The 288,358-nt window shown below is 40.8% G+C and overlaps 2 protein-coding genes across 7 annotated transcripts; one reads left to right on the top strand and one right to left on the bottom strand.

Annotated features, from left to right (window-relative positions):
* Positions 1-53,255: 53,255 nt before the first annotated feature.
* On the top strand, positions 53,256-142,191 carry SLCO5A1 (solute carrier organic anion transporter family member 5A1). 3 transcript variants are annotated; one of them, XM_075085206.1, is made up of 10 exons: positions 53,256-53,498; positions 54,265-55,686; positions 90,586-90,718; positions 98,834-99,060; positions 107,015-107,179; positions 112,060-112,258; positions 125,323-125,482; positions 129,127-129,368; positions 132,395-132,459; positions 133,703-142,191. In XM_075085206.1, exons 2-10 carry the CDS (start codon positions 54,702-54,704, stop codon positions 134,146-134,148), a joined length of 2,622 nt encoding a protein of 873 aa, XP_074941307.1. In that variant the 5' UTR covers positions 53,256-53,498; positions 54,265-54,701; the 3' UTR covers positions 134,149-142,191. The 3 variants fall into 3 exon arrangements, with proteins under 3 accessions (XP_074941307.1, XP_074941306.1, XP_074941308.1); XM_075085205.1 differs by lacking the exon at positions 53,256-53,498 and adding an exon at positions 53,632-53,734; XM_075085207.1 differs by lacking the exon at positions 53,256-53,498 and adding an exon at positions 53,785-53,847.
* A 3,787-nt stretch (positions 142,192-145,978) lies between these two features.
* On the bottom strand, positions 145,979-271,041 carry SULF1 (sulfatase 1). 4 transcript variants are annotated; one of them, XM_075085199.1, is made up of 23 exons: positions 270,834-271,041; positions 269,392-269,484; positions 248,935-249,002; positions 246,583-246,679; positions 211,151-211,210; positions 210,594-210,828; positions 204,713-204,952; positions 192,713-192,864; positions 190,509-190,678; positions 179,044-179,194; positions 177,862-178,037; positions 177,149-177,277; positions 176,834-176,890; positions 175,702-175,831; positions 162,578-162,794; positions 160,464-160,710; positions 158,616-158,712; positions 158,436-158,530; positions 157,955-158,020; positions 157,292-157,464; positions 154,788-154,930; positions 154,561-154,684; positions 145,979-148,378 (listed from the first exon to the last, which is right to left on the bottom strand). In XM_075085199.1, the coding sequence occupies exons 6-23, from the start codon at positions 210,763-210,765 to the stop codon at positions 147,558-147,560; spliced, it is 3,360 nt and encodes a 1,119-aa protein (XP_074941300.1). In that variant the 5' UTR covers positions 210,766-210,828; positions 211,151-211,210; positions 246,583-246,679; positions 248,935-249,002; positions 269,392-269,484; positions 270,834-271,041; the 3' UTR covers positions 145,979-147,557. The 4 variants fall into 4 exon arrangements, with proteins under 4 accessions (XP_074941300.1, XP_074941305.1, XP_074941301.1 ...); XM_075085204.1 differs by lacking the exons at positions 269,392-269,484; positions 270,834-271,041 and adding an exon at positions 153,627-153,660 and having other exon boundaries at positions 248,935-249,013; XM_075085201.1 differs by lacking the exons at positions 145,979-148,378; positions 269,392-269,484; positions 270,834-271,041 and adding an exon at positions 153,467-153,660 and having other exon boundaries at positions 248,935-249,013.
* Positions 271,042-288,358: the final 17,317 nt, after the last annotated feature.

Below are 288,358 nucleotides of genomic sequence, written 5' to 3'. Positions count from 1 at the left end.
ATTCCTTATCCACCACATGACCAAATGTGATAAAAGCCCACTTCTGCCCATGCTTTGTTTTCCAAACACTCTGCCACCGTATTTGCCTGGAAGCAGCCTCTCTAATGGAAGGTTCCCTAAGAAAGAAATGTCGCTCCCCATCAGTGATACTGTACACAAAGACAGGCAAGGCGGGCACTGAAAAGCTCAGGAGACACTCCTGCACTATAGAGCTGAACAATTGATCCTCGCCACACCACTATTAAGAGTCCTTGATACCCCCTACCTCCGAGACAATGTATTGTACAGAGAATTGTGGTTTGTTGTCAGTGGCCTGTGGAACGCATAATGGAGGTACTTGCTACTATAGATTGTTTAGAAAGGCAGACATAAATGAGAAGAAAAAGCTGCTCATGTGATAAGAAAATGAAAAACCAGTGAAAATAAGAATAACAATGGCATTTAATTAGAAGCCCTTGTGTCCTCCCACTGGCTATCCTACCTGTGCAACTCCCCTCTTGCAGACATTCTTAGCACAATACAGTGCTTTTAGGGTCTGTTATTCAGATGCGTTTGGTCTGGAAGTTGTGTGTTTCTATTTGGAGAATAAATGGTGGATAGTTAGCAGCAAGCACCACTCTTATGTACTGACTGTTATCCTAAATTCCAACGATGCAAACCAGAAGTAGCTTGCATTGCTGAGTGCTGTAAGCTGTACCTTTCACTATCTTTGCTATTGCCAAAACTGTCTATTACAGGTGGAAGTATGGTGTAGGTCTTTTTTCTTCCCCTACTAGTAGGAATGAAGCTAGACCAACCTGAACTGAACGAAGACAAGAGCAATGCTTTTCATAACAGCAGGTACTTTAATGTGCAATCTCTGCTGAATCAGACTTTTGGAGGCATTTGAATGCCATTTTCACTGTCAATGGTGCTGTGAGAAAATAAGAAAAAGAACCAAAACCAACTACTGTCGCCTGACGTGTTTTGCAGTTGCTCCAGATGTGCTGAATTCACTGCTAGCACATTCAGAGGGTGCTGGGAAAGAAAAAAAAAAAACAATCCCCTTTTGCCAAGACTTGGGCAGAGTTTAGGCCTCCCGCACCAGTACCAGTGTAGTGGCAGTTAGGGGCAGAGGAGCTGAGGGCCACAGGAAAAGTGCCACCACATCCCAGCTCCGTTTTAGCCACCCGTAGCTAAACTTGCATTGACTTAGCTGGGCACTGTTTTGGCTGTGCTGACAGTTGCTGAAATAACTCTTCAGCATTGAAATATCTCCACTGGCATCATTAAAATAAAATAAAATGCACCGGCTAGCTCTCCTTGCCTCCAAAGAGGCTGAAGGAGGGTGTGCAGGAGAGGGCTGGGGTCTACCATGTCTTCCCAGTGCCATTAGCATTTTGTGCAGGAGGCTACGACCCCTACATGCTGGGTACCATTCTCCACCAGCAACAGCTAAATATTTGGAACAAGGCACCTCAGTGCAGAGGTGCCGCCAATATGCCTCTGTCGCTGTAAGTTTTACTGCAGATGTAGTTAAGATGCAACAGGTGGTGACAAAATGCATCCCTGTACAAATATATTCTTGATGGGTAGTTTTAATTTTGCAGCTATCAAGAAGTATAGGTAAAAGAACAAACCCTACGTGGCTCTGTGTCTTCAGATAAAATTGCTATCCTTAGTTTGCCCTTGCACAGTTCAGCATCAGTGCATTATTGATTGGAATTAGGAAGTTAATAAGGTTTGGGCTAATTAATCAGATGGGTAGGGACTGGAACTGCACTGCAAGGCTTAATCAAGTCATCAAAGCTCTCAAGCCGTGAAGAAGGTAATTAAAGGAAAAGGATGCCTGTTATATAGTATCAGGAATCTAGGAGAGGACAAGAGCAAGATAGAGAAGCTCCATTTTCTTTTGTACACTTTTCTGATATAAATCAGACCAAATGACCCAAGTACAGTGCTCAGCTTCCTATCAGCAAATTAAGTTGGATGAATTTATAAATCACGTCAGAGAGGAATTTAGTCCAGCTAGTCTAATTGCCAAGAAATCTATCTTTGCTTGTAGAGGCTGGGGTTGGTTTTTTTTTTTGCAATACCAAGGCCTACAGCACAATCTCTTACTGCCTGGGATAGTTACACCAAGGTTGCTTGATATGGAATGAAGGAACATGGCTTACAAACCTAATTAAAAAAAGAAACCAAAACATGTTTGTTAAGGCAAGAGTGATTAATGTGAAAGCATTATTTTGTGGCCTATTGAGTGCTTACTATAGAAGGCCAAATCTCAAACTTTCTTTACTCAATTGCTTTGCTGAATGTAGTTTGGGTGCCACAAAAAACCTTAGTGGTTTCATTAAGAAGCAGGTTTTATAGCCTTCCTGATTGTATTTTGCAGCTCATTGCTGTCAGATTAATAATAATGTAGGACAGTTTCTTTGGCAAAGAGCATACAAGAAATAACCACTAATGGCCTAAAAATAGCATTAATATGTCTTCCACATTTATAGTCACTCATGGACCTATTGTTTGATGCCAACTATCTACAGTGAGCTGAAATAGCGGTTTATTAACATCCAGTGTTATTTTACTGGAAATTTCAGGAAACAAAAGAAAAGGTTTCCTTCCAGTAATTCATGTTTAGTTTCATTCTGTTTTCAAAAATAAATTCCTCACATTTGAATCTTTTTATTATAAAAAGAAATAAAATAATCTTTTGGAGGAAAATTCAGAGAAGTATTTAAAGAAACTGGCACTGAAGAAATTAGTGTACTAAAAGAGTAGGTGAAGCATTTGAATTTTCATGAGCTGACATTCTCATCCTATGTCCTTACCTGAGGGGATTTTGATTTCACAAGCACCTTGCAAAAAAAACCCCAGACAATGTAGTAAAACATTTATGACAAAGAAAAGTAAGGACGTTTAGTCAGCTAGAAAATAAGTATAGATTAAGTGTGTTTCAATAATGCAGTAATGATCTTTAAATATATGTTTTGGAATAGTAGTTTGAGAAACCAAATTTTGTTTACATATACATATATATCAATTATGACTATATCTAGGGACTGACATAAGAGATTCAGATGTTAACCTGTCTATTTTTTCCCAGCTTTGGAGACAGACTGTACCCAGTTCTGTAGGAGGGGATAAAGTCCATATGTTTGAATGATACTGATTTATAAATTTAGCCTGCCATGAATATTCTGTGTATTAAGAAAAGTGTTCAGGTGATCTTGCCTATGTTTTCAGACGGAACTGAAAGGGGAAAATGCTAGAGCTGTGGTGCCTGTGTCAAGTTTTGAATTTAAGCTCTGTGTTTTGATGAGCAGTTGGCAGTCATGAGCTCCGGCTCGTTCATTAAAAAGAAAGCAAACACTCTGCTCCTGCCCAATCCTGTATTTCCCATACCCACATTTGATTGTGTCTTGTCCCATAGTTCATTGATGAATGATGATGTCAAGATATCAGCAAAAATCCTGTCTAACAGTGCACAGCGTTTCACATCTGGACTTGTAACCTAGGCTAAACAGTATTTCTTCAGAGGGGCTTTATCAGGATGCTATTGAAACATACCTTTCTTATACTTGTTGCTCGAAAGACAAAAGTGAGACTGTTAATGCACAATCACTGAAATTAAAAATAAAATGTTGCTGAAATCAAAAACAAAAATCCAATTATCTTTACTGTCTGTCTGTAAAGAAGATACTATCTTTAAGGGCTCCCTTTCTGTCCTACACATGTACATGCATATATATTTAAAATCCCATTTGACTAGCAAAACCACAGTATGAACCAGAGAGTAACAGTGGTTTCAAAAAGCTAGATACTGAAAAATAAGACTAAAAATGAAGACATCTTTGCATAATTTTGCTTATGTGTGCTAACTTTTAGGTACCTCTGCTGGCTAACACTTTGGAGAGAGTCTGTAGAAAATATATCAGCTCTGCTTGTCAATATTTTGGAAAAAGTCCATAATAAAAACATCAAGTATGCTGGCTAACATTTTGGAGGAAATATAGGAAATATATCAGTATGTCTTTTTCATGTGAAATGCTACATCTTTCATGAAGCATCCTTGATACCCTCCAACGGCAGGAAAAATAAAAGAAAGGAAAACGTCTATACTTTTATAAGATTTCAAAGTTCAGGCAAAAGCAATATCCATAAATAATTCAGGTCTCCTTTACACATAACCAGAAAGAGGACATAAGACCATCTTTGTCTTTCTTGGGAGGTAATACAAGAATATAAGTACTGGTTCAGATCTAAGAAATTAGATCTCTGAGTGGCCATTTCTCCATGTTTAGTGACAATACAAAAAGAAGACAAGTACGGAAAACTACTCCTCTTGATACACTCTTCAAATTTCCTGCCACCTGCATTTTAGGGATTTAATGAGCTGAGTTTGTATTCAACTCTTTTTGCTGACATTTTGGAGGGACATTTTTACTGTGAGTTTATCAAGTTGTTTTTGGAGCAACCTTTACTGCTGTCACCCCCTAAAACCCCTATGACAATGAGTGTAATTATACTCTGTGGGTAGGGTTTTTCTTTTTACTGCTTTTTAAAATTGCTCCTTAACAATTACATTTTAAAAGAAACAGAAGAGGTCTATCAGCTCCTCTATAGTGGAGCAACAGAAACAATGACTGCTGTAACAGTGGTTGCTTGAGAGACCTTCAGGCAAGTAGTTGTTGTTATTACTATTAGCTCTAGTGTTAGTATTATACTCTGGGGCTAGTATGGATCTTGCAGTTTCATGAAGTAATGTTTTTTAGTAGGAAAAATGTTCATCTCTTAAATTCTTGATAGCTGGAGAATATACTTCTGTTAAAGCACCTGATCACATGTATTTGTTACTCCTAGCACTACTTTTCCTTAAGAGAGCAATGTCATAGTCTCTTACTTATTGTCTTAATTCTAAATGTTTTAGGCAAAGACACCTTCATGCTAGAGACCAACTCTTTTCCTGGTTATCTGATAGGTTAAAAACTGTCTATGTTATTTAAGCAGTGATATTTTCTATCAGTAAAAGAAGGTACTCGTGCTGCTAGATTCCCACATAAATGATATTCTGTTGTACCTTATGGGCCATTCTTCCCAACTCCAATGCTTCATTCAAAAAAATTGGCTTGATACCTGCTAGACCCAGAGTGAGAATTTGGAGGACTCTACTGACTTACAGTAAACCAGGATTGTGGCAGGACCATGGAATTGGCTTTTTTTGGAGTCAACATAATGAAAAACTGTGCTTGGCTGAAGTACTCTAAAGCATTAAAAGTAAGTTACACTTCTACTGTTGTAGGCTCCACAGGGCCTCTAGTCAGTCCTGACTAAATATGTGATTTACATCTTCCTTTCTGAAAGTTTCTCCTGACATTGTGTTGTCATTGTCTTATATTCACGATTTAAAGTTCTGTTTCTTACCAGTCACTATTTGTCCTATGTTGATCTCATATAATAAATTTGGACATTGTCATTATCCTGTCTCTAAGACTTGTGTTCTTTAACAAAGGTAAAATAACAGTAAGACATTTAGAACTGAAGAACTTAAAACAGTATAAATGCCATGATTTGTCACAGCAGTCGTTCTTGTAAAAGATGGGATTAAGAGACAGATAAGCTAATATGCTCAGGAGGAGACAGACGTGTCAGAAGGATGTTTTGCCATTCAGTACAGTTTGATCAAATGAGCAGTAAGAATAGAAGAGAAAAAGGGAAACAAACAAAGAAATTAACAAAATAGATCTAATTTTACTCACCATTTTTGCTTTGGAAATGTTATTTTTTCAGGTTGCTTCAGCTGCCTTGAGAAGACCTACCAGTCTAGCTAGAACAGAATTTAGTGTAATTCCTATTAGTTAGCAAATTTTAAATTGCCACAGAAAGCGGTTCCCCTCTGGGTTGAGAATAGGGTGCCCAACAGTACACAGAGCAAAGTTAGCTATGCCTGGGAGATCCCTTCTTGAAGATTTGGATTGTGTGACAGAAAGACAGACAAATGCTCTACTATTTTGCCCCATGGATATGACTGTAAGGCTGTTGCTGAGGCAGTGCAAGTGGGAGAAAAAGGGAGAGAAACGTTTGTAGATGTGTCTTGTAATTGCTTGTAGCCTTTGCTGGGTGCACTGAAAGAGCATACAGTGGAGAAGGTAAACAAACCCCACTGCCTCACTTTACGAAAGGTAAACCAAGTCATCTGACTTTTACTTATGCTTTTCCTCTGTATAACCTTTTTCCTCTTTTGTAATCAACTGTAATACCAAGTGAGTTTATCCATTAAGACTGTAGTAGGACATTTATTATGTGGTGGTTACTTCTAAAGTGAAATCCCTTTTCCTTTGGAATTGATGCTTATTAACCTTGGCCTAATTGTGGTCTTGAGCTGTCAATCATTTATTATTTATCTTCAGACCCTTTAACCTGCTTCTCTATCCATTTTAACAAAATAAGGCTATCCTGGAGGATTTGCCTGGTTTAAAATACATGCAGCTTTCCAAGCTGCAGGTGGCTTCAAGGGTTAAGATCTAGCAACGTCACCTATTTTAAGGAGAGGCTGGCTTGCTGCACTAAGTGGAACCTTTGCTGAGCCTCTTGAGAATAAGCAAGCACAAAGTTTGTTACACCACTGCCTTCAAACTCCTTTGTCTCGCCTTCTGCAGTGTTCCTCTTGCTGATATAAGCCATGGTGCTGGTTTATGAGAGCCTCTGACTGATTTTTAAAGCATTTTTTTTCATTGGTTTAATTTTTTAAAAATCAGGTCAGTTTTGCAGAATGGTGCAGAGAATGTGCCCACAAGAAGCTGCATTAGATCAGCTAAGGGAGCGGTGTACCATTGAGTAGGAACTGGAGTGAAGGGAGAAGAGGGGGATATCTTATACTGGAACATCATCCACCTCTCAGTGATGTGACCTTTCAGCCATGAACACTTGTGCCAATCACTGCTAGGTCATAACTTACTGTTGCTATTGGGGATTTACCTTATGATCTGTATGAACCCAATAAACTGAGTTTCAAAGCTGGCACAGATTCCATTCCTATTCCCAACGGTAAACTACAGCTGTTTGGGGAAACGGCAAAATGACATCTGGAAATGAGCGCCAAAAAAGTTTACATATAAGACAGTCTAGGAATTTTATTATCACATTGTTCAGTTCTTTGTAGCATGAGAAGATGTACAAGTAATAGACATATTTATTGAAAACCTGTGTTTAGCTCTGTTGCCAGTTTTGCAGGAGGTGAGACTTTAATTTTGTTGGAACACAGTGCAAAGTGCTATAATGTCCAATATTTCTTGTACTTAACTTATTCTGAAGGATTTGTGTATAATTTTAAAAAAGATATTTTTATATGCTACATTTCTCTGCTTATTTTTAGTATCATGGTGTATTTAGAAACTGAGCATTTCAGTTCTTCCTATCTAAAGTGCTAAACTGCTTCAACATCATTTTTACCAGTATTCTGTTAAAGAACTAGGAAATGTTGACTGATAAGTGAGTTTGTAATAGAAAAATACCATTTACACATTTTTTTTCCCCTTAACCAGGCCTGCTTCTCTAGTTTCCTTTGAACATGAGCTATATCAAAAACCAAATCCATTTTATGGACAGTGTAAGGCGTAGGAAATAATGCATTTCTTTTTAGCTTCAGAAAGGTGAGGCAGATCCTCCTTGAACCTTGAACCTGCCTGCAGAGCTGGCAGGCTCACCACAGAGTCAAGTCAAAGGGTGAGTCAACATGTAAGCAACAGAGATGGTTGGGCCTGATGTGGGGAGTGGGGCAAATTCCTGAAAATTCACCCACATCTGACAGACATGCACAGTGGAAGCAACTGCTTTTACCTACTTCTTTTAAATTTGTGGCATTTTTAGAGTTTTAGAGACCTGTTCATTACAGGTTAGAAAATATCTCTGACACCAAACCAGTGGGATCTTCACGGGGATTTACCACTTTGCTCTCCAGCTGAGGGCTTTCTGTAACAAAGGGTGGATAAAATCCCCTAAAACCTCTCAACTGGAAAACTGCTAAGAAATGTTTCTTCTGCATCCTTCTGTTCCTCAATAGGTGGAACCAAGTATTTTTAAAAGAATAAAAGAAATCATAACCCAATCCCCTTACCCACAAAAAAGAGGCATACAAGGGCAGGAGAAAAGTGAAGATGTGACTTGATCTCTTAATGCATGTGAACTAATGGCTACCTGCTACCAAACACAGCCTTTTGTTCCTTCATTGATGGTGTGCTCTGCATCCTTTGCGCTGCTACCAATACTTCTTGGATCCCCCACAAAGAGGCAATTTAGGGAGCAGAAATAGGTTTTTTTCCCCCTTTTTCACAGACTTAATATTCTGTCTGTCTCACCCATGAACATGGAGCCAGACAGATGTCACTGATGGTGCAGGTAAGAAGGGATTTGTGGAACAGTCTGCTTAGGAGCTATAGAAGTAGCAACCAGACGTTTGATAAATTTATCTGCATTATGAAATAACACAGTTTTTGTCACCCATCAAGAAATCATTTATTTATCTGAAGTGGAGAGCCCTTGGAAGAGATTGAGGGAAATTATCTTCCTCCTGCAGTAGCCCAGGGCTAGTGCTAAACGGGGGGGGGGGGGGGGAGAGGAAGAATAGGTCTTCACCATCCCAGCCAAGTGTCCTAATCACTGATGTATTCCTTAGTCTGGGGTGGAGATGTCTCTGCAAATTCCTGTGCCGGAGAGTCCTTACCTGGTGAGAATTTCCTGGAGGGGGGTACATTCTCAGGTAATGTCTGAATCTCCACAAATCAGCATGAGGTTTACAAAACAAAACAAAACAAAACAAAACATCCAAAACTTTTGTTAGAAAATTCCTCAATAGTTCCCACTTGAGACCAGTGCTTTTTGTAACAGTATTTGGCAGCTGCTGAAAGGCTGCAGTAATGTCACCGACTATACAGCATCATCACCAGAACCACGCAAAAGGAGGGTGATATGCTGGTAGGTACTGTGCAGAAATAACCCAGTCTCAAAACACTTTGACACCCCTATCCTGCACACATAAATAGCACAGTAGCAAAACCGTGACTGGAAGGAGAGAACCTTGCACCGATCAATTAATCCTTGACCCATTTGCTTCTCTAGGTGGTTCTTTGGGGACTGACAAATAATGGATCCAATATTTGGATGCAATCAACACTGACATTATGAGAGTTAATAAAACTCATTATCCTCTGGCTGTGTGCTCCCCATGGTGAGGGAAAGGATGTTAATTTAACGGTTTTTTAATTAACTAGCATTCTAAGTATCCATACGCCTTTGCTTCCAGCTAACGTTTAAAAAATGAAAACAAAACTTAGAGCAAAGCTGCTTGTGTAGCAAAAAGCCTTAAAATTTTGTTACTAGCCGAGCAACCAAAATTATTACGTTTCTTCATTTTTGAGAGCTTGCCTTTGGGAGGTTATTTTAATTTCACTTTTTCTGGTCTCTTACATAGTAAAGTAATGGAACTTTATTTATCCTAACGCAGAAACCATACAAAATGTCATTTACCTGTTCTATTATTGGTGAAATGTATGCATAAGCAGAGATTTGAGACATCTGGCTTATGACCGGTAAGGAGCAAAGTGGAACAGGCAAATGGCTCAGGAGTTACCCACGTGCGCAGGGAGGTTTGTGCAAAAGAAACCTCCGGTCCTACTGGATTTGAAAGCAGAGGAAAGGCTTTTCAGCATCTGTAGCTGAAGTGGAAGGATGTGGGATCTGCGTGGGTGGGATGTTCACTAGCCCTGAAGGGCAGATCCTTTCACTGAAGATGGGCACAATTTTACTGACTTCTGGACTGTGTTAGACACCTTGTGCAAACATTCATCTAAACTTTAATCACTGAAAGCTAAGTGCCTGGGATTAGTTAATCCTGTATGTCCTTCTTGTAGATAGTCACTGTAGACATCCTCTTGTCCCACCCAGTTTACATACCTTCTTGGGGTGGGAGGAATATCTCTGTGAAGGTGCCTATTCTGTCTCCACTGGCTATGGAGGGAGTCCAAGTGAGTGGGTCAGACCAGAAGCTTATCTGTTGGGTGGCTGAACAGAGGCAATTCACACCCTTGTTTAGACGGGATTATTATGACTACTGATAAAATCTAGGGCTCTGATTAAGAAAGCTAAACCAGCACCTTGCTTTGTTATCTCTCATAACTTGCAGTTTGTGGGCAAAGCTTCATTTTATGTAGATTTTATGCAGGGAAGGCTCTGGCATTCAAACTGGCAGAGGATTATTATTTCCTTTGGTCATTAGCTCGAACTTGTGGGAAAACATGAGTTATAGTGGATAAATTCTGCTGCCAAAGCAGTGTATCCAGCTATGGAGTTCAGCATTGCCCCCTGCCCCTGGAACCCAAAAAGCACTGTCTGGGGTGATTGTCATGTCAGACTGGTGGTTTCCTCCCTGCATCTCTTCATAACCACTCCAACGCCTGTAGTTACAGGTATATTGCTACAATGGTAATAATATACTAATACGGATCATTGTGTTTGAGAACAGATTAAGTCAGACCAACACAAGATGTCTTTATACCAACACAAAAGCATTGTATAAACATAAACATATATAAATATAAAAATACATAAAATAATTGAGTAGAATTAGAGATTTGAAAGTGAACAGGACAGAATGGTTTAAGAAATTACTGCCTCCTAAAGAAGGTTTTAACTTTTAAACAACCCAAATTCTGCACTGCAACATTTTTGGGGTACACAATTACTCTAGCCCTGGATTTCTGCTGTGAGTATGATAATTTTGACCCGGGTTGCTGTAATTTAAACTGTTCCAGGTAGATGGTTTGTGTTTCTGGACATACCCTGTCTCTACCTGGGTAAGCATGAATTTATCATTTCAACCATCTCTTCTCCCCAGGACAGACTACTCAACACCTGGTAATTGCAGCGGGTGTCATGCCTTAGCAAATTTGGACTGAAAGACACTATAACAGAAATATATCCTGCCAAAGCCCCTGAAGCCTGTGTAACTGCCCTGGTGGCTCATTACATTAGCTAGTTCCTCTTAAAGCTATGAGCTAAATCCTTGGGAAATGAAAAGTCAGCCTTATTTCAGTGACTTCAGTATGTCCGCATAGATTTAAATCAGAGTACTGCATCCACTGTAGTTTAAATATCTCTCGTGTGTGTTATTTGTAAGCACAAATCCACAGCTGTTTGAAAATGAGCCTTCACAAACTTTGGTTTTGTATTAAAAATGCGTTCTGCAGTCCATTATTCTATTGGATCATCTGTCACTGTCTCCCTGCCTTCCCTCCCCTGGCATTCCTGATCCATTCATTAATAAATACCTCATGGACATTACGGAAGAGAGATTTATCCCTTGGCAAGTACAAAATCTTTATTTACACCATCTACTGACAAGGCCACGTGTCACATGAAGCGTTTTAATATTTCCATGACAGAGGAAATCTCAGAAACAATGAGCCGCAGGACCAATAAAAAATACTTTACTCTTATGTGCATTAAACCAGTTGATACAATGCATTAGACTGAAACTGGCAATGAAGCTGAAATCCAATTGAGGTCAGTTCTTTTTATATGTTGTTTCTGTTTAAGGGCTTTAAGACACTGCCAATCACCTCTAATTGCTCTAAACAGTCTGCATTAAGTGTGATTACCCTGTTGAATTCCCACTGTTGTTAGGGTCTTTATTTTAGCAAAAAGTCTAAGCACTTATCAGATCTTCCTAACAAAACACTTTAGCTGCAGCCCAATACCTTAACCCTGCTGTGCTATTGTCTAGTTTCAACTACATCCTGCGTCTAACTATGCCATCTTTGATGGATCTATGTAAATATGGACTGAAAAGCCCCAGCGAAACCTTTTGTTAAGTAAATATGGAAATTCAAATAAGGACACAACAAATGATTTCATCATAAAGCTTGTGTATGGCCCAGCTTTACACAATATACATATTTACATGCCTTAAAAAAAAATCTTTGTTGTCAATGCTGTATAAATATCAGTAAGACAAATTTTTGGTCACACAGGCTTATGCAAGTCTAGTATGGCTCCTAGAGGAGTTAGAAGATATGGTCGAACAATAATATAGAAATACAATTATAAATAATAAGAATGCATTTTATATATAAAGGGGGACATGTGTATACACAGATCTTGTTTATTTGACATTTTTCTGATGAATCAAAAGATGCAAAATCCTGCTATAGAATTTTGCATCTGTAGGTACTAATATACTGCACTTCTCAAGGCCTTCATTGATTTCTCCTAGTGCACAGTTCTCTGGTAAATGTTTGTGTTACCATTCACAGGTTGGGGAAAATAAGCCAGGCAAGCCTGAGCTTGCTAGGTTGGTTAAGATAAACACAGATAAGACTATAGAAGTTAAGTTCATCTACAGCAGTGGTGGTGGCAGATTTCCTACCCTGGCTCCCACAGTAACAGCAAAGCTGATCTATTTTAAGTCCCATTCGAAAGAACGCAACAATTCTGGTAGGAGAAAGTATGCATATGGTACAAGTACTCTGTTGGCAAAGCCAGTTGGGTAAGTTCCCTCCTTGTGTGATTTTGGATTTCTTCCTCATGGTGATTTTGTTTGCAGCATTGCCCTCCAGAGTTGCATGAGCACAGCACAGTGGGCTCTAACCCGCAGCAAGAGAAGCAAATTGTGTGAAGGCAAGAGGGGTGAAAAAATGAGAACTAGAAACTTCTCGAGACCTTTTTGCCACCAGAGAAAATGGCAGTATAACTGCGTACAAATTGTACAACTGCTCTCCCCACCCATTCCTTCTCTGCTGTCATCTTGTCTTCTGAGGCAGAAGTTCCAATATGGAGGCACCTGAAGAGTCTCTAGGACGTCACCACAGTTTGTCGAATCTCTTAGCTATAGATAACTGCATTAGCTTAGACTGCTGATCTAACAACAAGTGAATGGTGAACTCAGTGTTGTGTTAGCTTAGACCACTGGTGTAGTGAATGAATGGTGGACTCAGTGTTGTTCTGGGTATTTGGTGGCTCCTGCTGGACTCTGTGGATATCAACATCTGCGCTGGCGCATTTAAAAGTAAAGGTCTATGCATGTTGCAACCACACTTCTGATTGGAGCATAGACTTATCCTTAGAAAGGAAGGGGTATTTGAGCCCATATTTTTATTTCACATTCTTAATGGGATGGGTTTGCTTCTTTCATCACTTACCAGATTGTGTCTCATCTATTTTACCTGCTGCTCACCTCTAATTTAATCTACCTACTTACAGTAGGATCTAGCTGCTTCCACCCAGACCAGAGCTCACTGGTTGTTCACCAGGAAGCCACAAGCTCCCTCCATGTTCTCAGTAGGTTGATTCTGTGTTGTCTCAAAGCTTTTCTCCCCCATTTAATGCTCCATTGCAAGCCCTTATCTCATTACCAACAAATCACCTATCTATTTAATTTCTGAAAAAGTGCATGTGGACATATTACTACCATGCTTGATGAAAAACAGGGAGGAGTTTCATTTCATAATATAAATATTCCCCCCAAAGGTCTTCAGTCCTCTATGCCCATTGCAATTCCATATCTTCCATCAAGATATGCACATAAGAAATGATGAGAAAAAGCCTGTTTTGTTTTGATATTTAAAAGGTACATTGCAAGTATTCTTATGAATGTCACAAGAAGTAGATATATTGTGTTATTTTGGTCTCAAACTCAGCAGTGAGTGGCTATAATCTATTTTAAAAGCACTATCAGTTAAGATACTCTGTGGCTTCTTATAGTGAGTAGATTAGCACCTTACAAATCAGTTCAGGAACCAGAGTTGGCCTAAAGGTTCTGGGAAAACACAATATTTGAGTGTCTCTTGTCCCAGAGACCTTTCAATGCAAATAGATGAGATAAGTGCACAAGCAGGAAAAGGAAATCACGAGACAGCACAATGAGCTGTGGGATGGCAGCAAACATTGTTAGTTACAGTGCCTTGGGGGGTGCAAAGCAGAGGGAAAGAAAATGAAGGCGCGAAATAAAGAAGATTAGAACAGACACCCAATGAGCAGAAAGAGGTGCAAATATGCACGCAGCTGTAAAGATGTCTCTAGATGTTCAGTGAGTCCTGCTTTAGCTACTTTTGCAATTCCTTCACTGCCCAAATCCTAGCTTTACCTCAAATCATGCAAGATAAGTAAAGGAAGATGCATCACATTTTGCACTGCTTGTACAATGGGTGTAGAAGTCCATGAATGCTCTTTTTTTTACTTTCCTCCAACCACCGCAATAGTTCTTCCTATGACTGTTTATGTTTCCCCACATGGGAATTATCTATCTGCTTGGCATTTGGCCACAGCCCGTGTTCAGAGAGCCATGCCTTCTCACACAGGCAGCACCTCGTGTAGTCTCTGTGATACCTTTGTTATTATTATTATTATTATTATTATTATTATTATTATTACCATCATCATCATCATCATACTTAAAGTCCTTGTTATTTATTGACCAGTGGTTGTTTAGATGTTCAGGGGATTCTTTGAAAGAAAACTGGGCCATTTGACAGTTCTAAAAAGCTAAGACATAGTCAGTCTTTCAGTTCTCTCAGTGATCAGAGTTGAAATCACATTTCTAAAAGGACTATCATAGGCACTAATTTAGTGTTGGATGCTGAGTTCCTTCATCACCTGGGCATTAAATCCTACATGAAATCTGGTGGCTGCTGAGAATTCATTCACAAAGAATTTGTCCCATGTTATGCTCAGGCAGTTGTTGGCTAAATAACCTGAACTGTCCTTCTATAACTTGTTACTTAAGTTCTCTTACAGCTGGAGTGAGAATCAAGGGGGGAACAGTGCTTTTTGTGAGCTCATGATCTGAAGATGGACTGCACAGCTTCCAATTTGAGCATCCAGTCATATAGCTAATATTTTAAAAATATGAGACTTTCCTCTTTCCTGTCCCTTGGGAGGCAAGTAATATTTTCCCAGTAAGAAGTACTACATAAGACCCTAACTTGTATGTAGTCCTCCAGGTATTTTGTGCCAGTTCAAAGTCTTTTCATTACACTGAAGATTTACAACTGTGTGGGACAAATGGTACTTCAAGATTCTCCTTTTGTGTTGGTGTTACTCAAAGAAAAATGTGCAGGAGATACCCTTTTTAAATTCCTTTCTGGATCTGCAGTAGCTTGAAGGATGATCAGAGATGACTTTAAAAGCTGATTAGTTCTTCTGAATTCCCTTATTCTCTCTACAAGATCATAAGTCTGTGAAATTTTCTTTTGGCAGTTCAGGCACCTCTCAGCATAGCTCGCTGACTTACTGTTCTCATTTCACAGAGAATCTGAAGCCTACGTTAGTACCTGCAGCTCGTGAATGAGAAAATAACATTACATGTGTTATGATGCTTCTTCCCTGTTTTGCCCTGTTGTTTCTTTGTGATAAGGCAGGAATTGAATAGAAGTTGCATGCTCTAAGTGATCTGTTTAATAAACACAGTGTGAATTTAGAAGTAGTTGCTGGAGCAACGGTACAATAAGGAGTCGTCACATGAGTACACATTTATGATCTCTTTTACTTGAATTGCAACAGTAGAAACTAATTCTAGAAATGAAGTGTAGTTATTTGCTATTCACCAAGAGAGCATTCAGTCTTTCAAAACACACCCCAAAGTTTTCATGGCTTAAAATGATATCATGGACTATAATCTGCCATACTCTTAGGCTGTAGTTGTTGAATGTGGCCACTGAAGATTTAAAGTACCTGTTAACTACTTATTGTAGGTATTTATATAAGAATGACCAACTCCCTTTCTTCCGCCCAGAGCAACCTCATTAAAAAATATCCTCCACACAAGTAGCTACTAAAAAATTAAGAAGTTATAGACCCTCCATAAATTATGCCAACTCAGGTGCAAAGATTGCCCACAGAAGCGATACAAGAAAGTAAACAGTCTTGTTAACTTCAGAAAGGCTAATTATTAGCCACAGGTCTAATGGTAGACCTGCAGGCCTTTTTTGAACACCTAGGCCTAGTTTTGCTTCTATTTCCCCAACAGCCAAGAAGTCTTACAGACTCCAAACACCTAGTCAGTCAGGAGGATTTTATCTTCCCATGTATGTCTGTCTGGAATGGGTGTGTGCAGCTCATCACTTTTCCAAGAACTTACAGGACTGGGTCCTAGTTTGCAATGGCGGAAGAACCCCAAGGAGGGTGCATGTTCCCTTTTCCTTGGCATGTGGTGCAACATAATGGCCCAGTAGACTCAAAATAGCTTAGGTTGACCAGTTTAGAATACTACCAACAATTATAAGATGTTTGGCTTATCTGTTTGACTTGCTGTGACTTTACATAAGATAAAGCAATAAAGATGCTTGTGCCACCAGACCACTAATGGCAGTGATCCCTTGAGAAGCACTTTCAACTGGATGATTAACACAGACCTTTAGCAGAGATTAAACAGGCTTACAAAACTGATTTTGAGTTGAATTGTATATTATAACTAATTTTTCTTTAAAAACACATATTTTACTACTTAGCGTACAAAAACTTTCCCCAAGCTTCATGGGAGCTAGTGCTTAGGCCTGTGGGGGATTTTATTCTGTCTAATTAAAACCAATCATTCATGCTCCCCTTGCCCTTTCAGGCTTTTCAACCATGGTATTAGAGGCCATACCATTTTAACAAAAAACCTATTTCTTCTGCTTAAATATCAGTAGAAAGATTTATATTTATCAAGAACAGTGGATATCAAAGGCTGTCTCACTTGTTGGTTGTTAAAACTGTAAAAACAAAATTCAGCCTCCTGGCTGAAAATACACTGTGTTCATGTTGTAGTCATGCTGAAAATGCTAAATGACCCTTCAGACTTTGCAGAGAAACATTATCTATTCAATTAATGGGCCATAAAATGATTTAGATAAAAGACAAGCCTGAAATGTCTTTAGAAATCCAAGAGAGGAAAGCTATACTATCTAATTTCTCAAACTTCAAGGATATAAAAGGTTTAGGAAATGTAAAACATCATTTGCACAGGATTCTGCATGACACTTTAGGAAACCAGAAACTACAAACTGAAGGGGGAAGAGAAGTATAATATCCTATATGCGGTAAAACACACATTAATGCATGAACACACACTGTCATTTTCCAGGGGCGATGCATTTAATACACTTTCCAACTAGGATGACTGAAGAACAAGAAGGTCAAGTGATCTGACCGCAGACATTGGTCAATGGCTCTGTGTGATTGGAATTAGCACTTTCCAAGCTCCCACAAACCACTACACCAGGACCTCTCATAAATATATTTTTTCCAGTTTGTGAAATAATTTATTAGCTGCCATGGCTACTATATATATATATATATAGACCAGCAATTTTGCATCTTTATTGATACATATGCATAAAACATAAAAAAACCAAACCAAAACAAAACAAAAACCCAAGGACTTGACTTCCATTGATTTTGGCCAATTTGCTTTGAAGATTTCATCCTATAATTGCTAAAGTTCCAATATTATCTCAGCTCTGAAGAAAACTACTTGAATTTTAATGATTTTTTTTCTTGCATACGTTATTTTTCCTCAATAGTTTATTGTATAAGAGCCTGTCTATTATCAGTTAACCACTTTCTTTTTAGCTGCACCCCTGTATGGAGATTCTGACCATAGCTTCCCTGTCTCAGGTTCAAAGAAATTGTCATTTAATCTTTGGCAGATTCTTCAAGTGGACACTGCACAGCCTTAAGGAGCAATCATGATGTACAGAACAGGGAGTCACAGGACCCACACATTTCATGGTGACAAATTACAGCCAAGGCCCTACTCAGTCCAGTGGGCTGTGGTCAGGATACTGGGTCTTTATGATGTTTGCTTTGACTGACTCAAAATCATTGAGCCATTTGAGGAAAACTAATGATTTTCCAGATCTAAATGTATAGGAAAATGTAGGTGTCTCCAACCAGAAGAACAGCAATTAGCAGTGGCAAGGAGTCATTTGCACGTTATACAAAATGTTAACTTTGTCTTTCAAAGCCCTGAAAATACTCATTGTACCACTGAGTCACACAGGGCTGTGTTAATGTAGCTGACTAGCTCATACATATAAAGGCACAAACCAAACTCAAAACAGTAAGAAAGATGGATACATACTGAGATATTTTAGGTAAACATAACTTTCATGATTCCAGTAAATTTAATAGAGGTTTATTGCACTAGGAGATAAACCCCAGTAAAGTAGATTTCAGGTGCTGGATGTCAGGATAAGGAAAGCAAAATGCAAGAAACCAATAAAAATGTGTAAATTGTATTAGTCAAAGGCAAAAAGGACAGTGTCTCTAAGGACAGTGAAGTTTTATAAATAATGCTGAGCTTGCTTTCCAAAGGAGGTGTGACCTGGGTCTTCCAATCTTCCACATCCACTACCGTCCCTCTCCACGTTGTTGCTGCACTGAGACCCTGCCTGCTGGGCAAGAGCAGTACCTTTGCCTGGCCAGGAGCTGCTGGGTGCTGCCTTTCCTCTATGGGAGCACTGGTTGGGGCCTTTTGCCTCTAGCCACACCGCAGTTCTTGTACAAACTGCAACAACATAAAATCTTTGAGGCCTTTACCTCTCTCAGTTACGAGTACGATTAACCAAGAAGTGCAGATGTTGCTGGATGTGTGAGGACTGACAGGAGGACAGACACTGCAGTTGTATTATGCTTCCTGCTCCTAAGGAAAAGGAAGTAAAAAATAAATGCTAGAACAACTAACTAGCTCTGCCTAGTGATCATGTTTTTTTCTCACCAACAGACTAAACATCTTTATATGGGCTGTGTAATAACAGCACAGATCCAGGGAACAGTGGCCTGGCACAGGGCAGATGATGAAGGGTGTGAGAGTTGTGTGGGGTTGTCTAACAGAATGACCAGCAGACTTTTCAGCCTTCAGTAATGACCAACATGACCAGCACTTGACACTGCTGTGCTGCTGATGACAGCACTGTTTCCAGGTGAGGTCGCCTCTCGGACACTCTACTCCAGATGTGCTGTCATGAGAATGCAGTCAAGTGCTTGTTGAGAGCTTTCATACCCTCCTTACATGTGGGTGGTAAGGCCAGGCTTTGTGGAGATTTCTGGTGGTACAAACCCTGCCAGGGATACGCCATGATTTCTATTAGTGTGGTTTATAAATAGCCCACTCTGCCTGAGTCCTTTTTTATGCAGGTGTAAATGCATAAATACAGCAACATCACTGTTGCCTATGAAGGCCTTCCTGTGAGTACTGGCAGGACAATGGGACAACTGATGATGGTGTGAACCGACTTCACTGACTGTTTAAACTCTGTAGCATTATTCTGTGATAAGTACTATAGTCAGGGAAAAGTTGGCTGACACTGCTTTTCCAAGTTCTGGGCAGCAGCCTTATTGTCTGTGCTGTGACCTCATGAGAGCTTATAGGTTAGCAGAGGTGGTCCTAGTTAGACCCTGTATGTTTGCTGAGATGCTGTGGCAGCTGGTGACACAATAGGCAACTGTCCTCCATGTAGGCCACTCTTACTCGAGTAGTCCTTTGGTCAGTCTGTTGGGATGCAAGTGAGTAGGTTCTTGGTTTCATAGTAGTTAAAAAACGGAGAAGTAATCCACACGGGCATTTAGGTCAAATTACATGTGTTTGGCGTAACCAAAGTCCCTCTTAATTTTTCAGGGCTGACGGTATTCTTTTATCTTTGGCTTGAACCAATGTGCAGTTGGTACATGCTGTGCTCTCCAGAAGTGATTTCTGTGGTGTGTCAGCTGAGCCTTCCTTTTCCTTGGCTATATTAGCAAGTACAGCTGATGTGCTTGTTTAGTGTTTGTAAAGCTCTTTTCAGCTCTTTGAAGCACACAAGCTGCTAATTACCGAAGCCACGGCTGTTATGGTGTACAGTGTTTCTTCAGGAGTAGGCTACTTGGTCTCTTGCTATTCAGGACAACTAAAGGTCATATGAAACATTTTTAGAAGAATCTAGCCATGGTATTTTGCTTATAGTTAGTCAGCAAGCAACATTTCTGTAGGAAATGTGAAATTGTGCAAGATTTGACTTTTTGATATGAAAAAAAAGAGAGACTGAAACCAATAAATTGATTGGAGGATGCTGTCTGTCTGCACTGTCCTGGAGTGATCTTGATAAAGATCATCTGTGGTGGGTGAATGTTAGACTGAAACCCTGGCACAGTCTGCCAGAAAACTTACTCCAGATTTGACAAAACTTCTCAGAATGTGAGGTGCTTCCAAAGAAACACTTGGGTGCAGGGCATCTGTGCCTGTCTGTGCCATTTGACTGCCCTCCCCAATTCCACTGTGGGAACCTCCCCTTGGCCCTCATCACACGGGAAGAGCGCTGAGAACAGGAATAGAAATTACCTTTCTCGTTTTCCAACTTCAGTGAATGGAGATAGTTTCTGAGCTGCCAAAAGTTCTCATAAAATAGTGCATTAATTATACCCAGAGGGTTTGAGAAAAACCTTTAAGAGGACTGCCCCAGGGTGACTTTGTGGTTCAGAGCCCATTCCTCAGGGTGGGTGAAGGAGATATTTTCCCCAAAACTTTGAGGCAGGGAGGCAGAAGAAGGGGTGGAAAGAAGCATGGGGCAATAAACTCCCTCTGTGTTTAAAGTTCACAGGAGAAGTGCAGAACCAGAATAGCACCACTAAAAGTGCTTAAACTGGATGCAGAGGGGACCATCGAGTCAAATGCACCCGGAGTGTGCACAAGTCTGTGCCAGGAAGATCAGCAGGACACACTGGTTGGAAATGGAGGGCAGAAAGAGGAAGAGGCAGAAAGCAGAGGCAGGAAGGATGGAGGGGATGCTGCTCTGGCTGCGTGCACATGGCCGCCTCCCACACACACTTGCAGGTCTGCAATGCCAGTGCAGCAGTGTGAGAGCTGAACTCCTCTACACAGCTGTTTTCCCTTCTCTCAATTTTCAAAAACCTAAAATAAATTTGTTTGCTTGTTTCTCCCTTTGTTCAAGTATATTTGCACATATGCTTTAAATTAACCTCTGCTGTTGGAGGATAAATCACTACACTTCAGACCTTCAGGTGGAAGCTTCAGCTGACTTGCAGTTGGGAGGCTAAGGTATCTTGTGAGCAGGGCTTTAACAGGACATGCTTCTGAACTATATAAAGGAGTGAAATATAATATAATTATAAAAGGGAGCAGAAATGCCATGTTATATTGGTATAAAACGCTATTCCCTTTATTTCATCGTATGAATCTCTGGCCTGTAAGGGGTCAGCGTGACCTTTTGGTGTTTTAGGTGACGTAATATTGCCCTCTTCTGGCCAAATATGGAAATTACTTTTTTGGTTGCGGTTAAAGAGTACAGTCAAGCTGTTGCTCACGCGAGAAAACGGGATGGCTTGGCTGACAGCAACTACAAAACGCAAGTCACGTTAAGCTAGGCTTAAGAGGCCTCTGTGATAACCGCAGAGTGCAGAAAGCAGCAATGTCAGGTCTGTAACCCCGCCTGTCACAACACTGCGCGGATGCACCCGTGTGGGTCACCCCATCTTGCCATGGCTGAAAGTATCAAGCACTGGTGCCTCCAGTCACTGATGGCCAGGCACTGATTTTCCTCAGTGTCACAAATCTAGGATGTAGATAACTACGAATGGACTGCACAATGCTTTTCCTATGCACAAATGCAAACACATACTGCAAATAACCACAAATTAACATTGCTAGACCTAAGCACCGGGAAGTCTAATGTAAGCTCAACAAAATCAGGAGAGTGACAGTTATAAACTGTCTTTATCCACCCCTGCCTTCTGCTTTTTAAATGAGTTTTCTCAGCTACTCTTCTACAAAAACTCCCTCAACTTTCAAAGTGAGAAGATCTTGTACTTACGTACAAAGAAAAAAAGGTCAGAATGCTGCGTTTGCTTCTTTTCAATAGATGTGTCTTTATGAATAAACTAAAATCTCAAAACTTGCACTACAACTGGGAAAATTAACATCATCATCAACATTATTTAAAACCAAATCTATTAATTTATGCTTGAGGTCAGTTTGTCCCTCATCATTCCCTCCTCTGTCCTCTAGCACTGAACTGCAGAATGCTAAATGTACCCTCCCTTTTCAAGATTATGTTTGCATTTAATATGCACTCATATGGAGGCTTGTCCTGAAATGCAGCAGAGCCCATCATAGCTGATGCTACTACCCAAATTCCCATTTTTTCTTCTTTGTCTCTTTTTTTGTTTCAACTTTATGGGAAAACATTCTATGGAAAATACTTGCCATTGCATACTGTAGAACATGGCTAGTCTCGTTGAATGAAGATGAATTTCTGGTTTGTGTCTCACTTTTGGAATATATAGCACAATTTAAATGTTTGGTAACAAAAAGGCCAGTTTTTATCACTGCATCAACAGAGGAAAGCCTGGAGGCAGAACTCAGGTGCAACAGGGATATTTGCTTTGGACTGGAGCCATTCTGCAAGTAGCTGAAGAAGGATGTCTTCTCCTAGGGACGAAAGCTAGGATTTCTTCCACTACTGCAGTTGGATAGTCAGTGCCACCAAGATGCTGCCAAGAGATGCTGAGGGTCCTGCCTCTCTCAGAGGGCTGGTGCCCTGCTGTCACCAAGGCCTTCCAGGAGCTCCTTGGCTGGGGGGTTGCCGTGGCCAAGATTTTCAAGAAAAAGTTCTGCAGAATTATATCTTAAAATGTCCTTTAAGCAGGGCATATTCTGAAGACGGCTGTGAGCCTGGCAGCAATGTTTTACCTGGTTATGTGAGAATTTGTTGTTAAGGGTCTACTGTCTCTAAGGAGTGAACTTAACGTACGACACTCTTGCAGTGTTCACCATTAAAAATAATTCAGCCTTAGCTGGCCTGTTTGGTATAATGTAAAATGTTTTAGTTGCAGTATCTGTTTCGCTAAAGTCTCAAAAATTGAGAGTTGCAAAGTGACTATTTCTGACTGTGGGATTCATTAACCACAGATGGTCTCCTCTCTCTGCAGGTGAAATAGGGTCACTGCACATCTCTATTTATTCTTTTTGTTGGTGAAGATTAGGAATCTAATCCTCTCTCCTCCCAGAACCAGCTGAAGATTTTTTTCACTCCAGCTGAGCCATGTGGTGTGGCTCCAAGGACAATTTTGGTGCATGACTTTAACAGAACCTTGCGTTGACTCACTGGTATGGATAGCAGATATAGGTGAGATAGCAGATCTACAAAAAACTGTTCATATTCTTCAAACACCAGAGCACCATGTAGCTATTATGATTTTGAGTTGTTACTCCAAAATCTCTCCTAAACAATTTTTTTTTTTAAAGTCATACGTATGAACCTGGAAGCAATTTCTCCAGTAACTGTTTCTAATTGCTGTTGTTTATGACATCCTCCTTGCAAATACCATCTTCTGAGGGCATTACTTGCAGGTGAGTTGTATATAACATATCTATTCCAGGTAACGAGTGGCAATCTGCTGTCCAAATGGTTTGCTGAGAGCTCTGTTACCACTGTATCACAGGCTGTGAAGACAACATTTAGCAGCTGTCACCCACATATTTCACACTTCTGAGACCAGACCTCTGGACCAGATGCCCAACGGTCTAGATCTAATAAATGGCAAAATATAATAATAGTCAGAAATGTGTCTGGTACATATTCCTGAATGGTGTTTTCACATCTTTCAAGAATAGTCAGCGATCATAAACAAGAGCAGCTGCTGATTTTGTCAACATGTCTTCATTTTCTTAGCTGATGTGGGATAGACGATTCAAGTATTTAGCTGCAGGTACCACTGCAGCTGGGGATAGGAAGGGTATATTTAATGCAGTGCAATCAACTTTCCAATCTATTTAAAGAAGGTTATCATTATTTCTTACCAGTCAGCAGGAAGTGGGGATGAAAGGACACCAGCACTTTCTGAAATAGAGCAGAAAATTGGGGTTTTTCTCTTCCTCCTATCCTGCCCCGCTCCACAGCACACAATCAAACATGCAGAATTGCTCATGTTTCTGGAACCTGGTGAGGTATAGATTTAGAGCAAATGAAATAATAGCAGAATAATGTAAAATGTTGATAGGAAAGAGATGTCAAAATAATTAAGACTTGGTTATTGATCAGAATAATGAAAGTCATCCACCATGTAAGCACAGAAAGGGGAAAGATTTATAAGGAAAACACATTTTCCCAATCTTGCTATAAACTTTATTTATCAATAACAATGGTATTGAATAATTTGCCCATTCATATGTAATGCATGCATAATGAAAACTTTGAGATGGGCTCTGGACATATGTATGAGCAGGGAGAGGATGGCAATTGTGAGGCAGGCAGATACATTTAGTTTTTAGGTCAGATAGAGTATATATGCAACCAATACACTGTAAAGAGACATGAATCCTTGGGGCACGTTCAGGATCTTTTTTCTGACTTGCTGTTTTTGGTCATGAATGTAAGTCTGCTCTGCTGTAAATCTGGACATCAAGTCCTAGGTGAAGCACGCTTCTGTGTCCCTGTTGTGCTGAGTTGGCATTTGACTAAGACCAGTCGTAGAATAACTGTAGAGATGGTTCTGTGGGACATGATCTTTTTGCTTGGAGTAGGTTGGGTGGCTTGTGCAGGAACACAGCATTCAGTCTGAAAAAGGAATTCAGACAAAAGAATAGGATAGAAGCTACTACTGGAAGAAGACTTTTCAGACCTTTCGTCTTTCTTTCCTTCTGAAAAACGCATATTTGAACTCAGGAAATCATGTCAGATTATTTCCAGTCTTGAGACAATAAAAAAAAATCAGTAAACTTTTTTCATTTGTATGTTTGCAGAGCAACATTTCAGATTTTTTCTGTTGAGATAGAATTTCATTTAGACCTCACAAAATTAACTTTTACCCTGTTTTATAATAGATAACAAAGGCTTAAACAATGATGTATACATATGTGGGTGTGTAACCATATTTCCCTCATGTTCTCCCTCACAGATTTGAATTCTATCCTGATTTCGGCCAGTTTTAGCAGCCAAGTAATGATCTCAGAGGTCATGAAGACAGGTATTGCCTTGGAAGCCTGAATGTGAGAAAGCTACGCTATGTACTCACATGGGGAATCCATAAGTGGAAAGAACTTTTGGGTGGCCAAAGATGAGCAGACACTTCAGTCAGCACTCACATTTTCAACATTAAATTTACTCACACATAAGATCTAAATTGAAAGAAAATCAGGTTTGTTAAGAAAATAGATACTGGCACTTTTTTAACACCAAAAGAACTCTGTAGGGTTTGGCTTAGACAAGGGAATCAGCAAATCAGCTAGCTGCTCAGCTCTCCTTCTGCAAGGTACAATATTTCAGTGGGGCGCTTTCAGAGCAATTGCCCTGATACAAAGGGTGGACACCGGCCAAGAAGACAGAAACCACAAGAGAGAAAGCTCTGTAGGCATCATGGAATGTCACCACTGGTGACTCAGTTTTTGGGCTTACCCCAGGGCTGACAGGAGTGACCAGAGTAAGATGGAAGGTACTGAAGTGTCCAGCTGGGCATTGTTGCTGTCCATTTGTGCTTGTGACACCCTCCATTTTGCAAGGTTATAAAGGGAAGGGTCTCAACACCCCTGGCTCATTTCTCCCATTAAAAGCCATTTGGAGCATCTAGATCCTACAGTCAGAAGCAGAAAAGCATCTCCACAGGATGTGTCATCCTGTCTTAAACTGAGTGCCTAAAGTAAGCTGAACTGCCTTCCTCAAGTGCCTATTTCTTTCCACTGACCAACAAAGAAGTTCACAAAACCAGCTGAGGCTGCAGCCCTAACTTATAGAAGGATTGAACTAGGTGAGTTGGATCCTCTCTAGGTTGTATCACAAGGCCAAGGAGTGACTGCAGTGGGCAGACCCTTTCTGCAGGGACTGCAAAACTTGCTGAAAGTACTGGCAAAAGTTTGATCAACTCCTGTGCCAGAACAGGGTCCCTGATTGTAATCCAGCAGACAGTTAACTGCACTTTAGGTTTCTTCCTCATTAATATTTCCAGAAGTAGGAAGCATTGCTATAATGCTATTTTTTAATGTTGATTTAAATTATTCATAGCATTTACAAAGATTGTTTTGTCATTGCAGTTATTGACCAATTATGTCTACCACACTACCACTGCCCTTTAAAAGAACACAGAGGATTTTCTCTTTAATGAAAACAAGCTTTAAAAATAACATTTGGGAACATTTCATTTTTCTCAATGCAGTCACCTGAAAATACCCAGATTTTCCAAATGCATTCATTTCTGATTTCCTCCTTATCCTCTCCTCTCCTTGCTGGGTCAGGCTGAGACTTTAGGCCAGTGCCTGGATTGTGCAGGGCAGCTGAGGCTGTCTTCCCCTTGCATGACATGGCAAGAGGCATCACAGCGATGAGGTGTCAAATGCCAGTTGAGAGAGAGACGTTTTGCTGGAAACCCTTTCCTCATGGCTCTTACACATCCAATGCACGATGAAATACAAGCTACAGAGAGTACAGTGCCCCTGTGTTTCCTAGTTTATTCTTTTTGCTTGTTTTTTGTCTCCACAAAGGTCCACACAGAATCACTTTAAGAGTGACTGGCAAGTAGATGTAGATGTATGCGCTTGCTCTCTGCTCCCCAGGTAATGATCTAGTCTGGAGGCTATAATTAAGAGCACACACTACCTCCTTAGGGACCTCAAGAGAGGCTTACTGTTGCTTTTTCCATCTGACAAATGAACAAATTTCCTTTCTGCCTGTCAGCTGTGAGGCAGACCAGGACCTGCTTCAAAGTGACCAGCCTGCCATCCGGCAGATGTACATGGTGAACCACGCGAAAGATATGGAGTTCCTTGTATCACTGCAAACACAGGGCAAGACCCTGTGGGTGCCCTGAGACAGTGCAACTCCACCAGCTGCAGTAGAGATTTAGGGCAAGGTCTGTGGTGTCCTTGCAGAGATTGCAGAGGGATTTTCTTTGCCTGTGCGGGTTCTTTACATCACAGCTTGTACAGGGTCCCTTCAGCCCTCACTAGCATGACTCAGTACTTCTGTGAGGCAGATGGTGTCCAGATGGATGAGCTATCTGCCTCATCTCAGCCAGCCAGAACAGCCAGGGAACTTGTGTGAGGGCAGTAACCGGTGCGGAGGGAGGTCATTAAGAGATTGCTTTCTAGAGGATGAGATTTGACATCCAGGACTTGCACATAAGAACTGTAGTGTCTGACCTTCCAAATACAGTTTAATTAAGAGGGACATGCAGTATCTTTGTATCCATGGGTTTAGTTACTGAGACATAATGCCATATAACCATGGCTGTACCACTTCTCATCCTGGGCTGGTGGGTGTGAAACTGGCCCTTGGGCCTTGGCAGCACTCCCATCTGGAGCTAATAGGGTTTGCCTGCCCTTGCTGAGGTGGCACAAGCCCTTTTCCCATCTGTTGGGTCATGGAGGGAGGCTTTTGGCACCCTCTGTGCTGGGGCTGCAGGGGAAGGCCAGCAGCCTGTCCTGGGTGGCCCCTAGCCATGCTGGGCAGCACGCACAGAGGTGCCCCTTGTCTGAAGGCAGCACGGAGTCTGGTGGCAGTGTAGGACTGGCTTGTTCAGCACAGGAAGCATGTTTCGCTTCCACCTACACACCGTCATACAGAGAGAGCTAAGGCTGCCGCTGTTTCTTTTCAGGTTATTTTGTCTTCTGACATGGTGGAGAGGTGGACAGTACAGCCAGCTGCAATGGCACCACATGGCTTGTCTGAACACTTTCTTTTGTAGTTAAAAGCACTCAGTCCTCACAGGATGAAGTTCGATAAATGTAATGAACTAAAACTGGTTCCAAAGTAGTGCACTTTGGAGCAGAATCTGACCCTTTTTTCTTTCTCTGCCTTTTGCCTTTTAGGCAGATTGTACACGTGGTTATAAGGATGACTGCAACGCTGTGGTGATATATCAATTCAAACAGAATACATAGCATTGCTACTATTTGGTTTATAGTAAAGATACTATGATGGATTGCTTTCTTTTGTAGCACTATGTGAAGAAAATGATGTCCACTTCTGTTGCTATGGTGCTTCTCAGTCTGATTCACTCCTTCTAGCCACAATTTCCAAAGCATCAGTGCTTGCTGTAACTGTCCCCAAGCAGAAGTGGAAATCCAAGGACAGACAAATGTTACCAGATAAAGAAGACTTTTTAACATGTCACCGTCACTTTTGGTTTAATAGACATTGCAGACCATTTTATAACAGTCTAAACTGCCTTTCTTTGGAACATGGGGTTTTCCTACAGACCATGTCAAGGTGGAGTTCGTAGTTGTTCTTCTGATATTTATCCCAAAGATTTCTGTTTTCAGTGAGTCAGCTTGGGAAAGAAATCAGAGGCACTCTGCTGCCTTTGTGTACTTTCAGCTCTTGTGTAGATAAGGTCTTTGACTACATCTATCTACATGTGAAGTCTTTCATTGCCTTACAAAACACTGATATAAGAGGTACAAAGACTAAAAGAGTAAAAAATCACAAGCTGTTGTAATTAAAGGTGGCATAATTTTTTTTAAAAATACAGTCTTCAGTTCCTACATCTTTGCTATTCATCTTGGATCAGCTAGGTTAGGACTAGAATTAATCAAGCAGGCATTGCTATTCTCATCAAGAGTCTGAGAAACAACGACCTGATTGGCATTTCATATTATAGCAGGCTTTAACAATCATTAAAAAATAATTAACAGTGATTTGGCTTGTTTGCCTATTGTTTTGAAGAAATGCTGTGAAACTGTGCTATTGTTGATGCTAATTTTAAAGTAGATTGTTATCCAGCTGCTCTTTAATAGTAATACCTCCAAGGCTGTGTTGGGAACAGCTTGATTCAGTTTGGATAAACTGACTGCTGAAATCACAACTGTACCCTGAGCTGTTATAACCTGTACCCTGTTATAATCTGTCCTCACTGTGCCTAGCTCCCTGCAGCCAGTCCCTTTCCAGAAGCTTTCTCTCCTGCTTCACACCGAGAAGTCCCTAACCCAGAAGAATACAAGCCTGGGAGGAGACCATTGTTCTCAGGTGTCTGTCCTGGCCCTGCCCTGATCTGTCCTCAGGAGGCCATGGACATCCACAGGGCAGCTCACCCCTGAATAATCTGTTATGGCTATTTACTGCAGCACAGCGTGAGGCAGCCCCATACCTAAGTGACTGCAACGATAGTATCCAGCAAAGCCCCTTGCTGCACTCAAGTATTGGCTTATTGGAGGCAGACTCCCACAGTTCTGAAATATCTCTTTTGTTAATATCCTCCCTCAGTTCCCCAGGAGCAGCCAGGGTTATGGATACCCAAACTGATAGATGTCTGATAGACATGTTTTTTAATAACTGAATCATAAAATATTCAGTAACCCCCGGGACTGCAGTGCCTGGTCTCTAGCCATGACCTAGCATAATTCTCTTCTCTGAGCAGCTGCCTCTCAGGGCCTGAGGGCTTAATTTAGAGTCCATTGAGGTGAGCAGGAGCTTTCCGTTGGCACTGGTGATGCTGGATCTGGCCCAAAGGCCCAGATCCTTCACCGTCCTATCCCTACAGGTGATACCTAAGGCATCTGTGCTAGGAGCATTAACTGTGTTACTGCTGTACCATGCTGGCCTCCTCAAACCTGAACAAATACCTCCTGAATCTCTTTCCTCCTCACTCATTACTTGGAAGGGAATTCAGATGTTATTTTTCCTCTGAGGACTAGGATAGATAAGCATGGGTAGAAAGTCCTGCTATGGATGTAGGTGACATTTGATGCCAGCTCTGGTTTGAGTATCCCTAGGCAGCATCACATTATGCAGGGCAGACCTATGAATTCTGCGGTTGTAGCAGATCTGTTAACAAGCCACTTTTCAGCCTGCTTTATCCATTACAGTCAGACAGCCCCATGTTATGTGGTTGATGGAACACGAGAGAGCTACATACCCTGGAATAAACTTCAGGACTAACTCTACACAGATATCTGAGGAACAGCTTTCACTGTATAAAAGTGGTAGATTCCTATATTAGCAATGAGTTAAAATGCAGAAGAGTTGCTTTCTCATAGTGAAGGCTCGTGTTATCTGACCACAGAGAAAAGGGGGTAAAGTTGGGGAAACTGCAGAAAAAGTCCCCATGTCCCCCACAAAAGCATCTGTGAGCCCCTGGGCCCAGGGTTTGTTAGAGATAGGTACTCTGGCTGAGTGTCTGCAGGTGTGAAACTGGAGTCTGCATGGGGAAAAGCTAAATGAGCAGCTGGCAGAGTGGGGATGGGAAGCAGTAAGCAAGGGAGGCAGACACAGGCCTTGCAGGGCATGAGGTCTCATGGCCACACCACATAAATCCCATTTCTTAGAGTTTAATCACATACAGAAAAGAGGGCACAGTTAATCAGTCAAACCTGATCAGGCAAGCCTGTCTCAGAGCTGCAGGTGTTTCAACTCTATCTCTGTAGCTTCTGGCCCACAAGTTTGGATCTACTATCAGGATATGCAGTTACAAAGAAAATTCCCAGTTTGAACCTTGCCAGTTTTATCTGCTTATGTTGTTTTCAGCTGTGAATTCTCTTCTGTTTGTTTGCTCTGTGTCTTTAGAGCAGGTTCAGGGGTAATGTAGTCACTGGGTAATGTAGTCACTGGCTTATTTGTGTCCTTCTTTAATATCACAGGTCAAGTGAATGCCTTCTGGAAGGCATCATCCCTGAGGATACCACTCACTGAATCAGCCTTGTGACCTCTTGTAACGTACCTGCAGCCAAACACAAAGAGGATTCACAGCTACTAAACATTTTCTGGCCACTGAAGGAACAGCTTATCTCAAATGCTGTTTTGGAAATGAGAGCAGCTTATAGCATCAGCCCTGTTGCTTTCCTAGCAGCATCTCTGCAGCACTGGCAAAATGCACTGCCCATTAAACAATGTATGACTAATACCCTTAATGGCTACATTAGAGGAGGCCTCTTTTTAACTCTTTTTTTCTTGGTTCTTGGAGGCGAGGCTGTGGGATTAAACGGTGCAGGAAGAGCCAAGGGAAGGGGGTTAACTTTCAAAATGGTATGTGGCAGAACTGCAAAGCAGAGTGTGTTAGGTTACAGAGTGGAGAAAACTGGCTGGTGGACTCATGCAGGTCTTCCTCTGCATTTCTGAATGTTATCACTGTATTAATATAGTTTCTGTGTTTACTCAATATTTGGGCTACTGATTGTCGAACGGCCAGATTTATAGCTTAATTGATTGACACAGCTCCTATAAACTCAGCCAAGTTTGTACCATCTGTCAGTCAAATGCTAAGGAATATTTTTGAAGTCTAATTTTAATAATTACCCACAATCAATACAAATGCTATTTTTAATCACCAGATTTAATGGGGATAATGTCATTGCCATGAGCACAGAGTAAATTCTGCTGTGTCTCTCAATCGCATTGTCTTCCCTGGTTCCCCCACGCTGGGTGTAGGTACCCAAGGGGCAGTACATTCAGACTTAGCCCAATTTCTGCTATTCCTGCCCAGTCCCTGGACTCTGGTTTTGCAGGGGAGGAGCAACCTTAGGCTACCCGGCGCTGTGAATGTAGCTGTGATAGGTGCTCAGCAACAAAGCCGTACTACACTTTCTTGACTTCCTGCCTGTAATGTTAATCAAGCTGTCTCCTTTGGGAGGTTAAATTGGTAGGCACGTTTTGCTGGATATTTTCCAAAGCAGCAATACCATTCTTTAAATCAAATGAACCAATCTTTGAAGGAAACCATCCAAGTTCATCCTTTAGGTAACTTAGTTACCTAAAGTAGGCTTAGTTTCATACTCTCAGTTGCTATCTAAATTATTTCCTACGTGAGGCTGTTTTATTGTCAATGACACAACTTTTTTGATTAATTTAATTTTGTTCTGAATGAAATGGAAAATCTCATACAGATATGTTTATACATGTCCTTTATGTAAATTTATAAAGGCTTGCAGGTGGGGCTTGTAACAGAAGGTGTTGGTCAGCCTTAGCTGGAAGGGTTTGTTCCTAACGCTGTCAATATGAGTGTGTAACATACTGATAGGACAGGATTCAGCCCCAGCAGTGACTGTGGAGATGCTCAGCTGTGGTAGTCTGCCCAGAACTTTGCATATACCATACTACGTAATAGTAATAGGAAGGGCTACAACTGCACCTCTCCAGCCTAATTCCTCATACAAATGATTTTAACTTTAGTGGAACCAAAAATCCACCCATGTGATATAAGTACCTAATAAGCAGAACTTATTTTTGAAGCAATGATTTACATATAGTATTCCATATCTGGCTACCATTTTCCTTTTTGTTCAAGAGGTCTTACAATGAACATAGTTTCTACTACCCTGATTATAATTTCTCTGAGACTCAAAGCAGAAGCAACTGTGACAGGAAAGCCCAGTGGGTGAAGCTCAAACTCAGGCAAACCTTATATATTTTCTGATGTTCTATAACAAAATAAAGACCTCTGATAAATGGACTAGTTTAAGAAGCACAGTGAAGTATCAGGAATCTTTTCCCAGCACTTATATTAGAGTCTAAGCATTACTCAGACTGCCTGATCTAGGAGGAAAACTGCTCCATTTCCATTCCTACTAACACATACAACAAACTCCCCAAGCAGAAGAGCAGGGAAGGAAGAAGACACAAATGATGCTGGACTGCAGTCCTATCCCAAAGGACCAGGAGGACTTCAAGATTTATTTTTGTCCTTTTTTTGGTAATCATTGTGTTCCTAAGATAGCAGGAAAACAAAATAAAGGACCAAAATCAAGGAACTTGTTGACCAGAGATCTGTCTGCTACCATGACTGTGGCTTGCCAAGGGCCAGAGATGAAGCCAATATATTAGCTAGAAATTAGTAATCCATTTGATTGCTTGACTTCTTTATAACTCAGCATCCAGTTTTGCAGCCCAGCCCTTAGCCCATTGCTTTAATAGAGTAAGTTTGATTTAGCCTGTTCGTAGAAGAACATCTAGCAATAAAGTTGTTCTTAAAGTAATGTAATAAACATGATTGGAGCAGCAAATCTACAGCCAAGCTGGCCTATCCTAAACTTCCTACCACCTAGCCTGGGGCAGAGAGAGGGACACAGTGAAAACACTCTTTCTCAGGCTGCTAGGGTGGCTTGGGGACTGGTGAGGTCAGGTACCCGCTGCCAAAAGGGAAGCTTTCCTTGGCAGGCATCAGGCACCAGCTCTTCAGCGAGGAGCAAGCAGTTGGAAGGCAGATAGCACTGAAAGCATCCATTATTGGGACCACCTGCTTCAGAGCAATCATCAAAATGTCCCGGATGAAGATAGCAGGGAGGGAAGCATCCAGAATATATTTTTTATCCTAATAACCATACACAGATGAAACAGAGTGATGGTTTTCAATTTTTTTCCCTCCTGCATCTGTTTTTCCATCAGCTGTATGCTCTGCATGAGGCACACAGCTGCCAGAGCACTTTGCAGGTACAGTCTTTGTCGGTGCTGGTTGAATGAGGCTGCATTTCAGGTGGAAAACTTTTGGTTTTGTTTTGCTCTGATCTGGCGGTAGATTTTCTAGGAAGAAAACATGAATTGTAAGAATTAATCAGCCTTGATTGGGGATGTGCAGTGAGTGGTGGTGGTGGACAGAGCAAAAAACTGTCTATTGTTTCTCCCCTTTTTTTCATCTATTCAGATTTGGTTGAGGGTATGGAGGCCATCTGACTCGCTCTCACCATCAGCAGCACTACTAAGAAAACAAGTCAAAAGTGGAATCGCCATTCTTTTGTAATGCCGAAGTGTGCCAGAGGCATCCCCTGTCATTTTGAACAGCCTGGGGACATGCAGAATGGGTGAGTAATGCCCATAGCACAGGTTTTATTTAATTCAATTACATCATCTGTAGTTTCAGCACTTTCCCTAGAGGACTTCTTCACTTTATATTTAAAGGGTATTCTTGCATAAATGAACATTTATTACTTCACAGGTCTAGTCATAGCTAAGAAGGCAAAGCATTAACAAGAAGGGCAAATGGAGACAGTAATTTCCTTTAAATGTTGAATCCCTTTTGCTGCTGTCTTTGACAGTGACCTACTAAAGTCATTGCACGGAGTTAGGGTGTAGCAATATGTTAGGCAGGACTCCTGAGATCTCTTTCAGCCTGTTTTCCATTATTTTACACACAGATCAGTTTCTTCTAGGCTGTTTTCAAATGCACAAGATGTTCTGTTCTGGGCTGTGTGCAGTAAGGGAGACGCAGCTGTCAGAGGCCAGGGGTTGTCTTTTAATTTAATCTTTCTTGCTCTAATTCACTGAAGTATGTCGTTTATGTTTACATGGATGGGGGAATAACCTTATTTGTGTTCTGACAGTCACCGTACTGTTTTTCTGGAGGGGCTGATTGCCTCTTAGTAGAGGGGCAGCTGGGTCAGCACGTAACTGCATTTAAATATATGGTTATGTTACATTTAAAATAATAAACATACATGCAAAGCAGACACAACAAAGGCAGTCGGCTAGCCTTAACTCTGCCCTGTCATAATACTATACAGTAACCACAAAGTCCTGATGATTGCATGGTGGGATTTTTTATAATCAGTTCCTTGATTCTCAGTTTCCCAGTTTATGTTGCGTGAGCTTAGGATAATTACAGTAGTCCCTTAATGTATTTTAGCCTTGAATTATTGACAAGTGCTTTCAACCTTAAATCCACTTAAATGTAGAATAGATTTCTGAAGTAATCATTATACTGTCTTGTGTGTCTCTTCTATTACCCTTCAGAGACTATATAATATTTGTATATTTACATTTCTATACAAAGGAAGTGTCTGAAAAACCTCTCGGCTCTGGACACATGACAAATTATCTGAATGGGATTGTTACCTGGCCTCCTACTCCATTTCTCTTTTTTTGCTTATTCATTACATCATAGCTAAACTTATTTTGTTTTTTGATTCCTTTTTTAATTGAAGTTTCTCTTAAGAAGGAATTTTGCACATATTCTATATGACACACCAGACATGTAATAGTAACAGGCACAAAAATTAAACTTGACGCTTTATTTGAAGAGAGATTTGATAGCAATATAATCATCACATTTTTCTGGCTGACAAGGGCAGGATGATTCCTTCCACAGCCTCAGGCTGGATGATTTAGTTGATTTTGATAAGAGTTGTGGTCATATGCAATTTTTCCTAACCCTATATTAACTTTAATATGGTTTTGATCTGGTTTAGAGGTACTGGAAATTATTCTAAGTACCTATGTTAGTGGTCTATCTGAGTCATCTCTTGAAGAATTCATTCTCCTGCTTTGGACTATTGGGAATTTAAGAAGATTTTACTGCTAGATATTTGTAGGTAAAAAATGAAAATAACCCCAGTATTTTTGGTGTGGTGACCTGTACTGCCCTGTCACTGTAAGAAATCACCAAATAAGCACAGTGCGCTTGCTCCAGGCACAGCCACTGTCTGACTCCCAGGGTCTCAGGAAAGGACATTTCCCTCTTCTCCTTAAGCCTAGAAGATGCACCTTGGTTGACCAAGCAGGCCTTCAAGGTCTACAGCCAGGTGTGCTCCTGGGGCTGACATCACAGTGACTAAATTACAGCTTAGAGCTATAAATGTTCTGAAGTTGCCTTCGTTCAGAGGAGGGAAGCTGAGCCAGATGTGGGAGTGAGCTGAGCCCCCGGCAGCCCAGCTGAGCTCCCTGGATGCTCTGCCTGCCTGGCCGTGTTTCCCCACTTATTGAGGTCTCCATGTGCAAAGAGGTCTCATCCACGCATCTGGCATCCACACACCTCATCCGTCCATATCTGGCATATGCAGCCCAGGGAATACCCTACACGTGTCTTGCTGTTTCCAATATTACCTGTGAATGTAATTCCCAAAGCACTGTTTTGAAACCTAGTCACCTGTATTTGATGTTTCAGCAGAAGCCCTTTATATAGATGTGCAGAAAATGGTCTTGATGGGAATAAATGGTGTTCTGTATTTTCCAGCTTAGAAAAAGCTGGATTTAGACCTGGGATCATCAAATGGGTAAAACTCTTCATGCTCAAAAGCGTATGAGTATACTTATAAAGTGGTTAATCTCTGTGTCAGCTGAGTTGTTTGCTGGGAATCGTTTGACAAATGCCTGAGGGCTATCGTGTCTCATGTTCCCTCCCTCATAAATAGTTTTCCTCACTGTAAATGTGAGATTACATAAACCTCTGCCATTGATGACTGATTGCACCTACTTTGGGAATGCTTTTAAAGGTACATTGAGCTTTCCAAAGTTACCTATAATGAGTGATATTTGGAAAGGAAAAGAATATTTTATTGTATCAACTACTGCAAATGATCGCTCTGAGATGTTACCTCCTAATTCACTCTTCTCCCTCCCTGCTTCCCTCCCTCCCAAAACACCCCCAAATCATTTAAATTGCTGTGCTGCCAACTGAACCATTTTGACTACTACTTCATCTGCTTCTTTCTTCTCCCTTCCCTGGAAGTGTCAGTATCTGGATTTAGGCCTATGTTCCTTAAATGGATGAAAATGCACACCCAGCAACAGGCAAAAATGCATTTATAAATGGGTTAATCTCTTTGCCAGCTGAGTTTATTTTCAGGGAATCTCAGCCCTTTCCCTCTCCTGGATTTCAATATACACAGGCCCATGTACAGCTAGTGATATAAATCAGGTCAGCTCTGAGATTAGAGGTGTGGGAGCAAGGCAGAGAGAACATAATCAGTGCCTGCATGCTGCTATGATGCTAATGACACAGTTACAAGGAGTAACTTTAATCCCAAATGTCCTATGTGTTCTGAAAAAACATGTCTAGCTAACCTGCCAGGATTTAAGATAAATCCGGTGAAATGAAGTGAACTGTGGCCTTTGCCTTTTTTTTTTTCAACTGGCAGATGTGAATTTAAAAAAAACCCAAAACCTCATTCAAACACAGAGATTTAAAAATAGAAGCTAAAACAGTTTCAACTTTCTGGCTAGATGGCAGATCATCTGGCTGTAAAAATAATAAGAAACCCCTATGACCAGAATACATTTTAGAAAACAGAGAAAGTTTCATTACAGCAGTGAAGAATGAAAGCTAGGGAAAATCCGTAATATTTCTGCAGTATGATCAGCATCACACAGGTTCTGGCTTTAATTTCCTGCAACAATTGTTATTCAGCATATGCAAAACTGTGAGCGGGCTAGCTGTGCAGTTCCATGCTGTAATTATTACAAACATGAATAATTAATATTTGGGAAGAGTATTTTTGATGAAAAGGTCTTTTTTTAATTCTTTCCCAAGGTGCTTTGTTATGTAAGTGCACGAATCCCAGATTGGTACTTCTAATTAAATCAGAGGTTTCTTCTGAGATGAGCACGTTAGATAACAGGGACAGAAAGCAGAGTGGCCAAGCACACAAATCTTTGAACTTATTTTTAACCTCTTCATCATACTTGGTCCGTCTTTCCTCAAATATATCAGCTCCTAATAGTAAGTGTCTCCTACTGCTTTTGGGAGTTGTTAATGTTTTTGCAGGATCAGTTTGGATCAGACTGTCAGCCAGTTTACATGGGGAGCCCAAATTTTTAACACTGATAGAGGATTTGGCTTGAAAATGGCAGACCTACAGCTACAGGACCAGGATTTAATCAGATACAGTAGCAGCACAGCACAAGTAACAAGCTCCCATTAGGTATTTGAACCTTACTACCAATGTCTGGGTCCGGCTAGCTCCATCTTTCACCAGGTGCTTTTGTACTTTTGCACTTAAATTGATAGTGTATTTCTGGGTTTTATTAACAGTGTTTTACTGATTTAGCAATGTAGTTCAAAATTATACTGATGGTTGTTCTCATGCTTATGGAGTTCATGGCTTTGTATAATACTAAGATCTGAGAAACAAACTGATGTTTCACTGAAACAGGTACATTTAAAAAATGATTTCTTAATGGGGAAAAAAAACCTGAAACAATAAGGATACCTCTGGGAAGATTGCATGACAAGAAAACATTTAAAGAATTCACTCCTTCCATTTAGTGGCAGATTTAAGGATAGGATCCAGAGCGCACAAAGCTGCCTGGGTCCTGCCTGCCTCACGGTCTGGTCCTCCACAAAATGGGTACAAAACAGCTGGGGAGCACTGGGGGGACCGCTCTGCTGCTGCAAGGTGAGAGCTGGGCTTTTGGGTTGAGACCGTGTTGCTGGTGGGGCTCCCAGATGGGAGGAAAGCAGTAGGGAGCAGGGCCAGGATGCACCTCTGTGGTCAGGAGGGATCAGGAGCTGCAGGGAAAAGGTGAGTTGTGGGTCAGGCCCCTGTACCTCAGTGGCAGTGAGCTGGAAAACAAAAGCCATACTGGGAAAGGAGACTGGAAAGGAGAAGGTGTTAAGAAGAGCAAAGGAGGGGAGGACATATATTTAGAGTTGAACCCATAACCAGGAGGTCAACAGAGGAGAGAGGAACTGTTGAAAGGTGTAGGTTAGAGGAGCGGGATGAAAAAAAGTAGTCTTTAGATTGATATGTGCTTTTAGGACAGGGATACATAGGTGTAACAGTTAAGACATTCCAAAAAGGACTGCCAGGATCCTCTACCCATTATATAGGAGGAAAGACCAACTCCAAAGAGCTGGAACAGAGCTGCCTTCTTCAATCTGTAAAATAGTTAGAGGTGCAACACTTAATGCAAATGCAGATGCACTGGGAAGTGCTGACTTACAGCTCTTCTTTCTTCACACTTGATGAGGATGAATCACTCCGGGGCCAGTCTGCACTGGGAGAAAGAAGGCGACAGGGTGGTGGAGTCTCTTGTGGAGATACACAGCCCATTTACGTTACAGAACTGTGAGTCTCCTTCCAAGTCGGAGCAGGAGGGTTTAGGCAAAAACAGCCTGGGGAGCATACTGACAAGGTGAGCAGATCAGCATCATCTTGTCATTTCAGTAGAAATAGCAGCAAAACTTCTGGACAAATGATTTATTAATTGAAAATGCATTTGGTGCACATTGTTCAGCTGAATGTAGAAAAACAATGGTGGCTGGAGATATGAGACCAAATTAAGCTAAGCTTAGTTTTATATTAAAAAGCAACTGAAATAATTACACCTTTGATTTGGGAAGGTTGACATTTTTGTTAAGCTGTTTTACTAAGGAATGGATTTTTTTTAATATGAAATAAAATATCTCTGCTTGAAGTTTGCCAGTCCCCCTCTGCCCCCAAATTCTTAGCTAATTACACAAATCCTGAAAATCAGGCCTAAGACCTCAGACAGGTCTACAGAACCTATTCAATAAAAGGATCCTTCCAGCTCCAGTAAGGAGACATACTTAGGTTAGAAAACAAGACCAGTTTATTTATTTTTAAGACGTTAAAATACTAATATTTTATTCTTTGCCCTGTATTTTATACCAGAAATTGTTTCTTCCATGAGAACATGACCATTTATTTTCATAATCTTTCAGTTCTGCCCTGGGAGTGAAGAGATCTGAGTTTTATCTAAGTTCACAATAGTGAAATTTTGGGTGAACTGATAATAAATGAACATTTTTATTACAAAGTCCCCATTGGCTATAGAAGCATCCAATAGTCAAATTCTCCTTTATGCCCATGAATTTGTTTGTAAAAGCCTATTTAATAGCTTCCAAAACCACAAACAACTCTTGGGAAGATACTTTTCCTATTTCTTTTCCCAATCAGTTATGGTCTGCAAGCTTCTTAAAATGAAATTCACCTTCAAATACTCCTTACTCAAAGACATGTGCCTGAATTGCATGTGCACTGCAGAACTAAGGCCATGTACCTGAGGACAAAATCCCTGTGTTGCTTAGGCAAAGGCAATTTCACCAGCTGACGTATGTCAGCAAACTGGCAGCTACAGGGAGCGTTTGAGCATGATGATGATGATGACGTGATTTCATATTTACCTTATTATTGTGCTCAGAAATCCACTTAGCTGAATTTATATTTTTTTTCATATTTCCACTGAGGTTGTGCATGGTAGGCAGGAGTTGCAAAGCCTTGTGCACAAGCATGAGATTTAATGTAGGACATCAGGTGTATATAGACAGAGCTTGAGTCCTAAACCAGCAGACTTGTTAAGCACATCTCAAATTTCCAGAATATGCTACAATGCTTCACTGAATAAAGACAAAACTTGTTGGATGCCTAATGGTAAATACTTTGCTGGAGTGGGACTTTACCCTTCAACCTGTTCCAGGTGGTGTCCAATTCTGGAAATTGCTGTTCCCTGAAGCATCAGTGTTACCTGCTGCACAACACATTTTATTTCTCTCTCTGCAATTCCCAATAACTTTGTGTCCTTATCTGCACACCCATGGTGAGATTCAGCACCATATCACAGACACTTACGTTTAGGTACCTAGATGTAGGTAATGGCATAGGAACTAGTTGTCTAAACTTTGTTACACTTGAAAACCTAACTGATGCAGCTGACCCACTGCTCACTCTGTGAGTTCTTCAAGTCACCCTTGAACAGCAGTCTACATGAGGAGCTCCAAACTCAACTGAGTTTGACTAATGGAGGAATCTAATGCCCTTTGGGTGTCCTGCCTGGTCTCCTTCTGAAGTTTGGAAAGGCATGGGTCTCCTCTGTAACTTGTGCCACATCAGCCACCTTTGTGCAGTGCTGCCAGGTTTGGTGACACTTGATATCTATACTTGTTGAATGAGTCAAGTATTTTATCTTCAGGAACTAGAGCAGGAACTTCTACACTTAAATTATACATAGACACCTACATTTAGACACTAAAATGTTCTACAGGGTAGAAGGTATCAACTTTTTTTTGAGGTATTCTCATGTTGTCCAGACAAAATCTATTCCAAAATGTTTATCTTCTTTAATGCTAAAAGCAACAACAGAGTCTTGCCTGACTTTTATCACAGCTGATGAAAAATCTGTGCTTCCTTACCACTCACTGAAATGGCAGCAGAGCACTGACCGTATGGTCTTCTTTTAGTGAAGAGTAAGGGCTCTGTATAGCTAAGGTGTATCTGAAATTCTTCTCTGTCTACAGAACTTTGAAGCTCTCCCTACAAACTCTTGACTGAAACTCTTGACTGCACTGATTTTATCTTGCAGGCGAGGTAGGATAAGAGACTGTAGAAAATCTTTCTCCTGGAGCCAGCAATTCTAATCAAAAGAAGCCAATGTATGGCCTTTTGCAAAACTAGCAAATGATACAAGGTTTCAGTACTGATGTGCCATACATATCCTGAGCTTTAAGGAAGAGCTGAAAGAGCTTTTTACAGCTGAAGAGTCGGGGTGTGGGGGTGTGGGGTGTTGGGGGGGAGCAAGGGAGGGAGAAGAAAGAAAAAAAGAGATTTCTAAGCACCTTGCCCCAAATGTAAGTTTGTCTAAGGTAGGTCAGTTACATCAAGATGCCTCTTTGATGATCCTACACAAGCTCTGCTTGTGTAATCTAGTTTTGCTCTGAAAGCTAGATTCAGGCCAGCTTGTTTGGCTGAACAAGATGAGGGGAGTACAAAGCTGTGCCATCATGCCAAAGTGAGGCAGGTATGCATAATTCATCCTTGGGTGGTCTGCACCCTCTCCGTTGTGATGCACACACCGTGCACTGTAGGAGCTGGACATCCTCCTGCACACCTACTAGGTGACTTCTAGCAGAGCTGGCAGTGCAATGGGACAGACTTTTCTGGAAGACTGGGTGAGGAAGGGGATGGGGATGGGTGGGAGGAATGGAGAATGTAAGCAAGCCTGACACTAATCTTTGTACTTTTTAATAATTTTCTTTAGGAAAATTTCTTTAGGAAAAAGAAGAGTAGGAAAATATACAAGGTATAAAAATTTTGGTTTTTTTTCCCTAATAACTAAAAACCTGAGGACTTTAAAACCACATATATGAGAAATGTATCAACCAAGCACTAACACTGAAGGGTCTATAGACATAAAAATTCTAGATAATATAAAACAGGTAACCAAAGTCTTAAGTCCTCACCCATTTTAGTTTTGTACAAAAACCTACTGACACTAAGCAAACCATTCAGAGCTACTTCATTGTACAGACGTTCTAAGCATTTTCGCATTGGAGTAACTAACTATTCACTGTACGTGTATAAATTAAAGAGCAAAAGATATCTAGAGGGCAAGCACTGGCTTCCCTATCTGTTGAACATGGAGCCTAGTCCGTGAACCCAGCATAGATGGCCACATATTAGACAACTACAGTTAGATGAGTCGGATCCCATTCACTGCTTTTACAATCTCTTGGCCTGATAAGGGAGAAATGAGCAGACTTTCAACAACATGAAGCTATAATTTACCAGAGATAAAATGGCAATTTTCCTCTATGTACTTATATTTTCTGTATTCTACAGCTGCAGAAAGAGTGACTAGCAAATGAGAAAAATACCACAGACTGATGTAATGTGAATGATGACAGGTTCAGCCGATGACTGTCTACTAATAGATATGTTTCAAAAGAAAGAAAGAAAGGAAGGAAGGAAGGAAGGAAGGAAGGAAGATAATTTTAAATAATGACCTGGCTCAACACTTGATTGTATTCTATATTCTGCTTAAAATTGGGCTGTAAAGGTGTCCTTTTAATGAGACAAAGGACTTCTTTGCTATGCAGCGCCTGCCTTGATCTTATCTACGTCAGTGGAGCTACATCTCTGTAACTTAATTTTGGTGACAAAACACAGTGTTTATGCCAGTAATATTGCAAAGATGAGTATACTGAAACTGGAAAATTAAAGCAAACAGCGCTGAAGGCCTTAATATGGAAATCTTCTGCCTTTCAGTATCTGCAGTTTTAATTTTACATTTTGAGGTTTTAAAATTCATTAAACTATTCCTTGCCTTATTCATCTGAGTCATTCTTCAATCTCCTTCCAGCATTCTGTTTCTGATTAATAGCTATTAAGTAGTAACAGCAATCATGGGAAAATTACTATTTTGTCCTGGAAAATTTAGCAATTCTAATAACTGCTAGTATTTCACAGTTGAATGTGAACATATAGAATACAAACTGAAGTAATGCTAACCCTTTAAAAATCTCTCTTTAAAAAATATTGTGTTTCTTTTGCATTTTCATTATGACTGCAAGCTACCATGTTTTCTCAATAGTTTATTATAATAAAGCTGATATTTCCTTATGGGTAGTAAACAATAAAGCTGCTCTTTCTACTGCAGAAACAATCTATGCTGTAGAAATAATTACAGCTATAATTGTGCAATATGCCAAAAAGAAGGGTAAATCGGATAATCGAAACATCTGGTTTTGTTCACAAATGTAATCTAGAGGTCCATAAACACATCCAGGGTAGATACAGACTGCTTTCTATTCAAATGCAAGTTAACTACCTACAGAAGAGGGGGGGTCTATTTTTTTATTAGAATGGTTGGGTTTCAAGGTTCTTAACAATGAAGCTCAGTACATATTTCAGGTGAAACCATGGAAACAGCAGGAGCCATTTTACTCCAAATAGAAATACCACAAATGACCTTGACATTTAAAAGCTGATGCTGTACATTGTCATTTAGATTGTGAATGATGGGCATATTATCATGTCCTCTGGTCCAAAATTGTTCTTGGTCTTCCAAGAAGGAGTATTTGATAGCTGGGCACTTCTCTCATCCTCCCTCTTTGTGGGTGCAAGGTAGGAAAGTCAGAAATATGCAAGAAGACATGACAAACTGTAAATGATGGCAGTGGAGACTGAGAGAGTGGGACTCAGGTATTTATTTGCACCAAAAGACTGTAGAAGACACAACATACAAAACTTCTTCCCTCAGGTAGCTGCATGTGAATGGCTTTTTGCTGTTGACATACAGAGAGACAGAATTTTTCTACTTTACATGTCTGAGCAATGCTAACATTTCAAAATACTGCTTAATTTAAGTATGTAATCCTTTTGAGGATTGCTGTACAACGTGATTTCTTGGTCTACAATGTCTGCATAAAAGCCTAACTTCTACCATCTTTAAACAAATGAAAATTGCAAAGGTATTTTGGCTTTTTGCAGTTGAGCCATCCTTCCTGGATCTGTATTTCGATTCCCATTTGAATGGTATTCTTGTTGCTGAAACATAATTGCTGATCCAAGGCCTGTGGGGGGCCAGGGGCCAGCACAGGGCCCCTTTTAACAGGGCCCTATTGGAAAACACTTCTTCCGAGAGGGACTATCCACTCACCGCTTGTGCCTCTTGTACGGCCTGCTGCCAAGGACAGGCACCCCATGTGGTGTTTAGCAAATATGCTCTGGTGTTGGCACCCTGCACTCTGACCCTTGCCAGTGAGGAAGAGTGAGGCAATGCCATTGTGTCCAAGTGGGGTTGGCTGTTTGGGTTAAGTTCTTTGCTGGTACTGACTTCTTCAGAGGCACTAACTAGAGGTGGTGTGTGGGAGGACAGGACTGGCACTCCCAGCACTGGGCCATATTTTTTCACCAGGTATTCAGGATCTCACAGACGTAGAATCGAAGATACTCCTGAAGAGGTTTCAGATTGCATGTAGGTTCTTTGTTTCTCAGAAGACAAAAAGTGAGTTGAAGGAGAAAATAACCTGGAGAATGAGTGTCTGGCAGTGGAGATTTTACCATTGACTTGTGGGGCCAGGATTTTACCTTTCAGCTTCAGACAGCATTTCATCTCTTGGGTGTAGCACTTAAGAAAAACCCCTTGATGAATTCACCACTGCCCCCATCTACTAATTCAGAGAATACAAACCAACACATGTCAGTGGCAATTTCTGCTTAAATGATGAGCAGTAAGAGAGCTAGCCTTGGGCACCATATAAGGAAAGAGTTGAAATGCCTACTACAGCTTGGTTTGCCTTCTCCAGTTTATACAGCTCCACTGAATTCACACTCTTTCTTTCCCTTTATTTATTATTAGTGTGAGTGCAGTCTGTGTGTGCATGTGCCTGTGTGCATGCATGCATGCACGTAAGTATTAACAATTTTCACTGGCCTTCTCTTTCACTTTTTTGAGTAATAATTGTACTTCTAAATAAGATTTTTAATACTTAAAGAAGGCTGCTAACACTGCCCTTGAAGCTTTACTTTGTCTTGTCCTCATGCTGGGAGCAACTCTTCCTTTAGGTGACGGATAGGAAGCCCATTTTCTGACATTTCAGATCCAGCAACGTCATGACATAAAAGGCAAAATAATAGCTCCAGGGGCAACAATGACAGACTCAAAACATCTGAGTGAAAATCTGCTTTACAAGCATCATTCCTGGCAGGATTTCGTTTTAAAACTTTTTAGGATTAATTTCACATAACCATTTTATGTGTAAAATAATTTAATTCTATTCACCACTGGTAATGTTTCATATTGAAAGTGAATGCATTGCAGCATTTCTTGTACAAACACAAGCTCTGTCCCTGTGGACCAGAAGGGTTTCTGAGGAATAGTAAATACAATACGAATCTCAGTGTTTGCTCCTGCTGGTAATGGGAGCAGCAGTCCCAGCGATGTCCTATAATGACTTCGAGCCTACCATGAAAGCCTTGAGGTCAAACTCAGCAGTGCGTCCCTGAGCACTGCACAACACCCAAGTCTTACTGGTTCCTACAGATATCTAAATTAATAACTTAACAATTAATGCAAAGCATTTTTTTCAAAATAAAATAAAAAATTACCATCGGGGAGAAAGGAGGGCTATTGTGCCTGGCTGTGGCTGAGTGGATTCGTGCTCTGGGGCACACTTGGGTCAATAGCCTTCAGGCACTGCTTGGTCCCTAACTATTTTGCAAGTTGTATTATTGGTCACCAATATAATAGACAAAATAATATTTATTTAGTATCCAGGCCAGGACCATGTCGCCAACTGAGGTGAGTGGAGGAAGGGGCACATAGAGCCTCCTCCCTCCACAGCAGACTGGAAACTGCATTTGCAGAAGAAGGAACTGCAGTCCCTCAGCCCCTCTTGCAATTCTCCTTCTGACAGTGCCTCACTCTATTCTAGCCAGTATTTCTAATTAAAACCTCCCATCTTCTGCTATGATTTAACCTGTTAACTGAAGTTAAAATGAGAATAGGCCTTCCCCAAAACATCATGACAATAAGTATCCTACAAGTGTCTCTGACCCTAAGCTGAAGAGCTGCACAGGCCAGTGATTTAGCTAAGCTGATACAGAATATTATCATTTAAAGCACTGCAACAGTCACCTTCCTCTTCTTGACAGCACTGACGTAGCTGGGTCACATCTGGAGGTAGCAGTAAGAGACCGAGGGCAGGAAATTCACTTGAGAAAAAATGGGGCTAGCTTGCTTTTCCCCCTTTGAGAAGTTGTCCTCTCAGCCCAATGTATCTTCACCTGTCTCTGGTGACACCCAGAAAACACTAGAAACACCAACCCCGCTGTATGCAGGACCCATCAGGTAAATGGTCACCACACCTCTGCTCTGCTGCCTCTGACTTCAACTCCAGTGTAGCAAGTTTCCCCACTCCCTGCCCAACTGATGAACACTGGATTAAAGCCAGTGTACATCTTCGGTGGCAGCTGGATGGCTGATCTCACTCCTATGCGTAGAACAAACCCAGCGGTATTTTCCTGAACCCAGGGGAATCTCTGTGTCCTGTAACTCATATGAGAGTTTGGGCCACAGTGATTAGAGCTCAGGGCAATTGTAGGGTGGTCTTTAACATGGAAGAGAGGCTGTAGTAGTTTACGTTTACCATTAGATTTCATATATAAGCCTCCATGACTGCATGCCTGAAAGCTTTCTTGGGTCAGCAGCTGCAGAGGCTACTGCTTGCTGATATAAGCCTTCAGAGTGCCCACATTAAATACATGTTTCAAGGATAAAAGGTGAATAATGTTTCAGCATATGGTTCCTCTTAGAGCATTTCCTTTGGTTCTTTTTTCAGCCTTATAATAATAAATACATAACTTCAGGATAATTTTGCATGCATTCCTCTAAGAGATCTGCAAGTTTTATTTGTATAGGGACCCTAAGGCTGTAAAATATGCCTTGTTGGGCAAAATACTCTTCCTAAAAAACAACAAAACCCTGCTCTCATATCTGGCCTGAATCTGTTTTTGAGAATTGGTGCACATTTACCAGCAGATTTCCTGGGTACTTTTTTGTATCTCTGCTTTTTACACTGTATTGCTTCAGACCAGATAATTGTAAATATCTCACTACATTCCTTTCTGTTTTTCTTATTCTAGGTAGAGAATTTGGTTTAAGTGCTGGAGATGTACAGTAGCCCCAGGGCTTTGAAATGGCTTTACCACTCCAGAGGCAGGGAGTAGAAGCCTTACGGACTTATCTCAGAGTATGATTCTCCCATTTCAGCCATTTTCTCCTTTTTCAGATCTACTGAAACCGGAGGAAGCTAGCTTTTGTACTGGCAATTGAAGAATGTTTTTAATATGCTCAGATTTACTGAACTGATTCTATTAAATCACATTTTAGGTGGCAATGTGTTTCATGAGAATCTATTCTCATCACTCCTTCTTGTGTTACTCTTATTTTGTGCTACCTTTCTATGTATTCATCAACGTTCAATTACTTTATTGCTACTCACTAATTAAAATTGCTCATGATTTTATTTAATATTATTGGTTCTGAATGACATGCACCTTCCCTGGACAAATGCTCTTTCCCTTGGTGTGAAGGCACAAGGGCTGATTCCAGGTGGCACATTGCTGACTCCCATCTGAGGTAGCTGGCTGGGGTGACACCTTGGAGCACCAGGTCAGACACTGGCATGGTCCAGAAAGATACACTTGATGTGTTTACCTCTAGACACATGGTAGATTTACTTAGAAGCTGGCAATTAAATTGATTTTTTTATTGCTCTCTGTTTAATGGTACATTATAGGTTTTGTGGTTTTTTTGGTGTTTTGTACTAAACCCCCTACACTTTGCAGTTAGTGATGTTTGTGGGCAGGCCACAGTGTGGGCCACAGTAGACTAAAAGCCTATGTGTCATGGTAACTGGGATTGGGGGATGACGACCCAGGAGTTCCCAGACATTTTTATGTTCCTGTGTACTGACTTTTGGAGAGGATATTTTTACTTGGTGGCATTCTTCCATGTTTCTTCTATTGTGGCACTGATATTTTGTGATTTTGCTAGTGCATTTCCCCTGAGAGAAACTAATGATCTGGTGGGGGAAAAAACAATGAGCAAATATTCTATTTTAATATGGAATTTTGAATTTGGATATGGGCAAGGAATTCAAACAGATTCAAACTGTTATTTCGAAGTATTGTGACTTTGTCACTTAACATTTTAAACTAGCACATTTAAAGGCATATAAGTGTAGACAGGAGACCAATGTTTAAGGCTGGTTAAGGTCATAATGCATATGTTAATCAAATATAAATGCATTAGCAGATATATGAATACAGAATTCTTGCCAAAAGGCTGCTGAAAGGTGACATTGAAATAAAGAGGCAGATGCTGCGAAACAAGATCTCTGTGAATGAGATTGAGAGGGAAAGCTGGTTTAGTCTTTGTTCATGGCTTTGATCCTGGGTTCACATGATGTTTCCACAGTTTCAGATGGATGTTTATATAATTTTAGAAGCAGGATGTTGTAGAGGAACTGGGACTTTTGGGGAAAAATGTGAACATAAAAAATGAAACGGCATAGAAAGGCACAGTACAACTCCCTTCTTCCTCTCCCACATAGACTGTGTGAGTATCTGACGTCTCCTTAATGCCTGATACTGCTGTGGCAGTAGGAAAAGAAAGGCTTAAAACCAGGGGTATAGATCTTAGGAAATAATTATAGGCACTAAACGTGTCTTTGCATTCAAGGCATATACCTTATCTCATTGCTGCTAGGCTACCACAGCCCTGTATACATTCCTAAGAAAGTACCCTGGTGTTTAATAATCTGGTATATCTTACTTGGAAAAAAGATACCTTTGATGATCAGCTGGTGGATCATCTGCCTTTAGATATTCTTCGCTCAGGGCTAGAGTGCAGCACTTGCAGCACTGCGCTGCAGGATGAGCTGTGGCTCAAGGCTGCCCAGAGCCTCGGCACCCTGCAGTGCTTCAGTGAGGGGCTCCAGCCCAGCTCCACAGTGAAGGAAAGGGCCTGCTTTGCTCCTCAGCACAGGGACGGAAGAAGCCCTCACAGCTGTCCTCAGACCTGAGAGACTGCCCGTAGGGAGGTCCTGTGCTGACTCAGAAAGCTTCCTTCATCCTCCCCCTTCCCTCATCCTCCCCCTTCCCTCTGCCCCACTAGACAAATTCCTAACACAGTCTGACATGTTGCAGGATTGGGAATTAGAGCCCCTGCCTCCTAGTGTGTCACTTAGCATTTATCGATGTGATCTCCAGAAGTTAATGGTACATAGAAAAAGAAAACATGCTTTAGTTTCTTCTTGTTTCTTCTACGCTTTCGCTTCTAGTTTTTTAAAATTTTATTTTATTCTTTATACTGCTTATGTATAAAAACAAATGAGACTTTTTAACCTTAAATTTATTTTTCAAAATAAGAGTTTTCCTGTGTACTTGCATAGGAGATGATAGACATAAGTAATTGAGACAAAACTCCCATTTTTAAGATGCTCAACTAGCTTTTTCGGACAAACACACTTAAACATTGTGCTTTTGCTTGAGAAGGAAAGTCTAATTTTGAACATAACTGTTAAATTATCTCAAGTGGATTCACTATAACTTGTCTCCTGAGACTTGGCATCTTCTAAAATAAAACAGTAAGCCCTGTAGAACCATCACCATGACTAATATAGGTGGCATGGGCTTTATCCTGCTACTAGGCACTCAAAGGGGAGCCCATGTTTATAGGCATGGTGCCAGACTCAGCCCTGCAATGGGCAACGCGTGCCAGGGCCTTCCCCGCGCTACCCTTTGCAGGTAGCCTTATCACCTGCTGCTTCTGACTGGGCCCCCCGCACTGACGCAAGCCCAGCTCACCACCTCTCCATGCCCGATGATCACTGGATGGCCAGCTGAACCCATCGCCCCACCATCCTGGCCCTGTTGCAGGTTGTAGGGCTGCTCCCTGGACAGGAGGACATGGCACAGGGCAGACTATCATGTAGAATAATGACCTCAGTGAGGAAAGGTAGCCCTTTCTTCTCTGATATATACAGTTTTAATGCTGATAGCTGTCACCCTTAAGCTTAACCGTAACTTCTGAGACTCTTTCTCTTTTCTTCCTTTATGCTATTGCTTTGCACGTTCCTCCCATTCATGGTTTCTTTATTTCATTCATGAAACTGTAGCTAGCTCTTCTCTGGAGGCCGACAAATGTTAACGTGGATTTATCTCAACAGTATCTGAGTGTGGTTAAGCTTGTTTCTTGTACTAAATGAGCTCTTTAGTTTAGGCTCTGCTGTTACAAGCGCTCTCTCTGGCATCCCAAATAAAAATAATGAGCTGTTCTCTTCTAGCAGTGAGCTGCCCTCGGGAGTTCATTAGGACACTAGCTAGGTGAGGGTCCCTGAGGGGTGAAGTTACTTTTCCTTTCGCTTTATTCTTCCCAGTGCTCATGCTCCAGGAGGACCTAAAGCCCATTAGCCTCCTAATGCACATCCTGTTTTGCTTATTGCTTTTTTAATATTGGGCTGGGAATGAAGAGCAGATGTTGCCCAAAAATGGCAGCAGCGTCAGGGAAATGGGGAAGGAAGACAAGTGTGTTGATTTATTGCATTTGTGGCATAGCATCGAGTGGAAAACCTGGCTGGAAATGTGAAATACTGAAGGAAGAGCAGAGCCATCAACTCACACCACCCTTCAGCTGAGTTCTTCCCTCTCTTCATGGCCTAGAATAGACCAGACTGAGGCACCTCATTGGGTGTCAGCAGCTTCCTGGACTAGCAGGCACATGTAAAGCCCCAAATCCATCACAACTGAAACATGACCTTAAAAAGATGGTGCCTTTGTAGCTCTTTTACCTTCTCTTCTGAAACTGATACAGCTCATGAGACCAAGCCAGCCTGAGTTACTGTACTTCTCTCCTCTCTGCTGATGGTTACCATCTCTCTGCCAAGAGGTCGTGTTCCTCAGAGAATAGCAGCCAAGAGCACTGTGCAAGTGCTCACCACCGCAGCAAGGGCAGCCCGTGCGGAAAGCAGGTTGTCAGCTGGGAATTTAGGAACTGTTAAGATGAAGGACCTGTCCCCCACTAGGCCTGACTTAATGTCTTTCACTAACACAGATAAATCCAAAGTAGGATGTCAGCTCATGTCTTTAATCTGGCAAAATGGGAACAATGTTCTTTTGTAGTTGTAGCCATAAAGAGATCATTCTGCAACACCAATGGATTGCTTTGTGCTTGAGGGATCTTATATATTTTAAATTCACTGAGGTGAAAATTTAAAAGCAGAAAGTTTGCATAATAAGTCTTACATATTTGTATTTTATTGTGAACTTGGGTACCATCATTGCACCTTCTGTAATCAACCTGTCAAGTGAAGGGAGTAATACTGATTTCCCATTCATCACTTGGCACTGGATGCTCATACCCACTGCAGACTACAAATACTCCCTTTGCTCAGCTAACCTGTTATTTAAGTATTCAGAGCCAAAAGTAAGCAGGGAAGTCAGGCATTTTAGAAGCTGTAGTCTGCTGGAGTAACTTCCCAAAACAAACATCTTCACATAGTCCTAAGGACAATTTTATCTCTTGATAGGTTTGTCGCTGCAGGAAGAATTGAAAATGCACCTCTTTGCAGGCTGTACTGTTTGCAACTGCTGTGACGGCTGCGAAGGCTACACCCTTACATTTTCCCGTGGGACTGGAAAATCCTTTTGTAATATCTACTGTTATTCTGTGATCTCATGAAAATTATTGTTGGTTTTATACAATAATGGCTAGGAATCCTGGTCATAGAACAAGATCCCGAAGCTGATGTAGAAATATATGATCCAGAAAGCTTACGAACTGCGGTTATTGATTCATATACAAGTTCAAGTGCAATGGAGTTACTGAAGTTTACTGGGTTACTGCCTATTAGCTGAATTATATGTATGTTCTCATGGATGGCTCAATGGGGTGACTGAGTTGAATCAAGAGCTCATCCTTGTTGAAATGCGCTATCCTTTCTTCCTCTTCCCCTGTGGACCTCCCCTCTTCTTTCCCTTTTTCATGCAAGCTCGTGCTCCCATTCTTGGTGAAGCTGTCCAGCTCACAAAAACAAAAGCAAAAATCTTTCTTTCCCTTGGGATGGTTCCATGCTGCCTCAGTGAGCTGAATCAGCTTACCGAGGGCTGAGCTGAGTGCCAGAGCCATTGCGAAGGAAGCTGGGGCCATGAGGTGCTGACAGTGGAAGAGAAACAAAAAGAAGAGAGGAACCACAGTAAAAAGAAGCTGTGGGATGATGAGATAGAAGAAACCGCATTAGTGAGCTTATGTGGAAAGAATAATTGAGATGGAGAATCACTGAGATGAGTTTTTCAAGGATGCTTGGGCACCTGTCTGAATCAAAGAGAATACTAAAACTACAGGCCCAGACAACCACTGAACTTGGGGTACCTTATCAACAGAAGGAATACGGTGAAAACTTAGGGGAAAAACAAGTATTGTTTTGATTGTGTTGAGTGTGAGCTGTCTGAGTGCTGAGCAAGCACAAACAGGTATCAAGCACAAGCTTGACAAAAATTGAAATGATATCCTATGAAACCATCTTATTGATCAAGAGTATAAATAACTAAACAAATGTGGTGAGTCAGTCTTCACCATTTTTTTTAAAGAGAGGAAACAAACCAAAGGTAATTCCTCTCTCCTGCCAGAAAAGCACTAGCTATTCAGAAACGTGCAAGATGTTACACTTCTTTGGTATATTCCTCAGCATTATTTTATGGTAAAATTTAGGGCAAAAAGAGGCATCAGTTCACCCTCTATCAAACCACAACAGATGTAATAATTTGCAGCACTATCGAGACTTATCTTAGTGCCAGGGCTTTAAAAACAGAGACTTGAGAGGAAAACAAACCAGTGCGATTCAAGACACTACACAAACTGAGAAAAGGGGATTCAGAGGAAACTCTGAGAGGATTAAAATCCAGACTACTTTTCCCAGGTTTTGTGTGTGTTTCACACTTCTGGAAGTGGCTCACGTTGGAGACAAAATCCTGGACAAAATGGGTCATCAGGTGGCCTGGCTATTTTCGTTAAAAAAAAAAAAAAATCCCTTTGTTCTTTATTTTCACTTCTCGGCAGACGCTGTAACGGAGGTATCGCTCTCCGAATACTTCATTACCTCGTACAAAGCACGGAGCACTGGGGCCGACACCCGCGCCTGCATCGCGCGGGGCGCTCCGCTCACCTTCTCGGCGACGGGCTCGAAGTTGCCCACCCGCGGCGAGCAAAGGCACCGGCCAGGCCCTCGCGAAGCCTGCCCCGCCCCGGGCTCGCCCTCCCGCGGGGGGTCCCTAAACTTTTGCGAGGGGGTGTAACTTAGTTACCGCTTGCCCTGCCGGTGTGGGTCGCGGGAGCCCCGGCAGCCGCTCCCTGCTCGGCACGGAGGGGAGGGCGGACGGGACGCGGGTGCCCGGCGGCGGCACCCCCCGCCCCAGCCCGCCCCGGCCCGCGGGCGCGCCTGCGCTCCGCCCGGGGAGGCGGGGGAGGCCGAGGGGGACCCGGGGTTGGGTGACAGCCGGGGCGGGGGCGCAGGGCCCGGCTGGCTCCCCGGCCGCCCCCCCTCACCCCCGCGCCGCAGGCACGGTGAGTAGCCCCGTCTTTCTCCTCCGCGGCGGCCGGGAGCCCGGTGCGCCCCGCCGGCTCCCCCTCGCCCTGCCCGCCGCCCACCCTCCGGGGTTGGCGGGAGAGTCCCCGCCGGGGCGCGGCTGCCCCAGCTGCCGCTACCCGCCCTCCCCCCTGCCCGCCCCTCCGCACCGAGCAGGCGGCGGCGGGGAGACAAAAGCGGACAAAGGAGGCACAACGCGTGTATCGCTGCCGGGGTAGGCAGGGCTGGGCATCGCTCATCGCTCGGCGGTCCCGCGTGTCTGCGGGCGCGGGGGGCACCCAGGCGACCTGGGGCCCCGAGGCCGGCCCCGGGGTGCCCCTTCCCGAGGTGCTGCCTCCCGGGGTGCCCGCCGCCGCTGCCCCGGCGCCGCCTTTGTTCCCCTCTGCTCCGCCCGCTGCTGCTCCCCGGGCTGCCGAGTTGTAGCGGAGTATTTATTTCAGCGTGTTTATTTTTAGGCTGGAAAATAAAATAAGGCTTGGCACGGCGACCTTTGGCTGTCGCGTCCAGCGCCAAATCAAAGGGTCGCGCTCCGGCCGAGGCCCACGGACGTGTACGTCCGCCCCTGCTCTTATGTAAAGCCACGTGCTGTCCCCACGGACGCGCTCCCAGGGCGCTCGCCGGAGCTCAGGGCAGATCCCGGGATCGGGCGGGCAGAGGCCGGGGCGGCGGGGCCGGGGGGAGGGGGAGGCGGGGGGCGGTGGGGCCGGCACCGCTGACCTCCCCTGCTTGCTCTCCGCCCCGCAGATCGGCAGCGACCCCCCGGAGCTCTGTCACCGGCGTCGGCGGCGCGGAGAGCGGAGGATGCGGGCGGCGGAAGGGCGGCAGCGGCGGCGGCGGCGGGCAGCGCTCCCCCGCGGCGGCCGGGCTGGCCGCGGGGCCCCGGCGGGCGGCTGCTGAGCGCGGCGCGGCGGGCATGCGGCGGCGGGGAGCAGGAGCCAGCGGCAGCGGGGTCGCCCCGGCGGACGGGCGGCACCTGCGGCGAGACTGAGGGAGGATGGAGCCACAAAGGACTTTGGCTGACGGGCGCGGCGGGGCGGCCGGCGGCCGCGGCTAGGGCCACCCCCCTCCCCTCCCTCCTCCCCTCCCCGCCATGCTGCGCTCCCGCCGGGCCCCTCACCGCGCTCGACGCGCGGCGGCGATGGAGCCGGCCGGGCGCCTCTGAGGCGGCGGCCGGACCCGGCATGGCCTCGGCGGGGACCCCGGCGCGGACCCCGGCGCAGCGGCGCCCCGGGGCGGAGCGGCCGGCGGCGGCGGGGGGCCGGGCGGAGGCGCCGCGGTGCCGCAGCCTGCCCGCCATCGGCGGGGCGGCGCCGCGGGGCGACGGGGCCGCGCTCGGCTCCCCCCTGGCGGCCGGGGGGGGCGGCGGCGGCGGGGACGCGCCGAGCCCCGCCGCGGGTCCGGCGCCCCAGGAGGGACGGGGCGGGGGCGCCGCCTCCGCCGCCGCCACCGGGGCTGCCCGCTCCCCCGCCGCCGCCGGCTGCAGCGGCACCTCCCCCCGCGGGACGGAGCGCGGCCGGCCGGTGGCGCCCGGCCGAGGGGTGTCCCCGGGCCCCCCGCTGCCCCTGCGGCCGCCGCCGCTGCTGCTGGGGGTCCCCCCGGGCAGGGCGTGCCTGCGGGCCGTGCTGGCGGACTCGCGCTTCTTCTTGGTGTGCATGTGCTTCCTGACCTTCATCCAGTCCCTCATGGTCTCCGGCTACCTAAGCAGCGTCATCACCACCATCGAGCGGAGATACAGCCTCAAGAGCTCGGAATCGGGGCTGCTGGTCAGCTGCTTCGACATCGGGAGCCTGGTGGTGGTGGTCTTCATCAGCTACTTTGGGGGGCGCGGACGGAGGCCGCTCTGGCTGGCTGTAGGGGGGTTTTTCATCGCCCTGGGGGCTGCGCTCTTCTCCTTACCTCATTTCATCTCTCCGCCGTACCAGATCCAGGAATTGAACTCCTCCATCAGTAATGAGGGCTTGTGCGTGACTGGCAATGGCACCGCCAAAGAGCAGTGGGACTCGCCGGCCTGTGTCAAGGACTCCGGTGGAAACGACCACTCTCTCTATGTAGCTTTATTCATTTGTGCCCAAATCCTTATTGGCATGGGCTCGACACCCATCTATACCTTGGGACCAACCTACTTAGATGACAATGTCAAGAAAGAAAACGCCTCGCTTTACCTAGGTAAGGCATCTGAGTAACAGGGTGCTTTGAAGGCTGAACCCCAGATCTCTCTGAGGGACCAGTCACAGGTACTTCTGCCCTGTTCCTTCTGAATGACGTCCGTGCTAAGCTTTCCTTCTGAAGTGAACTTCTGAAGTAAAATTGCCGTGCTTTCCTATTTTAAAACGTCTTTTTCCTCTTTCTCGTGGAGTGAACAGCAGTAACAGGTGGAGCTACCATAGTGTGCGTAGAAGCGGCTGTACTCGCACCCTCCCGCACGGGGAACGGGACAGCAGAGAACGTCGGCTTCTCTAACGCTTTTTGGCACTTGGCGTAAGCCAGTGACTTTTTCAGAGAGCAGTGTTAAAGTTTGCTGTGCCCCTTCAAGTTTCTTTTTGCTAATACAGAAACTCTGTATTTCTAAATTTTGGTCAGTATGCCTTCAGCTTAGAGTCTCTGTCTATGATGTTAATGTTTTATAAGCACTTTGAGCGATTTTGGCATGCTTAGTTTTACTTATCCAACATCCATTTATCTCTTAACTAGCAGAGAATTTTGGCTGGCGTTGGTAAATGATCTGGCGACTCAGAATGAGTTAACAAAACATTGATAAAACAGCAAGTAAAACCTTCAGGGTTAAGACTTTCGTGACGGGAGCTCAAGGGGTGCAACAAAATGAGAGTCCGTCCTGTTAGTACCTGGCACCTGGCTTTCGGCAGGTACAGATGGGTCTTCCTGTTAGTTGTTCTTATGATGGGAGAAGGGGGTTTGTCATATAACTGGGCACTAAACTTGTTTGGAGTTTGAACATGATGATGAACACGGTACGTTTTTGATAGTTTGTGTAATGCGTAAGGTGATTGACTGTTCTCTGAATTTGTATTGGTATCTTACATGACCCTCTTAAGAAATGAACCTCATGTGCTCCTTGAAATTCTTTTCAAATAAGGAGAGGAACTTAAGGAGCTGAGAGAGCTGCCAAGGGGTTTTGGATGCTCAGTGTTACCATTTGCAGTTCAATTTACTTCAGCTTTATGATAACCGTGGAGATAACCATTCTGTGTAAAATAGACATGTATGAAAGGAATACACTTGGGGTGCATGTGTAATTACTTTATTAAGCAAAAGTAGTGATCTGGATCAGTATTTCTATTCCTTTCGGTCTGTTCTTCAGCAATTTAACTGTTGCCTGAACCATTTTAAAGCAATGCACAGTCTATGTGAAGTGTCTTGAGAAAGCCGGAGACACCGTGGGTTTTGGGAAGGAGGAAGAGGTATTATCTGTGGTTTTTTCTACTGTTTTCACAGCATTGCTAATCTGCCTGATGAAATTTTTGACAAAGTGTTTTCCCTCTCTTTCTCTCCTCTGAGAAAGGTTAAGTGGTATGGAAATTTAGATTAACCTGGAAACAACTTTATTGGCAGTATGCAAAAAGCAAAGCATCTTGTTGCTGAGGTTAGTAACTGTAGTTCAGAGCAGCAGAGAGCGAGCTGAAACTTTTGCAATTAAATGATTTCATATAGTCCTCAAAAGCATGGAAAGAAGGGAAGTGGAAGGGCTGCAGGTGAGGAGTGAAGGGTAAAAGGTGAATGGGGCAAGAGGAGGAAGTCTTCACCGATGGGGGAGGCAAGGTCAGTGGTCAGAAATCCTCACTGTGCAGGAGAAATGATACCTGCCATTGAAGCACTTCCAGTGCAGGAAATTGTGATAAAGTGACTCGGGTAACTTTTAATTGCAGCAAAGATCAGCCTTAAAGTTAACAAAGATAAAAGACACCAGCAGCTGTTGGAAGACTATATGTGACCCTGTCGCCAGGCCCTGAAGGTGGCTTTGATCTATCCTGAGAATACCCTCGTAAAGTGGAAGTTCATACGCAGTGATACAAAAAAGTAAAGATGAGGTACCCAGCTGAACTGTACATGAAAAATTCATGCCTGTGATCTGATTGTGTCCACAGGGAGAAGAATTAAAATGAACACAAAGCATGCTTAAACACTGAGTAAAACGTACCATCACCTCCTTTCAGTCTTTAAGCTACTCACGGCTAGAAGCAATGCTGCTTGCCACTGGAAATCTTGGTATTATCTTTTTTAAATAACGTGAAATTCTGTGGAAAGTTTTAAATTGTTCGAGTTTGAGTGTTTACCTCTCTTTAGATGTATGCTGATGACTTTTTGAGGGGTAAAAACTGAGTTCAGTGGAAAAAGGGGGCATCGTTTGGCATGCTGATGTGAGCAAACATGTTTTTTTGAGTTTCTCAAAGGTCTGGAATGTTTCATGTCCTTGAGGAGAGGGATTTGTGGGTGGCAGGCATCCCAGCTGGGTACGGGGCCGGGCTAGAGATGGCCAGGGCATGGCTGCGCAGGCCAGCCACCACACATCTTGCATTACGCAATGCCTGTTTCTCAAGGCTGTATGATTTTATTCCTGGGGCAAGCTATGCAAATGATGTAAAAATGTAAAATGGATGTATGCACTTAGGCGTGAGCTAACGAAAAGTCTTGGAGTAGGCCATGGGAGCTGAGAGGTTTTGAAAAGAGAAGAAAGCCTGGTGAAACAGATCCGAGTCACACAGATATTTGTGCTTGAGTGAGGACAGTTAATTAAAAAAAACCCCATATCCTCTAACATAAACTGGAAGGTCACTAATGTGTTTGCTCGTAGCCATGCTGGTATTGCATTCTGTGGTTTTTTTTCCAAAGAAATGTAACATATATAAATACGTGTTCAGATGAGAAACATTTGTTTACAAGCATGCACATGATCAAAGTTCCACTGAGCAGCAGAACTGAAGAGGTCTTCCACCCTGAGAGTGTACCCGCTAATCGTAGGTCAGTAAAGCCCCCCTAATCCTGATTCTGCAAAAACTCACCTTATGTGGCTGTGGAAGCTATTTTATTTCTTTTCCAAGTTAATCCAGCTCAGGGCTCGAGTGGCAATAGCATATCCTCTTAAGTGTAGGCATGCAAGCTCAACGTGGACAGCTGTTTTAACATTCCTGGCTGGAAGTCCTGCTCTCAAAAAACATATTTGATGCTTATACATAGTCTCTTGGCTGCCTACACTTAAGTCCATCTGTCAGGGTAGCATGGTGCCAGATTACAAGGTGGTATGTCACTTTTAGTAGGACAAAGGTGCCAAGCAGGGATGTGTATTTGGGCTGCCTGCATAGCAATGTGCGAGCTCACTCTTCTGTGGGATGTTTCATCCTTGTGAAGGCAGTGCCACCTCCGGGTCCTCTTGCCCCTTAAACCTAGCGGTGCTTTGATGCCTTGATGCTAACTTTGAGAAAATGTATGACATCAGTGTTGGAAACAAGTCATGATTGTAACGGGTGCACAGGAAATATAAGAATCCACTCCCTTAATCACAGATAATCCAAAATGGAAGTTACACACTTTCTGTAAAAACTGGGCAATCACTAAGTTGTCTTTGTCTGCTCCTACAGTCTCTCCCTTCTGTGCTCAGCTGTACTGTATCATGTCTGTTGTCAGCTGCCCGATGTGCGCAGGTTCTCCTTTTAATTTATTAATTAATTGAATTAATTGCAACTTAATTTGGAGTTGAATTGGACTTCATGAGTCTTGTTTTGTACTCTTGATGGTGTTTCTGCTACTCGCCAAATTCTAGTGCTTCAACACGGTGTGTTTTTTTTAGAAACTGTGGGGTTTTTTTTTAGAGATCTAACAGTTTGTCTCGTATGTGAGTTTTCCTTGTGTTGGTAACGTGAATTTTTAAAGCAGTTCCTTAAAATTAACTGTGACACTTGGAAAAGGAGGTTTTATTAGTGGCATTACAGTGCCTGAATAATTTTTAAATATTTTGCTTCTTTTGGAAGTGGCTATTATAATAGAAAAGGAATTTACTTTGAAAAATCATACATAGAAAGTCAATGTTAGGTCTTACAGAAAAATTACATTAAGGAAAATATTTGAGCATTCAAGGAATGGGTCTCACCAGTATCCCCCAAAAATGACTAGTGGATGAATTAGTCATTGTGGTAAGGGTGTTTTATTTCAGTTTCCAGAATGCTGTAGGCTTCTTAGGATGTAATATGAGAAAAGGGTCTAAGTCAGTTTAATTTCACGCAGACTCTCCATAGTTTTGGGAGCAAACGGTAATTACAAAATGCAAAGATAAAGCTTTTGTGGGGTAAGAGCTGAAAAATTGGATAAACCTGTGTAAATGGGGTTGGTGCAGATAACAGCTTGAGAGCCAGCGAAGTAAAATCCTTTTCTAAGCTGGAAAAGAATAAATATTTAGACTAGTTTCAAAAATATTTTGGACTCTGGCTTTGTTTTCATGAGGACCATTTGTGGGTTGCTGTTGCTAGCATTAGGTAGACTGTTTCACTGAGACTACATTCTACTTGGAAATCACCTTCTTACCAGTGTTTTCCAGCTAGATGCTCTATGTACCCCTCACGTCTTTTACAGACTTCCCCAAAGCATATCAACATGTGAATATGTTGATTGTATTTGTTGTATTTCTAGTTAAACCTACCCTTATATTGACGTCCCACCTGGAAGGAGAGGGCAGGAGGGGTAGCTTCACGAACTCCATCAGAAACCCGCTGCCTCTGCCCTCTGGGTTCCGGGGCAGAGTCCAGCTGGCCAACAAGCTGGGCCTCCATAACATGCCGTTGCCTGGAAGTTGGCATGGGAAGCACTGGATTTTTGTGCCACTTTGATTGATTCGTTTTGCTCTGGCCACTTCTGAGGTTATGGATGCCACTGGAGGACAGGAGCTGGAGCCTGCCAAGGGCATCAGGTCCTCTGTGTGGATGCTGCAAGATCACTGAGGTTTCCCAAGGCAGGATCAACTTTCTAGCTGAACAGGAGGGACCGTGTGGAAGCAGTGAAACAGCTGACCAGCATTTCATTTTATTCTCACCATTCAGCCTATGACCACTTGTGGTTTACGTTCAATACGCTTCCTGCTACCTGATATCTGAAAAGGCTCATTTCCTACAGGGTATTCTCAGCATTGATCCCTATAGTTGGTAAACCCTGCAGACATAGTACATTTATTTTTACAGCGTGCCCGTGAGGAGGAAGGATTTTTTGAATAAAAAACTGAAGCAAAAGGGCAGGTTCACCAGCATTTTTTTTGCTTGTTTGTATTTCCCTTGTAAAAGAGCAGCGTGCTGAGCTTATTCCTCACATACAGGATTTTAATTTATCAGAGTGAAAGCCACGTATTGGTTTATCCATAGGCTAACACTAAGACTTAGCCCATCAGCAGTCTTTTTTGTACAAACATGTGCTTTCTTTGTGTGCACACTCAGATGAGCAGAGCTAGCTGCAGGCTGAGCGCACTGTGCTCTCGGCTGGCTGTAAAGAGCATCTTGGGATGCAGGTGAAGTGGCTGCGGGTCTGTTTGTGCATATGGATTATACTGTTTTCCCACACAGATGATCTAGTGCTCAGAAATGCTTCTCTGGCATTTCTGTAACATCTTTTCTGTTGAAATGCTGATCAGGCAGCAGGCATGGTTCCTAATAATTATTTAAAGTAGCACTGTGCAGTTTTATTGCCCTTTCCTATAGCTGACGAAATAGAAAGATAAATTCTGCTTTCTCCTCCACTGTAGTCTCCTGCTCCGTAGGTGGACTGATATTTTTTTTTTCCACGGTATAATCCTAGATATCCTTTTCTTAGGCATTTAGAGAAGGTGAGGTTCTGCATCCTGTGTAAGTTATGTGTGCGTACAATGAGTTCAATGAAAGGTGGGGGCAGCCTTTCCTCTGAAGTTTTCTGCCTGCGGGATTTAATGTCATTAGTGATACACCTTCACTTGCCCTGCCAGTGTCATGTCCCTTAGGGATGCTTTCTGCATCTCTCCTGTTGTGTCCTTGTCAGGAGCTATGTCATTGTGCACAAGCAGTTGCATTGACAAAGCATGGCTTGAAGTAACTGGCAAAATGTGCTTTGCCCCTTTTAGGAACAAAAAGAGACTTACGCACATACTTCCCTAATAGTCTCTTTCCTTTTATATTAAAGGAGAAAAATGGGGTTGGGTCCAGGGGACTGAAACTCACTGAAGTCCCGGGCCCAGTTGTTTTCCTTGCTTTGCGTTTGTCAAAATGCTCAGCATTTCGTTTCTGAGGCCAACAGTGCCCTTTTCACCTGCTTGAGCTTGGGACTGGTGCTTGGAGAGCAGCTCCTTTCTGCCCTGCCGAGCTCTGCTGGAGGGCTGGTGTGAGCAGACCAAGTGTCTGAACCTGCTGCGATCCCTGGAGGAGCTTGGGAACTTAGAAATGAAAGTGGCCTTTAAGTAACAGCTTGTTTGTACCTTCTCCCAGGAACTGAAGGCTTGGGATCTAGTGTCTGATTACCCCTGGGGCTGTAAACTTTAGCTGTCTGCTGGATACCCTGACTGTTTTGTAAAGGGTCACTGTAACTACTCCTGTTGCAAGTGGATTAGAGATGCTTTGTGTTTCATACATTTTCCCTTAACTTCCATTCAGTGGCCACCTCACCTGGGAGAACTTAATTGCTGTGCAAGTGCTTACGCAGTCAAAAGAGAGAGACTGGGTTTCTCTCTACCATCATTCCAAGACACATAGGTTTCTATCTTGGCTGTGTAGGGAACACAGGCAATTATATAAATGAGGCTTGACCTGCTGTTTCATCATCCTGATGGCCAGCATCTAAAAATTCTGATTTTTAAAGTAGGTAAATGGATTTCATCCATGGATTTTAAAACAGCAGAAGAGTAACTCAATCATATTAGTCTGTTTAGTCTCACACTCTGTTTTTAATCCTATTTTAAGTCTTTTTCACCCTGATAGCACTTATAAAACCCGTGTCACTTGGGACGCATGAACTCAGTTTTCCTTTTTAATTGTTTTTACGTGCCTTTCCCATTTCTTTTGAAAACAGTTGAGAAGTTACCATGCAAAAGTGGCACACACTTCAGCTGGTCCCCTCTGGCAGTTGTTGCCTCTGTTGACCTCTGTAGGGTCAAAGTGTTAGCTCTGTCTCACACTGCTGATGGATCGGACAGTGTCACATGGACTGTGACAGCAGGGCAAGCTAATCACCTGCCTTCGTGCGAACCATTGCCAGAGCTGTCAGAATTTCAGCTCCAAGTCCAAGGGTGCCTCTGCAACCCCCCACAGCAGCCGTGGGGGACAATGGGAGTTGTTAGGTCTGTAATCTGAAGGCGCTGAAGCAGCACAGTTGGAAGAGGGAAATGTTTTTTCCCTGGGGAACCTCTAGAAGTGAGGGCACTGCACAAGGAGCCAACAACTCTGTTGGCCTTCTGAGTCCTGGTGTCCATGCTTTTATTCAAACACCATGATGCTTTTACCACAGCTTAGTTGGACTATCTGGGCATGTGGGCTGGAGCAAAGTTACAACAGCAGACAACTCTGTATTGTCATTGCAAGCTAATTTCACCTGAGTCAGCCTGATCCATACCCCAACTCCTTCCATGTGCCCAGAAAGAAATAGGATATTTCCTGTGATGGGAAAGAATATGCAAATGCCTAGCAGCACAAAGAAGTATGGGCTGTCCCCTGCTTTGCCACTGAGCAGTTGGGAGTTTGGGCATCTGTTGTGCTGTCACAAGGCCAGAAATTCAGACACGCTGCATGGCGTTAATGGGAGAGCTAACGTACCTAGGTCTTTCCTCTTCCCTTTCCTCCATCCTTCTCTTCTGCCACGGTGAATTTGTTCTTACCTGAGAAATTGGGAAGTGCGAACACAGAAACTCGCGTGCTAATTTTTGCTGCCATTACACCTGATTGCCTAATCTGAAGGCACTAATTCTTATGTAGGTAAACAGCTTGCTTGGCAGCAAAGACACATTGTGCCAGTGAAAACCATCATACTCTGGTATGAATTACATTTTAACTAGTCTCATGGTGAGTTGGGAAGAGATACAGTCCAAAAAAACCATGTATATTTTCACTTTCATTTGAACAAGCGGATGCAAAAATTATTCAGAGAAAATAAACATGAATTGTATCATGTGAAGTACTTGCAAAACAGTACTGCATATTCACTAATCATATGCTCCTGTGCTGTTCCTCTTTGATTTTGTTCTCCATTTTCAGTACAGGTTCATTTTCAGCAGCTTGCTCTCTTTTCATTAGCTTGCTGGGATATATTTTGGTTGCTCCCATTTTTTTTCCTTGCATAGATTGATATTAATACTTTCTTTGCCTTGCAGCATGCACAGTAGGACTTTCAGTCTGATGGTTACCCTCTGCTCCTTCTATCTTTGGTGCTTACAGGTTCAGAATGAGAGCCTCAAGAGTGTCTCAGCTGAAAACAGCTACCAGCTCTTCAGTTGTTTGTATTTAGTAAGCTTTTGTAAATTAACAACTACTTTCTGTGTTTATCTGCCTGTTTCAATCAGCTTCTTCTAATTCATACTGGATGGATTCTCATATGGTTGTATCCTGTCCTTTCTGGATTAATTAAGCTATCATCTAGAGTCAAGAGTATTTCAGATAATCTGTATATTAGCTGAGCGTATCTTCTGATAGATGGTTTGCTAGCCAGGGTATGGTATTTGCTGTTTCATGCTCAAGCTGTAGTTTACCCCAGTGTTTGTCACAGATTTGTTCACAGTGTTTTACTTCAGGTGTCATGGAGGCACTCAAAGGTCCCAGTGGGCTCCTGAAGTCAAGTGCTCCCAATGACACCTTGGTTCCCTCTTCTCCTTTTTTTCTGTCCCTGGTTAGATTGAAATCTAAATACCCGACCTCCCCAGAAGACATTTTAAGAAATGCGTGTTTGTAGGTAAGTCAAAGTAGATCGTGAAATAGTTGTGAGCACGCTGTGGTGGCTGCTAACCTCTAATTACTCAACAGAATGGGTTCAGCAAGCCTCACTGGTGTCTAAAATATCTAAAGGAAATACTCTGTAAGATACTATCTGATGTTGCTCTGTGTTAAGCTTTCCTTCTACTTAAGGAGAAATTGCTGTATTCAGCTGAGCTGTTGGCTCAGTAGATCTTGCTAGGTGTAAGACGACTGACAACACTACCTTTTCCATCAAAGGTCCCAAATGAATCAGCTCATAGGCCCAGAGGTCAAAACCACGTGAAATTCATGAGCAGGATTCCCTGAGGATGCTGGTTAGGTGGGACTTCTCAGCTCCAGGAAGGGTGAAGGAGAAGGGGAGGTTGAGTGCCAGTGGCATGGGACCGGCAGTACCTCTTTGGTGGGGTCTAAGGTGGTGGGTGGCAGAGCCAGAAGGGCCTCTGGGCCAAGGGGCACCTGCTGGGGCAGTTCAAGGTGGAGTCCATGGCAAGGGCTGAAGGTGCTGCTGTAATTGTCTGTGGAGCCCTCAAAAGCCCCTGGCAAGGCTGGGGAGTTTTGGGCATGTAGACAACAGAGAGGCTTTGCTTCTGCCCATGCTTTTTTTTCCCTGCAGCCCAGTATTTCCAGCTTTAGCCTGACATGCCTCTCCATGCTGTCCATTGATCCCTGCCATGTCAGTAGCTGGAGTTTAAAAAGTAATAACAAAATAGTTTGCCTCTTTGTGATTTTTAATCTGAATTTAAGTTTCCGTTGTTACTTCATCCCAGTGAGTGAAAAAGAGGTTTAATAGAGAGTGTAACCTTCTGGAGTGCAAATAGCTTCAGTAATAACCCTCCTATTTCAAAAAGTAAAGAATTCACAGAAGACCACTACATAATATTAGAGTCTGTAATTTCTGTAAACATGATGGGCAATTTATATCAACTTGATTTAATACAGCTGTCTAGTGACAGAAATAGTGAGGGCATTCCTAGGGAAAATTTGTAGTCATGGGGGAATATAGATAACACATGAGCTTTTTAGTCTGCAGTACTGTCTGTGCTGATGCACACAAATGCAGGCGTTTATCTGGTAAGTTATGTAATTGGCCTAAAATAGGCATTTCAGGAAACTCTGTTTCTTCTGCTAATAACATGACTGAGGGGGGAAGTGGAATTTTGGAGTTGGCTGAAACAAGTAGGTGTTAGTTTGTTACCACACCTGCATTGTGTTATTGGAGCAATATTAGTCCTGTTACACAAGGATAGTAAAAAGGCTCTAACTCAGCACTAGATCACTGTAATGTAATGCAGTACTGTAAATAATTTTTCAAAAGCGTAGCTGAGGACTGATTTGGTGCCTGAAGGAAGAGCTGTACTCTAAATTACAGTTCCCAAGTAGCAATTGCACTTTTTTGTTATGTGGAACCTCTGTATATTCATTGACCTCAGTGTCTGAATATTTTAATGGGACAGTGATTATAATGGGAAAGATAGAGCTGGCCGGTGTGAATTCCTTTGGCTGCGGAAGCAAAGTAGGCAATGATATCCATATGTTTACTCCTAGGGCTTCTCCAGAAGCTCTGGGAGAAGGAAGATGAGCACTTCTAAAAGAGTGCCCTCTGCGTTTAGGAGTTCCTCTGTGACTGAGCCTATGCAGAAGTATAAAACCAGACCTTTCCTCATTAGCTTTTTCTCCTTGCCTTACTTGATATTTGTTGGCAATTGATTTTTGCTTAGACGTGGACGTTTATTGTGCTTACTGAGTTTATGGCTAATTGCACCAGCTTTGGACACTCAGAAGCAAATAGGACACAGACAGCAAGTAGGAAGGCATTTCACCTTGAAAGGCAAAATAAAGAGTGGGTAAGGCTGCTGCACTCATGCAGTTGTGCTAATTAAAAGATCAGCCTTCTATGGGAAATGAGGTAAAACTGATTGACTAGTATTTGCCGGCCAGCTAATGGGAAACGAGTTGATAAAAGCTTTTAAACCTGGTGAGCCTTGGGTATGTATGTGTATTCTCAGCCTACAATAAGGATAAGAGATTCAATTTACCAGAGAGAAATGGAGGAATATATGAACTAATATAATTTTAAGAGCTCCTGCACTGATGTCCTTAGAGCAGCTATTACTCCTTCAGGTAAGCAGTAATATTTTAAGTATTTGGACAAGGTAAAAGTGAGCTGTTTAGGATCAGATAGATCTGTAATTAACTTCTCTTCATCCTTATTCCTCTCTCCATCCTCCCCTGCATCCCCACACTCCAAATTTAAATCCTACAGAAAGAACAGCTTAGCAGGGATCTGATGCAGTGCAATGCTTTCAAGAAAACCCCATGTTTTAATTCTCAGAATCGTACTGTGTATTTATACCTATCCTGAGTATTGCGAATACTGAAGAAGGGATCTATCAGATGTCACAGTTTCAGGGTATGTCAGAAATGACATCTTATTGTTTGCCCAAGTTGGCACACTGAAATCTTTTACTAACTGTTGGGTCAATGTTGACCACTTTCCTGTAGGAGAAGATGTAACTCGTTCAGACAGCGAGAGGATTGCTGAATGGTCATGGTAGAAGACTTTGATAGCCACGAGGTTTATATGAGCACATAGGCATTCTACACTATGAGCCAGCTGCTTTTATCTGAATTGTGCCTGACAGGAAAAAACAGTGTAGTATATCAGGACTGTAGTGCATTTCCCTCGTCTAGCTGAATAAGAAGCTCGGATCAGTTACTTTGTGGTCTGAGCATTAGGGTTTTGCCGAAGTACAACTACTAGGGAAAGCAACTCTTCCAGTGCTGGATTAATCCCAGTTTGCTTGGCCTGTCCAGAGATATTAGAAGAATTAGTAGCATAGCATTAGAAAGGATGGTAGTGTAACCCATGTGACTGTGTCCGAGAGTCCATCCCTGAATGCTCTTAGAGCTGCTGTCTGCTGCTTTTCTACCAAATTAGGATACAGAGTATGAGGAGCAGCATGGTTATTTTTGTATGCAGAGGACTGGAAAGTAATATTACAATTCTACCTTTAATTTAGGCTATATTGCACTCCTGCTAAATTGAAAACAGAAGACTTCTCAACTTTTGGTTTTTTTTTTTTTTCTGATTTTCTTGAGTAACAAAATGGTGTGGCGCTCAGGGAGCTGACAGCTGGTCGTTTTCTGATGTGGGAGATTTGACTTCAAGAATATATGTGTGGGTGTGATGATATGAGGCAGCTTCTTTGTACAACCCCTTGGTGATGTGCTGTATACTGCTGTTATACATAGTGCCAAAATAGACAGTAATCCTCTTACGTGGGATTGTGAAGCAAGTAATAATAGAGCACAAGTCAGTGTCATCAATTCAGAGCTGGGTTTTTTGTAACGTTTTTTAAACATATTTGTCATTTGTATCTCCTGAATTCTTTAGTACTTCTTAATCTTTATATTAAATAAGCCCTTGTCTCCAGCTGGAAATGTTAATGTTTCACAGTTGTAGTGTCAGCTGCAGTCAAGACGTTTCTATTCATCTTTCTAATTGATGCACTTGCTTTAAAAGGCCACAGAGATTTTGAGTTTTATAATCCAACTCATTTCCTAATATGAAAAATTCAGATGAAGAAAAATTGTAAGATCACTTAGTCTGCATAAAATTTTTCAATTGTCTTAGAGGCACCCTGAAAAGATCTGATCTGAAGCAATCGGAGTTACTATCTGCAGGCTGTTCATCCTATTTAGAAAACATGAAGCTGGCTGCTATGCAGCAGGGCAGGCACGATAAGCGTGTGCTGGAGGAGAGAAGCAATTAGCTCTACAGCAACTACAGTCAGAGCAGAAAGGAAGGTCTGGAGGCGTTTAATTAATACTAATGCTTTTGTGCTTATGAGGACCAGAGTCATGATAGGTTACTGCTGCCTTGGTCTTGTGGTTCTCAAGTCTGGCATCTAATGAACATTAGAGTTAGAAAAGCTTTCCAGAAAAGTTAATAAATCACAACTAACTATGGCACATTCACATTCTCCCTGAAGATAATGAGGTACACCTGATACTGAATGGGAGCGGGATCTGATCTGTAAAGCTTTTTCATTTTTAAACAGATAAGAAGTCCTCATGGGATTTTTGTACCAAATTTATTTAAGTAATCTGAAATAATGAAAATGCATGCCATTTATCAAGTCACCAAACCAATTAGGGAAAAATGAAACAGGGTTTTTTTTCCATTGTGAAATTAATTCGGGACAGATGTAATTTTCATTAACCTGAGTTTGATGGCAGAAGTACTTTTGATGGAAAATTGTTTAGCCATCAGTGTATACTTATTTGCATAGCTTGACATTTTGAGATGCATTTTTGCTCTTTAATTCTCAATTGTTATTATTCATTTCAACTTCCATTCATTCTTGGGTGGAAAATACAAGTAATCACAGAATCACAGAATCACAGAATGGAAGGGGTTGGAAGGGACCTCTGGAGATCATCTTGTCCAACCCCCCTGCTTGAGCAGGGACATTTAGAGCAGGGGGCACAGGAACGCGTCCAGGTGGGTTTTGAATGTCTCCAGGGAAGGAGACTCCACAACCTCCCTGGGCAGCCTGTGCCACTGCTCTGTCACCCTCACAGCAAAGAAGTTTTTTCTCATATCGAGGTGGAACTTCCTGTGTTCCCACTTGTGCCCATTGCCCCTTGTCCTGTCGTTGGGCACTTATGAAAAGAGCCGAGTCCCATTGTCCTGACACTCACCCTCTAGATATTTATAGGTATTGATGAAATCCCCCCATATTCGTCTTTTCTCCAGGCTGAACAAACCAAAGTCTCTCAGCCTTTCCTCATAAAGGAGATGCTCCAGTCCCCTGATCATCTCGGTAGGTCTCTGCTGGACTTACTGGAGCAGTTCCACATCCTTCTTATACTGGGGGCCCAAAACTGGACACAGTACTCCAAATATGGCACTATACTCCCACTAGGGCAGGGTAGAGAGGGAGGATGACCTCCCTCGACCTGCTGGCCACACTCCTTTTCATGCAGCCCAGGATACTGTTGGCCTTCTTGGCCACAAGGGCACATTGCTGGCTCAGGGTCAGCCTGCTGTCCACCAGCACTCCCAGGTCCTTCTCAACAGAGCCACTTTGTCCTATTCGATTTGAAGACCACTCTCTGTGTAACTCCTCTTGCTCCTGTTTTCATGTAGTATATCGTTCAATACATATTCAGACTCCAGTAGGCTGGAGAGGATGAATTTTTCCATTTGCTCCCACTGAAAATACCAGCTTTGTGGCTTCAGGCTTACCTGTTTTGACAGTTTGTAAAGGTTTCCCTGATGGGATTCAGCAGTGTGCATTAATAAAAAGATGATCTCTGTGATGATTTACTTTTTGTGCAGGAACACTAATATAATCCAATTTAAGTTGTACTTTAATCACAGGCAATTTGGATAACTGCAGTGGGCCATCCACAAACTTTTGAGTTTTGTTTAGAGGTTGCCTGTGTTTAGGTCACCTCTATGTCACCTCTTCTACTGATGGTTATCTGTGCAAACAGCTTTGGTGTTCCGTTGTGGGAGCAGAGGTCCATATCACATTGCATTTGATATATTGTTGTATTGCGCTGATTGCCTGTTACTACATATTTTCAGATTTTGCAGGTATTGTGTGATTAAAGTGTTCTTATTACACATTACGGTATGGTCTGAGAGTTACATATCAAGGTAATCAGGCTATACTTTCTCCAAGGAATAAATCAAAAACACTGCATCAGGGTCACAATGTTTAAGATTATTTATGTAACAAGAAAAAAGCTAAACAGAAACGTTTGGATTTTCCGATTTTGATTGATCTTTAAGTGTATAGCACTTAATTTCCTTAGTCATCTGGGACTCCCCAGCTGAACATTGTTAGTACCGTGGTAATAACTTACAGGTCTGGAAGATGAACATAAGGAGTTGAATTCTGAATTACGGACTTCTGAATACCCCTAATAGCATTGATATGCTGTTAATATAATGCCAAAAAAAGGGTTAGTGTTAACTTGAATTGCATCTGGAGGCCGTTTTCCCTGAAGGCTGTCCCTTAGTTTTAGTCAGCCAGCAGATGTGTTTTCGTGTCCGTGTGGCATGCCGCCTGGAGGGAGGTCTTCCACCGCACCGCTCCTTTCCCTTTGCTGTGGGTGTGTGCTGCTGCCGCTTCCCTGGCGCTGGATTCAAGGATTTTGTGACTACAGCGTGGATCAGACCTCCTGCTGCTCTGACACAAAATTCCCTCACCACCACTGGCAGGGCCAGGTTCATGCCAGATCCGCTCCCTCCTGTAGCTTGTCCATGGGCTGCCGGCCCTCCTGGGAAGGAGCGGGGCAGCCAGGGCACCTGGGGAGCGGGTGGCTCTCAGGACCACCCGGGCCAGCAGCCTGCAGACAGACACACGGGTGAAACCACACGTGGCGGCTGAACCGCAGGCTGCCTGCGGTCGTTTCTCAGGCGGCATGGAGAGAGGCAGCTGCAACAAACACCTGGATTTTTAACAACTGCCTGAAACTTTCACTCCTTTAGTCATAGACTTTCTTGAAATGAGGGGTGTTTAGCTGAACAGCTCATGTATTTTTAGTATTTTGGAAGAGAGAATTTTTTCTTTAATATCATATTTGGAATGATGACTTCCTTATTGCACATCTTTCAGTGGAATATTTTCTCTGCAGGTTCTTTCCCTCTATTATTGTGATTGTTTTGAAGCTCCCACACTGTAGGTAACAGTACATTATCCAATGATATGCTTCTTACACACTTGTAAATAGAATTTTCAGGGTAATATTGTAATTAATAGTAATATATTATTCATTAATGTGGTGCTCGTGTAGAATAGCAGCCAAGTAGAAAACCTATTTGGTTTTATGCAATATAGGATTCTGAAAATAAATGATAAAATGAAAGATAATAATTAAAAAAAAGATTATAGGGATTTATCGCCCCTCATCATAGACATGCTCCCTTTTCTTTCCTCTACAGAAGGAGGTTTTTCTCCCAGCATCTTGCACAGACAAGCAGACATCTCCCCAGGACACTGCCAAACCCACCTTGTTCTGCCTTGCCTCAAATATTTAATATTAATTTCTGAGAACCAGGAGAAATTAAATTCATGCTGAAGTGTCCATACGTAATCTGCTTTCAGATACTGCAGTGATGAATCTGTTCTAAAAAAGAAAAGTGTAGAAAGAAAACCTTTCAGAATAAGTGCTGTCCTTTCACTGAGCAGCACGTAGGGAGATGGGTGTTACAGCCTAATAAGGTATTTCTTTTGATTCTGAATGTGTCATTCTTACAATGGAAGGTCAAAGAATTTTCTTTTAAAAATTAATAAAATAGGAAGATAGAGACAATGCTGTAATGTATGACTTTTTTAGGCATGGCAGTAAGTGGAAGTAGGTGGTCCTGCAGATGTGTTACCATGTACAGTTGCGTGAAGGCACAAGGCAGGACACCACCGCATACCTGCCAAAGGGAACCTCTGTCAAATCCCGTCTGCTTGGCAGTGGGGAGCGTCTCCTTTTCAAGCCTGGCTTTTCTCTTTCCGTTAATAAACAAAGTTGATGCATCGCTGCAGAGATTAATATCTCCAGCGTCACAGGGCTAGCTGTGAACATTTATCCATGTGCTTTTGGTTGGGGTTTTTTTTTCACAGGAGGGGGATTAGCTTCCATTCCTTAAGGTTTAGACTTGATTGTTTGGCCTTCCTTTACATTTTTCCTAACACAGATATCTGAAGTTGTATTAATTATGTGATGCCAGCCTCAGCCTGAGGCATGGGAGAACCATGGGATGGGTGAGCGGCAGGAGAACCTCTGGGAAGGCTATGCAATGGCTCCAGAGTAGCAGAGGAATTTGGAGAGGAAATGAAACAAACCAGTCAGTAGTAATAATTACAACATTTTATAATTGTTGGAAATGTTTGTCTCCTAGAACAAAATCTCTACAGAAATGAAAGCCTTCTATTTTTCATTTGTTTTGGGTGGAATGAAATACCAACAGTAAAGATGGCACATAAAACATATGACACAGGTGGGCTTACTAAATAACTAGTTAGTAAATAATTGTTCCCTACATCAGTGCTCCTGTTTTCCACCTGAAAGTCTTCAGGACATTCCTGAAACTGGGCAATAAGAGGAAGCCATTTTCTGATCTTGTTTCTTCCTGTGACAATCTGAAGACATTTCATTGGCTTCCATGGATTTTTTTTTTTTTTTCTGTATCACATCAATGTAAAGGAGAACATAGTGTGATCTAAACTTTTTACTTTTTGTTTTCTTTTTAGGCCTATGCAAATTGTTTATTTTTAAGTTAATCTCCTGAGCCAGTTCTTCTGTGATTGAAACATTACTTATTTTCTGTGATTGTATGACAACTAAAACCTAAAGAAATAATAACTGTTAAATAAAATATTTCTTTCTGGACACTTGTAAAGGTACAGATGAAAGGAAGGGGTGGATTCATAAAAATGGCTAGGGAAGTCAGTCTCCATCAGCCATATGCTAAATATCCCAAAGATAAGAGCCTGGGGTGGTACCTCCGAATTGTTCCTCCTCTGGAAAAGGAGGCACCTAGTGTTAGAGTTTTCTACTATTTCTTCTATTACTGAGAAGTAACATTTTAGTTTGGTTATTGAGCTAAGAACAAGCTATATTGCTGAGAACAAGTGTCTGATTCTGCTGCCATATCTCTGCTGGAGTTGTCACTGCAGTGTTTTGATCTTTGAGTTGCTAAGTTTTTCCCAACAGTTTTAGTGTTTGAAAAGCATAATGCTGTGCGACTATCATTTGTCTGTTCTGAAAGAAACATTTGCCTGAGTGGTTTATTATACAAGTTAGCAGATGGCGATTTAACTGCGCTTGATCCAGTGAGAGCCTTGGTTCTGTAAGTATGTCTCTGGCTCAGAAAATCTCTGCAAAGCACTTACAAAGCAGTGAGCAAAGTAGTGGTAGCTGTGCTGTTTGAGGGCACAAATGGAGCAGCTGTGACATGTTTGACAAGGGTTTATGCAGTTTTGGGGGTTAGAATTGGCCTTGAGACAAGGATGTGTAACTCCAGCATAACATACAGAGACCTCAGTGATACAATGGGCGAGCTGCTTGTTTGAGGAGAGGAGGAGGTAACCGCAAGAGATACCTCAAAGTTGAGTTTGCTGTGTGATGTTTGATTCCTGTATTCTGCGTATGAGTGTTACCATGATATACTTAATAAGAACTTCACCTTTATAAGAGTTTACAGTAGATGAAGGTCTGCATTTCTCATAAATTGTGCAAAGACCCTTTTTAAACTTGTTCTGTTTTGTCTGAGCATTTGTGGTCTGAGTGTAGTGCCACCACTGACAGCAGAAGTAGACTTGTAAACTTTGGATGGTTTTTAAAATTTATTATAGATGTGCAATTTAGATTAGGGATAGGAATGCATAAAATATAATTATCTGTGTAATGATCTAAAAATATGGATCTCAGATTGTTATATTAACTTATAAATAATTTACATGGCATGTGTAGTTCAAGGGAATGTCATAGCCAGAGATATTTTTGTTCACAGAATCACAGAATGGTGGGGGTTGGAAGGGACCTCTGGAGATCATCTTGTCCAACCCCCCTGCTTGAGCAGGGACATTTAGAGCAGGGGGCACAGGAACACGTCCAGGTGGGTTTTGAATGTCTCCAGGGAAGGAGACTCCACAACCTCCCTGGGCAGCCTGTGCCACTGCTCTGTCACCCTCACAGCAAAGAAGTTTTTTCTCATATTGAGGTGGAACTTCCTGTGTTCCCACTTGTGCCCATTGCCCCTTGTCCTGTCGTTGGGCACTTATGAAAAGAGCCGAGTCCCATTGTCCTGACACTCACCCTCTAGATATTTATAGGTATTGATGAAATCCCCCCATATTCGTCTTTTCTCCAGGCTGAACAAACCAAAGTCTCTCAGCCTTTAATAGTATTTTTGACTGTATTTTAGACTGTATTTTTATTTACCGGGTTTATTAGAAGCAGGCATGATTTAAACAGTGATTGAAAATTTAAGTTTTATTGCTAGTGTTCTCACATTTGATTTTTTTTAACTTTCACGTTATAACTTCAGTTGTTTCACAGGAGACAAAACTAAGGCTTACACCACATCTTCAGTATCTGTGTTTAATAACTGTTTGTGTATGCTATATTGAAACTCAGTCTATACTGTCATAAATTAATCTCATGACAATATAGTTTGTTAAAATTATCAGTGCAATGGATTACAATTGCAATTAAATATAACATGCAATATAGAAATGTATGCGTTATATTTGCTCTTTGAAGGAGTACTAGATGTTTGCCTTTTTTGGTGATTAACATTTTCACTCTTTTTCTCTGCCTATAAGCTGTGTGCTTCCACTTGTTTTGTTGTCAAATTTATCAGCATGAATCTGAAAATGTAGTTAAGGGTCCAGCAGTGTGTGAAGGCATCCTTTTTCTGTCACATGATGTTAAAAACTCCTACAGAGTGGAAAGATACCTGATTGATTTTCATTGGACTTGGAAAAGCTCTGCCATCAGCAGAGACCACTGGTAACACTTGCAATCATGGTTATTCCAAGCAACTCCAGTATCATTCTTTGCGGACCTCCCTGTCAACCTCTCTCTCTCTCTCTCTCCCTCTCTCTCTGAATAATTTCATAACTGAAGTCAAGATTTCCCAAGGAGCCTGAGGAAGCCAAGGGATCTGACTTTTAATAAATTTCTTTGCAAACATAGGCCTAAAGTTTCAACAAGTAACTTGCTTGTGGTAAGCTGATTGAAAGTTGTGATAGTTTGCAGATTGTGTACATAAGTGTAATCTTCCAGTTGAATCTTCCTAAATGTAAATAACCAAAAACATGTTCGCTATGAGAAGGGATGCAAATGGACTAAGATCCTAGAAAAAAAAAGGTCACTGAATTGCTTAAGTAAGCAAAATCTAAGTAATGAAATATATTTTATTTTCATTGGTGCTTAATACCTGATTTCTTAAGCCTGGCTAAGCAGTTTCTATGTGTTCGGGCATCAGTACCAGCTCCCATGGTTGTGGGGTGTTCTTGCTCTTTGGTGCTCTCAGAGTCAGCCTGGCAGAGAGAGGTGCCCCAGGGTGGCTCGGGACAGCCTGGAGGTTCCCTGGCTGCTGCAGCCAGTACCAAGGGCTACCTCTGCTACATTCTGGGGCTACCTCTGCTAAATGCTCAACTGATACACCAGTGAAATATGTAAAGAGCACAGGGTCAGCTCTGGTCCTTCCCTTACCTGGGCAATGACTTTGGAGATGTCTCAAGGCAGCATGGCCAGGAAGGAGAGGTCAAAAGGTTTCTTGTCTCTTGGCATCCTTCTTTGCAATCAGTGATGACTGTTTCTGCAAGACCTACTGTGTTAGAGACAATAAGAGAATTTGTGGGATAATTTTATGCTTTTTTGGGCCAGAAAGGACTGTTATGTTCGTTTTCTTTGACATCTGTGTTGAATCAGATTTCATTACAGCATTACCCCTATGCAATGCTCTATTTATATAATACCATTTAGCTTAAAATTAACTACTCATGGAGAGTCCGCCACATCCCTAGGAAAATAATATAATTAATTATCCTGTTAAAAAAGTTGATGTTATGCAAGTGTGTCTAAAGTTGGCTGAAAGTCATTTGTACGTAGCCTCTAGCTACCACGTTTTTCATGTCTGTCTGCTAAATATGAAAGCATCTTTTACTTTTGGAGAATAACAATATGCTTAATAATCTGCTAATTAAGTAGTTGAGAAACAAACTGCCATGTCTAATTCTACTCACAGGAGAGAGAAACAACAGAATGAAGTCCTCATTTAAAAGAAATGCAGACTAAGTAAAAGGGTATTGCCCAATTTTCCCCAAAACATGTCAGCAGAATAATTAAATTCCCTAATTAGTGAAAGTAACTACAGCTGATTTTAAATGTTTCAGTTTTTGTAAATCAACCATGTATGGTGTTTTGAAATATCTTGGAAGGATCCTTGTAATATAAATAATTTTCTATTGGAAATGCTAACACTGTAAGCTAGTAATACTGCTATATATTATTAACATATCTTACTGTGACTAGGAATGAGCTGCAAATGGAGCCCTAAATCACAGTGACAACTTATATGTTAAAAAGGAAGACAAATGTAATTATAATACTACCATTAAGGAGAACCTTTTGTAAGAGTAATTACTTTTTCAGTGCTACACTTTGTGTTTAAACTATGCCATTCAGTAGCACTGATAAAGATGTTCTGATGGTTTTGCTCTGGCAAATGACTTAATTAGGTCTTGATTTTTGGGATATACGGACTTAATATTTTTTCATGTAGAAAAAATAATTTGTTCTTGATAAGGTTGAAATATTTAACTTACATTGCATTATTTTGACCTTTATGTAGGAATACAGGTTAGCATTTTAAAAAATCAAGTTATTTTAACTTGATGCGTAGACAAAACCAAACCAAACCATGTAAATCCCATTTCTTAATAACATAATATAAAAATATTTTCATAATTTTTATTTGATTATTGACTTTGCATGTCAATATCTACTTTTCCCTGTGAGATGTACATTCATTTTTTTCAGCACTAACTAAAACTGTCTTAGCAATTATATGGGTTTATAGAATTGGTTTGTTACTAACGAATTGTGTCTGTGGTGGTTTTCTGTCCAAAGCAAAAATATGAATGAATTGCCTTCTTTTTTGTTTCTTACAGAGATCTCAATTTCTTTTTCTCAGAATTTCTGGTATATCTCTGACAATTCACATCCCTTCATCTACTGGGTTTATCAGGGCCTTTTTAGGGATCAACAGCAGCAGCTCTGTGCTTCTGTGTCCTCTTTCATGGGACTGTGTCAAGAGTGCCAGGGTCATTTGGGAACAATTTGTTTCTCAGTGGGGCACCCATTAGCTCCTTAACTATGAGGAAGGACAGAGGTGCTGGGGCATTTCTTGCTGGCATTCCTCCATAGGCTGGGATGTCTACACAAGGGTGAAGATAACCCTTCCCCTAACTCAGGGTTATTTCTTCTTCAATTCAAGGCATTAAATCCCAGGAGTCTTCTAGTTCAGTGAATCTAAGTCAGGGCCTAGAAGCTCACAGTGGTCATGGTGTTCAGTGTAGCCACAGGGATATACAGAAGTTTCTTCTGCCGATACTAAGGCCACATGGTCCATGGTCAGGCTTGTCATGGCCTGGGTTCCCTGCAAGATCTGTTATTTAGATAACATCGATCTAAGATCTAAGACCTGGCTATCTAGACCTGGCTGTCAAAGATCTGGCTATGCACTATTTCCTTCCAGGTGGTTTTGCTTCTCCTGCCCTAATTCTATTAGAAGTTGTGATTGAAGCCATTAAGAACATTTTGTTGTTGCATTGAAACCAAAAGCTTTTTTGTTGTGGGGAGTGGTGGAAAAGACCGGGGAAGCCTGCTGTTGTCATCATCCATCTGTTGTTGATAAGGAGGCTGTGCTTGAATGGTGAAAAAATTTATTTTGGTGCTGCAGCAAAAAATCTCTGCTGTCTCCAAGCAGAACATGGAGTTGAATGAACTCTCACGTCTATCTTATGATCCCTATGTGGAGACACAGAGAAGGAGAGACCCCTACCCAGAACCCAGAGCTCAAGTTTTTTCCAGAAACAAACATTTCAGCGTAATTCCAATTTTGTGAAAATGCCCAAACAATGTTTGTTCCTATGAGAATAAAGAGTAAATTTTGAAACTTTGTGGAGGTTTTAATAAAATGGTCGTGGTGTCCTATAGCCAAAATAAATAGCCTCCGCTATTTATAACTGTTACACATGGATGGAAATGTTTTTCAGACTCTTTGACCTGTAATAATATTTTCAATATGCTTTCAAATATGGCTATATGGCTCTGCATTTCACTTTGCCAATTGTTATTTAATTTTTTTTAATTGAGGCTATTTCAGCTTTCAGCCTTTTTGAATGTAGAAAAATGACTTCTTCAGCAACACAATAAATGTTAATAAAACTAACAGGGTCATCTGCAAATTACTGGAATAATGTGCTTTTGCTTACAGGCAGATTTTCAGCCAGATATGAGTAATGAACTGTAATTCCTGTTGTTTTGGTTGAAAAATGAAAATGTAAGTGCAATTTACAAAGAAAACAGAAGAAATGCTATTTGGCTTGCCCTTCTTTGCAATCTGTTAGTGAGAGGTAGTCAGGGGAAAAACAATCACCAACATTTTCAATAATTAACCTGTGCCTCCTAGGCAGAAACCAATTTTTGAAAGGAAATTAATTCTGAGAGAACATGATTGAAATAATTTCCCCCTCTACTTCTTCTGTTGTCTTGCTGGTGGGACAAAGGAATAGTGAATATATATAGAAATTCTTTGTCAGCACCTAACCTTCCCTTTCAGTAGATATTTGGTCTGTCTCCATTTCTTCCTCATAGTTTCTTTCCTAGGCACAAAGGGTCTGCTTTTGGGTAATGATGAATTATGCAAAATGTGGGTTGAACCTGCCTCTGAAAATCAGATATTTATGTGTGCTATTACCCACTTTGTGCACAATAACCAATAAAGCCCAGATCAATAGACATTAGGTATTTAAAGTACATAGACTTTGCTAATAAGGAACTGGTACTTATTCCTGGTTCTTCCCATGGTATGTGATAGCATACTTTAAAATCTGGTTCTGTGCCTGAAAAATTTCACCAAGCTCTTCCCCTGCTTTTCCTCCAAGAAAAACATTCTCCCAGCAAAAAGCAATGAGAAGACCTGAACAAATATTCCTGCCTGCTTATGCTGTTACACTGCCTGAACATGATATAAAACTAGGGCAGATACAAATAGTCTGAAATGCTCTTCTGGGCTGGGTTCACCTGATCTTGTAGCTATGGACCTGGGTTCTCTCACTGCAATTTTAAATTCACAGGATTTAAAAATACTTCAGTCTCTTTCATTTGATTACTAGGGATCTACCTGGTGAGGTCTTCTTGCAGGCCAAATCTCAGCTTTCATTGATTGGTATTTTTCAGTTATGATAGCCTAAAGAAAAGGGGGATAAGGTGCAAATGAACAACCCAGCCTCACTCCAGTTTAGTTAGAAGTAATAGTAAAGAAATGAAAATTAGTTTTAAGAAGTTGAGATCAACAGTGTCTGTAAGCATGTGCCTGGGGATAGTCTCCAATGAAAATTAAATGCATGTGTGTGTCTTCAACTGCCAAACCATTAAAAAAACCAAAGCCAAGCAATTAAAAGGTAGAGAAGAGATATTCCCATTTGAAATGACTTAACGGAAAGAATGACTGTGAGTCAAGAGGCTGCTCCAGTATCTCTTAATGACAGCCAACAGCTTCCGTGCCCATTTATTAGGAATATCACTGAGTAATAGGACAGAAGTTCGAAATCCTGCCTGCCTTGTGAGAGTAGCCCCACTAACTTATAGGATCCTACTAGTGTGAGGGATGAATTCACTACTGTGGATTTAGCTTTCAGTGTTTGGATGCACGGGAAATAAGACAATGAAATTACCTAACTAGTTATTTCTTGGATTTGGGATGTTAAAGGGTTTCAAAATAATTTTGAGTAGTAGTTTGCTTAGGATTTAGGTTAGTGTATATACAGAAGATAATTTTCTGTATGGAAATGAACATTACATTTATGACATTTCATTGAAGGTGAGTTTGGAATGCTGACTCTTTTGAAAAGTCAGGGTTTGGGAACTCACAGCTAGTGACCTTCTTGGGATATGTTAAGTTGTCTTATGTTTATAATGCAACATACTGACAGAGACTTGAGAAACTTGAAGGTAAGATGTGGAGCTTTCTTTTAGAACTGATTTCCAGAAAGTAACAGCTAAAAGCAAAGTTCTGCCTTTCAGGGCATCTTTGGGCATTCTTACTGTGTTCAGCACAAGTCATGTATGCATCTGTCTGAGAGCTAGATTTCAATAACAGCGGATTTCCATATCAAAATTCCCTACATGTGGAAAAACACCTCGGAGGTTTAAGACAGACAGTTTTCATTGCTCTCATATTAATGCATTTAAGTAGTTGTTAACACTTCTGTTTTTAAAATACATTTATTGGGGGGACCAATGCTGCTTCGTCCACGGAAAGAATGTCAGAGCATCTTTGTTTTCAGTTTAGGTTCTGATCATGCAAGCATAGACAAGCTTATCTTTGGTCACGCAAACTGTTTGCATCAGTGGGGACTTTCCATGTGCTGAAAGTTAAGAGATAGCTGCGTGTGCTTTTGGAATACCGTCACCAGAAGGTTCTTGCCTTCTAATTGGTTTAAGAACTGATAAAGCTGATAAAGCCTGATTTGCTTAATTATCTAATATCAGAATTTCCTCATGTATGGTGTCTAAATTCAGTTAACCACACTGATATGAAGACTGCACTTGGAAATTGCAGTAGTTTTCACTAGACTCTTACAGCAGATGTATCTTTTTCATATTTACTTACTAACCACAAGTCATGCATGGTAATATCAGTAAATTTTTATTTATAGGTGAATATGAAGAGAGAAAAGACAGATTTTGAAGAAAAAAAAGAAATAATATTCGTGTTTCCAAATGAAACAGTTGTCTCTAAAGAATGGGACAGTCTCCGGTTGCCCCTTGGGTTTCTACTTCCGCAGTTCTCAGGTTTGAGGAGTAAAGGAATAGAGAGTCCATTTTAAGCACTGGAATAGTTTTTCTTGGAGAAATCTTTTCTTAAGCAGAGTATCTGTAAGGCTGAAATAACATGGCACAAGTGCAAGCCTTTCTTCTTTGATGTTTTCAGTGTTTTCAGATTTTGGATTGGATGCGCACACCTGTTGATAGTGTAACCTAAAGACAAGTGCTAAGGCCTGTGAAATTCTGATTTAAGATAAATTGCTTTATAGTCACTGTGGCTCCACAGCATAGCAAGTGACTGGGAGCAGCATTGCAGTGACAGTGTATATGAGAGGTGCGCTTTGGGACAGACAGCCTATTTTAGCTTGTTTTGTTTGGGCTTATTTTCCTGTTTTTTTTGGTTTTTTTTTTTTTTTTTTTTGTGCTGTTAGAACTAGATCCTGTGAAAATTATTATAATGTTTTAGAAAATGACCAAAAATGGAGAACAGAAAGCATAAGGAAGCTTAGCTGCTTGAGCCAGGGAATGATATCTCCTTTGATACAAATTATATCTTAGTAATAAATCTGTAAGAGAAAAGTAAAAATGTAATGCTTTTCATCTGGCATTGGCAAGTCACTGGACGTATTTGTATTTAATTTAACTTTCAACATTTTTTTAATGGATGGTAAGGAGGACCTTTTGTTTTAGTTTGCATGGTAGGCATGTAAAATTGTGCTTCTCTATAAATTTGTCTCTAAGGTCTGGGGAATCTGCTTGTGAAAATAGTGATGAATATATTCTATACAAAGATCAAGGCAGGCTACTGGAGTAGTTTTGTTGCTTTATTTATTGTTTTGAGTGGAGCAGTGGATCTGAGAGACCTTTAAAGTCATGCTAACAGTAATACATTTTAAAGGAAATGATTTAAATATCTGATCTGTACCTTGTTATCTGACTGCAGTACTGCTTAAAACATTGTTTTTTCCTGAGCAAATAACCACATTAAAGAAAAAATACTAAAGCATGTATAGATAGGCTTGGCTATGTGTTCATAAAGAAAAGAAGGAAGTGAACTGATTTCCTGACTTAAAAGCTTTTGAGAAGTATGCCTGGCTTCTGCTCACAACTCCTCTCAGTTATGTGTCCTCAGGCTCAAATGAGTGGTTAAACCTTATGGTTTTTTGGGTAGCTTCTGGGTGTGTGAATTTAGACAAGATGAGGTAAATACACCTTTATGAATGGAAGCAATGTTTCTTTGAAATCTGCTTCATGCTTGTTCCTTGCTACCCCGTGATGGGTATGGATGAGAGGAACAGGGGAAAGCTGAGACATGTTCCACATTGAAACCTCTGCCTCTCAGCTTTGTTCTGTGGGGAAATTGAAACCTGCCTTGTACCCTGGAGAAATATCCTGCTGCTTATTCCTCAGCGACAGCATAGCTCATCTTCCCAGGGAAATGTGCTGCAGTAGGACTAGAGAGGATGCTATGGTACCATAGCATGGTGATGCTTCTCTTGCTTGCAAAATCCCAGATGGTAACCCCTGTGGACTATCTTTTTTTTTTTTTTTCTCTGTAGCCCCCTAAATTTCCTGACATATAGACACACAGTCAGGATTATATAAAGTTCATCTTGCTATTTCTGATAAAGCTCACTCCTCAGGCTGTGGACAGGTAACCTGTAAACACGAGGCTTTTCTTGCAAATTCACAGGAGCATTTTCTTTCTTGAGTGTTGTTCAGCAGGGAGGCCAGTGAGTTATTGCTTTGGTGAAGTAAATTATACTCCTGGACTTTCTACTCTACTCCATGACTATGGGGGATTAATTTTATCTTTTGTATCTCTGTTTCCCAATCAATACCCTCATGCTAATGACGGTTAAGTTTTTGGAGTAAAAATTTGAAATCTACAGATATAAAATAATTATACCTTTATGCCATTAAAAAGCATCCTGCAAAATCTGCCCAAATCGCCATACTATTGTGACAGGAAAAACATGTATATTTTATATATATATATATACACCTATATTTACATATAGATATATATATATATGTATTTATATATATATAAAACCTCCAGAATACACACTGTAGCTTTTGCAGGATTTTGCAAATCCTAAACTTCCATTGAAAATAGAATAAAGGTCAAATTCTGCTTGCCTTACACATGTATGAAATGAACAGTTGTACTATGGTGACGTGCTGCCAAGATTTGAACAATGGGGTCTTTCAGAAGTGTTTCTCCTCATCCAGTGATAAACTCTGTGTGGTGACATGTGTGTGCACACAGAGATGAGATGCACTGAGCAATATATGCATTTGTTTTTACTTTTTAAACCAAAGTGGCTGTTTTAGATATCAGAAGCCAGACAGCCTGTTGTAGTGCACTGGAGTTGTGTACTTTCTGTTCATGTAGGCACCATATGATGCTTGCGGCTTTAATTGGCACTAGCGTTACTAATATAAAAAGGCACAGTCAGAGGGTTAACAATGTATGCATTTGAGGATGCCATGTTAGATATTCCCAAATGCAAAATGTATTAAAGTTGTCATTTGGTGTGATTAGAGGAAAAGGACATTCAAAATATTTTTATGACCTCTTTCTCAGTGTATTTTCATAGTGTGGGGAGATTAAAAAGAAAATCTTTGGCAACAAAGTTATTTCATGCATGTTATGTGAAAACAGGCATTTTCGGACCTGTAGAGGATTCAGTCCGTCTCGTAATCATAGAGACTTTGCTGTACTACTACGTAAAGCTTTCTTCAGCTGAAGAAGAATCTCCTATGAATAGAAGCAATACACAATATTATAATTTTGTCAAATATTGTCAAAATGGCAGCATTCATTGCAACATGTCCTAGGATAAACTTTTTAGTGAAGAATGACACTGCTTGATCTTATTGCGCTTTTGTAGGTAAATTCTATGTGTAACTCAGTTACTGTTTGTTTGACTCCCTCTTTCCCATCCAGCGTCTTAGCTGTGATGGACGTTTGTGGCTAAGCCTGGCTAGCCATAGCCAGCTGCAGTTTCAAAACTACACAGCCTTGTTAGTATGGTGGTGTGCCTGAGATAATATGCCATGCTGAGGGCATACTCAGTGAGGCAGATAAGCTCCTCAGGTACAAAACTTCAAAGGAATTAAAATAACCGTGGCTGGATATCATGGGGGCAAATGGGCACTGTGTCTGAACCAGTATATTTTTACTCATCTACAGTCTATGTCAGATGTAGAACTACAGTTGAAAGCCCAGGTTTGGGAGAGCTGGGAAAGGCTATCCCTCATCACTGAAGAGAAGCTGAACCCAAAGGAAGAAGGATGCTTGCTAATGCAAACCCCTCACCACAATGCCAAGTTCTTCAGAGGAAAGGGAAACTCAGAAGAATTTACAAGGTCTTTGGCCTTTGAAATTGTCTTGTTAAATACCGTGTAATTTTAGTAGACTAACATGTGCTTTGCTTTGAAGACTTAAGATCCTACATCACAGCAGCAGCAAGCTATGAAGGGGTTGTTTAGTCTGGAGAAGAGGAGGCTGAGGGGAGGCCTTAGCACTCTCTAAGTACCTGAAAGGAGGGGGTAGTGAGGTGGGTGTTGGTCTCTTCTCCCAAGTTACCAGTGATAGGATGAGAGGAAATGGCTTCAAGCTGCATCAGGGGAGATTTAGATTGGATATTAGGAAAAATTTCTTCACTGAAAGGGTGGTCAGGCATTGGAACAGGCTGCCCGGAGAGGTGGTGGAGTCGCCATCCCTGAAGGTGTTCAAAAAACGTGTAGATGTGGCACTTCAGGGCATGGTTTAGGAGACATGGTAGTGTTGGGTTGATGGTTGGACTTGGTGACCCTAGAGGTCTTTTCCGACCTTAATGACCTTAATGACCTTAATAATTGTATGGTTATATGATTGTATGATTGTATGATTCTATGATTCTATGATTCTATGACAGGCTTCTGGGGAAAAACTTTTGCAAGGTCCAGTCTGAGCTGGTCATGTTGAATGTCACGAGTAGTTCTCAGGTGGCTCTAATTCAGCTAGGAGTGGGTGACCTGCAGATGCTCTTTCCTAGAGAGATCCATGTTTCCAGAGAAATGTACTTAGTGACTTGCCAGCGTTGAACATGCATGGTTAATGCGGTAACTCTGGGAGGTACAATTTTTCATTTAAATGAAAACCAATCAGAAGAGAATCAGATGAATGTTGTAGCCTATATGTCTATATTAACAATAGTTTCCTCATTTTATCTTTTGAAGGTGATTCATTGTTTGGATTAGAGTTATAACTTGTAGAATGTACATCATCTCTGTTGGATCATGGGAAAGGAGGTATTACTGTGATTTATAGCATAGTTCTTTATGACTTAAGAAATTTGAAGGCAACTTGCAAGTCTAAGCACCAGTCAAGGTTATGGCTAGGATGTTAAAAGGCAAATCCTGGATTTCATTAAGGGCAATTTAAAAAATCATCTGGATACCATGTGGCCTGCCTCTACATCACAGTAAGCCAGTATGTCCCCTGATAAAAATGTTTGTTACTTCTTTTGTTGAAACTTCTCGGCTGTTGAATCAGTGCAGCTCCCTAGACCAAGGTCCCAGATCATGGCCCAAAGAGGGAAGACCAAAAAGAGCTAGCTGAAATGCCAGGCAGGGGGCTGAAAGGAAGGTGCTCCTACATCATCTACATGTTTCAGAACCTTTTTCTTCCAGAAGGTGGAGACCTTCTAATGACCTGGATGGAAAAACACTATGGAACAGTTCTCGGTAAAATTTTTCATTTGTGAATTGCATTCAGTTTTGATGACACCCTGATTGAATCTGTTTCCAGTTTAGTTTCCCTTCCATATCATCCAGTAATCTTAGTGGCCTGTTTGGGAATCAGGAACCTCTTTATTCCTGGACACTGGGGTGCATAGCTGTGAGGGCTGTAACCGGAATTTCAAGGGACCCTAGAGCAGCCTGCCAGGGTGACTCTTGGAGATGGCTCTCCCTTCACTTCCACAGCAAAGTTGGGAGGTTTGGGGCAGATTTTTTCAAGTACCTAATTTTGAAATATCAAAATCCTTTACTTGCCATGCTCTACCTTTAGTCCTATTTAGAAGTCCAAATCAGTTTATTCCGGCTGGTGTCTGGTTTCTGATAGTGACCATTACTAGGTGCTGAGGAGCATGCTGCAAAGTGTCTGAAAATGGCAATTGTGGAACTCATCTGCTCACACGTTTCCTCCTTCCTTGAACCAGAACTGCCCTAGGGGCTCTTTTTTTTCTGAAAGATCCAGAAAATTACATGCTATCTGTAAGTTATATTAAAAAAAATCTAGAAGCCTAAACAGCATACACTTATTTTAAAATACTTTTGAAATGGCTCAAAGCATTCCCTCCTCTAATGGAGCACAGTGTGCACTGTTATTTTTATCTTTACTGTGCAGTATTTTTGCCTACAAAGAAAACCTATGAAGTTACCAGGTGTACAAAATGCACTGTCTGGGTAGTGCTCCTAAGCCTCTAAGCAGTTGCTGCATTTTGCCTGTTTCAGTGGTGGAACTGAAGCTGAATAAATACAGCATAAGTGTTTTTTCTGAATACTGAAATGAATGGATTAGGTCACTCTTTTACTCCCTTTGTGTTTCCTCTATAAAGTTTTTAGAGATCTGAGTTTGCTGTAGCTGTTTGAATCAATTTGCAAAGCAACCATCTGTAGAACAAAATTTATTATAGTGGATGGAGGTTGATTTTTTTTTTCACTCCTCATGATGTGGATTTTAGAAATAACAGTTACTGTGGTGTTTATCTAAACACTTACTGCTAAGGAGCAGTGTTAAATATCTCGTGGAGCATTTTAGGCATACAGAGAATTGTTTGCAATCAATCCAGAAGGGAACATGGCTGGAATAAATTTAAATAGTGAACATGGTTCTGGAAACCATTATGCAAAAAGAACTTCAGCAAAATCTAATTACTTGAAATTGCAGGTTCATAAAAACTGAAAATGTGTTTAAGAAAGAGTAACTTAGAAGTGATAAATCTGTTTAATCAATTTGTATTCTGGCAGCATTTTTTACTATAAGCAGTTTACCTTTTGTAGTAGTTTCTGTGATTTTTTTTCCCCCCTGCAATCTAGGTCTTAGATAGCAGCCCCTTTTTATTAATGAGAATGTTCTTTTTCTTCTTCCTCTTATTTCAAAACATAAGATAAAAATGTACAAGTTATTTTGGTTTAATCAGGCAGATGTAGTGATTTCTTTTTGCTCATTTTGTCCATGAGATAGAATTTACTGTAACTGGTAATGCAGAAACGCAAGCTCTAACAGCTCAGTTACGCTTCCTCAGCTGCTGCAGTCTAGGGATGCAGCATGCCTGATTGAGGATGCGACCAAAAAGGATGGAGTCTGCATACTGCCATGGAGAGTGACTGGTCCACAGAAACTATGTGGAGGTACAGATTTTGTGGTGAAGATGATGTTTTCTGAGAATTAGGTAATCGGTTGTTTTTTCATGTGCTAAGTAGTGGATCTGCAGCAGCTGAGCAAGTGGTGATGTGCTGGCTTTCAGTGGTACCAAACATGTGAGTGGACAGCAGAGACCATCCCTTACCACCCCTCTTGCCTTTCATGCTTACAGCCAGACAGCATGGGAAGCAGGGCAGAAGCATCTCAAAAGGGGTAAGTACTGCAGGATGCATTAAGGAAGGAAAGAGATCAAGTAGGGGAACAGAACGGAATGGAATGGACTATTTCAGTTGGAAGGGACCTACAGTGATCATCTCATCCAACTGCCTGACCACTTCACGGCTGACCAAAAGTTAAAGCATCTTATTAAGGGCATTGTCCAAATGCCTCTTATATACTGACAGGCTGGGGGCATCAACCACCTCTTTAGGAAGCCAGTTCTAGGGTTTGACCACCCTCTCGGTAAAGAAATGCTTCCTAATGTCTAGTCTAAACCTCCCTGGTGCAGCTTTGAACCATTCCCACGCATCCTATCGCTGGATGCCGGGGAGAAAAGCTCAGCACCTCCCTCTCTGCTTCCCCTCAGGAAGCTGTAGAGAGCACTGAGGTCACCCCGCAGCCTCCTTTTCTCCAGACTAGACAAGGCCAAAGTCCTTAGCTGCTCCTCATAGGCCATTTCTTGCAGCCCTTTCACCAGCTTTGTTGCCCTCCTCTGGACGCATTCAAGGACCTTCTCATCCTCCTGAAATTGTGAGGCCCACAACTGCACACAGTACTCAAGGTGAGGCTGCACCAACACTGAACACAGTGGGATAATCGCCTCTTTTGACCAGCTGGTTGTATGTGTTTGATGCACCCCAGGATGCAGTTTGCTTTCTTGGCTGCCAGGACACACTGCTGACTCATATTGAGCCTGCTGCCAACCAGCACCCCCCATCCTGTTCTTCAGGGCTGCTCTCCAGCCACTCCTCTCCCAGTTTATACTTGTGGTCAGCATTACTCCATCCTAGGTGCAGAATCCGGCATTTGGACTTTTAAAATGTAATCCTGTTAATCATTGTCCAATGCTCCAATCTATCTAGATCCCTCTGGAAGTCTGCTTGTCCCTCAAGACAGTTAGCAGCACCTCCCAGTTTGGCATCATCAGCAAACTTGCTAATGGTGCATTGAAGTCCCACATCCAGATCATTGATAAATGTATTGAACAGAACTGGCCCTAGAATTGAACCCTGAGGAGCCCCACTTGTGACCAGTCACCAGCCAGATGTGGCCCAGTTCACTACAACCATTTGAGCTCTGCCCTTCAGCCAGTTCTTCACCCAGTGCATTGTGAACCCCCTCATCCCACAGTTGGACAACTTGTCCAGAAGGATGTTGTGAGGGACCATATGAAAAGTTGTACTAAAATCCAGAAAAACTACATCCACTGCCTTCCCTTCATCACTAGGTGAGTGACCTTATCATAGATGGATATCAAATTAGTTAAAACAGGACTTTCCTTTTGTGAATCCATGTTGACTGTGCCTGATGCATTATTCTTTATGTGCCTTTCAGTAGTACCCAGTATAATCTTCACCATAATTTTTCCAGGAACTGAGGTTAGACTAACATTTGTAGTTCCTTGGGTCTTCCCTCATGCCTTTTTTGTAGATTGGAATGACATTAGCTAGCTTCCAGCCAGCAGGGACCTCCCCAGATTCCCAAGAGCTTTGGTAGATGATCGAGAGGGGCCCTGCCATAACATCCACTAGCTCCTTCAGTACTCTGGGATGAAGCCCATCAGGCCCCATGGACTTGTGAACATTCAGCTGATACAACTGATCCCTTACAAGAGAACAGTCTTTGGAAGATGGCTGTGGTCTTGATGTTGTGGTCAAGATCATACGGATCTTGTAAAAGGTGTCTGAATTCAAGGTTGTGATAACTGACCTTGGCTAAGTTCAAAAGTTGATTTGGGGTTTGCAGAAGTAGGATAGCAAAGGAGTGGAATTGGCAAGGCTTAAGGGCAAGGCAAATGACAGCCTTTAAATCATCCAGTTTTCAAAACCTGGAAATGAGAGCAGGATTCCTAATTCTCAGCACTCAGTTCTTGTCAGCAGACAGACCAGATGTTTTTGTCTGCTCCTGCTGGTGTCTCAGAACTATACCTCTGCTGGGAGATCCAGAAGGGTTTCCTGGGTCCCATGGCCAGTTGCATCTTGGCCTCATGCTAAGATGTTGCCTTTCCTTGCCCGTCTCTCCCTTGCTCCCGACAGCACTGGCACACAAGCCAAAGGGGAGCGGTGATGTTTTCTCACACATGCCCTTTTGTAGATGGCTGAAGGACCAGCACTGGAGATTGGACTCCGAAGAGTATCATGTAGAAGACGCAGCAGATAGGAACCTTCTGTTGTTACTTCCTACTCTGTTATTCCAAGTTATAAGGATTTTACTATCATCCAGCATGATGACGGTATAAAATCTGTGTCTGTATGGTTGCACATGAGAAAGATATTTTAATTTTACTTGCCTTTTAAATTAGGAAATATCTTTTAAAATAGAATTAAGATTTTAAATTTAAAAGATCACATGTTCTGAATAAGGTAGGAGTCTTGCAGGAAATATCATATATGTGGTCTGCTGGTATCAGTATGTAAAATGGACAAGTCCGTGGCTACAAAATTCTGTCAGTTTCTGAAATAGGAATATTTGATTTCTTAACTTTTTTTAAACTCAGTATTAGTCTGGTGGTAATGTTGTACTTCATTCTTCAGTGTCTTACACAGTTTTTAGCCTTTCCTTTTCTGTTTGATTACCATTAATTATATTTTTCCATTTTGTATTAAATTTTGTTTTGATCCAAAGAAAATATTACCAAATGTGAAAAATACTGTAAAAGTCAAGTATGCTTTCCATCCAAAATACCAAAGTAGTATGTACTTCCATCCATAATTTGACTGAAAACATACAGGAAGTGGTAATTTTCTTATCAATATGTTACTTATGCAGAAGCTGCTGCCTTCAAAGGTTGCAGAAAAGGACTCTGAAGGTTTTAGGATAGAAAACTCCCTGCTTTAAGAAGCATCTTTTACTTTTTGATCTTACATGAAATTAACTAATGAAGCATCCATTTTATTGATGTACGACTCTGACCTTTTATTTCCTCAGCCATCATGTACGTGATGGGAGCACTCGGTCCTGCAGCTGGATACTTGCTAGGAGGACTTCTTATTGGCTTCTATGTTGATCCTAGGACAACTGTTTATATTGACCAGAGTGATCCCCGATTCATTGGAAACTGGTAAGAATCAATCATTTTTCAAAACTACACTCTAAATTGCCAGCAAGGAGTTGAGACAGATTGGGAAATCATATCCTTGGAGGGCTTGTTTAAGGTTGTAGAAGGAGGCCAAGGAAGAGGAGGTTTCTGTCAATTACTACACACTAGTCTCTGACAGAGAGGGAACACTTGCCACAGAAGCACATGCCACACTGCATGGAAAACCTCCTGCTTTTGGCTGCTCCAGGACTGTGTCTGACCACTGTGGGTGCTGACTGACAGAGCTCAGCACAGGAATGGCAGGACACAATATCCATCTTGCAGGTGGCCATCAAGCATCACTGCTGCCCAGGGCTGAGCCCTTCCTGCTGGAAGGTGGATTAATCCCTTCTCTGGTTTTCCAGAGCAGGCAGCACAAAATGCTGAGCTCTGCTGCCCAGATGACAAATGGTAGACTTTGCTTACCCTGCACTAGGAGAAGGAGGTAGGATGGGGTCACAACATGGCCTTTCCAGTCTTGTTTAGGCAGCAGATGATGTAAACTGTCACATTATTCTCTAGTAAATAGTAGGCTTCCAGCAGCTGATGTCTTTGGGCAGCCTTTGTTACGTGGCCTCCTTGGAAATGTGTCTTTGAGGAAGCATGTCTTGAGGACACTCTAACTGCCTTTTCTCAGATAATTCATAAATCTGCCTTGAAATTTTTGTGCAAGGCCGGAAAAGACTTAAGTTCATTATTGCAGGAGGAGACCTCTACTTTCTAGGTGTAGAGTTGTCATGGTTTAGCCCCAGCTGACAATGAAGTCCCACACAGCCACTCGCTCACTCCCCCCCAGTGGGATGGGGGAGAGAATCAGAAGGGTGAAAGTGAGAAAACTCATGGATTGAGATAAAGACAGTTTAATAGGTAAAGCAAAACAGTAATAGTAATAATAATAACAATGATATTATAATGAAAAGGGAAAGCAAAAGCTGTGCGCTCAAGCGAAACAAACCAAGGAATTCATTCACTACTTCCCATGGCCAGGCAGATGTTCAGCCATCTCCAGGAAAGCAGGGCTCCATCATGCGTAACAGTTACTTGGGAAGACAAATGCCATCACTCTGAATGTCCCCCTCCCCTTTCTTCTTCTTCCCCCAGCTTTATATGCTGAGCATGACGTCATATGGTATGGAATATCCCTTTGGTCAGTTTGGATCAGCTGCCTTGGCTGTGCTTCCTCCCCTCCCGGCTTCTTGTGCCCCTAGCAGAGCATGGGAAGCTAAAAGAGTCTTTGACTAGTAAAGGCACTGCTTGGGGACTCTTAGCCACTACTTAACAACAACTGAAACATCAGTGTGCCATCAGCACTATTCTCATACCAAATCCAAAACACACTATACCAGCTACAGTGAAGAAAATTAACTCTAATGCAGCCAAAGTGAGCACAGGGGTGCAGTGTCAGTTCTCATGCACTGGATTCATATTTGTCATTGCGCCATCGCAGTCAAATTGTACCTGTTTCTATTTATCATGTAGTAATCTCTCCTGACAGTTTGATGTGAAAAATTCTTTATTTGGAGTGTTCTTAAGCCTTTAAAGATTTATCGCTGCTTCATTTGCCTTACTTAGTCCAAGAGCATTGCTGCATAGGACTGTCTAGCTGAATTTTCAGTGAGAGAAAGGCAAACCTGAGTGCTCAGTTAACCTATGGCCTTGGGGTTAACGACTCTGTGCTCTCATGTATATACTGACTTGTCTCACAGAAAAAATTTGTCGTGTGAATGTGCTACAGTGTTAAAAATGTGCTTTGACTGAATAAAAGATTAGTAATCAAAGCAAAATATTATACATTCTTCCTAAAACTCTTACGTTTCATGTGTTTTTAAGGACACGTCAGAACTGGTATTCAGCATCTGCTCAGTACTTTTCAACAGAAATCGTGAACTGGCCCATAAATATATTTAATAATTCAAATCAGTGGAGCTATACGAATGTGGAGTAAGCTTTACTTTTATCTATAATGCAACCTTGTAGTCTGGGCATATCTGTGTGAGTTTTGACTTAAACAGCTCAGGTGAAGGTAAAATAACCAAAGCAGCACAGACACATCAATTTGCCGCTTCTTGGGCTCTTTGCACCAAGCTCTGTGCTGCAGCAGATGGGCAGCCACTACTGCTTGTTTAAAGCTAGCTTGGATATACATGCAATGTTGTCATAGCCAAATGCATCAGAAAGATCAGGCGAAAAAATGCCTGTCCTTGTTTGTGAATTACAAGTTTAACTATCCTCCCTCAAAAGAGTGAGCAGGAGGGATGGATGCCCAGTGCCAGGGATGAATCCCCAGCGTCCTACAGGAATGCTGTAACCACTGAGCTCTGTGGCAAGAGTTGTGAGAAGTCACCTTTTGCAACCATTTCTGTGGGCAGGCTTTGAGAGCATCTACTGTACCAGGCCTCGCAAGCAAAATAAGGAAAAGAGCCTAGTTTGACCATTTGGAAGATTTTATGTCAAATTGCTAAATGCGTTTCATGTATCTCCAATGTTTAATGTCACCTGAACAAAGTATCTTGGTGATTTCAGTTTTGCACAGGGTTGCCAGCAGAAGTGATGCATATATGACTGCAGCAAGGGCAGGAAATCAGCTGTCATAGGATCTCAGCAGGCAAGTCATATTCTAGCCAGCATAGAAAAAGTAAAAGTCATTCAGTTCCCTTTTTCCATCATGTTGATTAAATTTGTAGACAGTGGCTTCCCCTGAAGTGTGTTCCAGATCCTTGTATAACTTTTCCAATTTTGGCTCACTCAATTTTTTCTCTTTAATTTCTAAAAAGTATTTCCTGCTATCAGATCTTTGGTAATTTGTTTCATAATCTGTGGTGTCCTCTCATAAAAGTTTGGTGGCATTCATAGCATCTGCGCCTCATTCTTTTTTCTCTTTCTGGAGCTTTGTCTACCCATTAAAATGAAGACTCTCACAGCGTGAGGATTTCTGCTTTGTTCCTTGCTGCTCACTGAGTGCCCAGTTGCAAGTGTAGATTTTCATTCCACTGAAATCTATTTTCTGGGACTGTGACATTTTCTCCTTGGATTTATGTAATCTAACAATTTGAAATATAAAAGTAGTCTAGCACTTACTTCAGCTGACACTCTTTTTAAAAGTAGTGTGCAGCGGAGGTAAGTTAATGGGCAGTTGTATTTGAGGATTCTCAGCCTTGTCTCCTTTGAAGCGAATTAGTGTCTTTGATTCTCATCTTTCCTTTATTATAGCTGTAAGATTTCTAATGTAATTTATCGCAGGGACCCAGTGGAAAAATTCCATTATGGAAGGAGGTAGTGATTACAGACAAAATAGTAAGTACAGCAACTATGATATATGGCAACAAAAATTACTGTAAAACCTATTTTTTACTTAAGCTGTTCCTGTTTAAGAGCTATATTGCATATATGCAGGGCAGGTAACTTGGTTTATCTCTTGTGAAACCTGATAAACAAAGTAAGTGGTTATTTCTCAGCATTATTTCTGGTTTGATTCTTCCCTGAGTTTCACAGAACATGGGTTTGCGCTCCTTGGTTTTGCACACCTGGGCTTTCTGTAGGTGCTCTGACAGGCCAGTTGTCTACGCCAGCCCATCAAATGTTTAAAACTGCTTTTTATTCAAATGTGGTAGCTGCAGGCATATCTGTTAGAAAGCATCCATCATGTCGCTGTCTTTGCAAACTCTTAAACTGCTATACAGGGATCTCATTAGTTATGGAGTAGCCCTTGGCGATCTGTCAGGTGCTTTGAATCAAATTTTCTTTTGCTGACACTTTTCTAAGTGTTTGCCTAGTTCTGAATCTGTTTAATACTTGGATCTTCCCATATAGTCTTTCATCGGCATTCCACACAAGTTTAAAGGAATTCCTCCAGCACTGTGTGGTCCTTCCTTAGCTTTAATTGTTTTTATCTGAGGTCCTAGGGCTTGTGCAGATGCCTTTGAGGTATTCTCCTGCATATTTTTTTGACTTTAGAAGGCCGAAAATTGGCTTTTTAATTATTACAGAACCTGTTCTGACCTCTAATTTCTCATTATAGGTATAGGTGTCATTATTTTTGATATAATCTTTTGTCTGTTTTCCAATTCTTTGATATTTCTCCAGGAGGATGCAAAGTGTAGACAGTGCAGATAATTGCATCCAGTGCTGCATTTGTGACATCTCCAGCACTCGGTATGCTCCCATAATGGTCCCTTTGGATTTGAATTTCATTTCGTGCTACATCACAGGCTTCTGTCTCGTTTGCTGTTTCCTGCTGAGTGGTCGGTTTCTGATTTCTGTGTATTATTGCTACAGATAATTTCTTTGATCAGTGTCTTTGCAGCTTCTGCCTTTGAGATCCTGAAAGGGATGTTACTATATTTTTATACAGTCTACCAATTTATTCCCTGTCTGATAGTGCTGACTAATCCTCCTAAAAGTCTGCTTTCTAATCCATGTATGTTATCAGCTAAAATGAATGAGTAGAGGATTTTCTGTTTACATAACATCAAAACTAGTCAAAAACTTTCAGTCACTTAGATTTGCCTCGCAAAAGCTTCCCGTACAATCTTTCTGACGAAAATGACATTACGCATGGCGGTTTGGTGTTTGGCTTTGCATAACCATTTAATACACAAACCATTACACATGCGTATGAATTTGCCTTCATTTGAAAATACAGTTTGCAATATCTTTGCATTACGAATATGAGGCCCAATGTTTTTATTTCTTGTGCAAGTAATCTTGTCTACTTTTAAATGTTTAAAGTTTGAACAAATATATAATTAATGGCTTCCTCCTGTAGCTTCCTTTTTAAAGGGTAAAAGATGTACAAAAAGTGTAAAAATTGTTCTTCTATTTGGTTTGTGTGGCAAGGTTTTAGTAGTGGAAGGGCTATAGGGGTGGCTTCTGTGAGAAACTTCTAGAAGCTTCCCCTGTGTCCGATAGAGCCTTGGCCAGTGGCAGGTCTGTCTTGGAGCCCATCAGCAACGGTGGTAGGGCCTCTAGGGTAACATATTCAGGAAGGGGAAAAAAAATCTGCCCAGAAGAAACTGCAGCTGGAGAGAGAAGTGAGAATATGTGAGAGAAACAGCTCTGCAGACACTAAGGTCAGTGAAGAAGGGAGGGCAGAAGGTGCTCCAGGCACAGGAGCAGAGATTCCCCTGCAGCCTGTAGTAAAGACCATGGTGAGGCAGGTTGTCCCCCTGCAGCCCATGGAGGTTCACGGTAGAGCAGATATCCACCTGCAGCCCGTGGAGGACCCCACACCAGAGCAGGTGGATGCCCAAAGGAGGCTGTGATGGGAAGTCCACACTGGAGCAGGCTCCTACCAGGACCTGTGGGCCCATGGAGAGACAAGCCCACGCTGCAGCAGGTTTGCTGGCAGGACTTGTGACCCTGCGGGGGACCCGTACTGGAGCAGTCTGTCCTGAAAGACTGCAGACTGTCATGAAAGCAGACTTTCCTGAAAGGACCCACGCTGGAGCAGTTCGTGAAGAACTGCAGCCTGTGGGAGGGACTCATGTTGGAGAAGCTCATGGAAAACTGTCTCCCATGGGAGGGACCCCATGCTGGAGCAAAGGAAGAGTGTGAGGAGTCCTCCCTCTGAGGAGAAAGGAATGGCAGAGACAGAGAGGGATGAACTGACTGTAATCGCCATTCCCTGTCCCCCTGTGCTGCTTTGGGGGAGGAGGTGGAGAATCTGGAAGTAAAGTTAAGCCCGGGAAGAAGGGAAGGGTAGGGGGAAGGTGTTTTTAAGATTTGGTTTTTATTTTCTCATTACCCTACTCTGATTTGATTGGTAATAAATTAAATTAATTTTCCCCAAGTTGAGTCTGTTTTGCCCATGACAGTAACTGCTGAGTGATCTCCCTGTCCTTATCTCGACCCGTCAACCTTTTGTTATATTTTCCCTCCCTTGTCCTGCTGAGGAGGGGAGAGATAGAGCAGCTTTGGTGGGCACCTGGTATCCAGCCAGGGTCAACCCACCAGTTCTGTAAACTGTGATTCGAAAGCAAAGAGCTTGAGTCTTTCGTTGTCATGGTTTGATATTGCAGTAGTGTGGTTGACTCCACTGAAAATTCCAAACACTAGTATGGATTAGTGTGGTTGGTTGACCTTGCCTGGCTGCTGGGTGCCCACCAAGCTGCTCTCTCACTCCCCCTCCTCACCAGGACAGGGGGAGAAAACATGATAAAAAGCATGTGCGTCATGATGAGGACAGGGAGAACACTCACCAGTTACCATCATGCACAAAACAGACTTGTCTAAGGGAAATTAATTTGATTTACTGCAATTAATAACAGAATAGGATAGTAGGAACTAAAAACAAAACTACGCTTTCCACCCATCCCTCCCTTCTTCCAAGGCTCAACTTCACTCCCAACTCTTCTACCTCCTCTGGCCTGAGTGGTGCAGGGGGATGGGGAATGGGGGTTGCGGTCAGTTCATAGCAATTGGTCTCTGCTGCTCCGGACTCCTCACGCTCTTTCCCTGCTTCAGTGTGAGGTCCGTCCCATGGCAGACATTCTTTCATTAACTGCTGTAGCATGGGTCCTTTCCACAGAGTAGAGTCCTTCAGGAGCATACTGCTCCAGCATGGGTCCCCCATGGGTCACAGGTCCTGTCGGAAAACCTGCTTCCTGTGGGCTTTCCAAGAGCTGCAGACATATCTACTCCACTGTGGTCCTCCGTGGGCTGCAGGGGAACAACCTGCATTACCATGGTCTTATCTTGGGCCTGCAGGGGACTTCCTGCACCAGCATGTGGAGCACCTCCTCCTCCTCCTTCTTCTCTCACTTTGGTGTCTGCAGGGCTGCTTCTCTCACATTTTCTCATTCCCCTCACGCAGCTGCTACACAGCATTTTTTATCTTTTCTTAAATGAGTTACCACAGAGGTGCCACCAGCATCGCTGATGGGCTCAGCTTTGGGCAGTGGTGGATCTGTTTTGGAGTTGGCTGGAGCTGGCTGTGTCCAGCACGGGGGCAGCTCGTGGCGCCTTCTCACAGAAGCACCCCTGCAGCCCCCACCCCCCTACTAAAACCTTGCCACATAAACCCAGTACAATTAGATTAGTATATAGTGCGAATTGCACTTTCAGTACACGGGAAGAACTCTGGGTGAATTCTGAGGTTGTCCTTCTTTATGGAAGCATCTATGTGAGTTTATCTGTGTTCCCCTGCGGTCTTCCATTACAAGATGAACTTCAGAGGAGAAATTATGTTATCTGACACTCTACTATCAGCTGCAGAAGGTTAATTCTAGAGTACTTTCTAGTAAGGCCCTTTTGCCCATCTGTGTTGCTGTGGTACAGTTCATTAAGCTTCTTGTCCTCTGGGAGGATAAGTTATGCCTGCAGTCTAAAAGGCACTTTTCTGGCACGCTGTACATTGCCCCTTCTGTGGGTACATCCCAAGTCATTCCATGTGAGCCAGGGGATCATCGCAGGGTTGTTTATAACCCCTTCTTATAAGACAGAGGGAGAGAGGAGGGAGTTTTTATGAAGGGATATTTCAGGTTGTGGTCACAGTACAGAGGTGCAAAGTTTTAGGCATAAACCCTGACACGAACTGCAACACATTGGTTCTTTACAGTCAGGCTTTGGGAGCTCTTCATTGGGAAGGGAGAGAATTGGACAGTCAGGGCAGTGAGAGGTAGGCAGTGGAAAGCTGAACAGATTTAGCCCTGATGTATCCATCTGGACATTTTATCTTCTCATGCCTTGGTTAACTTTTTTTCATGTTCTCCAGAGGAATATTGTATTGCTTTGCTGGGAATTATTAAAAAAAAAAAAAAAAGGGCAAAGTAAAAATGAGTATCTACTTCTCAGCACTTGGTACTGAATAATTACCAAAAGAGAAAATTTATGTAAACTCAAAGCTGACACTATTTCATAATATTTGGTGGGTTCTAGATAAATACCTTTATCAGCAGACAAGCCAACAGAAACATCCTCTAATTAAGGGTTTTAGTGCAGTGAAGGCTCTCCCCCACTCCAATCCTTTACTCTTAATGACAATGTTCCATATTTTGCAAATATGTGTTTCCAGCCAGTACAGCCTGTAATAATCACTTTGGTTTTTTTATTTCATGTAATGTGTTGGCTTTCATTTCTGTTCCTGTCTCTTTGCATTAGGTGGAGTGGATTTCTCCTTTGTGCCATTGCAATGCTCCTTGTGATATTTCCCATGTTTACCTTTCCAAAAAAGCTCCCTCCTCGACATAAAAAAAAGAAAAAGAAAAAGAAGGTGAACTCTGATGATGTTTCAAGTGATGATGAAGTTGTGAAAGAGAAAACAAATAGCAAAATACAAGCAGAGAGTGCAGTTCCTGCCTCTATGGGATTTGGAAAGAATGTTAAAGGTGAAGTTTGCTTTTAATTTTTAAATGCTTTAAATTTTAGGTACAGGGTCACCTAAGATTACATGAGTGTAACCGAAGGCAGAGTTTTGACATCCTGTATTTAATCTTATGTTAAGGTAATATTATATTGAGATTTTAATAGATGGTTGTCATCTAAAATTACAAAATGCAGTGATGAGTTTAAGACATCCGTTTCCTTAAACTACAGTTTATTTCCTGTAGTTATAGGACCTCTATTACCAGCCATATCTGTGCACCTTACCGTTTGTAACTGTCATACTTGCTTTCAGCTGTCCTTCATAGAATAAAGTTCTCTTCTAAAATATAAGTGAAACAAGTAAAAAGAATTCTAGTATGTGAGTTCAATTACATTCATGCACTTGGGTAAGTTAATTGAGAAAGATTATTTGCTTCATATGCCTTTCCTGGCTATTTTGTACTGCAAGCTATTTATTTTCAGAAGGCTAGGATAAATGAAACCTGTGCTATGATTTTGAAACAAGAAGAGATCAAGAGATTGACAAGTAATAGAGATTTTTATTTTATTCAAGAAGTAAACCGTTAATGTGAAATCTAACAGTAAGTAGTAATCATCGATAAAATGCTGTGGGAAGAAGGGCAGTGTTGTTAAAAATTAATTAGTGTGAAATTTATACATTTGACAGTATAGGCTTAACAGTGTCATAATACTGAATAGTATAGAACAAGAATGAATGTGCCTTAATGCTGTTGTGTTATCAGTGCTGTCGTGTCCTCCTTGGATTCCATGGTACAAATGCCGGTTGTGCCATTTTGTGGTAGCCTGATGAATGCAATCGGACTAGGAGAAACCATGAAATGTCATTTGTACCATTAGATGTAATTAGAACTCAAAACTTCAAGTGTTTGTTTGTTGACATGAACATTAGTGTTACTTTTTCATTGGATATCAGTCCAGGATATAATGATTGGGAGATTTTTTAATGACACATTTATGATCACTCTTTATATTGAGTAGGCAAGGCTTAGGAAAACCAGTATGCTGGTTTTAGACTAAAACCAGTGTGGTTATAATTAACACTTGCCTACATGCATATTGATTTGCTCTACATTGCATTTACATCTGTACCTAAAGTTACTGTTAATTTCTATGGAAGTAAAGAAAAAACAGGAGACCAGATGACCAGTGGTGATTTTATTAGCTTACAAAACAGCATCAAGGCACAGAGCATACAAGGCAAACCTGCAATATCAGATCTTTCAGAACCATGTTCTCCCTTTGTTTGCAAAGTAGCTAAAAATGTGGTGGAGAAGCAAGAAAAGCATGTTGTCTACTTCCTTGTTTGAAGTCTCACTATTCCCAGTATTGTGAGTCCCCGTACATAATGTTTTCACCTAAATTGATAAAGCTAGTTGTGGGGTTTTTTGGCCTTCAAACCTACTGGCCTGATTAGCAAAAGTAGTTCAGGGCTAGTCCTGTCAAGGTTTTCTCTCTAACTTAGGGAAGTGGAAAAGGGGAGCTCAGTCTTCACCAGGCTCTTTCTTAATCATTGTAGTCAATGTCACAGCAGAGGGACTGCTTCATCCTGTAGGTGTGCCTGGAAAAGATATAGGTATTCAGACAAACTCTGTGTCTGGGTGAGTTTGCTGATGCTGGTTCTCTGTTTCTGTCCATAATTTCACCTTCCAGGTCATGTTGTGTCACTACAGCCACAGCAGATACACAGAAAACAGGTATACTCGTAGGAGAATGCTCCCTAGTAGTTTTTGTCACAAAAATGAAAACTACTGTGTCTCATTTTAGTGTGTATTTTTAATATATATATCTGCCTAAATGTGTACCATACCTTCTACAAAATCCTACATTAATGTATTAGTGGAGCTACCAAATTAGAGCTTCTCATATACAAAACTTTTCCTTTTCTCTGGAAGAGAAACTTCACCACATGGAACAGTGAAAAGCAGCATTGTATTCCACATGTCAGAAAGATACCAAGCGAGCTGAGATAACACAGAGAAAAGTATTTTGCTATAAGCTGATAATAGCTTCCCCATTAGGTGTCATTTACCCTAGGAAAGAGGGCCTGCAGCAGGAATGCACTATCATTTAATTATTTTTCAAGTTTAAGTGGGCTTTATGGAATGAGATCATGCCTCAAGCTTCTCAGTTGAGGTAATTTTGTTTATAATAGGAAGGAAAAAAGGATCGCCTGTGTCTAAGTCATTTAGCATTGCTTCTTCTGAGATGCAATGTGCATTTTATACTTCCCATTGAATTTCAGAGCTTCATCTTTTTATAGCATAATGGGCAGAACCTCCACTTAGGCAGTAGCCTGGAGACTGTTGATTTAGTAGGTCATGTCTTCTGTTCCGTACTAATAAATATCAGTGGTGTCATAGTCTGCCATGACAGAGGTCAGTGCCATTAAATTTGTAATATCCGTGCACCTTCGGTAAGGAAAGTCTCAGGGAAGAAGCTGCTTGTTTTGGTCTTCTGCTATGACGTTGTCTTACCTGGGAAGCCTGGCAAAATGATTCTTGTCCTCCTGTAACTTGTCCTAATTTCATATAAGTTGGTTCTCTAGATGAATGAAACGGAATTGAAAAGGTATGATGGGAGAGGGCTGGAGTCTCTTTTCCTGCAGTGGCTGCCAGTGTCTCCAGCTACAAGTAGCCTCAAACTTCAGTGATCTGAGCTTTATTTTGGCCCATAGTAGAGCTGGGATCAGATGAAAATACAGATACATCTTTGATTTTTCTCATGTTGCGAGATGCAGGGGCTTGGAATGCAGTCTTTTCCTATTTATGTTGCAAGTAAACAACATAAGAGGGAGATTGCTTCTGAGGCAGGTATCAAAAGTATTAAAAAAACATTAAATAGGTCACAGGAGGAAGAAAATTGGGTGTAGTTTATTGGGAGAAATAGAGACAGTGCAGATAACATGAGCTAGAGGAGATTTATAATGAAGAAGCCACAGTTCAATCGCATACATACAGATAAATCATGAACCTGAGCAGGCAAAACCACTGTTTTCATTTATTACATGCATACCCTTATGGTTTTGTACCATGGGAGTTGCATAGGCGGTCCCTTTTACTTACCACTATAATGAAACTTACTGTGCAGTTGAATAAAGGATCAGTGTAAAGAAAGCAGATGTATATATTACCTAAAATGTACTGATCTAGTCTGAAGGCTGTTAATTAATTACATGTCTTGTGTAGTCTATGGGATTTTTTTTGATGATTTGAGTGTTGTCCCTGTGTACAGCCCTTTCTTAAATGTGGAATATTCCTGTCTGCCTTTTCACTTCTACCAGCTGTCATATGCTCTTCCCAGTCAGTCCCTGCCAGGGACTGAGACAGGATAATAACACTTGTCAGGGCATCAGCAAAGGTAAAAGACATTCCTGAGGGGCTCGTGGCTGTAGGGTAAGCCCACTGCAGTGCTTCCCCAAGGATCCGGATGGGAGTTTCTGCAGTACCTGAAGATCAGTTGGCAGGGATCAGAAGAGGAGGAGGAGACAGTGGTCTGTGTGTATGGGGTGCTTGGTGAACTCTGTAAATGTCAGAGAGTTCAGCAGATTGTGGGCTGGAAATCCTGCTGTGCCAGTGACCTTGAGCAAGTCACTCCCCCCTCGCCCTTTCTTAGGCCATCTTGAAGAACTCAAAATAGAAAAGGTTGGCATGGCCCCATGCAGGGATGAGCAGTGTTAGCTGGAGCCTCAAAAAGCTGCTCTAAATCAAGTTAACAAAAGTGGTAATCAGATCAAACTCACTCTGAACCTCCCTACTCTTGATGGGATATGAGGGGCTGTTCAACTGTCTGGCCGCCATCCAGGTACCTATGGCATGTCCTGAAAATGCTTGAGGAATCGAGTTGAATGAGGTTGTTCAAATGGTATGTGAGTAGATAATGAAATTAAATACATGGCAAAATATTGCTCTAGAATTTAGTGATTAGCTCCATGCAGAATATATTTGAAGTAGTTGTGTGTGACTGAAAATGCTCATTTCCATTCTGATAAACAAACCAGCAATTCTGTCCCAAATCTTGGCTCTGCCTTGTACTGCATGAGAGCAGAAGCTGCCCCTGAGACCTTGGTGTGGAGGCAGCCTCCTTCAAAGCTGCAGGCTTGGATAGTGCTGTCCAGGCTTGGAGCACCAGGAGAAAGGAGGTACTTTGGCTAATATCTGCATCACCCTCACAAGGGATTTCGCTGATGGACTACGAGAGGACAGTGCTGTAGGCTGGGATGGTTTATTCCGCTGGTTGTATTCACTGCACTGCCTTGGGCTAGATGCACAGGAACAGTGATAAAAGAAGCTATATTAAATTAGGAAAAAGGAGGTGAAGTCAGAATTATTTGAGTTTTTACTGAAATTCTTTTTACAGTGCTCTAAGAGTGTTGCTTAGAGCAGTATTTACAAATACTTGTATTGCTTGCAGATTTTTCTTATGCTTTTCCGTTACCATGAATCAAGCAGTGGTCCAGCACACTAGTGAAAGAAAATGGATGCTGACTAGGGAAACAATATTGTCAAAGACCATGAAGGGAAGAAAATTGCCAGTATATTAGCAAACCAGTCCAGCAAGGCAGGTTCCAATTTACTCTTAGTTACATATTAGTTTATTAAAAAAAAAAAAAAGAAAAAAAGGAAAGAAGATGAGGATGTTTAAGATTTGAATTACTGCACAGAAGAGTAAACGTATTTGCAGCCATACTAAAAGATCATTTGAGTTTCAGGAATGCAATCAGGAGAGATTTATTTGTTCAAATGACAGAATGAGGGAAACTGCAGGTTCTCATAGGTTTGTTTCTGATGCACACTTGCAAAAACAAAAGATGTTTTTTGAAGATCTCCTAAAAATCAGAACCTGACAGGTTTAATGATCACATTGAAATCAAAGCCTCGGCCTATGGCTAGTCACACAAAAATAATGTGACACTGAGATGTTTTAAATGCGTGATTGATTATGTAGTACAAAGGATCCTTAAAGTTTTTAGCATTCTTGCTTTTTACTAGAATTGGTATGTTTGAAAGATATGAGATACTAATAGTGCCTTTTTATTATAGGGTTTTTAAATTCAGAAGCGTAATACAGCTTCTGTCACACAGGATTTGACTATAATCATAGGAGGAAATCGGGGAAAACCTAATTCTGAATATGTATTTTTATTTGCAAATTTCTTACTATATAGCAACTTTTCCTTGTATGCCATACAGTTCCTCTTCATAAGTTGCAAAGAGCTTCAACCCTCTGCTACTCCAGGTGGTGTGTATTAGTGCAGCATGCAGAAATAATCTCTGTTTAATTTCATGCCAAAAATTACAGTAATCAGCAGAGCTGTTCCCTGAAGAATCCTTCACATGGGTGTAAGAGAACTTGTGCTTATTCTAAGACACTGAGTTTTTTCTATTTCTCAGTAGAAATCCAATTTGAACATACTAATTAGTTTTGAAATTAATAATGACCTTTAGACTGAGTGCTCAGATGGGATGCAAGTAGGAGTCAACAGAAAGTACAGCTCTATATCCGAACGCCAGAGCAAAATGTTTGTTAGCTCTGCAGTTCTTTACCTAATTAGTTCTTCAGTATCTTTAGATCAAAAACTCTAAACCAGACATTTTCCTGAAGCTCAGTTTTACCAGGAAGACCTAAACTTTACTAGTGTTATGATATTGGGACCAGGCCCTTTAAAATAATGGATTTAGCAGAGATCTTGGGCTCAGCCCTTGGCCAAGGACTTCCAGTTCATTTCTACAAAGAACACTTAGTTCATCATCCTAATAAAATGATATTTCTTTCTGTGATGTCCGGTGTCTAAGAGTTACTATCTTATTATTTTCTTCCACATTTTTAGCACAGGTGAGCAGCTGCCACCACGTAGCTCATTTTCCAGAAGGACTGATCCTGGCACCCCCTCTTTCTGTTTCCTGACTCCTTTCTCACAGCTTGCCCCTGTTGCAGGGGGAGAAGCACTCAGTCCTGCACCTTGTCCCCAGGGAAATCCTGCTTCAGCTGTCCCGCTGCAGCCCTGTGGCAGCCGTTTTCTTAAACTGCGTCATCTAGCCCCATGAGAGGCTTTGCAAAAGCTGGGTTAGAGCATCTTGGCTCTTGCCTTCTGGTTTCTTTTTGCATCTAAGCCCCATCAGCTAACCCAATGCAACCCAAGCCAAGCCAACCCAAAAATAGACACAAAGCCAAAGCTGATGAGGTTTGAGGGCTGACATCTGATGGTATTTTAGATCCTTCATATTTTTTTGCTCTCTTTCATTTCCTTTTGAACAATGACATTAATTTTGGTCAGCTGTATTTTGAACATGCAGCATATTTGCCAATAAATACTGATACTATTTTATCTTTGTATTTGCTACTGTAATGTAGTTTCTGAAGGTGTGCAGTTGCACTGCAGTTTTCATATATTCATGTTGGTAGTATATGGTCTCATACTCCTGTTATCTTGGTTTTTTTCTGTTCTTCTATTGCAAACAGTGCTGCATTTTTTTTTAAAATCTGTAGGTGGTAAAACCTGTGAATATTAAACTATATGAGTGCTTCTTAATATAATTTATTCATTACTTATTTCCACCGAATTTTGTGTTTAACATGTAATGTATTTCTTCATAGACGCAGCAAGAGAGCATTTGGCTATGTTAAAATTATAACTTCTGTACTCATAATGAATTCAGCATGATTTTTGACAAATGGCATAAACTAAGACCGGATGCAGTCAGGCAACTTAGGTGCTAATTTGCAGCCTGACAAGTTTCGACATGACAAGAGTCTAAATCCTGTTTGCTTTTATACAGATAGCCTACTGGAGTCAATGGAGAAAGTGAGACAAACTTTTGACTTGACAACTTTTAACATCAGTAAAATTCTCACTCAGGAGTTCTTACTCAACATGTTGTATTTCTAATGGGTGCTTTTGTAATTGTATTCACTGGGCTTTGATTCAAGCAGCGTTTAATTTCTGTATGAAGTGGAAAACAAATTAAACCCAAATCATAGTTTGTTAGATATAATACTTGAACAGAAAATCTCATCTTGGTAGAAGCCCCAAGGGAAAAAAAAATGTTTAAAATCATGCCATCTAATCTGAAAAACTAAAGTCTTGAATAGAGTTATCATCTTGTGATGATAATTTGATATCACTACAGGACTGAATTAAAAGTATTTAAGTGTTTAACTACAGTGCTGAATTTCATGAGGTTTTGATATTTGATTTGAGGATAATTGCAACATCTATGAATACTTTTTCAATTTAAGTTAATGATTTGCCTTCATTTTTAATTGATTGTTTTATCCCTTCTGAGAATATTAAATGAGTTGTATGTAAGGTAGGTTGAGATTCATTGATATCATTGAGCTGTTTTTCAGTACGCTTTGTCTGCCTCTATGTTAAATACTTCTAAATCATGTAGAAAAATGTTTAGTTAAAAAATCTTTTGGTTCCCTTTTCAAATTATACTAGTATTATCCCAGCTTTCCAACCATGGTCATCGAAGCAGAGAGTTACAGGGGGAGTACGTAATCTGTTTTCCTACTGTGAAGCACAAATCTCTGTCCTGTTGGTTCAGCAACATGATATGCATTATCTTGTAAAGAATTTCAAAATAAAACATCAGAATAATTCCAAAATCACTACATTTTATTGCTGTTTTTCTTTCCTTTAAGGTGTTACTCTGTAGACCTTGTTTCTTCAGATGGTTTTGTTAAATCAGACCTCAGTTATGTTTGTGAAAAGTTGGACTGCAGCTTAGGGGCGATGCAGTGAGGTAGGGTAAGAGCAGACAGCAAAGACTGCAATCCCAAATATCCACTCTGCCTTCTACTTAGCAAATGTAGCCAAATGTAGCAAGCCATTACTGCCAGTCCATCTCAAAGAGAATCAATTTGTTTTGTTTCAGTTTGGTTTTGTTTCTCACTCATTTGTAACATTCCTTTGTCATTTTTGTCATTTTATAGAGCTTCCAAGAGCAGCTGTCAGGATCTTAAGCAACATGACATTCCTTTTTGTGAGTTTGTCATACACAGCTGAGAGTGCCATTGTCACAGCTTTTATTACCTTCATTCCCAAGTTCATCGAGTCACAGTTTGGCATCCCAGCTTCCAATGCCAGCATCTACACTGGTAAGGCATTGCCACATAGTGTAACATTGAAAGGGTTGGCGTTCTTTGGCTAATGAAATGAATCAATACAGGAATGAACCGAAAATATGCTTGTTAGAACAGGTGATTGGATCCAGCTTTGTGCATTTGGTTAGGTATTCAGGCCTTTTTTGATGTTTGCTATATGTGTTTAGTGAGAATGAGAGAAGTGTTACAGGGCTGGGGTTTTTATATAAGCCTAGGCAGACATTTTCTAATACGTTAATGGTCATCAAGGGGGAAAAAGCAACAAAAACAAGCTAGAAAATCCATAGGCATTACGGTGGTTTGTGTGCCTTGAAAGATATTTTAAAGCTGTTCTTATTTTCTGTGAATTTTACTTCCTCTTTGATCTTTAAAATATCCTAATATCTCTTTTTTCCCCAGCGATGAGTTGTTTATCTGTCCCATCCTTCAGTTATCTCTCCCTTCCAGGCTGGTGGTCTTCTGCCTATTTACTTATTAACACTGCGCGTACAGTGATCTAGTCTGACCAGGAGAGCTCTGCAAATCCTCTCCCACCTGCCGTTGCAGGTCTGAGGCCCCTCTTTTGCAGGTGTGACACTTTGCTGCTGTCATGGTCCAAGTGCAGCCAAGACCAACTTCTTAACAGAGCTACCAACCACAAAATTTTAAGATTCACAGTGCTCAGAGGGATGGAGAGATGGGAACTTCCCTAGGGAAAGAGTCCAAAATGTTGTGCAGAATTGGGGCCCACGACCGCCATGCAGATCATCTCCCTGCTCTCTTGGCTGCATCAAAGACATTTGTCTCAATACCTCTTTCTTCTTTTGCACTTATAAGCATCTTTTCTGCCTTCTCTATAGTGCTTCCCATATAGAATAGCTGCTGATTGCTAGACAGGTTAGTTCTTTGCTCCACTGTACTTTCAGATATTGTGCTTGAGAAGGAGTGATGGAGTGGATAGTGAGTTGTGGGAACAGGGGTGAAGTATGGTTTGAAGCTGCCCAGGGGCATCAGTCAAGAAGACAAAAAGTGGTAGAAGAAGGAGAGACAAAGACGCAGAGACCTCACATGGGAATTATTTGTCACCTGCAGTGGCTGGAAAAAATGAGAAGAGTCTTTCTAGAGTGCTGAGGGGAAACATTAGAGAAGCACCATATAGTGACTTCTGTTTGAGAGCTTGCTGGGATGAGATTTTCTTCAGGGTGTGAAATCCCTGTGTTCTGTATATAAGGAGGAAACATTGATTGATGGGACCATGATTCTATCTGAAGATTAGGGTGGCTATACATGCACAGGAGTTTCACTGTAATAAGTCTTGATGGGATTGCTACTCCATAACTTGCGTCATTCTCAGGAAAAAACAGAAACAAAATATTGTCAGACAAAATATTCAACAGCCAGTACATTAAAGAGGAAAAATTGATGTGATCCTATCCAGGATGTGAAACTATTAACAGCTGTTGTTTTCCCTGTTATAAGTAACTTGGTAAATAATATTATAATGAACCAGAAGAAGATGACGAAATAACTCAGGCTGGATGTGCAACATGGACAAGTGAACACTGCTTCCGCAACCCCAGCCCCTAAACTTAGCGTTAAAGTCAACGGTTTTTACTAATTTTCTAAATTCTTTTTGTAGGAAAAATGGGAAAAGGAAACTTGGAGATTCTGTATTGGATTGCTCTGGCTAATCTAGTAAAAGAGATGTCCAGTTTACAAACTTCTGGTTAGCAAAAGAAGGACTTACATGTTATTTATATCACTACATCTATACTTCATATGTACATCGCCAGCTGAGTACATGTGCTTGACGAATCTCTCCATGTGACTGCTGTAAAGTATTTATCCATAATTTTCTGTGTCAATTCATAAGCAGTGATTCTTTAAGTAAGTCTCAGGTTTTTTCTATTTTTGAACAAACCTGGTATTAATCATCAGCAAAAATGCCATGTGCCAAACTTCATGTCTTGAACTTTTGCAGCTTGTGCTGCAGTCTTGTCTTGTTTGGAAGTGTTTTGTGTTCAGAGCAGGTGGCATTCAGCCTTTAGGCTTTCTCAAGTCCAAAAAAAATGGACTTTGACTCCAGTTTACACATAGATTTTAGACAAATCCAGGTTAAACTTTTAGGTGCTTTGCTAGTGTATTTACTTGTGAGAAAGAGAGTTACAATTGAAATAGTTTGTAATTGGAAGAACTGCACATAAACTGTATATAAATGTATTATAAAGCACTGCTCTGGTGACTTCTAAAATGGTTACAAATTCATTGAATCTACCTTTAGTTTTAGGAAAGGTGTAGTATGTATCTCAGACAGAACTGGTATGAAAATCTCCACGGTATTCCCTTAGTGTACCCTGCTTAGCAGGTATTGCAGTTTTCTGTCCCTAGGCTATTAGTAGCTGTTAAGATCACCTTTTGCTGCTGTGAAAAGCCTCAAGTGCTGTAGCGTCCTGACAACAGCAAAAAGGACAAAGCTTGAAAATTGCTGACTGAAAGCTGATATTGCCTTGGAGCAGTGTACCCAGGAGTGTATTTGGCACATGCACAATTCCTGTGAGGCAAACTGTCATTATAAAATGGAGAGTGCAGTGCAACAGCTTAATATCAGATCTTAAGCTTTATTCCTCTAAATGCCTTTGAAAAAGAAGAATGCACGTCCTGATCAGATGTACATGCTTTGATTTGCCCTGGAAGCTCATCTGGAAGTGCACTGGAGTAGCTGTTTTTCTTTGACAGCACATAACTTCTGAGTTCACATCCCCTGTGGAAAGATAGGGGCATAAAGATGAAGAGTTTGTACTTTAGGCAAACAAACCTGTCAGGCTTCTTAACATGCAGGAGGGAATGAGTGCTTCTCTCTGCTGCCTTCACCACAAACAGTGAAATCTGCTCCTGCCCTTCCATTTCCTCCCAGAAAGAGTTTTCCCATCTCCATCTTCGGTTTGCATGGAGGAATTGGTCTTTATACTACTTCTGTGTAGGCTTTCCTTTACCTTTCCTCCTGAATGAGAGTGAGCCTCGGCAGGCAATTTGCTCATGTTTGTCTCCTCATTTTTTATGTTCTGATATTTATGGTGTGTCAAAGGATGGATGAAAACAGCAGCACAGCATAACTCAGTGATGGAAGAACCACTAACCTAATGCCTCATAAAATATTCACGTGCTCAGTTTTGACAAGGTACTAGATATAGACCCACAGAGTCTCAGTTCTAGTGAAAGGATTTTCCAATATACATGTCCTCAGGAGAATAAGAAAGAAAAGGTAAATTCAGGTCCAAAAGAGGCTAAGAACTCAAAGTTAAGCTGTAAGATGGAAGGAAGAAGAATACTGAGGTTAATTCATTGTCAGTAAGCCCTTACCTTGGGCTAGATCCTTAGTTCATATAGCCACGGATTTGGTCCATGGAATTTGGTTCACCTGACAGGGGTGTCTTAGAAGGCATTGCAAGTGACCCCAGCCTGCCTTCAGTGTGGGTGTAGGCTTCTCTGACACAGATTTTGTAGAGCAGGGCATGCCTGGTAGACTCAGATGGCTAAGTTACCATTTTCACCCAGAGAGAACATTTTCAGTGCAAGTGAAAGGATTTGCATTATTTCTTTCCCTCATTCATATTCAGTCATTGAAAGTGAGAGATATAACAGCTTGAGAGAGATGACAGCTTTGAACTTTGTAAAAATAATTTAATTCTCCCAGAAGGACTTCTACATTTAAATTATGCTCTTATGAGAAAGACTGGTTTTGAGTCTGTGAAGGTTATTATTAAGAATCTTCCTCATGAAATGACATTTTATTTTATAATGCCATTTGTGATGGTGGTATAATTAAGGCAGCAACTATTTTTACCTCTTATTTTTACTTTCACAGTCTCAACATTTTGATAAATATAATGTCCCCTTCACCTTTAGGCAAATTAGTAGATAATGAGAATGCTTTGCATTAATATTAAAGATATTTGCAAGTGATAGTATTACCAGCTTCTTTAAAAAGAAGACCAACATCTTTAAGAATTTGGATTATAAAGTTTAGCTCTTTCTCCCTAGATGCAGCTGCTAAAAGTTGTTCAAATTCCATATTTATGTGGACTGCATCTTTATTAGCAAAGACCTTATTTAAAGACAGTCTCACGTGTCAGTGGGAAGCAAAAGCCAAGGGAAGCTCAGGAGTGCAAGACATTCACTGACAATACTACCTCAGGCCCTGGGAAGTGAGGACAGCTCGGTGACATGCTGCTAAACCAGCACCTCATAACTGCAGCAGCAGAGCGACAGAAATTTCATAGGCACGTCTTTTGTGTCTCAAACTTAGCCTCATACTAATTCTAGTATCTTAATTTCTTTCATCATGTTTGATCAGTTTGCACTCCATGTGGCTGTGCTGAGTTGAATGGGGCTGCTGATGTAGGAAAGTGCCATTCAACTTGAGTAAAGTATCCAGAAGGCAGAATTTGCAGCCAGGCTCACACATGCACTCCCAGGTGGGCAGGCTTCTGGGGGCCTGCCTGCGATTAACGCGTGTGCTTCCCTGGAATTAATCATGAGAGTAGGAAGAGGAAGCTTCATGGCCAAATCTGGGTTTCTTCAAATTTTCAGTAATTAAACTGGAGCAATGTGTATCCCTTCTCCCCATGCTAAAATAAATACAAAGCAATGTTTCTGCTTGTGAGTACAATAGTTCTCTTATAGTGCTTTGGCTGCTGGTAATATCATAAGGAGGCTTTTATTAATTCTCGGACAACACTCCAGAGGTTTGAAAAGTCTGACTCAGTTTGCTAGCAGACAATGGAGATCTTAGTACAGCGATTGCAGTCATCTAGTCAGGGAATGAAACCAATATTTATGCTTTATTCTATTTCTGTAGGGCCTGTTTTAATGTTGCTCAAATTTCTTCCTGGCAGGTGTGATTATTGTCCCGAGTGCTGGTGTTGGTATTGTCCTAGGCGGCTACATTATAAAAAAACTGAAACTTGGCGCGAGAGAGTCTGCGAAGTTGGCTATGATCTGCAGTGGTGTATCTCTGCTGTGCTTTTCAACTCTCTTCATTGTTGGATGTGAAAGCATTAATCTAGGGGGAATAAATATACCTTACACGACTGGGTAAGTATCTTTGAATCATCTGTGGCAAACCCAACTTTTTCCAATAAGCCTGATAAAGAAATGTAAAAAACGTTGATGGCTGATGTACTGAAGACGACACATGTTCAGTTGAGAATGTGGTGAGTATTGTGATATAAACACATGCTGTTACTATGTGGCCCTTCGGTTTTACATCTAACTAATTATGAAGCTTATGTAATAATTCACCTTTTTGAGGGGTGGGAAAACACATTAGAATGGACTTCAGTGATTTTTACAAGAAAACAAGAATGGCATCCTCTGTAGATTGCTCAGAGTTTAGTTGGTGTTTCAACATTTTTTCTTTTCTGCTCATGAAAATTGTGAAAATACTAAAGGGGTTATAAAGATTATTTCTGGATAGGTTTGTTTATTATCATAATAATAGTGTCCTAAGTACGGTCCCTATTTGAGAGGAATCACTTGCACATGTGCTATCAACATTAGTGATGTGCGCTGCTTCTGAACCCCTGACAAGTTGTATGAATGCCCTCCAGCACCTGTTGGATCATTATAAAGACAGTGACTAGATCATAACTCTTAAAGATATGTTGAGAATGAAGAAGGCTCTCATGAAAAAGAAGGTGTGGATGTAGGAAGGTATTAGGAGTGAGAGATTTAAGCTGTGACGTTAAAAAATGCGTGGAAGGGTATTTTAAAAAAATGAGGGATATTTGGAAGGAAGACAGTGTGGTAAAAGTTGTGAGAAGGTGTTTCAATGGGAAGCAGTTCCTCAGAAGCCCGAGCTTTTGTTTTCTGTCTTATTTTGTGCATTAGCTTTTCTCCAAAATTTACCTTCTTCATGTAGCTTAAACGCAAGAACAGAGTAAGCATTTGAAAAGCACAGACTTATCTGAAGCAATGTTTTTCCCTTTGCTTTTACATCTGAGACAATGCCTGCCTTTTATTTATGGCCAGGTGCTGGGTATCAGATCGATTTGAATATCTTGCTTTTAAGGCTCAGCTCTGGATTCTTAATATTTTGATGTTTTCAGGAGAGTGTAGAAGTGAAGAGCTAGAAAAGAGATGAACAAATGGGGACAAAAAGAACTACAGTGGGGCAGTGAGCAAGTGTCATGGTTTAACCTGGTGCTGAAACCAGGACAGCAAGCCAAATGAAAAACAAAGAGGAAAAATGAGAAACAAGCGAGGAAGAAAATAGGCAGTATTTACACAGAGAACATTTTGCATTGTGTGTTGCTGGGTTTGCTTACAGCTACATTGCTGTCAAACTCTAACCCTAGAGCAAGGAAAACCAGCAACTGAAAGTCATGAGCTGATGGAAAGCTGGTTTAATCCTTTTTCTTTACACCTAGAGTTAAAGCTTGGTGCTGAGGGGCTGACTGCAGAGGAGAGTAGCATGATGATATATCCTTGTCTGAGCATAGTGGGCTGAAAAATGAGCGAAAAGAGGTGGGAAGGAGGTGGAATGCTTTGATTGCCCACCTGCTATTGATGTTTTTGACAGCTGGTGGGCATAGATGAAGAAATGAAAATTATTAGGAATTAAAACAAATTTCTGACAGCAATTAATTGAACTGTGTGGCAAGTCAGAATGTCCCTGCCTGGCTAATGAGAAGGTTGTAGTCTTCTGTTGGTGAAAAGCTGCTATTTAATTTAAACCTATTTCTAAATTGAAGAGAAGGCAAACAATTGCTATGTAACACATAACCTTCACACTGGAATTGTCGGAGTATCTAATTTTTTTTTTTTGCAGTAAGTAATAGCACTTGCAGTAAATACATAGCATGAATTGAAATAGGCATCTATTCACAGCTGTTCTGAAAGTCTGCAGTAGCATTGCTTCTTTACCACCTTCATCTAATTGTTCTTATTGAGAAAAGAGGTGAGAGATGGTAATAGCAAAATTCTTGAAAGCGTTGAGGTATATCAACTCTTTGAAATCAGTATAAAAATCAGTATGCTTACACTGTAACATCATCAGAAATTGAGAATTATCAGCATGTTATAAAGCATGGTTCAGGAGTTTGCAGCCCCAGCCCTATATGATTTTTTTAATCCAGAGATCAAATCCAAATTTATTATCAAAATGATAATAAAGAAGCAGGATCCTCTTGAATATCTGGCATGATAAATCTTCTCTTAATCCTCATGTTCAATCACTTGATAGCTTCAAATAATTTACTTGGTAGGCAACTCTTTAACTCAGACATCAAAAAATGTTATTGTTTGTGTAGCAAAAAAGTATGCTTTCATTTTGAGGTTTAATAAAACACGTACTTCATTCTCTAGTCCCAATGAAGTGCAGTGTTATGGATATTAAAGCCAGTACAATAGGCTAGATCGGATAGGAGAAGCAGTACAGCTACTTGGTTCAGAGTAAATATCTTGTATGATGCTCTGCCGTAACATGGCTATGCTGGGTCTGGTGTCTGAGCTACCTGCACTGGCAGCAGCCCAGAGATCTCAGCTGCACTGGGCAGGGTAGACATACCCTGCAGGAGAATCTTCTCTGATGTTCTCTGAAGCATGTTCAGTTCTACTGTTCTTTTCTTTTACATTTAAGAAGTAGGGTTTTTTGATTTGATGAAAGCCATAAACCAGTACAGAAGAGAAGGATAAGCTTGGTTTTAGATAACATAGAAGTCTGTGCATACCCATATTCAGCAAAGTAGGCCATGATATTTCATTATTCAGTATGTTTCATAACTCAGTATTTTTCTAACTGTACCAGCTGTGAGGAAGTGGATGCGACCTCGAGGCATGCACAGATTAGAATACATTTGCAAGGTTTTTCTGATGTTTTATGTTGGGCACAAGCAGTTTGTTGGTGTGTCATCAGCAGTTCTGTTATCAGGAAGGTGAAGGGCACCTGTATTATACATCTCATAATTTTACAACCTGTTGTGCTGTGCCCCAGCCTTGTCTCCAAAGGCATGTTTGATATTTGAACACAGTACAAGAAGCCTTATGTCAAACCTCAACACGGCACCCCTTCTCTTGCCCTGTAACCAGCATCCGAATGGGAAGTCCTCAATCAGTGAATTGCCTCCTTGTCCAGGCAGCTTTTGAAGATCTCCAAGGAGAGAGACTCCACAGCCTCTCTGCGCAGCCTGTGCCACTGCTCGGTCACCCTCACAGTGAAAAAGTGTCTCCTGATGTTCAGAGGGAAGCTGCTGTGTTTCAGTGTGTGCCCATTGCCTCCGGTTCTGTCACTGGGCACCGCTGGAAAGGCCTGTCTCTGTCCTCTTTGCACCCTCCCGTCAGGTATTTATGTACATTGAGAAGATCCCCCTGAGCCTTCTCTTCTTCAGGCTGAACAGTCCCAGCTCTCTCAGCCTTTCCCTATAGGAGAGATGCTCCAGTCTCTTCATCACCTTAGTGGCCCCTTGCTGGACTCTCTCTGGTATGCCCACGTCTCTCTTGTACTGGCAAGCCAGACCTGAACCCGGCACTCCAGGTGTGGCCTCACCAGTGCTGAATAAGGGGGGAATAACAGAGAAGAGTTGGTTTGGTTGTTCGTAGACCCAACTCTTCCATGTTTTGTGGTATAAGGCAAATAAAGCAGTCTCCATGGGAGCTTACTCATAGTGACAGATTCCTGTATTAGATCAGTTCCATTTCTCGTATTTCTGGCATGTAATGAATCAAAACAGGCCTTTCCGATTGCTTTCTGTTGTTTTGGTGCAATTAAGGTTTAGTTAAAACAGGCAATTGAGTTATTGAGGCACTCCACATAAAAAAAAAATCCTATTCTTCCTCTTCTACCAGCAGTTTGGGTTTCTGTTATTCTTGTCTATCTTTCAGTCCAGTTAGCCGGTTGGATCTCTTAACTTGAAAGCAGTGACTAATTGGATCAGAACAATAACAACAAAGAAGGAATCCAGCTAACACAGTGAGAGGGTCCCTTGTTTGACAGCTACACAAAAATTGCATCATTGCTGCAATTCTAGCTGCTTGCCAACAAGGACACTGCAGATCTTGACCATCCAGAATGTCCTTCAGTACCAAACCAAAAATACTGCTATCAAACTAAGATAATCCTTTTTATTGTATAGCCCAATATTATAGAAACTGTGTGGGGATGGGTTATCTCTTTCCTTTGCATTTCCTTCAACCTGTAGGTTACTACTGAGACCTAAATAAATATGAATAAAACCATGTGCATACCAATTCTTTGTTTAGATGTTACCAAAATATAGGCAGGCACTTTTTTTTTTTTAAACTGTGTTTCATTTAGATTGTAACCTCATGGGAAGAGGGTCCACCTCTTTTTTCCAATATGTGTGCATTGGCTGCCAGCACAATGAAGTTTCAGTCCAAGCCTGGGTATCTGAAATAACAGGTCACAGCTCTGAAAACTCCAGGCAATAAATCTTGCCTTATACTTTCCCTTTTCCTACTTTACTGCTATACCACAAGCCTTCCATAGAGTAGTAGTTGGAAAGGAAAATGGGATTTAGAAAAAAAGAATGTTGGGAACTAGAGTCCCTTTTATCGTTAGTCACATCTAATAAAGGTCTCCTCTTTACCAGAGTTGTATTATGGAGACACAGAACAGTCTTCCTGAGAAGTGAACAAATGCAATTTGTCAGATGGGATTCTGGGTTTTGTCCTGGCATACGTTCAGCAAACTTGCAGTTGGATCTTACTAATGAAAGAAGTGGCATCATTGCTTCTAATTGAAAGAATAGTTCAGGAAATGCTGTTGTTTGGGGGTGGTTTGTGTTAGTGTGCTCGTGCATGACAGGTGTCCTTAGCAGCTCAGGTGCAGCAGCACCTCACGTTGACAGCATCTGCACCTGCTGAAACAAGCGGGGCAGCTGTTAGACCTCCTGTGTGTCTACAGCAGTGGATGCATTGAAACTAAGATGCCTTGCCACAGGCCAGCTCACGAGCAGGACTTATAGTTAAGAGCCTGCTCTTTCTGACTGATGCAGGTAAATCTACAATGTAGTGCAGTAATTCAGAGATCAATGCTCTGTTTTCCTTTGTGGAGAGTAGGCAGCTTCCCAGTGTCAGATTAGGATTAGTAGAGTACTTTAGTTCAGTTTACTGCTGAAAAAATACGTGCCTTCAAGAAAAATGATCCCCTACTGGGAGAGGTGTTCACAGAAATCTGTTATGTGCTACATGGTAAATCACATGTGATGAAAATAGGGTTACATGGATATGTGTCAGTAAATATTTCATGTCCCCAGCATTTGAATTCCTTCATCCTACATTAGTTTCCCATCACTGAAAGAGGAAGAAACAATGAGTGAACAGTGAAGGTAATAAAGATGAAAGCATGAACCTCTTACAACTGTCTTATAATGAGCTTTTGGAAACAGAGTTAATAGAAGATTTTATGTATCACATGTTCTTGAAAGGATGGAAAAAAGGTCTCTTTGCATGCAATGCATTTGCTGTAAACAACAAAAAAATAAACCTTACAGTGGTTTGCCGAGGTGCAAAAGGTGATGAAAGTTGGAGAGACACAGCTTGCAGTAGCTTGTTATTAATATGAGCATATTTGCTTTGCGTGTCTGTAAACTTAATGCTTCTTCTGGGAAAAACAAAAAAATGCCCGAGATTAAATTTTCACAGTGGTCTCAGCTAGGTTTCCAGTTTCATGCTTCTCATTTCTTGCATGCCCGATTTCATTCACCTTTATTTTTAAGCTGATTTGCTAACCTCTGTGTCACGGTGATGTTCAGCAAAGCAGCTGAAGCGAGTTAGCTATGTAAGCAAAGCGAGCTGGGGAGCAAGCTTTCCTGCCTGTGGAGCGATACAACCCATCTGCTGCTGAGAAGGGCTTTATGTGATGGAGGGATAAGAGGTCAGAAGAATGCGTTTCACAGGGTAGGAGAGGTTGGAGAGGGGAGCCTGAGCTGTGCCTTCCCCTGCAGCCTGGGCCGTCCCCAGACCTGTCCGTGTGCATGGTGGCAGAGCCCTGCTGGCAGCCAGGACATGAGCACGAGGGTCTCCCAGGCAGGCTGGTGAGCCACTGCTTGCCCCAGCTATTCAGGCACCTGGGACATCCAGCTCAGCAGGCTGTTGAGGAGCTTGCAAAACTCCAAAAACTCTGCCTCTCTTGTTGGCGTGAAAAGCTTCTGTCACTGTGCTGCCGAAATCAGTATGCTCCTGAGGAATGTTTTGATGATTTGGTGTTTTCCATCAGAGAAAATATTCTGTTGAGAGATTACTGGAAAAGCCTGCCTGTTGCTATATGACGTGTTGCTGCATATTGCTTTCTGGAATCCAGCGTGATATAACAAGACAAGTTTCAGCTGATAGCTGAGAAGGTGACAGAATCAATATGATTCCTGGATATTTAATTTCCTGCTCAAGCTGCAACTTGTTTCTAAAACTGTGCCTTGTTTGTTTATGGCGCAAGAAAGAAAACATTCAGAAAAGCTTTGGTCAACATCCAACTAGACCATAAAGCATAAAGTAGCTCCAAGAGCTAAATTTGTGAACCTGATTTGTGTGATCAGTAGACAGTCAATAAATATTTAAGAGCGATTTAGTAACATTTGATCGGCTGCAAAAGTGCCTAGCTGGAAAGACAAGCATATTCAGCAAAAGCAAATAGTGGTGTATAAATACATTAAAAACAAGTCAAGTGGAAACCACTAAGCAGCAGTTGTACTGCTTAGTGTCACTAATGACAGGAGGTGAGGTGACAGACAACATGAGTGACAGTTGCTGTGTGTAGAGCAGCTCCTGAGCCAGGTCACTGATCTATTTGGGTGTAGAAGATGGGAGCAGAAGAACATCCCTTGTTGTCTGTGAAGTAGCTGGGATGCAGTAAGTCTGATGTTAGCTGTTTACCTTTACAGTGGTTCAGCCCACACATTACAGATGTGAAGGCAAGCAAGCAGCAGCCCCCATGAGGCACTCCAACCCTGGCAATCTGTGAGCATGTGTACAGTTTGTCAGGGATGCAGCCACAAACCCAATCCAGATTCCTGTTCAGCTCCTGCCTGGCTGAGGAGGTGCTAAAATTCCCTGGCTATCTACTGATCTGCTTAGAGCAAAGATACTCGAGCTAGTTTTAAAGAGCAGCGGCCTCTCTGTGGCACCATTGAGCAGTACTGAGAGCAGGGCAAACAAGGCAGCACAGTTAATTCAATATTACACTGCGGTGCCTGATGTGGAGAGGTTGTCCATACCAACATAATTCCCAAGGCAAGATTTTTTGCTTAAAGCACGTGTACATATACTCGTGCCCCAAGAGAGCTCAGTACTTGGCTCTATCTGGTTTTGCAGATTCTGCAGGGATCAAACTGGCATGTGCTGTCAGACAGTTAGGTCTTCTGGACTGGACTGTGCATGGACCACAGGCAGAAAGAGGATGGTGCCTGCAGCTCCACTTACCACTCGGGTGTGAGAAGGCAAAGGGCACAGTCTTCTCCTGGAGCTGGGGATTTTCATACATATATCCTAGTCTCTGGAAAAGGCCCTCAAATTTCACTCCTGCAACCTCTCCTCTTCATAGCATTCATCTGTTCATGGATTACTTCAGTATGCTTTGGAAGCTGGGTTTTCATATCTAATCAGTGAACTACTGAGTAAATGATGCAATGGAGGACCCTTTTTGCTTCCATTTGTCAATAAAAAAAAAGTAATCTAATTTAAAAGTGTCAGGTAGTAAGAGGAAGGAGGGACAGCCTTATGTCACAGAGCTAAGCAGATCCAAACTCTTGGGAGAGGATCCAGAAGCTGTGCCCCTCTGTGGATCAAAGACAGAGTGACTGTAGCCATGAGCCACAGTATCTTGTACTCTGTGAAGCACTGGTGAAAGGTGGCACATGGAGTATTCAAAGCAACCTTTCAAAATAAAATTATGACACACCAAAGGGTTCTGGTACCACTGTAATAAAACCCATGAGAAAAAAAAAGTATCCAAAACTGCATTCTCGAAGCGTCACCTTTCTTCGCTGATCTGCTACCACGCACTCTAGCTATGAAGAGTGCCAAAACCATGCAGGTGACAGACCTGGCCTTGTCTTCTGAGCTAAACTAGATCCCTGCCATTGTGACCACTTAGAGAAGGTAGAGGAGTGCATTGACTGCAGGAAGACTTTGGGAAGAGTTTGAAATATGTGAATTCTTTCCAAAACCCAGATTAAGCGTATTTTGGACTCTTCAGTCTCAGAGATTAGTATAGTTACCTATTTTCAAGGACTACTCAAGTGAAATAAGCTGCTGTTTGTATTTTGGCCAGAGTTCTCCAAGTGACCAAGCATAGACTCTTGTGTGGTTTTAGAAGACCCTGTGCTAGGGAGCCACGTAGGTGCAGGTGTTAAAGCTGCTGTGACTCAAAGATGGGAAGAAAGCATTTGAAATACGTCCAAATCCACAAGGGATATATGTGTGTTTCCCACTGATACCCACTTTATTAGCATTGGCCACCATGTTTACCAGTTATTGTGGAGAAGACAAAACTACCTGATAGTGTGTGTTTGCTAGGAAGTCCAGGAGTTAGTTGCTACAAAAGTTGCTCACCTTATGCGTGGTAGCCTCTACCCAGGTATTTAGCCAGAGAGAATCTGACTCTGAACTCCTGATGTCCCCAAGAGCACCATAACCACTGCACAAATGGATAGTGGATATAAGGGAAGAGAAAGGAGGAAAAATGAGCAATGTATAGAGATGCAGAAGAAGAAAAAAGAGTATGCAGGAGAGGAACCTAACTTTAAAACCCTCTCGAAGGAGATTTCCCTTGGAAGAAATGGCTTCAGTCATGGTCCCTGCTCCAGGTTTTGCTTGTAGATACATCAGTAGAGAGTTATTGATGAGGAGACCTGGACAGGATTGGGATCACGTTCAGCTTCAGCAGGAGGGATGGAAAGAGATGCCATTCTGGAGCTTGCTGATAAGAACATCGAGATGTAAATTTGAACACCTTCAGGTTGATGAGGACCTGGAACCCCAGTGTTCCCAACACGAGCAACTGGAGAGCGATGAAGAAGCAGCTTCTTCCTCTGCTTCAGAAGAGATCTGTTATAAATCCATGAAGTACAGTGTTTCTGGAGAAGGCTATCAGCACAAAGGGGCAGCTTTTTGCTGTGTGTAGGAACTCACTGAGCTGTCTGCAGTGGGCACTGATATTCCTATACAGTGTCAGGGCACAGAATGTGTCCCCCCACTTCTAGGAGCTTGGTCACCTGAGTTAAGGAGTTCAGCTGGCTGAGTCCAGGGTTAGCTCTGTCACTGATAAGAGCTGTTTTGAAGAAAGATGGAGGTGAGGGCCTGCCCCTTCCTTCTTTTGGACTTGCTGTGTGATCACTGAACTGATCAGTGTGATCATTTTGTCTGGACCCAATTCTGATCTGTCCTTGCCATCACTCTCAGCTCCCATCTCACCTTCCCCGGCCAGGGTGCCAGCCAAAAAGTCACAGGAGTGAGGTCAGGCCCTTGCTTCCATGTTCGGAATTTTTGGAGATCTTAGAAGTGGCAGCCGTCCTGACTCCTTACAGATTCTGCCTTTCTGACTTTGGCACCTGGAAGGACTGAATACTTTCAGGATTAGGTATTGCAAATTACAACCCATAAAGTGCATGGTTTGAAACTGGCCCTCGATCTTCAGAAAAACTTCTGTACTGTAATGCTGAATATTGCAGTGCCTAACATTTCGGTACTTGGAGACACAAAATAGCATTCACAAGCCTGGAGTGTAGCTATGACAGAAAGTAAGACTTACATTTAAGAGTAAACCCCAGAAAAAGAAATCTGTTTAAGCATCACAGGAAACTATAGATTGCAGTTCCTGAAAACATAATAAAATGGGATTTCTCCTAAGTAACAGGAGGAACCCTCAGGTTAAAACATTGATATCAGCTGCTTTTCAGTTTTCAGTGGCTTGGCATTGCCTTATGAAGTGAAGAGGGAGCATGGGTGCAGAATTCAGGAACTGTGATTTCTTAGATAGAAAGGTATTTAGGAAATCAGAGCTAGGGTCCCTAGCCTCAGCCAACTGTGTCACTTGGAAATGGATTGATATGAATAAGGTCATTCAGGTAACTTTTCCATTGGTTTAATGCATTCATGTTGCTGGCAGTATTTTAAACCCAGATGAAATTCCAAATGAGATGCAGAAAATTGAACCAACAATAAACCACACTGCAGACTCTTGCTTTTCCACTTACTAAATTAATTTAGCAACCTGAAACAAGACAGAGAGCATGGCAAGTGCAGTAAAAATAAGTATAAATGTACCATGGGCCATTTTAAAGTTTATGCTTTTTACAATTTGGCTGCATAATGACAGCAGAAAATACATTTCAAGGTGTGTCTGCATATATGTCTAAGTGGAAGAGTTATTTTCTTTTTGGTACCTGAGCTAGCATGTTCACTAATAGCATGGATAAAAGGTAATACTTCATGCCTATACCTTCAGGTACCTTCCATCATAATGCCTTCAGGTAGTACTAGATGTGATTAGATTAGATTAGATTAGATTAGTCAATATTAGATGTGGTTTATTTAATTGCAAGTACAAGATTTCACTAGAGCTTGCAAATACTTTCATGTTGGCCATAGGAACCCCTTAAGTTTATTTTTTCAGGAGTTTTCATGTGTTTAGAATTTACAAAGTAGTAGAAGTGGTGGCTGTCAGGTAAAGCTAGGAAAAGCCAGATTGAAAACAAACAACAGCTCCTGTAACAGTCTGTGGACTGTTGAAAAATATTTGCTGTTGGATATTGCAGATGTAAAAAAATTAATCTCAATAGGTCAAATACAGGGAAAAAAATTGGGGTTTTATAACTAAAAAACCACATCAGACTTAGAAAATATTTTGGGCTGAGACTCATTAGAGGCTGGGAGAATACTTTTCTGGGGGAAGTTACTCGCCCTGTTCTTGCTCTTCCCTAGTCATCTTCTTAGGGCTACTGTTAGAGACAGGACACTGGTGAAGAGACAACAATGGTCTCAACAGCCGTTTTGATGTGTTTCTAAAGGTTTTCATAGAAAATGTACACATACAAAAATAAGTTTTCAATTAGTCTTTAGCCAGACAAGAGAAAAAAGCAATGCTCAAAACTCATCTGAGCAATCCCAGTAACAGAAAGGACCAAAGGTAGTATAGTAGCTCTTTATAAACTAGTCTGAGGTTTGCAAGAAAATATGCGCATTAAAAGTAAATGTCTTTTCAGACCTGTTCTTTGTCAGAAAAATATGATATGATCATGAACTACTTCCTCATTAATGAGGAGCTTCTAGGTAGTAGAGATTGACACCTTACGTCCTCTGATATTACCTCTGTATACAATGGGTCTGGTTATGCCAATCTGTTTCTAATTTGGTAGCAAACTAGTATGCATTTTCTGTTTCTTTAACCCTTTCATTTTAACTCTCTCTCTTTATTATCTATTCTCTTTCTCTATTATAGGGTTACCTTTGTGCCTGCTAACAATTTTCCTCCTTTGCTTTGTACTCCAAGCCCTTACTCTACCCAGGAATGTTAAAAGTCCAGTGTCACCTTGGGCTTTCTTTCAGTGCAGGGAGTAGCTGGGTTGTCTCCTCCAAGGTTTGTGCCCAAAGCTGGGCATTTTTAAGTAATCTGAGAGTTGTTTAGGGTAGGGCTGAAGTGATATGGTAGGTAAGGCAGGAGCTGGTTAGTTTGGTGACTGTGTGACTTAGTCAACCTGAGTTGACTGGGGTTGTCCTGTGCAGGGTCAGGAGTTGGGCTTCATGACCCTTGTGGGTCCCTTCCAACTCAGGACATTCTATGATTCTGTGAAAACCTGTGGTGGTGACAGCTGGCAGTCAATTGTAACCAGAGTTCATTTCTTTCTACTGATAGACGAAAGCACCATTTGATCGGGGGGAGAGGGTGGGGGGGAGTTCCCCATCATCTTCTGATGAAGGGTCTGTGATCTTATAGGTATGGACTCTGCTTTTACTGAGGCCTTTGTCACTTCTGGATTGAGCTGCAATGGTACAACTGGTACAATTATAAAATCTTGATTCCAGCCACAAGTTGCACGCTGGCACTCAGTGGTTCTCACTGGCTGCCCTTGGCAGCTCAGAATATCAGGTATTGGTTCTGTCTTTGGAGGTTGTCTTGCTTTGGGACCCCCAGCGCCCAGGGCAGTGCCATCTGGGGAGACCAAAACTGTTTCCAAATCACCTGCTCTCTCCAGGCAGGGCCTAGATGTGCCACATAGAGGTGTTAGCTGGAGGTGAGGGCACATCAGGAGACACATGTAGCTGCCTCAGTGCAGTACTTCATTGGGCCCTGTTACATGAGCCACTGAGCTCAGATGAGTGCCGTGAGGTGCTGCCTTGGTTGGGGTCCTTTTGCACATTCATCCCATGGTGAGGATGTGCCCAGGCTGGCATGGCGCTTGCCAGTGAAGAGGTGATGCAATTCCCTGCTGTAGCAGTCGAGATCTGTTCAACCACCAGTTTGGAGCAGCAGTGGTAGATAGCGAAGAGCGTGCTTTTTGGTGTCCTTCAGCTCTGAAATTCCCTTTAGTTCCTTCTGAGCATACCACCAAATACTTCTGGGGAGGGCCTAGAAAGCTCACCTTGGCAAGATTTTGGGGAATGGTCCAGGGAACCAGAGTAGTGGTTGGTTCTTTTACAGACATTTGGTGAAAACACAGCACTCCTCCATACCTAGAGAGATTCCTGTAGATTTCACATATACATATAAATAATACAAGCACTAAGTTTTCTGAACAGTTGTTGGTATGTGGGAAGAGATGCCTGTTAGTTCATGCTTACATCTCTTCACTGAGCCTTTCACTAGTAATCAACAACAAATTGCTGTAGCTTAGGATAAACATATATAATAGTGGTGTCTTAACTCCTAAAGGGAAAAAAATGGGAAAAATACAACTATTACATGGACAAATAAGATACAAATTTTAAACTTTGGTATTATTTTTGTATTGTGTTTTTAGTTGATGGCAGGGATGCCTTGAACGTTATTCCGTATTGTTTAAATCATGTACCTAACCTAGAGTTAATGCAGTCTTTCTCTGATAATCTACTCTCAGTTCCAGAATTAATGAGTAGGATGTTTTCTCCCACTGAACAGTGGGATATCTGTGCTTGCTCTACTAGCATGTTCTTTTTCTTTTCTTTAGTCCCACTCTTGCCATGGCCCACAGGAATCTGACTGGAAGCTGTAATGTTAACTGTGGATGTAAGATTCATGAGTATGAGCCTGTCTGTGGATCAGATGGAATAACATATTTTAATCCTTGTCTAGCTGGCTGCATCAACGGTGGAAACCATAGCACAGGGGTAAGTGCTTCACCCACCCACCCACCCGCTTACAACCTGTGATAGCCCCTCGGGACTGATGCAGATCACACTGCTCTGTTTCCAGTGCAAGCATCCCACCTCTTAAGCTCTGGAGAAGTTGCTCTGCTGCTGACTTGTGCATGAGTCTTTGCATGTTTTGAAAGGCTGGTGATGCACACTCCCACTCCCCTTCCTTTCAGTTATGTACAAATTTGAGGCACAGGCTCATTTGTACCAAGTAAATCCTCCAACCGAGTGAGGGCTAAGTGCCATGGGGTGGGGAGGGCTCGTGTTTCCAGTACAGACTCTGAAGTCCCTGACGGCAGTAGCCTGCCTGCCTGCTGCTCCTGCAGGGCTCGGAGAGGGAACCTTGCATCAGTGTCATCTAATTCAGCTTTCTGCTAACATAGGCAACCATGTCATACTGTCTTTCCACAAGCTCATCAGTATTACTCTTAAGAGCAGTTTTGGGGTTTTTTTTAGCTCCCTCTCTGAATGGAAGACAGAACTTAACTCTTCAGGTAGTTGGAAGTGTTTTAAACCCCGTTTAAATTTAGTCATGGCCTGTTTAAAATCATTGGTGTTTGTATCAGCCTCATCATTTTATGTGAGTAGCTGTTGCACCTGCACCAGTGTATTGATAGGTCTTTTGTTTGCACGGCTAAATAAAGACCGCCTGTTTATTCTGCTCTTGTAAAATAGTTTGGCCATTGTCATAGCCTTTCTCTAAACCTCTTTCAGGCTAAATGAAGTGATTGTCATTGAACTCAACTAACCAGAACTTAAAGGATGTTAATAATCCACTTTCTTTCTTGGAAATACATTGCCTGTTACAGCCCAGTCTTCCAGTTATGCTGGACTGGGGAAAGGCATCCTGCTGGTTAAATCACACCATAGAAATTTGGCAGTTTCTAGTATGGGGCACAAGAAAACAGTTGAAAAGTAGAATCTGACCTAAATATCAACAGAACATTATGGTTGTGCTCGTTTCGTACAAAAACCAAACTCTTAAATTCTTCTGTTGCATAGCTTTCCTTTAAAAAAGGATAATTAAGAAAGATGGGAAGCAATGTAAACGTTGATTTTCTCAGGACTTGAGTGTGCTTTCCAGAAAGTTGATTTATTATGTATCAGTCTTCTGATTTGCAGTCCTGAGACAGTCTGTGAAGCAGGAGGATGTTAGGTCCAGCACTGTGCTTTCTCAGGTTTGACTGGATAATGGTCTGAAAAAGCAGGTGTATACATAGATTCCACTTAGAACAGTTTCATTTCCTTTATAGGATTTTTTTTAGAGTATCTTGCTGGTTTTTAATAGAAAATTGATTTGGCCCATTGCAAAAAGCCTGTGATGTGACCCTGTGGTTAACTTTCAGTGTCTGTATAAATCTTACTTGTGCTTTGGTGGATTGAGACATAGGTTTGATCTTTGCTACATTTCACCTGATATCAAACTGGCACTAGCAATTCAGTTGGTTGGGAGGTACTTTGAAGTATGTACTCTTTACTACAGATTTTGACAATTTAAGAAAAGATGATCCATGGCCTGAAGTTTTAACTCAGTAGCTAATGGTGAATAGAATAGGGCTGACATAGGTAGGAAAACACATTTCTTAATTAAATAATGCTTTATGTAGGGCACTTCTAAAAACAAGTGTAAGATTGTGTCACTGTATAACACACAAAATGTTGTTAACTTATAACATTTGGATATAAGTTTATAACATTTTTTTTTCAAAATTAACCACTTAAGACTTGGAAGTAGGAGAAAAGGATGCCTGTGTACAGTTCATACCTATTTTAGATATATATTCCTATACTGTAGCATTTCTGTTGTGTCATATTTGTGTCTTTTAATGCACAGACTTGGTGTATTTGGTGATGAATCAGGATTGTGTAGTAGAGAGGGACTACTTTCTCTAGGATGCCAGTCTGGAAGCAGTTAAGAGATTAAGGTGAGGCACTGTAGGAAGAAAGCAAACGCTCATGTGATATTAGACAGGACAGTGTAGTGCTGCCTTACAAACTGGATTCTGTCATTGCCTCCATTCCTAAGTGGTCTTGGGCAAGTCACTTAAACGAAACCTCTCCCAGTTGTTCATTAATTTTGTATTATTCATATTCTGGATGATGGGCATGAGCAATAACCAGAAGTGCTGTTTGTAGAAGCATGGAGTGCCTAAATCTGTATCTGAAGGCACAAAAATTTTCATTTAGAATATATTAAGTTGTATATAATGGAAAATGTTCTGAAAAAAAAGGATCCCAGCTATCTCAAATTTGCCACCCACATTTGTGAAACTTTTGATCTGTTTCTGTTACTTAGCTACAAAATAGAGGTAACAGCATCAGTAGCTCATCTCATAACTGTTTTGAAGATAAATTGCTCCTTTTTGAAAGAGTTAAGCTATAATGATGAGTGTGATAGAAAAATCCATATGAAATATGAGTCATTCTGTCTTTGTAGTGGAATATGTTTAGTGTGAGGAAAAAAATACCTGGAGCCACATTTTGAAAATGGGAGGTAAACTACTGGATAAATGGATACATTATTAGGATGTTCTGCTAAATCCCATGGAAAAAAAAAAAAAGTGAGGCTATATCATAACATGAACACATACAGAGATATACATTGAAGTTGACAAATAACCCTAATGTGGGTATTTCCTGACGTTCAAGTGCTTAAAGTTGCAACCTTAAGATGGTCTTGTAATGTAGCTTCTGTGCATGTGTGATCCTAGGTTTTATGAATGTAAATATCAAACGCCAAAACTCCTTCCTGTAACGTCAGATGAGCCCTTTCCCCTCTAATGCTGGAATATTCTGATGTGCCGCACAACCCTTCACTGTTAGAGCAGTTGAAAACAGTAGTAGAGTCAATGTGATGGGAGGCTGTCTCTGATCTAGCTCTTCTTCACCTTGCTCAAATCACAGTCCCTTTGCCTATGATATGCCACTTCATTATTCAGTCTATTCATCCTAATTTCAGCCTCTTTGTCCATCCATGAATTCCTCATGTCCTTCAGTCTCACTGTTTAATTTTCTGCTTTCTCATTCTCTGATTTTGCTCCTGTACGCACCCCATCCACATCCACATCCACGTCCATGTCCACGTCCACGTCCATGTCCACATCTACATCCACATCCACAGCCAACTGGAAGGTCCTGGGCTCCAAGCATGAAGTGCTGCTTGTTGCTCTTTAGTCCTATCTGGGGAGACTTTCACTGAGATTGCAGAAGACACCTGCTGAAGATGGATGCTGACAGCCTGCCAAATTCCAGAATGTGGTATTGTCAGTGCTGCCTAAAGAGTGTTTCCTCACAGTTTTTGTAACCCAGTAGAAACAATCTTTTCCTCCAGCTTCCCTGTCAGAAGTAATTGAATTGTTTAATCAGATTTTTCAAAAAATATTCCAGAATTTTTTCTAAACTCAGCCTAAACAGTGGAAGTCGCAAATAAGAAAGGCAGTCTCATCATGGGAAGTCCTGGCCAACTTTAAAAATACTCGGAGTGGTAACCTTGCTTGTGCTTGGGGTAATGATGCTAGAGATTGAGAAGTACCATGGGACTGTTGTATGACATTTCTGCACAATGTCTTTCTCACATGGGTTTTTCATGTGGAAATGTTCTTTTTTACACTCCCCAGGTAAGAAATTACACAGAATGTGCCTGTGTCCAGAGTCGCCAGGTGATCACTCCGCCGACGGTGGGGCAGCGCAGTCAGCTCCGTCTGGTTATTGTCAAAACCTACCTGAATGAGAATGGCTATGCTGTTTCTGGGAAGTGTGATCGAACCTGCAACACGCTTATCCCATTCCTGATATTTCTCTTCATTGTCACCCTTATAACAGCGTGTGCCCAGCCGTCAGCAATCATAGTCACTCTCAGGTGAGAACTCAGTTATGGTTCTTTAAGCATTTATGCTCTGCCCGCTATCACCAGTGCCTGTGTCAGAAGAGGCTGGAACAATGCAGCCGAACTCCTTCAAGCTTATGTGTCCTTGAAAAGTTAGAATAGGGCTGACAGGGATAAGGTCAACTTGCTTGTATTTAGAATATGTAATGTGATAATCCACTTGAGGAAACGTAAAGTGCCCAGTGATTTCCAGGGACTATAAAGACAGAAAAAGTAAAAGCATCATGTAAGAAAATGATTACTTTTGAAGAAATTTTCAGACTTAGAACAGTGGTTTGGATTTTCAAATGCAAATGAAAAATAAAAGTATTTAAAATCATCCTTTTCTCTTTCTTAAAACTGTTCATTCCTGCCACATGCCCGGTTTTGAATCTTCCCTTTTTTTCTTCACAAGAATTTTGAACTTCTACTGTAGTAGTGTTGTTGTCACTGTGGTCATTTAAGGGTAGAGAACAACAAAGTGTTTGTAGGGAAAGGTAGTGTCATTTATTTGTCCATTTGAAAAAAATGTGTTCAGGTTTTTGGATTGGCTTTTCCCATCTCTGCCATCTGGTCTCATAAACATTATCACTCCCTGCAACATCTTTGTCCATTTAGAAAACAGCTTTTGTAAGTGAACTTCAGTCTAATTTTTGAAGAAAAGTGAGCTGAAAAACAAAATATGGTCTACTGCTAAAATTAATTTGTATTTGTATAATACATGTTGCTGTTGTTAAAAGAGGAGGGGGAAGAATTAGAGGAAAATGAAATAATTATTTACTAGGATTTACAAAGCACACCCATAGGTATTGGTTCTCCTGGTAACAGAAGGACAAAGAGAAGGGTTTAAAGGTATTGATTTGGTTTGGAATCTGAAGCTGAAGAGCTCTCAGAGTTTAAGAAGTAAGTTCCTTTCAGATGGAGATGAGCTGGAAGAGAACAGAATAGAATAGAATAGAATAGAATAGTTCAGTTGGAAGGTACCTACGACGATCACCTAGTCCAACAGCCTGACCACTTCAGGGCTGACCAAAAATTAAAACCTGTTTCTAAGGGCATTATCCAAACACTGACAGGCATGGGGCATTGACCACCTCTCTAGGAAGCCTGTTCCAGTGTTTGAGACGCTCTTCAGAAGCACACCCAAAATGATCCAGATGCAAATGGGCAGTCAGTCCTTGGGACCAGGTTAAAGCTCATCTGAAGTAAATTCCTACAAAATCTGAAATGCTTGTGGTGTAAATGTCAGGTCCTCAGCATGAGCTATTTAGCTGTCTAAATCTGTTTCCCTTGAGCGGCATTAATTGCTGACATAGAGACACCTTTTGACCTGGTTTTGTGTAAAATCTCCTCCAAATTCAGCTTTTTAAAAACACTCTTGTGCCTTTTCTTTCTGTGAGAATGGGCCTCCCCACCAAGTAGGATTTTCTCCTGGCAGTGTTGCCTTTATATCTTCACTCTGATAGTCTCAGACTACTGATGTTCTGCTGCTGCTCACAATTAGCCCCCTATAAAAATAATAACGGCAAATCTTTGAGTAGGTCATGGAGCCTTAGAAACATGAGGCTGATCGGGACTAGGCTTTGCTCTCCTTAGGCACAGCGGTGAGCACAGCTCTGAAACCCTCTGGCAGGCATCTGTGTCACATCCCCAGCAATGGGGAGCACTCTCTTGCTGTCATTTTCTCAGCTCGAGTGGCTGAGGTTTATGCAGGAGCCTGCTGCTGACACGTGGAGGGCTGTGCCGTGTCATGTGGTGGAATTTGTCTCCAGTTTGCTTTTCAAAAAATCTACAAAACGGGCACAAGTATCACTGTTAGGACTCTGAAGCCAAGCGCTGTGAGTGGGCACATCAGAATTCCAGTTGCTCATGCAGCTTTACCTCAACTGCTGTATGCACAGTGATGTTATAATTCAGAGACTTCTGACCTTATTCCTTCTGTCTCCAGGTTTTCCACCTGTACAGTAACAACAACAACAATGATAATACATTGTCATTGAACTGCAATTATGCAAAGGTAAACTGCAATCAATGAACGTTAATATTGCAGTGAGCCTCACAGTAATGAGGTGCATAAGGGACATCTCCATCAGGATTTTATAATGTTCAGTAAAAAAAGGATGGCCCGCACACATGAACAGTGACACCCACTGTCCCAAACCACCTATTATGCACAGCACATCGGTCTAAGATTTTTGGCCTAAGTTGCTTCCCTGATTTCTCAATTTCTGAGTGAGTGCCTGACTTCAAAACCTTGATTTTACAGCTGCACCCCTTTGACTGCAGGGTTTTTTTGTGTTTTTATCTTATATTTCAACGTTCAGTAGAAGCTGCCTATCTTAATTTCAGATCTTTACATTAAGATTTGAAAGTATTTTTTAAATCAGAAGAAAATTTGTGGTTTACTAAACTTGTAGTTGCATTGTGGAATATCATTACTTAGTATTTAGTCTTTTGAAAGCTTGTCATTTTTCATCTGAAACCAATGAAAGAAATCTTGTATTACTTGTATTGAAAAGGCTCAGTGTTTGAAGAGACTGTTTGGATATTTCTACTGATATTTTTCCTAAAGTAGCTCCAAAGTGCTTATGCTGTTCAATTCAGAAGCTGAGTCCAGCTTTCAGCAACCTAATTCTCCATTAATTCTAATTTATCTGAAAAAGATTAAGAAAATAAAGCAAGTCATTATACAAAAGAACAGGAAACTATCATGAGAAGGCATAAACGTTTTGGATGGATTCTCTAAATTTCCTTAATGGGTTTGGATCAAATTCATAAGGCCTTACGCAGGTAAATAAAGGTTAAAAGGTATGATTCAAATTTTGATTAAACAGGGACAGGAGGGGCTGGCTATATTTTTTCCTAGCAACAAGAGTTAACAATATTAGGAGCTAAATGGAAGAAATTTATACAAAGGTGTTTTAAAGTTCAGAAAAAAGCCAGGAGGCAGAACTAGAACATTCTACAACGATTGTCTGTTATGACTCTTTCTTCAGAGGAGTTTTCTTTTTGCCTGCTAGGTCTGTGGAAGATGGGGAGCGGCCCTTTGCGCTAGGAATGCAGTTTGTTTTATTACGAACCCTTGGTAAGTCTTACAGTTATTCAGGGTTTCCATAAAGGCTCACCATGTTTAGCTTAAACGTACCATAAAAGTACTAAAATTCCAAAAATCTGCAACTAATTGCCTGACTAATTGATTTAGGAACCTAAAATTAATAGCTTCAGAAAACACTGTTGCTAAGAATGTATTTAATTATCTTTTTTTTGTTGTTGTTACTGACTCTCTAGAACACCATTTCTGTCCCAGAAAGAGATATTTTACAGTTACGAATTTTATTTAAAATTATTAGTTACTAAATATTATTTTATAAGGATTTTTTATTTTTTGGAAACATATTTTATTGCTTTTACCAATAAAAATAGCTTTTTGCATTTTTAAAATAAGATGCAATTGTTACTTAATGTCTAATTTCAAATGTTTCATAGCAAAAAGGGTACATGTTAAAAGTCCTTATTCCACAAAGCAGTTTCTTTCAAGCTCTTGAACTTCTAAAATCCTGCCTATAAATAACACTCCAGGTGTTCAGCTACTATGAAACATACGACTGGAGCAAGGAAGGACTAATGTAAGAGAACAAGGGAAGCCTGTATGGCTGCATCTGGAATTTTCTTTGAGGAAGGACATTTCTGAGTTGCCTTAAAGGTGTCATATTTCTGGAGAAAGCAGGAGCATTCAGTGGGCTGGCTGCATTTTTAGCAGCCTTAGAAGTTAAAGTCTGTTTCTGAGGAAGATCTATTCAAAAGAAAAATCCACAATTTTAGTGGTCTCACTGCTACCATCCATCTTCACTAAGAGAAACATTTTGTGGTCTTTGGGGGCTGCTTCTCCTTAATTTAATGCAGCAACCCCTGCCCTTTCCCAGCTCATGGCAATGGATGTTCAGCAAGTAAGTCTCTGGAGATAATGTTTTGTTCCTCTCCTGTATTTTATTTCCTGAGAGCACCATGGGATTTTCTTCTGGGGACACGTAGTTCAGGAAGAGCTGTCTGGGGACAGCAGATTGAAGCAGTAGCTTTTGTAAGGTGCTGCTGCATTGTCTTATTTTTTTTAATTCTTTCCCATTGTGGTATGTTTCATGTGTGGGATAAGTAGTGTTGGTGGGAAGGTTGGCTGACCAGTTTTCCATGTTTTACATTTCATGTGAGAACAGTGGTGCAGAAATCTCAAAACTTCTCAACCTACACTGTTTGCCTAAGGCATACAGTTTCTTTAGAAGTTTTCCACTATATACTAACACATATTATTTCTGTTGCTATTTTTATTTCAGCTTACATTCCCACTCCAATTTATTTTGGGGCTGTGATTGACACCACGTGCATGCTTTGGCAACAGGATTGTGGCGTACAAGGATCTTGTTGGGAATACGATGTCACCTCGTTTCGTTTTGTCTACTTTGGGTTGGCAGCTGCTCTCAAGTTTGTGGGATTCTTTTTTATTTTCCTGGCTTGGTATTCCATTAAGTGTAAAGAAGAGCAATTGCAGAGACAGAGATGGAGGGCTTCACCGGTGAACACTGTGAGTGAGATGGTTGGCCAAGCTGGACCCCAACAAAACTATGCACGGACTAGATCCTGCCCTACCTTCAGTTCCCGAGGAGACATCAGTGTGGCACAAGGAATGAACTGCGTAGCACAGACATACCCCGGCCCTTTTTCAGAAGCAATAAATTCCTCAAATGAAAATGCATTGGAAGAAGTCACTGCTGAGATATAGACCCCTGGCTTGGTAATGTAATATTTAGTTTTGTTGGTTGACTTAATTACGGCGCCTTGTAAAACAACTGTGCCTTCTATTTTTAATCTAAATGTAACACGTGATAAAACCAACAAAGCTTAATGCAAACAACCATAGTATGTTCCTGAGGGCTGGATACCTCAAACCAACCCAAGTTCTTATTTCTCCCCTCCCAACAATGGAGTTTTAAAAATTGTGTTTGTAGTTATTTCAGATGTGTCCATTAAATGTCCATGCTCTGATGTGATATCAATGTAAGGGTGAAGTATTATGAACAGCAGGAGTCAGTGGAAGAGTGACAAAAACTCATATCGTTGATGTCTAGACGCCATAAAAATGCTTAAATGTATCGTCAACTTTGTATCCGCAAATCATATTTTTACGAGATGAGTAATTACTGTGAGTTCTGCTACAAAGCACAACTGAACTTGTTTAAACTATGCAACTTATTTGGATAATTGTATGTGCAGCAAATTAAGTTTAAAGTTTGCTTTTAAAGACATAACTGCAACTGAATTTGAAAGGGGCTATTTTCAGACATAAGCATTAAATTAAAAAAGAACACAAGGTTTAAAGTACTGTTAATAACATGTTAAGCCATACAAACGTTATGCATCAGGTAACCTTTGCAAATGCTGAGTTGTGGTTTCTTTATCCTGTCAAAATGTGCATTGATTTTCATTTGATGGGATATAGTTATTCTTCACAAAGTACACAGGCTAGGAAAGCATAATGCTTGGAGTAAAAAACTTCAGTATTAATTTATAATAACATTAAGATGTAGGAATCATACACACACACCAGACCGGATATGTGCATATTTCTGTAATGTTATTTGGGTGGCCGTTACTAAGCGCCAAATCCATACTTTTCCATAAGAAGAAAATAACCAGTTATAGCTTCATAGGAAGAGCTTGGCTGTCCTTCAGAAATGCATGCCAGTCTAGTTCAGCTTTGGTGAAAGAATCTCAAGGGAGAGCTGATGGCCTCGTTTCATGTCTGAAGTGGCCACCTGGGACCCGGCAAGCCCCTCGCAGCCAGCGACGGTGCAGGGCTTAAGCTGGCACTGCTTGCTACCTGCCGCAGGAGCGAAAAGAGAGACCTTCAGGTGGGCTGCAGGCAGCCTACCTGCCATGGTGCCTGGTACGAGGCTTTCCCTTACACTCCTGGCACCTCCAGCATGCTGTGCTCCCCACCACCGAGGACAGCTGGGGAGGGGATGGCGGCTTAGAGCCCAGCTCCCTCTTTTTTCTGCCCCACTTCTGCCTCTCCCCTGCCCGGTGCTGAACAGGTGGTGGGACAGTCCTGGAGGTCATAGTTGCATGGTTTGTCCCACACATGGCCACCTTTCCTTTTCTCAGCTTCATTGAATGCTCCTGTGAAGACAAAGGGTGAGTCGTCTCTCCTTTGCCCTCCCAGGGGAAGAGCTAAGAATAGAAATTGTCTGTAAGCATGGATCCGTGGGATGTGATGTGGCTTTTGCTTGTTCCAAATTACTGTAGTGTGTTTTCTCCCCAGGAGATGGTGAGACTTTCTAATCGAATGTACTTGGCATCTCATTTCTTACTCTGGAGGCTTTGTAGTGCCATGCTTATGACGTACTAACGTTTCAAAGGGCAGAGAATGATTTCAGGTGGACGTTAAGAAGTCAAAGTTGTATTTTGCCCCGCAGGGAAAGTCTTAGAAGTCTAGGAAATAAAAAGCACTCTTTTAAGAGGACTCAGTGACAGGCAGGTTTGGATTTTGCAATGTGGGGGTTTGTGTGAAAACAAATAGAAGAGAGCAGAACTTCTACATGTTTTTGAACAGTTATTCCTCATTTAATTTTTAATGTATCAATGATTTAATTGATTAATGATCAAACATTATATGGAACCAAGTCCTTGAAATTAGACAGTACCCTCCTTGGCATCCATTGAGTTGTTCTGGGAATTGTAAATTTCCCTCTTATTATCGTTTGCCAGCTGCCTTCCCTCCCCTCCTGGATCTCCTTGACTGGCACGTGGGGCTGCTCCCCCGGCTGGTTCCCCTGCTTGAAATGGTGGCTGCTTATTTCAGAATGTCGCAGTCCATTTACGTGGCTTACAACAACTTCCACTCTCTGTGGCTGCAAACTCAGATGCTTCTACTCCAAACTACAACATAGAGGAATAAGGAATATAGTTTTAATCACCTCAAGCTATTCTATACATCTTAATAGCTTTTTGGGATCAAGCCACCAGGCACAACGCATCCTCAGTCTTGTGGCACCTGAGATTTTAGCTTCTACAATTCTCATCCTGAAGAATAAATTTCCTTGGCTCAAAGGTATTGGGTATATTTTTTTTTTTCCAGAGGAGATGAGAATAGATGATAAAAATGTCTCCTTTTGCTCCAGTCTCAAATGCTTTTTGCACCAAGAAATTTGGGCCGTGGCAAAAATTTAAGCAAAGTAGTAGGACAAAGTGTAATTGCAGCCCATCACCCATCCATTTTAGTCACTTGCCCATTTTAATCAGCACGGGATGAGGTGAAGAGCGACAATCTTTTCAAATACCTCAGAAACAGAGTATTAAGGGAATTGTAAAAGGCTGGAAATGAATCATCTATCCTGATATATTCTGTTTCTTGCTTGTGTGTACTTCTGTTCCATGTGGATAGGAGTGGAGAGCAGATTAGGCTTGTAGGACTGTCAGGAGCTGACTGATGGCAGAGGATGAGAGTGATAGAAGTGACACATCTGCAACTGCTGCCACTTCTGAGCTGATTTCAAGGAAATTGCCCAGGGAGGCTGTGGACTCTCCTTCCCTGGAGACATTCAAAACCCACCTGGACGCGTTCCTGTGCCCCCTGCTCTGGGTGTCCCTGCTCAAGCAGGGGGGTTGGACAAGGTGATCTCCAGAGGTCCCTTCCAACCCCTACCGTTCTGTGATTCTGTGAAATTCAGGGCTTGTTGGAATGGAGACCTCCTGCTTTTTAGGAAATCCTGACACACTTTTAAAAACATTCATTTTTTGAAATGTTTGAGAAACTGGAATGTGGAGGGTAAGATGTTCGCTTTGGAAATATTGAAAAAGCCTTGTTTACGTGCTATCAATAGCCTTTTAAGTTTCCTTTCAAAATTATATGCAAAAAAACCCCATAACATAACATAAAAATCATTAGTATTTTTTGATATAGATAATTTTAACAATATTTCTACAAAATCACTTAATTAAATCAGCACCTTCTGAAAGAAAGAAAACCCAAACTCTGGCCAGTTTTCAATTGATTCCTGAGGGAGACTTTATTGTGAGTAAGTTGTAACAGTCTAAACCAATAAAGGCATGCAGGGGAAACACATTAACTTCCTAAAGAAGTAAATTCCAGCATTGTCAGCATTGACTGAAATGTGGACTGAGACCTGCTGAACAAACACTATTTTCTGAGGTTGTCATTGCTGAAGGAAGCAAAACTGCCAGAGAATTTGTGTGCATCCCTAGCAGTAGTCATGACTGATGTGTGGTGCTAAACTAACTCACAGGAAGGAAAAAGGTGCTTTATCTATCACACAGTGAAGGTGGCCATTCTATCTTCCTGCCGTGAAACCCTCTGACCAGGGAATATAAAATTCCATTGACTTGTAATGTCCATCACCTTCCCTCCCCACCCCAAACATTAAAGTTTGGATAGCAGTGAGCACAAGAAAATGTAAAGCAGGGGTCTACAGTTTGCTATCAGCAGCAAACCCAAGTTGTCTACCTGCAGTTAACCGGCCAGGAATATTATGAAGCAGCGACACCCTGCGATTAACTACAAGTCCACAAAGTGCCATCATGTCACCACAAGGACAGACTAAATTCCTCTTACACCACTTATTCCTGATGTAGCATGAGGGACATGAGAAGAGAAGTAGCCTCGATATATGGACTTGACTGAACAGGTAATCGTCCCTGCTTAGGCTCCCATTCATCCCTGTTTCGCCAAAAAGGGCAGAACTTCAGAAAGGGCATAGCCATGGCCTTGGGTCCTTATGAGTGTAGCACCCTCAAGATGTGGCTCATAGAGCTTTCGGGGGCTGTGGTCTTGTCTGGAATATCTGGAAAGTGGGACCCTGTATTTCTAATTCTAGGCAAAAGCCCTGTGGTTTTGGTCCTCCTTCTTCCCCATGAACATACTGGATATAGTATGGTATAATTTGGGACTAGTGGCATTTTATGTCCTTTCAGTACAGTGTGAGCAGCTGCAAGAAACATGCTGAATATTATGGTGCAATCTATATTTAATTGGAAACTTTCAGTTCTTTGACCAGCCATTGTATCTATGAAAGGGCATGTAATAACATGCAGTTCCTCAGAACCTGATGTTCTGTAAGTGAAGCAGGGGCACAAATCTCCTCCTAGGTATTAGAAATGTAAGTTTGAAAGCCCCTAAATTAGTTACAAACACTAGAGTATGTTTTCAAACGTGTGTTACCTGTTTTTAAAAATCTAGCTTATTAATTCATAGTATTAACTATTCATTCATTACGGCTCTGATCCAGCAGAACACTTACATATGTGTGTAAGTTTATATACTTAAGTAATACACTTAAAAATAACACATGTGTGTAAGTATTGGACCGAATCCCATTTGCATTCAGAAAGGAGTTCCTTTACCCAAAGAGTAATTTCCATGCTCAGTTTTTTTCCCCATGGATTCAGTGATCGTTATAACCAGAATAGCACAAAGTAGCACTCAAGTATTCCCGTGACACTCGTGTGTAGCTAGTTGTATACCTGGCAATGGAGGAAAGCTTTCATTTTCAAATATAATTAAAATTTGAAATATTTTGTGGACATGCTCAAAGACACATTCTAGCTCTTCCTGCCATTCACTTATTTTATGAATTTCTGGCTGAAAATCTGTGCATTATGTGGGGATTTGATTAAATAAAGACATCTTTCTGACTTTAAAGCCAATGAAATTGCTCAAGTAATGCTGTAGGTTCGGATTGTGCCCTTCCACAGAATTTGGACCTAGAGGTACAGGTGACAAATTTTCAGTATCCTGCACAAGTGGAGCAGGGTGCTGCCTGTTCTGTATAACTCCAGACAGCATGGCTGGGAGAGGGGTCAGCACCTTCTGTACTGTTCTTGCAGATTTTCCCCCCAAATGCTTGAATTATTGCTGCCTTACTACACATTCTCTGTGTGTGTAATACCACAGCTCTTCATAGTGTTATATTGACATAAAACTGATGAAAAATAGGTCCAAAGTGTCTTACTGCTATTTTGGAGCCAGATTCTCAGCCTCATCAGTCCGATGATGAGGCTGAAGAACTGGGCCAGTACCTCGGGTTAGATGTTAACAAGCTGGCGCTTCAGCATGTGCGTGTGAACTAAGTGATATCAAGTGCTTGTTTAGCTTTTATACTCTGTTCACTGGTTACTGCTACTGTTCTCAGAGGTCAAAGACAAAATATTTCTTAAACAAGTTTACCTTTTTCTGTTTTCTCGATAATGTGTCTTTTATAACGGCATAGGAGATGCCATGCTGCATGCTGCAGGGCCTGGGTTCCCCTAGCTGAAGCCGTCCAGCTATGATTGCTTTCCAGGGGCTTAAAATATCTGGTAGCAGAGATTTATCTGGCCTGGAATCTGAATTGGCATCGCTTTGGACAGAGTGTTTGCCCTCTTGTAGATTGAACCTGTATCAACGCATTTCAGGTTCTTCACATATTTTACTTGATTTTATAGACATTTTTATCCTTTAGAGTCCTTAGAAGATGGGCAGTTGACATTACGGTGGTAGATTCATTCTTTGGTATAGAATTAGGGCTTTCTTTTTTTTTTGTTATAACACCTTGTTTTACATATACCAGTTCCAAAAGGTCACATGTAAACATTGTCACAGAGTAGAGATGTGGAGCCTTCAGCATGGGGACTAGGTATGGCCGGGGTTCACATGATTCTTCTTCTTTACAGTGAATATCACTAGTACATGTTATTTTGTGGCCAAAGGTTTGAAAGCCTACCTGATCCTCAGGAAGGACATTTTCCCTATCCTTTCCACAGAATATATTACATAAATTAAGGAGGACAGTTAACACCATCCGTATCCCATAGCGATATCCGTTACATTAACTACAGTTAATAACTGTAGTTTTTAGCAACCCCCGCTCCAGTCCCTCAGATAAGCTATTTTCTTTTTAATTGATACAGCCTTTTAAACACAGATGTAGCTCTGCAAGTTCTAAGTAGCTCCAAACTTTTCTTGACTTCAAGTGTTATGAAATAGATGCTTATTTATTCAGGTTCCATTCTGCTCTTCTAATTCTTACATTATCTGTTGTTTGTACTGTATTTTCTTATTTTTTCTATCTCAAACCAGTTGTCACAATGTTACCCTGTAACAACATTTTGTTCATGACGTAGAATAGGTGAAAAGCTGTGGAATTCATGAAGGGCTACAAAAAGCATCCAAAACTTTGTTCACCTCAAGGAAGGGTGAGCCAGCTTGATAATCTTTGGACAAATGACTAAACAACACTGTGGTGCTAATAGGTACTGAAGTATTTTATGATGTATCCGGTATGACTTAAATGCCGTATTCAAGGCATGTCAATGATGCAACTGCACGTGTTTTTGTTCTTAAAGTCTGGACTGCTTCAGCAAAGAGTGTTTTTAATTCCTGGCGGGCCAATTCCTACCTACGTCTTCTGTGGGAAAATAATTTCAGGAGGCGCTATAGGATTTGGCCCAGCACTAGCAGCTAAGGTAAAAGCTACACAGACCACAGAAATCTCATGCAGGATATAGTCATCCTGCTGCAGAGTGTTACTTTCTTTAGTGGCTTTGCGTAAGCAAGGGCTGAAAATGAATTCTGTAGTAATGACAAGAGACACTGGTCTGGGACTGCTTAACCAAACAGCATTAGTAAGCATTTGAATTAAATTGAGCATTCAGATCTAAAATATGAATGTTCTTCCATGGAATACCAGAAGGAGAAGGGCAGAATAAGAGCAAGTTCTACCTCTAGCAAAGTTAAAAGGCCAAATCTGGTCAACTGTAAAGTGAGCTATGGTTTAAAACAGAGGGGTTTGGTTTTAAAATCGTGAACACAAATTTTTTTCCCTTCCATTTTGAAATCTGAAAGGTAATTAATTTGTGTTACTGTGCCTTGACTGCTCGTGCAGAGAAGGCATCTGTATCCTAAATAGCACTAAGCGGTACACCTCCGACTGACAGGTCAGAAAATTTACCTCTAACAAATTCCATCTCTGAAAACACGAAGGGAAATTTCAAAACAAAAAGAAATGTACAAAATCATCTGGAACTGAGTTCTGGTACACAAAAAATAAAAATAACTTGGAGTCAGTGTGATCCGTGGTTGAGTGGAGGCGTTCCTTAAAGGCGACCTGCTCTTTTCCCCAGTCGAGCAAACGGGATTTTGCCCTTGTCTGCGGCGCATACCTCTACCAAATGATTTAAGCATAACAGCAACAGAATAGTCTGGGTAGTATGTTGGGAGCATGGAGTGGGCACACTGCCTGTAACTGTTTAGTTTTTAAAAAAACATTATTAAGCAAATGTGTAGAGAATTAAGGAAATTTGTAGAGTATGTCTGACCGTATGGGTGTGTGGGTGCTGTGCTGTGGTAAAAAGAGACTAATTGGTTTATGCGGTTTGTTCTGCATACTTTAGGCTCCTGTGTGGGGTTTTTTAATTGATATTTATTTCTCAGCAGAGCTTAGAATAATTTTAAAGCTGTGTAACACATCATTTAATGAAATCTATTGTCAGCATCTGTTGTAAACATGTGTTTACAAAACAAACTCTTGAATACTTGATATTTGGAAATAAAAAATAGCATATCAAATGTGTTTTATTTCTGACAAAAGGAAAGACAGAAAGCAACAAAAAAGGTACATGGGTTTCTGTGGAATCATTCTGGATCAGGTGATGAAGCGTTTGGTCTTTCTGTGCGTAGTCGGACAAAAGCAAATCTTCCCACTGAATTCAGTGACCACCAAACCACAATTAAGTACTGATTGTGTAGAAATAAACTGTAAATTCCACAGTTTCCTCTAGCACTAGATTTGATTTATATTAGTTATATGCTAAGAAACACAAAGTTTTTTTGAAATAGATATTGAGAGTTGGAAAAAATACATAGGGTACGAGTTTGTGCTCAGAAAAAGAGGGCCAGGTCATGAACCCAAGGACTGGACTCCTGATACCCACAGTGCTTAGTGCTTAGTTCCCTCCTTAGCTCTGGTTTGGACCGTGCCAACGATCTACCTCCATGTGGTTTGGGGGGGGGGGGGGGGCGGGCTATGCCACAGACACCTCCCACACGGCCGAAGTGGCTGAGCCAGGTTTGCTTCCCCCAGTTCCTGCAGCCACCCAAACCCACAGGCTGTGTGGGTCAGGGACCCCGGTGTCCTCATGCAGCGCCGCAGGGGCTGTAGCACACACCGCAGTACCACACCGTAAGTACTCTAGTTGTTGCAACACAGGTCTTGTACTACCACAGACATTTAAAAACGGTAACAATTGGAAATTGTTTATTTTGGGTCCACAGGAGTATTGGCAGAGAGCCAAGGGGAAACCCAGGGCTGAGGGCCACGTAACGTGGATGGGGCCAGCCTGGTCTATCAGTGCGGATGTGACCTTGTTCATACCATTTGCTTTTGGAGCTGGGTTTTCTACTCTCTGGACTCACTTTTATTTAAAAGTATAGAAGTATCCTTGGATGGAAATCCTGTCCCAAGGCAACCTGGTCTTTCAAGATCAAAAGAACAGCAAGTTGAAGTCAAATATATTTTTCTAGACATGTTTCATTATTGAGCCTGACAGTAAAAGAATTTTCACCTGTAGTGCATGTTTCATGGCTGGGTAAGCTGTGGCTTGGTTCTATGAAATGTCCTTGCTGCTTGGTGTACGGTGAATACTATAAGCCCCCCCACCCCAGTAGTAACCCAACAAAACTTTGCTGCCACGGGGCAGCTGGATTCGCAGTGATACAGACACGGCTTGTCTTTCTGAGGTATCTTACGTGCATTCGGTTTCAGACGACAGAAACGGCGGTGGTGTGCACAGCACCTAGTAGATTTGAGTCCTCAGTCAGCAGCGCACCTTCAGCTGATGTGCACAGCCAGGTAGGAGCTACCGTTCCACGGACAGCAGAGAAGTCTATGTGGTCCAGATCCTCTGTGCTTCCAAGTTCAAAGTAAGACTTATCTCTTTTCGTTTCCAATACATATAACCACGCAAAAAAGCATCTTGCAGATCCCCCTGAATGTCGCCAGTGTTCAAGACTAGAACTGTTAAACCAAGGAATGTGCTGTGGATGAAATTATCATCAGTAGATTTCCAGCAGATCAAGAGTATCGTTGCTAGTTGAAAACTGAATAAATGAGCTACTTTGGCAGGGGTTGGAAGCACATCGGGGTGTGCAGGGGCCAGGGAGAGGCACTGTTGTGTGGCTCTGCACTGACATCTGCTGCCTGAGTGGGAGTAACATTACCCCAGGCAGCTCCGAGGTGGCTCAGGCTGCGATTGCGTCCCTTCAGGTGGGACATATGTTTTTGAAACGACTCTCCCGTTTGTATCCCACTTAACTGCACATCGGTTCTCGCTGCAAAGTGGTGTCAGAGCACACAAACTGGATTGTTCTTTGCTGAAACTAAAGGAAGAAGTTTTGTTACAGCATCACACCTAGTGGGTACCAGCCACCCATGGGTCCCCGGGCCTCAAGACCAGTCCTAAGCGAATCCTTCCTGAACAGGGTTGCTGCAGCTCTTGGCTTCTCAGCCCCAGATGTTTCACCACACAAATCCTCTTCCACTGTGCTTCAGAGACTGCCAATGTAAACAGCTGCAGGCATCTAAAGGGATTTTGGTGGGATGAGTGGGGGGTGTCTGTGCCCAGACTTGCACTCTGAAAAACCCTTCACTCAGGTGTCAAATAAACCTGAACTCCAGCATGATGCTATGATCCAGTTGTTACCGAAGAACCTTAATTGTTTTTTTTAGTTGTCTGTGTGCAGGACCAAGAGGATTTACTTGTCCGTAACAGAAACTAACTCATGTCTGAAGTTCTGGAAATGAAGCATTACCCATCTTTGCTTTTCTTGAATGCTTTAAGTTAGTAAGAGGTCTCAAAACGTCTCACACAGTCCAAGCATGTGAGGACAGTACTTCTTTTAAATCCCAGAGGAAGCATTTCAAACAACATTGACACCTCCCAAAGATGTGCAAGCCTTAAAGTTATTCCTGTGCAGCTCCAGGGCCCTCTTCAGAAAGTCGATAACTATGTAGTGCCTTTCAAAAAAGACACACCTGCCATTATTTTGCAGATCAGAAAAAGCCAAGGTCGTCCTCTCAGGTCTCTGCTTGCCCATGAAGTCAGATTTAGGCATTTGTTTTCTTCCTGAGCCTGCAACTGCCTGATGCCTGTGAGAGCTTCCTGACAGTCACACCATGCACTAGTCATGGGCTCAACTGCCTCAGCTACAGGACAAGTACTGCACAGAAAGAAATGCAAAATATATTGGGATAGCAACATGTTGCTTAGGACACCTACTTCGGGGTATGAGAGCTTTTGGCCCCTTACCTTTGGGCTGGTTCAATATTTGATGCATATTGCCGGAGAGCAAGCATCAGAGCTCATTGCTGCCTGTACCTCTTAGCTACAGAATGTCTCTTTTTTTCCCTCCACGCTCCTATAAGAGAGCTGTAAAAAAGACTCCCACCTCAACTATCTGATAGTTTGGAAGACAGGGTGCTGTCATGGAAGGAGGAAGTTTGACTACTTTCAAGCTGAGGAGGATGGGATCTCTTCTGTTTCCTGAGTACTTCAAGCTGTCATGTAAGGAGCAAGCAGAAGTGGCATGAGTGGGTGGACCACACTACCGCACCATTCCCTTCTCTATCTCTACCCAAGCATTAGGAAAGAAGAAAGCAGCTTGCTTGGTTCTTTCAAAGAATGGAGGGCACATCCACACAAAGCTATGAGAGGTAGTTGCATGAGACCTTGCTTCAACTTCCCTGTGTCCTTAAAGTCCTCCCAAACTTGCTGGCTCAGCCGGCTTGGCACCCTGTTTTGAAATACCTCCTGTGTTTGCCAGTGTGTTTTCCAGCGGTAGGCATCCCTCAGGGGTCTATCTAGCATTGCAATGACTGATCTTTGAGCACTTAGTTTAACCATTGGCCACCTTTCTTGATGCCCACAAAGATCACCTGTAACTTCATGTCTGCAGAAGCATCGGTGTCAAAAGACCGTGTAGAACAAAGATGAGATCCAGAAGCATAGCTTCAGAGGCTGATTTTTATCTTACGAAGCTAATCTTATTCACAGGCCACCAAAGAGAAGTAGAGCGCAAGTAAGACAGAGCTTATCTTGAAAGCTAAATTCCCTTTGGTGAAGACTTGTGTGAGGAGTTACTCCTCCTGACTAGAGATCTGTGGTCCGTTCTCGTTAAGCCCTGCGTGTCTGGTGTGCTGCACTTTGCTGTAACAGTGAGAGCTCTGCAGGGAGGAGGGAAAGCAGCAACACAGGGAATGGCACCGTGTAGCGTTGCTTTACTTCTGGGAACCACTGGTTGTGCAGCTCGGTGCGTTGACTTCAGGGAAGAAAAGATTGGATGAATGGGGATTTAAAAATAAAAAAAATCACAGAGTGTCTTAAACAAAAAATATGTATTCTTCACAATCTCCAGGAATAATTTATAACTAACAGAATGTAGTGTGCTATTTCGTTATCCATTGCTTTAAATGTGGATGGATTCTTAATACTCAAACTGTTAACGTATTTTTAAAATAAATCTTAATTAGGAGGAAAACTGGATCATCTCGACTTGTTTGAAGTAGGTAAAGTAAAACACTTTTTATTTAAAGAAATATTGCTTCTAGACTTTCCCGAAGCCAGAATTGTTCTATAAAAGTATCACAGAAATATTATACAAGATTTAAAAACACAGTTTGTGTCCTAGTAACTTAAAACCTATGTACAAATAGCAACATTCATGACCATAAATACGTTTTTCTATCAATCAGCCCATGACACATACATCAGATAAAGAGCTAGTAATTTTAACATATGTACAGAGTCCATCGAAAAGACTGCTTCTTAAAATTATTAAAATCCTACTAAAAGAATCTCCTTTTTAAAAAGTTTCAACTTAAAATACAATGCAATGAATGTAAGTTTAACCTGCAGTGCTTGCAATAGCCAAAAAATACTCACTACACTAAATAACATGTAACAGATAGGAAACAGATTGGACGTTATGGAATTACATCTGTTTGAGGTCATTCTCTTCTGTTGTTGTCGTGCTAATTATTTCGAAATTGATAAAAAAGCAAGGGAAGATATTAAGTGTCAAGTAATACAGATTTTCAAAGCCATTTTTGTATTATACTTTATAAAACGTAATGTTTGGTAAAGTTCAAGAAAAAATTTAGAATACAACAACAAAGATTATCTAAACAACTATTTTTAGCCCCGTGTGCCTTTTGTATTTAAAATAAAGTAAATCTAACATGATTTTATAATTCCCTTTATTGCCTGTTGAAAACAAAAACAATTTAAGTCTCCAAATGATAATAATGCTTTCAAGATATTGTCCGGCCTAATAAAAATCAGATGTGGTGAAAAAAGCATAAATGTATTGATGTAAACCTTTCCACCAGTATCAGAAAAAAAAAGTCAAAAAAACCTCACGAATTTTTAATACTGACAATATCAATATATAGGGAAACAATCCAATTTAAACAAATCCTGCTACAGTTAACAATCATTACCTCTCTGAGAGTAAATTTAATTAAATCAAAGTAACAAAAACATGCAATAATTTTGCTAAAATAATATTCAAAGAGTCTGTTTCCACAATCCATGCTGATTACCTCTTTCCCGTCAATCTATTTATTGGTTTCACAATTACATGAGACAATGAGCAAACTAAGAGCATGTAAGGTATTAGATTCATAAATGGTATGGCATACAGTTTTTAAAAGTGCATTTTACTCGAAAGCGTGACATTAGGAATTTCCAGTGGTTAAAATAATTTATGAAAAAGACATTATGCAGGCAGATTGGGTGGACTGAAACATTCATTCAGGGTGGGATCATTTGGAAATCGAGAAAGTAACTTGAACATCCTCTTCAAAGAAATACTTTTTAGCTTTCAGAGAATGTGCTGCTGCACTGGAAAGTTAACACTGTTTCTTTTCAGTAAAAACTGGAAATCTTGCTTCCCAGCGGGGAGAGTTACAGTGATAAAATGTGCGTGTGAATAAAACAAATGGACACAGACAAATACTGAACTGGGCTCAATTTAGCTGCAGAACGTATCTACAATAAACATGGAATGTCAGTTGTCATGATTACCTTTATTAGTTTGCTAATAAGAAAAAGGAGAACTCAGTTAATGGTTTACGACCTGTTCTAATCCAAGGAGAGTGGAGCTGAGGCACTGCCTTCTACACTTAGGATTTGTGAAGATTCCCCTGCAAGACTCTGTTCTGTTTTCTTTAAGAAATTTCCTGTTTTCTGGGTACCGATAGATGAATCCTTAATGGATACGTTTACAGCCTGATGAACAAGGCGTTCATCAGACCTCACGGGAAGATATATTTGGTCTTCAAATATATCCTCCACAGCGTCACTGTCCTGATGGGTGACTTTTTGAGGAATGCTGACGGGTTGTAGCGTGAAGCTATGCCGAGACTCCAACTCTATCAAACCGTTTCCGCTGAAATCCATATCAAAACGGTCCGTCTCTTTATCGTCCATACATTTTTCAGCTTGATGATTATTTCTCCAGTGTGCGTCATTCAAACTACTTTTCTCAGGAATATCATTGTTTAATTCAAGTTTCCTCTCCTGACCTAAATTCACCGTGCTCAAAGTGAGGGCTGCAAAGTCAGTTGGCACAATAGGCTGCAACTCTTCTGCAGGCAGGCCGCTTGATTCTTCAGCAGAAGTCATTTCCAAGGTAAATGGTGTGGATGATTCGTCCCCATCCCCGTTGCTTTGAGCAGTGTTAGCCTTGTCTGTTTTATTTTGCTGGTAGTAACTGTTCAGCAGTGCAAACATTCTATCTACATCCTTCAAGTAATTAGTCCAGTCAGCCAGACTAAGTCTATAGTTGTATCTGTATTCATATACACTTTCCTTCACACTGTACAAGTCTTCCAGTCCTTGCCAGTTGATGTCACCAGTGAAATTGGGCAGGTTAGCCTTCCCATCCATCCCATAACTGTCCCCTGTTGAAAGAAAGAATAAAGCCTAATGGTGAACACCAGCTTAAAATTGCAAGCAAAGCTTCCACATGTGTTCCTACTCCAATTTGCTTGAAAGCACCACTATTCATAACGTATGTAGCTCAAAATGCAAGAAGCTCCACATCTTCTGTCATAATATTAATGATTCTGAGCTCTGGTGTGCTCACAACTCCTGCTGTGAACTCCCTGTCTTCTGCTACATCCTTGGACTGAGTAAAAAAGAGCGAAAACTGGTCTGATGGGGCTTTGTGATGACAGTCAGAGATAAATCTTTCCTCTGATATTTCAAGGCAGGAAAGGTTCTTCAATACATGAATAATCCATTCGCCTTTATTGAACACTCCACCACAATATGGAACAAACGAACAATGGTTAAGTGTAAAAGATGGAACTAACTCTGAAAGCCATTAGTGACCTGAACTTCAACAACGCCCACAGGAATTTGGTGTCTGGGTAGCTCGAGATATATTGTCTACAAACCAACCAGCCACATTTTATTTAATAAATAATAGCCAAAGGTAGTATTCTATTCACTTTGTAAACATTCATTTTATCTTGCACGGAGCAATGAGGAGAAATAAAAGCTGTAAAAACTTGGTATGAATTAATTTATAGGACTGCATCACTCTGTAAAGTAGCGCTAAAATATACATAGATATAGAACCTCCTAAAGGTTTTATTTTAATTAGAAAAAGAAAGCTGTCAAAGAAAACATCTACCAGCTTTATCAAATAATATGTTTGAATAAAGGGCATATGTATAAACTTATAAGTAGCAATGGAGCTGGATTTTATATTGATCACAGCCAGAAAAAACAGAGACATGAAGGAAACCCGTTTCCAACAGATTTTTAAAAGTCACTACACTCATTATGGTGACCCAGATTATCAAATATAGTGTGACATTTTATATTGACAAGTAACACTGAACATCACTATTTCAGTTAGTTCACTGTGCAGACTGTGTTTAGTCCACAGATTTTATCAAGGACGTGGACTACAAGGAAAAACTAATCAGGTAATGCAAAAGCCTGTCATGGAAAGTGGCGAATTTGTCCTCACAAATTATGTTCTAGGCAATATTTAGTAGTTAATTCACTGCGATCACTTACTCTTTTTCTGAAAATTGTACGGGCAGGTAGGCTGGTAGTAATTACCTTGGGAGTTCAAGTGGCTATAGTCCAACAGAACAAATTGAGCACAAATATTCATCTATTTTGAGCCCTTCATCCCTACAGTGGGTTCTTGGCATCTCCATTACTTTGTTCATATTTTAACTTGACCTTCCCCGTTGTTCAAGTAAAAGAGACGATACAACTTGCACCTATCATAGCTTATATTCTTTGCTTCTTTACTAGCTTGGGATTTCACAAGCGGAAGAATTTCTTCAATATTTATTCCATCATATGGAAAGTCAGGCAAATACTATTATGGTCAGAAAAAACCTATACATTTTCTTATGATGAGGGGCCTTATTTTGCACCAAAGGGACACCACTTTCCTTACTTGGAAACACCTGAATCTTTGATCTTAATGGATATTTTTTCACTTAATACAACAGCTGTAAATATTTTACAATGTAAAATTTAAATATCTTTTTTTAAGCAAGTTCTAGAAATATTTTTTTTGCAAACACTTGGCAAACTCCCTGTTACAGGAAGCAACACAAGCTTTTTGGATTTGGTAGGACAGCTATGACAGAGAGTCTTCCTTCTTTCTTTTCCTGAAGTAAACAAGAGAAATGAAATTATGGCATGGCCACATGAGAGCCATCTTCATCAGACAAATTATGGATAATTTTTTTCCTGAAACAAAAAAATAATTAAATACTACAGAGGTTTCAAGAAAGAAGTCTTACTATTCCAGTGCTTAGAGGCATAAAAGGCCCTAGAAAGCGTCGTAGGAAGGATTGCATTTTTGAGGGATTTTGTCACCAAACCCTTGAAGATATTAACCACACTGCAAATGTGAAATATTTAAATTTTGCTCTGGTATTATTTGTATTGATAGTTTCTTTTTTTTTTTCCCTTGCCGAATCAGAGCCTGTATAGGAAAACAAACTGCTGTAGGAACAGCCAGTGGCCAAAGCAGTTTGGTATGTGTTGGCAGAAACTGAAACTGGAGTGCTGCTCTTTGACCAGTTTGGGTTTGGGGGTGGACCAGGGCAGTGGGGAGCAAAGCAGGGGCCAGAAGGGTGCTTTTGGGCCCAGAGGATCCTCTCCTGCCTGTCCCAGGCAGTGGGACAAGGGGCTGAGCTAGGCAAGCCTGAGTGTCAGAGTGGGCAGCAGGGATGTCATGGGACCAGTGAAGAGGCATAGGGTTTCCCATCAGCCTCAGCAGCAGGGCAACGCAGAGAAGTGAGATCCAGAAGGAGTTTGCTGTATTCCTACAAAATAGCTCAAAGAATGCCAGAGCTACACGGTCCTTCATGCTGGATCTGTATTTTCCCCTCTAAATGTGGCACTGTTTCTGCAGTCTCAGAGGAGTCTCACAGCTGGGAAGGCACTGGGAATTGTTCCATCATCTTCAGATCAAGCAGCAAAAAATAACTTGTTTAAACACATGGGACAGAGGTAACTTGTGTTCATACATGTTAAATCAATAGCAAAGCAAAGTCTTACGGTCCTAGGGCTGGCTGTATGTTGGTTGACTGAGCGAGTCACCTCACAGTTTAATTTCACAACTTAGCAGTAAGCATGAAAAGTTTCCCACTGAAATCAAAGCAGGGAAGGGGAGAGGAAAGAAAAGGTTTCCCCCTGTAAGAAATCTCATTACAAATAGGCGTGAAACAGGAAAGTTCAGATGAGTTGCATTTGAGTAACAGCATGGCAGTGGTTTCCTTGAAAAATATTTTGGAATCTCAGCTATGTCATAGACCCAAAAGAGAGGAAAAATGCTGCTAACTGTTCACAGTAAAACATCTTCTGATTTTAAAAATCAAGCATTAGCTAAGCTTCACTTTCCAATTATCATACCCGGAATCCGATAATGCCATCCATGGCTACATTGTCTCAAAATTAATAAGAGATCTGGATATGTCTCCACTAGGACTAAAGGCAAGTGGGTACAATCACCTCCTTGGTGGCTTTGAAAAAGCTCAGGCAAGCGGGAGAGGAGAGAGGAGTGTGCAATACCTGCATTCTGTTATCAGCCAGGTCTGCAGAGTTGTTCTGTCCATCAAAGGACACAGATGACACGAATTCTTCTCTGTTGAAACTCTCTCCCTATGTGTTAAGCAAACAGCACTACATTGCCTGTTTCCATACAGGCCTGTTGTCTCAGTATTGTAACACCTGTAGCGCTGTACTAACTCAGGACATTTTGAACTGGAAACAGGTCTGAGTGGATGAACTACAACATCTGAAGGAAGCCTAAGCGGTAGTTCGGATGACTTAGCAGCATAGGGCTTTCCCTTTCCTATTCCACTGGTTTCTCTGCAGACATCAAGATAAGGCTCCTCTAAGAGACTGTTTTAATGATTCCTGGTAAATACTTTTCGGTCACTTAAAAATTTTTTTGTTGTAGAAAAGAAAACAAATTTGCACCAAGATAGGGCTTGACCCAAAGATGTTGAACCGAGGCATCTGTGTATATTGAGAAACTGGGTGTCTGGAATGTAATGGTACAGAGCAATATCACTTGTGTTACACTATACATGCTATTTAACCCAGTAACATAATGTTATTGGCTTGGTATCAGAAGTTAAAATGGTTTCTTTACTAAACAGTGTAGCAAGACATAATTTAAAGATTAATCCTGTGTGAGCTACTATTTCATGCAATCCTACAATTCAAAAATGCCATTTCTGTTAGATCTGTAGTTAAAATGAGGAATGCTTACAAGGACATCTTCTAATGAAAGACTTGAAAGCATAATTACAGGGATTACTTTTTATCATTGTAGTAACCAGTTCCCACCAGGCTGTAACGAGCAATGCAAACAACTGGGACATAACTAAACAAATATCTATCATTTTCCTAGATCCCAAAACTACTCAAGTGAGAAAATACAAAACTGGCTGCAAGGAAAAACTAGCTGCTTAAAGTGGAGATCTATAAGATACTGAAATGCATTTTCTTAATTGTTCCCTGGCTGCTGCGAGCTAATGACAAGGTTCTTTCCAGAAGACCCTGTGAAAAAAAGCTTTCTGTAGACTTGTATGCTCCTTGGACCCAGTTTACGTCTCAGATGAACAATGTATATCAGGAGCTAATTCACCAAAGCACACAGAGAAGAAAATGTATAAAACTGATATACTGTGGAAAGGTATCAAGTCTTAATATGACACTTGACAGACTTTAATCTGGTTTTTTACCCTGAGTGGAAGTATTGCTCAATTAACAGCAAGTGCAGTACTGTTAAGAGCTGAGGTTTTGCACTCTCTTCAGGATTTTGTTTTATGTTTGTCTGGTTCCTCCACCAGGAGGAACTGGGCTCTGTGTGAAAAACATGCAGGTATGATAACTATACTTGCAAACAGATAAATACACTTGCAAACATTAGTCTTTCACATATTCCTCAGGTTCAAGCATTAGGTATAAGAAACCTCACCTGGTGCCCTTCCTCAGTTCAAATATTACAATCTTTTTAAGAAATTTCATTTCATGCACGTGTGATCTGATCTGGGTGCATTTTCCCCCCTACCCAAAGGAGCTTCATCATTCTGCCATATTTATATTGACCTGTCTCCTGCTGGCTTCTGAGCACATGCTGCTCACATGGAGCACTCCTTTTGCTTAAAGCAGCATCTGCCAACATTTCCTAAAGCCAGTGAGAAGATTTTACTTTACTTCCTGGATTTGATTAGGCTTTTTGGATATATATACCTCAGAAAGCTTTTTAAGCATACTTGGTTTACGTTTAAAAAGCAGCTGTACAGACTTCCTAAATAAAACCGGAAAAAAACCCCAACCCATTCAAAATCAATCCAACAGGAAAACAACCCAAAAGAGGTGATTCTTTTTGTGTCATTTTCCCTGTGTAAACATCTAAGAAATACAGGCATGGAATATGAGCTGTATGAAGTCTTGCTATGACAATGAGCTATGTTAAATGCAGAATGGTAGATCTAAAAAACAATGGCCAAGTTCTGTGTAGAGTAGTTAGAAAATGCATGCATCAAAAGCTATGCTGTATGCAACATGGCAGGATACAGACATTAGTTGAAATGGGCTGGAGTCATGCAATTATTTGGAAAGAAGCTGCTGAGGAGAATAAAAAAGTGCGGATACCTGTGTGGATCATAGCTTCCTCCATCTTTATTTCCTGATATAGGAAAATACAAGAGTAACTTTTGTTAGTGTTTAGAACTTTTGTAAAACCATTCACAATGTAGTTTTCCATGCACAGCATCTAATTCCTAAAAAGAAATGTACTGTGTTAAATAAAGGCAGAGCTGCAGTCCAACAAAGATTTCCTGGAAGTTTTATATAAAGAACTGAAAAACCACAGTTTTTCAAAAATAATAAAACCCCCAATCAAGTAGATATTGTAGAAAAGAGAAACGTTTGTAGGTGAAGAAAGAGATACAATGATGCAACAACACAAAATATGTAGAAGGAAATATTTCTGGAAAAAAAAATCACAGTATTCAGTCAACCAAATTTAAGTGCAATGAATTCCAGGTTAATGAAGTGTAAATACCAGCTATTTTTGTACTCAGAGGCCCTTGTAAAGAAATATTGCATTCCTCAAAGATGGATAGGACTACTGCTGATTAGAAGTTTGCAACATTAAGTCTCAGCCGTGGTGTAGAGCCCGAGGTTGTTCATATAGACAGGCAGCAATTGGAATAAACACAGGATTTAATACCTCACCTGCTACTGGGAGGCAAAAAATAACCAAATAAACCCTGCAACAGAAAAGAGTTATGACTATGAATATCTGCATGTGCTTGTTATTGGTTAGACAAATAACATGACAGCCTTTCTGCAGCATTTCTGTTAAATCTTGTTGTTTGCCATCAGCATCTGACTAGAATAACCTGTGCAAGCTTGCAAAGAAGCTTCCTGGTCACGTGGTTGTGCATGATGGTGTATGTGGATCATTCCAAATTATTCAGAGCAACACTTAGGAGAGCAGGACTTCATGGATACAATTAGTACTTAAGCAGATGGAAAAAACAAATTAATAAAATGGAAATAAACACTTGTCTCTTTCTTGTACCTGTTTCAAGTCCCTTTGGCCTCGGATTGCACTGCTTATAACCCTGACAACTTCGCAGTTCCATTAGCTGTATGTGTAATTGATTCAAAATGCCTCTTTCCACTGTGTGTACTGTATTTGTCAGCTGAAGAAAAGAGGAATGGAGGGAAAAAAATGCTTGTTAACAGAAATAAAAAAAACATAGAGGAGTCTGGTGAACAACATTTTGTAACAGGAAAGGGGTTTACCTGGTAAGGATCAGTGTTCATATCAAAATATTCCAAGAAGCCAGTCGCAAACTCACAAAAGAGAAAATTGTGGGTGTCATTAACTGTTCGCAAACACCAGTAAGTGTTATTATTTGAGCTTGTGCAAGCACAGAAAGACCCCACTGTAATTAAAGAAACAAGTTGTTAGTTTTCAGAAAAAATAATACGCTTGTTTCTTCTACTAGTGAAACTTTTATAGGTTTTCATGTATTTAAAAACTATATAAATTTAAAAAAAATCTTCTATTTGAATAGTCTTTGATTCTCATCCAAGCCAGAATAACTGTTGCTAACATGTAATTTTCACAAACATACAGTTAAGGAAAGCAGAAGATAGATAGTGAATCCTATGGTTATTGAGGCATATTCTGTTCTGAGTTATATACAGTTTATTGGGATTGAGTAGAATTCAGACTTTAAAAAACAAAACAAAACAAAACAAATCCTGATCCTTAAGATTTTTATACAGGATCCCTTGGAATTGCTTACTATATATAAGGATATAATTTCTCACAACAGTAAGTAACCTTAACCTAGTAAAGCCTCTGAGCTGCAAGTACAACAGAAGATTACAGAACGGTAGGCAATACAGAGGAAGCTCACGTTACTGGTTGATATCATAAGTGAGATGGAAATGACACAGCAGTCAAGAAAGTGCAAGGCAGTGCATGGGAACGAGGCAAGTGAGAGATTAGGCAATGAAGAGATGGGTTTGCAAGCAGGGAGTTTGCCTGGCACCTTGAATGCGTGAAAGGTGGAAGCAGCAAGGTGGGAAGGAAGACCGATGGATAATCCTATGCCTCATTTTAAGCAGCTGTCCCTTACTGGCTTGAGTTTTCCACTTCACTATTATTTTGAACTACAATCCCTCATTTCGTTTATTTCATACACATACAAAAGGGAAATTGAAGCACTCAGTCAGGTCTTTGTAGGACAATCCCAAGCAGTGTAACTGGATTACACCTTGCTTTCACTGTTTAACCTGGGGAAACATAGAGCAGGCTTCCACTCCAGACTGAAGACACCTGGATTCAGGTGTCACAGTGATGGGAGCAGCCATAGAGGAGACCTGGGTATATCTTGTCTATTATCTTGTTCTGCCAGTGGAAAAGGCTGTAAGAAAGGTATCCATCTCAATTTTCAAACAAACTGCTAACAGAGTTTTGCTGCAGAAGACTGTCTCTTTAATTCCAATAATAAAATATTAATATTGCTGTGGATTTTTATTTAGATTTATTAAAATTTGTCATTAGTACTGTGACTAGCTGTAATGATATCAATGTTTTGAACAAACTTCATAAAAATAATAATGGTATTGGACCTTTTTATCTGTGTAATGTGAATCAACACATAAACTCTTCTATAAGTTATAGATTGCATCAAAGGGTCTTTTTTTTACACCATGACTGTTGCTGGAGCATTGCCAGAATGCACAGCAATATGAGAACGCTTTTCGTAAGTGTTTGTTACTCCACAGATAAACAGTAATAAGCCAATTTAATTGTTCTCTTTAAAACAAAAATCATACATATGACTGCTTTAGGAACATCTTAAAATGCAAAAAGTGTATTAGCAGAAATCCCAGTGCAGTCAGAACACATTATCACTCAGAGACAACTTCTTTCTCCAAATGAAAAATTATTCTTAGCAACTTTTCTGCTTGGAGTCAAATATGTTGTAACTTAATCATTATTTGATCTGCAAGTTTTTGAAAGTAAAGTTTATAATAACTTTTCTTCCTCCTCCACCAGAGATGAGAAAGGTATTTTTTTGTTAATGCTGAATACTGAGAACTGTTGAAGCATGCCTCAATAGGATGGTTATCTATATACTCTGAAGTTTAAAGGAACTTAAAATATTTCCTCTCAATAATATTTTGTTCTTGTACACCAGGTGAGCATTCCACAGCTTTGATTTTTAAATTCTTTAGAATATAAAAAAATGGGAATAATGTGAAGAATTTGTAAGGGATAGTATCTGTATTTTCTTCACGATAAGGTAAGCTGTTTATGATACACTTTGAAATCAAAATAATAAAATTAAAGAAGACCTTTTATGTGCTGAAGTTGGTGACATTAAAGGTCAAGTCCCAAAAAGGATTTGTGACAATTGGAAGAATAATGTTATTATTAGTAACCAGAAACCCAAATTAAAATTCCTATAAAATATTTGGTCATTTTGATCTCCAAGAGGCAACACAAATATCAGGGGCTGGTTATGAAAATCTGTGCTTCAGAGATCAACTCTCTTTTTTGTTTCTGCAGTGTTTAGCATTGAGCCTTTTGTGATAATTTCATATAAATAAATAATGCAACAATTGCAAGCATACTCGAGTGACATTCTTCCTTCACACTTCAGAATAACGGCAGCAGCAACATTACTAAGTGTCAGTTCTTCAAAATAATGCCCTGATTGCATGAAGTGGAAACTCTAACACAGCAGAGGATAACCTGGATCACATCTACACATAGAGGTAAGACTTACAGTTCCAGAATGGTGCTGTTTGCCAGTGGTTGTTGTCATGGGTAAAACATGTTAATCCAGGAAGGCTACACTCGTCTCCTTTCTTCTGGCGCTTTTTCCCTTTCCTTTCCTTCTTCCTTCTCCGGTTCTCTTTGAACAGCTGCAGTTTGCCATCCACTTCCTGTGCTGCTTCTCTGTTCAGAGAAAAAGTTGGGCACAGCTGACAGAGAACAGCCTCTATTTGGTTAAAAACAGCATTAGCAGTTTTTACATCTTTCTGGCTTTTTTAAAGATGAGAATATGAGAATATGCCCCTCTTCTAGCTCAGCTTCCACCCCAGCTGTTATGACAAGGTGTTCTCTTCAGTAAGCATAAGAAATGATGCACTGTTGGCTTTAGGTTTAACTGGATCTCTTTAACAATCGTGAGGTCAATCAGTTTCTGAAATGATAAATTTAATCCATTTTCTGTCAATAGGTTTTAAAATATTATGCATAAGCTTTCACAAGTCTGTCCAAAACTACTGAAAGCTTCTTCTGACAGCTTGCTATATTGGACCTTTTCTTTCCCTCGCTTCCTTCCTTCCTTCCCCCTTCACAAAAAAAAACCCCAAACCCCCAAAAATATATTTCTCCAGTCACGAAAAAAACAGCTGAGAAAGTGAGAGGATAACAACAATCTTACTTGAAGGGATGAAGATGACTCTTGAGTTTCTCTTGGGCCTTTACCCCTTTCTCTTTGTTGTAATAGCTACGGGGAAATTATTAGGAATTGTCAAGTCATGAAACTTTTCAACACAAAAACAAACCAGAAACATACAATCTTTGACAATTTTCTTAAAGAACTACACAGAATGACTTATGAACTTAATTTAAAGATGTTATCTCTGTATTAGTGATCCTATGCTAGCTTATAGCAAAACTAGAGCTGGGTTCAAATACGTTAGTGGAATACAAACTTATTTAACCTTAAAATATTTACATTCATCTTCTTTTGCTTCAGAGTAGTTTCTACTCTTAAAAGTGAACTAACTAAAATGAGTACCTACAGTAGCTATAAATATCAATAAAGCTTATATTCTTTCTTTGTCATCTCAAAAAACTTGGAAAATGTGTAAGCCTTAGCAATTGGTGTAGCTTTCAGTCATGAATGTCATGTCACTTACCTCTGTTTACTACAGTCACATTCCTCTGGTTTTCTTCTTTTTAGGTGTCCTCTAACTTCCCTCAAATTTTTAATTTTGTCTTGGAGAGCTTCAATCTGCAGAGAATATTTCCGAGTCAGAATTATTCTTTGAAAATGTAGCAGTGCAAAGATTTTACTCAGATTTTAAAATACCTCTTACCTCCTTGTCAATGTAAGCCTTGTGGTCCTTCCAGGCTCTGGCAGATTGGTACAGCTCCCTCTCGCAGTGAATAGTATCATTTGGAAGAATAAAACACCTACAGACATGAATTTAATAAGTAGGAAAAAGGTCAGTGGTTTCCCAATTGCCTACCCATTTCTTCTTTTTCTTCCAACATTCCTAATCAATTCTTTGTTGTAGTGTGTTAAGAAATAACCTCTACAAGGTCTTCTCATGTTGACTTAATAATATTAATAATTGCTTCAATCTGTTTTCTCTGGAAAAACCAAAAATCCTCATCCGTGACAGATGCTCTGTGCCTGCTAAGCAAAAAACCAACGGCATAGCCATCTTGGAGATTCTTAATCCAATCAGAAAGAAAATTGAAACTGAAATAAAAATCTGTTTGGAATTTAAAGCCTCTTAACCAAACACGCCATCGCTTATTTAACCACCAGCCGCTAAGAAATATGTTCCTCTTGTCACATGAATGTGACTCATCTTCCAAGTATGCAAGAGAGTCAAGAACAGAACATACAGTCAGCGGGCTAAAGATCAATATAGTCAATAAAGACCAATAAGAATCAAAGTTAGAGGAAAGAGTTCAAACAAGTGGTTAACAAAAAGTCAACATTATACTCAAGTTAAAAAGAGATGCAATGACAAAAACATTCATACCAATGTTTGAAAAAATACCTCTACCAAGAGAAAAAAAACAATGTGGAAGGCCAGGGAGGTGGGCTGAACTAGAAAATCCAACAGACTGCAGGCTGGGCTTTCAAAGTCTCCACGCTGACAAACAGAAATATTGCAGTTTTATAGACACAACCTTTCTTGGGTCCTGCTTCATCAGAACCCTTCTTTTAATTTTTGAGAAGAATAGCAGAAAGGAAGATTTAGATGCTTCTCTCTTCCCATGTTACCCCATTATGGTTTTTTCTTCATTCAAAGAATTCTGAAAACAATACTGTATTCATTAAAAGTTAAAACATTTTATGGAGAAATAATAACTTTTCCAGAAAGCTATTTAAGGCTGTATTATTGCCACGGTTGGAAATTATCGATGTAAAATGAAGGATAGTTTTCATTTACTCAAAATTAACTTTTATGTTTTCCTTGGTGTTTAAAAATAGAAAAGAAAAGAGAGAAATGCTATTTATATTTAAACACAATAAAAAGGATAAAATAGAAGATTTTTGTTGCCTGTGTCTGCCTGGCTTTTCAGATTAATCATATTAGCTTTTTTAGACTAAAAAAATATTTTGAGATTTTTTGCCTTTTTATGCAGATTCAGTGTAGGGCTAAAGCTTGTAATCTAAGCATCTTCCAGGGTGGAAAAATGGTTGTGGCCTCTTCATGGATAAACAGGTCTAATCTATCTTAGCTAATGTTACTGGCTACAAACAACTAAGTGTTAGGAAAGATGATGTAATTGATCTAATCTGTCCTCATTTAGAGTGGGATTTCAGTCCTCTCAGATTTAGGCCTCTATGCTAAGCTGGTAGGCTAGACTTTACAAAGAACAGCATGAGTGTCAGCTTCACAGGGTGATTAACCCATCATGAGATGCCTGTTTTAATATGGCGGATGAATCTCCCTCTGGAGATGCCTACTCCTCCTCAGAAATAAAACTTAAACTAGATGCCTCCTTTTAAAATACACATACTAAAGTTAAATGAATCCACCTACTAACAAGTACAACTCAGGTTTATCCAGAACCTACAACAATAATTTTAAATGCTTAAATATTGTAATCATAAAATAATAAAAAATGGAAAGAGAGAGGGAATACAATTAGAAAACAAAGATTTCATTTTAAGAAGAAAAACACAGGAAAAGCAATTGTACTTGTGTGTCACTCTGACAGAGTCGGGTTGACCTATAGCAACAGAGCCATCGGCGATCATTGTGTCACCAGGAGCACCATCGGTTTCCTCTGCTGCTTCTTCATTTTCAGCATTGTGACGCTTGGTGATACTTTTGGTCTTTAACACCTGCAGCTCTTCCTCTTCCAGATTTATGTCATATATTTCACCTTCAAATTCCACAGACAAGGACCGGGTTTGGCGAGTGTGAACAAATCGGGGTTTGTATTCTGAGGCAGAAGAAAAAAACATTCCTGATTGTATACACATACCTACATGACCCACGCTATGAACACAAATCATTCTCCAAAGAGCAAGAATGCTGTTTAGCAAAACCAGCTTATTTTTTTCTGAAGCTTTACAGAAACTTATTTAATGATTTTTTGATATGTCAGGGACCACACTTTCACGAGTAGCATGAAATAGCCGTTGCTTCAAGGTTTGGATTTCATGCTAGTCTGACCTTATGCCACAGTTAGCATCTATATCTCTAGATACAAGCAGTACCTTACAAATCAGATATCTAGAAAGAGACACTCAAAAAATCAGAGACTACAGGATTAAAAACCACTTTAGAAAATCAAACCATTCAGTACTGTGTGAAACAAGGTCACCTCCATAAACTGGCATGTGACATAAGTTTGACTTATGCTTTAGAATAAAAATAACTTTTTAAAAGAATAACAGCCTTTTCTTTTAAAAGGTAGGCGTTAAAAGGGCAAGAATCCATCATATATCAGTGATATGTATCTATATGTATATACATAAAGGAATAAGAATGTTGTAAAGGAGAAAAGCATAACAAATGGACTTTTTCTGATGCTCCCTTCAGACATTTTCCATAATTCCCCTCTTTCTTCCAAGTCACTTCCCCCTTGAGTTGCAGTCCCCATTCAGCCCTTGCTGGTATGCTTCTCTTTCCAAGGTACATGACAGGTATCTCCCCTTGAAAATATCCCTTAGGGGAACATTCCACAGTTTGAGAAGTGCTCTGGCAGTCTGTGACATGTAGACTTTTCAGCAGAGATCTGCCTGTACACACTGTGAAGTTCCTTAGATCATACTAAACAAATGGAAGAAATTATATCAAGGCAGCATTTAGTCTGAACAATGAGACAACTCAAGGCAGACAATATTGTGGTTGAACGTACAAAGAGTACCAGGGATTCTTGTTCACATCCAGAGTGGGGGAGGCATTAAATCAAGAAACAATTTGAATTATGGTGACATTTTTTTCTTATTTCATAGACATCTGTGCAGCATCTTTTAACTTTTGCATTTGTCATACAACTTCACTATCTCCCTGTTTTAAAGACCCATCTTTATTTCATTCCCCAGTCTAGTAGTCTAGATAGAGAGCAGGAAGAAACAGCCTGCTCTTGAATAAAGTCTGAAATCCAGGTCCACTGCTACAGCTACAGAACTTCACTTTCATCACAGGGCAGATTGATGAAAATACTTGTTCCGTATAAAATGATGGCTTATTTAAACAGGCTTCTTTTGTAGACATCATTAGCAGAAACGAATCCAAGTACTGCTGTCCTAAAACCCTCTTGTACGTTCCCTTCAGCCACGCTCCACTAGAGGACACTGCAACCTCACTCGTGTCCCTGCGGGGACCCGGGTACTGACTTGCCGGGAAGCTACAGCCGAGCAGAATTTCAGTCCGACAGCAGGCACAGCACCGCAGTGCCTCATGTGCAAGATGTCTTTGGGATGTCACCCAGCCGTACGTGAGTCGGTGTTAACGGTGCAAGAGCACGCGTGCCCTGGCCATCTCGGCGAATAGCGGCACCGACTGACCGGCGGGTGCCACCGGGTTGTCGAGTCCGAGCAGCGCGGTAGGTGGCCCCAGAGCATCACCGCCGCCGCCACCACCAGCCTAAAGGCCATTCCTCACCGTGATCCGAAGGATAAATATTGTTGTTGTTATTATTATTGTTATTACAGAGGCAATTTTGTAGAACCTGCCTGACAATTACGCATATATTCATTATACGCGGAGTTGAGAACAAGAGCTTACTGGTAAGCCAACACTCTGCTAGCCATTTTCCCCGCTCTTTGCCTCAGCGGTTCAAGAGATCACATAACACTTACTTTGCGCATTAGGGTTTCTCAAGAACTGTCTTTGATTTTTCCTTTGGGTCCTGCTGTTTCGGTAATCAGTGTCTCCACAGCTGCAGTCTTTGTCTTTACCGCTGTATCCCCGGGAGTGTATGCTGCGGGTCCTTTTTCTGATGGCAAGTATGTCACTAGATACCTTACACTTGTGAATTCGAAGTTTGCCGGAAGCATCCTCCGTGCACTGCCACTTCTGTGAGAGAGAGAAATGAAGATGATTTCTCAGCAGTCTTCCAAACCCCTGCCTCTTTCAGGTGATTGTGAAGTGAGGCAGGCAAATTTCTTTAAAAATTAAGCAGTCCCTTAAATAACAAACTGAGAAGGGAAACACTTTAAGGGACGGACATTCTTCTCAACACCTCTCTCATGGTAGGCAAATATAAGCTTGAATGAAATGACTGCAAATCTGCATAAAAAAGTACAACCCAGCCAAAAAAGATATATAAATCAAGAGTATCTAGACTAAACATATCCCTGAGAGGGGCAAGTAAAAAGTCTTAATTTACTGAGCCACAGAGTACAGCTGTCAGGGCTGCTTTCACCAACTCTTCTTTTTTCTCTGTAAAAACAAACTTTTGTTTCTTTGTTCTGTGACTTGGAATTTCTAACATGATTCAGGGGAAAATAAAAAATCCTCACAGATGAAGAAGAACTGTTTCAGTTCTTAGGATTCCTTGGAAAAAGAGGACAAACTGTGGATGTGATTTATAGAAAAATACATAAACAATTAACAACATGTAATTAATTTCCTTACCAGTGGTCAGAGTTAGGACCTGCACCCTCAAACATGCCCCTGCAAACCATGCCATTCAGACCTGCAGACATTGCTGGCTCTTTATATTTTGCATGAGAAGCCTGAAAGTGTGATACCCCCAGCCACCCTCCCTATGCATAGCAGGTGCAATTAGGGACAGTAAACAAATAAATTAGCTTGGATAAACTCCTTTGGATACCTGTCTTGAGATTTGTATCAGACTTGGGAATAAAAAGTGTAGCCTGGAAGGAGTATCTGTAAAAGGCATTGTACGCATGCTGAATATCAGAGCAAGTGCAGGAGAATGAGAGGAAACAGAGTTTTTCCAGCTTGCCTGCACAATATCTGCCTGACTTGATTATCAACAGCACTGAACCAGATAGAAGATTGCAGGTGGGTTTTTCCAGTGGATCCCACTGTCTTCACATTTCAAATTAAAAAGCAGCTGGGACTTTAATATCCTTTCCATAGCGAACTGTCTTAAAAAAGCTAAATGTCTCTTTTTTTCAGACATGGTTAGGCGTTGACAGATCAGAGCTCCTTTGCCCATGCCCAAAGCTTGCCATATATGGCTGTTGGGTTATAGCTGGCTCTCGTAGTATCCTACACAGGCTAAGAAGCCTGTGAAGATTTTAAGTCACTTGTACAAATAACAATAGGGAGAACTAGAAATAGCTATGTTTATTTATAGTTTGAATACAGCTATAAATAACTATCACCCAGTGAGTTTTGTTCACTTGTGCATCTTAAGCCACAATGACCAGACTTTGCATACAAAGCAATTAAGTTTGGCTGGATAGTGTAGAGAACAAAACTCAGTAACGCTATTGATAACTGGAAAATTTTAGCTGCGGTTTCAGCTAAGTTTCCCTACAATGTGCCCTTTTTTGGTTCCCGTGACTGAATAGCATAACTTTCTCTTGCCTCATTAATAATAACAGGACAGTTAGATGCTGGTCCTAACAGGGTCCCCAATTTAATTTTTTAAATGGACACTAATATCAGAGCACAGGCTTCGGTAAGTCTCTTCTGTTAACAAATGGCTGCTATGGACTGTTTTGAGGCTGCTGTCAAACTGACCGAAGAATGAAGAAAGAAAACTAAGCCTCAGGTAGATTTGCTGGCCTGATAACCTGAGGAATGAGCTGATGTGGTGCTGAACCACAGCAGCATGAGAGCACTCTCTAGCCTAACACGTGGGCTGCGCTAAAAGATGGATCCCGTGCTCAGACACCTTGCCTGTAGATTGGCATGCCTCTGATCCCACAACAGTAGACCATGTGTAAAAAAGGCCATAGGCCTACGTGTGTCTGATGGCTGTCTGAGAAATTACACTTGTGCCCAGACTTTCAGTGTAAACCCACATCTACAAGTAACAGGGTGACTTTCTACAAGTAAAGATGTCTTAGAGCTATAATGCTTTGCAGGATTTTATTCTGCAATACCATGTGGACTCCCTCTATTGCAGCAAGAGATAATTGTTACAGGATAAGAACTGACTGCACCGCTATATTTCCTGTGTTTATTGGGTACACATTACATTTATAAACATATGGCACTCATTTTTAATGAGTCTCAAAAGCACCATTTTAAAGTAAAATAAGTATTCTCTTTGTCTAACATTAATTATAACAAGAGGTTCCAGGAGTGGCTTCAATAGCCATTTAGATCACTTTTAACAGTATTATGACTAACACTGAAACAAGACTCTCTGTGTCTAATACAAGCCAATAATAGTTCTCTATTTAAAACAGGGATTAAATGGGATTCAGTTCCTCTTTTTTTTTTTTAATTTTACTTTAAAAGGTAGTATTATAAAGATGCTTCACAGTTCTAAGATGGACTTCTTAGACTAACTTTCCTGAATCCCTGTCCATGCCAATGTAGTCGGGCACTGAGCATGCATTATGCAGTAAGTCATAATGGTCCTTCTGCTCATCTTTAGATCTATAAAATGCATTAATGCACATAAAAGAAGATTCTGACTGATGTACTGCCCTTTCCCCTCCCTTGTTTTCTGCCAGCCTTCCTGCAATGAATACCAAACTATTCTTTGCAATCCAGGTTCAGTTTCTGGGTCCCCATTTTTCCGTCAATAAAAAAATATTGGCACATACAAACACTAAATACGTTTTAATTTGTGTATGTTTTCTTATTTTCCCTATCTTTATCTCCCTTCTTGTGGTGATGTTTCACAAGACACCTAAGCCGATCTAACAATTCACTGTTGCCATAGGAATACTGGATAGTCCCTGCTCTGGCTGCATGCTGACTTAGGGACCCCTGTGCTGATTTATTCTCTCCCTCAGTAGGAGGCAAGAGGACTAACTTAGAACTAAAAAAAAAACCAACAACAACTAATCAGAGAGGAAAAGAAGGATGCTGCCATTTGACTCCAACAAGACGTTATATTGTTTCAGTCATGTTGTGAAACTTAACCTGTGTTGGCCTTTTTCACAGTCATTGGCTCATCTTTTCCTTCTTTCACCTCATTTCATCACCTACCCTCCAGCAATTATTTCCCTCTCACCTCAGGTGCCCATCTCCAGTTTTCCTTCTGCCTCAATTTAACTTCAGAGGGGAATAAAATGTGGAAGAGGATCCTTAATAGCCCCACACCAATGGAGTCCAGAAACCCCACACCTGAAAGCTGGTGGGACCATCCCACTGCAAGGGGCTTTGCTGGTTTACAGCCTCCTCAAACTGAGGAAGAGTCTGTTCTGCAAGTGTGCTCGGGGCCCTGGCTGGCTCCATGTAAACCCTCTCTACCCTTGGCAGCAAATTGCAGAGGCAGCTTAGGATACATAAAAGGAGTGAGCATCATCTGGGGGCTCGAGGTGCTTTAATCCCTGCCAAACATTAAGTTTAAAAACATAAGTACATGTGCCTGCTCCTCGGTGGGGAGGCAAGCACCAGACTGCAGCAGGACTGCAGCAGCAGTTTTTCCACGGGTGATGTCATTGGCATTATGCATTTTCATCTGGGGGTAGAAGTTTGCCCTTATAAAGACAATTCAAAGGCAAAGGGGAGCAAACGGGCTGGTTAAAAGGGTATTGTTTGTACTTGGTGGCTCTTCATTGTGCTGCTACTGGCACAGCTCCAGCTGTGACTTCGAGCTACATGAACAAGAAAACAGCAAATGACGTGGTAACTACCTTGGGTCTCAGTTTCCTGGTATTAATCAGTTTGTGCCACTGCTTTAAAATTAAGTAAGTCTATTTCATTACTGAGTATAATTAAGGCATAAAAATATACATTCAGCATGAATCATTGTTATGTGCTGCACTGTAAATATCCACTTAAGCAGGATTTCAAGTCAATTTTGTTTAGTTAATAGACTGTGACAGCTTTGAGCTCCCACCCCCTTATATAGAAGGGAAATTAATTAGTTCCTGAAAGGTGTCTTAAGAGTAGGCAAAGTAAGGGTTTCTATGAAATGTAATTACCCGGTATTTGCAGTAGACACTTCAGTGTTAAATATCTTGTCAGATTTTATCACAAAGTTATGAAACACTGAAAAACATGCAACCAGAAATATAACACAGTGACAATATTTTTACAGGTGCTTTTTCATTTGGTCATGTATGACTGACTTTGAGTATTATTGCTCAGGGAATGTTAAGATAAGGCATGAAAAGGAAGACTTCATGAATTTAAACATGTCCTCAAGATCTCATTTCCCTTTTTTCCTGTTTCAAAAGGTATGACCTAAATTTGAAAACAGTGTAGACAAAAATACCATCATGGACTGCGTAAGTGTGTACCCCACTTTCCTCTATTAGCAGCAACCAGATCTGTGTGGGTGTCAGGGGACCTGATGTGATAATACCAGTACGGGAGGCTGGTTTAGGGCTGTGCTACCACAATGAGAACCAAATTCTGGTTTTGCTTTCTCTGTGCCATTCAAAAAGGACACTTCACACAGCATATTGAAAAGTGCCCTGTAATTAGCTGGCTATGGTAAATAGTACAGAGCAGCAGCAGTTTATTTCTGCTGAACTAGACCTGAATTTTGAGAAATACTTAACTAGCTAAGGCCATGTCCTCTATGCACTCCTGCAGAGCAGTCATGAACCCTAGTCCTGACTGAAACTTCTAAGTGCTCCTGGAAATATTAATCTGTGCTGTTAATCTCAGCAGTATTTGAACATTGCACGCAAGTGCAGCTGTTTCATAGGGATGGTGTGTCAGGTTCGCTCAGGGAATTTGGAATTGCTGCATTTCTGTGGAACAAAAACCTCATCCTTGAATTTAGAACTGGGTTGATGCTGCCCGTAAGGGCAGGTCCCAATTTTTGCACCACTCCCTCAAAACCGGACCACCTTCTGTTGAATCATGCACAGCTCCAGAGTCTACTGGCATTAATATACTAAAAAATGGTTATTTATATACAGCCTAACACCCTGAGGAAGTGTTCCTGAAAAGTGCAATGGTCAGTGGTTCAACAGATAGGGAAGCAATTTGTCCTGTAAGAACAGATGCAATATAGAGGGAAATGTATGAAAAATTGTAAAAATACATTCAGTTAAATACACAGGGACAGAACTAGAGGAAAAAAAGAATGAAGAAATTAATCACTGTATAATAAAAATAACTATGAAAATTGCCAATTTTGAGCTACTTCACAGCGTTTAAGAAATGGAAGAGAGAGAAAATAGCCTAGAAGCTTACAGACTGTACAATTTCACATTCTTGACATATAAACCAGATTGATTTTAAGTGTCATAGCTATAGCAGTTCTCTAGTTTATAAAAAATGTATGGGCTGCATTGTCAGCTTTAGAAGTGTGGGCACTTAGGTTGAGACATCAAATATTTCACCTTTCTACCAAATCTATTAGCTTGTCTGTAGTTACACCTCAACGTCAACAGATTTCTGTTATTATCCAATAAATGTCCACTCTCAGGTGCAAGCAAATAGGAGACAATTAAAAGGATAATTTTAGCCTTTCAGTTATAAATAGCAATACCAATACTGGTCAGTAACTATTGAGTCATATACATTTAACTTACTGAGGACTTAATTCATACTATATTTCACTGGATAGTTTAAAATGGAAACTCTGCAAAAAGAGAACCCCAAAGGAGTCTACAAAAAGTGCTAAACATGATTCTTGCATAATCTATGTTTTCTGTCTAAACATTTTTTTACATAAGATTGCTTTTTAAGGTGACATTCTACCAAAAAGCCTTTCTGGTAGAGAACACTGATAAAATGGTGGTAAAAATGCTGAACACTGTCATACATTGAAAAAGGTGAAACCAGTGATGTTCTCAGACCAGAATATCTATGGATTTTATCCAGAATAGAGCTGGTACTTCAGATTAAGATTTGCTTAAATTCCAATTGTCAAATCTGAAAAGAGCTGTCCTCTGTTTAGTAGGAAACTTAAATATTTAGGCTGAAATGTGAAATATTTAGGCTGAAATATGAAATACCATGCTTTGAAGGATTATTTTTAGAGATAAAGGAAGTTATCTTCATATTTGGTTTTAACTCATAAACAGGGAGGTATTTTAACAAGGGATAACATAATTTCTGGCAATTCCTATGAATTCTTGAGCAACTATGTTGCAGACGTATTTCTGTCAACTATGAGGGATGACTCTGCAGGGTCTAAAAAGAGCAATAGCTGCAAGAGCTGTTCCCGAAAGCACTGAAGTATGTACTTAGTTTTAAGCACATGACTGGTCCCAAATACGTATGCTTCCAGTTAAGCCTCTGTATAGACGCTCTGCTGAATTATGACTAAGAAAAGGTGGTATCAATGAGCAGATGGCAAAGAAGAGCCAGCTTTGAACTGCTGTTCTGGTAAAACAGGTTGATGGGATTAGTTGTCACTGCTTTAAACAAGCGAATGGTGCTACTATGAAGAAAAAAGTATTTTCTTTCTTGCAGTAATCTACACTGGGCTGCTAATTCCTTGCTTTAGGAAAGCTTTAAGAAACTCTGTTTGAATAGGTGCAACATGATAGAAAATGGAGAAAGGCAAGCTAAAGCGGGAGGCAGCATATGGAATAGCAATACATTAATGTACTCTTGCATGCTCACCATCAGTGCCTTTTGACTCCTGCGTGCATCAGGAGGTTGTTCTGAAATCAGGAGGATCCATGAGTGATGTTTATATGCCATATCATAATTTTAGTTGGGTTTTAGTGGGTGCTCGGGGTCTGGCTGTCAGTTGCTGGCCAGCCTTCTGACACTTCTGGCCAGATCTTACCGGCTTATGTGTTCTTATTCATACTCTGCAGCTGGTCATAAAGCTGACCTTTACAAATGTATGGTCTGTGATATTTATTTTATGAGAACAAAGATACTTGAGCCAAACCAGACTACACCTAATAAGCCTCGTTCTAATTTCCTTTACAGTATTATCTGTAAACCGATTGATGGCAAGTGTTCTTTTAACATTACAAATAGGCATGCTTTCAACTGAATGCTGATGCGATAATGTGATAAATATGAATATGAACAGTAAAATTGAATTCTTATTCTAGATTTTTAAGTGGCAAAGGATACGTGAGAAATAAGAGGTATGTACAGACTTTATAACCTGCTCTTTGGATCAGAGCCAGAAGAATCTTGTACATTTACTGCAGAGCTGATGCTTGGATTCAGCAACATGTCTCCAGTGACTACCTGTAAAGCCTTAAATCACTTAAGTCATTGAGACCTAATTAACTAAAACCTCACTGTACAGTCTTCAGGCTGTCTCAGTCTACAGTCTCCATGTTCTCCAAACAGAATATGGTTTCTTTAGGGCGGTTTTGGGATACACTTCCTCAGGATGAAACAAAATGTTCTGCATCTCTAAAGCTGAGGTGCGTGAAAAAAGGGCACAAGGATGGTTAGTGGCTACAGCATTATACCTGTCCAGCTTGGCTTGAGTTCATGGGCATGCATGTCACAAAAACACGGGCAGCACGATGCATTTTTCCATTCTGCCCACTGTCAGTGCTCATTGGAGCTGGCAACAGACCACAGATCTTTACAAGTTTCAGACCTTTGCTGTTCACAAACTGGCAGGTCTTGCAGAGCAGACGGTAGGAGATGTACGCCCGTAAAATAAACAGACCTGTGGCTGGATTTGGTTGCTGAGTCATTCAACCTAAGAGCTGAAATTTTAAACACAAAGCTTCACAGCCCTCATTTTGGGACACTGGCTTCCCTCCCCCCCCCCCCCCCCCCCTTTAGGAAATCTAAAAAACAAAGTTGTGATTTGTGTAATTTTTGTAAGAGGATAAAAATGTGTGTTTAGCTATGGATTTGATACTGATTATAAGTAATAGATTGAACAGTACACTGGAGACACCTGACATATCAGTCACAAGACCTCGAAAGGTAACTGCTATCTGGGAAACAGTGTTAAGTCCCAGGAGTCAAAATTATGCCTCAGGAAAATTCCTATGACTCAGACTGGTGGAGAGAAAAAAAGATTAAATACTTATGAATTAACTCAACTCATTAATTACATGTTTAGATAAGGGAAGACAGAAAGAAAATGTATAAATGAAAACACAGTTAACATGTTTTTATTTGATGTTTGCTCAGTATCCAGAAGAATTTAATGGGTGAGAAGATGGAGTGGATTCAAGAAAAATAACCTGCCAGAGGATTAAAAATCATCTTGCCTCTAAACCTCCTGAATTAACATATATTCTCATGTCAGGTTATTTCAATGGAAATCTGAGAGGAGATTTGTGTCATGATAGGTTGTCTTAATCCAGAGAAACATCTGTTCACATTATATTATTTCTGCTCTATTGGAAAATTAGCAAAGTTTCAGTCAAAAGTTCACACTGTTTCCTATTTTAAAACAACAGCAGGGATAGCAATGTTGCAGATGAACAGATATTTCTATACAGTGTACCTTATTACAGTAAAGCTGAGAGGCAAAATATGTATCAATGAAATACCCCCCCACCTCCCCTGCAAACCATTAAAATGCTAAAACCCATCAATAGTCACTACTAAACCAACTGGGATCAATCAGGTGACCTCAGTAAGTTACACCACATAAACTGGTGACAAATTTGGCATATAAACTATGAAAGAAACCTCCGGTTCCCATCACAATTTCTGTGGGATGTGAAGGAAGGACCGCAAAGGAAAATTCTACCCTGCCCTGAGCCCCAGAGCTGAGCAGAGGGCCCACCCCACTGCTGCTCCCTTGGCAGGGGGAGTGAACCTGGCCTGAGTGTGATGGGATCGGCTGTGCTGCAGATGAGCACAGGTCAACAGCTGGGTCAGGGTGGGAGCCAAAACCTGGTCTGTGTCCAAATACAATGTGGGCAAGTGACCCATAACTCACTTGAGATGGACAAAATTAACAGCACTTCCCAACTGATGAAGCTGAGGAGGAGGAAGAAAACATGAAATCCTCAAGTCCAGGTATTAAGCAAACAAAAAATTAAGAGCATGTGTAATTGCTGGAAGGAACATCTGGAGGTCATTTAGTCTAACCTCCTCTTCAAAGTAGGAACAACATTATTAGGTTTTGAAAGTATCCCTGGATGGGCCTTCCACAGCCTCTTTGGGCTCCAGTGCTTAATCACTCCTACGTTAACATTTTTCCCAGACACCTAGTCAGACTTTCCCTTGCTGCAACTGTGTGTTGCTGATAGCTGTTTTCCTGTGCACCTCCAAGAAATGCCTGGGTCCATCTTCTCTCTGATTAGCCATTAGTTGAAGGAAGCAATTAGATTCCCCCTTTGCCTTCTGTTCTCCTAGCTAAACAAGCCTCTGCCCATCCTCAGTACTTCCTGATCATCTCTGGGGTCCTCCACTGGCCTTGCTCCAGCTTCCCGATGTCCCTCTGCTAATGGAGGCCCCAACCCAAATGCAGCACGCCAGCTGAAGCCCACAAGCGCCAAGGAGAGGCGAGTAATCGCTTCCCATGACCTGTTAGCTATGCTCTCGCTAACGCAGCTCAGCAGGCACGGTTGTCTCCTCTGCAAGGGCTTGGTGCTGACCTGAGTTAATGATTGGCTGAGCGTAACTCAAAAGTGAACATATCCATGCAGTTGTGTGCATCTCATTTCTGATACGTTCTCAAGGAGATGAGTGAACTTTTGGAAACTGTCTTTCCATGAAGGGGATTATGAAAAAATAGCGAGGGGAGGGTGCTTTACAATGAAAGTGATGCAATCTGTCCATGGTGCTAAAAAATGTAAATTAAAAAAGAAAATCTTGGTGACAGTAGTTTAACTTAATTTTGCATACTCATTTTAAAACTGTTTTTTCTTAATGAAACAAAAATCTTTTTTTTGAAGGGGTAATGCATAAGTCTTACTGATTTGCAGCTAAATGTAATCTATAACCTACACTTCCTCTTTTGGCAAACAGTAATTTTGGACTTTAAAAATTATGGAATAATTATAGCAATTATACAGGTGTTTAATATTTTCTTTTTAAAAAAACTTTTTATGTTTACCTACTTCTGGATAGACATTGGACATCAGAAAAAAATGAAGTTTTGAAACTTTTAATTAAAATGTTTCTTTACTATGCTGTGTGCTCTTTTTTCTTTTCTTCTTTTTAAAATTTTCTTTCTTTGGATGCTACTTATTAAATAGAAAATAAGCTGAAATTATTATTATTTTCCTGAGTACCACATCCTTGGAGATTTGGAACTAGCAGGTCTCAGGATCACACCTCATTTTAATAAAGGAAAACAAAATTATTTTCTTCTTTTTCAACTCCCAATTGTGTTCTCTGTTTCAAATGAAGCAGATATTGACTAAAGTAAATTAAAATGAAGAACAAGCTCTAAAGGTACTAGACAGTATATTGGTGTATTAATCTACCAAATGTTTAATCTTAGTTCCAGACACTTAGCAGCAACTTCCCATAGACCATTAATTTTATTATTTGAAAATCTGTCATCAATCACTCATTCTGTGAAGGTGATTTTAATTTAAGTGATGTTAACTGCAACCGGTTGATGTAGGAAGTATTATAAACCATCATAATGAAAATGAAGATTTTTTTTTCCATATATGCACCTATGTAATTTAAATTAAGGATACTAATCTCAAAAGAGAAAATAAAGTTAAGACCCACACAACAATATTTCCTCTTTCTCTCTTCCAAGAGGTGCAAAATGGCTAGGGGAAATCTACTGGAAGAATCTCATATTAAACTATGATACCTCATATTGCACATTGGAAACTATTTGGGATAAAGTAAAATTATTTGGCCTATTAACTTTTAATTTTCTTTAAGAACTTTTCTACATGGAGAAAATCCTGCAGACATTTATTTCACACAGCAATGCCTTGCTGATGTTCATGATCTTTCCAATGTCGCTCTTTAAATTCACGCTCTCTATTCTGTGTTGACTTCCCTGTGAACACTGCATATAGGCCAACCCTGAGAGAGAAACTGCCCTTGCTCTGTCTGATGGGAGGTTTCTGTAGGCACGTCTAACTTTGGCATCCCTGCAAGAAGCCTTCAGGATGTTAGAAGTATCAGGGACAACTTTGGTCTCTTTGTTTAAGAAAATAATTTACATACACCAATGGTAAATTTAGCTGCTGTAAAACACCATTGCTCTCGTAAGCTCCTTGCTGACTCAAGCCCTTCTTCCTTCGCCCTTTGATCAAACAGGATTCACCAATATGGGATGGAAAGACAAGTCTACCGCAGTGGGCTGTGAGCATGGCTGTGAGCAGTGTTTCCTACTGCTTCAGGTGTGATATCTGGTCAGGACACTTAACATTTTCTTTTCACATGTGGAAAAGTAAAGCTATTCCAAGCCTGGATTTTGGCATAAAAGGTAATAAATATAAGAAATAATTGCAAAGAAAATATTCTGGTATTTAAAAACTAAACATTTTAGCGTCTAACAGTCTAAATGACTCCATTGATCTCCTTCAGTTTTTATAAAAATATTCATTTTTTCAAATTTAATCTCTGTTTACAATGGCAGTGTTTGAACCCCTGAAAACTTTGCTCTTGGGTGAGACTGTGATATTGTGTATATCTCTTCAAAAGTGGCCATGTTTAAGGAGCATGTGTGAGGTGAGAGCTGTGGCAGAGGACCTGACCGAGGATGTGCCAGACAAAACATATTCTAGTCCAATCTGGGATTAACCAAGATTTACTGTAACACTATGCTCTAAAGAACAAGAAGGAGAAAGGTAGGGATGGAGCATTTCTTTAAGTGAGCGAGCTCTCCCCAGCGCCCTCCAGTTTCTTGCAGGGAGCTCTGCCCTGGGTGAAGCACCATGGGTGGCTGCAGATGGAAGCGGAGCACAGTGAGGCTTTATGCTCCTGTTCAAAACAGTTTACTGATATTTCAGTGCCAGGCCTACAGCCGGCTGCAGCGGTCTGAGCAAACATCTGAGGGAAAGGCGCAAGCGCCTGCCTGAGAGAAATCACCTCACACTCCTCCGGGGAGGTGTGTGGGGATGGAGGCGGAGGGGGAGGAGGACAGGGAGGGCATGAGCTGCTGTCTGGGGCCCCCAGCATGTGCCTGGTTGGAAATGGTGTTGGTAGGAAGGCATACACCTCCCATCCACATCTCCCTAGTAAATTCGTCTTCATATGTTACCATAGGTACAGCATTAATTAAGAACAGATTGAAGAGAATTAGGGGTCAGCCTCACTTTTTCTTAGTTTAGGCCCCACTCTGTATACTCACTACAGAGCTGGAGGTGTAAGCATACTAGTCAGGGGTGTAATAACTTCCGGTTTGGTGAGCAGGCAATTAGACCTCAGTCAGGCATTATACTGAAATCATTAAGGCTATGAGAAGAAAAAGTAACACTTGGGTATGGGTATTACTGTCTGATTCCTCACAGTGACCTTAAACAGCAAGCTTTTCTGAGCAAGGGGACTCTTCCATTAAAAGGTGTTTCAACAATTAATAAAGCATGATGATTACCAAGGGTGTTGTCCAGTCGTTCATCCCAGCAAATGAAATAATGTGTAACTGTAGGACTAACAAGTTTGCTTTCATAATTCTGAATTAGCCCAGTGAGTACAAACTTTCACTGCTCAGAAAAGTTCTCTCCCTTATTCATAATTATCACTGAATTATCTTGCATATTTAGCGATACAGTGGATCAAAGAAAAAGTAGCTATGTAATGTTATATTTGAGCATGTGAGTTTTACCATAAGCCCTGTAATGAGACAGCAAACTAAGGACTAGCCCTCCAACACCCTAAATTGGACCACTGCTTAGAGCAATTTGTGTCTGGTTTTCTTTGATCTGAAGACCATTCAGAATAATGGTCTTTTAGCTATCTTCCAAATGCTGTATTCTTCAGACTCTTTTGACCCATAGTGAAAAATAAGTATTTCCCTGTGGCACATAGAAGACTGCAGTTGTTTGAGGCTTACCTGTCCTGGTTGTTCACAGGCTGTCTGGTATCTTGCTTGTTGGCATAATTCTTTTACTCGCTCATATTTTGGTAGTTGATTAGACTGCTGATTGTTTTTGTTGGGTTCCTCCTTCTTGCGTAGGAATTTGCTTTAAAAAAATAAAGTTGTATATTTTAGATACATTCTTCTAAACTCCGGAGATGATGAATTTAATGGGAAAAGCAAAACTGCTAGAAGATTTAATGTCTTCTCAGGGAAAAATATCCCCACATTTCTGTTACTGACCTTCAATGTAGGTCATGTAGTGAAAAAAAGGCTCAGGTGATTTGCTGGAAATTACCCAAAGAGAAAAAAGGGCTGCTGAAATATGTCTAACTGATACAGTTCACCACCATTCATACATAAACCGAAGTTCCTTCACAAAGCAAAACATGCTGATGCAGTACTCGCCTGGCTGAAAAGCCCAGCTGGAGAGACTAAAGGGCTTCCATGCTCATTCAGCACTACCTTGGCTATATCTTATATATCACAGTATGCCTTATATGTACTGTTTTGTACTACATCACATAAGATTTCCATAATCTGTAAAGCTATCAAGTGCCACAAGGAAATTGCTGTAAAATTTTTACTCAGAGAAAATTTTCACAGCAGTAATTGGCAAGATGAGAGGGTGTAAAGAGGTTTCAGTGAAAAAAGGAGCAGTTATAGTCATAAATCTCATTTACACATAAGTCTTTTCTTAGCTAGAACAAAAACAAAGAATGCTTCCAATATGTGATGGGAAATACAAAATCAGTTGATAAGAGGATTCTACACAGCTGGATTTGAAACAGAGATTTGGACACAAAATTAATCAGATGATTACGTAAGTGGTCTCAAGTACAATGTTAGAGAAAGGAGATATAGGCTAGGACAGTTGCCAGAAAAGCAGGTTTCCAAATTTCTTCAGAGGTAGGGATTTGGGAGCAGAGCAGCTTGCAAAGCCAGTGGTGGGAAACTAGGAAACAAGTCAGGCCTGTAAGTTTGCTTGCAAAATTTACTACTTTGCTGACCATAAAAAGGAAGAGAAGGGAGCAGAAAGAGCAGCATGCACAAGAGAGTGTTCCCAGCAGGCAGGTTCTCCCAAAACTCTCTCACCCCTAATAATTACCCTCTTTCCACCAGAAATGTGTCACGCCACATTTTGGTCTTCTTGTTTGTTCGAAACCTGAAAGCAAAATAATAATATTTACTGCTGGCACCTATGTATAGCACTGCTAGCGTTAACAATTTATTTTTTAAAAAATACCTCTCCACTTATATACACCTGCAATTTTACAGATGTGTTATTAAGACACTCTTCAAATGTGAAAGCTGTGGTTGTTGGCATGACACAGCGCATTTTCACAGAATCTTTTTCCACTCGGCTGTTGATTTACTTAGGTGTTTGCTTCTGAACTGGCTAAAAAAATATGCTGGGACCCACCTGTTTCCTGGTCTTTCCAAGTCCAGAAGCTTTAGGACAGATTTGCCATCCATATCTGGAGGTGTGTCAAGCCCTGCTATATCCAGAATTGTTGGAGCAAGATCAATATTGAGAACTATCTGAGGCACTCTGCAAATCAGCAGAAAAGGTCATAGTTGTCATGTGTTCAACATGTAAGCCTTCACATTCTCTTGGAAATAGAATGGTAATTAATGTTTATCAAGGCTTTGAAGATGTAGAGCCCTACAGAAGTGCTAAGTTTAGAAAATCCCTTTTGACGACTACAATTCTGAGAACAACAGGCCAGTACCGCAGACTGTCATCAGAAAGAAAAAGTTAAGCACAATAAAACACGGAGGTGCAGTAGCCACTGCTCTTATCTCATTGACAATGAGGGCATGACAATCACAATTGTCATGACAATGAGGCCATTCTGCTAAACCAGAGGGTTAGCAGTAAAGATAAGCACCTACTTTTCACAAGCAAAATCCAAAGCCTAACCCTACAGGACTATACATTACATAACTTTCTCATCTGCATTATAACTTATTAATAATATGCAAAATGAAACACATGCCTTTCTATAAGACTCATTACTCTACAATAATAGGACATTCTTTATGAAATGAAACTAGACAGAGTAATAATTACATGCTCTTAGAAACATTTTACATTAGGTTCAACAGCTGTGCTAGGGACATAAGAGAACGTACACTGATCCCGGCTCTACGCTTGGACCACGAATAAAGAAAGGAACTCGAATATCAAAGTCATATGGCATTGACTTCCCCTTGACCAGTCCGAACTGCCCGATATGGTAACCGTGGTCAGCAGTGTAAATAATGTAGGTATTCTCCAGTTCTCCCATCTCTGCAAGCATTTGGTATAACTGCAACACAGCATAGGTAAAACTCTGAATTAAATGTAGCAAAACATGTTTCGTGCATCATCATGTATGACCACCATTTTACTCCCTTAAATACACAGAACCAAACATGACATCGATGAGGTTGTTGAAACAGACATTCTGGGGATGGATATTTTTACATCTTATCTTTACTGTGCACTTAAAAAGTTCAGCTTACAAGTTCAATTTCACATTTCACAGAGGGGAAAATTAAACAGGTCCAGAAAATTAAAATACCAAAATACGTTCGTCTAATAGAGTTGCATTAGTATGTCCAAAAGTCACTGCGCACTGAAACACAGGTTGGGAAAAAAGTCTGCTACAGCTTTAGGGCAAATGGTACTTAGATTTGATTTACTGTGTTAGTCCACAACTTTCTCATTCCTTATAGTTGTGGGCTTGGGAAAAGGCTGTAAATTTTTATTAAAGTTTGAAGAAATCTCTCTGGGGGAAGATCTCTGGTCATGGTGCTTGATTTTTGAACAAAAAGTCATGCAAAGTACACCTAATAGTTCATGTATCACATTACCTATAATTAGCTGTACACTGCATTGCCTAACTTCTGCAAACACCAGCAGACTGACACCTGAGTTGCTGTGATTTGCCAATTCCCAGATTTCAGCTGAAGGATGAACTGTAAAGGGAGTGTGTGAAATGAATAGTTGTCATCTGTGCCCCTGTGTCTATCTATGTGTACACGCAGGTGATGCATCTTCTGTTAATACCAGGCTTTATATTAAGCCCAGTAGCTTTTCCCTTTTGAAAACTCATCAGTTTATTCACCCAGCAACTGAAAGAAGCAAGTGAGGAGCTTGGCATTGTGTTGCAGAGAACATAAACAGAATTCATTTCTACTGAGGATATGTGGAGTAATTCTTTGTAGCCCAGAGGCTTTCCCCAGGCTGTGGTTGGGGAAGGTAGAGAAAGAATTTATTTAATTTTGTAACCCACTAATATGATTGTATACACAGTAGTTTCTTGAACTCACTCTTTCCATAGAGTCGTCAACAGACATCAGGGTCTGAAGTCTTTTGCGCTGCAAGACGTTTGTAAACTCCATGTGGATAGGCAGCATGGGCCCCGTGTACTGCATGATCCAGTGCTTATCCATGTTTGGTGCATAGTTATAGCTGGGAGTGCTGGGAGGAAAAGAAAGGATCTGAAAAGTTATGCAGCATCACAGGCATGAGAGGAAGTTGAGAACTCCTCTAACACAGGAATAGCTAACAAACAGTTAAATCACATATTCCATGTAGTAGCTGGTATTCCTAATGTAAAATACACAAACATCACTTCACTGGCTTCTGAGCTTCATTGGTTCACACATTACTTCAACATTTTTCAACCACTTGTTTTGTGAGCTTTCTTTTGGGATCAAAGACCACTACATGGTCTTGTTAACATGATACATGTCAATATTTGGGATACACCAAAATGTGTTTCTCAAAAGAATTTGTAATAATTAAAAATGTTTAGCTGAAAGATGCATCCCATAAAGTTAAGTAGAAAAATGAAGAAAGTCAGAGATGAAAGACAACTACTTCCCCCTACTATTAATGTAAATTGCCCTGATGCTACCAGTGGGGAAACAACCTTATATTAGCACAAGTTCAGTGAAACTCAAAAGAAAGATATTTTCCTGTGGGATAAAGAAATTTAGCAGTCACTAATAAGAATAGTAACACTGGTGTTATCAGTTTTCAAGGTGCCTCCAAGAGCAAAAGCACTGACTTTTTTTCCCCTCCCCATCACCAAAGGAGAGTGCAGGCATTGCCAGGACCCTAAGTACATCACCCCAGGGGCTGGGCACAGGGTCAGCTTTGATATGAAGCCATGCTGTGTCCTTGAAGGAGAGAGCTGAGAAAGTGCTGCAACCAGTGCCATTGACTCCAGATCCACGTTCAGTTTCCACCACTTACCCTTGGCCCTCACCTGAGCTATGTCCCAATGATGCCTGGTGATGTGGTAGATGTGCAAATTCTGCTCATACTAAAATAACATTTATTTACATACTAAATACTGTTGATGTGTTATTTTTTTATGTGAATGCAAAGCACAGTGCATTACCAGCATAACATGAACTATGAAACACTACTGAGCTAATAGTGCTGTTGATACTAGCACTGAGAAGTATGACACAGAGTCCTACTGAAGCAAAGAATGATGCTTTAGGAGTTCACACAAACATCAAAGGAAAGATTTGAGAGAGGTATTCTATTCACGGCTGATTAATTTTTGAAGGATATCACATAAGAAACAAGAACACATTCACAGATATATCACCTGTGAAGAAAATGTACTGCAAAAAATATGCCAAGTAAACTCACTGTACAGATATGCAGAGTACAAAAGCTTTCCATCAACCCTGTTTTTAAACCTGGCATACATGACAACTAAAAGGTGAAGAGAAACTAAGCAAAATCCATGTCCCATAACAGTTTCACCTATATATGACCACTTTCCTCTGTAACACTTGCAGAATCTAGGCTTTGAGAAGCTAAGCTTTGCCATTTTGATGAAGTGCTTTGGGTTTTATTTTTTCCCAGTTTCTAATACACTGCAGTACATGATACATGCACTGCAGCATTACCTTTGAAAAATAAACTTCAATAAAAAACAAAAAAATGCTGTTGTGTGGTTGGATTAATTTGATTCCTATGGTTCTTTTTTCAGTTTATAACAAAAATGCAATTAAATATTAATTTAGATACTAATTTTAAATATTTAAATATTAATTTAGATACTAAACATAGATACTGATAATTTTAATATATGCATTACCCAAAGGTACATTTTCCCTACAGAAATGTTTATCTTTAGCTGCCCTTTCAAAAAGGTAGCACTGAACAATGTGAGAACATCGCCTACTGTCACACCTTTGACTAGTCCTTCATTTAGCTTTAATTTTTCTTGACATGGTTGTATGTGATCACAGAATGGTGGAAGCAGTTGATTTTACTGAAGCAGTTGTTTTTACTGTATCAGCTATAGAACGTATAACCTATAACTATATATTCTGAGGATAAAAATTGGCTGAATGGACAATGATATAGACTGATAGTAAACTGCAATAAATTAATGGAGTCCACATTTTAATTGGAGACTGTTTCTGAGAATTTAGGTGGAACCTGAGAAGTACATATGTCTCTAGTACATGCAGCAAGTTTTGACTAAACTACTTAACCATTAGCATCAAGGGAAAACAGAAGTCAGACAATGGTATTACAGGATTTATGATGATTTCTTAGAGTACTTTCTTTCTAAGAAGTATGGAAAGGTTAGCAAAGACAAACATAAAGTGAAATTCCTTTTCTGCTGGAAATTCTTTTGTTTCAGGTTGAAAAGTCAAAATGTTGACATTTCCCATGGTAGAAGCCTGATTTTTAAAGGAATGTTTATACTACCACAAAATTAATGGAACTGAGTCCGGGAGCACAGTCCTCTAGGTTCTTGGCTAGCCAGCAGCCCAATCAGATGGACCAATGGAGCCCTAGATCTTGACAAAGCAAGGAGTATAGCAGTTTCGGTCACCTCTCAGGTATTAGGCAGGTTGACAGAAAAGGAGGATACTTCCAGTGCAAACTTTCCTTTGTTTTGTTGGAAGTTTGTCAAATGAGATGTTTTCCCAGGAAAGACTTCAGTTTTGATTAATCAGCTTTTTCCAGCAAAGCCCTGCTTTTTTTCAGCAGACTCCTGAGTGCCCCCGCCATGGAGGGATGAGGTGGCTGTGAGCTGTGCTCAGCCCGCAGCACCATGACAGCCTGCTGCTGTGCCAGGAAGGAGAGCCAGCTGCTGAAGCGGGCTCAGATCTCATGTTCCCAGGCCATTGTCAGAAGCCTCCTCCATATAATGGATAGGCTTTAAAAGCAGCACTCACGGGTTTAGCAAGGCAGTTAAAACCTTTCACAGACACTTTCTAAATGTATTTTGAATTTTCTGGGTGAGAAATGCAGTAAGCAGAGAGTGGGCAGAATTTTCCTCCCAGACAATCCAAGGAACAGGACCTCCTGTGAAATATCCAGTGTCAGTGGTTGATGGAGAAACAAGAAACAGGGGTCCAAAGTGGAGGAGAAAGAGCACTAGGGAAGAGACAGAAAGGAATTCAAAACCCCCCCAGCTTGTCTATGTCCCCTGCATATCCATTTGTTGTCCCTTGCAGAAATCCACCACAATGGCACTGTTTGCCAGGCACAAGATCTGACATTACCCTCAGAACTGTCTACCTTTTATTGTGTAAAATAGACAAACACATAGAGAGAAGGGAATTCTGGGGAAATATTGCTGATTTCTGAAAACCTTTCCAGGTAGACAGATCTCTTCCCTGTCAGTGATAACTGTTTATCACAACATTTTTTTCTGGAAGCAGTTGGAGATATCAGCTAAATGTTCAACTGTTATAAGGCCTTGAGAGTCATCATGGCACAGTCTGTCACTGTTTCTATTCTTCCATATTTGGGAATGGCTTTGCTCTGTCTTGACAAGTACTGCTATAAAGTAACACCAACATCTACATTTCCTTGATTCCTCCTAGCACTGGGAATATAAGGTTGAAGGTATGTACCATGTCTCCTATTGCGCCTTCTCAGTCATGGAGACTATCTAGTCTTGAGCACTTTTGCTGATCCATGGTCAGAAGACAGTGCCAGGTACCCCATTATTCTCAGATTGTCCACAGCCTCTAAGTCTGGCAAGGAGCTACTGCTCACCTGCCCATCGGTCTTTGCTGGGCTGCCCCTGAACAGCTCAGATGCTGCCCCAGTGTGTAGTAAGGAACAGTTTCTGATTTCAAGGTCATGCTTGCTAGTTGATCAGCAAATATTAAAGCCCTTCTGAATGTGTGCCCAGAGACTGGCCAAGAGTTCATTTTACATGTTACAAAAATAGATAACTTGAAAAAGTGCTCCCCTTCATGCAGGTCGGTTCTAAAATGACCAGCAACATACTACATGAAAAATAAATCTGTAGAGAGGGTAAGGATTGAGAGACCAAATGATTACTCTACTGAAAAGGTACAATATTTGTCATTCTTGTAGGCTATACTAGCTTGGGCAGATCTAGATTGCTCAGTCACTCACCTACATTTGTCCAACGCATACTATGCAGAACTTACTACACAGAGACTTCTTGGCACTCCATGACAGGTCTGTTCTGGCACTGGGCAGGACACTGGAAGATGTCAGGTTCATAAAATTTCAAACTGAAATCCCCAGTTTAACTAAAAAAGAATCCCAAATACTTAACTTTTCTGTAAATGCATTCTCAGAATGAGAATAATTCACCCTGAGATTTCATAATCACTCACCTATGTGAATAAATTTACAGAGAAATTATCCGATTTTATTTGCACATTTGTAAAACAAAAAAGAAATTGGATTAGCCTTCTATAGCCTTAGATTACAGTCTCCTCAGGAAAGGGGTGACTTGTGTGGTTTGAGTTCCATTAGCACTTAATGTCTCTGCATCAATGTGCGTTGTTTTATTCATGCCAAATCATAGACATTGCATTCATTGTCTATTTCCCACCTGTTAAACTGCAGCAGGAAAGCCCACAGTCGTGATAACAAAGTGTTCGATAAGTCATGGAAGGAGTAAATATCTATAAGCACTAGTACACTTTTCTCTTTAGAGAAAGATTCACTGTGAAATCTATAATTTATTTATCTGTAAGCACTCATTCAAATAGGTACTTAAAGTTATGTTGAGAATAAAGGAATTATATTAACATTCAGCTTTGTGGCCTGAATCCAAAAGGCCTCAATAACTTTCAGTTACATGAACAATCAGCATTTCATATCACACATTTTAATTACTGTTACTGACTACGTATCTGCTATGCTTGTATATTTAAATTTGAAGTTTAAAACAGACTATTTGCCTTATTTGGCTTCTAAGGTACCACAATAACTTTAAGTTAGACAAGAAATAAAAAGGTCCAGCAACCAAAAACAACGGATGTTTGTCCTTGAGGACGTATTGAAATGGGGTCCTCAAATAACACATCATTCAGAAATGAATTACACAATCTTCTACTAGTAACTGAACTGCTTCTTGTGTGATATTCAATGAAACAAATGGAATGAAGCCCTTCTGCAAGTCATTATTAGAAAAAGATAGTTTACAGGTTAAGAAAAGAATGGGAGATTCAGCTTGCCTAATGTCCCTTGCACAGTTGTGGTATCTGTGTGGAAAAGAAAACAAGCAGAGTACAGCATGTTTTAAGAGCTCACAGAATTCAGTGCAACTTTAACATTTGTTTTCTAAAAGCTTGATCTAAATATATACATTTCCACCTCAGGTGGGTTAACATGGAAAGAAACAAGCACGTTTACAAACATTTGTTCAATTGCTTGTATTAAAAATCTGAGTTTACCTCTATTTACAATCTCTGAATTCCCTCCTGTTTTTATCCAATAAAAGAAAATTACAGTCACAAAAATACTGCCTGAAAATGTTGATTGTGAATAATTCCATAGAGCCCTCAGGGGGTTTTATCCCAAAAGCGTTTGGCTAATCTTCTATTTGGATTGGGAGTCCTCCAGCTAATGAAAATAATACAGTACTTATATGCCCCAGGAACACTTTCATTTCACATAAATAGAAGTCAACAATATTTTAAAATAATACCTATGGTAAAACTCATTGTAAAAAAATGAATAGTTTCTGTATAAAATTAACACCTATATTATTCTTTGAAATATGATTAGCAAACATTGCGTAAGTGGTCATGTTTCTTCAGAAAAAGAGTAAATAAACAAAGGAAGCAAATCTTTTGTTTCCAGGGAAAGTAGACTTCCAGGTTTAGACACTGTTCTTGGAAAGCAGGAAGCCTAGGTTATGGGCAAAATTAAAAGTAAAAAAAACATGACCAGTGGCATGGTCAGTATTAATGTGAAGTTGAATTTCACCATTCTGGATCTACTTTCACTGCCTTTTAAAAGGGGAATTTTTTAAACCCAGGAATATTTGTATATCTGGGGATGTAAGGTATGAAAATTTACTCCTGAAATGTAACACAACTGCTATATTTCAGAATAAAGAAGAAAAAATATTGTTATCCATTAAATATAACATGTTTTTAATGTAGGAAAGTTTACTTGCTGCTGCTGAAGTTAATTCTGTAACTAGAATCTTACCCCATTTCTACATCACACTAGTTCTAGTCCTTTTTAAAGTCACATTTGCAATGATGTGTGTGTTGATTTTAATCATTTATCTCTAAGTCAGGAGTCCAAGTGGGCTTCAGGCCAGCCGTGACGAGACACATTGACATGTCAAGATTTACTGCTGATGCAAATGTGTGATTCTACTCTAATGGGTAAGTGTCCACATTACAAGAAATACCACTGTAACTGGCAGGTGTTTGAGACTCGGCCTCAGTGACTAGAAGGCATCCTGAATGCAGCCATCTCACACCCCAAATACACAGTTAAGACTGCTCTGGGGATTCCAAGGTGCAATAGCATTGCTTTTCATGCTTCGCTACTGCAAACACACCGCTACTGCTAGACCTGGTTGTTCAGCACCTTTCATACTATCTTTAAATGGAAATTGAAAATTCTGCTTTTCCTATCATCTACCTTTAATCACATTACCTTGGGAAGCTTTCCAATCTCTTTCCAGATACCATTTCTAGCTGCTCCTCCTAAGATATTTAGCCTGGCAGTAGGATTGCTTCCAGGTAAACATAAAATCTGTCTGTCAGTCCTCCTGTCAGCCCAAGGATCTTTAAGTCAGCACAGCCAGCAGTGTTTCAGATTTCCATTTTTTACATACTTCAGTAAACCTGCCTCCTGCAGGTTTTTGCTTCTAATGTTTGTTTACTTCACAGCTTATAAACAGCTTAGGTCTGATTCACAATTCCCCTAAGACTAGTTCACACTGGAAGGTAAAGAGAAGTTGAAGTGCCAGAGGCCCTGAGCATAACAGAGAATTCAGGCTTTCATTAGAGCATCCTTTGAGCCAGAGCTTTCCTGTTCAGCTGTCTGATGGAACAAGATTCCCCTGTAATGGCTGCCAGGGACACCTAGAGAAGCATCTCTTGTGTCATAACTTCATATTTAACAACAGCATTTATAAAGGTCTAGCAACCACCCTCCCCAGCAGATGATGTTCATTACCACAGCAAAAGTCTAAGTATTGCTTTCATCTAGTACACCTCCAGTCCTATTTTCTTCCACAGAAATAACTTCTGGGCATAGCTAGAGTACATGCATTAGTATGAATTATTTTCAGAAGTATATCACTCATTATGGTGATAGCAGCCAGCACAAACTTTCAGAAGTATTTTCAGGTGTCAGAAATGGGACACGTTTTAAGGAGAGGAGAGGTGGGAGAGTAGGAGGGGGAATGGACACTTAAAAACAATAGTCTGCTGCCTGCAGTATGATATAGTCTGTTAAACTGAAGCTAATGAGAATTAACAGGGATCACTTAAAATTTATGATTAAACAGTATACACATCATTACCTTCCTTGTCCTTGTAAGAATTTTCATGCCACTGCTGCAGGCTGATTGTGCTGAGGAGGACAGGACTGCAAAGTAATGATAGCATGTAATTCTTCCTTTTCTTTTTGGCTTTGATGGGTTTTTCATAAACCTTATGGACTTTGTAGCTGCATTCATTTGATTTTCTTCTTTTCTTGTTGTTAAGTGGGGAAATGAGACCATTGGACACTCACATTTGAGGGCAGAACACTCCCTGAACTGGAATATCTCCTGCTGTAGCTGATCCCCTCTGCATATGTGCAAGTAGAAAACTTCTTCTAAACAAACTTCTGGTTTGTGTTTTTTAAAAATTTATAAAGGCAATATTCCAGTCAAATGATCGGCACTTTACCAGAAAAGAAGTGTTACATAATTTAAGGCCTGCTTCAGCTACTGTACTTTTAAGTAAAACTTCCTCTCACATGTGGTTGACAGGCTATCTTAATCCTTGGTTTGTAGGTATAACCTTCCATCTCAGTTTATAAAGCCAGCAAGCAGCTTTTGACCTGGTTTCCCTTCTTTGTTGGAGGTAGGCGTTACAGTAACATGATATAGCAACTACATTTTTAAAAACAAAATCCAAGGTCAGATGGCTGTCACCCAAGGTCAGAAAGAAAGAGATTCAAATGGTGCTTGACCACCAAGGAAGAAAACCTAAGGGTTAAACGTTCAAATTACACAAACCTTGGCAGCGGGATTTTATTGTTCTTATGCTCTTTTCACAGGAAGCACTGAATATTTTTATGAGAACTGGACTTCTTATATCTTTTAGAGCATTTTTGCTAGAGAAATCAGTTATTTGGAGGCTTCAGCCACCCAAATTGGCAGTTTATCTTCAGTTTATCTCATTTCTTAGTCTGCAGACTGAACTCTAACACATGCAGTTAGTCACTGCAATAAGAAACACAAAACAACCCAGCAAGGATCTCTTGAGGTCACTAGAGAAAAAACTCTTTGCAAGAAGGTTGCCAAGAAATCAACAACACCAGAAGACAAGAAGAAGCACAGCTGAGTCTCATATTCTGGCCTATTTCACAAGTAGCCTAGCAGAGCAAGGTGTTGGTTGATGAGAATCTCAACATGACCTGGCAACGTGTGCTTGCAGCCCAGAAGGCCAGCTGTATCCTGGGATGCAGCAAAAGAAGCATGCCCAGCTGGGATGATTCTCCCCCTCTACTCCATCCTCGTGACACCCAACCTGGAATACTGCATTTAGCTCTGGGGTCCTAGCATGAGCAGGACATAGACCTGTAGGAGCAAGTCCAGAGGAGGGCTGCGAAGACGATCAGAGGGCTGGAGCACCTCTCCTGTGAAGACAGACTGAGAGAGTTGGGGTTGTTCAGCAGCTCCGGGAGACCTTATAGCAAACTTCCAGTACCTGAAGGGGACCTACAAGAAAGCTGGAGAGGGACTTTTTACAAGGACATGTAGTGATAGGACAAGGGATAATGGCTTTAAACTGAAAGAGGGTAGATTAAGTATAAGGAAGAAATTCTTCACTATGAGGGTGGTGAGGCACTGGAACATGTTGCCCAGAGAAGTGATCAAGACCAGGTTGGATGGGGCTCTGAGCAACCTGGTCTGGTGGAAAGCGTCCCTGCCCATGTTGGGGGGTTGGAACTAGATGACCTTTAAGGTCCCTTCCAACACAAACCATTCTATGATTCTGTTTAGACCCCAGGAATCCATGCAAATAAAAATTAATTTACACAAGTACTCAAATGAAACTAAGCCTGCAAATAGATAACTAGGATCTTTGCTTGATCTTTGCAGGTGACAGGTAACCTGTATAAGGTGGGGAGGCTGTTAAAATTTTGGAGACTAACTAAACCCATTGGTTCTGGCAGCAAAACCTGGAAAACAAGCAGGCTGAAAACACCAAGCCATAGAAAGTGTCAGGAGCATGAAAAACCAATGCAAGTTCCTACAAGCACTCTTTTATCAGAAGACAGTGAGCATGGAGTCTAAAATGAGTTGCTTTGGCCTGGGGAGAGGTAGGATGAGATACAATGATTCAGTGCTTTTCTTCCAGACACAGTCCCCACAGCTAAGCGGAAACAGTTTGAATCCTACCCTCCTGTATGATGGATAGTCCCCCAGCAAACAGGATGGCTTGCCTGAGGCCAGGCAATCTGTGCCACTAAACGGGAAGCAATCTGTTGAACAGAGCGAGAACAAATAGACATAACTCTCCTGCTATGAAAAGGGGTGACTGAAAGATGACATGGGAGAGGTCCATTAAATTTGATGTAGTGACTATTCATCATTCCTCACAGGATAGGAAGTAGGGGACGCTGGTGGCATGGGCAAGCTCCAGGTTTAGAAGGAAAAAAAAGTAGTCCTTTGTCCCCGACGCATGGGGTGACACTGTGGAACTTGTTGCCACAAGATGGTGAGGCTGCCACCGTGGTTCAACAAGAGATCAGACCGATGCACAGTGGCCTGGATGCTTTCCCTAAACTGGTGATCTTCAGAAGCTGGAAAATGAGGAAAAGGAATCTCTCTTGGTTTTTTTTTTTTCCCTAAGCACTCCCTGCTGCTTTATGCTGGAGCACATAATTCCAGACACTGAGTTAGAATGATCTTTCATACAACCCAATATGACAGGTTCTATGTGTTCGTGCCTATCTTATTTTACCTTTAGGACATAAAAATGTGATAATTCTTCAGGACGATTATTTGAGAAACATTTTTAAGTGTATATTTACAAACTAAAGTATCAATCTCATCACTTCGGTATACAGGTAGGAATTACCCTGAATATATAAATAACTATGAAACATTGCTGACTGGTCTGCATTACTTGCAAAGACTAGTCTCAGGAATGTGGGATCATTGAGAATATAGGATAAGAAAAATATAGTTAAGAATGTAAGGTCAGGGAAAGTGGCATATCTAGAAAATAGCTGCCAATAAGAGGATAAAACCAATATAGACTAACAAATATTTAACCATGTGCCATGAACAGCAAATCTCTTTCTGGCCCCAACTAGTGATCAATTTATGCATGCAGTTTATGCAGTAACTGCTACTCCTTGCAATTGTAAACTAGCTAGTGTAACTACAAAAAACATCCCTGCGTGTGAGCCACTGCAGAGTGTCCGAAATGCAATTTGTAGACCACAGAGCTTTTCCACAGTGTAAGATGATTCCTCCTAATTTTTAGAGGCCAAATCAATGTACAGTCCAGCTAAAATATTTTATTATCTTATTTTCTCTGTGGAAGGAGGTGCAAAGACATTGTTTAAGCACAAATGGGAATAGTGGTCCACACATCTACAGTAGACAGCAGGGTGAAGGAAAGCTTCCCTGTCACCTCCCTATGAGGAAAAGGACCCATAATATTGAAGTTATAAAGCAAGTTTTAAAATCCAGGACTATTCTCATATTTTTACCTGGAGTTGGCCTCAGTTCTAGAAACAAAATGAAGAGGTTGGGTGGTTTTGTGGTTTGTTTTTTTTTTTTAATTATAGTATAATCACCAGAAAAGATTAAGCATGTTATTTAAAAATGCCGTCTAATAGGCTGTTTTGGGCATCAGCCAGTATCTAGTCTATAAAAAATCTGGTGAAGTCAAAAGCTACAAAAGGGTGCTGGGTTATTAGAGCCCAGGAAGTGCATATCTTAGAGGAAGATGAAGGAAGTAATATCTTTCTAACAGATCCTGACCTGTGTCTACATATTTTCAGGGTATTGTAAGAACCTGCCCTTACAAAGCCAAATACTGACCTTTTAATCTCCCACAACTTCCCAGGAGGAAAAGAGCTTCTCTCTGTTTTGATAATGGTCAGAGCTGTTACTCTCCTCCCCAAAAAAAGCAAGCATGGCAAAAGAAACAAATAAGTATCTACCACTTATCATGAGTTTCTTATATTTGAATTCTCTGTCACTATAATGTGTCCATAAAGAAATACCTCACAAGAAGTAGATACAAGAAGCGGGTCTGGCAGCGTGTGATTTTTGACTTACATATGCTGTGAAGCATTGGGGTAGAGCTCTGAGAACTGTGGTGCCGAATCCTCAGGGCCATGGGGCGCAGCATGGCTGATGACCATCATTATGGGCCTGTGGGGATATATCCTCTTAGACATTCTGAAGTAATTAATGCTCTCATTAGTGATCAGGTCTGTGAAGTAGTCCTGGAACATAAGATTAACACAAAGCAAAAGTTACAAAGTGCATGATTAATTAGATCACATACTATCATGTTATTCTGTTATTTTCAAGTCCTCATTAAAGCTCAGATCAGGAAGTAAAAACATACCATCAAAGAGATGTATGATTTGAGGGAGCATAGGGGAGACTGAGAAGTAATTACTTTCTTAAGCAGGCGAGGCCACATAAAATGAGACGGTATTTTGCAAATCAGCTACAACAGATTAAGTAAATATGATTATCAGATTTCATAATATAATGCTAAGTCACATTTAAAATGAGAGACTATACTGACAAAGATATATTTCTTGAATTTCATTGATAAAACACTTTCACAATATAATGGCTCCAAACTGCAACCCCAAACTCCTGCTTTGGTTTTTTGTTTAAATAAACATTTATTGCCTGCTCTTTGTTCAGAGTATACTTTTGCACATGTACACAGTGGAAGAAAGCTACAACAGGCAACAGATTGCAAAAAATCTTTATCAAAGAAATTGCAAATGTGAATGCAGGGAGCGGTTGAATTCCTGTAGGCTCTGTTCATTTAATTGTGCAACTTTAAGCAGTGCAGCTGCTGAGATTAAGGTTGTGACTCGGTAATAAACTGGCTTAACCCACAGCCAAGGTGGCAAATGGAAGCCAGTGAGGGGAAGGGAGGAAATGGAACTAAGAAAAAAAAGACGAAAACTTAAATTAAACCACCTGCCACCTTGGAGCATTCACTGTTGGCCTGGAGGTCTAGTGCGAGCTTCATTGAGAAAGTGCTGAGACAATGTTTGTAATTTCAAGCACTTCCAGGCATGACTAATCATATGTTGTGGATTCAAGGCCCCGAACAGCTGCAAAAGCAGAGCCTGAGGGACAAGGTCTGTGTCGCATGTCGGTGCTAGGACAAACCAACCAGCTGTGACCTCCTCATTTGCCCACTCCCAGTCCCCGCTGCCCCTTCCTTTCTCCTGTAGCATGCTAGGAGCACACATGGCTCTACCCTGGCTGCTACAATCCTTGCGGGGACATGGAAGAGACAGCGAGTGACCTTTTGGTGTACAAGATGGGTAATGACTGCGAGACACCAGTGGTGTGATAATTTCTGGTTTTGTGGCCCATTCAAGTGAAATGCCTGTATGACTGCTTTCCCAAAGCATTCACTCCCCTCCTGTTTGCCTGTTTATTCTAGCTACACACACAGAGTGTGTAAGGAATGTATAACTAACCAATATTCTTTATTTTCTTTTTTTTTTTACTCTATATAAATATATAATTAGTATCATGTAATTTCTACGGGTGGGGAAATCAGAAACAGGCATCGTGAGCTTCCAATAAAATCTCATTACATGGGTCAGAAACCACAGCTGCAACATCTGTATCATCTTCCATGAGCTACAGTCTGAGGAAATTCCAGATTGCTTTCTGCAGGCTGGAAAGTCTGCAATCTGCACTCCTAAGCCTTTCTGAGAAACTTCACGGCTGTGGGCAGGTCACCTTGGCGTACTTTCCAAACTTTGTCAAGAGCACAAACAAGGTCTGAAGTTTTCCAACGGCTGTGTTCTCGTGCTTATCTATTTTCATAGTCATATCCGGAGTCTGACACCACAGGCGCACAGCCTTTTTTTTTTGTGTGTGTGCACTGTATAATGGAAAACAGCATTAACTAAGGTTTCTTATGTGGGTAACGACTGACAACACACAGCTAACTTTAAATTTCAGTAGTGCAAGGAGTACAATTATTTTGGGGAAAGGCCTTTATTTACTACTTGCTTCTGCCACAGAACCACCACTTCCTAGCAGAGAGAGGGAAGGAGGCACCAGGCTGCACTGAAGAGCCCTTGAAAACTTTCTTCTGTTGTGTGATTAATATTCTCACATGGAAACTGATCTGCAATGCCCTGGAGAGAAAATGACATCTCAATTTCTTGGTTGTAGTTTGTTAATTAATTAATTATCTGGTTAATTAATTATCAGAAAGTGATTTTTATATGGATTAATGATGCAGCATTTATGTGTCTGGAAAATACCTTTGCATAATCAAATCCATGCTTCTCTTTGTTACCATTGCGAGAAATGGTGTAATTATAGAAGCGAGAGTTCTTCACTAATCCAACCCACTCTCTCCACCCAGGAGGGATGTAGCTGCCATTGTATTCATTGAGGTATTTCCCAAAAAAAGCTGTGAAGGTAAAAAAAAAAAAAAGAACACACACACACACATGAGTCTTTGCAATCCAAGTTTTTTAGTCTGAGACAAAAGCATGCATGAATGAAGATAAAATGTGTTAGAATGAGTCAGAGTTGCTTTATCAAAAATGTTCCTTTTATACCTTATATGGTTTTGAAATTAAAATAAGTTATTTCCAGAGCTTTTATGAGAGTTGAAAGCCCTTGTGATTTTAGGTTTTCTTCTTAATCTTTTGGAATCTAGTGCTCATGTGAAATATTTTGGGTTTTGGTTTTTTTTTTTTTTTTTAGAATAATCATGTTCCTCTTGGTTTCCACTTGAAAACTGAATAAAAATTCAGTGTCCAGCGGAAATATCTGAGAAACACCTTGTGGTTTTTAGCAAGTCCTGCGATGTTTTGAAGCTTGGCTTCTGACTGAAAGTCTGGGCTTAGCCACCTGCCTACTTTTGCTGGTTTGATAAAAGGTCTGGGAAGTCCAGATCTCCGTCCCACTGGGCCATGTTTGGTTGAGCAAGAGGGGATCCCCACCCTGCTTTGCTACCACAGCTTCTCTAGGGCAACACTAATGAAGAGACAAAGACTTGGAGGGCAACTACCTCTACCTGGCCCCAGGTGACAAGTCAGAACCCACTCAGACTGAAACTTTCAGCCTTTGCTGTCAGGCTGTTAGGAGGGCTTGCAGATGCTCCTGCCAATTCCTCTGGAAGGAAGTGAAAAGGAAAACAATCTCACAATGGAGCGCACTCCCAGCTATCTGGGAGTTGTGAATTGCTTGTGCCAAAGATACGCAGACACCAAAAGCTGGCCAACTGGCTTTGGGAGAGTGGATTGTTGCTGGCATGGCATGCTGGCAAATGCAGGCGTGTTGCTTCTAGGGACAGATGGGTGTGGAAGCTCTTTAGCTCCTTGTGTATTGTCTTTGGCCTGGATAAAAAAGTCAGTTTGGATGGCTCTGCTCTGCTTCTCCGCTGCCTGGGAAATGTGGTGACAAAACACCTGACGGGGCCTGCAACTTGGGTTTTTAGGGATTTATTAGCTCCAGCTCATTCCCAGCAAGTTACTGGGGTGTCTGGGTAACTTCACTGTTTGCATTTTTAATTTTCTTGAGTTTTACAAGCCCCTGGAGGGTCACCTGTGCCAGCAGATCTGGCTCCCATGTCCCCAGCAGTCAGCACAAAGGTACACCCAGTGCTCACAAAATGAGACACCTCTGAAACAGAGGGAATAACACAGACCTCTCCCTTTCTAGTGACAAAGCTCTTCTGGCTGACACCTGCCCACCTCACTGGTGGTACCACCCCTTGTGGTATGCAGCCCCTGCCCTCACTGCTGGCTCTGGCTTGGCCAGCCAGGCCTGCCCATGGAGATCTGCCGCCCAGGATCAGTTCCTCAGCTGGGCTTCAGGATACACGTCAAAGCCCCATACTTGTTTCCTACTAGGAAATGAAATCACTTTGGAAAACCTCACATTCAGCCTAGACACATTCAACCTAACCAAAAAAGCACATTTGTGGAAGGGCTTAAATAATTCAGATCTGATTGATGTGGGCATTGTGAACTTCCTGGGAAAAACTGGTGGAAAAATCAAAATGTTCATAATTAAAACTTGCCTGAGGCAAAATAAATACGGTGCAATCAGATCCTGTAACTGCCAACTGTCACTAACCAGAGGTTATGGTCATATATAATGTTACTTTCCTATACCACGTGGAATGTGACATATAAACAAGACCAACAGACACTAGACCAGGCTTCCAGCTCTTCCTCCCACAGCCACTCAGAAAGCAGCACAGCTGCTCTCCTTTTTTCTCCTGAGGCCAACCAGAAGTCAAGAACCTTGAGGTGAAGAGGGTGACCGTGGGGAAGGGATATGTACCCAGCCCCATTGCGTCCCAGAACGGAAACCATACCTCTCCTCTAAGGCAGCCAAATTGGGCTAAACATTCAGAGAGTCAGATGTCCAGGGAAAGTGTAAGGGTAAAGGCTGAAATACTGTGGGAAGGGAAGCCAAAGAAAGAGAAGAAGGGGAAGAGAAGTCAGAGAGAGGCAACAGTGAAGAGAAGTATGGGAAAGTGGTGTGACCAAGAGAGAGGAAGCATTAGTGAGCCAAGCAAAATCAAGGACAGTCTGTGGTTACAGGGGACATCTGAGGTCAGCCATTCTGAATGCCATCCCAAATCCATCAGCAGCTACTGCGTGACCCTGGGGAACCTGCGCGTGCTGCGCTCATCTGTGAAGGACTCTATTGCCAACCACAAAGATCAGAGGCTTTCAAGCTGTGAAATGGAAGTTATGGCAATTTATCATGTAGGATGGTTTGATAGCCCCACCTATAATTAAGATTGACTAACACCGAGACCTGAACTCTGCTGTTTACAGTCTTGCCAAATTTCAATCATTAGTGATGATAGTTTCCATGCTATCTGACTCAGGCTGCATTTTGCTCTATGGAACATTTTAGCCAAACAGTTCAGCAATTTCCAAGAAAAAGGCTAGGGAAAAATAAATGGGTTTGCCTATTTAAAAATAATTGGCAAGCTTTTCTCTAAGAAGTTCTAGTGTCTGTAGGTTTTGATGTAGTGCCCTTGTAAATAACAGAGGTGGCTATGAAAACCTGTCTCGAAATGGTCAAACTCTGAAAAACTGTAGCACACAGATGATCAGGAAAAACTTAGAACAGCTTCTCAGTTTAATGTCACCATAGGGTGTTCCTTTGGACCTGAGAAAGTCCCCACAGTTTCAGTTTTGGCACTAAAACAAAAACCAGTCAGGTTCTTTCCTTCTCTCTCTTTTGATATTCAGGTACTACCTGAGAGAAAACTATCAGCATAAACTGCAGAAATTAGATTAACCTGAGGCATAAGGATGAGAAAAGAAACTGAATTTAGAAAAGGAAAGGGAGGCTTGGAGCTGGTGGGGGCCAATCCATCTTGGAATTTCCTTGCTTTAGATTATTTAATTTTCCAACATTGATAACGTTTTGTTGGCTCCCCTTTGGCACCCTGAACCCCATATTTTGGTGCATGTTATGAGACTTTGGATTGACAGACTGAACCATTCACCTTTGTGTTGGCAATGATTTAGTATTTTATCATAAAAATAATCTCAGAGCTGTCAAGTTTTAAGTGGCTTCTTGAGTGACAGTTTGCAGAAATAGACGTTTCCCCCTGTTGTAGAATAAAGCAGTTCCCATGTCAAATGTACAGCAAAGCCTGGAATACTAGTAGGAGCAGTGGTAGCTGTGATAATGGATTACATTTGCCAAATTGCTTTAACCAAGAGTGGTTTGTTGGACAAAAGCTCAGGAGGATATGAGTAATTAGACAGATGAAGGGAAAAGCTAGGCTTGTACTGAAACACAAGAGTTTAGTCCCTTCACCGTGGGATTTTCCGAGTACCACAGAGTATAGGATAGGGCGAGTGAGTCAGAGCTGGAGCCCAGCACCAGCAGTTAGTGTCTGGCTCTTCATGATCTGAATGAAGACAAGTACCAGAGTAAAAGGAAAGCACAGTAGTGTCCATGGGGCCAAATAATAATCAGCAAGCAATCATGATGGGTGTCCTAGTTGTTTTTTGTTAACCGTAGGATTGTAAACAATTAAAGTGCTATGGTACGTGTCACAGAACTGCCCAGGAGCTGACACTGTGATGTGCAAATGTCCTAGCTGGATCTTCACATGTTTGGCTCAACCACATCCTTAACTTAGCTGTAGCCTGACACTTTTTGAATTGCCCAAGTCTGAGTACTGACTGGGAATGCTCAGCTTTAGAAGCTGCTTGCACTTAGCAGTTACAGGGTTTAGGAAGCTATTTCTGCTTGTAATTAATAAAACAGAGATTATGACTCAATGGGTAAAAGCCTCATTAAAAAGTAATGCCATTTCAAGGGACATCTTTTCATTATTGCGTGAAATGGCCCCCACAGAGATAACAGGAAAGATAAATGCTGATTTTTGCATTTTAATAAGAGAGTCTTTATCTGCACTCTGGCAGTTTTGCTAACTGTTCCCAGGACACATTGTTATTTTTTAATCACATGTAGAGTAGCTTATATATCAGAATAATTGCATTCTGTGTATGTTCAATTAAGTTTATGCAAACAACAACACATGTCATGTTGAACAGAGTTATACAGACATCTATATGTCTCAGGAGTGGCTGCAGAGTATATATGTTTGATACCTAATATGAATAGATGCCTTAATACAGGTTTTTTTTTCCCTTTAGCAATTAGCTAATGAGTCCTGAACTGGACCAAGAGATACAGCAGGTTGCAGTGGGCGCAAGACAAGGAGAATTTGACCCAGGGGATCTCTGAAGTTTGAAGCCAGGATATTTATTGCTGAATGTGATCCAAATTTTCATAATGCCCAGTACTTTTTTCCCCAGTATTTTCTACAAGCATTTATGACCAATGTTTACAGTATTATACAACAGAATTAGTCCCCTAACTCCTGTCAGCATTACTGGATTAGCATACAGGTGAACTGGGCTACATCTACTGGTGAGACATCTCTGCACTTCCACAGATCAAAGGGCGTATATTATGTTCTACGCCCTTGTTATTTGTTGAGGCTTATGGGAATGTTTCCATTTTAAAACAAACCCAAACCTTTAAAAAGGCATGCTGCAGTAAGGTTTAGTCACCGTGACCCAGACAAGAGCTTTAAGGAGACAGCCCACTTCCTTTAACAAAGTCAGGAAACCATTTACAGGGGTTGCGAACCACTGTTTATATGACATTTCAGGGCTGACACACAGTGATTCTGTGCTTCTGGGGACAGAGCCCAGCAAAACTGCAACTTCCGGATTATTCCAGTAAATTCCTCCTTGCTTTCTTCCCATTATGCAAGTGATAGATTCAAAACCCAGAAGTTTGATTTTTCCCTTCTGTTGAAAAATTACAGAGGATTATTGTATCACGTCATTAAAGTGCAGAAAGCCAGGTCAGTATGCCAGCACTGCCTAAGAAATGAAATAAGCACGGTCCCAAAAATGCAGTGAGGAAACTGAGGCACCAGGAGGGTAACCCTCAGCTAGACCTAAGTCATGCAGGAAGCCTGTGGCATTGCCAAGAATATTATTCAGATTTTGCAGTTCCCAGTCTTGTAACTTAACCGCAGTAGAAAACCTCAGGTTTTCTACTTTTTCTCCAGCTTTGTGGGTCTTTCCCAGTTGCTGCCAGGTTTACCATTGTAACCAAAAAGAGCATTAAAGGTTTTATAACTCAGCAGTTGCAAAAAGCATTAGCCTATAACTTGATATAGCAATCATTAGCCTGGGTGATGTCTTTAACAAAGCCTGTATTATGGGCCAAGCTGGTAGCGCTTTCCAGTATTGATGTTGTCTGACACTTCTCATTATAAGATCCTGTTTTCAGTTGCTTATAACTTTCTTATACTTGGAGTGAATTTTTCCACACTGGATGTCTGCCTCAGGCTCAATTTTTTGAAACTTCTTAGACCAAACAGTAGCCATCTTTGAGAACCTCAGTAATGGAAAAGGAATTACATTTAACATCTGAAAAAAATTATGTGAGCTTCCATTTGATAGCACTTCCATGCTCCGCACTGAAAGCATGGACTCTGTCAAAGACATGATGGATTCTCTGTCAAGGAGACATCTTTTATCATCGTGGTGAAAATCTGTCCAAAGTTTGCTCAGTTTTGGAAAAAGCCCTGCAGTTTGTCTGTGCTGGAGATCTGGGCACCTCAGGACTTTATGCCCTGTCCACCTGTGAGGCTGTCAGTAGGTGGGAGAAAGTTGAGGTAAAGAGGTAACCAGATAAGGCCAAGCAATTTGGGGAGCCGCAGGAGATCCAGCAAAGGAGCTGAGAGGGCAGGAAAGCAGTGGGTGCTTGGGGACCCAAGACTGGCAATGTCAACCAAGAAACTGGACAGTGAGAGCAGAAAGGAGAAAAACACTGACTGACAAGGCAAGGCCAGTGGGAGAAGCAGATTTGCTGATCAGGCTGGGAAAGGAGATCACTAGCGGTAGGCAGTGGGAACAGGATGTGTCTTCCAAGGACTGACTGGACCCAGGAGGGCGAGGGAGGATGGGGACAACCTGAGGACAGACAGGCTGGGGGACAAGGCTCAGAGCAGAGGCTGAGGTGAGGTCCTGCCGGGTCAGAAAACTGGTATGAGGAAACTGAAGAGTGGAGACTGCTCCCCCTAATGGGGTAGGACAGTGGGGAGGGCACAACAATGCTTGAAAGGACTCCTGAGTATCACTGGTACCTTTCTTTCAGCAGACATCTGAAAACCTGTAGCTTCCACCCTGAGCCCTCATATAATGTGATAAAACCCCACTCCGCCTAGTAACTCCATAAGAAAACCATACAGTTTTGCAGAGGGGATCTGAGACCCCCATCCCTGCTGATGTGGATGCCAGCATCATGCCACTTGATAGAACTGGTCTATCTTTTTAAACCAGGGAAATTTCACCCTCCAATTAGGGATATGTTATTATGTAGTTAAATACTATCATTTGGCTACGTTAACAAGAGAGACTAAATAGTTGCACAATGTTCTACCCAGATTTTCCACAATGAAGCACTTGAATATGTAAACTTGTTAAAAATCTTCTAATGTACAGTTTTCTGTGCAATATTTAATAGCACAGAATTCTGTTTTAAGCATAAGTAGTCAAACATGCTGTGGTTTTTGATGAGGTCCTGGACGGAAACCAAAATGAGGTTCACTTCCCATGATACCATAGAACTTGAAAATCCTGCATGTTATCCATTTCAGCCTTTTCCCTCTTCTGCATTTCACTTTTTGTGGACTATTTAGATACATTCAGCATATTTAGTTTTTATTTATACATTTCTTAGTTTGACTGAAAGTGCAATTTCATTCTGAGAAGTGAGGCATATTTTTAATTATTTAAGATATTTACAAGTTAAATTATGTTTGCGGCTCCTCAGCCTCTTTTATAGCAATTAGGAGAGAACCTGGATGGTTGGAGTTCTTTCTCTTTCTTTATTTTCACTTTAGAAATATTCTGAAAACCAGGACTCATTCCCTGCTCGCTCATTCCCACCCCTGTATCACATTCTGTCACCCTCTCTGGTTTGAAAGGGTGCATGAGGCAGGATACAAATTAGGTCACTGAAATGATGCAGATTAAAAATATGTGCTGGCAGAGAATTGTACTGTAAGGCTGTGAACAGGAAACACACTGGCTTTGCCTACAGAGGAAAAGTATTGTCTGCCCACGCCTTCAGGAGGCATAGCTTTTGCTCCCTTTATGAAAGATTAACTTGTCCCTGGGTATCAGAGGGAATGGTACACCTCAGCTTTCAGTCTGCTGTCATCTCGGCATGTTATCAGTTCTTTAGTCACTACTCTAAGAAATATACCCATAAGTGACAGATGTCAACTGACATGCATCAGAAGCTGATGTGAACTGTTGAACATATTAACTAGATGTCAAGCAAGTGACCGTTTCTGTTCATCACTACACAGAATTCTGTGACTAATGTCAAAACATACCAGATAGTGACATCTTGATGTCCAGTCATTTCCTGCATTCTGAGCTTTACAAATGCAAACATTTAGAAATCAACAGTCAAGTTGCTTAATTTTGCTATGTTACCATTTTTGTACCACAAAAGGCTGAGAATGCCATCAGGACACTCGCATGCATGAATCCTGGATGTTATTCTGATCCATTGATACTTGTGAAAAAGAAATAAAATATTGGGAAATACATCTTCCCAAAGCCAAATCTAAAAAATGTAAGCAAATATCTGCCTTATTTGGTGATCCCTGTTCTTTCAGGTGGGACTCCGTAAGGGGAGAGCCTGGTCCTGAGTTTGGTGTGCTGTTGTGAGGCTGTCAGCGGTCACTGAGCCAGGGCAGACTCCTGTTGTCTCCTGCACAGTTACGCTGGCCGTGAGGGCTAAGAGGAGTGAGGGTTAGAGTGTAATAAATTTATAAAGTAACACTAAGCAGAGAGGGCTCTGAATGCAGATGCATGTTAAGTGAGGGTGGGAATTTTAGACTTACATTTCTCTTCATATTTTCAAAAAGATGAAACTTCAGCTGGTAAAAATGTAAAATCCAGCATCATACAAATTGTGACACACTATTTAACAATAAAATGATTGTTGCATGTATGTCTCCTGGCTATTGGCTGTGCTGCTGTCCTGGCTCTCAGTTCTAAAATACTAAGATAATACTCAGCTACTGCTTGGTTATTAAAATGTAGCATAATCCTCCTTTCCTACTGGAGGAATCCAGGGCTGAGGTAGTGCACTCCTGAAGTTTTCCTTTGTGTTTGTGTAGGTGAATGTCAGTGTGAACTGACACCACTGGGGAGCACATCTGAGAGGCAAGGCTATGTGTTGTAGGGCTGGGATAGAACAGTAGAAGGTAAAGAAAGTAAGAGACTTCAACAGTACCACAGGGAGGGCTGAAAGAACAGCAAATAGCCAGCCAATACTTTGGGAAGCACAAAACAAAATCTCTAACTCCTGCATCTAATAATGTTTTGAATAAAGTTTCTGAATCTAAATAGCTGAAGGGATGTTTATTGACATTAAAAACTATGATATGAAAGAAAACTTCTCAAGCTTTTGTCACAATTTCCACAAAATTTGAAAGTGATTACAGAGTGACCCTTTTTCCTCCCCAGTATGAGCAGCTGGAGCCTATGTAATTAAAACAAATGTCTCGTCTCTCTGAAGCTCTCCACAGTTGCTTTGTTTTCTCTTTCTACCTATTTACTGTGCCTCCCCTGCTATTTCCTACAAATGCTAGTATAATATTACCATTTTGTGAACTTCCAGCAATCAGAAAGCTGTGTAGTTGACTCACTGATGCATTAGCATGTAGCTTGTGAGTAAGAGAAACCATAAACATTGAAACATCCTTAATTGTTTGGGATTTTTTTTAACGATAATTAGAAGCAAAAGTGATTTTGTTTTGGCAGTGTTGTACCTGAGTATTGTCTGCCCTGCTAGCACCCAGAACAGTTCCTGCCTATGATTTGGCACTGACATATAATCTTCAAAACGGGATGTTTCCATGAAATGCAACATCTCCATTAGGTCACATCAGAGTAGAACAGGAGTAGAAGAGTAAAATAAAAAAAGGAAAGAAAAATCTATTCTGTTCTTTGCCAGGTTTTCACAGTGGGCTCTAATTATGACTGTGGTTTATTAGAGCACATTTCAGGCATCTCTTTAAATGGCCTGCTGTGCTTGTGTGGCGTCCTCATGGCTTCAGCAGGACTCCCCTCATGAGCAGTCTGCCCACGTGTGATCAGTTGCAGTATAGAGGGTTTAGTTAAGGCTGCAGCAGGTTTAGACAGTGCATGCTTTATAGATGTTGGAAATTATTTGGGGTGAACAGAAATAAGGACATTATATAAACAATCCCCCACTCTTTTATTTACAACGTCTTCTATAATAATTTGATCCTATGTAAAAAGTGAGAGCTAAATCCTCATCATTTCAAACAGAGAACCAGGTTCAAGGCATTGCACATTGTCTTATCTGGACTGGAGCTCCCCGGACCAGTGCCTTATCAGGACTGTCACCAAACTGTGAGTCGCCTTGGGTCACTCACTTCTCTTTCTCCACCTCGGTTTCCTGTGGAGGAGGATACTTATTTCCTCTCAAAACGCATAGAAATGCCCAGGGTAAATACCCACAACATCTGCAATACCAGCACAGAGTCATGACTAGTCTATGTGGCATGTGGCCACTCTCTCTCCCCGCTTCCCTCTTTTTTACTCCCAGTTATTCTTGACTCCCAGGTATACCTGAGTCATTACAATTTTACTAAACTTTCTAGCTGTGAAGCGCAGATTATTAGTTGCTTAGTGGATTTGTGATTAATTTTTAATGAGGCAACACTGTCTTTGAAAAATGTATTATAAGATCTGCTGTTAATTAAGCTGCCACTTCAAAAATAATTGTGGGGCAATTAGAAAGTAGGTTCATCTTACAAGGAGTAAATGGATAAATTCTTCGGGGCCATATCATTTTAAGGTTAAACAATGTACCTTGGTCAGAATCAGAGTTCCATACAAGTATTTTAATTTGTTTCCATCTCCTTTTTCTTCTTCCTGCCCCTTGTTAAAACTCACCTACACTGACAGTTTTAGGACTGATGTTCTCTCTGCCTGCCTTTGGAAAGGGATTTTTTTCCTTTTTTTTTTCTTTTGACCCCTTTTTCCTTTCCATTTAATAGGGCCAAGTCTGCATTTAGCAGACATCTCCGCACACCTTTGTAATACAAGGCAGTGCAGAAAATATACCCAAAGCAGAGTGTTTACCGTGAGAAGTGCAGAGAAGGCTAGTGACACAGCTACCCAGTTTATGCATGAGTCATTTAGTTGTGCAGGTATTAGATCACAAATCTATTGATAATAAATTTTTTAAGAACAGGAAAGCCAGGTCCCACGTGAAGCAGCTATAGATCAAGAAGAAAGGATTTCTGAGACATAAGCCATGAGACAAGGCTTATATTGTAGGGCAAATTCAGCACCTTTTCTAGAAGTGATTGTCAATTCTCTCTCCCCTCTTTTTCTCCTCCAAAGCCTTGACGCTGACCCTTTCTCAGGTTTACCAGTGCTGTACTCAGATGGCAACTTCACTGAACCTAGCTTCATAGAGACTGAAAAACTATTCAGTGCATGTGTCAGAGCCAACACCAGGTCCAAATAAGTTAAATATTTGTCTGTTTTTGCTTTTTAAACAGGATGCAGAAGTTCTCCAGAACTACAGATACAGAGAGACAGAAGAAAAAAGAGCAAGTTGTCTGTGTGGTGAAGAAAAGACGACAATCAGGCAGATAAATTTAAGGCATTGGATATAGCAGCATTAAGAGAATTAGGACAAGCAGACAGCATGGAGACATTCGCCTGCTATATGTTTTGAAAGCGATCCATTCTTGAGCCTAAGCTGCTAATAGAGACAAATTTCTTTGCTGCCAGTTACATTGTAAGGAACATAGTTGGCACTGAGATCTGTGCCTCGTTGGTCCTGTAAAGGGGAGTCTTTGTAGTCGAATGACGCTTCTGGACAAATTGCACCCTGATGACCTCGCACAACTCCTGTACCTTGCGAAGGGGAAGTCAGGCTGGAGCCTAACGTGTCTACAGATTGAATCTTAGGGGATAGGTGATGCAGAAATGAATCAGGTTTTACATCAAGCTGAAGCACAGACGAGAGGAATAAGAAGAGTTCTTTGTAGACAGGAAAGGGATCTCCTGACTACGGAAAACCACCAGGAATTTACAAGAAAACTATCAAATCTTACTGGTGCAGAGCAGAACAATCCTTCTTAAAGGCATGTTTCTGTTCCTTTTCAGAAAATGCAAATGAAATATTGCCCCATGGCAAAGTTTAAATTGTACCATTCACCTTGTTTCACTCCCATGACAGGCACTTCACTCCTGTGAGGTCTTTGGCACCAGTCCCCCTCCTGGCCCTGACATCTTCTTCCATAACTGCTAGCAGCTGTCCACAAGCAGGCCATAATACTGGCCATAATCACGGCTGGAACTGCCAGTTCAGACCCACAATGCCACTAAAATGCACCTCTTTCTCACCAGGTGTAACTGCCCAACAGCTTATTTCCCACCTGGGACATCCAAACATGAAAATATGCTGCTCCGTTACAAGTTCAGTTCTTTACACAGCCATTAGCTGCGGATCGGGACCAGCAGGCAGTACTACTCTCACTTTTCATAACACTAAACCTCTGCTCTGTAAACCCAATTTGGGACAATATTTGCTTCATTTTAGACAGTGATTCAAGTCTCACTGCTGAATATCTGTCACCTTCACTTTAAACAAAGAACTACTGTTGATTTGCCTCTTACCTGTTCTATACCCAGTGTTATTGAGATACACGGCGAAGGTACGTGGCTCATGAGTAGCCTGCCATGAGGGAGAAGAGCAGTTTTCGTTGTTGGTGTATATGTTGTGGTTGTGGACATACTTCCCAGTCAGCATGGAGGAACGCGATGGGCAGCACATTGGGGTGGTTACAAATGCATTGATAAAAGACGCCCCTCCATTCTCCATAATCCTTCTGGTTTTATTCATCACTTGTAAGGACCCTGCAATTAGAGGTACTGATCATCACTGTTCTGCAAAAAATAGTTAGAATATATTGGCTACTACTATGCCATTAACAGTATTGGTAATTAGCTCGCCTTTGCACATCAGTCTATACTACTACATAGCTTAAGTAATTTTAGAAGAAAAGATAATATTTTTATTATATCACCAAAAATGTTTTTCAGGATTCCAGAAATACATTTTTCTCAGGCTCCAAAACAAATTAAAATACGGAAGAATCTATAAATACAGCGTTAAATATTTAGAGCTGTATCAAATGTATAGATTAATAGTTCTTCAAACACTGCTGTAGGAAAACAGTATGCTACACAGACTACATCATTAGTCAATGTGCCAATAAAATATGTAAAAATCTGAGATTACCAATAATCTGTTACAATTCTTTCCACTTTATCAGGTAATCAGAGAGAGAAAAAGAGAGAGAGGAAGAAGGTAAGGGAGAGAGTGTGAATAGGGGAGCAGAGAGAGACAATTTGGTAACAATTTTTCTAGAGGGAAGTCTCTCTGGACACAGGATCAGCATTTCTGGCTCTGATACTGAAGCACTATGCACAAAATCAGTTTCTGGGGATGAATCTGTATGCAAAGAATATTGGCAAAATTCAGCACCTTTCTCAAGAAACTGTACCGATCCAGTTTAAAGAACAAAGATATTTTTTTTTGCATCCTTCAGAACACCTTCATGAACAACAAGGTGAGACAGGCAGGGCATGCAGATTTCAGATTGCAGAAGGACTGAGCAGCCTCTGATAGGGTTCATCAGTATTTGCTGACAGCTGACAAACTGCTCTTTCTGTTATCCAGCAAAGCAGAGACTGAAGAGTGAGGGTGAACCATGGATATGGCAGTATGTGTCCAGGAAAAAAGTTTGTGAACTGTAATACAGGCACAATTTTGATGGTAAAAAGAGGTTTCTGGAATTCTACTTTCTTTTTTTTCCCTTTGTTTTTACAATTAATTTTGCACAGTTGACAGCAGTGAGCTTTAATTTAAATTCATTGATTCCACTGATACAATAAGAGTTTTCTTCCTGGTGGTTTTGTTTGGGTCACTTGAAAATGAAATTTAAAAAATTAAACATGAAAGACATGCCTGTAAAACCCCAAAACTGCCAAGGAGGCTCCACTAGAAGTCCAAGCAGTAAAATCTTGCAAATGATTTTACTAGTTAAACATGTTCTGTTTTGTTCTGGGGCTAAGGAGTCAGTGCTGACTATGAAATCTTTTGCATTAAAATGGTTTGATTTAGAAAAGTAAGAGGCAGTTAGCTCTTCAGCATTTCCTGGTGCAGTGTCAGTGTGTGTGTCTTTAAGGATACATTTAATACCCTGCACATAAGTGACTATCATTTTGGACCCTTCTCCTTCACAGCTCCTCTTTTCTAAATGCAGAGTATCTGCATTCGTGCTTTCCTGAACTCAGTAGAGACAAAATCCATGTAGAGGTATAGAGAAGAAAGAGAGTAACTGAGAGGTCCCTGAACAAAAAAGGTCTCCATTTGTTTGAGTGGGAACATTTCACTGAATTGTTGAGTAAGTCAAACGGGAGATCATCCTCACTCTACATGTCTTATCTTAGACCCCATGCTGGCTATTCCTTTTCATTTTTACTTTTGTTTTGTTTTTGTCATAGCTCTCCCATTTTTGAAATGTCACAGTTTACTACTGAGAGCTCCGCTGTAAAGTGCGTGTAGGTCCTCAGACGGAAAGTGCTCTGTTCAGGCACACTAATGCACAGTAACAGCAGCAGAGCTGATGTGCACTTTCATGCTTCTATGCATTATAAATGAGTAGCTGTTAGAGCGCTTCCTCATTCCTCTGCTTGGTCAGCCCTCTCTCTTTGCAAACCTGCTGTTTATGAGTAAGTTTTTCCTCCAGGTATGCACTTACTGACACTGATAATAGATTTAGCCCCTCTGGAAATTCTGGAATAGGCACTTCAAAGCAGGTGAGACTTCCTCATTTGGAAAACAAAACATAAGTAAGAGATAAAACTTGCTGATATAAGTTATAATCCTTTGCTGTCTGTAGTTCTCCTCACAGCTTGTGCTCTTTACCATCTGGCCCACAGTCTTCAGGGCACACATACTCAGGCACTCTCTGACAGCAGGATGCTCAGGCTCTACATGACCGATTGGGGAACACCTGAGGGGAACCAGATAAGCGGGAACAACCACTTTGGACACAGAAGGTAGCAAGTTTTGTCAGACAAGAAATTCAGTGTCACCTCTCAGTCTATTCTCATATATCAATAAATACATTTAGTAACCAAGGTTTCACAACAAGTCTTAAAGTTGCTATAGATTTTCAACCAGGTGTAACACAGGTGGACTTCACTACAAAGGGCTGGCTAGAGCCACCTTGTCTTTATTTGGGACATATGTAAGGCCCCAGGAAGGTGATGGACTTTCTCAGATCTCAGCACATAACCCCATTTTTTCTGTTTGTGTTGTTAAGTGCTTCTAAAGTTCTACTGAAGATGGAAAGCAAACCAGGTGAATTATGCCTGATATGATGTATATAGATGATGCTGTGATCTCTTCACCCACTGCAGTACTCAGTGGATCGTTTGTATGGATTTCACTGAGTGGTGCATTAGGATGTAAACAAGGGTAGAGAAAAAGTAATCCTCTCAGATTTCTTTTTTTTTTTTTTAACCTGTTCCCTCTTCTCTGACATCTCAAAGGTCTCTGTAAGAAACACTGGAACTACCAGCGTATTCATGAGTTCTGGATTCTTTCTGATGTTAATCAAGATATTATTCACAGTGAGCGTTATTAGAGTGATTGGGGGGGTCACTGTTTGAGGTACTGATGTGTGGAAGTGACAGAGAATCTGGAGGACAGGGGAAGAGACTAAAGAGTGAGCAAAAAGTTGGAAATATCTGTACTAATGCTGGAACAGACATGACCCCAGTGAGAGCTAGGGCCACTGACCTGAAGAGCATCAGTACGTTGTCTGCGGGGAGGCAGTAGTTCTGGGCAGTGCTGGGTGCTGGGAGCTGGTGCTTTGCTCTGAGCAAGATGCCCATTTGCCTCAGTGTTGGGCAGTTATTTCTTGAACCTCAGGATCTTGGTGAGGGAAAGAAGGTGCACAGAGGCACAATTTAACCAGCCTTTTTCCAGCTTCTGGGCCCAAGTATTCGCTGAGTTTCTTCAAGAGCTGTGTACCAGGCTGCTTTATACCACTTAAGTTGCCATCCACCAGCTGATCAGTAATATCCTTCCTCTGTGCCACATTCCTCCTGGCATAGATAGGAACTGACTGCAGTTGTGGAGCAATTTGTGGGTTTTATCTGACAAGCTGGATGAGACAGCAGCTCTGCTGAACTTTTTTGCATTCAGAATGCAAAACTCAGAGGGATGGCGCAGATCAATAGGAAGATGTGCATACTCCTATGCTTTGAGCACTAACTAAATGCAAGCTCCCTGCCTCTTGCAAATTTTGCTTTGGATAACTCCCCTGTATATCACTTGTGCTCAGGCAGCTGAATATTTTGGTTCAATGCTTATACATGCTCTGGAGACAGATTCTTCCCAACTGAAGTGTATAATGTACCTTATATGCTTTTATGTTCAAGCATTCATTTAGAAGAGCTTTTAGAAATGTTCGTGCTGGGAATACAATAGCAAATAATCCATATTGAGAGACTTTCAGTCTTGCAATTTTTAGATAGCAATACCTAAGTTTTTTCTGTTCATGGCAGAAAGTGTTATTTCCCATTGACCTTTGGAAAACTTAAGATTTTTCTCAAGAATCACTGAGGGGCGAGGGGATAATTCACACATGGAAAACAGTATGGCTTTACTTTTGAGATAAGCAGAATGATTTATTAGTAGAAGTGCGAATAATGCAGTACCATAAGTCTTGGGGCTGAATCTTGTTTCCTGTGAAATGACCTACGAGAAGGGGAAACCTGTGTCTTCATTGAATGCAGTGGGAGTGCATATACATCCAGACTATTGCTCAACTGCTTGCTAATAGGAGCCAGAGCACCCTGCGAACATCCAGAGCAGCTTTCAAAGAGAGGGGCTCCACAATACGAACAAAGTGGCTTGCCACATCCTTCCTGCTCTTTCACCACTTGCAAACCCTCTTGGAAGATTGAAGACAGCAAGTCGGTAACATTGTTCAGAGGCATGTGTCTGCTGACCTACCTTCCCCAGTCCCCTAGAGAAAGTAGGCTCTTTTGGACCACAAAAAGGAAGACATGACTTGACCCTTTTAAAGAAATTTCAGAACGACTCTGTCAAGAAGAAATGCATTCTTATTGTAATAGCTGTATTTTAGGCCAAAAATAGAGCTGGGAACAGCCATTCATTATGCAGCACAGCTAAACAGAGCAGACATTTGAAAGAGTGAGAAATAAAAATGATAAGATGCGCTGAGATCTAAAGGCCTGGTCTTGGAGCTCTGCTGCATAAAAGCACTAACCTTCAGTCACGACATATAGTTTATTAATTATGTTCTCACAACCCTGAAGGAGTGTGTAAATTATTATTGCAATCATGACAAATACAAAAATGTTAGCAACTAAAGAATTACTTTTAGATCTAGACTACTTTTTGTCTACAGCTTTCTAGCTGAAAGGATATGATTTTACAACAAATGAACTATTTTGTTATAAGTTTTCTGGAATGAAGCATTTTGACTTTTCAAGGTCATATGGAATTTTGTTTAGAAATTCACTATACTTTTATTAAAAATATGACTTTCATTAAAAAACACTAGGAATGCGAGATTTCATTTCAAATTGATTTGCCGTTTTGTCACCTTTTTGATCTTACCTCCCACCCCCAAAACTAAAATATTTGCTTGGGGGTAGCCTAAAATGATCCTCTTTCTCTCCTTGATTTTTCACTTTAGGCAGTGAACCAAAAAATCAGTTATATGGATAACTACCATTAATATCTTTCTAACTTACTTAATGGAAAACATTCAAAGGCCTCCTGGAACATCATCCAAGTGTTTTAACTTTTTCCACCCTAAGAAAAATATGTGAAAATCACTTCTGGCTGGTATGTTCAGGTTGTGCTCAGATATTTAGTATACTTGTGAAAGCAAAACTAACCTATTTTTATACATATAGCATAGTTTTAAAGCAGATGGATTTTAAACACTTTAATAATTCACAGAAATATTAAGCTTATGTCCTGAAACCAGACCAGTTTGTCTGTGTGCATAAATATGTCAGATTACATACATGCATGTGACAAATATGTGGAGAATATAGACATTCAGCTATACAGCACTGAGGGAAAGGCTAATCTCATAAGGCTCAAATTTTTAAATGCTACAGAAAGTCACAAAGTGAAGAAGGGCTTTTGATGCAAATTTTTTACCTGTATGTCCTTGCATGTGTTAGTAAATAATTTTATGGTAGCGATTAAAGCCTTCCATGGCAGATTTTGATATGCAAAATTGATTTTGCTTTTCCTAAAGTCTGTAATTAAATCTGATGAATGCTATTAAACAATATTTGTTAACTCATTTTCCAAACTTGCCCCACATTCTGGTATTGTTCCAGGACCAGTAGCTTCTCTGAATTTAAAGTACTGCCTGGCAGAAATTATGGAAAGACATGTTATGAAATGAAGTAGCAAATAACAATTATTTCTCACCTAGCTCCACATCTTGATCATCTGTGAGTACAAGGATGATATTTGGTCTGATATTTTTTCGCTCCTGCTGCACACGTCCTCTGAACCTTGGGGACTTGATGGTGGAACAGTGACTTGTTAGCAGTTCAGTACTGAGCACTGCCAAGATGAGTGCAAACCAAGAAGACTTCATAGTAGTTCCAGTATTTCAATGAAGAGACTGATCCAGAAGTGCCTGAGCTCTAGTTTTCAAGACCTGTAGGGAGGAAAAGAAATCCTGTTCAAGCAATAAATAAATTCCCAGTCACACAGTGAAAGGATGACACTTAGGGAAGTCAAGCCTGACACATACCATTTAACATGATTATAAGCCATATTGTTGAATAAGAGCTTTATTCTGTCATTTTCTAAGAATAAACTTGGTCATTCTGCAACTACGCTTTCTCAAATAATTTTTGCTTGAAGTCGTGCCACTGCCTGCATTTTGTATAGGCATGACTTCTGGTATACTCCTCACTGTGCTCCTTCTCCTACACCCCACGCTTCTTTTTATGCAGCTTGTTCCTTACATTCAGTACCTGGGTGCAGTAAAAAATTGCTGGGATGCAGACGTGTTCAGAACATCTGTAGGAGGAGCCCTGTAAGAAGAAGAAAGCAGAAGCCTTGTCAGTCAAAGACCTCAGCACTGTGTCTGTGCTTCAAAGTCTCCAGAACTGTTCATTACAGCTCCTTTCTCTGTCCTGAAAGAAAAGGGCAGAAAAAATTTGCATTTCCCTCAGCTCACCCCCTTAATTTAATACCGTACCTATGCAGTGGTTAGACGGCACCTTAGCTGCTAGAGATAAAGGACATATATATTGTGTCATCAGATGCAGGTGGTTTTCCAACAGTTATAGTCAGCCTGAGATTCTGAGAATAAGAGTTAATTCCAGGGTATGGCACCTGGCAAGCAGTGACGTACTTTAGGTTAACTCACCTGCCTGAGCAACAAATCTCTTACAAAGCAGAGGGCAAAGCATGGCTGTCATTTGCAATCTACATTGGATCACTATGTGAAAAGTCATCGTCCCACTGACAAGAAAGCCCATATTAAGTGACAGTCCAGATGATCTTACCCAGCATTGTGAAAGAGCGTAACTGTCCATCAGTCAATCAACGACGGACCTGAGTGCCTCATCCATAATGCACAGTAGCTCTGGCACTGCCTTGTCCTCAATACTCTGCTTCCAGACTCGGCTCAGTACGTTATCAGAACCCCCTCTCCGTGCCTGTCAGTCAGCCAGTCTTGCTTTTGTAAGACTTGATGCAAGCACAAAGGCTTGGCTTTGCTGCAGCAGATTTAAACCTGTGACTGAAAATGACTGATTGGCCCGGGGAGGAATGGGTAGCCACATACACTTTAACATTTTTGGCATTACTGACTGAAGCTCTGCAAAACCATCCTGTTACACAAGGGAAGGGAGGGGATATCTGGGGGCAAAAAGGAAGGGGGTGGGAAAGAAACCGCAGAGTCATTCCTGCTCCCTCCAGGGTATTGACCTGCCACATACATTCCTTCTGTTTTTATTTTGGGACTATGGATAAAGCACGGTGACATTGGTCAATAAAAAACCCCCAGAAAACCATCCAAGCCCAAGAACATTCAAGAGGTCTGCCCAAGGGGAAGCCTGCATGGGAACTGGGGTGCACGTTATATAATTAGACTGGGGCATAATTCACGACGAGATCTGTGCACCCACACCTGACACTTCATATTCAGACATGCAACATTAACTACAAACAGATGAATAAGCAGAAATACTTTAACAAGAGCAACACAGAAAACAAAAAGGGTCCCATCACTCACCTAAAAATGCATTAATAGGAAGGTGCTCTAAATTTCAGGGGAAGAAGCCACAGGAGAGGGAGGGGATGGGACTTGGTGCTGGACTGCTAGAAAAAGGATCGTGTTCTTGTTTTCACATACACCTTTTATTTTAAGCTTCGCAAGCTAAACAGTTTCATGCTCCTCACTCTGGCAGGCTGTAATTACACCAGAAGAGTGTGAACATCTTTAAAAGGGAAATCCAAGTGTCTGTTGCAGAGAAATCCTGTCTTTCATTGTCTCTGCACCAACAAACAGTCCGGCCTCTGACTAACATTAGAGCACTGCAAAGCCAATATATTTAACTTTAAACACCATTTTGGTGATTACAGAACATTCAGATAAGTAGACTGGAAGTCTGTAATTAGTCTGGACTTACTTTTAAAAATACTTCAATTTCCATGTATTTGTTCTAAGTCACATAAAAGCTGACAAAAGCCCCAAAGAATGGGGTTACCAGAGATGTCAACCTCCTTCTGACAGACACCAGACACCACATGCTCCGGTGCAAAAGCAGAAATACAATTTCTCTAAATGTCTGATCTTTAAATAGCAAAACTTTGACTCACCTCACAAAGCACAAAAGGCTACGTGAAGTGAGACTCAGTGTTTAGCTTCTTACCTCAGTGGTACCGTACAGCAAACTTTTTCAGACAATGTTGACCCAGAAAGCGCAGTCATCCTGACTGCACTGAGCAAACATTGGCACCAACATGTTTGAATAATCCCCCACAGTACGAAATTGCAAGTTCCTCACAATTACACCTCAGTGCTATTAAAATTTACACTAATCCGAACGAACGTTAACAAGTATTCTCCATTTCATCCTCTTCGGGCTATATTAGTTATTTTTTAAAAAATCCTTTTGCTTTAGCAAGTTAGGGCCACCTTAGGCAATTCTTTTCTAGGAAAAAGGGCATGAAGTGTTTCTTTTCTAATTCTAATTTTTTCCCCTTGATGAATAAAAGAAAATATCAGGCGTGATCCACACATATAAAATTAATGATCCAAGTTTCATTGAATGGTTCTTGTGCAAGAGCACAATAATGCCACCTTTTGTTGTTCATAACTATTCCTGTTTTGCATACAACAAATCTTTATTAAAAGGTGACCCTTGACCACTTGTCCTCTTACAGTCTGTCTGCCAGTCCTAGAAGGAAATGAAGTAAAGAAAACTGTCAAAATACAGGCTTGATAGGGAAGGCAGGGCTGCAGTGTTTGTGCTGGACGCAGGCTGGTAGTCTACAAGTGCCCCTACAGAAACTGTAGTTTGTCTTGAGAGATAGATGAAAATAGGAGAAATTCTAAAAGGGACCTTTTCAAACTGAAATGGGGAAGTAAACTTAAAAATTTTTGTGCAGAGTTCAGAAATCAAATGGTACTCTAGCCAAGTAAACAAGTGCTGATCATAACGTCTATACATGCTATTTGGAAATTTTATATTATATTTTCCTATAGAACATACCTATGACAACTGAAATGTAGTCAGTAAATAAAGGAAACCAGAGAAACCCAAAGAAACTATTTTTCCTCATCTGGATGTAATTTTTTCTTTCAGTAATTTTTTTTTTTTCCACAGGAGCACAAATTCATAGTCTGTAGTCACCTTTCATAGGATAAAATCTGAAAACTTGGATCTTTAGTTGGTTCTATGCTGCAGGTATTATAACAGGCAGTTCAAGGACTTGTTGGCATGGAGAACTAATTACCCACGAAACTTGAATTACATTAGCAGGGCACTGCAAAGGAGGGCTACAGTGCCACTTCGTGTGATGTGGCATAAAAACTAGAAGGACTTTATTTCTAGGTCTCTTAAGAGAATGTCTTTCAGTGGCTAGGAAGAAAAGCAAAAGGTAGAATAGTATCTCTTGAAACTATTCATAGATTTTATATTCATTTTGGCCAAGAAGCTTTTAAGATTTTTCAGTGCATTAGCTGAAAGTGCTTAATTTGGAATGCAACAAAAGATAGCCAGTTTTCAAAAAATAGTATTTTCCATTTGAAAATCCACTTTGTTTTCATGTCCACATTTTTTACTGTGTTTACTTGAAATGCCATTTTGTGGCTAGCTAATAAAAATCTGTGCAGAATCATACACTTTGTTAATGAAAGAGGGCACTGAGTATCCAGAAGCATACTCCATTTTAAGCTTTAAAGATGTATGGACTTCTTGATATTTAATATTTTACAAATGTGGCTTCCACATATCCTTGCGTAGGGAGTCTGGCTTACATGAACAGATTTCTTTCTTGTTTGTAAATCTGGAATCAAATGCAGGGATTATGAATAAGGATACTGGACATATGTCCATCCCCAATACCATGGGCTATGCAATCACTACTTCAAGACCAAGTGGTGACAAAGGGCAGACAACTTTGTCTTCTCTGCACCACAGCGTCAGTGTTTTCTTTTAAGCATGAACATTGAGGACATCACATTATCCAAAGTCATAGGCTAAGGCCTGCTGTTCTAGTGGCCTTTCCTTAGAAACAAAAATGGACCAACTCTGGCCAATCAAGGAAACAGCAATAATGATGATGATGATGATGATGCTAGTAGTAGTAGTAGTAGTAATGATGTGGACTGTGGTTGTGGAGCTTAAGCATCAGAATTCTGGTTTCTTTTCCTCTGATATTAGCAATAGGTGTGCCCAGCAAATTGCAAATGTAAGGTACCACAGGGATCCTAAATCAAGCAACTCCTAATGTAGTAGCAATTTTGTGGTTGTTTCGTTCCTCATTACTATCCAGTATCCTACTGATTATTGCTCTGTACTTAGATATCCCTGCCTCCAAAAATTGACATAGTTGTATATAATTAAGATATAGTCCACAAACAAATGTTTTGCTACTTAGGACATTGCTGAGATTTGCTGACAAGTGCTAGGAACTTGCATAAAAATATATCATAGCACAGAAACGAAGCAAAAGGCCTTGTCATTGCAAGTGATAAGTTGCCTCATTTCCTTTATGCAAAAGACCATCTTGGATAATTATTTCTTACAGGTTTCTCTGATAAATAAATGGATAAAACCTCTCCCACAAACAAAACCTCAAATATCAATCACCATGAGAAAATGAGCTTTGTCTCCTCACCCCAAGCAGAGGACGATTATCTTCCTACATATTTTACCTATGACCTGCTGCCTTGATGGTTTTAGCTTTGATGAATGTTTTTCTCAGGAACATGACCCCAGCATCCTCTGTTTCCTTAAAATCAGACTCTCCATAAGAAAAGTAGAGAGGCAAAGGACAACAACAAGAATTCTGACTATTTATAAAAAGCAGAATGGCGATTCTGCTATTGACAGCATTTAGTCATTTCCAATATGATCTTGGAGGTTGGTCACATCGGTGGGCACTTGGTCAGTAGCATTTCAAAAACCTGACAGTCTGCTCATAGTGCCAGAAATCACTATCATTGGCATCATGTTAACTGGAGGTGGCTTCACCCACTAGTGCCCCTGCAAAGGTCATGTTCAGTGGTTTTTGCCTACCATTTCCTGTTCTTTGCTTTAAAGTGAAATGTGTCTGTTTAGCAATGCTGCTCTACTCACAAATGTTTTGCATACATGGAAACTCCAGGGTGAAAGGGAGTGAAAGGGGTTTTCTCAGCAACTCATATACAGCTTCTGTGAATCTTTGATGTTTATGTCAAAGAGTGGATGGACCTCTCAAAGACTCACGCAGTCTGAATCATAGCAGGTGTGAGGTTAGAGACCCAATAAAATTAGTAATTTCATGAGATTAGTAATTTTGTTAAGATTGTGCAGACAGATTGAAATTACATAATAAAAGGTTAGAGACAGGAGATGTTCATCTGCACCAAAGCAACCTAGTGGTTCAGAAGTCTTAAACCTCTCCTTAAATCATACTGCCTTCTAACACCATGCAACAACAACAACAACTCTCAGTTTCATTAATACAGTGAAGCACTTAAGTGGAAAAAGCTGTTGACAGATGACTCTTTTAAGTGTAGTAATGTTAATGCTCTTGTCACATCTTACACTGCTATCTTGAATTTAAAAGGCAAACACTGCAATCTCAGACTACCAGGCACGACCGCGTAAATCCGCGGGTCAGTTTCCTGTGGGAATATTGAGCCTGCAGCCATGGGAAACACATTTACAGTACAGCAGAAGTCAGGAGAAAGTGAGACCTACCATCTCTTCTTAAAGGTTAATCCCCTAATCTTAGCTGTAAAGTATAGGATTTACAGTGAACACAAAGAATGTAGTTCCTATCTGGGTCTAATCTAATCATTACCTATTGGATTTCCAACACACTTTACTAATCAATAAGTTATCTGCTTACTTTCCAAATGTAATCTGTGTATTATAATGATGTATCATCAGTGCCTCAGGCTAGATTAATTTCAAGTAACTATAATTTAAAGTAATTGCAGGCAGGGAGAATCATAACCTTATATTACGTTTTTACATTGTAATTTCACAAACAGTTACAGACAGGAAAGGAAAAAGCCTGCAGTGACTTGAAAGTATAGTACACACTTGCTAACCCACTTTTATAACTTTGTACAGGTTAAGGGATATTCTTAGTAGGCAAAAGTTTCCAACACTTCATAAGCCAGAGTAAAAAAACAAACTCCCATAACATTGAAAAAATACATAACTGTAGAAGAAATGATCTGCCTTTGAGAAAAGGAAAATATGTCTTTGATTTTAATGCTGTTAATATAGTTGAACAAAACATTAAAGAAAATTAAAAATAATATTTTTATATTAACTTCAAATCTGTGAAAGTTTTAAAAGAAAATTCCTGCATATTTTTCAGTAGGAAGAGTGCCTGCTGCTAAGTTACAGAATTCTAATAATATACAGTTACTTAAATTTATTTCTCACCATCTGATTTACTTTGTTTTAGAATTTCATATTTCAACACAGCCAAGAAGTGCACTTGTCGTACAAAAGAGCCTGGTATAATTGAGCCAGATGACGTGCCCCACAAGTAAAATCAGCCATTCATGAAAGCTGGTCACCAGAGGCCATTTCAAACAATGCACATTTCAAAGTAATCTAAAGTAATCCCTTTTCTCTACTGATTTGGTTTCCAGGCAGTCTTAAGCACATGTGTGCAGCAAACAGGAGGCTTATTAAAACCTGATGTTATATTGGAAGTTAAAATGCCATTGCCTTGTGATTGAATTTCGTGTCTGTGAGTCTTCAAAGAGAGAGGAAAAAAAATCAATTAAATTTATATGCTTATTAAACATGAGTGTCATGATACATGCCGTTTATTAGCACTTGCTAAATAATTAAGACTGAGAAAGATAATTAGATGTGTACTAGGCTCCAAACAGGCTTCTGATATCAGGTTTGTTTTTTTTTTAATCTTTACAGAAAGTGGCTTTCCAGCTACCAGGTAATATAATTGCTAAAAGACTCAAGTATTTTTCAAATATAAAGAGTAACCTCTGTGTATGAAGGAATTTAAGGTAATTTAAAAATTCCATTTTAAAACCACATATCTTTGCTATATCCCTGCTCACTTCAGCAGTGTGGGGCATTATGAAAACATACCATACAATAACACACTGATGGTTGGTTCAGTGATCCAGTAAGTGGTCTTGAGTTGGGAGATCATATCACAGAGGTGAACAACAGCAACACAGTTTGCACATTTCTTTAAGTTCTTATTTAAGTCCACTGGCTTTAGAAACTGTGCAAGAGCATAGATTTTCACATCTCCCTTAGATAGAGAACTCTTTCAATTTAAAAAGCTTCCTTCCTAGATATGTTTACTTCTCCTCAAAGATCTGCAACTCTCTTTGAAAGAGGGATTTTTGATTTTTTATTTGGTAAACAGTTTGTTTTCCTAAATAAATGGATGTGATTAGCTTGAATATGAATACAGCACCTTTAGCACAGAATGTGTATGGATCTACATATATAGAAGACAGAGAACATGCCCATTTCCTCATAGTAATGTACACACCTCTATTATCACAGGGAGAGGTTCAGATAGCTTGTGCAGTCATGTGGATAGGTGGTCTTGGGTGGAAGCTGGGCCTAATGCATGGCTACTGTGGCCGCTCTCCTTGCTGACTGCACAGGAGAAGCAGCAGGAGCTCATGGGGACCAGAGGAGCCTATGTAAGGACTGAAACATGAGGAACTGGCAGTATGAATCCATGTAAGTGTGTGTATGGAAACACACAGAGCGAGCACCTGTACTCCTAGGAGAGGATCTCAGATGGTCCTTTACCTATAACACAGGAGGATGGGCTTCTCACAAACACCGCAGGGATTTTGATAGGTGCCATCCCCTGGCTAACTGTGAGAATCGGGCTGTTCCTGTAAGTGCTTTTGAAAAACTTATTCTATTATACTACATTGCAGAAAGTGAATTTACTTGTAGTGTTAGTACTTTGTGTGCTTACATGCACAGTGAGTGTGCTTATATGCACGTAGATCCACTACAGACCGCGTATGGTATCTGCTGACTTTCTTTTTCCCTTCAGATCTGGAGGCCAAGCCTAATAAATCTCTGGTTTTTTGAGTAGCCCCTATATATTCAAATGAGTTTTACTCTCAGTAAGTTCAAACTGAATTTAATAGGACTACTAAGACAGACTCAATGGATCAGGTCCTGAATACAATTTTTTAAGTGACATCTTCCTTACTAGGTTGTTTCTCTTTGTCAAGCAGCTTTTCCAGTCCTGGTACAGTAAAAACTTTACCTTCACTGATATACATATAAAAGCTCCTTGACAGACCGAGAAATGTGTTTTTAAATAAGTTCCTCCCTGACAAACCTGTACTATAGAGAAACCAGCCTACTAATAATAGTAAACAGACAGTCAGACCAAACAAAACAATCAAAAACCAGATGCTTCATATCCTTTTCCATAAAGACTAGTCTGCGAGGAAGTTGCACTGACTTGAGGCACTGCTGAGAAGCATGTCACCCCTACTATCTATCTTACTTTTAATCTCTTTTGTAATCAGGAGGCCCCCAGTGTTCCCCAAGCTGTGTTACCTGGGGGCACAAGGTACAGCCCCAGCCTAGGAACCTAGGGGACCTGTGCATGCTATCACAGTAATACTTCTGGTCCCCCCGCCTCCTGTCACCTCGCTGTCGCAGAGTCCCCACTCAAGCACACACCTCATGTGCTTGGGGGTGGTTCCTGGGGTTACCTGTGACTGACCCACCACAAGGAAACTCAGAAAGTCATCCCCACATGGCCTCAGTCCCATGCCAGAAGCATTACAGGAGCCACATCCTCCCAGGTGAAAAAGTTTTGCACAGGAATGGCAGCAAATATAAGCACGGAATATGACTGATGGAGTTTACTGCCAGATCAGGTGTCCAAGTCCTTACTTAGACCCTGAATTATGTGTTCTGCTGTGCGAAATAAATATACCTGCTGGATTCAGCAGGACTCCTCAGCTCCCTAAAACAATCTCCTGCAGGCTCTTCAATAAATCCCTGGTGCAAGGATGCTTTAAGATCTTTGCTGAATATCAATTCTCTTAGCCTGAGTTCTGGAAATCTGTTCTCAAAGAGCTGTTTGAAAATAATCTTCAGTCTGAGATCTAAGAGACTCAAGAATGGCTTGTTGAAATTATTCTGTGAATAACTTCATCTCAGAAAACATTTTGAAAAGGTAGCACGTAGAAATGCTCCTTCATTTTCCAAGTGGAAATGTATGTGGAAAGACTTTCTTCATCTTTCAAGCGCACATACAGGTACTTCAATTTCACAGTCCTGGCTTCTGTAGATGAGAGAACAGTTTTGAAGCATGGAAGCTGAGGCTGAATACATTCAAGAACACATTTTTATTTCCAATGCACTTCTTATTATGCAAAGTTCCTATTTAACAATAAAGAGACATGATTTTATATTATCTTTATAAATGATATATATACCTTGTATCTTTACAGATAATTAATCGTAAGCCTGCTCATGAGCCAAGATTGTACTAAGATGCCTGACACAGCACATAATTATTTTCTCTAGAAGTAATGGAGCAGGCAGTAAAGTTTATGTCCCAGCACCTGACTGTGCATTATGCACAGAGTGGGAAGGCAGGAATGGAAATTGGTAATCATGAAATAGAAGCTTCTGAATAATACAGAATGGATCAGGAATGGGAAGGACCAGGATGTATCGGAAACCACTCCCAGATAACAGAGAGGAGATAGAAAGGCAAAAGACAGAACTGTAGTGCTTTTCTTCATTTTGCGTAGGAAGGAATTTGGGAGGCATCCCAGTTTACAGTGATTATTGTGGGGAAACCCTCAATGCTTGCTTTACTGGATGGTTTTTTTTTTCCTAAATGTAGATGAGATGTTCTTATATGAAAGGTGTCTCATAAACTGCATCAATGACCCAATTCAGGAATGCTTAGACCAACATATAGAGAATCCACTTCTTTGTCCTTAGCAGGCTCAGCGGTGAGGTCAGGCCAGGCTCCTCAGAGCTTTACCAAGTCAAGCCTTGAAAACCCCAAAGGATGGACACTGCCCAAATGCTCTGGGGCCCTGTTCCACTGCTTGATAATCCTGAGGATGAAATCTGTTTTTCCTTATATCCAGTCTGAGCCTCTTTTGTTTCAATTTATTCCCATTGTCTCTTGTCCTCCTGCCATGCATGGAATGGGGCTCCATCTTCTCAGTGACCTTCCTGTAAGCACTGGGGGGCTGCTGTTAGATGGAAGCTGTCCATGCTGAACAGCACAGCCTCTTCACACAGGGCAAGGGGTCCAACCCCAACCATCTTGATGGCCCTCTGCTGAAGCTACTCCATTTTATTGACGTCTTTCCTGTATTTGGACCCAGAATTGTTAGGTCCTAACAAGTGCTGAGTAAAATACATTTTAATATTTGTTTAAAGAGGTATTGCTATTGTTTAAAGAGGGAGAAGTGAGCCGAACTAAGTGAAACAAAAATTTCACAGACCATTTCACTTGTAAAGTGAATGAATCGGTGAAGATTTTCAAATAGTTGGATAGACTGAAAACATGATTTTTCTATTTCTGATTATTTCTGAACTTTTAATGTTATTCTCAGGACCAGGGATTAATAGGGCTATTAAAAATTCTGGGTTTGTTATAGTTACAGGCTGACCAAAGTCCTCTGAACTGGGAAGAAGTCTTCCAATTAGTTCAGTGGTCACTGCTTCAGCAGAAATGAAAACTGGTTTAGAAATCATTTTGGTTGTTGGTTTGGTTGTTGGTTTTTTTTTTTTGTTAATAAAGCAGACTGATTAAAGCAGAAAGGATTTGGAAAAGAAGTGCAATTTTATATATGAGAAAAGAGAGATTTGAAATCCCCTCTGTCCCAGGCCCCATGTAAATGTAAAGAGCACAGCTGGAATGAAACAAATGATCTGACTGGTTTCTGATGAGCTGGGTGGTGTAAATGTTTCACACTAACCACACTGCACACTCATAATATAGGAGCTAATTCATCTGCTATGAATACATTCCTGTGTATGTTGTCCTTTAAAATAAACAAGCAAAAATGAGTAATTTATCAGGAGTTAAACGAATATTTTTCCAGAGGGACCCCTTCTGTCCCAAACGGCTGATTTTAGAGCCTAAAAGCAGGCATCCTAAATGCTACATCCTCTGCCTCAGTATGTGAAACAGTTATTGCTTTAAAATATGGAATTTCAAATTTTTAGCACTGTCAACAAGTTCCAATTGTTCCTGAAAATACCATTCAGGCTGCTTATTAGTTTCTTAGAAGACTGTAAAACTCTAAACACAGGGCTGCGGACAGTGAATAATGATAAGTTTTCAAAGCTTCTATTTACAATGGCATTGCATTTGCAAAATGAGCTTATTTCTAGATTTAACTTTAGAAATTTTGATGGAAGGTTTATAACCACAATAAAGCGGTTTTACAGGAAAAGTCTCCTGGAAAAAAAGGCTAATCATAGCCAGCTCTGCATGTATTTAATTTTACAAATCCTTTTTATTTCTTAATACCTTAAAATACATCAAAACCATATTATTCTTGAAGATATCATTATGATCTATTAACATCACAATGATTAATGTATTTCCCAGAGTTTTTCTGTAGTAGGAATGACGTTATTAGCTTGCATTTGTTCCTGCAGAATCTTCCCCATAGTAAGGGTTACTCATGTAGGCAGCTCTGATCATAAGCTTTTAGTAACAGATACTCTGAGACTGAGGGTCACAGGTTTCTTAGACTAACACAGCCTCCAGATAAGTTCCTTCCGAAATTAGAGGTGTTCCCCAGGGCTTACAGTGAAGAGCAAACAACGCCTCTTGGACAGAAGCTTCAGAAAAACTCTACAAGGAGGTTGTGGCATAATCCCTGCTGTTTTCTGCCCAAACATTTTCCTTTGTGGCAGAAGAATTAAACACTGAACATTAACACAGAAAAGCTTCCAGACTGAAAATGCTCTGTTATTCATGTGTAGTGTCCTGATGCATATCTGGAAACTGTAACTTGCACCTAAAGAAAAGCAGGACACTGTTTGGAAAAACCACTTACTGTGGTGTTGTTGTTAAACAGGGGCAGTGCAAAAGAATTCCAAGCGATGGAAAGAAGGATATCCTGAAAATATAACATTTTCCTATCTCTGCTCTTTTATTCAATTTTATAATGCACTTTTAAAAAATTCCTAGCTCTCCTTAGCATATCCTGTTAAAGCAGAGTAGTTTCAAGTAGACGACATGCCCTAAATCCCCTCCCCAGACCTGCAGGATGGGGATGGAAGCACCCATATAGCACACAGCATAATCCACCACTTGGTCACCTGCTTGGGTTACCCCACCTTCTTGTTTATCCATTTTACTGAAAGGTCTAGAAACTTACCTCTTCCCCAGCTGGTAAAGTATCTTCAGGTTATAGACATGTTAAAATTTGGACAAAAATATACCAAACATTTCAGGATATAAAGACAGAGAAAGGATCTGAAATGAAAATTGCATTATGCTGAAGTATCATATGGCACTGGATTATGTTTCCATTATCTCCTACATTTAAAACTCTGTTGAGCCCTCGTCAGAGGCATTTATCTTAACACTGCAACTATTTGTAAGGCTCTTCCACATTTCTTTGCATGATTTTCTCTCCTAAAACTAGGCCTTTATTACAATATTGAGTTACATATGCAGCTTTTCACAGAATAAAGCTGGGAAAGAGATATAGCAAAATGTCTGAGCATTGGCATGTGTTTCCTACATTCACTAATGTAGTTTTTATGTATCTGCAAATGAAATCCTCCTGTGTTTCAAGTAACACCTATAACCACATTTTCAGGGCACAGCGTGGGCCCTGTGGGCCGTGGCCGGGAGCGGTCGGGCAGGGTCTGGCAGCCTGTCCTGTCCCACCTCCCAGACCAGGAGCAGGGCACTGGGGGGCACCAGGGCAGCCCCAGCCCCAGGCATCGGGCACCTCCCTGGGGACGGGGGACAGGCCCAGGCCGGGCTGGGACATGGACCCACCAGTGGGCCTGGCTCAGCAGGGCCCATGGCCTGGCAGGGCTGGGGGTAGCCCAGGGGGCTGAAATGGGGTCCTGAGCCATGGGCAGGGAGGTTAAGGCCCCCGGGGGTGGGCAGGGGCAGGCAGGGCCTGCGGTGCTTCATGGCTGTGACACGCACGGGCAGCAACAGCGTCAGTTGTAAATGAGCGAAAAAGTATCCATACAGCTGAATGAGAATAAAACCCCATTATCTATAACTGTAGAAAAGTTGCCCTGCAAGTTGCAATGGACATTTTGCCAGGAAATTGTTATGGATAAATCCACAGAATTGGCTATTCTGTGAGGAAGGGTGTAAACAACTACAGTCAAGCAGAAATTGCAATACAATAGAATGGAACATGTCACAAATCATCACCTTTAGTAATATGATAAAGAGCAGTCTATTTATTATAAATTATCTTATCTTCTATGGTTTAACATTCAGTTCAGCAGTCTATACAAAATATATATCAACATTTAACAGTCAAATGATACAAGTTTTAGCTTACAGGTGAGGACAAAGTGGGAAGGCAATTTCAGGAAGAAAATAACCGTAACGAAGTAGCAAAGAGCTTTTGCTAATACATTTTCTCTTTAGTGTGAAATTGCTTAAAACCAAGGCAGCTGATTTACCAGTGTGAATCATATGTACCTCCAGCGTGATAAATGCCACAAGTTAGCATCTAATACCTGCCTAAGGCTTATGGCTGAAAAACTACGCCTTATGCCATATGTTATGGAAATATCCTATTGAATAGGATTTTCGGACAATTTTTTAATGTATCATTCTCTGTTTGTGAGCTATATGTTGGATATAACACTTTCAGTATTTTTGCATGTTTTCTTACATAACATCTTTCATCTAAGTTCCTTGATTCACTGTGGAAACCATTAGCTAATTGAGTATCACTGGTATCAACAAAATAATATTGAAACTAAAACAGAGAAGGATCAGCTTGACTACTTGGAGCTAGGCTAAGCTTTCTGCTTACTCCCAGACTTGAGGCTTAGATGGAAAACCTTAACTTTTCAATCTGAAAATAAATTTCAAAACAATTTTATGTTGTGGAAAGAAAAACAAAAACCTGGAAGGGTTTTGTTTTCATTGCAGTGTGAAATGAAAAAACCTGAATCCTTGAAAGCTGAACTGTCATCCTCTGAGCAGCTCTACCTTTAATGAAAGACATAGTGTAGATCATACATCCCTACAATATTAAATGACAACAGTCTTATGTATTAAAAGCCCTCCCTTAAAATCCGATTATATTACTACTGAGGATGTTAGGCCAGAATGACTTTCCAAAAATAATACCATTCTGCAATTTATTATGGATGATGACATGTAAAGGTAGACTGGGTCATGAGCTTGGATCCTTAATGATCATCCAGGTAAGCCTCCTCAAAGATGTATTCCTGACTTGTTTCCATTCATCAACCTTTCATTTGAGCTATGACTGTCTTATGCTAATTCATCTCTTTACCTGTAAACTGATCATGCACTATTCAGATATTATTAAGGGAAATGGTAAGCCAACAGTGCCATATCTGGGTGAATGTTCAAAGTAAAGTCATGGTTTCACTTACTGCTCTGTACTGTAGGAATATAAGACGTACTGTATTTCTTCAATAATGTATGGTGTGTGTTACCTTAGGACCTAAGTAAGGGAACTGGCAAAGATTTACTAACATTTACTTATTTACTAATACAAAACTTTTAGATTGGTTCATGATACAGTATTCACCTGGGTTATGGTTCTTTGCCATATATAAATATGCAACCATCAGACATTCTACATTTAATTATTTCTCAACACCATGCCTTTTGTCTCTTTGAAAACAGAGGGCATTTAAATTGCATAATCTGCAGGACATTCAGACTTGGGTAATAACAATACCAGCAGGTACTAAAATATGACATACTACTTGCTGCTGAGTTGTGAACTATTGTGGCAGATGCACCGTCTGGTAACAGGCCAAGTGCAGCACATCTTGGTCAACTCTGAGATAGCACAGTTGTGCCAGCAGATGAACTTGCTGAACCCATGGTCAGACTATTGTTATTATCCTGATACTTTTTTCCCAGGTCCCTAGACTACAGAGTCTCTCAGAAAAAAATCCTCACAAAATGCTTGTGCCTCAAGAAACAGCACTTGCTGGCATTTGAAGGATTTAACAGTAGTGACCATCTGTTAGTGTTTTGGTTCATTACTGGCACAGGCTAGACACAGGTAGGATATTATCTTCTTTCCACCATTACTAGAATTGTTTTTGAATCTAACAGTATCAACTGACATCTGAACCTAGTTTATGCTCAAGCATAAAGCAGCAGAAAAGGAGCCTAAAATGACTGTCAGCATAAAGGCAAGGTTCCTTAGAAGAAAGGAAGCCATACTGTAGATGGGGAAGCCAAGATGGGAGGAACCAGGGATTACTACTCTAGTGAGAAAAGATTGTTAAGTGTCATTTTCCCAAGCCTTTTCTATACGTGTAACATTCAGTAAAAGGAAGCTTTTATGATCTAGTGATCAAAGTTGTTTTTACTTTCACAGCTAACTATTATTGCTTTTGTCAGCTGTGCTGACAATGACGTACCTCCCTATCACTTTTGGGAATCATTCTGTATCTTACAATAACCAGCAGTTATGATTAACTTATTATTCTTATTAACTGGCCTTCTAGGAAAGGATGTTGACAATTGAAGATGGGATAAAACTATTATTAAGCATGCAGCCTCCTTTATTTATAAATGTTTCCTGAATTCCCAGTTTTTCTCTGATGCTCAGTAGTTATGCATTCAGTGAATATTTCTTGCCTTTTCCCTTCCTCCAAGAAAATGACATAATGTAAGCAATCAAAGCCGTTGGCTATAAGGAATTAGCAAGAGATCACCCTGTGGAGGGTCTCTCAGTCTATGAATACTACTAATAAGGCAATAAGTGTGAGAGTTTCCTCAATGTGTAATTGCTTACTCCTCATCTCAGCAGGTTTTTCTTTACTTAATCATCAGCAAAATAACCCATGTAAATCACAAAATAGTCTAGTTGTTTGATCATTCCCTTTCTTTGTGTTAGCCCTTTGATATTTAACCTCCCATTTCAGTCAGGTTTACAAAGATGTTTTCTGGAGAAACAGTATGTCTCATCTGATGCTATATTAATCATTTGGAGAACATGTATGTTGCTAGGTTGGCAGTAAGTGTATGCATATGAAAACAGGCCCAGTTGTGGGCCACAATGAGGTCCTTCTGCAACGGACCAAGAGCCCTTCATCTTTATTGACCTAGGGAGCTGGTCAGATATGATGGCTGCTATAACAAAGACATTTCTTGAATACAAAAATGCCCTTGCAGTCGCACCAGCTAATCAGTCTGAAAATCTCAATTTTATTTGGCTTTAAAATACTTCAAGATAACAGCACAATACAGTTGACATGCTGGAAGAAAGGCTAATACTTAATCTTTTCCAAGCCATGACAGACATGCAAATTAACATCTGACTGGAGATGGCAAGCCTTTTGGTAAACTTTAAGTATCTTTTCACCTACTAACTAAAGCAACACTAACTCCAGAAGAAAGTAACTTCACCAGGCAAATAAGACACTTGCATTTCTGTTAAAAAAAAAAAATAAATCTTTGCAGTAAGCAATGGGTTATGTTGTCCCTGTTTTGCTCTACAAACATTTTTCTTTTCGCCCAGCTTGTGAGAGAACAAGTGGACTGCATGCCAACTATGGTACATCTACTGATTATTTTCTATAATCAAGCAGGTGGTGGTGTGCAAGAGGATCCTGAAAAGTAGTAACTTAGGATCCACCTGAATTCATGTGAAGGGTAGTAACTTCCATGTGGATCACAACAAAAGAAGGATCATATTTTCACATTTTTCTTGTCCAGCCTGACCCGAAGAATAAAACTTATAAGGCCACCATCTTGGAAAATTAATAATCTTACACATAGGTATATGTTATGTTGGAGGTAAAAACTTAATACTTAAAATAATATTTTAAATGAAATTTCATATGACAGTTTCAAAAGAAGAAAAACTTAGCAGGATGAATACTCTTTTCTATTGTAGATAAGCTCTTACCCATAGAGATACACAACACACTCTAAAACTGCTCAGAGATTAAGGTATGTAAGTTATGTGGCAAACATTATAGGGATCTTAGTTTCTATCCTGCTTCATGGGATGAAAAGGAGCGTTTAACTGCTTGGCTCCTGCTGTTCTTGAATGAAAATCCAATGCTTCATTAATATTTATCCCTTTCTCTTCTAACCCTACTATACATGCTCTCTTTCGGAGTTTCAGGAAAAACAGCAATTATCACATCAAAGGTCATCAGTCCACCAGGGAAACTTCAGTCCTTAACTGATGGAGAATTGCTGCAGCTTTTGCAAACATCCCGGATCAGGCGAGCAAGTGTTTTCCCTCCTCCCTTCCCTCCTGTGTCTCTTGTTGGTTTTATTTAATCAGCTTAGAAGACCTCCTTAGTTTTCCTGTGATGCCATACACCATCCTAGACATCAAAAAGATTTTTATGCTGCTGTTATATTTATACAGAGTGAAAAAAGAATAACAATGATTTAACCATACTACACAATAGGTCCAGTCTGAAACGGTCTGAAGGACTCTGCTTAAATTTCCCGAAAGATATTTTTGTTAAGCTCCATTCTGAAGTTATTGGCAACACTCTCACTTACTTCAGTAGTAGCTGTAGCATTAAAGAACAGAGGTGATCTGTGCAGAAGAAAATTACAGAGATGTTCAAGTTACTGAACAGAAGAAATCGCGAGAACTGAGAAGAGACTTTAATCCTGCCAATAGCAAGCATTAAATAAAAAAGATATGAGTCAAATCCCCAAGATAAGTCAAGAAACTGGTCTCAAAATAATGATATTTTAAAAAATAATAAATGAGGTGTTCATGTTACTTATCTTTTGGCTTCATAGCCCTTATGGCCATGCATTTTGAAAGTTTTTTTGGCAATCCTAAGTCCTAAAGAACATTTCTTTTTTCTTCCAAAGGAGAGATAAGTTTTCCTAGAATCATATGATGCCAAAAATGAGATGCATGATAAAGCAGAGAGAGTTGCCAATGCTAAAAAATGTGTTTTCTTCAGGGCTGAAGAAGACAGTTCTGATGACACACAATAGGAAGGGCATCACACTCATCTGTGTTTCCAGCCTCACTGGAGAATAGATGACCAAACATCATTAATTCTGAGTATTACTTTTTTTGGCTCTTGTACCTTTGCATAATGAATTAATTTAGGCATGTAGGAATCTTGACACTAATCAAAACATGACTTCAGTGTTATGTAGCCTGCTAGCAGGGGCTGTTTACCTCCACTAAAACAAAGTATCATTCAGTGCTTTAAAAAATTATTAAAATAAATTAACAAATTTGGCAGAACTATGAGGGAATACTGCTCCACTTTGTCTGAAGTATCATTTCTTTCTCACTGCTATTTCTGGCTCTGATCCTCTGCACAACTCCCGTGGCCAAGTCCCATTAAATAGCAGTCTTTCCTACTTTATGTGTGAAGCTGTGCAGAGAAATTGCCTTCACGATATTGTAAAGCAAAACCAAATAATTTTATCCAACTTACTGCTTTAATGTAATTAGTTAGTTGATTCGATTTAATCATTTAATCCATGCTCCCTAGTGCCTCCTTTAAAAGATAGAGAGTAGAAAGGAACACTCCTATGTACTGAGCCAAGCCAGCTATATGTTTCTGAAGCATGGTTTTAATTTTGATAGAATTACAAGTTTGTAGTTCCATGTTTCTCCTCTTTACAATAAACTAATCTCACGTCTGTAAGGGTGGGGACCAATCTAAGAAGCCACAGAACCACACAAAGCTGAAATTTCAACTCTTCCCAGCTCTGCAGCCCTCCTTACCAAGACATGAGCTGGTATGTCCCTTCTGCATGAGGGACTTCCCTCACCATCCACCACATCATGTAACAGTTTTGGTGAGGATCCTGTTCATGTACTCATTTTGATAGGGCAGAAGGGGAGAAGAGGGAAACAGACAGAAGAGTTGTTTCTTCTTCCAGACAACAGAAAGACCTGCTGTCTTCTTACTGTGTGCTGGCAAGGTGGGAAATATTGGTATTGCTACTGCAGCTTTGCATCACGTAACTGCCTCAAGTTCCTTGGACACCCTGCTAATGCAGGGGCTCCTACACAGTTAATTTACTTAAGGTAAATATGGCAATATGTTTTTACTGTACTTTCATATTACTGCGCCTACTCCTTGGGTGTTCAAGAGTTCAGTGTAGTTAGCCTAGCAAAATAAGCTCAAGAATTATCTAGAAGTTATTTTGTATAGAAATGGACTTTGTTAAAAAGTGACTTGAAATGTTAAACAATTGGTTTGTTCAAATAGCTGAAGTAATTGAACATCTGAGCTTGACTTCAGAACATGAATATTCTCACAGAAAAATACAGTGCATTGAGGAATTTTGCCTATGGCTATGGTATGAAAGAACTGAATCATCCCCTGAAAAAGAGATATTTCCTCAATCTTCATAGTATAGCAAAAAGCTGCCATTCGAGCAGTGAAACGTTACTGTTTGTTTTATGATTAGTACATTTGGCCACACTGATACTTTCATCTTCTTAATTCCTAGTTACTGCTCTGTTTTTAGCACTGTTAATTTTGTTATAATTCAGCTATATTTGACAAGCACAGCAGAAAGCAGCCACAGAAGCAGCTGAAAGAGTTTCACTCAGGTGCGCTGAAAGTCACCCAGGTGAGCTGAAAGGAGCTCCCTAGGTATGGAAGCATTGGTAGCAGACAAAGGACATGTCACAGGTCACATGTAAAAGCCAAGTATGCTGAACTGCCCTTAAATTAGATCCTAGGTGAAAATAACAGCAGAGACCACATAGGCTTTTTTTAAGATTTCTAATACGAAAACAGTGACATCATGCCTCTTGCATAAAACCCCTCTGTTGATACCAAAACCTTTGTCCCGTCAGCACTGAGTTACAGTACTGTACCATGTGTTGTTATGAGTTACTAGAAACACACTAAGGTTGTCAAGCTGCTGCAGAACAGTCAACTCTAGGAAAGTTACAGGGCAGGAATGGTGCACTAACAAAAGCTGCTCTGGTTAGCTGTTTCTGGATGGTGTGATAAGCACTGATTTTCATTGACAAAGAAATGGTTCTGAGCATTGTACCCACCAGATAACCTCTTTTCCTGAATCACAGTTCTGCAATGGGGACACCCTGAAGATAGATTAGTTTACCTACTGGATACTCACAAAGTTTCTGAAGCTTTAGGGAAACATGTGAATTTATGAAACAGAATAGGCAGTGTGCTTGTGGCACAGGGACTTCTGGGCCTTCTTTTTCCAACAGGCTGAGGAAGTTCAGTTGAACAATACAGTATCTGGATTACACCACTGGAAGGGCAGAAGTTGTACAAAATACATTGGGCTTTGCATTTTAATGACTTTACAGTATATCTATAGACTAGAACAATCACAGTGAGATAAAAAAGAAATGCCCCAAATCTTCATGTGAGATACAGTATTCTTACTTATTGCCCCCAGGCACTGCATATTGCAAGACTGCTGCTTGTCTAGATACAAGGCTGTGACTAACTGATGATTAATTAGCTTAACTTATACTCTCATCAAATTCACTACTTTCATAAATAATTTCCTGAATGATTTAGCTCATGTAGACAAACTCAGGCAATAATTGACATAGTTCGAATAATTCAACACTTCTAGCAGAAAGGGTCAAAGAAATACAAGCACACAGAAGCCTTACCCAACGTCCTTAATGAAGTTTTCTCTGGGGTCACAAGCAATGGATGTTTTTTGGCTACACAGAGCTTTCAGAATGTGTTCCACATGGCGTGTCTTTGGTCCTTGTTTTGATAAGAAAGGATTAAGGGACTTGCCCAGGCAAACACCAAGACATGATTGGAACTACCTGTATTGTTAGGATTTCCCAATGCATTTGACAGACAGTACTGACACTAGTGTCTTTCTCAGTTTAGGCAGTGTCTTAATTTTGCCACTGTTTACATCAAATATCTAGGAAGTTTTGGTCAGAATCTTGTCTACAGCTACAATCTAGAAATATTTGCTGTATGCGACTGTTGCCATCTGAGTCAACAGAGGTATATGCTGTCAAACATCAACCACAAATGTATGAGACTGTATTTTAATGACAAACAGAACCATTCCAATATAACTTTTCTTTACTTTTCAAATTGTGAGGCTTAATTATTTAAAAATTTTTAGAAAGTTCTTGATGATAAGTTACTATAGAAATTAAAAATATTTGCAGCCCATAGAGACCTTTGCTACAGAACAATTAAGATGTTTCTCATGCTATGTTTTCTCTAATTATGTTTCAGTCTTGCCCATGGATCTTAGCTTTCCGTTGTCTAACAGCACATTTGAGGTTTCTGGATTTCATTTATACACAAGCTAACATTATAGTTTCAGAACCTCCACTACTTGAAATAGGACTTTTGGAAAGAAAAGTAAACAATAAAGGAATATACATCATAAAGAACCTGGGGGAATGTCCCAAAAGTTTATTGTCCAGAATTCTCTGCTTTTGGCAAGACAAAATCAAAGGCAGCTAAGAACAATTTCATTTGAAAGTGCCTTCATCAGGTATGGAATCAGCATGGTTCAACTGCAGCAGCTTTCACAGCCATCATAAACCACTAAGATTTTAATAAATCTGAGGCTAGGCTTTCAAGATTACCCTAGAACATATGTGTCTCACTGTCATATGAAGAATGTACATGTGAAAGAATGTTAAAAGTTTGGAGAAACTGAAAGAATCAGTGCTGGAATGCTATTTCATGCCACAGGCTTTCAAGAGCTGCCCTGGTCATAGTGCCAGTGTCTGTCTAGGATTGATGCATTAGAGTATCATGATGTGAAGTACAGTTTAGAGAGGAATGCACATCCTTAAAATCAATCTCTTATTGACAGCTTAAAAACATCTATCCTACTAAACCTAAGTAAGCACTAAACCCCCTTCAAACTATAGATATGCAGAGTGGGTTTTGGAACACATGGACCGCTCTGACTGAACACGGGTCTGTTCACCTCCTCCTGGCACTTCAGAAAGACACATTAATTAAAATAAAAAAAAAATCCGAACAAACTGTCTGAAACCTTGCAGCACTATGCCTCCACTAATACATCGCAAACTCCTTTTCTGGAAAAATAGACCATGGTGCAGAAGCAACTGCTTCACTCCCCCCCACCCTTTGTCACCTGCCAGCCTCAGGGTTGCCATCAATTCCAGCTCCACTGTGGGCTTGGCAGAGCAGCACTGAGCCCAAATTAATAAAGCCCAGCTGGACACAGGTTGACACCATCAAGAGCCTCTGAGTTTCCCAGGGAAATAACTTGCCATGGAGCCAGATAAGATTCATATGGGCTTATTAACTCCAGCTCTGTGTAATGCAAAAGCAGCTGTACTGATTATGGAGTTGAGATGCTCCTGGAAGCAGTGTAGCCACATTCATGTGGCTCTGAGCTTCAGCTAATATCTGTGCCATGAATAATCTGCAGCACATGGATAATCAAGTGCTGACTGTATCCTGCTTCTGAATGGGTGGACAACCAACATATCTAGTGAGGCAGTGCTGAGACAGAAGAACTTAAGAGCTCTGAGTCTAAAAGAAATTCAAACCCTTCTTTATTTCTAGGCTGTCAGCAACTTGTTTTGCACAGAAAAACAAGACTGAATCTTACTATTTAAAGGAAGGAATTTCATACTTATAGTCAGATTCACCTTCATGCACAGGATCAAGCACAAAAATCGACGAATCACTTCAGGTCTGTTTTGATGACTTGTCAGCGCTTCTTAGGACTTAGGCTGATCCTCCCTTGAGGTATGAACGTGCCCCTGAGGACTCCACCCTGCTTGTTGCTAAACTACTTCTGAAGGTGATAAGTGCTCTTACTTTATGGTACTAATCATTATTTGGAATTGCTCAGACACTACAGGGCTAGCTCTCTAACTTCTGGTTTTAATATTTTTCATTGGAAATAAATAAGTATAATTGACTTATGTAATGCTTAATGGGAGTTAATATTACTAAATGCTTACTGAGTACACTGAATATCTTAATCATGAGGAAGATACTCACGAGTGTCCTCAACACTTTCTTCACCTCTGTCTTTACCAGCACTGCTGGGTCCCAGGCTTTGGAAACGAAATTGCCGGTTGATCCAAACGCCAACCCACCATCAGTGAAGGAAGAGTTAGTACATGAATTGTTACAGGAGCTTGATCCCTACAAATTGATGGGCCCTGACAACATCCACCCAAGGGTGTTGAGAGAGCTGGATGACATCATTGAAAGGCTACTCTCCATAATCTTCGAGAAGTCATGGAGAACAGGGGATGTCCCAGAGCACTGGAGGAAGGCAAATGTTACCCCTATCTACAAGAAAGTATTGAGGGAGGATCCGGGTAACTATAGGCCCATCAGCCTTACTTCAACCCCTGGGAAAGTTATGGAACAAATCCTCCCGGGGGCCATCACAAGTCAAATGAAGCACGTGATTGGGAAAAGCCAACATGGCTTCACTAAAGGCAGATTGTGCTTGACAAACCTGGTGGCCTTCTACAACAAAGTGACTTGCCTGGTTGACATGGGGCAGGCAGTTGACATTGCCTACCTACACTTCTCCAAGGCCTTTGATAAGGTCCCCCACAGTCTCCTCATGGAGAAACTGATGCGTTATGGCCTCAACAAGTGGTCTATGCAGTGGGTGGGGAACTGGCTGACAGGCCACACCCAAAGGGTGGTGATAAATAGCTCCTTTTCCAAGTGGCAACCTGTCACTAGTGGAGTCCCCCAGGGATTGATATTGGGCCCAATGTTATTCAACATCTTTATAAGTGATCTGGATAACGGCATCAAGTGTAGCCTGATGAAGTTTGCAGATGACACCAAGTTGAGCGGGGAAGTAGACACTCCAGAAGGGTGAGCTGCTCTGCAGGAAGATCTGGATAGGCTGGAGGAGTGGGCCAGCAATAACCTTATGAAGCTCAACAAGGAGAAGTGTAAGGTCATGCACCTGGGAAAACATAATCCGGAAGTGCAGCACAGACTGGGATGCACCTGGCTGGAGAGCAGCTCTGTGGAAAGGGACCTGGGAGTCCTGGTGGACAGAGGGCTCAACATGAGCGAACAGTGTGCTGCTGTGGCCAAGAAGGCCAACAGGACGCTGGGTTGCATCAAAAAGGGCATCGCCAGCAGAGAGAAAGAAGTCATTATCCCACTCTACTCAGCGCTTGTCAGGCCACACCTGGAGTACTGTGTACAGTTCTGGTCCCCTCTATACAAAAAGGATGTGGACAAGCTGGAAGAGGTCTAGAGAAGGGCCACCGAGATGATCAAAGGACCGGGAAGCCTGCCATATGAGGGTAGGCTGGGAGAACCAGGTTTGTTCAGCCTTGAGAAAAGGAGTCTTAGAGGGGATCTCATCACCATGTACCAGTACTTAAGGGGTAGCTACAAAGAAGATGGAGACTCCCTCTTTACATGGAGTCACATGGAGAGGACAAGGGGGAATGGACACAAATTGCTCTTGGGGACATTCTGATTGGACATGAGGGAAATTTTTCACACTGAGGACAGTCAACCATTGGAATAATCTCCCCAGGGAAGTGGTTGACTTGGCCATGTTGGACACCTTTAAGAGTCGTCTGGACAGGGTGCTGGGCCATCTTGTCTAGACTGTGCTCTTCCCAGAAAGTTGGACTAGATGATCCCTGAGGTCCTTTCCAACCTGTGATTCTGTGATTCTGTGTGATTCTGTGAGTTACTTGCCTCATGAATACAGGCACATATACCCCTTTTGTAATAGGTAAATGCACATAAAAGTAAGTTAGGCATATACTGGATTTTAATTACTCCTGAGGGCCACATAACATAATAGGCTGGAATTTATTCAAGTTAAAAATGACAGCATTTTTAATCCAATCACTGTCTTTACTTTGCACATACATCTGCATCTACTTAAATAATTACACTGGGTAGGATTCACCTCCATGTTCTAGTCTTTAGGTTTCCTTCTCAAAATGTCAGTAAGTGATGTAGGTGTCTAAGCTCCCACAACAGTCAGAGGGGAATCTAGTCTGTACAGTTAGGGACACCTGGAAACTATTTGGCTGTCCAGGTACAGCTCTCCAAGCCCCACTAGCTGTATTGATGCAAATGCTATTGCCTGTAATGGGAGACCAGATATTCACACACTAACACCTACATCTAGGTGTCTGAATCCCACCCAGTAGACCAGGTAATTGGTATAATTTCTGAGCTATTGCCTAGCCCCTTTTACTGCAAATATATTGAAAAGCATACATTTGAAAGAGTTTTAGGATATTATCAGCCTACTATACATATATGGACTAAAATCTCCCTAGAGATGCTCCTTCAAGTTGTACTTAAAGGTACAACTATTGTAGAACTACAAAAGGTATACAGAGAGAGGAAGAGGATGAAAGAGTCACACTGGGGAGGGTTTCTTAAATTTTCATGATATCTCAGCTTGTGTCTGGGGAGTCAATGATCACCACAACAAAACAAGGCTAGAGATTATATCGATATCTTTATCTATGTCTACCTACAGGCACACACACAGATATATGCATTATTTTCCTTATACACACATCTAAAATTCAGTACACTTATTTTCTCATAAGGGTAGACAAAGCATATTACTGTCCTATAATCTGCAGTTAGGAGGAAAATTATAGACTTGTGTTCAGAAGCATCAATTGTAATCCTGAATTTTAACAGTATAAGCCAATGTAATACTGTTGCCTTTGGAAGAGTGACACTGACATAAGCCTTCACTTGCAACACTAAAAATATTCACTTACTGCTTTTCATTATGCTTTAGTGAAGTTGTGCCTGAGTACCCAGTGCTACTGTGAGGGAAAGTTTGGCACAATTTTGCCCTTTAATGCTTTTTTACTTTCTCCTGAAGCCTCATATGCCATCATACTCGACAGTGCGCTGTTCTCCTTCCTCTGCTCTGCTGTGCAAAGCAAGCTAAGGAAGATGTCCAGATCCCAAATGTTGCTGTGAAGAGCTTGGAGGCAAACTATATTGCATTATCAGAGCATATTTAGTGTCATCCTCCATCTGCCATGTTTACATCTTCCACAGCTTTCTACAAAGATAAAAAGGCAACTGGGAAGAGAATAATAAAAAAAAAAAGGTTCAGGGAAGTGTCTAAAGTTAGGGAAACTTTAATAAGGAAAAATGTGCTGAGAGAAAAGGGAGAAGGGAGGCAGTGAAACAAATGGCAGAGATGTGAGAAAGGCATGTCCGTGCACAAGTCAGTGCTGATTAAGCTGATCAGGTTCAGTTAAACCCCTGCATGAACACCTCTGGGAACTGTGACACATATGCGAAGAAATGAACAATCTCTAAAAAGACTTGGGTCACTATAGCATGAATCAATGTGCTTTTCAGCAAGCATACAACAAATCACATCAGTGCACTTTCAGGGAAATTTAGGAGCTTAACTTCAGAAGAGCAATTAAAATAATCCATATCTATCGTGCTGCACAGCTTAAGATACCTAAGGTTCCTTGGAGACCTAATGCCAGGCTTCTGGGTCTGTTCAGTTGTCACCCTGCCTTTGTTGCACTAATTGCCTAAGATCCTGCCTTTTAGCTAAAGCTGTTTGGGAGATGCAAAACAGGCATAAGTCTCCAAAGGTGCCCAATTTGTGAGGCACACATTGATCATGGACAATTCAGGGGATTTTGGGGATCCACTAGGAAACTGGAAGTCTGAGATTCAAGCCCTCCTCCTCCTGATGACCTCTGGAGCTCCAGACCTAGGAGAGTTCTTCAGTCACCAGGCAATGGTGACAAAAGGTTCAGTCTACCTCCCCTGGGAAAGCTGCTCCAGGCAAGATCCGTATGCTGGGCAGAAGGAGGAGGGGGGCTTGGTTCTGCAGGTTAGATCACTTGGTGTGGGGACAGAGTGCTGGCATTCTTAAGACCTTTCTGCTCTTCATCAAATGACAATTTTGGGATAATGTATAAACAGTCTACGAGCAAGCACTGAGACTGAGGGCATTATTTCAGGCTCCAAGTATCTGTTTCCCAGAGAAGCCTGACTGTAGCCCTGACGTAGGTTTCTGCATTTGTGCGAGACAGATATCTAGGCTTTCCATCCCTTTGCCACCCCTTATAAGCTGTTTCCATTTCCCTTTGCTCAGATCCCAGCCTAGGAGAAAAAAAATCTGCCACACAAATTGTAGGTGTCTAATAATACTTAGCAAATTCTATTCCTAGGGCATCATAACATTAACTCACTTTGTTGCCTTTTGCCTCAGGGAACAGAACTTTTTTCCACATGTTTTTTGCCACTAAAATATACAGGAGCAGCCATGTATGGTCTGTGAATATTTGGGAAATGTCAGGCTCCCATCCGAGCAGCTTAATGCATTTTCTGATTACCTGTTCAAGATGACTCACAACATTGTGTAAATCTTGGTATTGTCACACAGCTTGCTTATGTCACTCAACAACCCGGGAAGGGGCCTGGAACGTTAGCTCTGCTCCTGAGTTTCAGTTATTTGATCAGTCTTCCTTCCTTAGGACCAATCCTTGTGACGTTTCACAGAGACCACTGTTTTTTATAACTGCACTTGTAAGGCTAGTTTGACCTACCGTACCTAAATATTTTCAAACAAAAAAAGGAGTTTAAAAAAAAAATAAATATATAAATTATTCTTTTTGTTTCTTTTTATGATCTAGAAAAAAATTGCTACCTAGGTAAAGTCAGCTTTAGAATTGTTTGCTATTTAGCTAAAGGGATTCCTTCATGAACTAAATGAAGCTACAGATTTCAGAGCTGGAGGTTTAATAATTCCCTTTGCTGAAGGTTCAAAGGCACAGAGCCCTCTTGGGCAGAGGCTACAGTTCACCAAATTCATTGAATGAATGCTAAAAAGACCCTGATCCACTCAAACACAGAAACAACTTGTCATTACTTGCACTGTCAATACCTGAAAACATGTGACCTTTGCTGCCGGCAAAGTAACATCTTATAGCCCAGAGGTACATTAAATGAGCTTAACGTAGAATCAGTTTGACACTAACATTAATCTAGGGCATGCAAACTTAGGAGAATCACAAATCTTCTTTTACAGCGTGAAGTAGGTCAAACACTTCCCTTTATAGAAACGACATTTGAGTTCACATAGCTAAAGAAAATACACATTATTTAAAATAAACATCTCTAAGACATATGCAAAGTATTTTAATTAAGTAGCTGCATTCTATCCTTACTTTTTCTCTGCCTTTTTAACAGCACATATTCTACTCCTTACTAAACCCTTGTTCAGTTTGCCAGCACCAATAAAATTCTACATCTCTGAACACGCTGCACTTCAGTGATGGGTGAAATGATCCCTCTTATTTTCTTCATATAGTGAAGTAACAGTGCTACTTGAAAATGTATTTCTTTATTTATACTTATAGAAAAGCCATAAGTCTGCAAAAAGAAAAAAAATCAGTGAAACATAAAACCCGGAAATCTTTTCTATTGTTATTTAGATAGAAGGCACAGACATTTCAAGTTTGTATTTATAAACTCTGATCTATGGAAGCATTTTGTTGCTATTCAACGTACTGATCACGAATGCACATAAACTGTTGTCCTGCACTGAAGATTCAGCTTGCAAAGTGACACCTTCTTATTCAGCAATATTTGCTTAGTGAAAAACAAACTTCAGAACCAATCCAACAGCAAAAAAAGAAGAAAAGTTTGGTCTTTTTTTTTCCCCCTGTTATCTCTTTCCAGCCAGTAATGTTAAAAAAGTAAACAGGTCCTTTTTATGTCACCTTGTGTATTAACTCAATAGTTAATTACATTCCTGTCAGATACAGTGGGGCAAGTCCTCCAGAGGTAAATGGCTTCTTCAGACGTTATGATGGAAATATTCTAGTGAGTAGCACTATACAGGGCACCTAAAGTTTGTAGCCAGCAAATTTTTGCTAAACGAATATCTCTAATGTAGCCTATAGACCTCTATTACTAGTGATTTATAATATATGTTATATTGTTAAATTGCTTGCTAGAAAGCAGAAGCTGTATAACTTTAATGCATTCACTGTAACCAGCATGAATCACAGGAGACATGGGAACCTCATGATACTGGTCTTATGAGAGATGCACATTAAGAAAAATCACCGTAAATTTTTCAGAAGTCTGAAAGCCCAAATAGAAGAGCTCTACCTTTGAAATGTTTCTGGAATGGGACAGATCCACTCAGCTCTCTCTCCTCACCTTTTTTTTTTCCACCTATAAGCATCTCTGTCCCACCTATTCCAGTTGATATCCTTTGAGTTAATAGTTAAATCTTCGTTGCTGTTGTATTTCAGCATCAAGCTTCACCTTCACCTCTGTATCACCTCTATTTTGTATCCCAGCCAGTGTTGTGTGTGTGGTACAATATTCAGACTGGGAGAAAAGTCTCTCAGCAGAGACCCAGAAGAAAATTTCGGTGCACCTGAGAATCAGACCATGCATTCAGAAGGTGGTACAACAGTACGCGGTAGTGACTAGAGAGGAAATAATGGGAAAAATATAAAAATCGCCACTACCACCCCAAAATATTCTCAGAATACTTTTCTTCTTTCATAAGGTTAAAAATTCATCATGATCCAGCTGATTATCTTGAGGTGTAAAGGCTATCCACTATGTTTATTCTGGGCATCACTGAATATAATCCTACTAGAATATTAAGTGTAACCTAAGCAGGAGGCCCTGCACACACAGTTCATCACTTCCATGGCATCAAGGAATACGGGATTCTATATCAGGATATTTACAAATTTGTCTAAGTCACAATCTAAATTCGAAGTCCAAGTTTCCATAGAACTACTGTATTCTTTAGTTGTTTTATGCTATTCTGGATGATTTCAATAGTTACACATAGTTTTAAATATTCAGGAACACGTGTACATGATGGTTTAATTTGGTACTATTTAAACTATGAAAAGTTGTGGGGAAAGCCTCCTACCTAAAAGAAAAAGTTAATGTGTGTATAAGAATCTAAAAATGTTGGTGAAGAATGTTTTCATTTCAGTTACAATTACTGTGTCACCATATCTTATTTGCTTTCAATTAGTTGCATGGTTGAACATCGTCACTCAGTCATGTCTCTGGCTATTTATAAATATAGAATTAATGGCTATGAAGACCTGCTTTGTTAATCAGTGGTTATATTTTATTGCCTTAGTCATCTTAATTTACATCTCACAGGATTTCAAAATCCCATAGAAGCTCTGGACCTGATCATGGAGGGGTCTGAGAACGCCTGCAGTGGGAACCAGTGTGGCCTGCAGGTTCCAGGATCAGTTCCTAGAGATAAACATGCCCACTGTGTGATACACAGCTGCTGAGCCGAGAAGCCTGGGATTTCTCGATGGCATTTGTGAGCATCCCATTACTGCATTATCCAAGCACTCCGTAATCTTAAATGTATCTGTTTCTGCAGCTCTCCTGTGAGATGGTGAAGAAATGTTTTCCCTGTAGCGCTGACTGTAGCGCAGTCATATGGGAAGTCTTGACTGGAGCAAGGAGGTGAGACTAAATTCCTCTACCAGGCTAATCAACTAACTAGTGCACCACTTTTCTCACTGCAGTGTAACACCAAAGGAGCTGAGAAGAGGGCGACGACTTAGAGAATCTTTCATGTATACCTCATCTCTCGTTTGTACATACTCCTATATATTAAGAACAGCAAAACTGGCTGGAAAACCATGCATTTTCCTTCCACATGAGGAATAAAGTGTAAAGCATGGTCAAAATATTCCTCAGAATTAATATCCTCACTCTCAACACTTCTTTAGGTGAGAGCCTGCCCTTCACTAGTACATAATCTGGTTGCTTGTCAAGACCAAAACCTACCAGGCCTTCACGTGACACAGATAACAGGGCATCTTCTTCTTCTTTTTGGGAACAGATTGAGGAGGCGGTAAGGATTAGAACTAGAGGCAACAATGAGCAAAGAAATGTTGTCTTAGATCTGTAAATCTGCAAGGCAACAACAAATGCGGGACAGTTTTCCCATTAGTATTTCTTGGCCCTGAGTAAGTAAGTTGCTTCATTGCTATGTCAATAGCACATATACATGTATAAAAACACGGCCAAGTGCTTTTCTCACTGCAAGTATATTTAAACAGTTGCAGATTTGTCATTTTTTTTCTAGATGACCAAAAAAAGTCCTCTGTGAAGAAATATTAATCTTATCTGTATACTTCACTCAAAAAGCATTTATTTACAGTTTTAATATTACTGTATCTTACCACTGATGTCACATTAGGCAGTTTTGTTTGTATGTTTTTGCTTTAGCTGTTTTCTTTTGTCATTCTGGTCTTAATACATAAAGCCAGAAAAAAGTTTTCTTTCTAGTATTCTGTTTTTCTATTCCCTGACTATATCATTACAATATTAATGATACTATAGGTCTACTTCCTAATAAAGATATTTTGCATTTTTGCAAGAAAAACAGTGAGATAGTTCTGGATCAAGTTACTGGCAGTAGAAGTGTGTGGCTGAAAAAAATCTCCATTCTCCTTAAACATCCATCTGAATGGAAATATTTGGAAGGGGTAAAGGAAATTATGACACATACAATCCTGTTACAAAACCCACTTCAAAAACATTCTTTACATGAAATGTTAGAAGCATTTTTATCAGACTATGCATGTCTTATTTTGATGCCCTTGCATAGCACCAATTCTCCACTAAGGCACGGTAACATGACCGATACTGGATAGAAAGGAAGTGACTTGGCTCTTACAGGAAAAAATACCACCTAAATGTGGGAAAAGGTTCATAAATACTTCCAGAGACTGGCATTTTGAAAGCTTAATCTTGAAATATTAAGAATACATTTATACAAGCCTTCCTGCTTTCAGTTTGGTGCAGGCTGGGAAGGAAGATTTTTGGATTAATTTTTCTTGCCCATCTCTCTTTACCTGAGCATAGTCTCAGCACACTGCCCACCAAACTGCTGACTGCTGGTTCCTCATTAAGGCATGCAATGCGGAGGAACACACTGGTAAGAAAACCAATGAAGCAACCTAATCAGCAGCTGAGAACCCATTCCACTAAGTAGCAGGAGGAAACGAAGGTGAAAAACCTCATACTTCCTCCTTGGAGCTCTACTGGTGTGAACTAATTTAATAGGGGTGAACGGCCACAAAGGCAAACAAGTGCCTGTTGCTTCATGTAAGTGACATGGTAGGTTACAGATATATTAAAAGTGGATCCCAGACTCTTCACTTTCACAACTTCTAAAGGGAAAACTCCATGATCACAGACTTTCTATTCTATTGACAGGCTGTAGAAAACCTTGCTCTGGATCTTAATCAATGCTGTATATAGAAAAACATAGAAAAGGTTTATGTGTGAGAGGGTGATGGAAGAGAAAACTAAAAGGAAAGGGCACTCATTTACCAGGTCCAATCAGAAATGTGCTGTGGGCAAGATAGTCACAAAATGGAGAGGAAATGAAGTGGCAAAGTCATGTCTCCCTGGAATATCTCATTCTGTCAGCTGTATCTATTGTAGTTAAAAGCTATTTACCCTAATGCATTTAGGGGGAAAACCCATTATCTTTCAGCTAATAATCCCCTTCTACATAATCCTCTTTTCCAAACCAAGAAACTTGACAGCTTGAGGGGAAAAAAAGAGTTGAGAATGAGTCAGTTTTGTTTCCAAAAGTGTAATATACTAATGAGATAGAACTAAGGTCACTGATGGCAGAGATCACTTGGGAGGGATGCAGAAGCAAATAGTTTAGCGCATGCTTCTTAGCACATAATCTTTGTGTGGGTGCGTGTTGGAACGTGTATGCATATGCAACACAGAGATCTACCTCTCTGTTAGAGGATTTTTCCCATGGGACTTCCCTATTTTTGGTAGGTATTTCCTTGTGACCTTTTAGCAGGAGAGAAAAAAAAGGCCTCTAGACAAGGAGATGAAAACACTTGACAAGATCCTGGCTAGAGAAAGTCTGTCTGGCTACAGATTCAACATGGCTTGGCTGCGTCCCATGTAGACAACTAATAAAAATGAAATATCACAGCACAGAAAGAGGAATCCTACAAGAAGATCGTAGTTTTGCTGTACACCTTCTAGCAGGACACTCAGCAACACCTTCTGCTGACAGACCAGTGGCTGTGCCTTCATTGTGCATACAGTGAAGTGAAGGGTGATGTAGTGAACTGTAAAAAAATGTTACTTGTACTCACTGTATGTCTCTGTTCCTCAGCTTCCCAGCCTCTCCTAACAATCTACTGCCTGTGGGGATTTTCCAAGTTATTCTGTGAGACCCATCTGACCATCTACCAGGTTTCTTGAGTGGAGAAACCACTGGTCAGCCCAATACTCTTGACCTACAGATCCCTCAAGCAGATTCACTCTCCTAAGCTCTGTAACCTGGAGTGAAATGCTGTAATGCAAGACCCTCTGGTTCTTGTTTCAAGATCATGCTCATTTCACATGAAGTGAAATGGGTTTTTCAAGCTCTTACACTTTCCAAAAATAAACTGGAATCCAAAAGCCTGTTTGGAACTGGGACTTGGATACGTGTGTGTGCAATAACGAAACTACTTTTCTAAAAATCCTGACCCCAAGGGTTAAGTTGTATTCACTTAATTAACTGAAGTTGGCTTTTGGAATGTCAGTGGATAATGTGCCAGGAAAGTCTTTGCACTGAGAGTGTCATTAATAGATTATATACATAAGAGACATGATTTTTAAGCTTCAGGTCAAAAAGCCACCTTTTCATTTTTCTTGGAACTTTCCAACTATTTTAACCATGGCACAAGTGATAACACTTTATTTCATAATAAATAGTCTGAAGGCATTCCTAATACTGACAAATATGAATTACATTTATGCATACTTCACAGTTATAGTTTTATTGTACGAGATACCATGACCCTAAATCTGTAGAGAAAAGGTATGTTTATAAATTTTTAAGAAATCTCTCTACAACAGTAGATGATGCAGTCAATGAAGAGTGAACCTCTAAAGTTTCAGGTTAGATAAACAATGTCCAAGATTTTTTTTTTTTTAAATATGAACCTTTAGATCTGCAAAAATTGCTTGGAAACCTTCCAATATGAAGTCCTTCATAAAATTATTTGTGTTTCCTACCTTTGGTAGACTGCGAACATCACTAAAATGATCGCTTGCCATTTCATTGAATAGAACTGGAAGGTACTGCAAACAATAATCCAATCCATTCTCTTCAACAAAAGCAAGATCACTCATCTAAATCATATTATTTCATAACTTCCACTTCTGTGGAAATCTAAGGCAGGCATTTTCTTGGCCCTACTCTAGTTAACCTCTTTAACAGCAACCTAGGAAAAATATAGATAAACCTAGGAAAAATTTAGATAAAGTTGGGAGAGAACATTAAGATGGAACTGGAGATAATGACTAGACCAATGGTATAGGACAGCCTGGATATCCTGATATGCTGTATGCAAGCAAACAATATGTGCTTTATATGAGGCCAACATCCAGCCACACATCTGGAGGGAAGATAAAGGAGATTGAATAATCTTATATTCATTCTAATTGTTACAAAAAATTATCTGAAGATCTGGTAATTTAAATATTCTGTAATTAAAATAAACTATGAGCTAACATGTCAAATAGTAACTAGTTCCAAACAAAATTCCATACAAAGACTCGCACGTGAAATAAACTTGATGCATACCAGCTGTCTTTCATTGCTAGCAACGTCTTAATTTTAAATCGAAATTGACCTCTGCCACATATATACCTGTTATTAAATCACATGCATTTGCAAATTGTTTAACCAGAAATATTTTATGTAAATGAGGTGACAAAATATAATATAGGTGGGGGAAAAAATTAATCTCTGAGCATTTCAAGCTTCCTGCTCTGTGCTCTGTCATGTGGCTTTATATTTTTATTTGTTAAGTTGAGACATAAGATTTGATACTCAGCCTCATGCCATAATTCCCACACCACAAGATCACCACACAACTCACTGTGACCTCCTAATTCCACCTAAAAGTCAGCCAGGCCTTGAAAGCACGTAACTAGTGCAGATCTTTTGGAATTGCTTTGGCAGAGTCGCATAAGACTCGCATAGTGCTTTTCTTCACCATGACCAGCTGCATACAGTGCGATTAGCTTCAAGTTTTCATAATTGTCATGTTCACATAAACAAAGGAAAATTCCAAACCACTACTTTTTGTTTAATGTATATCTTTCCCTCCAGGAAAAGTGCACTTTTATCTTGACATAACTCAAGCTTATAAAATATTCCTTTTCCCAGGCTCAAGAAAGGCTTACATTTTGTTCACAGGATATTATTCAACAACCACAAAACATACAATTTCTAGATGTCTTAAAAAATAGAAAGTTAAAAGTAGCACATTTCGGATTGAAAAGCTATCTGTGTAATCATTTACTGGCTCACTAAAACGTTAAGGGTCCTTGGGTTAGTCTTGAGCCTTTAAAGTTTGGCAGGATAGAACCTCCAGAAGATTTACTACAGCTTAATTATTGACCTGACATAATACTTAGGCTATGTAGCACATGCTGATGGCTTGTTTGGTTTAATTAATTACTGAATAAGCATATTATTTTTGTACCTTTGAAGATATTCTGCAGTTAATGTGCCTTGGTTAATTTTCATAGCATTGGACAGTAGTCTGTATGTCCTGCTCGTGAATTTATTATAGGCAAAACCTGCAAAAAGGGGAAAACACATTAATACTTAGAGCTGCTAGGAATCACGTATTTTAGTTGCAACACAAGCCCTGCTCATACTGTATTTAGAATTTGTTTTCAAAACTAAACTTATTAATTCCTTTTTACTTTGCTGAACCACCCTGCAGATTCAAGTTAATCCCTGTTTAATTACTTTGCTTACAAGTCAGCAAGATACCATAGTTCAAATAATTGAAACGTTAGAGAGCACACAATAATTTTTAAAGATTATGACTTCCTTGTGCTTTTTTCATTATTAAAGTACCTGTCAATGTGTACCTGCCTTTTCAGTGCCTTAATACAGCTGAGAAAACTTGTGGCAGATGTTGTTCTACATGAGGAGAAAAAAAGTATAATTTCTACAATTGTAAAATAACTGTACAGAAATTATAAGCTGTATTTTATTTAGCTGTCAAAATCAAATTAAAGTTCTTTCCTTTTGTATTCTCTGTGGGAAAGCTCTATCAATATATCAGAAATAATTATCTTCAAGTTAAGTGTAGTCTTACTGTTTGAGTAAGTCTTTACATCTCCAGCCTCCGATTCTAATGGGTGGTTCAAATAGCTAGTTGTCCATCACTAAGTTCTGTAACTTCTCAGGATGTTTTCTAGGAACATTTGTTATATTTTGATAGAATTTTCAGTTTTGGAGATACTTGTCTTGGCTTTCATAATTGTTCGTTCATTTATTTGTTCTTTTCTCAAATGAGGTGATATTAAAATCAGATATAAATTAGCACAAACAAGTCCATTTTGTCTTTAGGCAACTGAAATGTAACTACTAGTATCTACTATATTAATGTAGATTCCTCACTCATCTTCTTCCTTTGACAAGAACCAATCAGTTCATGTCTACTTTCTCCTTTTCTGACCTGAGTCACTATTAAGATGCAAGACCTCATAGCTGACTCCAGTCAGGAAAAAGTTTCGCTGACAGAAAAAGACCTCTGTTTTGTTATTTTCATGAACACAGGAAATATTTTGTAGACATGAGCTGTAGTTTCACATTCCCTTGGCCTTGACTAGTCACAAGCTTCTGACAGAAGAGACGCCCCCTTCCCTTCCTGCCCTGGCGGCATGTCACTCCAGTGTGTGCCAGCACATACACTCCTGGGGTTGAGGGGAGCCAGGTGAAAGAACTAATGTGACCAAGTATTGATCCTGCCAGCCAAAAGCATAGCAGCAAGCCAGTAAGCAGGTTAATTTTCAGACAGGTCAGCTCTGTCATCTGGTTCCCTGTGTTGTCGCACCACTGCCTGTGCTGTCACAAGAAAGGAGCAGAACTGGGAGCCACCACCTCAGCAGTCAGCACATCATGAAACAGATGCCTCAGACAATGGGGGCACTAAAACCACCAGACAGGGTTTTCCTGCGTAAGTCAGCCTGTCAGTCGAAAAGGCCTCTCTCTAGGCTTTAGTTTCCTCTGTTGTGAAGTCTCTTTCCCTGTCAGTCTGTCTGCTCCTCTTCTTTGGGATATTTCCCCATCTGGTGCACCACCCTTCTGGAAGGGCCAGCCAAAGCCTGGCTGCCTACTGCTTACGCACTCTTGAACAGCTCTGGGGTTTGACTTTGGTTTTGGAACAAGCACACTTTACTGTTTCTTACAGCTGTTTTATAAGGGCAGTGGCAAGGAAGTCTATGTGTTTTGAGGATAATGAACGCAGTTAGATTCTTCATTTGAGAACTTCTGAAAGGTCAAACCCAACCTTATTAGGAAAACTCTGGTGACTTGCACAGACACCAGCAATGGGAACAATGAACACATATGGGGAGCATTATTTCATGCACAGCTGGGTACCTGGGACCAAAAAAAAAAAGAAATCCCAGGAAAAATTGGGGCATTTATAACTTCCAGGGAATGGAGTGGGAGGGAAAAAAAAAGAAAGAATGAACCTTCCCTTCAACAAACCCAAAATGTGGATAATGTAAATCAAGGAACCTGAAATACATACACCCCTAATATGCTGCTACAAAATGAAATATAACCTTTGTTTCTCTAACGCAGAGCAGGTCAATACAGTGGCATATACAGTGCTTGGAAGTGGACTCATTGTTTCAGTTAATCAGAAAACACTGTGAATTTTAAATCACCATCTTCTAGGTGGCAAAGGCTGTGAAGGTCTGAATAAATTTAAATAAAAAGCTGCCATTATTTGGGAACTTAGCAAATTACCTCATAGCTGTTATTATGCTATAAATAAGTACTTGCAATACTACGGTCTTCTAAATCTTACCTTCTTCTGATGCAAGAAAGAAATATTGTCATTATTTTTCCACTCTTCCTCAGTTCAGTCTTTTTTTTCTGTAATAAAAAACCAATAGGAAGTTATAACAATTTCTAAGCAATAAATTTAATAATATTCTTAAAGAAAAAAACCCCAACAAATCACATGCATTTACCTATACATTATTTCTAGGAATACAGCCCAGCACAATAAGAAAGACATTGCATGGAATAATGTTTTTTTGAGCTGTCCTATAAGCCTCACTGGGACCATTGCCTTTAATTTCAGCAGGGAAGGGTTCCAGCATAGTACATTGCTACTGCAAATTTCTTCATTTATCAACAATTCTCTTTCTTCTTTAAGTCTTTTCTTGAGAAGGCTATACCAACAGTGTACAGTATCTACAGAGGGCAGTAGCTCTCTAAAGCTGCGTCTGCAGGTGCAAAGTAGAAATCCAGCATGACTTATTTAGATTCCAGCCAGTGAGTTCAGTTAAGCCTGCTTCCTAATAAATCAAAAAACAAACCAATGTGTTGTTAGGTTTTCTAGATGGTAGTGGCTGTAAAAACCAATAGGTCTTCTGGGATTTCACTTTGAAAATTTAAGCCCAGAATCTAGATTGAACACTCTTAAAGTACAACAAAAATACATAGCCATGAAATAATTGGAGAGGTGAAAAATAATGTTATTACTGTATTACATAATAAGTGGTTTTGGCTCTCTTTCTTTCAGAGATTAGTCTCTCCAGCTTTTAATAATTGTTTTTTTCATTGATCAGATTCCAATTTTTTAGCAATGCGGTAATAGCTAGGATAATCAGGCTGAAGGGTTTCTTTGTGATTCTCACTAGCTACCATTGAACCTTTTTGCTCACCATTAACGTCAAATAAAGTTATGGGCAACTAATGAAGACTTGCCTTTCTCTCTGGATACCCTTAGCACTCTTGGGCATGTATATTGCTTGGGCCAAGAGGCTAGGAATTAAAAAAAGCACTCCCAGTCAATCACACTCAACACAACTTTTCTGTCCCAATGGTCACATAAGCCTTCCACATCACAGAAGCCAGCAATGCTCTGCCAACCTTCTGAGTGCAATAACTCCTAAGTGACCAGTACGAAGGATAGGTGAGTGCACCAGGTCCTTTCCTACAGGAGCTGGTTGAATGCACAGTAGGGTTACAGCAATTTTTTCCCACAGCAAAGCCTGTGATATAATGGAAGGCCAAGAAGTCACAACTGACATGCTTTTTGCATTTACTGTATGAACTAGACCAAGTCTCAAGCAGATGGTGTAATGAAAGATTAGCCACAGTATGAGAGGATGTGAAGAAGGGATAGGTATACAGACACTAGATGATTAATCAAATTATTCCCTCAATTTTGAAACATAAATGAAGTCTTACTATGTTTTGTTACAGTTACTTGTTGTAGTTACATGGAGGAGTTGGCTGTGAGGCACAGGTCAGCTTTTTAGCCTCAGTTACGTGAGTGCAAATCCCACTGAAAGGCTGACTGCACGTAAATAACAAAGGATGGATTTTGGTCCTTAACTTGCTATAAAAAATAGAGTGGGTTTTTTTCCTATTGTTGTTGTTATGGGAAACAAATTGGGAAAATAACTTTTGGAAGGAAAGTGTTTTCTAATGGCCAAGAATGTAATAGCAAAGAAAATAAAGAAAATAAACCATCAAGATGAAAGTAAGTTAATGAAGAAAACAACGGTTACAACAGCAAATTAAGCAGAGGGAAGATGCTTAAAAAACTATCCTCAAATCATCCCTGCTCACAATCAGTAAGATGACTGCATATGAACAACAAAAGCTCTTTTTTTCCCCAGTTTAAAATATCTCCTTCTTTCATTGCAAGAGATCCATGATTTTTTTTACCTCTTCCTTCTTCCTCACCACTGCACTTAAGACATTAGTTTCAAGTACATGTAGTAAGGTGAAATCAAGAATCACCTAATAGCACCAACTGAAGTGAAACTTTGGCTTTAGGACCTCTTTATCTACACATATGAAAGGGTAAAAATATCAGATAATGAAGCAGAGTGACGAAGAAATAAGCCGTTGGATTATATACAGAAGAATGAATCCAATAGAACTGGAATAAATGGGAATCTTTCTATTTATTTTAGTGGGCATTGAAATAGACCATTACAGATCAGCAAAAGACACGTGGAGATGGTAGCTACCATTGTCAAAGTTTCCAGATCCCTGTTTTCCACATTCATGAGCATATGAAAATTTAATACTTTCCAGTAGGTGCACAAACAAGTTCATTATGACTTAACATTAGAGAGGATATTATGCCATAATTATATTCTATGCAAAAAGGACCCATTATTTTCTTTACATGCTGCTGTGTTTAAAGAAATTGCAGGACCATTTTCATTTTTCTCCTTTCATTTTTTTTTCTTCAGGTTTCTGTGCACCATCTACTATCTAAATTCTGCATACAGCCTTAGTGAGGAACCTTGCTGCAACACATTTCTAACCTGTGGTACAGACAGAGATTTAATGGCATCCCATGATGGAAAAGGCTTACAGCATGCTGTAATGCAAGATTACTAGTTACTTTTCCGCCTTTGAACAGCAGGTGTTTAGATACTGCTGCATGCATGGCATATTGTTTTGGAATTTTGGGGAGAATAGGTGTATGTATGACAGTGAAAGAAATCCTTCCTAACACAGATACCCAGTAAAACACAGAAGGGTTTACTATGTGGAGGACTATTTCCATACCTCGTACACATTGGTGACAAAGAGTTTTCTGAATCATTCCAGAAGTGGCAATTCATGACTGTTACCATGTCCCTGGGCTGCAATGATCTTATTTAAGCTCACAAAAGAAACACAGTCACAAAGCCTCCCAGGAAGACCGGAGGGACTGCAGGGAGTGTCGTGTGCGATTCATTCCATCTCTGAGTCAGTCCTGAATTTACGTACTCAGTTTCATGCCAGAAGGGAGGTCTTTCAGAAAACAGGAAAACACTAGGCCTACATCTTTCTACAGATTCAGCCAGAGACATGTTCATTACTTCCTCAGACCAATGCTGTATAAAGATGTCCTTATGCAGCAGCTTCCCATTTCACGCAGAAACAACTTCATTCCAGCGGAGAACTCAGTGATTTCTGTGTGTATAAAATGCTTTTGCATTTCCAGGCTTTAAATATTCTATACACAAGTTACAAGTGCAAGATGACTGCAGCTGTAACTCACTGAAAACAGAATGACCTAGAAAACATTTTGGTGGCTGACTTCACAAATGCCAATAAATGGACAAGACAATCCAACTCCAGTTACCCAATACTTTTTTTGCTGGACCATCTATAGGAACAACTGCAGAGCAGTCTGAGCAACCACAGTTTATGTAAGTGTTGATTCTCCTCTGGCCTTGTATTTCTCATTGCCTTCAGTAGGCACTGTAAGTATTTCTGGATAAAGATATATCCTAACATTTTTTAGAACTGCAGTTTCATTATTGACACATAAGAGAGCTCTAGCATACACAGAGCTCTCCCACTGCCTGGCACTATCATGCTGTCTAGCCTGGCTCATAATAGATTCAGAAGACAGAGTAGTAAAAAGGCACAAAATGCCAACAACTTATGAACATTACTGACTTCATCACTCATGCAGCAATATTGCCAAAACAATGGAAACATCTATTGTTTGAAAAAAACAATGGATCAGCCTATGCAGACCAATACAACATCAATTTCTATTTGCAACACAGTGACAGCTAAAACTGATCTCATATGCCTCTAGATATTCAAAACTCAGTGAAATTATCTCAGTAGACTGATTTCTGAAGGGCTTCTATCACTTACTGCTAAAAATTCCTTGCTAAAAGAACTTCCATTATCAAGATGCTGGACAAGCAAGGGGCAATGCAGGACCAGTCAAAAAATGACCCCTGACCCCCATTTCTGGGTGAAACAGTGCAGAATAAAACTTCCTGGTGGCACCTTTTTGACGCGTGAAATACTGCTTTTAACAGCCACGAGCAAAACCCATAAATTAAACTAATCTATATACATCTTTTTTTCCTGAGAGAATAGACTCTGCTCATTTAATTTTTCATCATGATTTTGGTGGATATGGCTAAAAAGTTGCCATAGTATTTGATCCTCCATTTGGAAAAATGTGTTAGCCTGATGTATGAGTCTATTTTGCTACATTGTAAAAATGCACTGGCTATAGGTTTCAAGTCTGCTTGCAAGCACTTAGTTAGCTAGCTGGTGACAAAACTGGACACAACTCTTACACTTCAAAAGAACAATGGGCCAATTCTGCTTTTTAAATTACAAGTAGAAAGCCAAACTAAAAATTTGACCATTAAGTGAAGTGAAGCAAAAATAAAATAAAGCCAAAATAGTAGGCAATAAAAATATAATATGCTAAAAAAGGATAAAAGATTAAATTCAGCTCTGACATAGCAAGTCACTTTACATTTAACTTGTAATTATTCCTGCTTTGACTTAATCAAAAGGTTTGATTTGGTAAGTGTACCAATACTGAATAGATGTATAGGCCTAGGGGTTATTCCCATTATCATTATTCCAGTGGAATTAATCGCTGAGGAAAGTGGAAGCAAATATGACCAATCTTAGAAACAGCAAAAAGCTGGCAGAATCTTCTTAAAATAGACTGAACCTGACAGGCACTTATTCCTCACAAACAACTTTTATACAGACTGTTATATCTCCTCAGGGTGTAAGGTAATTCTGTGTTTCTGCTATGTAATTGTGGGAGAAGAAAACAAATAATTTGCATTTAAAAGGATACCTATCTCTGTTTAGGTGTTTGGGAGACACTAGCAGCCCCAAAAGAGACTTAAAATGTTAACTGATACTCAAAATACATGAAGGGAAGGGTGGAGCAGAAAACTTCTTAGATGTGACTTGATGAGGGTTAATGAGCCCCCAATTACGTGTATGCTTCCTTAGTTGATTAAATATCAGCATCTCCCTCTGCCTTACTGTTCTGGCAGACTTGCTTTTTCAGCAGCCAAATACAGCCTTTTGTTTAGTGAAAAACACAAACTACAGAAAAGGTTGCTTCAGAGAGAAAAATAACTCAGGGGTTTAATAAAGCAGGCTTTCCCTATATTTCAGCACTTAAAATAACAAAGTCACTGTGACTTGAAACCTGAGTACTCCTTATTGCCTTCTGAACATAAAGAACAATGTCACTACAATCAATGAATCAAAAAGCAAGACGACCCTAATTTATATATTTAAGGAGCAATTTAGAAAAGTGAAACATCTGAAGGCAAGGAAGAATATTTGCTGGAAATTTTTCCTCTTTGATTTTAAGAACGCATACGCTTACGTGAAAAAGAAAGTAAAATAATGATAAGCAATAAATCTTTTGTGTTATCTTGTTAATGACATTGCTTTTTTAACTTTTTTTTTTTTTTTTAGAAATGTGGAACCATTCCATAAACACAACCGAGCTCTGCCTTCTGTTATGGGTTGCAGCACCATTGAAGTTTGAACTCATTTAAGCAGTTCTGTTGTGCTTTCAATTCCCCCTACCTTCTTTTTTCTTCCAGTGGATTGAAATGTGACCAAATAGCAGCATGACTGTGAATGGAAAAGATAATTCTCACACAACATTCTTCTCAGTGCTTTGGGGAAAACATACACATACAAATGCATTTGCTCATGTCTGATTCAAGATGGGAAAAAAAATAATAAGGCAAATCTATGAGAAATTTTTCTGAAATTGGAAACACACTTAAAAACTCTCCTATGTATTTGTTTTGTTTAGACTAATTAAGACTTCTGCTTTATGTTACCACAATAGACACTAAACATTTGCAATATATTTACTGAGGTTAAAGGAATTATGGGATGAATTTGTATCTATTACACCACTATCCTTAAGCAACACTGATTTAGTAATCTGTTGGAATACATTTTTATCAGTCAAAAAGATGACTTGTCTGTCTAACCAGAGACATTTTGCGTCCTCAATATACTATATAATACAGAATGCTAGCAAATTTTGTTTCTCAGGAAAAGAATCCCCTTTTGCTGAAATATATTACCATATTTGCTTAGGTAGATTAAAGATGGGGGCAAAAGCACTTGTGGATTCGTCAGCATCTATAGCTTGCACTGCTTTTCTTGTATGTGTGTAATTTATTACACTAATGGTTGTCCTTACCATGAACTTAAATAACGGGCAATTCCTGAAGAAAAACATGTCCAAAAAGTGAAAACTAAGTTAAATATTCTAATGCAAGGGATACAGGGATTTACTTTTGTTGTTGTGCCTCCCACGCACATACACAGAAGAAACATTCACTTCCTTTATTAAAACATGATGGTGGAACTAGTTCTTACTAACACAATTTTCTTCCATGTCCTACTCACAAAATCCAAATTAGATTAGGGTCAAGCTTCAGCTGCATTAAGTCTCCTCTTCCAAGGAGATTTTTTTAAAACATATATCTTTTGAGTTTCTCCAGCAACATGAAGGAGTGAAAGCTTTTTGTTATAAAAGCTATTTTAGATCTTAGAAACTTGGGCCTACTTTCTTTCATTCAGCTTTTGTATTGCACATTGTTAACATGTCTTGAAATGTAAAAGCCGGAAAATTTGTATCAGCAGTCTTCCCTTAAAATGACAGTACACTGGATAGCACAATATCAAGACACTAGTAAAACTCAAGGTCCTGACGCATGCTTTGGGAAATTCGTACTCTGTTAAATCAAGAAGTTAGTTCTTCCAGCTGTTCCATTTTTCTATACCCCATTTCTGGCCAAGGTAACTGACGGTCTAACAGAGACAGCAGAATCAGAGGTGTGTTCCAATGGGAGAGCTTCCCAGTGCTTCTTGTTTATAGCCCAGCATATTAACTACCATTTAAAAATGGCTACTTCAATTTACATCAAGATGCAGAGCTATGGACTGGAGTAGTCGAGGAGATGCTATGGATCACGTTCAGCTTTATTTGCAACAAGCCCTCTAATCTCCAGGAGATTAATGGAGCAACAGGTGGAAGGAGTGATTCTGAAATTGCTCCGAGGCATCAGAGATCATGGATCAGTGCAGAATAAAGATCCATGTCGAGGCTCCAAGCTGCAAATGAAGAGTCTAAGATGGCATTTCAGACCCATCATCCTGCTGAGCAAAGAGTAGACCTAGCTAGCCTGCAAGAGAGAAACTTCTGCCTTCTCAGAGCTTGGGAGTCTAAATTATCCTAACGAGGAATAGATAACTCATTGTCTTGAGGAGGTTCTAGAAGATGCTCAACCATTATATGGCCAAAGCTTTTGTGGTTGAAAGCACACTGACAAAGAAATTAGAGATATCCTCCAGATGAGGGTGGTCACACACATGACTCTTCTACAGGAGTACCTTTACTACACAGCTGCAAAGATGGTGTGTGTCCAACATTACAGTTATTTTAGGAATGCTGAGCCAGTTTCAATGCATCTATATAAGTGAGTTTGCACTGATTTAAAAGGTCAATAAATGTCATTGTAGACAAGCCTTCAGTTTCAAAGATGTTTACAGGTTTGTGGTGATGACTGCTATCACATATTGGTTACCTACGAGAAGCTACAAGAGGATGGATAAGTGAAGATGGATGAATAAAAACTGAATCGGACTATGCTAGCTGGCAACTCAATTGAGTGAAAAGGTCAAAAATAGCTGTAGAGTAACCAGCTTTTAAGGAAATATTACTGAAGTTTAGGTTATTTTGAGTATTTTCAATGCTAAGCCTTATAAACAAGTAGCAGAAACAAGTTTTCCCCTTTACCCCACCCTATAAAAATCCATGGAAGTTCCTTTCTCCTTATTCCCTCACACTGTGATACCGTGACAAAGATAGTTCAGATGCAGATTGAGGTCCAGGAAATATGTATTCCACTCTAAATTTTCAAGAATTGGGTGAACGGTGCAGGTAGTCACATCACATGGATAATGTACAGGTCAACAGTTGATCTTCTCTCTTACCTGCCAAACAACCTTCTCACTAAAAAAGTGATTCAAGTATTTTGCTCCAAATTTAAGCTTCCTAGAATACTGCCAAAGGTTGGTAGTAGTGACATGTTCCTAATGAAATGCTTGGCAATTGAATGAATTGAACGTTCAATTCCATTCACAAAGTTCTTAAGCTCAGACAGCAGCGTGCTTTTTAAGAGGGGAGGTATGAGCAAACCCAGGTAGAAATCAGACATGCTGATGGAGAAATGAAATTACCCAGGATAATCACTAAACTAGGATGGCTTTGGACTTTGTACATTTTAAGTTCAGAAATTTCAGCTGTCTGTTAACTCCTTATCTGGCAACAAAGAGAAGTTTAAACTAACTTTATAAGGACAATATATGCATCAATAAAATATGCATGTTGAACTAAAATTAGATTGTTTTAATTAACAATTCTAAAGTTGCAAAGACATATAAGAACCACCGCTACTGAGAACTGACAATCAAGTTATAGGAGGAACTTCAAGCAATATGAAGATGAGGGAAGGCAGCATTGCCAGTGCTGCTAAAGAGCAGCAAGAAACTCAGAGGAAACAATATCACTGATGATAAGAGATGCCAGATTTTAAAGGCTGTTTCAGGGCTCCAGACTGTCGGCTGTAGTTGTTTGAAATGGATCCATTTCAGGACACCCAAAGTTCACGTAAAGTCCTCTCAAACTTTTGAAAAAGGCAATAAAAATCCTTAAATGAAATTAAAGACTAAGTTCAAAATAAAAATCTTGCATGGTTTTAGCTTACATGTTTTAAATAGTAATCTTCAACACACTGTTTAGTTGGGCTGCACAGAAAACCACTGAATTTGAAAGAGATTCTTTGAAGGAGATCTTCTTAAAGATGTCTATTGTGACAGACCTGACCAAAACCAGAAAGAAGACTATCCCATGTGAGTACGTTTTTGAGAAATATTTGTCCTGCAGCTCCCTGTGACTGGAAGAGTTATTTAAAGGTGAGTTAAGAACAACTAAATATATTAGGAACAAATTGCAAGCTGGAATGGAGGGTTGCTTTAATATACTGCTTTTTATAAACAGCCAGTTTACTCAGAGATACTGAGAAGTCAGGACAAAAGTCAAGAATAAAACTTAATTTAAAGTAAAATAATGAAAACAACAACTTGGAAGCAAAAGTTCTGAGCAAAATAATAACCATTATCAAGTCTGAGGATGACACCAAATTGGGAGGAGCAGTGGATCTCCTCGAGACAGGGCTGTCATTCAGAGGGACCTAGGTGGGCTGGAACAATGAGCCATTAGGAACTTATGGAATTCAGCAAGGACAGATGCTAAGTCCTGCTACTGGGAAGAAAGAGCCCCTTGCAATGATATAAGCAGGAGATGGACTGGCTGGGGATCAGCTCTGCTGAGAAGGACCTAGGGGTCATGTTGGACAGCAAGCTGAACCTGAGATGGCAGTGTCCCCAGGGAGCACAGAAGGCCAAGAATATCCTGGGCTATATTAACAGAAACATATCAAGTGTGTTGAGAGAAGTAATAATTTTCCTTTACTCAGAGCTCATTAGATGGCATCTACAGTACTGTGCCCACTTTTGGGGCCCACAGTACAAGAACAGCAATGATAAACTGGAAGAAGTTCAGTGGAGGGCCATCAAGATAGTCAAGGGATGCCCTGCAGCCCTGGGGTTGCCCTGGGGTTGTTCCGCCTGGAGATGAGCAGGCTTTGGAGAGACCTCACAGCAGCTGTCCAGTACCTGTAATGAAGTTATAAAGGAGATAGAGCCAGGCTCTGTCAGGAGACAGCAGCGCATGGCAGGAGTGCAAGAGATAATGGGCATAAACTGAAACAAAAGAGAGTCAAACTGGATATAAATAAAAGGAAGCCTCTTCTCAGGGACAAAGTCAAGTAGCAGAACAGGTTGTCCAAGACATTGTGCACTCTCCATCTTCCGGAGTTTTCAAGATCCAACTGGAAAAAGTTCTGAGCAACCTGATCTGTTCTCATAGCTGAGCCTAGTTTGAGCAGGACCTGTGACCTTCCAAGGTCCCTTCCAAGCTGAATTTTCCAGTGATCATTCTGTGAGTATATTAAATGTTTAATATGTTTGTGAGAATCCTGGTTGAGAGTGTCTTCTCGTCACAGGAAAGGGTGACTTTCCTTATTCTTGACAGCGGGATAAAGAATTTACTTGAACATCTCCATTCAGATTATTTATGGAAAAAGATAGTGGTAATCATACAATTGTGTTTTGTGGGGCAAGAAATGGCTCAATTAAATGGAGAACTAAACCAAAATGAAATTTGAGGTTGAAAAATGGCTGGTTCTTTCCCTGCACTACACAGTCAGCTCTCACACTGTCTCTGCATATTGTGGTGGCTCTCATAACAAAGCTCCATGGAGCACAATTTGCTGTGGCATGGACACATCCCAAACTGCAAGATTCTGCAGTGGTTACTACTGGGACTGAGGGCAAGAGAGAGGTTCAGCCCTAGCTCTTCTCCTCTCAGGAGTGTGACAACTGAAGAACAGGACAGCCTCTCCATTAAAAGCAGCAGTGTCCTGAGGGCATAGATCCCACTCCCTCTGAAGCTCTTTTACAGGGAGACTGCCAAAGTATTTTGGAGTGAGCACCCCAAGGGATGGGAATAGCCCCCTCACTAGCCAAGAGCATTCAGTCTCACACTGTGAATGTTAGAGTAGCACAAAAAATGCCCCAGTGGAGATGGATAACATGGAAACATTTCTAGGTTTTTGCAGAAGGAATGAACACAGTATTCATAAATTGCAAATGTAGCAATTCTTTATGTTTGTTCTTAATGCCAGTAAAGAAGATGCCTGGGAGGAACCCATTAACCAAACTGAGATTCGCTCCTGAGATTTGTTAATCTCTAGCAAGAGGACTGGCAAAATCATCACTAGCAAAATAGAGCTGGAGACATGAGAGGAAGGCTCGACCCTTCATCATCATTGCCACAAGCTATTAATTTCTCTCTGAAAATCAAATTTAATAATTTGATTTGAGGAGAGATGAATGCCTATAGCAGGGAAAGTAAACATGAACTATGGAAAGTCTTTCTGGTTAAGCTGGAAAGGCTGCAGCCAAGATATTCCCCACTTAACCTTCATCAAGGAAAAGGTCAAAAAAGGCCAATGTGTTTAAGCAGGGCATAGGACAGGACAGAACGGAACAAAACTTCCTATGAAAAAGATTAAGTTCACATTCTTTTGTCTTTCATTAAAACTATTCCACATCACTCCACACTTTCATTTAAAGCAGTTTCCTGACAGCATTGAACACAAATCTTAAGTAGGAAAATCAAAAGATAAAAGTGTAAACAGAGAATAGCTTGTGTACTGTATACAAAATGGGGAAAAATATGAAGGGCACATAAGAAACAGCAAAAGAGAAATAATACCTATAGCCTTTGCAAATTATATAATACATGGTGCCCAAGGTAATCCTCCATCCCGCATACTTCCATGTACATGTACTTTAAGCTGAACAGTTCCCAGGGCATATGTGGCTTTATCAAAGTAGAATATTTTTGTTTTACATGAAGGCTTCTAAGGAAGAAAGAATTTTCTTCCAGCACTGCAAAAAAGTAAAACCAAAACTAAGGTCTCCAGGTATGTAATTTCCAAAGGGCTGAGAAACTAGATTAGCTTCTCTTTGGCACTACCACCTCCCCATGTCCATTACAGCAACTATAAGTATTGGATGATATAAAATGATACATGGCAAATGCCCTAGAAATGTTTGATTCTGCAATATTGTGCTCAGGATTTCTCCTGGAAGAAAAGATAAGTATACATTTGAGCAGACTGATATGTGGATGGATCAATAGATATGCACAAGAAGCATACTAAAACACCACTGAGAGAGGGAGAGAATGTATTTTCTTTCCATCCTCCACTCACCAAATCTGGTCTACATTCCTTCGGGAGATCTATCAGTCATGATCCAGACTCCTACTCTGTCTGTTTTAGAAGCTGCCTATTCACTCAGACTCATTTTTGAAGCCTGTATCTACAGTGTCAGCATGGCAGTTTATTGCCCACCTGAATTTTCATCCTCCATTGTTCAGTAGCATTGTTCCTATTAAGTGTGGATGTCAATGATTCATGATGAGGCGGGGCAAAGAGCTTCTTCAAACAATGAGATTGGCCCACGCAGAGCTTTGAAGCTAAGGGCTGAGACATGGGAGCCTCATTTCATACCAGATGTGACTCAGCAAGGTGTCTGGAAGAGAGGGGTGAGGCGTTCTTGGAGACCTGCTCTGCCTTGTGTTAGGCTCTCATCCAAGCTAACTGCTACACTTTTTCTAAAGATGAGTTGTTTGACAGTAAGGTATGACTTCAAAAAAACCCAGATCCATAAATGCATGCATTACTGAGATCAATTCTAAACTGAAAAGACCAGCATATTCTTCTATTGCAGGCAGGGAAAAGCGGCAGTTCTTGCAGCTATAGGTGGTTGGAGACTAAAAACCCAGTGAATAGTTTAAATAGCTGCCAGATTCAACACACTGATGCTCCACGTGTCTGCCTCTTTTCCAGTGTCATGGTAGCACTGGTGTCACAGTTCAGGCTTCAGTACAGAGCTGTATTAGTGCAGCAAATGTAGAATGGCTGAATCATAGCTGCTCTTTATCTGAACTGTCTCTGGCTGAAGGGCAAATATTCCTGTGGAAAATTAAAAACTTGCTCTGCACTGGGCTTTGCACTGGAGCTCCTGAGGCATGTGCATGCAATCCATTAGTTATCTCTAGCAGAGGAATGAAGCAGACAGGTCACAGCAGTAGCGTCACTCATCCCAACTGGAGCTGCTGATGCCTGTGTCAATGACTTCAGTGAACAGTGCAGAGTATGTAGAAAACAGTTTTATTCAGAGCAACCTTGAACCAGTACCCAAAGAGAACCAACAGAAAGTCAGCAGTGTGGTAGGTATACTCCTGAGTATGACTGCAGAAGTCACTCAACACGGGGTGAGTTCAAGCTTCTTGGCACAGGTTTCCCTCCAATAATCCTGTGGGTTTCTGACAACAATCAAGGATTCTTACGTGGCACACAAAAGGAGCCATAAACAAAGCGTGCATGGTCTTCTCACACTACTTGTGCTGTCCAGCAGCCAGAAAGAACAGTGAATCCTCCAGGCTTACACACAAGGTAGACAGGGTGCCTCAAAAAGGACAATTGTCAGGACATAGTTGAAAAACGTCATTTGTCCAAGACAGCATGGACCTCAGTTCTAGCTAGCCATGCCTTCTTTCACCTGGCTTTTCCAGCCCATGCTGGCAAATATTCTCCACTCTAAAGGAGTCACAAGATCTGATAGACATTTTTTATGTTAAAGGTAGCCATGGTACAAGTATCTGTAACACAGACCTGTTTCTTAAGATGTGGTTATACTGCATCTCAAACCCTTCAGAAGTCACTGAGGTGCAAAAAGGTGCAAAATTTGTGGAGGGGAAAAGTTTGTCGAGCAATTTAGGGAAAGGGAAAATTGGATGCGAGCTGCAGAGCTTGGAAGTGACCTGAAAAAGGGATGTACCTGCTTCAACACTCTTACGGCTGCTTGTGTTCCTATGTTGAACTCTTTGTTATTTTTTTGAGGAACCTGGTGATCCCTGACTACACATACATCAAAGCCTCTTCATTTTACCCTTACTCACTTCAGAGGATCCATGCTTTACAGGAATTCTCCATACCAAGTAGAAGGGAACCAAAAAACTAACTTAGCAGCCTTTTGCACTTCGGAGTTGAGTTGCAGATCAGTAGAGCACAGGAAGCCTTCCTCTGCGAGCCTATATAACAGCAATAGACTGAAGTTTACAGTGAGATAAGAAATGTCAACCCTCTACTGATCTAGAGATAAAAGAAGCTACTGGAATGCCTGGCAGATAAACCTGGGTAAACTTCAAAACATTTTTATTGATCTAACTATGGTAATGGTCTCCCTAAATCCTACACGATACTGGCCAAGTAGTTACAGTCTCAGCTCATAAATTGGCTCTAGATGTAAAATAGATCACAACAAGGTAAATTCACATGTGCTTTACTAGGGACACATTCAGGAATTCAGCTATTACAGCAATTCTTTTCAATAAAATAGTGAGGATTTACACTAAGGGTATCTTTGCTAAAAATTAGTACAAAGGTTGGCTTAATGCATAATTCTTTATTGCTTCCAAGTTATCAAAACCCAAATATTATTCTAAAATCTACTATTGTTAGCATTTTTGCAATCCTTGGAAAAAGTGACAGTTAAAAGGTATCCTGTGCTGATTATTTACAACATGTTTGGTTTATTATTGCACTACTGTTCTCTAATTTGTGACTGGCATGCCCTGAGGCGGCTGAGTCAGTGGGAGATAATCCTCAAAAGATTTAGCATAGCTAAATCCAGAAACACAGGTACTGAATCTTTTACAGTTCTGTCTTTCTTCCATTCTTTGTCCAACATCATACCCCTGTAATATCCATTATTCTTCACCACACCTTTAGTGCTTGCAGGCACCAACAACATCTCTGATCCCCCTAAGTTTTATCTGCCCCACAGGGCTTCGACACATTTCTTCAAGAAACAACAGTGGGTGACTTTTCAAACATTTTCCTGCAACTTAAATGATTTAGAAAGAAAAGGCTATGCATTTTTCTTGTCAGCATAACTCAGCACTGAAACGGATGACACTTTGAATGAGTACAGTGCTCCATTTCTACAGTCAGTACCTCAATTACATTTAATCTAAAATGGTCATTCTAGTCTCTTCAAGTGAATCGCAGCTCCTGCTGTTCAAATGAAAGACCTGCTTCATGCTTTCTTCTGTGGAAAGTATAGGAGACACCTTAAAGAGCTGTGTAGGAATTGCATTACAGCTGTTCAAATACAGACGGTGTTTATCCATGGCATCGCTCATCTGTGGGCCAACCAAGACACTCAAGATTATATCAAGTCCCTCCAGCTTAAGCTTTTTAGCAATCCTCATAAAGCAAGTGGGTAAGCTCCATCCCTGCTTGTGCAACTGAAAGAGGCAGGTGCCTTTGAAGGTTTCCAGGAGGAAATCCTTCCTGCCTAACTGCAATGCCTAGAGGCTTTCAGAGGGACTCTCTTCATTGATCAGAGAGAGCGTATGCCTTTAGGTAGTTGCTGTATAAGTATTTAAGACCCAGGGGCACCACAAGCGCCTTGGCTGTGCAGACCCTCAGAATCTCACTCATCTTTTTTAAAGCAACAGCTCAGCAGGCACTTCTGTTTCTTTCCTCTTTTCTCCCCACACTTCTTATTAGCTTCTCTCCAAAGCTTATTTATCTTTTTAGAAATTCAGAAACAGTAAGTGGGGCCTTTCTGCATCCTGAGTGACACTGCAGCAATCCTCTCCATAAAAACAGACATACTTTCATTAAAAGCACGCACATTTAGCCTTCTGCTCATGGCAACGCTGGCACAGTCACACGTCTCTGTCACCACACCTTCTCCTGTAGTGTGATAGTGAACACAGCATGTAGTGAACACAGTGCCCTTGTTCACAGGGTGAAGTGTCACCAGGTAGCTGAGTGATCTTACGGCTCACATCTCCCTAAAGGGGTGGCCATGTTTTTCCCCCTCACTCCAAGCCACCAGCTCCAACCACTTCCCTTGCATCGCATGGAGATTCTGTCCACTTGCTGAGCTGAACCAATCTCACTAGGCCAGCAGCAAACAGCTTCCTGCTGCTCTGGTGAGCTCATTCAGCATGCCAGGAGGTGAACCAAGAGCCAAACCTGGCACAAGGGAGGAGATGGGAACATACTGCTAGAAGCAGAGGATGGGAGGATCGAGGATGGGATTCTCCAGGGCAGCAAGCTATTCCACTGGCTGAGTGGAGTCAAGGACCCTCATCCTGCATTGCAATAGAACCTCTTTAACAAAATGGGAGTTATCAAATGATCAGAAATTCCAGGAGGAGTTGTTTATGGTAAACCTCAGGAAAAAAAGTTGGGTGGTTGTTTTTTTTTAATCGCCAGGCTTAACATACACAAAACCACCTTATTCACAAAGTCTGCATGCATTTACAGATTTGGGATTTCTGTTAGTTTCCTTCACATTTCTGGAGCTGCATGCAAGTCAGCTTCCTCAGCAACCTGGAGGATTAGGTTTAAAGATAACAGAAAGGAGAGATCTGAATTTCTCACGTTGTATCTTGCCTCTAACACTTGAAGCTTTGCAAATGAGGCTAAATATCATGAGACTACTGATAAAAGTCAGGGGAGTTGGCAGCTCTGCAGATATTTATGGGCTTGGTAATGTATTTTTTTGTTTTTAAGTGAAAACAGACAAAACAGTGCACATGTTAGAATAATGAACATCTTGGCACATTGCAATTACAATGCTGGAACAGACCACTATTCTGGTTTTATGGATGCTTTTGAGAAAAACAATCCCTATGTTCAGCTCCCTGTTACATTTATTCTCCAGAATTCTAGTGCCAAAGGCTTCCCCATCTTCTCTGTGGGCTTTCCAAGCAGAGTTCACCTCCTGTGAAGCATCACAAAAATACAGCTGCTGTGGAGCAGCTCCTCTTCTTGCTAAGATGGGTTAATCACATCATAGAGGAATGGCAACACACAATGCCATAATTACACTCAGACAGCATCAGGAGAGATATTTTTTTTTCTTAGAACATAGAATTACTGACTTCCAGTGTTTTTCTTCCATTTAGAAACTCCATGAAGCATTCTGTGGATAACCTAGCATTGATCTACAAAATAGTTTGGATTTCCATAGCACGGTACCACATCTAGTGATCTTCCAGAATATGATGGTGGTATTGTCATGCTAGCCTGTGACAAAATTGATGAAAAAGCATATTTTTGTTTGGAGTTCCAGCAATATTAGCAACTTTGCAGAGAGCTATAAACATTAAAATGTAGAATTATAGTCAATTGTAAGTTAATTTTTGCTATAAAATCACTCAAAATTTTAAGAAGCTCATGATAAAATCCTGCATGAAAAAGTCAACTCTTAAGAAAGCATTTCACTGTAGCGAAGTCACCAGTGATGGTTAAGGCCAGAGCTCCAGGATTAACAGAGCACACCCAGTAACAAAGGTTTACCAAAACTTTTAAGCAGATTCTGAAAGTGGGAGTTAAAGTTCTGGGAAATCACTGATACCAAATCTGCCATGTGCAATGCATAAACCAGAAGATGAAATAAGTATTACTTTTCTCAGAAAATAAAAGTCTTAAAACACCAAAAATCGAAAAAAGAATCAGTCTCACCAGCTAACAATAACTTTTGAGCATACAAGCAATACTAAAGCAAAGATCTTGCAGGGGGTCTCAAGAGGAGTCTACTGACATAATTGAAATATGCTGAAATAATTCAGGTTAAAACTATCTGCTTTGGCAATTCATATATTACTGTGTCGCATTCTGAGGAGATACTGGTGAAGGTCTTGAGTCTTTCCACTTTAAAGTGTCCTCTAAAAGCACATGACAGTGTTGAACGTTCCCTACTCGGTAGAAACAACAGTAGAACCATATGTGCTCCGATCATATGGAAATCGTGAATTAGTGTCGGAGTAAGAAAAGTGAAAGACAAAAAAAAGGCGGGGGGAGGGCGGAATACTATGTTGCTGGTCCAGCTGGGAAGGCAGAGTGATGACTTAGGACTTGTTAAAGGGAGAAGCAGGCTGACCTGCTGCCACTACTGCGGCACAGCAGAGGGGATTGTGTCACTTCCCACCCCCTTCCCCCGCTGCCTTCCGCACGTGTAACTGCGTAGGGACAAGGTCTACAGGTAATTGCAGTGCAGGGACAGCCACAACTCAGTGGATTACTCACTATGTACATACAGGACCCCTGCTCCATCTGTAGCCCCCTTACAGCAGCTCAACCCGTGATGAAGGTGTAGGAAAACCTAGTATGAGAAAGACAACTGCTGGGTGACACGTGTGTCACGTAGGTCTCTTGTGAGCTGTGCTATTCAGTGCCTTCTAATTTAATATCTTCAAAATCTCCTAAGACAGCAGTTAAAATTTAAACAGGCATTCTGAAAACACACTCTTGATCCCATTATCAGTATCGTGGATGGGATTACAATGAGGGTGGTAATGGTGGAAATTTTTTCGGGGAGATCTAGTATCAACAGCAGGAGTGGCCACTAATTGGATTCTTTCAGTGTCACCGCAGAGTTGTCACGGGACCCTCGTTCTATGTTGAACACTGCAGCTCTCAAGGCACTCAGAAAGGAGCTTTCTCAATTGTTATCGCATCAGTCTGCCTTCCCACTCAAACACAAATCCCCCAAAGCCCTTTCTAAAGCTAAGGAAATCATGGAACCCACGACTCCCATGACATCTGCGACAAGTGTCCAGCCTCGCCTGCCATTACACAAGGCTCAAACTCCAGATCCTGCATGAACAAACATATAACATCAAGTGCCATATGTAAGTTAAACAAAGCTAGATAATAAACTGCAAGCTGTCAAAGTAGTCTGCAATAAAGTGATCTAGCCAGAACAGAATTTGCAAATCTTTCAAAATATTTTTTCCATAGCTGTCTAACTTCCACTAAGTGTGGGTTTTATAATGGCTTCCACATTTGGAAACACTGTCCCCAGCATCACAGCATTTTTAATAAACTGTTTTTATCAGTTCCTGACTTGAATGTGAGCTGTTACAATAATTTTCACACTGATACTTGCCATCTCTAGGATACTTCTGGATTCTTACATGCATTTTTTTTCCCTAATGACCTCTCATTTAGCCTACTTTTTGAAGATGTATTTACATGCCATTTGGAAATTCACCAAGGCTTTTTTTTTTTTTCAATGTGAAATTACACCAGTTATAATTAATTTTTTCTTCCTCTGAAACAGAGAAAAAATCAATGAAAGGCCAAGGATACATGCCAAGCAGCAGAAATTGAAGTTTCCTATTATGATGGAACAAGCTCACCCACCTCGATTATAAAGTGCTAAGAAGAGGAAGCCCCTGACAAGTAATAAACTGACACATAATTAAGACAATTCAGGGCAGAACATATTCTGGCTGGAAAACATTTTCTTGGGCTCTGTCTCACTGCTCAGAGAAGTGCGGAAAAAAAAAGGTGACACTTTGAAAACAACTCCGTGAAGACAATCAGTATCCCACCTAGTCTTCACTAGCTGGGGGAAAAAGCAACCCACCAGCTTTTGTGCAGTGCAGATCCCCTCACATCACAAACACAGTTGATAGCACAGACATGCCTGGTATGTTCAGCATTCTGTATCAAGCAAAGATGAATTAGCCGCAAAAAAACCAACCCATATCACAGCTTTCATGCAGCAGTTTATGGATCTTTTTGTACCTCTGGAATTTTTTACCTTGAGCGTGTTGTGCATCTACTGAAGTTTGTACTGGTCTCAGATCTTTTCCTGGTATTATTTTTATCTCACTGTGAGGAACATCTCTGTGAGTTCTGAACACTTTTACAGCTGCGAGGATGCTAATGGGAACTTCATGTGTGTACCCAGTACAAGTGCTCTCAGGGAAAAAAAAGCCAATGTCAAAGGAAGGTATGTAGAAGTCACCATAAATATGTCTTTGAATGTTTACCATCTGGAACAGTAGATTACGTTTTGACAAGAAGCTGGACTGCCCCGTGGGCATTGTCTTTTAAACAGCCCCATCATTATAAAGGAAGGAAAAACATGATTTGCTGTTCCTAGTTTCTCAGTAAGATTTTCGGGCAGTGCTAGAGAAACTCAATTTTTTCCCCAGTAAAACAAAAACAAACTGGGCATGTGTAACTAGCTATGCACTTTCTTGAAAAAAAATGTTTTCTTACAGATCATCTGCTCTGTGGTCTGACGATACCCACAGAGAGGGCTGCGTTTCAGTTAGGTTGTGAGTTAGGCAGCTCACATTGCTGCTGCACCTTAGCTTTGCTGGAAGACTAAACCTCTATGCACCAAAGCTGTCTTACTGGACTTCTCACAGGATAGACTGGGAAGAGGGAAGAGGAGAAATCCAATACACAAGGCATACAAGCGTTTAACATAGGGTCATAGTGAGGTTTTGCTTCGGTTTTCTTTTTCATTTTTAAGCTTGTTAAAGTTTACATCACTATTTACAGTGAGAAAGGTTGGACTAAGAGAAATATCAAACCGGTTACATTTATTCACATACTGGTCCTGGTCTGGTCATGCAGTCATATTAGGGATTTAGCTAATTCTCTGTTTGAAATTGCTGTGGGTCACTTTTGAGAACACATTCTTACTAAAGAGTGTGTTTGAAAATACAATCTGAAAACAACTTGTAAAGGGGCCAAACAGCCTTCCCCCCAAAAAAATGTAGTTAACAAAAAAGTTGGTTTGAGGCAAAAATACAAGTGCAACTTGAAACATGGTTTTATGGGCATCGTTACACAGTTGAATGCCAAAATCAGAAAGCACCAGCTATAAATCCCCTTGCTCAGCCTACTAAACAGATCTGATTTCAGAATACATTATATACAGTATTATTTATAGAATATCTCACCTGTAAGTGGTGAGGACAGTGTTAGATTTCTTTCACAAGTAGGAGGCCAATAATTCATAAGCACCACAGGTATGTGAGAGTTAGTGTGAAGATCTGTTATAGTGCGAAAGAAACAAATCATTTTGTTACTCTGCACAGGAAGACAGTATACATATACAGTAAATCTTCTATTAAAAGAAAAACAAAAAGGAAAAGAACCCATCCGCTAGTTTCTCCATCTAGATCATTTGGAGTAAAACACTGAGAACACCTTAATTCTCCGATAAGCTAACATACTGTAATCAGTGATGACACTTCTGACTTCTTAGTTAATTTGCTGGGCTTCCCCCACTCCAGACATCAATGAACCTAATAGTAGAATTAAATTAAAATTATAGTAGACCACTTCCATAACCAATTTCTAACTACATTTCTGTCCCTTTTCCTCCCTCAACGTAAATTTTTGCTTACTTTTAATTAACACTTCAGATCGCTAGTTTAGGATCTGTAAATACAGCGAGACTTTAATGATCCATTATAGTGATGCTACTTAGTTTTCAATGACTTGTAAAACTTTCACAAACAGATCTGCAAATGAATTACATCCATCTGCTCCGCTGCAGCTGCAGGAGCAGCATTACATCGTTCCCTGCCTTTCCCTACTTTCCTGATTTTCTCGTAACTTTAAGCCCACGTGTAAGCCAAACCATGTCGATATCGATCAGCAGAAGCCCAGCCAGGTCTCTATAAAGGAGTCTTCAAACTTTACAGACATCTCAGACGCACTTTTAAAACGCTTTGCCTCCCAGCTGAGCCCGGGGCAGGCTGCACGCTGCTCAAGCATCCTCAAAACCTAGCAAATACTCCGCCGAGATTCCTCCCCCCGCCCGACCACGCAGTTTCCACGGATCTACTGAGACACGGAGGCATTTCTAGCCGCAGACCCAGCGAGACAATAATTTCCCGGCGGCCGGTTGCCCCGCACCGGCGGTCCCGGCACAGCACGTGTGTGCGGGCGGCGAGCTGTGCCCGCGGGAGCGGTGCCTGCGGGCGCGGGAGCGGTGCCTGCGGGAGCGGGAGCGGGAGCAGGAGCAGTGCCTGCGGGCGCGGGAGCGGTGCCTGCGGGAGCGGGAGCGGGAGCAGGAGCAGTGCCTGCGGGCGCGGGAGCGGTGCCTGCGGGAGCGGGAGCGGAGGCACCGCCGCGGCCACATACACCGCTCCAGAAGCGGTTTTTCTAATCTACACCTTCAAAAGCGTGACCCTAGCTGCGGTAAGAGTGTTAGCTCGATGAAGACAGCCAAGCATCAGGCTGTGCTCGCTGTTATCTGTCAGCCGTACAATAGCAGCATTGATAAGGCTGCAGCAACTGGCTTTGACAAGTGTGCTGTGCTAGCATTCCTCTGAAACCCGTGAAGGAAAGAGAGAGAGAGAGAGAGAGAGGCATGAGGTGCCTTTTACTTTACCTGAACAAAGTGTGGGGTTTTATTTTTCCCTCTGAGCTGCTGGAAGCGATTCCTCCCTCTTCTCCCCCAAAGCTAGGTAGTTCTTCTTTTGCTTGCAGCTCGCACTTGGGGAAGACCACACAGCTCCAGCAAGGCTGCCTCTCTCCCCTAATCCCCACTCGAGTGTGATGACACACACTAACCCCAACCATCTGTTGAAACACGTCCTCAAGCACTCAGCACAGTGGTGTGTCAAGACGGGCTGCCCAATCCAATCGCTGGGGCTGGGTGGCTCTTAAGGAGCTGGAGGCAGAGACAAGGGCAGAAACTATAGGGCTGAGAACTCTTTAGCAAAGTAACCTGAGATTTTGAGAAAGGGCTGCTATTGAAAAAAAGAGCAGAAGGGGGAGGTACTAGCGGGAAGGTAGAGGGAGTGGATTAGTCTGGTGGCCAGTTGTGTTACTTCTCACAACTCCTTGTCTTCCCAAGGGACCGCTGGGACCCCCTCGCAGTGGGATGCACAGAAGCACAAGAGCAACACTAAAATCTTTTTTATGGCGGGTCTATTGAGGGCAATCTCCTCCGAGAGACGCTTTTCTAAAAGAGATAAAAGATGCAGTTTGAGATTCTGATAAAGTGCCAATGCGGGAGTCGTTTGCACTGCGATGAGACATTCGCATCCCGAAATCCCAGCTCCTTACCGTGCCGTGATCCCCCCGTGGCTGCCCCCAGCCTTCCTGGGCGGAGAGAGGCAGAAGCAACACCGGGGAGGGGGCGACGTGGGGACATCCAAAGGGCAAATATGTCTACTTCTGCACAGACATCTGCAAGCCCTTCCCACGAGCCCGCGCTTTCCCGGGGCTCCCCGGCGTGCCCGCGGCCACACTCGCCGATCGCGCCGTGGCTGCTGCAGCCGCCCCGCGCCCGCGGCGTTGCTGTGACAGCTCCGGCCGCCGCGTCGCGCCACGCCGCGCCCCGGCCCCACGCCGCGATCCCCGCGCCCCGGCCCCACGCCACGCTCCCGGCACTCCAGCCCCACGCCACGCTCCCCGCGCCCCGGCCCCACGCCGCGATCCCGGTGCCGGCCTCGGCACCCGCGCCTCCCCCCCATCCCACCCCCCCCGCCGCGGGAAACGGTGCCACTAGCCTGTTGCTTCCCCCCTTCCCCACCCGCTTCCGCCACGGCCGCGCCCACTCGGACTTTCTTGCGGGATGCAGCCCGAGAGTTTAAAGCTTCCCCTCGGGACCCGCCACCCCCCCAGCCGGGGCTGGGGGCTCTGGGCAGTGCCTCGGCAGGTCTGGACCGGGTCTGGTCTGTACCTCGGTTTCCCTCGGCCACAAAACAAGCATTATCACACCTTCCTCCCTCTCAGGGACGCTGCCAGGAAAAACACACTAATTTATAGAAGATGTCCGGGAAGGATAGATAAGGGACACAGAAAAGCTGCTAAGTGCCAAAGAAACAGTTCTTTCCTTTCCCCTCCCTGTAATAGGATAGCGTGGAAGAGAGACTGAAAATCTCCAGGGTTTTTACCTCATTACCAAGTGCCTGACTTGACGCTTGCATTAAATCTACATTTCACATTATGACAGATGTGTTTTCTTTGAACTGAAAGGGAGGAACGTCGTTTTGGCATTAAAAGTTACTTTGAAAGTGTTAACATCCAACTTGAAGAAAGGTTTGCTATTGTGAAAAGACACACTTTACCCAGCTACATGAAAGCCACATGAGAGCCTTGAAATGTCGATTTGGCTTACTTGTTCTTTAATACCTTACACAGGGCTATTTCTGAATCACTAGTGGCAAAGTGAATACTTAATAAAAAGTGAGATTAAAGAGCTGTGGTTTGTGCCCAGTTAGCTGTTACCAGAGCTGACCTGGAGAAGCAAGGAAAAAGAAGAAGAAACTGTAGTCACAATTGCATTTGCTCAAATTCTTCCCAAAAGTGATTATATGGTGTCTGTTTCAGCCTATTAAACTGAAACTGCTTTCACAGATGTTGGGTATTCACTAAAACACTACTCCCTAATCTGCTAATTCCAGATAAATAAACAACTAAACAATATTTTTGACAATATTATGTGGTGAAGTAGGGATGCAACTACCGTCCCATGGGTATCGTAAGATTCTTAACATTGCCAATTATGTCTTCAGGGCAAGGGTTTGGTTTGATTTTGTTTTGCTCTAGCAGACTGTGGTCTGTAAAGAGACTGGATAACCTTACACATTCAGAAAGCTCTGGAGACATTATTAAAGCCATTTACATTCTCTTTAGCTGTAGGTCTTACCAGTATTGTATTAGTAACTCTGCATTAAAAATGTATAGTCATCAGAGATGTGGAATATCAAAAAGGCCAAAAAATTGTGCTGTATCATCCTGTGTTGTTTGTTGTCTAAAATGCAGCTCAGCTCATGACTGCTCTATTTGCTGTTGGTCAGATGAGATGCAAACTCAACAAGGTTTAACCTCTAGATATTTCTAACCAACATGAATGACAGTTATGTGCAGTACAATTATTTTATGTTGTGTTGTGTGTATGCTTACACAATGTCATGCATTATATCTGCATATAGATGCACATAACCAAGCCACTGAACATTCATATGACGTGCAGGCCCTGTTCTGTTATTTTTTATGCCTGTGTAAGTCAGAGATGCCTCTGCTGACACCTTTCAAGTCACAATAGTGTAAAATTGACATGGTTAAAAGGACCCCTAATTGCATGTTTTGTACACAGAGACGCATGCACGCACACACTTACCTTCAAAGACTCTTCAACGACTTGAAATACAAACTTTCATCTCCAAAAATAATGTTAGCAATAGCCCTCAAACATTGCGCATGAAAGCTACTGCTGATGTTGTGGGATAATTTAACCGCTACTCTCATAACTGCAGCCAAATTTAGTTTGCTGTGACAGTTTATAACAGACTTTTCATAGAATTATAGAATCATATAAACTTTTAGGTTGGAAAAGACCTTTAAGATCATCAGGTCCAACCGTTAACCTAGCACTGCCAAGTCCATCACTATACCATGTCCCTAAGTGCCACATCTACATGTCTTTTAAATACCTCCAGGGATGGTGACTCAACCGCTTCCCTGGGCAGCCTGTTCCAATGCCTGACAACCCTTTCGGTGAAGAAATTTTTCCTACTATCTCCTCTATCCAGACTGCCATCTGCAAAGAGTTTAGGTTTTAAAGGCTGAAATGAAAGCTGCAGTGGAAGAGCTGGACCCAAAATACTATTAAAATAATGCACCATAAAACAGGTTCCAAAGTCGACTCTCAAACCCATGAACTCCTGCTAAGGTCAGACTGACCCCACTCGGATAAGACTTTCAACAAAGTGGATAACGCTTTATGCAAGTATCTCAAGATAATCCTAATAAGCAAGATTAACTGTAGGCAATTGTGATATTGAGAAATAGTCACTCCTGTTTTGTTCCCACAGTTAGCATGTCCCTTACTTATTAGCTCCAACTAGTTTCCATGGTAGCCACCAGTGTCTTTAAGCCAGGGCACGGAGCTTCACTCAGCGTTGCCTGGATTAAACTCACCACCTTTGCTCCGCCACAGATGGCCTTGGTGGTTTTGTGTGTCTGTGCAGACATACGTACACACTCACACACGTGCACTTCTGCTCAAGAACCTCACAGAATTCTCAAACTCTGGCATTTTCAGCCCTCGAAAGAAATTAAAGGGCATTTTTCTTGGTGGCAACCTCAGTCTGTCTCCACCTCCAATACGAATATAATCTGCTTTTTTATTTCCTTGAATCATTATAAGTCTACCCTGGATTCAATTAGTTTTGAAGAGTTCACATAGGAACAGTACAGGTTCTAGAACATGACTATAAATGCACAGACAAGTCCATGGTCACATTCTAGCCTAAAATGTACACATGCAGTGGCTCATGTTGAGCTTGGGTGATATATTGATGAGATATAATAAAAAAGGCCTCTACAATCCTGAGTGGCACAGAAAAGGTAAATAAGGAATTACCAACAAATATTTGGTTTCAGCAAATGGCAGGTTCAAAGAAGCACAGAAATATACACTTCTTCATATTGAGCACAGTGAAGACTTGGAACTCTTGCTGCAGAATGCAGTGGAGGAAAAACAATCACAGATATTCAAGTGTTTGGGCAAGTTAATGGAAAAAAAAAATCTACTCACAGCAATTAAATACAAATACAGATCTTCTGGTACAGGGAATCCCTGAACTGCCTGGAGAGGATCCTGGACAAGTACCATTCTTTCTTGTCCTATTCCTACAGTTTTCCCCAAGGATCTACTATTTTCCACTATTGGAGGATGCCAAGCTTAGTATACTCAGGATTTAGCATGGTACAGCTGTTCTTGCTTTCTTAAAGAATTCAGCTATTGGTAGTTTTTGGGCCTCGTCATGGGTAGTATAAGATAGATTAATTCCTTTTAAGAACTTCAGCCAAGATTTTCAAAGGTTGGCTCATAAATCTGTATTCAGGAACCTAAGTAAAAATGGTCTGATCAAAAGTATTGAGTATACAGCAGCTGCTACTGAAGTCAGCAGTTAATTTTATTTTTCTCCATATGTAGACTTTACAAAGCCAGACATGGGCTCATGTAAAATTTGGGTGCTAAATCCCAAACTATATTCTGCGTAAAACTCTGCTCAGCTGTTTCCTAACCTGGAGTAACCTAAATCCCACAGACACATGGTGTTTTAAAAGCACTGCTCTGGCACCTCTGTGCATTCCCCCATGCTGAAAGCCCATGCCCAAGGCCAAGCAAGATTCAGGAGTCAGGCATTCCTTCACTTCAGTTCTCTGAAGTGCGCCTACCAAACCTGGAGAGCTTTGAGTGGCATATTTAAAGATCAATTATTTCTTCTAAAACCTGTCCAGAGGAAGAAAAAGTAGATAACTTGTGGAACGTGCAACAAAATACCAACTGGGGTAGCTTTCTCCTCAATCTGCCTGTTCAAGCCATTCATCTGAACATAATATTCCAACAGTGATTATTCTGTGTAAAAATACGGAAAGGTTAATGTGCAAAAAATATTGAAAGGTTCAGTGAATTACACGCAGTGCAAGTACAGGAAAACACTTCACCCTACAAGCTAGTTGAAATATGGGCACATACATACTCTTCCTGAATGTATCCATACATCTGCTAGGTACAAAAGGGCTGCTTTGGAAATGCATTAAGGATGCAGTTCCAGACTCATGATTACCTGCCTGTGCATAGCTATTGTAGGATGGAAAAGTCTAGCCTTCTTCAGTTTTTAAAGGAAGCTCTCCTGCCTTCCTCCAACTTCCCTGCAATGGAATTGGATGGTATGGAAGTTATACGCAACTACAACTTACCTCAGGTCTGCAATGCTAAAGATAGTCCCCCTGAGGGGTAACCAGACCGGAGGATAGAGTCAGGTGAGACAGACAAAAGTTCATAATTGACTCAATTTATCACAGGGCTTTACAGTTTGTCAGATTGTTGTCATCTCTATCCCTTGTCCCCAGAAGAAGATTAATGGTTGCAATGATTGTCAGTCCCAAATTTGTGTTCCTTCACTCACATCCCCTCCCAAAATACTCATTCTCATCAGTTATTGTTTCTTCTAAGGTAGCTCCCTTACTAGAGGTTGCATAGTAAGTCAGTACCAAGCAAGACCACTGCAATAATGAAAAAAAGACATATTTCTTACCCTAGCAGGAGAGCTGGTTAAATTTGTCATAGCTGAACTTTTTTTTAAAATATCCCAAAATAAGAAGGAAAAAAACAACAAATGAAAACCCCTCATATTTGTCATGTCTATCTTAGGGAAAAAGAAAACAAAGCCAGCAAAAGTTTTTCCAAGCTAGAGACTAATATGACGATTTAATGCACTGAGAAGCCGTGGTTCTTCCCTTCTCAGCTGCCAGTTGGCCAAGAGTTCCAACCCCAGCACAGTAAACAAGTGATCAGTGAGTCTGGGAAGAGCTCAGCACACCAGACAGTTGGAAAATAGAGGCAAATAAAGGCAGGAAAATCAACAGACTTAACCAGTCAGCACAAGGTAGGTCATCCCATACTCAGCAGTAGAGAAAATGCTAAGGGGAGAGTATATATGGAGTCTACAAGGCTTTAAAGTGTGAGAACTCAGCAAGCAATGTGCTCTCAGAACTTGTGCTGACTTCACATTTTTGGACAGAGTTCAGTTTCATTACTGAAAAACTTTGAGGTAAACCATCCAATACTTAACAAAAATTGAAAAAATGCCAAAAATTTAGAAGCCAGAATGTCTCATAGCTTTTAATGTTAATTATTAGTAAACTGATGGCCAATGGTCATCTTTAAGTACCCTCCTCTTACATAATTCTCATCTTTACCCTTACTCAGAACTTCCAGCCTAAAAGAATTGCAGTGTCAAAGAAGGAAGGACTTGAAGGACTCCTAGGTTAAACTCACCAAAATCAGAAAAACTTTCATTATGAAGGTTCAACCTTACCAATTCCCCCTTTGAGTATGCCTCTAATATTACACGTAGTCAAGGTACCACTCGCCTAAAAAAACAACTATGTTCATCATGTTGTTCTGGACAGAGCGTGGGAATACGCGTAGTTTAACATACAGATTCATTTTTTCCTAGCGAGTCAAGGAAGCAACAGCCCCTGTAGTCCTTTTATTTTTAAAACAGCTAAGCATCAGCAAATCCCATAACACTTTAAGAAAATATTTCGTTTAACCCCTTTGTGATCTCATCTCAGACATAATGATGAAGATATTTGGGAGCAGAAAGACCAGACACATTGCAGGACCAGCAGTACCTCTGTATAGCAATTTTTACACGATAGCAGGGATCTTTCAGTCTCACTTCTGTTCTCACTGAGAAAACAGGCCAATAAGCTTAGGTTGCTTCTTATATATAATTAACTTCATAGTTGCACCTGTTAAGGCAATTAACCTCAAGGAAGCTGGCACCTAACATAAGCACCTCCAAGTATACAGGTAGGTGAATGCACCCGTAATAGCTGGCAGACTCACTCAAGGCCCTCTTCACTATAAATCTTGATGTAGTCATAACACCTAAGGTAAGCACATACTAAAATCATAATACAACCCCATGTCACCAAAATAATTCATTGCACAGGAGAATGCATTTGCTGGACCCAAGTTTTCTTCTTCTTGTCTTGGGTGCCCTTGGTAGCTTCTCCTACCCATGGGAATGACTTAAACACCAATACCCATCCCTAAAAGAAAAATGTGTAGACACGTATAGATAGATAATATTGATATGTAGAATTAGATATATATTCATATATAAAATATATGTATGTATAGAATTATATGTATTAAATTCTACATCTAAATTCTTGCTGTTGGGCCTAAATCAAGAATATAATAGATTGAAAAACAAATACAAACATCATAAACCGATATGTTTATAAACATGACCTTTAGAGGGCAATTTAAATGTAGCCATGTAAAGAGAAAAAAGAAGGTTAATATGCTTATCCCACTGACCCAAACCACTTGCCATTCACTTTCTAAGTGCCAAAATCCCTGAATGTCCTCACTCTACTGCCAAAACCTCTAGTTCACCTCCTGAAAATATCTATGGCTCACATATTGTGTCAGTAAAAAAAATTCTTTGTAAAGAAAACTAAAAAAGTGAGGATAGAGTAAAAACTGAAATGTAATATTGAAAAGGCCAAGAGGGAACTGTTAACATGGGGTAGAGAGTTGCTGGAAGACATCATGATTACTTTGTAGGTCAGAACAATCCCTCTGGATGTATAAAAAGTCCCAAGAACAGGTGCGGGTCCTGTATCCACGTTGATGGGGGGCTTCAGTGATAAAGAGAAATGTAATTTCTTTCCAAGCAGAGATAGTTTTAGGCAGGCATGAGTGATGCCATCTGAACTGTCATAGCAGCAGTTTGTTCAGCAGTATTGACTAGATACAATTGTGATGTTCCAAGGATGAACAAAGAATAGGCAAGATTCAGTGTTGTAGTAGTGGCAGAAAGATTGGGGGGAGAAAGAAAGGGAAAAGTCATGATACTGTGGAAAACAAGAAAGTATTAGTAAAATTCCAGCCAAGCAAAAGATGTTGAGGGCATTCAAGCTGGGGAGCAAGGAGTTGGAGAGTCTTCAAAGGTGTGGGGAAGGTTTTGAAGGGGAATAGTTGCAAGAAGGGGATGCTAGCAGGATTTGATGCATTTCAGGGAGGTTTTCACAAAAGACAGAGTCTGAAAAAAAGCCATTGGGCTGCAGAACCTGCTGGCTGTGGCATTTCTGAAAGGCTGTGGGTGAGAAAAGATGTTTCTGATCCTTCTGACAGTCTGCCCTTCTCTGCACTTTCTCTTCAACTGATGGCACAGGAGGATCTTGTTCCCCAACCTTTCTCTCTAGGTACCCACAGCTCTACCCCACTGCCCTTTAACACAACAGTCACGCTCCCTATCTCTACTTCAGTAGTCCTTTGGCACTTCCTAAACCCTGACCACTTAAAGGGACACAGGAGAGAGGAAAGGGGCAGGACTGAAAGGGGCAAAATGGAAGTCTGGCTGGAAAAACATTTGCTCCTCCTGATGCCACCATGGGCCTCAGGAGCCCTTCCTTCTCTTCAGCTCTCTGCTCTCTGTCCAAGCAAAATCTACTACAGCAGCAAGGGAAAACTCCCAACAGATAGTCCCATCTGCTGTCCTTAGGCTGACACTTACCCAAAACCTCCTCTTATGGTAAATATAATTATTATTTATTCTCAGTGGTAATTTAGGGCACTGAATCTTTTCCAAGCTTGTGTCAGTGAAGTTGAATTTTAAAAGGACTGGAACAGGAAGTTGTAATATTTGCCTGGCTGGTTTATTTTGTTTTCATTTTAATTCCACATTTGGTTGAAGGGAGGGAAAAATATTTTTCCTCTTCCTTCATTCTGGTATCGATCAGTGGGAAGGTTGAACCTGGTTAGTTATGCTAATATAAAAGGCAGAGCCAGACTTATTTCTGTACGGTCCTAGGGAATTTGGAGTATTTTTTATAGCTGGCTCATACTCCTCCCAAGGCTGTATACATGGTTCTAAAAAAAGGACAGAAATGCCATTTTGCAACTAGTTTCGAAATTTGTTTCCATTCCGCACTTTAATAAATCCAAGGCCTTTCTAACATTTTCTTCAAACTGAATGCTATCAGAGAGTTGCTTTCACATGGAAAAATCAGAATTTGCAAACGAACCGTAGTAAGGGCCGTGGTACGACATGCAGTCCAACACCCAGCTCCACAGAGGCAGCTAGGAGCTGCACTCCATCTGTAGGTGATGCAGCTTCAGCGGGCAGGTTCACATCCAGCAAAAACCACTGGAAGCAACAATCCATCCTTTTCCCTTGCTCTGCTCCTCCTGGTTCCTGTTCCTGCTGACTCTTTCACATAAACACTAGCTGACCATTGTTTTTTTTTTAAATGGCTAAATTTGTCAGGTTTAATCAGACCATAAAGCTATGAAAATCTTAGCGCTGACACAACAAAAGGCACAGAAACATACAGCCAAGGCAGAGAAGGAAAAAATCCGTCTCCTTTCAGAGACAGTCTCGTCTTAAATGGGCTTAAGCTGATCTTAAATTCAAATTTTGGAACTCACACAAACTCCAGGTGAATCAGACTGGTGAAGCTTTACAACCATCGTTTACTGAAGGATGGCACTAGGGACAGAAAGTGCTCTAGTAATGGGCAATTGTCCTACTATGGGAGATGGGACTTGTCCCTGAGAAGCTGAATTACCTCAGGAGGCAACCATCAGAAAACAAGCACCTTTTTTAGGCACTAGCCCAGGTACTATTTATTAGTCCCATCGAGAATAAAGATTTCAGAGGAGTTGAGTTTGATTTCCTCATAGTGATAGACTTAGAGGTTAGTGTCTCTGCCATATTTGTTTGAGAGATGAAAGGAGGCAGGTCTTTCCTGTCAGGAAGATAGCCTGACATAGGAACATCACAGATAGCCTTGGCTTGTGCTGGAGATGTATTCTGCCAAAAAGTACCCTTTTGAAATTGTCTTCTTTGGTTTTCCAGAAAGTCAAGATGGTGGTTTCCAGATAAATTAATATAGAAGTTTTTACACCTGCTGTAAAGATTTTTAAACCTGACTACACCCACTATGTGCTATCATGACACTGCTTCATAGGTGGTAAAATGGTCTACCTGAGCTTTCTGAGAAGAAATTATATTTTATATATATGTAAGTATTTATGTATACAGACACATGTACACACCATTTATTGCATTTAAGATTTTCCCTTTAAGTTGAGAGACTCTGAGCAAAGAAAAAAAAAAAAAGCTTTTGACCTGTAGTCTTTCCAGAAGAAGCTGACGGCCTGAAATAAGCTTTGTGCTTTTACAGCCTGGCCCTGCAGTGGGACCAAGCAGATAGATCATTTCACTGAAATGAATCACACCCTTCTACAAAATATCCTTTCACGCAAATGAATCCACAGCTCAGTTTTAAGACAGCAGTACCTGAATCATACATAGCAATGTGGTAGCTGATCAATAGCTGTGTCACAGCACTAATAATAAAGACATACTAACAACCACGTATTAGAGCTAATTGCAGATCTTGATCCCTGCCTGTCTCATTTGCTTATGTAAAAGACAACAAGTGAAAGTATTGGAGGTTGTTGACTATTTTAGAAGCCGTTTCAGCTAACGATCTGATCTGCTCTCTTGTGATCTTTATTTCACTTACAAAAATCAAGAGAGGTATTTGATCACTGAATGACAGTAATTGTCGGCATTTCGTTGGTCATTTTAAAGAATAAACCTTTCCACTTGTGTTGAGCTATTTATTAAAATTAAAATCGGTCATTTTTATTGGGACAGCATAGCTTCCTTCAGATTTTTTCCAATTCGAGTGTTATTCCTGAAATTAGCACAACCTAAGGCAGCTTGTGTTAACGCTTTCTTATGCTAAACAGCCCTTGTTAGTTTAACAGAACAAAAGCTTTGATTGTAAGTGCAAATATGTGTGAGAATCTTGAGTCAAAGCACATTGGTGGTTTTTTTTCTGAATGACTTGCTTTGGTGCAAGTTTCCAAATAAAGATTTAATTGCACCCACTTGCATCAATTACAATATCAAAGCGCAGAAGTTATAAAAACAGAAGGTGCATACACAATGGCTATTTCACAGTCTGTTTTGAAAACAGATTAAACACAGTTATAATGACCATTTCTTCAAAAGAATTTAGAGATTATCAGAAAAAGAACAGACTATGGATTTTAATTGAAAACTCAGTCCGAATTCATTGTATCCCTCCACCCCAGCCTGGTCTCCTTCACAGCATTCAACAGAATGGTTAATGAGTGGTTTTAAGGGTGTGTGTGTGTGTGTGTGGATTTGAAACCAGGAGATAAATACGGTTGCAGTACCCAGTTCTTAATATTGCAGTGCCTGTGGTACCTTTGGGTGATCTCATTTCCTGCATTTAGGCTTTGACGTAATAACACTTAGCACCTGTACGTATAACTTAGCAATTCATTCTAACAACCCAGACACTCTTCACAGGCCCCTTGGATTTGAAAATAACTATCCGTACATTTCCAAGGCGAAATCTGACTCTCATATACTTGAAGGCCCTTTGTGACTCTGAAATGTCAATATCTTTCTCAAGAGAATTAAAAAAAAGTAAAAAGAACAGAACATTTTTTTTTATTTTGAATATTAATAATCACAAAGACCTTTGTTTAGACCATGGAAATTCCCTGGAAAGTGTTCTGATACAGATTGTACAAAAGAGTACATATTAAAAAGAAGTGATATCAGTAATACTTTTGAGAAACGTAGGCCTAAATTTGAACCTCACCTAGGCATTGAAAATGTTTAATTAATACAACTCAATAGTTATTAGATCAAGGTATGAACATATATATGTTCCACCACATATTAATTAGTGAGAAGTCAGGAATATATTGAAAAATGTGGAAAAAGTTGATATAATGACTGACAGAAAGAATTATTTTATGAACATAATGTTTTGGTTAGGTCATTTCGTCTTTTTTACACAAAGATTTTTTTTTCTGAGGTTTTTTGTTTCCACAATCAGAATGACATTACAGACCTCCCAGGCAAGGCCCTTCATATACTGGGTTCTCTGAAGGCTATTTCATTGGAGTTTAATCTGATAATTTTGCCAAAGCAGCAGTCTCTGCTGAGAGTGCTTCTCATCCCAAATTAAGCCTCAGGTCTTGTCCATAGGGTGAGATCTGGACTATTTTGGCTCATCCTAAACACATGCATACGGTCTTTCAATTGTCCCCAGCACCAGGTGAGGGCACACCACTGCTCTGCTGTCACAGTCCCTTCAGCTGCTGAGAAACTCTCTGCTGGCCTGGGACACCACTCCTGGGGCACCCTAGTTTTATGAATGCAGAAGACATCCCCCTGTATCTGTATAGCACTTGCATCGAGTTTAGCCCTGCAAAAAGTCTGTCCCAATGTTTTAGGAGAGTGAAAAAACCCTTTTGGAAAAATTGCTGCCTCCTAAATTCACTTGGCTTTTTACTCACCTAAATCTTAAAGCTGAATTCTAGCAGTGGTTTAAATCATTGCAAATTTCTCTGAGGGGATTAAGCATTTTAATCATACTGACATGAAAAATATCTGGCGATATATCCATTGCATAATCGAAAATAAAATTAAAATCTTCTAAAAATATTGGCTAATTTAGAGTGTCAAGGACACCAGTTAAGGACATTGAAGGATTAGCAATCACAGCCAAAGACAGCCAGGTGGCCAATTCAAACACATTACAAAACCTTTCTAAAAAGTAGAAAACTGCTGTGGTTTCACATCAGATCGTATTTCTGTGTAGTTCTGTCACTGTCTTTTTTTATATTACAAGGAGTCTCAGAAACTAATTTAGCAATCACCTACATCTCAGGCAAGTTCAAGTGCTGGCCTGACAAGAACGCTGATGGACATCCTCTCCATGGTCCCTGTGGAGCTGCTTCGCATCCTCTGCCGAGCAGAGCTGGCGGCTCCGGCACACGGCAGCAGCCTGCGCAGAGCCAGCGCAGGCTGCGTGCAGGGAGATCAGCTGCCTCTCACAGCAAACATTACTGCGGGAGAGATAGGCAGAAACACCTCTCGTGTGCATAGGGTTGGAACTGCGACATATTTTGTTCATGATAGACCTTATCCCTGGCGTCTAGCAGCAGCTCTCAGGTTTCAGGCAAAAAAAGTATATCTTCCTATATAATCCTAATTCACCTACCGTTACAAAGGGGAAGCACATGAGGTGCCCTAGATGACAAGGGCCGTGATGACACCTAGCAATTTCTCCTAACTTTGGTGTATGGCATGGAAGCTAAATGGGTCTTGGATGTAGGGTGGTGGAAGGAACGGGGTGCCTGTCACACCGGTGTCCCCCCCTCAGGGTCAATGAGTGCGGGCCAGGCAAGCACCTTATGTCTGGCATTACCACTGAGATCATAACTTCTAATCATTTCCCTTCTCTTCCACACTCTCCCCAACGCATCTCATCGTTTTCCTTGTTTTAGATGCATATGCTTTAGTCTTGAAATAATAAACAGACACTGGGCAAAAGGTACACCAGTTTAGGGAGGAGATGATTAACTCAGAAATCTTTGAACAAAAGAGCAGAAATTCTATGAAATCATCTATTTGTTTTAATTACCTGGTATTCTTGGGCCAAGATGTTTTGAAGTCAAATGACTATAATGAGCCTTTAAAATCCGTATTTGGATAGATACAAATAGCACTGAGCATTGCTGTTGCCTTCACCTTGTCAGGGATGAGCAAATGGCTTCCAGGAGATGTGCAGCCACTCACTCAGGCAGGCAAGTGTAAATGAAAAGTGGGAACAAGAGCAAGCTCTGGGAAAGACACTGACATAGAAGAGTTCCACGGCTTTTCCCCACACATTTCCAGAAAGAGCAGTGAAAACTGTGTTTCCTCCCCCCAAGTAATGCTTGATTTCTTCTTTAAAACATAGAACTAATGAAACTTGAAGGAAAAGTATCTGAATTAATAAAGGCTATTGGCAGAAGAGGGAGAATGTTTTTGGGCTGCAGCAGAATAGAAGTGAGCACAGAGACATTTTGCTAACCAGACAGTGCAGCTAACCTCAGGGGCAGAAGAGTGAGGTGCTACACTTAAAAAATGCATTGTAGAGGTTTTCTCATCTTACACATTTAGGGACAAGCCCAGCAGGACAACGCTGGTGCACGGCCAGGAGATTTACTCTGAATTCACACCAGTGCCACACAACAGAATTAGCATCGCAGTCTCTGGGGAACAGCTCCCTTTTGGTCAAAGTATTTTACAGATAGGTTGCCGGGAACTGAAATCCAGTGGAAACAGCAGTTCCCAAACTAGGACTCACCCTCTGGGAAAGAAAGGGGGGGTATGAGAGATACTGGCAGAGCTGCGAGCTGAGATGAGCAGCTATAATCCTGAATACTGGATGCTGGATGAGTTAGGGAGAAAAGGGGGAGAGAAGGGTCATGAATGGTAGAGTTCACTTGGGAGAGGGGCACGGGAAAAATAGTTTGGGAAATGCTGCGGCAGAAGCCTTTTTTTTTTTCAAATCCCTTATTTTCCATTGTTGCTTCCTTGAACAAAAGCAGCCCATGCAAAGACAAAGGCTTAAAACTAAAAGGCCTGACACATATTTCCTCATCTCAGTATCAGATATCTCCTGTGATATTTGCATTTCTTATAACATAAATAGAAATATTTGAATGCAGAGCTCATTTCCTGGTTTCTCAGAAAATGACATCCTCTTCCTACTTGCCAATTTCCCACATCTCTCCGTGCTTAGCGCTGGTGGCCTGCCTTTCCCCACCATTGTAGTGGTTGTTCTCTTTTCCAGCAGCCACAGCCTCACATTCGGTAACCTTTGCCCTTCCATTCGATCGGAGCCAAAATGCCACCTTTAGAAAACTAACGTACCAGAGAAAATGGAAATATGAAGCTGGGCAACCCAACATGCTGTTATCTTACCCTGTTTGCCACTGAGGTTTATTTTCTGGAATTCACCTGTGGATTTTAAAGTCAAGAAAGATTTTCTAAAGGAACCAGAGCATCTGAAGACTCAGGATCTCCTCACCAGCACAGCCCCCTTTAAAACTGATCCTCCATCAATGCCGTAAATTTGAGGCAGAACAAAAATTTACTGAAAAAGAATAGTACTTTACCTTCAGGCTTCTTTGAAGTCTTCTTGTCATGAATAGAAATTCATTGAATCATCTTGCCATCCCCCAAATCATCTTTCTGCTGACACAAGAGAGCTTCACCTTCTTTTTGATCCTACAAGTGAAGCCATGTGGAAATGATTGAGAGTGACGTCACGAGTTCAGCATTATGATTTAAATTTGGGATCAAGCAGGAGGAGGGGAAAAAAATTACACGCATCCATGATTACTGTGTTTGGGTCATTCAGATGCAGGCTTAAAAAATAAGGTCTTGTCTCAGTGAATATGAAAAGTACTATGGGATCTTTTAATAGGAACTATTACTTGCCCTCATAGATATATATCCAAAACTTTGGCTTCTTCCCCAGCCTTTCATTGTTTATGTGCCTTTTTGATCAGTGTTGTCAGTACCAGAGGTAACTGTGTTTCAGTGATGCTGTATGTAAATAAGTTTTTGACCTTTCAAAAAGAGAAGCATGTGTTTCCATAAGCTCCAGGCCCCTTCTGGCCTCTTAGGTTGAGCACCCAGAGCATGCAGCACTCAAAACCACTGAGTTTAAAACACTCACCCATGATTATTACTAATTATAGTAAAATTCAGGTAAGTGTCTGGAAGATGACCTTTTTAGAAAGGACATTTACATACAGAAGAATTTGAACAAGTAAATCAAGAGTCAGAGAAAACAGCTTGGAGGGAGAAACTTAAGGAACTCCCTCTGCTTAGTTTATTACAACAAAAGACTAAGAGGAGACTGGCCAATTTTGCATCAGAACTCCACCAGGAAGAAAGCTTCTCAGTTCCCTAGCAGAATTGGGAGCAGTGCGGGAGGCTGATGCTGGAGGCTGATGCTGGAAGCAAAATGGCAAGGTGCTACATACATGGTTTCTGAGCTGAAGTAATGCTCTGCTGGAACTCACTGCCAAGGAAGTACCATCTCCTCATGGCACAAAGAACAAGAGTGGCCCCTATTAGGAGACTTACTTTAGCCAGTCTCAGATTCTGCTTTGTCCTATGCTTTTACTGCATTCAGATCAGAGGAAGCTGGGAAGAAGATGATACACAGGATTGTTAGTTCACTTTGAATTATATAAATCTAGAAAGGCCTTGCGATTTTCTTTTCTTTTTCTCTTTTTTTTTTTTTTTTAACCAGAGGTCATTGGAAAGTGAAGAAGAGTTTTCCTATAACAGTTTTACGGCAGTGTGAGCAGTGAGGGTTGAGGACAGAACAGTGCCTGTGCTAGGGTATAAGAGGACATCCAGAAGCATTACAGCAGGCATACAAGTAACCTGGGATCTACGCAGAGAATTCAATTCTTTGAACTTACAAGCAAGGTAGTAGATACCTATGTTTTCTTAAATAGAAGTAGATAGCTAAGCTCTGATTCAGCACTAAGTTCATACTAAATTTATCTCAGTTTTTCTCTGTATGTGAATACCTAGATTCATATACAGTCTTGAACTCATATTCTTTAAATTTCCCTTGTACACACAGGCACACAACACTGGCAAATAAATGAATGAGACAAGAACTTTCAGCCCCAAGGGTCGTTTCAATGTTTAAGCTTTTCCTTGCTCCCCCAGGGATATTCATGTAAATGTCTTAATAAGGCAGGGACGGCCATTTACATGCCTGAAAACATGTGCTCTAACTCAGGAAACTGTGCACAAAGTGGGATAGGAGTCGTATGTTTTCTCAGAGGGAAAAAGTGGAGTAGTTCTCTATTGTGCAGCACCAGTCTCAGTCCACAGTTAACTTTAACAAAAGCATCACCATGATCAGTTCAAGCAAACACCACCACCACCAAAATTAGCCAAAAAGACAAACGTATCACAAAATAATTGTATGACTTTGGAAGTACCTGTTGTACTAATTCACAGTTGGTATTGTTGCTACTGTGGAAAAGCTTCCTCAGAGTTTTCTGCTGTAGAGCACAAGATGTTGCCAACTTCAGAGGTGATTTACAGTTAAGATCCTGGTTAATGCATCTGACTGCAAGTGTTTACTGTCTTCCCCAAGTAGTCCTTTAACTTGAGCATTAAAGAAGAACCTAAACCGAGATGTGGTCTTTATGCAAGCAGTGCTTCCAAATGGTGTAATTTGAGAAGAGTTATGCAATAAGCACAAGTTTACAAAAATAAAGATATATATTATGTATGATATATGAAAAATAATGCAGATATTTGCATTAGTATCACATTCCAGTAAATATAAAAGATTGCATGCAAATTTATTTTCAGAAAAAATCATAATTTGCAGAAGAAAGATAAGGTTAATAAATATTATAATGTTTAGATTATTATATATATCACTGATTCTATTTATCTGCTAATAGAATTGATTCTCTTTATAAATTGCTCTCCATGGTGT

This window comes from Phalacrocorax aristotelis, chromosome 2 (genome assembly GCF_949628215.1).
Source record: "Phalacrocorax aristotelis chromosome 2, bGulAri2.1, whole genome shotgun sequence".
In the NCBI taxonomy this organism is placed as follows: Eukaryota; Metazoa; Chordata; class Aves; order Suliformes; family Phalacrocoracidae; genus Phalacrocorax; species Phalacrocorax aristotelis.
The sequence above is the reverse complement of the archived record's forward strand: the minus strand, read 5'-3'. Positions and strand labels throughout refer to the sequence as shown.

Coding starts and splice junctions, on each gene's coding strand:
- SLCO5A1 (XM_075085206.1), top strand. CDS start 54,702: ATGGCCTCGGCGGGGACCCCGGCGCGGACCCCGGCGCAGCGGCGCCCC. Junction 99,061..107,014: donor ATTTGGAAAGAATGTTAAAG/GTGAAGTTTGCT, acceptor GTCATTTTATAG/AGCTTCCAAGAGCAGCTGTC. Junction 132,460..133,702: donor TGTTTTATTACGAACCCTTG/GTAAGTCTTACA, acceptor TTTTTATTTCAG/CTTACATTCCCACTCCAATT.
- SULF1 (XM_075085199.1), bottom strand. CDS start 210,765: ATGAAGTCTTCTTGGTTTGCACTCATCTTGGCAGTGCTCAGTACTGAA. Junction 175,832..176,833: donor ACATTTCTGGTGGAAAGAGG/GTAATTATTAGG, acceptor ATTTTTTTAAAG/CAAATTCCTACGCAAGAAGG. Junction 154,685..154,787: donor TGAACACTGATCCTTACCAG/GTAAACCCCTTT, acceptor TCTTTTCTTCAG/CTGACAAATACAGTACACAC.